This window comes from Diadema antillarum, unplaced genomic scaffold (assembly GCF_040938485.1).
Source record: "Diadema antillarum isolate AM-2024a unplaced genomic scaffold, OU_Dant_1.0 seq00000955_RagTag, whole genome shotgun sequence".
Lineage (NCBI taxonomy): Eukaryota > Metazoa > Echinodermata > Echinoidea > Diadematoida > Diadematidae > Diadema > Diadema antillarum.
In genome coordinates this window covers 443,670-732,027 of record NW_027271803.1, presented here as the reverse complement: position 1 = coordinate 732,027, position 288,358 = coordinate 443,670, and the positions used below count along the sequence as shown (strand labels likewise).

At 38.8% G+C, this 288,358-nt stretch overlaps 2 protein-coding genes and 2 pseudogenes across 2 annotated transcripts; 2 read left to right on the top strand and 2 right to left on the bottom strand.

Moving 5' to 3' along the window:
- Positions 1 to 58,471: 58,471 nt before the first annotated feature.
- Positions 58,472 to 67,381, bottom strand: LOC139741821 (uncharacterized; annotated as a pseudogene).
- A 3,910-nt stretch (positions 67,382 to 71,291) lies between these two features.
- LOC139741820 (tryptophan 5-hydroxylase 1-like) lies at positions 71,292 to 218,823 on the top strand. Its single transcript, XM_071652404.1, has 15 exons — positions 71,292 to 71,876; positions 111,074 to 111,190; positions 126,638 to 126,854; positions 133,854 to 133,858; positions 150,554 to 150,649; positions 151,451 to 151,518; positions 152,521 to 152,571; positions 172,869 to 172,967; positions 175,253 to 175,299; positions 213,758 to 213,893; positions 214,434 to 214,503; positions 214,780 to 214,836; positions 215,597 to 215,692; positions 217,068 to 217,201; positions 218,649 to 218,823. The coding sequence occupies exons 1-15, from the start codon at positions 71,292 to 71,294 to the stop codon at positions 218,821 to 218,823; spliced, it is 1,953 nt and encodes a 650-aa protein (XP_071508505.1).
- Positions 218,824 to 240,485: 21,662 nt separating this feature from the next.
- Positions 240,486 to 241,712, top strand: LOC139741819 (uncharacterized; annotated as a pseudogene).
- Positions 241,713 to 274,320: 32,608 nt separating this feature from the next.
- LOC139741824 (uncharacterized) lies at positions 274,321 to 275,756 on the bottom strand. Its single transcript, XM_071652407.1, has one exon. It carries the CDS (start codon positions 275,648 to 275,650, stop codon positions 274,658 to 274,660), a length of 993 nt encoding a protein of 330 aa, XP_071508508.1. The 5' UTR covers positions 275,651 to 275,756; the 3' UTR covers positions 274,321 to 274,657.
- Positions 275,757 to 288,358: the final 12,602 nt, after the last annotated feature.

Sequence of the window (288,358 nt, the reverse complement as noted above, 5' to 3'; positions counted from 1 at the left end):
CCGCCCCCTATGGATGACGTTGGCCTCGCCGATCGTGACACACACCCAACCTGGAAGGCTTCACCATGGCACAACGGCCTGTGCCTGTCCTGTTCGTGGTCCGAAGGAGATCCCTCCCCGTCTCCTGATGACGGAGTCTCGCATGCATTCTACCAGATGATCCCCACCCGATCACTCATCTGATGATCCCCGAGCTCCTACCCATGGCTTTGCTGATGTTGGTATCATTGATGTCTTACTCCCCTCCGTGCTCCGGATCCCCCATCCCTCAGCACTCCCTGACTCCTCCCGCCCATCAACGATAACCCGTGGTCCTCCCATGCCCCTATCTCCTCCAGGTTAATGGGTCATTTGATTTGTGTTCTGTACCCATGTTTGTAGTGTGTAGGTGCACACTGCTATGTGTGTGCTTTTTTAATTCACATCTTTCCACAAGCACCAGCTGTATGTATTATATATTTTTATACCCACCTTTTTGTCATTGCGATAGTTGACCTAATGTCTTGCAAAAATTTGGGGTGGCATTTGATGTTTTGATCATTTTGTGAATCTCTTTTTTCGTACAGTTTTCAGTTGTGATTTTTCTAGATGTGAATTTTTTTCAAGTAAAGGTTTTTCTCCCTTTGGACTAATGATGCGATGTGTGTTTCTGTAATTATTAGGCCTACCATTTTGGCTATCAGGTAGGAATATGGTGCCTTTTTGTTTCCAATGTTCCTAGTATGGCAGCTATGTATCAGGTCATTTTATACCAGTATTTAAACAGATATGTACATTCACTGGATATATATGATTTTTGTTAGGGTTGATGTCAACATATGGTTGACTGTGTATGGCAATGCACAAGCCGTCTAATTATTTTAATGTTTATTTGTTCGGCAGAGTTTTATCTTGACTCACACATGTACCTAATAGTAAGTTTGTTTTTGCAGCGTGTACAGGTACATACAAGTATCTCATGCTGATGCTGTATTTAGCTAACCCAGATTTATATTATTATATAGTACAGATATGTACATTCACTGGATATATATGATTTTTGTTAGGGTTGATGTCAACATATGGTTGACTGTGTATGGCAATGCACAAGCCGTCTAATTATTCTAATGTTTATTTGTTCGGCAGAGTTTTATCTTGACTCACACATGTACCTAATAGTAAGTTTGTTTTTGCAGCGTGTACAGGTACATACAAGTATCTCATGCTGATGCTGTATTTAGCTAACCCAGATTTATATTATTTGTCACTTATTTTTTATTGATGGTCATAGATTGTACCATACTGATCTAATGTGTAGGACACATGGATGGGATGTACTGGTATGTATGATTTTTAAAGACAGTATTTGTTTGGTATTTCGGGTACTAGTATACTGTATATATACATGTATCAGTTTATTACCGTACTGTTTTGTACCCATGGAAGATCAAAATTCTGATTAGTTGTTTTTATACGTGCATTTACATTGATAAATGGTGCAAACTTTCCTGCTGCCTGATTACTGTACAGGATAAACTAGACTGGTATGACTGTATATGTTTCCAGTGTTACAGATTTGCAGTGTTAACATGCCCGTACCACTTAAATTGCAGTGTTGTTGATTTTTCCCATAGGATTTGCACATACTTGTATAACATTACGTACTTATGTATCTTTGCATAGTGTGGTTTTCTGGATTGTTTATTTACCATTATTGAGCAGGACTGGTTCATGTACAAAAAAGAAAGCGTTTTCCAGGTCTGCCCTGGTTATGTCGTGTTCCACATACAGTCATGTTTTTACACGGACAATATACATGCTCAACGTATTGAGAAACTTCATGTGTTTACTCAGATGCCATGTATATATTATAATTATGATGTAAATAGGGCCTCTTCTATTTTGTTATGCTTAACTAGTTGTCATGTTGGTGTAGTTAAATAATGGGGGAAGAGAAGATACACATGTATTAGGATACAGTAGAGATTGTTTTGAAATGTGATTTGTAGTTTATACATGTAGAAATTTAGGAAGGAGATGATGTTGGTAGTTGTGTGGAGTTTGATGTACCGTATATACGATGTAGTTTACATGAGTATGATGAACCGCTCACAATTGTGAGATTGTTTTGAAATGTGATTTGTAGTGTATACATGTAGTAATTTAGGAAGAAGATGATGTTGGTAGTTGTGTGGAGTTTGATGTACCGTACATACAGTGTAGTTTACATGAGTATGATGAAATGGTTGGGTTTTTTTAAGATGGTAAAGCAAGTCAAGTTATACTTGTATTCATGTGCGGATGATTATGTAGATGTTATATGGGTAAGATTTTGGTTGGATATCGATAAACTGTACATGATTAGTGTGTCTATGCATAAGGTTACCAGTTGTTTAATGACAGTGATAGAATTTTGTTATTGATTATAGTGATTGATATTATCCCAGTGATAGGTGTTATCTTAACTATTCAGTTGTGGTTTTACTTAGTGATTAGTTTCAGTTTTCCAGAGTGTTTGTTACACTAGGGGCAAACTTTGTTTTGTACAAACATGCGATTGATTGTTCATGGAGAGTAATGATTAAGCTGTCGGAGAATAGAGGAAGAAAGAAGAAGTTACGCCCGTATTGGTTGTGTTATTGTAATCTGCGTTTGTCGCAATTGGCCTGCCATAGTTGTCTCGGCCACGGCAATGAATCAGATCCAAACCTCATCCGAATCGTCTTCGGTTTCTTTCCTTTTATTTACTGGCACTGTATCTAACATGAACAACACTCCGCACAGTATCAGCTGCTGCACTTGCATCAACATCAAGGGCTAGGCCTACACTTTATGTGGCATGTAACTGCTGAAATTCTCTCGGCAATTAAAAAGGCCTTAATGAGTCATAGAGAAGCTCAAGTAGATTCTATGAATCCACACTCACACTGTCATTTGATCTGGACAAGACATGGAGCAATGCTACTGAAAGCAATAAGCCTAAAGTAATGGTGGACTACATCCACTCGGTGTTTGCGTGTTCGGTGCGTTACAAATGAAAGGCTTGCAACGAACAGTCACGTATCACGTTCACGTGTCGCGTTTTGTGACCGTTCGTGAAAAATGTCATCCAAATCTACGAAGTGTTGGGGACAACACGTAACAATCCGTAAATATACTATACGCGATCCACAAAGGATAACGTATATTGCCGCTAGCGTTCGATTCAATTCAATTCAATTTTTATTTCATGGGAAGGAACACCCTCGTCAGCCAAAGGCTGGTTTTTAGAGGGGTCCGCACATACAGGTTAAAAAATACAAACATTATACATACACTATTACAAACATATACATAACATATGCGAAGAACAGAAAAAAGGTATAAACACCATGATTAGCTTGTTTTAGACACAAAAGAAGAAAAAGGAAAGGAAAAATAACAACAAGGCCTTAAATTACGACATGAAGAGAAACAAGGGCATGTTAGGGTGAATTTCAAATACGTAAGAGAATCGGTATTGCTGATATATTTTGACTGTGGATTGATGAGTGAAAAAGGGGTTAGTATACTCAATCCGGTTACGCATCATACATTCAAAATTATTTTATATATTCATGTAGTGTTTTTTTATGTATCAAGGGGGAAATAAATTGGAACCTGTCGAACTACATCGGTCCACAGAGAGCCACCTTTATGTATACAAAACATATTTGTCATAATCTGTTTTATTGCGTATGATGTTTAACTGCATGTCGCCCGATCACTTTGATCTGCGAATTTGCAAATGAGCTAATTTCAATGAGGAGTACTATAATCTACTTGGGAATAACTGATTCACGTTTAACATGGATCTGTTTTGCAGAATCTGCAACTTGTTTAAATTTGTTTTGTTGGTGTCCTCCCACACCGCAACAATAATCAAAATGAGCTTGAATAAAAGATTTGTAGAATAATGCAGCTGTTTCTGAGTAACAAAACATCGTATTTTTAATGAATACAATTTTTCACTACTTTAGATTTTAGATATTCAATATGTCTTTCCATGATAAATTCTCATCAATATAAATTCCCAAATATTTACAAACCTTTGCGTTTTTCAATGGTTGTGTCATTTATATACACATAGAAATCACCATTTATATCATTCCATTTCTTCAATCTTTGTTTATTGCCAATTAATATAATTTTCACACTTTGTAACATTTAAAACCAACTAATTAGTTACGTTCAGACGGCAGGCCCTAACCTCGAGGTTAGGAAACCTCGAGGTTTAGCTCTTGCCCCCTAACTACGACGTGTGTCCACACGACGAATCTTAACCTCGAGGTTACGAAACCTCGAGGTTAAGCTTCTGCCCCCCGTAACTACGAGTGGGTCCCACTCGATGTTAAAACCACAAAACCGGAAGTTTCAGCCCACACTGCTAACAAGGCGTCTATTTATTCTTTAGTCCAACCCTGTCGGACTCGCTTACACTGCAGAGATAGCACTGCACTGATGACTTTATGCCTTTATGAAAATATTCGTCGAAAACATTTTTTAGCGTCGGAGAAGAATATAGAATACAGTAGCGAGTTCGACGTGTTCAGTTTCAGAGATCAAGCGCATGGGAAGAAAAGATGATGTTGTGTCGTGCGTCATAGGTTTTTCACGTGTAGTGTATTTGTGGTATACGTTTGGGAGGTTGACCCGGAAGCAGAGGGAAATTGTGGGGGCTGGAGTTTACGGCGAGGTCACTCTTAACTTCGAGTTCGTTGTTTTTTGTGTCCACACGGTGCTTAACTACGAGTGGGGACCCCCCCCCCCCCCCGCGGCTCGTGGTTAGAGCGCTAACCATAAGATTTCTCGTGGCTCGAAACATCGAGCAAACCTCGAGGTTTGCTAACTACGAGTGCGTCTTCACGGTCCCTAACTACAAGCTCTAACCTCGAAGTTTCCTAACTTCGAGGTTAAGGGCTCCCGTCTGAACGTAACTATTAACATTCAACCATTCCGAATTCATCTTCAAATCATAATTCATCTTGTCATATATTACGTTTGGGTTGTTATTTTAACAAAACAGACATGTTTTATCTGCATATACAGAGAATTTACATTTTTTAACTTTGAAAGGTAGATTATTTGTGTATAAAAAATAAAAGAACAGCGGCCCGAGGAGCGAACCCTGGGGTACGCCACAGGTTACGTGTCTCACAGAGGATGAAATACTATTAATACATGCAAATTGTTTTCTTTGACAGCCCGGATAATTTAAGAAAAAATTACTACTTTATCATCAAAGCCATACAATTTCACCTCATGCAATATTACATCATCCACGGTGTCAGACGCCTTTTCAAGTCTATCATAACAACACTAACTAATTCCCCTCTATCTATTGCTGACAACCAATTTTCTGTTACATTAAGAAGAGCAGTCTGTGTGAGGAAATTTAATCTAAATATGTTTGTGTGTGTGTGTGTGTGCGCGCGCGCGCGCCTGGTCTAGGTAGCCCCATGCAAATTGGGCTCTGTAATATTTCCTTTTGTAAAGTGTCTTTATGTTGGTTGTTTTGTACTTAATATGTAACACTCTATTTTTTGTTGTCATCAGGGTTTTGCTGCACAATTTTGGTGCCTCCTTGGTGCACAATTTATTATAGTTCATGTGTACTGACTCTTGTACTTGAGCAATCATCAATGGAGGAGATTACCAAGCTGCTTTTCATCCTTCCCTGTGAGCCGACGCAAATTCCTATGTAGACAGACTCTTGTATTCAGTGTGTACTGACTCTTGTACTTGACCAATCGTCAATGGAGGGGTTTTGCAGGTGGATTTTCAACTTTTGTGCAGTTCTATCACCATTCACTTCATCCGCATAGGATCAGTTCATTCAGTCACTGGACCTCTTCAAGTGCGTGAATACCACCAAACAGAACTCGTAGAAATACCATGGTCATCCAATCGCATACTACAGTAACCAACATGCATGTTTCCAGATTTCTATCTTGTCATGTGGGGACATACAGCTGAATCCTGGCCCGACTCAGCCGGACTATCACCAACGCGACAATGTAAGCCTACGTGTGCATCATGACTGTGATCCACCCTATATATGAAATGTTCGCGCACTACGCGACCTTAACAAAGGTGCCGACCAATTTCTTCATCAAGATGTCTGGCAAAGGGTCTGTTAGCTCGGCATCAGACGACGTCGTCGTAAACATCGTGGTCGCAAAGCTCACAAACCACATCTTTCATCTCGTGTTGTAACAGACCGTCGGACAAGATTAACAGTAAGTGACAAAACCTCTGTTACTCTTATTGGTATTTGGAATGCTCGCTCCCTCAGCAACAAGTCCATTGTGTCTGTACAAGAAATATGTCTGTCTATGGTGTAGCAGTGAACAGCATGTCTCATTCATTCCATAGTCATACATCTCACCGCCACCCTTCCACAGTCAAGTTCTTATCGTTTTCAGGTTTCTTTCTCTCATCAAGATCTTCTGATATGCTGACAGCCACTTTCTATTCCCACTACCTTTCCGCTCCCCCTGTCATTTGTCTTCACCTCATGTCACGATATCAGCGATGTAAACGTAAACAACACCGTAAAGCCACCGGGACATGTTTTGTAAACATGATGTACAGTGATGTATCAAATGTAAATGTGTTGGAGTAATATACTGGAGAACAGTGAATAAAGAACACTCGCATTCTGACTCCAGAGCCAAGCAGTCATGCCTCCATTATTCTCCTGAGTCCAGAAGCATCTAACTAACCCCACAAACATAAAAACTGGCGACGAGGATGCTAAATCCGCCTGCTCCCTTCGATATTTCGAACAGAGCATCGCATGCTTGGTCGAAGTGGAAGATGACATTCGAGTACTACATTGCCGCTACGGGAGTCACAGAAGATGCAGCAAAACGGGCAAGTCTCCTTTACTGCGTCGGGCCAGATGTGCAGCAGCTTTTTGCCACACTAAATGGGGGAACATCTTACAACTCCGCTATGTCAGCCTTGACAAGGCTATTTTGTGCCAAAGAAAAACGTTGCATTCGAGAGTCACTCATTCCGCCGATGTGAGCAACGTGACAGCGAGTCTGTTGATGAGTACTACATGAGGTTTAAGACGCTCTCCTCCACGTGCGAATACGGTGACAACGAAGACGATCACATTCGAGATCAGTTTATCGATAAATGCAACTCTAAGTCGCTACGCCGTCGATTGCTGAGAGAGCCGGACCTTAAGCTTGCTGGTCTTCTCTCTATCGCTCGTGCTGCGGAAGCAGCAGATCGCCAAGCCAAGCGATGGAGATTAAGAACTCGACCCCCTCCACTGAGCACGTAGACGAAGTGACTGCTAGACAGAGCTATCGAGCGCCTAATAACAGAAGAGGTCGGCGGTTCTCAAACCGCAGTCGACATCGCAAAGGAGGAGGAAGAGGAAACGCGCCACAATACTCGCGCCAATCTAACTTTGGACCGTGTACTAACTGTGGGATCAACGGACATCGACCTCCAGATCAACAGTGCCCAGCTAGAGGACAGGAGTGCAGAAAGTGTCATAAAATCGGGCACTATTCTTGTGTTTGTCGCAGCAGCAGCCCGACAGGCGTGAATTCAGTGGCTGAAGAACTTAGTAATTTCCAACCATTCGACGACGAGATTGCCATCCACCATGATCACGGCAGTGAGACCGGTGAAACGCTTGCCACGAACACCCACTGTCTCTTCACCATTGGGAGGTCGCGAACAAGACCCACGTCACAATAGCGGACATCGAAATCGACATGCTGGTCGACACCGGAGTGTCGGTAAATATAATAGATGCCCGCACATATGAGTGGTTTGACCCCCACTCATATTCGCTTGTTTTCGTATGACCTCCTTGCCAGTGATGGGGAAATTCAGCGCTAGGATTTCGTGCTCCACTCAACTCTCAAAGCCAGCACGATTCGTTGTGCACGGAAGCAGTGGATGTCTTCTTGGGCGAGACACAGCCACAGCGCTACGGCTAGTTCGATTCGCAGACGAGAACGTGCATGAGATAAATCCAGCTGACGTTTTGTCGCGTCTACTGATTGATCAACCTCATCGCGATCGAAATATCGCAGAAGAGTACATCGATGCGATTCTAACGCACGCAATACCACGAGCACTTTCGCGACAACAAATCACCGCAGCCTCCCTAGCCGACTCCGAAATCCAACAGGTGATCGATTCGGTGAATACAGGCAAGTGGCCCGACAACCCGCGACTATCCACGTATCAACGAGGGCATTGTGAGACTAAAGCTGGCCCTACGCACGAAAGTTTGGTTGCCTAGAATCGATGTCGATGCAGAGACACTAGTTCGAAACTGCTCAGCCTGCCAAGCTGAGATGCCAGCTCCTCCCTCTGTGCCTCTCCAGCCATCGCCCATGCCTCGCGCTCCGTGGAGCAGACTCAACATCGACTTGTGTAAACCTCTACCGACTGGAGAAACGCTTCTAGTCGTCGTAGATGCAGCTACTCGGTGGCCAGAAGTTAAAATCCTCCGATCAACGACATCGCAAGTGATCATGTCGCGGCTAGATAAAATTTTCGTGCAGCATGGATTTCCAGACGAAATCGTGACGGACAATGGACCGCAGTTTATTTCGCAGGAGTTCGCGGAATACCTGAAAGCGATCGCTGTCGAACACCGCCGCGTTACGACCTACCATCTATTTACTCATTCATTTATTTATTTATTTTGTTTCAGTAGGGTAGCTCTGTCAGTGGCTAAACACTGTTATTCTCAGAGACCTACACATACAATAACGTACATCACGAAATACATAAATTGTAGACACATTAAAAGAAAATAACATAATATACAATTACGGTACACTTACAACATGGCCAGATAATTCAGTATTGCGGAGGTAGAAAAATAGATAAATAACTTCACCTTTAACATTGCAATTCACTGAGAAGTGATATGTTGAGACATACTTGAGAAGGATTGAAAAAATATAAGTGTCTAGGTTACAGCACATGTATATATTGCATAATCCATAATTCTTCATTTCACATAATATTACATAATTATAGTCATACATTTATCAAAATAACATAAAATCTATCTTTCTCAGAAACAAATTTATACATTTCTACAATTATATAATGACAGGGCCTTTAAAGACAGGCTAGCTGAACAAAGACAAATAACCTGCTCACAATACCATTCTTTCATTCATTATATAATAACTGAAATAATATAACATATGAGAGGAAAAATCCTGTTTCAACCTCAATCAGTATCATATCTGATGATATAGAATTCGTAGTATCCAACCATAATACATATAACATTGTTTGAAAAAATAAGGAAATATATGGAAATGTCAAACAAATGAAAAAAAAAATTTCATATAAACATTATTCTTAACAAAAAAAAAATAAAATTATCATTAACTTTACATTACTGAATATCATTTGATACACAATCCATGCGTAATGAAACATACGTCATGATATGAAATAAAACACTAAACATCACAGATGAAGAAAAGAATCAAAATACTCTCAATATTACATCTGCAGTCGTAATCACTATCACATCCCATATCTCACTCTCAATAACACAGTTTTGATCTAAAAAGGTACTTATACAAAACATATTATTTGTCTCTTACACTTAAATAACACAGTATTCCTGCTACTCTTATCTTTCAAATAAAAAAAAAAATATGTTTCACTACAAAGCATTTTGCACACAAACTAATCACACACGAAAGAATGAAATAGAAAGAAACAAAATCAGATAATGAACAATTTGATATCAGATAAACTTAACAACCCAAATATTTTGCTTATTCTCAAGTTTGTGTCACTATCTCCTCCAGTACAGATTAGTAAAAGCTTGCTTTGAGGATGCCTGTTTAATATGATTTGGGATTTGGTTCCGGATTGATGTTGCTTCATGGGAGAATCTCCGTTTTCCCATCTGTGTCCGGGTTTTTGGCAAGACCAGACACATATTTACTGCACTTCTAGTTCTATGACTATGTAATGATTGACACTGGACCAACATGTTTGACAGATAGCACGGTGATTCAGTACTTAGAGCATGGTATACCATTTTGCATTTGTGAAACTTCCACCTTTCTTCAATGTGTACCCATCTCAATTCATCTAATGTTCCGTAATTTCAACAAATTTGAAATCAGCACAGGGTACACGGCTATATGTGACATGGGTACATAAGGACCTTCCATTAGAGCAAACATTTGTACCAATTAACACAAAATGACTGTTAAATTCATTTACAATATTTCCAATGTCATGATCAAGAGTATCATTTATCTGCAACCCTGTGATCTTTTCAGCAGCAGACTTTCTATTTGGAGTTAGCTCTCAATTCAATTCAATTCAATTCAATTCACATTTATTTCGGATATTAAAAGGTAAATATTACAAGGATTCATTTGGATAACACCTATAAGAAGCAAACCCTTGTCGGGTAAGGTGCACCCTATTGCAACTGTATAATAAACATAAATAATGATATAATATACAACATAAAAGCGACTAAAAATAAAAAAACATACAGCGTACATACATACAAAATACATTCACAAAGACAACAAATAAAAAAAAATAATGGATATCGGGTAAGTGAGGTATCAAAAAAAAATTAATGTTGGTTGAAACGTACGTTGACTCAAAAGATGTGAAATATCAGATTGGATAAGTTAAACTACCAAGTAAACAGTAAAAAATCATGCAATTAGTCAATCAGCATTCGAAATATATTACAAGCGTCAATGATATAATTCGTTTGATTTTTGTAGAAAAATAATACTAATGTTAATCAACACTAACATCTAGTGATAATTATTAAAATGAACTTTGAACAGTAACATAAAAAAAACAATGTAGCATGCAAAACATTAAAGCAGATACTTATTCGAACTTATACAAATGAAATATAATGTCAATTTTTAAAAGCATGCTTATCATGTAAAAAACAATTAGTCAGTATTTCATATCATAATTTGCCAGATAAAAAGGAAGTGTAGATGGGAAACGTTGATTTTTGTTGAAGAGTCAAATCGGAAGAAATCATATGATTGCACGTGAATTCAAAGAAATGTATTGCACAAGGATCATGATAATGTGAACTAATAACATATGTAAAATACGTAAAATGCATGCGATGAAATACTATTGTGACACTGATAAATTATAATAAATAAGGTAATAATACATTAGGAATTATACTCAGAATGGCAAACAAAAGAAGAAGAAAAAACGAAGCACAGTATTGCACAAAGATCATAGCAATGTGAAACTATAGTATGATATAATAATGAAATGCATGCAATGTGATACTACTTTATGAGACTTATGAAAATCTACACCCACTGGTAATGGGACAAATTAATTACGGAAATATAAATTGAAGCAAATGAACATAAATAAACTCAATTAATGATACAGCGCAATAAAATGATATAATAATAGTGAATGGAAATGATGAAAATCAAATTGCATTGCATGATAAATCATAGTAAACAGGGCACTTTACATTGAGAATTATACACAGTATTGCAACCAGGGGAAAAACGAAGCACAGTATTGCACAGAGATCATAGCTATGTGAAGCTATAGAATACATGAAATGCATGCGATGATTATGAGACTATACGAATGTCTACACCCATGGTAATGGGACATATTGATTACGAAAATATAAATTGAAGCAAATAATCATATAAACGCAATTAATCATACAGCACAATAAACTAATATACATGTAATAACAGTGACTGGAAATGATGAAGATCAGGTTGCATTGCATGAGAAATTATAATAAAGTGGGCACTTCGCATGAAGAATTACTCAGCATTGCAACAACAAAAACAAAAAACAGAGTAAAGTTATATACTGTGTTAATGGTAATGTACCTATTCATCGTTAATTGCAAAGGAGGGACATCTTTAATGTCTTCTTAAAAGTAGTGAGCTTTAGAGACTTGAGCGAACTTTCTAGATTGTTCCATAACATGGCGCCGTGGTATTTTATCGACTGAGTTTGAGCAAAGGATGTACGAAATATTGGTAGTCTGTAATCATTATTGTGTCTGGTGTATTTTGAGTGAATTTTGTTTTGTTGGATGAAATAGTTTGAGAATATTGCGGGGAGGAGTTCATTTTTGAACTTGTACATGAATATGCCTGTTTTAAAGAATATGAGTTTTGTAAGAGGGAGAGTCCCAAGTGTCTTAAAGAGCGGCTCGCAATGAGCTCTAAAATGTGCACCGGTGCATATACGTATAGCTCTTTTTTGAAGTATAATAAGTTTGTGCAATCGGCTCTGAGATGCTCTGCCCCACACAAGGCTGCAGTAATTTAAGTGGGGTATTATCAGGGCGTTGTATAGAGAATATAATGTGGTAGTTGGCAAAAAAGACCTTACACGACACAGTATACCTATTGCCATGCTAATTTTCTTTGAAATGTGAGTTATATGAGAGTCCCAATTTAGTCTGTTGTCAATGAGCAATCCAAGAAAGTTGGTGTATTCAACCTGAGGGATTGAAACGCCGTTCACATGTAATTCAATGTTGGCATAGAGTGGCTGTTTACTTCCTTTGGGATTGAATGTCATGAATTTGGTTTTTGTGGTATTCATGAGTAGTTTGTTTGTCTGAAACCAGGTTGCTATTTTCCCTAATTCTCTATTGCAGTTTGCAACAAGTGATTGAAGATTATCATCGGAAATAAATAGCGTTGTGTCGTCTGCATATAAAATGTACGAAAAAAGATCAGACGCATTCACAAGGTCATTCACGTATAAGATGAACAATAAAGGGCCAAGGATACTCCCTTGTGGCACACCTGTGGTTATCAGGGTTGTAGCAGAATCAGAATCTTTGAAGTGAACGTATTGTCTTCGATCTTTTAAATAGGATGTAAACCACTGAAGCTCCAAGCCTCTAATTCCGTATTGAGAGAGTTTTTGCAGAAGTATGTCGTGATTAAGGCAATCAAATGCTTTGCTTAAGTCAATGAAGATTCCTAACGCTTTCTTTTTGTTTTCAACAAAGGACAAAATGAGTTCTGTGGCGTGAAGAAGCGCCATCTCGGTTGAGTGCTTTCTACGGAAGCCGAATTGTTGGGGAGTGATGAAAGCATTGGCAGTGAGATACTTGTAGAGCCTATCGTAGACAATACGTTCTAAGACTTTTGACAAGGAAGGGAGAAGAGAAATAGGTCGGTAATTGTTCAGGGTATTTACATCGCCTGATTTATACACGGGGATGACCTTGCTTAGTTTCATGGCGGTCGGGAATTCTCCATAAAAGATCGAAAGGTTACAAATATAGGTGAATGGAGTTTGTATATGATCTGTTTCAAAAAGTTTGAACTGAGCCCATCAATTCCAGTAGAAAAACTAGATTTCATTTTGCTTACGATATTACATATTTCCTTTTCATTTGTGGGGTAAATGTAAAAAGACTTTACTGGGGTATCTCCAGAAAGAAAAGTCTTAAAATCGATATCAGATGGGCCAACTTCTGAAGCAACATTTTTCCCAACATTAGCAAAGAAATGGTTAAATGCTTCAGCCATGCTTTGGTTGTCGTACACTTTCTCTTGATTGACGGTAATGTAATTTGGAAGAGTTCGAGATTTCTTCTTACCGATCAAATCATTTATGATGGACCACGTCTTCTTCAAATCAAAGCGACAATTTTGAAATAATTTCTCAAAATACATCTTTCGAGAAGTTTGAATCAAACTATTTAATTTGTTTCGAAACTTTTTATAACGCAGTCTGTCTTTTTGCAACTTGGTAAATAAATATTTCTTATAAAGCCTCTGCTTTCGATTTATGGAGCGTACAATGCCAGAAGTTATCCACGGCTTCTTGGGGTCCCGTTTCGTATTTTTCAATCTTTTGGTTTGAGTAGATTTTTTGCGAAGACTTTGCAAGGTATCAACAAGATTGTCGTAAGCTTCATTGACACTTGTACTGGATAAAATGTTATTGAAATCTGCGTGTTTTATTTCTTCTAAAAAATACGGCATGTCAACTACTTCCCTCCCATAGGACTTACGCTTGACAGATCTAAAACGTTCTTTAGTTTGAGTAATTTGGAATATTGGCAGGTGATCAGAAACATCAGAGTACAAAATACCAGATTGAGTGGGCCTATCTAGATCATTCGAAAAAATGTTGTCGATACAAGTACATGAATGGGGGGTTACACGCGTCGGCTTAGTTATTAGTGGTCTAAAACTATGTGACAACAAAGTGTTTAAGAATCTGCCTGTGTCCTCGTGGAGTGAATGCTTAAGCAAGTCAAAATTGAAATCCCCAGTCAAATAACACAGCTTGTGTTCAGAGTTTATTTTCTGTAAACACTCGTGTAAATCGGTAATGAAAGCATCAGAGTTGGAATTTGGGGCCTTGTAAATTACTCCTATTATCACATTTTTAGAGGACCTTTGCTCTATTTCAGCAAAAATCGTATCGACACTATCGTTTGAAAATTGAAGGTCGGGTCGTTCTTTAAACTGTAGGTCTGGGTTTAAATACATGCATACTCCCCCGCCTTTCTTTCCTTTCCGACTTTTATATATGAGTTGGTAGTCTGAGATCTGAAACACATTTGGTACACATTCATCAAACCACGTTTCAGAGAAAGCATAAATATCAAAGTTGTGATTAAGCGATTGCAACAATTCTTGAATACGCAAGTATTTAGAAGAAAAGCTCTGCGCATTCAGATGAAATAAGGACAAAAATTTTGAGGTAATTTTAGATTGAAGTTTTTGGTTAAATATATCACTGAAATAATATTGGCAAGGGGCACTGAACAAATCAAATTCACATTCATTTTCCTTTTCGTCAGGATTCAGAGCAAATATATCCAAAGCTAAATTATCCAAATGTGAAAAATTGACTGCTTTCTCACAATTGAAAAATTCAAATAAAGTGTTCTCGAAATCACTGTCATGTAGAATGTGATTGAATGGAAATTCGTTCGCTATGCATGATGGACAAGTCCACTGAAACGAATGTGTTGGTTTTCTTGTTAAATCAGGATCTGCACACCGTTTATGGGCAGATCGGGAGCATTCACATCTTAAGTTTGATTTATAATTATGCAACATTTGTAAACATATTTCACATTTCATGGTCGTAAAACCAAAATGGCTAACAACGTAAACACATAACAATAAAACAGAAACAGGTTAACAGGTTAACGGAAACCAAAAGAGAATGGGTATAATACAACTGGGTACATGTACGTGAGGTATACAACAGGTAAGTCACGTGAAGTATACATAAATGAAGAAACTTACGAGTCAAGCTTTGTTAGTCAAATCAATAAGCCGTAACAAAAACAACAGAGTTCATTAAAAGTTCAATTTTGTGAGTTTTTTTAGGTCTCTCTCACGGGTTACCTTGATGCGCATGCCATTTGGGGGTTTCACGACGATCACGCCGTCTTGGGTCCAGATTTGATGATCTTTCTTCGTGTTCGCTTTCTTCACCTTCCAGAAGAGGTTCGACCTGGTTTTCGTCAGGTTTTCGTTGATGTATACCTGATTTCCTGGCGAGTTTCGGAGCTTTTTCCTGCACCCGTAGACTCTTTCCCGAATTCGATAGTTGGTGAATTTGACGATAATGTTCCGATGCCTCTTTCTTCGACGGGAATCCCCGTCGGGCTGGACAGGGCCAAGGCGGTGGCTTCGATCGATGTCCGCTGTCTGGATATCGATTTCGAGTTCATTTTTACAAATGTTCGTGATGAGGGCATCGGTGTCTTCGGTGTCCTTTTCCTCTACTCCGGAGAAAACTAGACAGTTTCTCCTGGTGTACTGTTCCGCGTCGTCCATGGCGGCTCTCAGCTCTCTCACTTCACCTTCAAGTGCGGAGATCTTGTCGTCTCGAGACTCGATCTCGAATTCGAGCGATTTCTTGACCTCGACACAAAGGGTCTCATGGACATCGTGGAGAAGCTTTGTCTTGATGGAGTGAACTAGTTTTGCGATAAAAGTCGAGTCCGTTAGGAGGTTTTCGATGACGGATTGGATTGCTGATGACAAGTCCAAATCTTCAGTGTCACATTCGTCGTTTAAGATCTTCGCGGTAGTTACAGGGTCATGCTTGCGATCACTTATCGGGGGTCCGTCGGCCTTGGGCTTCCCACCACTCCGTAGGCGACGGTCCGCACCCGACATTTTCTATTAGGTCCGCTTTGCTATTGAAAATGTATATGGTTGGCGGAGCACCAAACGCACACGTTCACTCTTGACCGCACATTCTCACATCTCTTAAAACATTCCACAGTTGTCTGTGATTTCTTCTGTTTTCCGAGACACTCATTCGATAATAATCACGTTTCAGTGTGTTACGCAGATTATTTAGATGACTCCGTACTTTGCGGTATTGTCTCCAAATTACACATGAGTTTTGCCTTTGGTCTTGGTTTTCTGCTTTCTTCTTCAGCCTATCCCTCAAATAAGATAGAGATACATATTCCTTAGTGACCCACTTTATTAGATTACCTTTGACTCTATGTGTTACGAGAGGGCATGTTTGTCACATACATCCAAAAACAAATGTCCACATTGACCACGCTTGATCAGGATCACTTGGGACGAGACAGTTGCCCCAATCCTTTGCACTCAAGTCTGTTACAAAAGAATTAGGGTCAAACCTTTTCATTGATCTGTACGTAATTAATCTGGGTGGTAACTTACGTCTATACAATATCCGTACAACATAAATCAGGTTGTGGTCGCTGACACCAAGAGTCACCACTCTGTTCTGACAAATATAGTTTGGGAAGTTTGTCATTACGATATCAATCAAAGTTCTGCTGGTCTCAGTAACACGAGTTGGATCTTTTATCATTTGCTTCAAATTATTCTCCCTGTACAATTTGTCAACAAACCTTGACTCATTTTTACAATACATATTGTAATTGAAATCGCCAAGCACGATGACTTCACAGTTCAGTCCTGTTACTCTGGATACACATTCATCAATATGATTTTGATAATCAACATTGGCTCTTGGAGGACGATAGTACGTTCCTATCAAAATGGGCTTGGTACTGGTGCATTTGACATCTATCCACAAAGCCTCTAATTCACATGATTCTAAGTCACATCTACGCACATATGTGACACTGTCGGCAATGTACACTCCCACCCCACCTCCTCTTCGATTTCTGTCAATTCTTTCTATCTTGTACCTATCTGCATTTAACTCAGAATCCAGTATTGTATTATCCAGATGGGTTTCAGACATTGTACATATATATATCAAGTTCATAATTCTTGAGCAAATCTTTTAGATAGTCTAACTTTGCTGGTAGGCTGCAGATGTTCTGACATGACACTTTTAATCCTTTCCCTTCGATGTGTAATAGCTCACCTGGCTGATTTATATACTCATGAGTCAAATTCATGGGTGATGTAGATAACTGTCCGGTTTTCTGTTTGCTTCGTCTCGTCTTTTTTGTTTGATTTGATTTGATTTTATTGTTCCACATTTCAAAACATCAAACATGATACGATCGATTGAACATAAGATTGAACATAGCGTCGTAATTACAAAGAATACAAGAGAAGACAATTTAACAAACATGAAATGTGGGGACCTACTAAAAAGCAAAGCTTGTAATGTATAGGTCCCTGTATATATGAAAGTGTTGGTCTTCTTAAACAACCTAGTAACGAAAACTATGAAAGGAAGGAAAGGGACGTAAAAGAAAAGAGAGCAAAAAGAGCAAAAGAAAGGAATAAAAATATACGAAAGCATAGCGAAATACAAAGTAGCCACCTGTAACGCGCTAACAAGACTCCTTGTCACCCGAGCAACACAGTTACATAACTGTAAGAATGCGCAAAAATGCACATGATACATAATGATTCATTAATTTAGGAATAGCCTTGACATAAATGACTCAGTAAAAAGAACGAAAAGCAAACATGAAATACATATGATAAACAACGAATCTGATAAAGAAGTTTTGTTTTTGCAAGTCCAAGGGTAGATATTGTTTCCCAAACACTCAACGTCAGCCTCTGGGACTGTGACACATATTGACGGGGATTCAGACTATGAAGAAACGTTGTGTCATAACGAATAATCATCGAGCTAGGCAGATGTGATACGAAGGGTGGTGTACCATCCTTTTGGATGAGATTTTTCGGTCTGAGAGGTGGTTTTTCTCCGTCCGGTCCAGGGTTGGGATACACATCTCCTGCTTTTAGTAAAAGCTGGAAAGTAGACACAGAGTTTACATAGTATGGGGTCATTGCAGATGCATATTTCCATCCATCTGTAGATTTCATATAGCTTCTGTACATGCAGGTCCTTCTTGTACACAGCATGCATGGCTCCCTGCAAGCTTGGGTTGATCCAAAGAATAGTAGCAGTGTCAGGGCAATTTTGCAGGCATTAGGGAATTCCATTGCCGACGCTTGGAACTATTGTCCCGGACAATACATTGAAGAGCACTGTACTTGGTAGTTGAATAGACTTTGTGGTTTCTCAAAAGACACATAGGTTGCTCAGTCAAGTAGGTCTGTTAGACATGGCACCCCAGTCAAGTGTGTAGAGCCATATAATGGCAAAAAATATGTGGTCAACTAAGTCATACATTTGACCATTTAGCAGCTTCAGGGCGGTCTTGGTGGATCCTGACGCAATACACAACAACTTAATTGGTCATGGACATATACCGTAAAAATCCACTGCACAGTACATTGAAGCAAAAAGAGATGGAGCAGTATGAGGAGCTGCCTAGGCGCTCACTCACTCACTCACATAAGCAAACGCAGAAGTAGAGCGATTCAACGCTACTCTCATGAAAGCGATCAGGACAGCCAGGAATAGCAACCGCGATTGGCATCGAGCTATGCTAGCTTTCCTTCTTGTCTATCGCTCAATGCCCCATCCGGCGACACAGTGGTACAAAGCGAACATGAAAGCGTACCATGACAACAAGAAACGCTCGCGACCATGGACTGTCAACCCAGGGGATCATGTTCTCATCACGCAGCGGAAGCGAAACAAATTCACCTCGCGATTCGACCTCAAACCATGGATAGTAATAGCGAGAAAAGGTGGAAGCGTCAAACTCCGCAGCGGAAACGATACAGCTATGAGATACATGTCGCAAATACGCCAGATCCCCGCTCCACAAAAGCCCGATTCGCGAGAACGCGACGACCGCACCGACTTCGACCATCACGATGACACGCAGCGTGACCGTCAGAACGGAGTAGAGCTTCGACGATCGCACAGACAATCGCGACCACCAGACAAACTTACATACTTGAGATCTGGTGTACTCATGTGAATACTCATGTGAATCATAATGATTGCCTGTCTCGTTAACTAAGTGGACTGATAAATATGAAGGCACATTCAGCTGAGAATTATCAGTGCCACAAGAACTGTACACTTCTTGAATCAGTGGCAATCGATGACTATCGTTCCATTTTGCTGGGGATTACAACATACCTGCTGACGATTGCTCGGATAATTTGGCTGTATCTTTTTTAAGCACCATTGAATTCCTAGGATTTCAACAGCATATTACAGCTAGAGGCAACCCAAAAAGCTGGACATACGCTAGATCTTACGCTTAGCAGAAAAGTCGACAACATCGTATCGAATGTGAACCTTGTCACATCTCTGCCCTCTGACCACTCCGCCATCACCTCTCTCAACCGCAAAGGCCCAGTGAACCCTACGAAGCAGACCACCTTCAGAAATCTACGGTCTATGGACCTCTACTCCTTTAAAAATGACATTGCTGCATTACTTTCCCGGATCAGAGAACCAGCGTGTCTCTCTGAGGCTGTCCTGCAGCTCAACTCTCATGTAACAAGACTTCTTGATAAGTACGCTCCGCTCAAGACTAGATCTGTAACAGTGCGGCCGAATAATCTCTGGTACACAACAGAAGTAAAGGAGGCTAAGAGGCGCAGACGCCGTGCAGGGCGCCGCATGATCAAGTCTGGACTTTACATTGACAGAGAGCTGTATCGGCAAGAGTGTGAGTCCTACTACAGCCTCCTTGCCGACGCCAAGTCAAGGCACCTAAGACGGGAGATTGCTGCCGCGGACACCAAACAACTTTTCAACATCATCAAAAGACTCACAATTGCACATCCAGATTTTGCTCTTGCTGATCGTACTGGCTAATCGTTTTGCTGAGTTTTTCGACAACAAGATTAGTACCACTTCGTCTCCTGAAATCTCTTTCTCTAATTCTTCTCACATAAATGTAAACACTGAGTGTGTATTTTCTGAGTTTGTTTTAATCACTTAGTCGCAAATGAAACGTCTCATCAATTCTCTTCCGTCCAAGTCATGTTCTCTAGATCCTCTTCCCACATCACCGCATGGCTACTGAAAGTGTGTCTAGATTAATTTCTTCGTGCAATAACTCACATTCTGAACCTCTCGTTGTCATCAGGCGTATAGTTCCTGAGCACTTCAAAAAGTTGCTATTGTCCTTTTTGAAGAAACCCAGTTTAGACCGTAATGATTTGAACAATTTTCGCCCCATTGCTATTCTGTCTTTTCTTGGTAAAGTTCTTGAGAAAGTGGTTGCTCGCTAACTCAGAGATCATCGTGATAAACACTAGCTGTTTCCTATTAATCAGTCTGCCTACAGGCACTTCCACTCCACGGAAACCGCCTTATTGAAGGTACTCAATGATCTCCTCTTAGCAGTAGACAAAGGCCACGAAGCTGCTCTCTGCTTTTACATTATTCTGCTGCGTTTGACACTATTAATCATATAATTCTCCTTAACAGATTAGAGACTAACTTTGGTCTTACGGGAACAGTCTTGAGATGGATTGCATCTTACACGACCGCAACCAGATGGTTACTGTTAACGGCGTAGTTTCCCAGTCGTTCCTTCTCAAACATGGTGTCCCCCAGGGGTCTGTGGTTAGTCCTTAACTATTTCTTCTATACACAGCCCCTCTTCTCTGCGGTAATCAACTCTCATGAAGATATTGTACATGTTATGTATGCCAACGATACTCAAATTTACATAATCATACAACCAAATGCCCAAGTCGAAGCACTCTGCAAGCTTAGTAGTTGTCTTGATGATATTAAGCAATGGTCTCACGATAATTATTTGAAATTGAATTGTGTCAAATCAGAATTTCAATACATTAATTCTCAGTTCAGGCGGGGTAGTTCTCTCCCAGAATTTCCCCTTGAAGATAGTACTATCACCATCTCTCAGTCCGTCAGAGATCTCGAGTTATTGTAGATAAGCATCTAAACTTTCAACAACACATTAAGAACTCATGTCGGGCTGCTACTTGGGGTATTTGTAAAATTGGTAAAATCCGTAAGTTATTGAATCAATCTCCCACTGAACGTCTCATTCACGAATTTGTTTCTTCTCATCTTGACTACTGCAATTCCCGTCTTGTTGGTCTCCCTGCTTCAAGTATTGCACCACTTCAAAGAATTCAAAATACAGCTGCTATAGGCTTGTGACCCTTACAAAAAGATCTGACCACATTACTCCAGTTCTCCAATCCCTCCACAGGCTCCCCATACACCAACGTATCACCTTTAAAATCCTCCTTATTGTTTACAAGACATGTAATGATCTTGCCCCATCTTATCTTAAAGACTTAATTTCCTTCCGCTCCTCCACTTCAACCCGTTCTCTCCGTTCTTCCTCCACTCTCCAATAATCACGCGCGGTCCCCGCACCTGTGCCCGTTATGGTGCTAGGGCTTTTTCTGTTATTTCCCCATCTCTTTGGAACAAGCTCCCTCTCTATATTCGTAATGCCGAAAATGTTGATAAGTTGAAGTCATTGTTGAAAACTTATCTGTTTACTCAATCTTAATTTTGTTGTTGTTGCTGTCGTTATTATTATCATATGTACATAATGATGTATTTTACCTCAATACTATAATATTTTTTTTCCGGATTGATGCGCTTAAAAATATCAGTATTAAGCGCTATATATGAATGTTATTCATTATCGTTATCATTAAAGCCGGACTGACAGTTGGTGAGTATACTAATATTAGTTGGGTACCTAAGGGGGGGGGGGGGTCACCGTGCACCCCCCTCCCCCCAGGACTCCTCGAAACTCACATTTTCAGGATCCTCATGACATACCAAAACATAATCAAGATGTTAACAGGAACGAAAAGCGGCTGTTCTAGGTGAAATTTAATGTATTCTATTTTTTTCATAATTTCATTATGAGGCATGAAAAAAAAAATTTCACATAATCTCATTTTTAAGGAGGTGGTATGCTTTACTAAGTATTTGTCCATATCTTTCTTTTTGATAAACCAAAAGTCACTTAACTTCGTGGGTGCGTTCGACATAAATGTATTTCTTCTGTTTCCACGACAACAGGGTGTGCTATTTATATATGTACGTATGTAATATATATGTGCTTACATGTAGGGCCTACATAGTAGGGTACCTAAGGGGGGGGGTCACCGTGCACCCCCCCCCCCGACTCCTCGAAACTTACTTGACTTTGTTTTGTTCAAGTCTCACGCAACTTTCGAGACCAAATTTGCAACTTCCCCGCATACTTGTGCGAAGTCACGCCCATTTTTGTGACGGAATGTCGTCCCAAAACGGGCACAATTTTGTGCTTTTGTGTACATTTCCTATGGAAAACAGTGCTCTGTCATGAAAGTCATGAAAACATGATTATTTTTACAATTAATCACTTTCATTGATTAGTTTTGTGCTAATTATGGTAGAAAAGTGGTCAGTGACAATTTCCAATAGAAAAACAAAGAAAAAACAAAAGTTGAAAAAGTTGAAAAACAAGGAAATACATAAGAAATTATGAAAAACAATAGAATACATTAAATTTCACCTAGAACAGCCACTTTTCGTTCCTGTTAACATCTTGATTATGTTTTGATATGTCATGAGGATCCTGAAAATGTAAGTTTCGAGGAGTCCTGGGGGGTGCACGGTGACCCCCCTTAGGTACCCAACTATATTATGTATTAAATAATTTTGTACCTGGTTATAAACAATTTTCTCTATTTTCTTTCCAACAACGGAGATAACCGATATTGGCCGGTAATATACCCAAAATGCTATTGTCTCCGACTTTAAATATGGGGGTCATTCAAGCTATTGTCCATTGATGTGGTAAAATGCCTTTATCAAGAAAACGATTTATAACATTGGTAAGAGGTGACGTAATAATATGTGTTATGGAAGGGATAACTTTGGCTGGTATACCATCGGGTCCAGTCGCCTTATCACATGGCAAAGCTAACAAATGTTTCATGGCATCAGTCACTGAAACGGTATTAAAAACCAAATTTGATGTTACTTTTTCAAAGTGATTAACTGCATTAGAATCATGACTTCCGTTCTGAACACCAGTACCAATGTTTATGAAGAACTCATTTAAAGCATTGGCTCTTTGCCTTGGGTAGGCACAATTTTTAACATGATACTATTCATAGGCCGACTATTCTTCTTATTTGGAGTTAAATACTTCCGCGAGTTCCATGTTTCTTTGAAACTCTGTTTAACTGAGTTAATCTTATTGGTTATAAAATCCCGTTTAGCTTTCCGAACGGCCTCAGTTACGTCATTGCGTGCCTTTTATAGATATGCCACTCATGCATAAAGTTGCTCTTTTTGTCTTTAGCTTTAAGGTGATCCCGGGAGCGAATCGAAGTAAGAATAATCTTTCGTCTTCCATGGTGATTCTTTTGTTCTGACTCTCCACTTCTGCGTTGGTGCATGCTTATCAATGACTCCTATCAATGTCATTTGCTTCCTGTGGGCAATTAGTTTCATATGATTCACAGAGTTCCTATAAATATCACCTACATCACTAATGAATGTTTCCGGACTAAAAAAATATATAAAATCTCGATTGATTTGATATCGATGATTGTCTTGGGAAACTCTGCTTGTTTTACAAATAGCACAATAGCACAATACATCATGTAGAAAAGCATTTATCCGGTCAATTAGTAAATATCAAATTTACTCCAGTAGCGGTGGTTGCAGTCATCCTGGTAAGTTGCGAAATTAACTGTGAACATTAAACGAATCCATTATATCAAATACTTTGGTAGTTTGCCATGACTTTCTGTCACTCAATGCATCACAATTCATATCTCCAAATAGAAAATAATCTATTTTCAAATTATCTATGTTGTTGAATAACAAGTTCAAAATCATTAAATGCCTCGGCGTTAGAATTGGCAGGACGGTACCACTAACTTACTCTGCTTAAGTTCGCTAATAATCATTTCCAGTTCTGTATTATGCTGAATAACATCTTGTCTAATGACAAAATTGATCTCATTCTTCACGTAAGAAGCTACATCCCGCAATGGCAATATCTATCACGCCTCAGTAAAAAATAACCGGTGACAACAAGTTCACCATCATCTATATCCGCGGACAGATGAGTCTCGCTGAGGATCAGTATATCAATATTTGTTCGTAATATGATATTCTTAATTTCATCAAAAATTTCAAAAGTGACACAGGGCTTAGATGGGCTATCTTGAAACCCTTCATGTCTTTAGACTTACATTGGTTTTTTTTTCTATCCCTATAGGTTCACTCATGAAAGAATTAATATTTGCCCCTTTAGGTCTGGAGTGCACCGGTGAACTGTGTGTGTCATGGACCGTTGCGCACCCTCTGGGTTTTGTAATGTTGGGTACATCAAGGGATTCAAGAGACGGTAATTGATCCCACAAGCAATTGTCACATATCCAATCAACATTTGATGCGAAAAAAAATCTGATGACATGTTAGAACATTTAAGATGGTCCCAGTTATCACAGTACACGCGTCTCATAGCGTTTTGATCATTTTTACCGATTTTTACTACAAAACACACATGGAAATTTTACGGGCATGCCGTATATGAAACAAACGAATACAATAACTGCAAAATAACCATTTAAATGTGAAAAAATCAAGAAGATTATTACAAAAAAGACATAGATTATATGTGACCCCTGCATCAGAAAAACCAACAAAAAATTGCCATACATGGATTTTTAGTCAAGGGCAGATTCTTAAAGAGCAGACTCAAAGCTTTGAAATGATGAATAACTCAATGCAAATGGACTCCCCTCACCTATCTAAATATTGGAAAGAAAACACACACTCCGGAAAAAGAGTGAACTGAGAAAAGAGGCTCTGAAGTACAGGGTCTATTCAAGCACTTAATCTTTACCAAGCCATGCTAGCTGTGCAATGAAAGGGACAAAATACAGGATGTAAATCACCTGAACAACACCAATGAAGAGATTATCAGATTAACTTGAAATTGAGCATGTTCTATTCATATATTCTGTACATAATTAATGCCAACTTTCCAAAGCAGTAGGGTCATCCTTTCAAAAGTTATTACACTTGGAAGTGAAGAGTGTGTCAAGCATTTCAAGAAATGAAAAGGGGACTCTAAGACATACCTGATCATTCTATTCTTTCCCAAAAAAGGATTGTAGAAAAACTTCTGAAAACACACTTTCCCATTCATGTTTTGACCTCAAACTAAAGAATAATGTAGAAGAAGGATAGCTCTTTGGTCGAGATGGGGCTTCGAGATTTCATCTGTGCTTGTAAGATAATGAGAAACCTCTTATGAAATATGAAAGAGCACAAAATTGGTTTTGAAATGGCTGGGATATCCAAAACAAAGTAAAACAAAGCGATCCTAATAAAAGGTGGGTCCCACCTTTTTCGGCGATAGATTTGCCTTGTTTTTCTTTGGCTGGGATATCTCAGCCATTTTGAAACCGATTTTTATCAATCAAACTTTGAATTCCTCTAAGAAACAAACTTGACTACAATTGGACGTGGCCGTTTCATTCCGTGCCGTCCATTGACGGATGGCGCTTTGTTCGGGTTCCCGATTAGATGCGAACGGTCTATGTCATTTGTTGTCATGGTAAATCTCAGCCGCTTTTAGACAATGTCACAGACAATGTCATCTGTGGATTCCTTCGTACTTTCGGCGATCCCGAAGAAGTGAAGACAGTTTCTTCTCGAGTATTGCTCGAGCTCGAGCTCATCCGAGGAGTGATGAAGATTGCCGAGTTCACTCTATTGCCTGTTAACAATACTCATCAGACTCGTTGTCTCTTGCGCCATAGACTCGTTATCTCTTGCGCCATAGACTTGTTCTCGCGTTCTAAATCCATGAGCGTGCATTGCTGCTCGTCTCATGGGAGAATTCCTTTTGGCCTGCGTCTCCAATGGTTGCATGAATAGCAAATCCTTTGTCTCTGCCTTAAAGCGCGTGAACATCTCATCCATCAGGTTTTGGGTGATTCGTCCGTCGCCAATTTGGAATTGGAGTGCCCGAAAGTACAGTATGATGCAAATACAGACCTTTGTGAAGCAGTACGGAATACAGTTACACCTCAGTGTTAATAAAAATTGAATTTTCAAATGGATCATGCAGTAGATACTCAAACTACTGCTGAAAGTGTAACTTTATTCAGGAAGTTGTCTTCGGGGGTCGGCAGTATACAAAAGGAGCATCAGTTTCTAAAATTACCAGATAGTTGGGATGTAGGAAAGTTGCAAATAAAGTATATGTGTATAGCATATATAAATTTCAGTACGAGGTTGCAAATTATGACATGTCTCTCAGAAGCAGGAGCAGAAGGGTGATATCGCAATGAAGTCGGAACGTCAATGTCAAAGTCTCGCATGTAGTACATTATGCACACAATTTCACTGCGTTTTTTTGGAGCCATGACCTTGGAAGTGCATGTGGGACAAGCGGGACTCCTCATCAGGCGATGGCACATTCATTCGTGTTTCCCTCCTTGACAAAAAAGATCGCACACTTCACTTTAGTTGCAACTCTAAGTTCTTTATGACTTCACATTTGTTCTTCCCTGGCAAAGTGAGTTATTTATTACATATTTGGGTAGTGATTTCCGTGACGAGCCGACATGTTTCTTAGCAGAGAAACTTAGGACGTCCTCGCCATGACGTCATTTGTGTCATAATCTGTTATATCGTAAAAACGATGACGTAAATTGTCATTGAGAAGAGGCTAAAAAAAAACCTGGTTCTACCAATATTTGACTTACGGTTTAGGCACAACAACGCACATCTGGTACACATGCTCGACCGATTCAGTATTTCAGTAGCAGCGTTGATAGTGACAGACGGAGTGAACTAGAAATGGCGACTGGTATGCCTCCACCATAATGCATGGTTCTTCTAATAGGTCTATAGTACGTCTTGACAATGTGTGATGACAGTGTAATATAATTGGTAAATATTGAAATGACAGGTTTGTCACAAATGTGTTGAATGTTCACTTTCCTTAAACTAAATCTAACTGAATGAATGGCTATATTGTCTACGAGTGCAGGTAATTGCATGGGGATTTGAGGATTTTTACTTGACTACTGACCCTTTGATAAGTTAATGCATTGAGTAATTTTCAATGTATGGAGAAAAAGGTGTACTTCAGTATTCAATAGTAAAATAATAGCCTTTTAACCTGACCTTTGACCCTATGACCTTGAAATTCCCAAAATAATCACTGTCAGGTAGAACATGCATAGATATGTACTAAGTTTCATGATGATAGCTTGAGTCACTTTCGAGATATGGAGGAAGAAGGGAAATTCAGCACTTTCAATTGATCTTTGACCTTTTTACATTTAACCTTTCGGCGAGAAACTTCACAGAGAATCTTTGTTGGGTAATACATGTGTATATCATTAAGTTTTAACAAAAATGCTGCAGGCATTGTAAATAAATATGAGGGGAAATAGTGAAATTTTGAGGAGTTGACCTTCGACCTTTGACCCATGACCCCAAATTCCCTAGATAATCACTGTCAGTCAGTACATGCATACGTACTAAATTCCATGAAGATATCTTGTACCATTTGCGAGATATGGAGAAAACAGTGATGTTTTAACATTTTCACTCGACCTTTGACCTTTGATCTTTGACGTTATGACCCGAAATTCTCTCTGGATAATCTTTATTTGGTAGTACATGTACACGCTAAGTTTTAAGAAAATACCTTCAGGCATTGATATGGGGAAATAGTGAAAATTTTGAGCATTTGAGCTTGACCTTTTGACCTTTGACCTTGAGCATGTGCACCCAAAAGTTGATTCAAATAACTGCAGTTGCCCTATTTTCATCATCATTATTTATGACTTTTACTGTGGGTACCATTACGACTGGATTTTATTTACGGAAGATATCTAAAGGGATCGTATAGTTTTGGTTGAGACCTAATTTCAGGTTTCTAACATTTTTGGTGAGATAATGAGAAACCTTTGAAATATGAAAGAGCATGTGAATCCATGAGTAATTCAACGTTTATTTGATGAAAATTGATTTTGAAATTGCTGAGATATCCAAACAGAGCGATTGTAATAAAGTGTAGGACCCACACTTTATTACGATCGCTTTGTTTTACTTTGTTTTTGGATGTTTCAGTCATTCCAAACCCGATTTTTATCAAACAAACTTTGAATTCCTCTTAAAATGGTATGCTCTGTACTATTTCATAAGTGTCTTCGTGGCATCTTGCAAAAACTTTAAAGCCCAATTCTCATCTCCACCAATACTGTACTATCCATTTAAGCCATAGCTATGAACAAACTACACATCGCCAGCAACTGAGGCAATAACCGTGGGCATCCCAGAGTCATCGTGAAGACAATTCACTGATGGATTGGATTAATTCATATGAATCTTGGAGTTAAGTCCTGAGATATGTTGAGTTACGAGATGGACAAGGAAATTAAAGAGGTCCTGCTGAACATCGATTAGCTTTTCTTTTTCTGGCAGTGATTGCACATGAGTGTGTTAAGCAACATTCAACGGTGTCTTCATGGAGACATTTCAGAACATGATTTCATTTATCGCTGTTTACAATATGTGCAGTATGACGTCACATCGACATACGTCCTTGAAAAAGATGTTTTATCTACGTTGCCTCTCTTGATACAGAGGCACTAATGGGTCCATGACGGTGTTGGTATAGCATCGACAAGACCGCCTTAAAAAGCTTATAAGGTTACTGTGGACAATTAGTAAGACCTACAATGCGAGTTCTATCATCCACTATCTATAACATTATTTCACTATCGACAGCAAATTGTCCAACGAATGCCAATGTAATGTAATCACTTTCTAAGGTCAAATCAAATTAACATGGAAGTAAGAATATAAGATTTGAGAAGCTTCATACGAGATTCCTCAAGCCAATATCTTGCAGGTGAATGCCAGATATGTTTGTTAACAACAACCATTAATCATCTCTAGCGGACAGTATTGGTAAATTCTTCTATGGAATTCCGTATGCCTCATTTAATTTCTGTCATGACGCGAGTATGATCTCGACGGTCCACATGACTGTACTCTCTGCGATCAAACTTTGTCCTTCCAAACTCATTGTTAATTCCCGACTATAGGGAAAAGGGCATGGAAAAAAAAAAGAAATCATTGTATTTGTGATTACCCGTGGTTTTGTTGGTTTTTTTTTCAAATATACAGCATAATCCGCTGGGTAGAGTTTGTAGAGGATTGACGAAAAGTGCTCGATGATGTGAAGCAGAGCCTGAAGATCACATCAACGTGAAACAACCGGTAGCAGACAAGGCACTCAACCACAGGTTTGCTATATATGAGAGTATAATGTCTGGAATTTTCTTGCAGTTTCATCATATACAATTTGAAAATTCTCCTCTTTACATCTTTCAGGGAAGCTGCAAGGCAACACATCTTCTTTGTCTTCGCGAAAATTCACTGCGAAGAAAAACCAGCCTTTTAAAGAAGCTTCGATCCAATGTGTGATTCAAAAATGTCCTTCCGAAGGAAAGAAAACAGAAAGGAAGAGCAGAAGCGTCTACTGAAGATGAATAGAGCAAATAGCTCCGACGTGTTGGTAAGGAAGACATTTTTCCTCCTTTTGATTATTTCATTGTGAAAGATGAATGGGGCGAGAGTGACAAGAAAGGAAATGAAATCAAGACATTAACTGCTATTATACGCAAGTTAGATAAGTAACGCATCAGCAAAACAATTTAGATGGAAAACCCATAATTTCGGATGAATACATGCAATGTAAGTTTTTGAGCTACTATTTCACAGATCTTATGATATATTTTCACATCGTATGTGACCGCACAAATAGCAAGAAGCATTTGATCTGTGATCAAAACAGGCGATGTTGTAGAATGAATGATAATACAGTAATTCGATGGCGTTCTATGAAAGAATGTTTTTGTGACGCTTCGAGATCGTAGTCATTTAGAAAAATGTCATGTGGTGTTTTTTAGTGCTACGGTTACACTTTGTATAGTCAAGGCATAGGAAAAAGAAAACTTAGCCTTAAGAATATATAATATTCAATATTGAAATTACCGTGATTTACCCTTTAACTTGAAATTCTTAAACTAGGCATCAGATACATATAAATGTCATCAGGAGCACAGTGTAATAAGATAACTATACCGTGAGAGTAATTACATAGTCATTATGTTCAACGGAAGTCATGCAACAGCTATGAAGCAAATATTCTCAGGGTAAATGTTGTTGATGAATTTGGAGATTTAAACAGAAGTACATAAATCTTAACATTATCCTCTTTTAAAGTCAATTTAAAAATTCTAGCGGCCAAATGATTTTTTGACATTTTAGTGCAGGGTTACCATACCAAGATTTAAATTACTGAGAAATGATGGAAAATCTCACCAGCAATTATAACTACTAATATTAATAAAAAAAAGATTATTAGACAAAAATCCATACACTTTTGATATAATTATCTTTGATTATATCTTTTTTCCAGGAACATTGTTTTTTATGATTTAAATGAAACTCATAAATTGCAAATCATTCGCAAAAGTTTGAATTCTGCTTCCAAGATTTCAATGACTGTGTTATAAAGTGTATTCAAATTTTCAGCAGCAACATCGCCACTAAGAGTAGTGGCAAAATTGCTATGTGGAAGTATTTTTGTGATAATCTTGGCAATTGTGGATGATCATTTTTGTTGTTAATTTTCCATCCACAATTTGAGCATCATATATTAGGATTGCAGATTTTAAAAACCATACTGTAGTTTTTCAGTTGTAAACATTCACATTCTTTTTTGAGTTGCAGTAATATCATTGACATTTCTGCTTTTATATACATTGTATATAAATTGCGCTTTTAAATCTATATGTCAGAAGTGTATGAAAAAGAAATTTTACATTTTTTAGATGAACAATTTTGAATTGTCAATTCCCCAGGTGCATTCCAACATGGGGATGTTCAAAATCAACGTTTCAATATTGAAATGCAAAAGATTTCTCAAGAATGCTTAACATTGTATTTCTCTCTTTTTTTCAAAAAACAGTTTTGAGGTCTTTTTCTTCCCTTTCTCTCAGACATGGCATGAATCTATATGTTGATAGATACCAATCTCAATAAAAAAATACAGTTAGAATACATGAACAAGAAACTCCTATGCAATGCAGTATTTGTCTACCTGAGTGGACTGTGCATTTGTAATTTGCAATTACATTTTTTTAAGTCTACATCGAAATTGCCTTGCTTAAAATAAGTTGGTGAATTACATCATGGAAAAATAGGAAACAGAAAGCAAGCATAGATCTTAGTACATTACTCCAAACAGTAAAAGGCTGTTCATGTAAAGTGATTGCAACTACAAATCGACAGAACATCAAACTGCAAAGGATAGTACAGTATTGGTTGAGATGAGGATTGAGCTTTTACACATACCTTTTTGCGAGATACCAAGAAATCACTAATGAAATGTTACAGATTATAAATTCGAAGAGGAATTCAAAGTTTAATTAATGAAAATCGGTTTTAGAATGGCTGAGATATCCCTACCAAAGAAAAACAAAGCAATCCTAAAACATGGGACCCACCTTTTATTAGGATCGCTTTGTTTTACTGTATTTGGATATCCGAGCCATTTTAAAAACCAATTTTCATCAAATAAATGCTCTTTCATATTTCAAAAAAAGGTTTCTCATTATCTTACAAAAACAGATGAAAACTTGAAGCCCTATCTCTACCAAAGCTATGCCATCCCCTTAACTTCAATTGGTCTACCTCAATAGTCAATCAGACCATGGGGATGGGGAGGGTAAATTTCTATACTAATATAAGAACTTAAGGGAAGATGAAGGATCCATGAATACCCCTTGACGACAAACAATAGTTACTCTTTTCACAAGTTTATTACATGTGTGATCCGTCTCGTCGCGACTACCATGACGTGAATTCATGTTGAAGCATTATAATTTTCTTATGAATAGAGAATTATTATATCTAGTGTCATGGATATAAACCCACACTAATTTATTGATACATTATGGATTGTGAGTGACGAAACTCAGGTCTATCATATAGGAAAAAAGAATAATTTCCTGTCAAAGTATTGAAAAGCATGATTTTTCAGAAAAAAAAATTGACCCAAAATTTAATAATAATGAGAAAAGTGAATACCAGACATGAATTGCCCCTAGGAAGGGTAATCCATGATAAAATTTGATATTTTCCTTTCATTTTCAGTTTTTGTGAAATTACTTTAAAAAATAAATTTCGTCCCGTCGCGCAAAGAGGGCGCTTTTCCCGTTTCACTGGTATATTACGGAAAAGTCTGACGTTAAATATACTAGACATGTACTTTTCTGAAAACGGCAGATTCTCAGCTTTCATATGATATATAACATGAAATACAAGTGTCAATATGAAAATTTAGTCCAAGTGAACACTATTTTTGGATAAGACCCATGATTATGTTCACATAAACATAGTCGTAGTTTGAAGCTAAAATTCCTTAATTTTCTCAAGAACACTGTTATATCAAAGCAAAAACTTTATCTGAATACTTCTGAAGAAATTGCTAGCGGGTGAACATGTTGTTGCAAAGTTATGTTAAGTCACCTTAGTACGTGTAACGATTACTGGCCAAGGGTTATGTCAGATCTACTTTCGCCACTTTCCTTGATGTGGTGTCGGGCCTGCCTACTTTTAGGTAGAAAAAAACGCTGGCCCAAATGTGGGTCCGCGTGCGGATACGAAATCACGAAAGATGACAAATGACGTCAATGTAGCCTATATCAACTGCACACACTCCAACTGTTTTGATACTCATCCGTTGTCGCATAGGCCTACCGAATTCTCTTTCTTTTATCTGTTTTTATAGGTATCTAAAGATGAAATCAATTCTGTATTGCTAACTGTAAGTCGATTTTACAAACACGTTCTAACTCGACACTAGTGTGAAAAATATATCACTAAATATCTGTCCTATCCACTTGTTTTCATGTAGACCCTGTATAAAAACAAAATGCTATCATAGTGGATCAAATTTTTTCATAAATTACTGGAAAAAAAATGTACGCAAGGCTCTAGTACAGCAGCACATACATACTGCAAAACGCTCGTGACTGTTTAAAGGGAAACCGCAGACTTCTGGATTAAGCCTGAGGCTCATGCGTCTGCGTTTTTCACGTGGGTCCAGGGAATTTGCTAATAATTTACGCATTGTCAGCTGTGTATAGAGTCTAACTCGCTCTCCGTGCGAGATCGTCCAGCCGCTAGTTAAGTATGGGGCGCAAAGTGTCGCACACGTGATCCTTTCTCAAAGTCGGTGATTTTGTCACGTAAATCGACCTTTCCAAACTATTTCGTTACGAAATCAACATCCCTTATCATTCCGTCGCGAAATCAATCAATCATTCATTACAAAATCAATTACAGCCAGTGAGTTCGTCACAAAATCATTTCGTGGAATTCATTTCGTTACGAAATTATATAATGCAAAGTAATTTCGTCACTAGAATTATGGGGCAAGTCGTGCAGGTATACACCGCGAGATCCCTTTGGTGAAAGTACGTTTGGTCATTAATGAAAACCATTGCATTTAATGACAGACTGTTTTCACGGAAAGTCGTACAATTGCTCTTTCTGTTTTGACACCGCATCCACGCAGAACATACCAAAGTCGTTGCATATGGGTCTAGGGCGATTACCCCCTGGGTAATTACCCCGGACCCTTTACCTGGCCCTAATCCTAATTCTGATCCTTAACCTAATCCTAACCCTAATCTTTACTCTAACTTTACCACTAACCAGAATTTAGCCGTGGGATAATTGCTCGGGGGGGGGGGGTAATTGTCTTGGTACGCTTGCATACAATAAGTTTAGATAAACTACATGCTAACAAAAAATAAAAATAAGCTATTCATGCGAACATGAATGTTAAAATAGAAGCTATATACAGAGTTACATTGGTTATAGTTTGTATCCTGTACGTACGTAAGCTTGATTAGCAGTAGCAAAATATTCATGCCTTTTACGTCTAGGTGCAGCTTTTATATTTTTATATACGTGCGCTAACACACATGATACGAGTCAAGTGTCATGAATCAATACACAACATACATGTACAGGGCCCCGTTTTATCAAGATAAAGTTAACGTTGATTGTGAAATCGACGCTAACTTTATCCAACTTGAAGTCCGCTATAATTTTAAATCAACTGTAAGTTTCCGTTTTACGAAGAGACTTAATAGTCGATTATAGTTATAGCTCATCACCATGACTTAATTATTGGTTTAGTCAAAACAAAAAATACAGGACAAGGCTGGTTTCCGGTACCGTCTGCTTAAAGAAGAAATTTATAGGAAATAATATCATATAAATTGACTGTTTCCCATCATTCAATGTTATTTTGATTAATTTCTGACATAAATCATGCAATAAAGTTGTCTCTGCTTTGAATACAAGAATCTTTATTTTTACCAAATTTGAGCACTGGAAAAGTTCGATACGGCTACGAAAAGTGCCAAATCTGTGACGTCACCAAATGTGTATGCAACCCAGTGGGATTTACGTATCTATAGGCAAACTGTGTGCACTTTTCAGGAAATTGGTGTGTAATTTTTTTGTCAATCTAGAATCAATCGTCCGCCATAACTATATATTCACGTCGTGAAATTGTTTGTTTCTTTGTGTTCATTGGAATCATTTTTTACACCCATAAATTTACGGAAAAACAAAGTTTTAAAAGAACAAACCCTATCGTCAGCTCAAGATTCACGATCGCCATGATCAGCTGTTCCTTCGTACAGCCACAATTTGCTGTTATTATTGACACAACAAATCGATCATTGTGTGGGAATTGCGTATAGCTGAGGTAATCTTACATACTCATGAAGGATGACAACTAAGTCAAAGAGCTGTAATTGATTGGAAATCATTTTTACACCCAGAAATTTACGGAAATACGACGTTTGAAAAGCACAAAACCTACCGTAATCACCTCAAGATTCCCGATCGCCGTGATCAGCTGTTCCTTCGTACAGCCACAATTTGCTGTTATCATTGACACAACAAATCAAGCATTGTGGGGGAATTGCGTATAGCTGAGGTAACTTACATACTCATGAAGGATGACAACTTAGTAAAAGAGCTGTAATTGATTGGAAATCATTTTTACACCCATAGATTTATGGAAATAGCACAAAACCTATTGTAATCAGCTCAAGATTCGCGATCGCCGTGATCAGGTGTACGCACAACAGTACCAGCAGAATCGGCAGTGAAGAGGCATTCCTTGATGCCATGATTTCAGCTTGATTCTTCTTCGAAATGGCATGATGAAGGTTTGTTAGATAAATGTGACCTTCTTTTTCTCTTGTGTGTTGGTTTAAATTCTAATTTCTACCTCAACTTGCTAAAGAAAATAGTCTAACAAAGCGGGAAACTGCAACATTTCCGTGCTGAGCAGCAGTCACGATACACGTGTTGCATGCAAGCATGCACAGTTGCTGCAGCGATACCCATAGTATAACACGTAGGTTGCACATATTTCGATCAAGTGTCTTGGTAACAAGGCTGTTTACGCGTCCGGGAGACGATTTGCACAAACTTACGCATGTTTCAGACGAATTTATGAATGAAAGTAAGATAAGTATGAAAGCATGACATCACGCCATGACCATATTTGGAATAAGCAGAGGTAGAGGTACCAAATGTGTCAGGGTTCAACGCAGAATATCTAAGACACGATCGCCAAGAGAACAGTCATTTTCGCCGTAAGCGAAGGCGATTTGGTCTTTAAGACGTAAGATTTGGGCCAACTTTTGAGATTGACATCCCACTTTTCTCTTCAAAATTCCACATTTTGTAGGCTGCATTTCGAAATGTTGTTGATATCAATCAGAAACTAGAAAATGTCCCCTACAACGTGATACCAAAATGTCAATTTGGTCCCTGAGGTCATTTTTTTTACCTTTTTCGGGCTGTAGCGCGAAATCACATTTGCCGAGAAGTTTCGGGTTTTGCCAGAGCGGGTCTCATATAGCCGGTACAGCAAATCAGCTCATACACATTTGGTGACGTCGCTCAAATCTGATGTTTCTTGTAGCGAACGGAGCTACGTGGTCATGGAAATTGGGTGTTTTCTCAATCTCAAAAACAGTTTGGGGGTAAAGTTACGTCGTCTAAAAGATATCCAGTTTTGTTAACTAGCTTCTTAGCTTTCCGTAGATATCAAACTTGTCATATTTCTAGATTCTCTATAAATTTCTGCTTTAAAAACAATACAATACATAAAGCAAAACAGACAACAAAATCACGAATGTATTGTTTACCACATATAACACAGCCACGGAAGCGTAGTCTGCTATTGCGCCGCAGTATATATGATTAGCGCTACAGTCGCTGAATTAGCAGTATGTTTGCAACAGAACCGCAAAATATGCAGTTGTTTTGCGTTGTATTGACGAAAGTAGGTCGATAGATCTAGCACATCTCGAGCTCAACGAAAGTCTGCGTACGCGCGTACCGTAAAGATCCCGCACACCAGCACTGCACTACGTAGGATCTCAGCATTAAAATCTAACGTTATAACAGTATTCATTGACATGGATATAAAAAACGTACAGTAACTGACTGTCCAAGGTGAAGGTCGTGTATGCATTGTTTCAAGTCTTGTGTGTGTACGTGTAGGATTATGGAATCTTGTGAGAGTGTGGTGACTATACAGTAGCTTGTTTTTACCTCTACGGTGCAGGTCGGCGTTGTAAAGAATACTAGTAGATCGCGAGTCTACCGGGTCGAAATTCTAGACCTAGTAGACGCCGCTAGTCACCCATGCAGTGTTACGGTAAGTACAAACGACTCGCTGTAACGTTGCTTAGGCCCAACGTTAGGCCTATTCACTGGTTAGATCTTAAGTCACTGTCGTACTCGGTGCTATAGAATTAAACTCTTTATTTTTCTGTATAGAAAACTAGGCCTACTAAACTCTTAATTAGTATCTATCGACGAACTAGCTCTACGTAGGCCTACGCACGTCAGAAATCACTGGTTTCCTCGCATACGGGTTCTGTGGCAAGATATGCATTGGCATTGCACACAGACGCGGTTCCATTTCTGGCGATGGCTTGATTGGCGGGCGGGCGGGCCGAGGCGCCGGGCGCGCAGGATGGGATTGAGACTGCTGTCTAGGGTGTTTGCGTACAGCAGTCGCGTAAAGCAATGCGTGCCGATCGTGAATTTCATGCAAGGAAAAGACGATAATTACATGAAAGAGACGCAACTAAATGTTAGAGAAAGTGAGCAGTTAACAGACAAACATTTCGTCGGTCGCATTACGAACCGGCGAATGTTCGAATTTGCGCGGAAACACGATTACGAGATAATCGCGTTTAAAGAATCGGGACTTCTTTAAACGTATAAAAACGTGTCTTATAACCACACATTGATGATAATATTAAAAGAGTGATGAAAGCGGAATTTTCTGCTTTGTTTGATACTAAATATTACTTTGTAGCCGCACCTGGGGCTCTGTGGTAGTGATGCAAAGTGCGTTTGCCGATTCGTAAAGCCCCCCATTTCAGCGTTTTACGTATATCGTGTACTTAAGAGCGGGCATTACGAACCGGCAAATGAATGTACCTTGTACATTTGCCGGTTCGTAAAGCCCATGCTCAATACGTGTGGACTTCACAGAGTGCGCATTACGAACCGGCAAATGTAACATAAAATGGCGCGTATCATAACACATTCCACACGCTTAGGTGGTACGCGCACAGTGTAATGTATACATTCGCCGCTCTAGGTAGTGGGATTGTGATTCATTCATGTTCATTCATGTTCATTCATGTTAGTTGTATCATAATCATGGATATTAGGAAAGTGTAACAAACACCACAGTTATTTTCTCAAACTATACAACCTACTTGTACTTTTACACATTAATTGTTGATGCGAGTAATGTTATCAAACTGTGCAATGGGTTTTTGATTGGATGAGTACCGTTCTAAAGTGTGCCTTGTAGTCACTGCAGGGCTGCCAACTCTCACCGTCATTGAGAGTGAGACTCACTCATTTTGGTCCTTTCTCACTCTAAAACTTTATTTCATTTGCATGCGTTTCTATTGATCTCACTCATTTTGCCTCCTAAATCATAGCATTGGCCTATGGGGTCTCACTCTCAACTACGCTGTAGTTTCAAATGTTGGCAGCCCTGTCATTATCTATAAATAAAGTGTTAAATTCATTACCAGTATCAGTATTGAGAGAATATAATTACACCCATACAAACACAAACATACACAAACACACACTATACACGCACATACCAAAACCAGTAAACACACTCGAACCGACACACACAACCTACTTTCTTTACACATTAATTGTTGATGCCAGTAATGTTATCAAACTGTGCAATGGGGTTTTATTGATTACTGGATGAGTACTAAAAGTGTGCCTAGCTGGTAGTCACTGTCTGTAAAAAAGTGTAAATTCATTATCAGTATTGAGAGAATATAATTACACCCATGTAAACACAAACATACACAAACACACACTATACACGCACATACCAGTACACACACTCGAACACACACACACATACCCTCTTACAAAGCAGTCATAATCACCTCGTTCTCCCAATTCTAGGTATCTGTGTCTCTCTAACTCCTCTTTTTTCTATTCTCTTGTTCTTTTCTTTGGTTTGTTTTCTATTCACCAGACCCCAAGTTTGTGAAAAATTCTGCATTTTATTAATTCAAAATGCAGCATACCACATGTGTGTTCATAATTACTTACAGTAACTACAAAAAAAAGGCATTCTCCTCAAACTTCCAGATATAACCTGTAAATTAGTGATTTTTTTTTGCATTTTCGACAGCTCACAATAATTACATTGTACACTATTATTACAATACATTATATTACAATTAATACAAAATAAATGTGACATTCTCCATGATACTTCACAATGTAATCTCACTTGGAAATCGATGAGAAGTTAGGCATTTGTTGCATTTCAGAATTGTGTTCTGACCAAAAAAGTGCTATAAAAGTGGTGCAATAACATGTACAAAATACAAAATTCTCCCAACACTTCACGAGGTAATCTGACCTGTAAATTGGTGAGAAGTTCTGCATTTCTTCGACTTCACAAATATATTACAGTAGTACGCGTGTTAGTCACAAATAGTGCAATAACATGATCAAGTGTACCATTCTCCTCACACTTCACAAGGTAATTTTGCCCAGGGTTGAATTAATGAAAGTGATACCCAATGTGTTTATAAACACGAGTCTACAAACTTTAACAGTCTGCCAACTACTGGACTGATGGGAGGAGAGTAGTGTACGTCATTTGTCTCTTTTTGCTGTCCTTAGGATGGGGGACAACATGACAAAGTGTTGACATGTCTGGCTAGCCATTCTCATTCTAGGACCAGAATTTTCAAGGCATGATAATATTGTCTGATAGACATTCTGTCATTTTCACTGAGGCAATCATAGCCGAAAGATTTATGGTTACGTGTTGAATCACATCTTTGATGGTTAAAATGTGTTCTACCATCTACAAATATTTCTGACTTTTTGTAGGCTTCCCCACTGTTCAGCTTTTCTTTGACAATTCTGTTTTAGATTCCATGAATTTTTTCATGACAACTGAAGATCTATCAGGAATAGAACTGATATCAGTACCTACAGATTCTTCCACGTGAAAATCTTCTGGCTTTGCACTGACATCTATCTTCCACTCCCTCAAAAGCCTGAATGGCAGTAGTTTCCAAATTTGCAATGAAGAGACAATAAATGGAATACATACTGGAACACTACACTTTATTTCTATTGTTTCTTTTATATTTGAATAAGGTCCTCCCGAAGTGATCAAAATTGGTCAATTTATGTGAAACTGTGTTGAAATTATTGAAAGCATGTAGAAAATATGTAACACTGAAGATAAAACAATTACCAGAAAGTATTACAAACTTGATCATGCATCAAGTCTATATTTGTACAAGCCATTATGAGCAAGAAATTCACCAATAATTCCCTTTCTTTTCCTTACAAGAAACATGTAGTTTGCCTAAATGATCTTTATTTTAGGAAAGTTGGTCAACAGTTAGTGCACCAGATATAATAATGTAAATACAACCAGATGTATACCCACAAGACTAGATAGAGGGCAGTATAAAATACAAACGGCATATGAATATGCTGTACTTCCATTACACTTCACAAACATTTTTCTATTGCTTTCCTGTGTCCGGTTACCATCAAAATCGGTTCTTCAATGTCTGACAAGGACATTGCTTTCTCGAGATTTAACAGTTTTCCATCATCCAGCAAGGTTCAGTATTCTTTGTAATCTGAAATTAGAAAATTAAAGGAGTGGAGGACTTAGTCTGCTTTCAAATTGAAATCAGGTACACCTAATGCAAGGAAAACAAATACATAATTTGATGAAACTGCCAAGTCTGGTTGAATAATTGTTACCCAATCATTTACTGCTTTTTTTTAAACTATTGTTTGCAGAAGACAAACTATGTTCTTTAAATTTTACAGGTTGCCTGCCACAAACTTTTTTTACAAGAGTGAAGGATAAAAGAAAAAAAAAGATAATCAAAGTATTTATCACATGTTTAGATTATTTTATATTTGTTATTGGAAAATTAAATTTTGGCTCATAATTGCTTTTTTAGGAATTTACACCACACAGACAGATAACGAAAGAAATACAAACAGCAGTTATACAATGCCCTGAACTTCTCAACTCCAGTTGAATTACCTTCCGTTTCAAAGATAACATTGCTGCGCTGTTTCTTAGAATGCGGACACCACAGTTGTTTGTAGAGGCTCTGCTTCTGTTGCTGCTGCTGCTTCTAGCAGTGTTGCTGATGTTCCTGGAAGTGCAGATGCTAAAGTTGCAAGTAGAGGCTCTGCTGCTACAGTGATAAGTAGAGGCTCAGTTGCTACAGTTGTAAGTAGAGGTTCTACCACTGCTGTCATACTTAGAGGCTCAGCTGCTAGAGCTGTATGTACAGGCTCCGCTGCTGCTGCTGCTGCTTCAAGCGGTGCTGCTGATGTTTCTGGGGATTCAGCTGTTACATATCGACGTTGAGGCTCTGCTACTGCTGTCGCAAGTAACGATACTGCTAGGGAAGTTTTGAGCAATGCATCAATGAATAAATTATGTGACCATCCTGAGGGTAGAATCAACAAGATTTATACTAGATATACATGTACTTGCAAACATCTATCATAGACACTAGAATCTACAGTGTATTACATGCACATAAAGCAAATTATCAGTAATTGATTTTGTTTTGGGACTGAGAAGAGACGTTGACATAATACATTGTAAGTAATAATCAATATCAGACTTTTAAAGAAAGGAAGTGGAAAGCTAACAGTCTTCAGCATCCTACAGTCATTACAAACTGCAATATAATTACAACATTCATTTTATTCATTACACGTAATTGAACATTTATATTGAAATGGTAATGCAATGAAAGTACATTGTACCTACATGATACTATTCATAAAAATCTCTACATATTTTAAAATGAAAAAGGACATAATATATCTTGATAAACTTATTGATGTAGAACAAATCAGTAACTATGTATTCAAATTACCTCAGGCAGAAAGAGGAATGCCCTCGTCATCTGACATCCTACGTCCATCCATGGGCATGTTGAAGACTTGAAGCACCCTCCCTTTCCACCAGCCATTTTCACTTGTCATATGTACGCAGGAACCTTGCTTCGGTTTGGTCCGTTGAGCATGATAGAGGTCACTTGAGCTGACAGGAGTCATAGAACCATCCCTCTTCCACTTGACAAGAACATCTATGCCTACGGTGGTTCAAAAACACACAAAAAAAATTGTATGGACAATTTCAGTGAGAAATTTGACAGTTGTTTCATACACTATGTGATAAAACATTACAAGTACCTGCAAGTTTGAAAAATGTGAAGAAGCTGTATTTCTTAGAGCTAAAGCACAATTTCAGAAGAAAAAACAAATAACATAAGGAAATTCTTTACAGGCAATCAACTACGACATTTTGTGAGACAAAATGAAAATAGCTACAGCCATTTTGAAATGCAAATTGTCATCAAAGTCTGCTGATCTCTGAAGGGCATAGTAATTCAGGTGTTATTGGTCGAGCTCTTACACCTTGGGGTTGGCAAAGGTAAATAATGATAACTACTACACATTCTTTGATTAGAAATGTGATGTCTTTCACATAAAAACCTAACAATCTTATACACAGAAGTGCTTGCTTTTTTTCTCTTTTACTACATTGAGTAGCAGTCAACATTGATATACATGTATGAAATAATTACAGTAAGGCCATTAGAAACTTGCCCCAAGTATGCTCAAGCAGGTGTCTATAGTCCAGGCTAGAAGGCACCCAACCTTGTTTTTTAATATATACAATGTTTTTTGATGGTTTCTTGTCAATTCGAGGGTGCTGATTCCAAATCCGATTGATGCCACTCGCGTAACCTTGAGCATTTTCGGCAAAATGCAAAAATCCAAAATGGCCGCCAGATATGCTAATTCGGCCGTGATAAACACAATAATGTGCATTATATGACCAATTATTCCACCAAAATTTGTACATTTCTGTTCCTAGAGTTACTCCATCTGCATTTGCAAGCAAATTTTCATTTCATATAGGTTCATTTGTCATTTAAAACTCATTTTTTTATTCAAAATGGCCGCCACTCCTATGCTTATGTACTATATGAATGGCAAAACATATGCATGGAAATACAGAAGAAATTTACTGTATTTCCAGTCCCGTGCCTACGCTATCATAAAGTGTTGCATGTGCAATATGTTGGGTGTCATTTACAGTATATAGGGGACCTACATATATGAGCATTTAATATTCATAAACCTTGCGATGTTGAACACAATTTCTTATATATTTCATTTTGTCTCAACAAAAGTCTCAACAATATAAGTTCGCTAAACGTCTCGCAAGGAATCAATATACCATCATATTCTACATGCAGGTTGAATATAAAAATATAATACTAACACAATATATTAAGGAGCCTAGATACATGGTATTTATCATATAATGTTGAAAATGGAGGGGAAGCTAGAAAGCAAAGATTGTAATATGCATTCCCCTAAAACCATATTAACAAAGTACAGAAAAATCCTGTACAGTAAGTGCAGAGATACATGGTTGCAGACAAAAACACATCGGACATTAATGACACAACTAAAAACCCTTCACATTGCAGATTTTTTTCCAGCAAGGAGTTGGGGGGGGGGGGAGGAGGGAGCAGTCCTGAGGCGAGCTCGAAATGGATCATAACCTCCATCACTTTGATATGAGTTAGTTTAGAAGTGCCGCCTTGATATTATCGAGCAAACCTGATTTTCTTCTTGAATTAAAACAACAACAAAAACTGTTGAAGGCATAAACGAAACTGTCCTAATGCAATACCGTACAAACTGTTCATTAAACATCAACCAAGGAGCAATGTGAGATACCTCTTTCAGTTCTCTCACAGTTCCCAGGTGTTGATAATATACACTTTGACATCATGATCTCATTCAGTCTTGTCTTAAAACTAAAATTTTCATTTTTATTGTCTTTAAAGAACCCTTTAATTGTATGTTTAGCACCAGGCGACATCAGCCCCAAATTTGCAGAATTCTCAGGCTAAAGATGCATATTAGTCCTGCAATTGTTTTAATTGCAACCACATCTGGTGATGTTCAGCACTTCCTCAGCTAGGTGTCAGAGGGCGATTATTTGCCATTTATAGAAACAGGATGAAGACATGGAGACTTGCTTGAGCACCACCCGTTGAAGCCTTATGGCTTTGTTGCCAGGCCAGAGACAGTGTTGTAGGCAAGTTGGGTGGTATCAGAGATGACATCAGACCAGCATCTTCACCAACCTGTTTTGGGGTCAAAGCTTTCAAGTTACAGTAGGGAAATCTAGGCTTGTGGGATTTCAGGCGCATTGATGGCAGGTTGTTCAAGGGGGCATTTCATGAAGTGTTTTGTCAGATCTTTTCTTTTTGACAAACTGTTATAAGCTATTAAATTCATTGCATCTGATTGGCTGAGAGCAAATTTGTCAGACAAAACGCTTCATGAAATGCCCCCCCCCCATGATATCGTGTTTGGAAGGTCAGGGTATGCACTGACGGCACTGGTGACACTTGCCATCCTTTCCTTCCAGTGTGAGGGAGAGTGATCGAGTGCCAGTGAAGGAGGGTGGACTTCATTAGCCTATACTTGGAAGGCTTGCCACAGAGGGCTACCTTGAACATAGTGTTGGCAAGATGGTTACTAAGATGGAAGGCATGGGTCTGATGACAATCTAATAAAGGTTGGGACAAAGTCTCCAGAAGATGAAGTACTCCACTATTGTCTTGAGATGGGTCAGTACTCGGCTCATGTCATCCAAGGACTTTCTATGAGACGTGAAGGCAAGATCATCTGCAAACTTCCTACGTGAAGTAAATGTAATGTCACCACATGTTAAAAAGACCTCTAGTGGAGTTAGTTTACAGCCACCATTAAGGAGGCCATCATTCAGAGTCCTTGCACAGCTGGTCTGGTTACCGAGAGCAATCCTGAATCTGCAAATGCTGAAGATTAAAGACAAGCCGTGTGAAGTTGTTATAACACTGCTTTCAGAATGAGGCAGCATGCACTGTACAGATCTCAGAGTCTCCCTCGACATCATTGGCCTATACTCAAACACATTCACTCCGAAAAAAAAAACGGTGGTAAAATTCATCTACCATATATAATTCATCTGGGTTAACTTATAAAACTTTGGGGCATTGTTTTCATTTCAGAGATTTGACAACAGGAAGTGAGGTGGTCCCTTTTTTCCACTTTCCCCTGCCTCATGTTCTTACTCGGATGAGGGGACTGAAAAGTTTGTATAATATTGCTTTTAGATAGTGTAGAACATGACAGTTAATTGGAAATTTCATTTGTGTCATCATCTAGGATTCAGCCTTTTAATTCAGTAAATCAGAATGAATATTTTGATGTTGAACATCTCAAGGCAAGTAAGTATCATATGTGCATATCTAATAATTCCTGATAAACGATCTTGATGTTGGCATCAATTCAAGTTTTGGTGGATTTTTCCAATCTATCTCTATGCATATTTTTTGCCATTCATATAGTACATGTAGGAGTATAGGAGTGGCGGCCATTTTGGATTGAAAATAAGCTTATAATACTAAATGTATACCTCTTCAAATGAAAAATTTCTTGCATGTGCAAGTAGAATTACTCAAGGAACAAAAATTTAAAAAACTTTGATGGAATGATTTGTCATAAAATTGACAAAACTGGGATTATCATGGCCAAAGTAGCATATCTGGCGGCCATTTTGGATTTTTGCATTTTGCCGAAAATGCTCAAGATTACGCGAGTGGCATCAATCGGATTTGGAATCAGCACCCTCGAATTGACAAGAAACCATCAAAAAACATTGTATATATAAAAAAACAAGGTTAGGTGCACTTTCTATGGAGCCTAGCCTGGACTACTAGGGAAGAGCTTGTAATATCAACATCAGCCTGTCCTCACCAGGTTAATATCTACATAAGATACTAGACAGTAGAGTTAGATAAGATCAACATTACAGTAAAGGTAAATTACATTCCAGATATCAAAACAGTGATTTCTGTCAAATGACATGGTATTGTCCAATCATCTGTTCCACTGAAAGTAATAAATGACCTATTCCATTCACCTACATATTATGTAAACAGAGAAATGTTTGTGAATACCTGGTTCCTGGTACACTTTATGGTCCACAAGTACCGGTACCATAATCACTTGTTATGAATCAAACTTACCATTATATAGGCAGAAGGAAAAACATCCTCATCACCACTACTCTCTGCGGCTGTACGTAGAGGCTCTGCTGCTACAGTCTGAAAGGCTCAGCTGCTACAGTTGTAAGTTAGGATCATGCTGCTACAAATGTAGAGTTTTACGGTAGCATACGTAGACGCTCTGTTGTAATAGTACTGTCGGTAGGCCTACTGTAGCACGTAGAGGCTTCGCGACTACAATTGTATGGAGAAGTTCAGCTGCTACAGTTGCACTTTACAGGCTCTGCTAATGCTGCTGCTGCGCCGAGAGGAGCTGCTGATGTTCCTTGGATGCTAGCTGATACAGTTGTAATGATAGCGGTGCAGCCTTTGTTTGTGGGGACTCGGCTCCTGCTTGCAGTGGCCTGCTGCTCCTAGAATTATCCCCAAGATATAAATAGGGAAAATCATGTCTGTGTTATCAGGGCACAAATAGGATAACTTATATAGAATAAAAATCCCTGGATATAGGCTTATACTTGTATATGAGTGTTAAAAAAAACTGTGAGTACCGGTACCGGTAACCAACTTCGTTTAATTTTTCTGAAAGTTCATTGATATCTGCAGTACCGGTAATCAAAATAAGTACCAGTATTGGCAGTACCGTACCGGTGAATACAACCTCGATCTAGAGCCTATAAATTTACTGTTTATGATTTTTATGGATTTATAGTTAGACAGTAAAGGCCAGAGTAGCTTTTCTTGCATGCTTAAGGAAGCTATGTAACTATAACACTTAACACTAACGCTAAACAGTCTCATCATGCAATCTCATTCTTACTTAGGGCCTAAATACTTTTTTTTTAAAATGCGACAACATGAATCTTTATTGAAAACAATGATAATCATTTATTACTTAGGGCCTATTTACAGTTCTACCTGGGTATTTGCAATTGCTACACGATATTTTTTTCAGTTTATAGATTCTACTATGCTTTAGTTTTTAAAAAATGCATCAGGGTTGTATGGGAGGATTGCTTTATCCCTGACCAAGAATAATCAAGGACCCCTGTGGCCATGTGGGTGGTGGCTAGGTGTAGGATCTAAAAGGAAATGAAATACACAGGCAAGCTACTTTTACATGATATTGTCGAGCAATTCTACTTCTCTGATGTAATATTTTATGATTACACATTAACCTGCCCCGATTATCATTACTTTTGTTTTTAAACAGAAGATTAAATAACAAATGAGCAACAAAATGCACCTAGTAGTTACATACCAGCACAATTCCGAGTGCATGGGACTGATGGTGATGACGAGCCCTCGCTCGCGGCCTCGCAAGCTCCTCGATTCGCCCCACATACACGGTACCGTACCTCACGTGTGTTACCGTCTGAACAGGGGTTTTACGAACCGGCGAATACGAACATTTGCCGGTTCGTAATGTCACAAATTGCAGCATTTGGACATTTTGAAAATTCGTCATTACCAAAAATACGTGTTTTCGTGAATTTTGCTATTTGATATTTTGGGGATGGATAGAGTTTGGTATGGACATTCAAAAAATGGAAAAAAGTGAATTTTGAAAAATCGACCCAAATTCGGACATTCGCCGGTTCGTAATGCGACCGACGATTTGTGACAACACCCCAGCTAGACTAGGAAAGTGTGAGTCATCTTTCTTCTGTAAATTACCTTACAATTGAGTCTATCTAGACTGTCTCTACTTAGAGTTAATATTTTATCAACTGTAAAGTTATGGATTTGGAGCGGTTGACAAAACTTATATGTTGATTTGGGAGGAAGTTTGAGTTGATTTCAACTCTGGGTCTCTTGATAAAACGGACTTGAAGTTTATTTGGAAGTTAATCATAGATTAAGTGGACTTAGAGTTGATTTGAGAGGTTAATCATAGATTATCTTGACTTAAAGTTGAATTTATCTTTTGATAAAACGGGGCCCCGGGCCCCGTTTTATCAAGATAAAGTTAGCGTTGATTGTGAAATTTATCCAACTTGAAGTTCGCTATAACTTTAAATCAACTGTAAGTTTCCGTTGTACGAAGAGACTTGATAGTCGATTATAGTTATAGCTGTTCACCTTGACTTAATTATTGATTTAGTCAAGACAAAAAACACAGGACGAGGCTGCTTTCCGGTACTGTATGCTTAAAAACAATACAATACATAAAGCAAAATAAACAACAAAAACACGTATGTACACGCATGTCGCTAGCACGACGCAGTATTATTAGCGCTACAGCCGCTGAATTAGAAGTATATACACTGTATGTTTGCAACAGAACCGCAAAATATGCAGTTGTTTTGCGTTGTATTGACGAAAGTAGGTCGATAGATCTAGCACATATCGAGCTCAACGAAAATCTGTGTACGCGCGTACCGTAAAGATCCCGCACACTGCACTACGTAGAATCTCAGTAAATCTAACATTACTGGTACAAACACCACAGTATTCATTGACATGGATGTAATAAACGTACAGTAACTGACTATCCAAGGTGAAGGTCGTGTATGCATTGTTTCAAGTCTTGTGTGTTTACGTGGAGGATTATGGAAACTGGTGAGAGTGTGGTGACTACAGTACTTTGTTTTTACCTTTACGGCGCAGATCGGCTTTGTAAAGAATAGATCGCGAGTCTACATGTCGAAATTCTAGACCTAGTAGACGCTCTAGTCTGCAGTGTTACGGTAAGTACAAACGACTCGCTGTAACGTTACTTAGGCCTAGCGTTAGGCCTATTCACTGGTTAGATCTTACTGTCATACTCGGTGTTATAGAATTAAACTCTTTATTTTCTGTATAGGCCTACTAAACTCTTGATTAGTGTCTATTGACGAACTAGCTCTACGTAGGCCTACGCACGTCAGAAATCACTAATTTCCTCGCATATGGGTTCTTTGGCAAGATATGCATTGCACACAGACGCGGTTCCGGTTACTTGCCCTTGCTGGCGATGGCTTGATTGGCGGGCGGGCGGGCGGCCCGAGGCGCCGGGCGCGCAGGATGGGATTGAGACTGCTGTCTAGGGACAGTAGGGTGTTTGCGTGCTGCAGTCGCGTAAGCAGTGCGTGCCGATCGTGAATTTTATGCAAGGAAAAGACCATAATTACATGAAAGAAACGGAACTAAATGTTAGAGAAAGTGAGCAGTTAACAAACATTTGTAACAAGTCCCCAGCTAGACTAGGAAAGTGTGACAGTCATCTTTCTTCTGTAAATTGCCTTGCAATTGAGTCTACCTAGACCGTCTGTACTTAGAGTTAATATTTTATCAACTATAAAGTTATCATGGACTTGGAGCGGCTGAGAAAACTTATATGTTGATTTCGGAGGAAGTTGGAGTTGATTTCAACTCTGGGTCTCTTGATAAAACGGACTTGAAGTTTATTTGGAAGTTAATAATAGATTAAGTGGACTTAGAGTTGATTTGAGAGGTTATTCATAATTATCTTGACTTAACGTTAAATTTATCTTTTGATAAAACGGGGTCCAGAGTATTTATACATGTACTCACTTCATTTGCTGTAGTGAAGGTTTCGCTTTTACCGGGCTGATGAAGAATTACTGATATCAGTTTCAGTGACATGTGAGTGTTATTCCATATCCTATATAAGCACACACGCAAAAAACACAAGACTGACAGACATACACAGAAATAGAAATGTATATTTACAAGATAGGTGTCTGTGTGTGTACAGATGACATCCGTCTTGTTTTTGCATCTTTATACACTATTACATGCACATGTATAAAAACATACCGGTTATGAATCAGGTTCAATAACATTTGCTCCTGCGACAGTGTTGCTCCCATAAATATCTGCTATTAAAAAAAAAACAACAACAACAACAACAACAACACATATATATGTATATATACATATATATATATATATATATATGTATGTATATATATATATATATATATATATATATATATACATAGTACGAACATAACCCTTACCCTAATCCTATTAAATCCTCACTCCAACCTTAACCTAACTCTAATTACTACTCTAACCATAATCCTTCGAGAAAATTAGACCGGAGCAACTGTCACAGGAGCAAATGTCTGGTCAATTACGAAATCAATACACAGACATCCGCACTCACTGATGTGCAGGTGCAGGTTGAATACCTCCGGAACTGTGAACTCAGTTACATACACATACACACACACGCACACACACACACACACGCAGAAACACAAATATACATCTGAAGGATACGTGTTTGTAAATGCAGAGGTGTTCAATTGGGTGCGCGTCACGAGACCGATAACCACGAGTCATATATCCCACGAATTATACAGCCCACAAGTCATACAGCCCTCGAGTCATACAGCAGTCATACATTCGACATCAAGTAAAATAGCTCAACGAATTAAACAGCTCATTCGTTCAACACTACATAGAAAAAGAAAGGTTCAAGATACAGACATTTTCCAAAAGAGAGTCACGAGACCAACACTACGTCGTAAAGAAGGCCCACGAGACCGACAGGATGAACAGCGCCATCTATAAACCAATTAAGAATGCGTAATTGTGTAGAATGTCCCCATAGTGGCAACAGGAAGAAATGAGTGATGGGAAAGGGGAGTTGCTAGAGTGTTATCGCGTCAGTTACCATTTCTCACATCCTGGAATCTTTAAGACCTGTATTTGTATGTGTTTGTGTGTGTGTGTGTGTGTGTGTCTGAGTGTTTGTACGAAAATTGATAAATTCAAGCAACGTGGGCACCAAATCTTTCCACTCCAATTTAAAAAAAATGCCCAGGCACCCTAGTTTGCTTGTTAACTCCTCGACCTTTTTACGTATTCTTGCTGGCCCCCCCCCCCCCACAAAAAAAAAGAAAAGAATCGACGGCTGTTGCGATACAAATTGTCGCCCCGGCACAAATTGTCAACCCGGATCGGGGCGACAATTTGTGACGGAGTTGGCGTCACAAATTGTCGCCCCGTCACAAATTGTCGTCTGGCGATAATTTGTACCGCACAAATTGTTGCCCGCCCTCGGAGTACATTTTGGGGGGTAATTTCATTGTAGACATAGTCATTGAAATACCAACACATAACTTGCATGGCTACATCCATGCAAACAAGCCATGTAAAAAGTCACGGTGAGGTTTGAAGGAAGTGTGTGTGTGCGCGCGCACATGATAATTGAGTGTCCGTTCGTGCGTGTGTGTGTGTGCGTGTGCGCGCGCGTGTGTGTGTGTTATTGTATATTATGGAAGAATGCGTTGCGTATTGAGGTGCTTTATAGGCACTATGAGGATTTGTTTGAGTGTTTGTGTTTGTTTATAAATACGTATGTATTTGCGGTGTGCATAAAATTGGCAGTTCGCTTGTGCTAAAATCAGCTAACGATTGAGAAATTATTTACAGCGTGTCGAAAGTATTCGCTCATGCATAAAGCATGCCAAACTTATTCTGGGACAAAGAATAGTGATATGGAAGTTGAAGTTGAGACTGATGGAAGAATATGACTGCAGTGAAAATAAAATGAACAAAGACAGATAACATTTAGGGAGGGTACCTCCCTCGTATGCCTTTTCTCTCGGTCTCTCTCTCCTAGCCCGCATCACCGCTGAAATTGACACACCCATGCAATACTATTTTGAAATCAACGCCGCTGTGAACTCTATAAACACGTGCTCATACACGTTGAAGACATTTTCATTGCCACAGTAGTGCCTGCTGTTGCCCCCCCCCCCCCCCAAAAAAAAAAAAAAAAAATCGTTCGCACAAACATCAAAACACAAACACAAACAGACACACGTACGCATACGGGCACACGTATACACACATACAAACAAACCACTACCACTATACAACCACCACACATGCACAGTTTCCACATATTAGAAAGATTAAACGAGAACTTACCTGTTCAATGGATTGTCACTAGATGAAAGATAACGGGAACTTGCAACCCTGTTCGAAATAATGCTGACTTACACTCCTGTTAGAACAGCAGGGTGGGCGTGGAGGGGACGTAATATCACGTCTGCTCTCTTAATTTCCTCCTATAGTGCCAACCACACGAAGCATTACACCGTAATACAAAGTATATTCACTTTCGGGACAGCTTGCCCAACGACTAGAACACAAAGAACGGGCGGCTGCGTCTAGTTCATGAAGAGTATAAATAAACATAGAGAAGAGTCTTTCCTCTTTTTTTTTTTTTTTTTGTTCACACAAAGTGATAAAACGTGTACCTCGGGATCTGTGACCGATTCGTTCATTACAGTTTTTTTAACAATGTTACGATGCTCCAAACTTTAAACGTTCTTTCCACCTTTGTAAACGACAACTGACTTCAAACATTACTGACTTCATATCGGTTCTTATTGTAGAATGTGGATATTCTGATTTATAAACATGCTCCTTGTCGGTTACACTTTGGGTATAATCTAACAAATTCAAATTCAACTGTTCTACTTCTTGAAAGCTTACCATGCTTACAACTTTCACACGATTAAACTGTTTGTGTCTATAAACGGAGAGCTTTGCTAACTGACAACAAATACTCTAGACTCTCCTCCACATAACCATCTTTCGCCTTTTCACTCTTCCACCTCCCATGACGTTTCCAAAGCCTACCTGGCAATGCAGATTTAGCTGCTGCAGATGCACCCCCTGCTCTTAGTGAATGCAGTCCTAACTTTGGTCTACAAGAGACCTCCTTCAACCGAGCTACGACTGTCTCTCGAGCTCTTGTGTAACTGAGCTTCTTATTCATTCTAACAAGGCTCCTCGCCCCTTTTGTCTGAACTGATCGGAGCCAACATTAATACCGGCTTTTTCCATGTAGTTCTTTAATACTCTCAGAGGACAAGCGCTTGACTCTCCTCTGCTTAACACTACTGTACTGCCCTTACGGTACTGGTCCGTCTTACTCTTGTTCAGCTGTAAGGACATGTGATCGTCATAAAAACAAATATCTGACGCCCTCAGGGACTGCATCTCGTTGAATCTCAGAAAACCGGCAAAACAAATGACGATGTATGCCAAATCTTTTCACGCCTACGAGACTACTTGCAGGAGAATGATTTTCTTGATAGCCACCAATCAGCGTATCGCCCTGATCATAGTGTAGAGACATTACTTACTGACCTAACTGATCAATGTTTGAGACAAATGGATGCTGGGAATATCACTGCAGTTGTTTTACTTGATATGTCGGCAGCCTTTGATACTGTTGACCATTCCATTCTCACCCAGACTCTCAGATCTGTTGGTGTCACAGGACTTGCATTAGAGTGGTTTCAATCTTACCTTGCCAGCCGTTCACAATATGTTAAGATAAATGACAGTAACTCTGATCCGGCTGCACTTACTTGCGGAGTCCCGCAAGGGTCTGTAGGTGGACCACTTCTATTTTCATTATATCTTTCAAGGATTAGACACATTTTTGAAAGACACGACATTCAGTATCACTGTTATGCAGATGATATACAAATATTTGTATCCTTTTCACCAACCAGGACTGAACTCACTGAAACTGTAAAACGATTGAAATTATGTATTGATGATGTTAAGGCATGGATGGAAAGAAATGGTCTCAGATTTAATGACAGTAAGTCAGAATTTATTCTGATAGGATCCAAACAGATGTTGTCTAAAGTGAATTCTGATACATGTTTTGTTAGGATTGGCAATAGTAATATCAAGCCTTCGAACAAAGTTCGTAATCTTGGTGTTGTTTATGATGCAAATCTGACATTCAAAGACCACATTTCATATGTATCCCAATCTGTAAGATTTCATTTGCGTAACCTGGGCTCAATTCGGAGATATTTAACTAGATCAGCAGCAGAAAAACTGATGCATGCTCTTATTTCGTCTCGTCTATATTTCTGCAATTCTCTGTTTTGCAGCCTTCCACAAAAAGAACTCAGTAAACTGCATCGTCTTCAGAATTGTGCCGCTAGATTACTTACTTTCAAGAAGAAAACTGTGCATACTACCCCAATACTTCGTTCCCTACACTGGCTTCCTGTAGAAAAACGTATTAACTTCAAGATTCTTCTTCTTGTTTACCGTACATTGCGTAAATTTGCCCCTGTCTACCTTCAAAATACTCTTCATCTTCACCAACCACCACGTAATCTCCGTTCATCAAACTCGCTAACATTACAGGTACCTCGAATCAAGCATAATTGGGGGGATCGGGCTTTTTCATATATGGGCCCAAAACTATGGAATGGCCTACCAAAATCTCTTAGAGAAGCATCTTCCATTGATAGTTTCAAATAGAATCTCAAGACATATATTTTTAATTTGAATTGAAGATATTGTATACCTGTATGTATAGTATGTGTACGTATATAGGACTATTGTTTGTTGGTTTATTGTCTTATTATTTTCTGTGATACTGCTGTAACGTGACACAATATGTACTCTGTTCTATAGCGCCTTGAGTATCTTTTTTAGGTAGAAATGTGCGCTTTATAAGAGTCTCACTATTATTATTATTATTAAATCTCGCAATACCAAAAGATCCTCGGATCCATCATACTTATTGCACATTTGGACGATTTCGTCCGAAGAAATTATATCTCTCCTCTTGACAGCCTTAGATGGGCGTCTCTTTGCGCTCTCGAGTAGATTTTTCACAAACGCATTATCTGTCGGATCAGGTAAACCTCCGACTCCGTGGGCCCACTTAACGGCGTATGTCGCTGACTGAATTACGCTTAATGAAGCGCCCTCTTTCAAGAGACTGGTTATGTAGACCGCGACGTGTATTGGCCCTGCTGAGATAGCATTCCCTCCTTCCGAACTGATGAAAGCCTCCCATTTTTGGAAAGCCGAAAATACTTCCTTGTCGTGTTGTCACTCCTTGCTCCCACCAGGTGTTCCGCCATGTCACCGGCCAGGCTGTAGAACTTGGTCGACGGCAATCCGGCGTTGTCTAGTGCATGGCGGAGAGCTGACTCGATGCCTAAGCCTGTCGTGACAATGAATAGTGCATTAAAATCTTATCTTCAAAGCAACAAGCTTAAATGTACTCTTCTCATCTCCAAAGATATCATTTCTCTCCTTTCCCCTCATCACGAACTGACAGGAAATAACCTCCCAGTCACTGACAAAGTCTCTGAACTTTTGGCCGTCCCAAACTTTTGACCAAAAAGGAGCTGACCTCCACATGGGAATTATCAATGTCCCTCTTACCCGTTCTCTTTTCATTTTTTCTATGACATTCCCGGCCCGTCTCGGAGGGGGCACACTCCGATTCGTCACCCCTTCCCATCTCTGAGACATAACATCAATGCCACTGGTACCTGTACACCACTGTCTAGAATTGAACTTCTCGCGTTTCGCGTTATGGTGACAAGCGAATCTATCGACCTCATGGGGCCCCCATTTGCTTTCCATGCAGCCACTTGAATACCTCCCAACTCACGAACCAATCATCCTTGTCTGTCTTTCTGCTCAACTCATCTGCCCTCTTATTCTCCTTCCTTGGTATCCACACAGGACTTACTTGTACCTTACTCTTTTCACATAATCTCTGTATGCTCATTGCTTTCTCTTGCAACTCTGGTTTGTCACTACCCTTCTTTATGATCGAAATCTCGTTTCTGTTGTCTATGTACCACCTCACCATTCGCCCAGTTAGTCTTGGCTGAATAGCCCGGGCCATTCTTACAACCGCTTCCAACTCCCTCCAAGTGGTGCTCTGGAAATCCCGGGGGAGGGCCCCCCCCCCCCTGAAATGGAGAAGGGGGATGGCCTGTACAATCATACCCCTCCCCCTGAAATTTGAGAAAAAATGGAGGAAGCAGAAATGTGATTGTATCACTTTTGTCATATTACATGACGTTCGTACGCCCGCCTTCAGACAGGTAACAGAGCTGAACAGTATTCTATCTTGTAGGATAATGTATACATAATTTTCTCAAGCGCTCGCCCGCTTCGCTCGCTCGCGAAGAAAGTAATGTCGACATAAGGTATGGTCCAGTCGTTGACAACGTCAAATAGCATAGGCTTACATGTAAACATGCTATGAAGTGAGCAACTCGGGACCATCTGCAAATTATGTACGAAAACAAACAAACAACAAAAACTATACCGCCATAATTGAACCCCCCCCCCTCCATTTCCTGCATCATTCCTGAAACGATGATGACTCTGATACATCTATGGGCATACCCAGGGATGATCAGGGGCGTCGAATCTATCGGGGGGGGGGCAAAGGGGCATTTGCCCTGCCCCTACGGAAATGTTGGGGGCAGACAAATTATTTGTCCTCCAACAATTCCCGAGATGAGGACAAATCTCGAACTTTATTTATGGAAAATTGGACAAGTACCGCCAGAATTATGCAACGGATCGCTGAATTGCAATCATGAATATGCAAAAGATCCGCTACTGGGTCCCTTTCGATAGACTTTGTACACTTTTGAGATTGATTTTATTTCCTTATATTTATCAAAGAGTGTGCAGCGGATCTTTCACTTACAAATGCTCCCTCATATGCAGAGGCGTCGATAGAGGGGGAGGGGGATGGTTCCCCCATAAAAGTATTGGGGACAAACAGATCATTTTGCTCCTCGCAACTCCCGAGATGTGGAAATGCTCTTACTTTTTTGATAGAAAACTGTCTCAATATTTCACCCAAAGATGGCTGAATTTCAATTCTGAAAATACAAAATCTCCCTCGCGTAAGAGGGGGATAGGCCTAACCCCTCCCATACCCTCCCCGTTCAGTCATTTCTACTTAATACACTTTAGATCGACAGATTTCAAAATGTTTCATCTAAAGTGTGCACCAGGTCTGTTACTTCAGTTTAAAGAAATGCAAATGTTCCTTGGGTGGGAGGAGATATAAGATACTTTCAATTAACGGAGGGTTTCCCCCCCCCCCCCCTAATTAAAATAGTATACAGTTCTGGGATTGGAAATTCCCCAGATTACATCATAAATGTGTTTACGAGATATTTGTTGCTGCCAGTAACTGGCAGCAGTTGCGCCCGGTGCGCCCCCACCCCCTTAATTTCCTAAGCGAAAAAAGGACAGCTACAAACGGCCGTTTTTGGACTGTAAAATATCAAATTTTCAAGCTTGCTCGCTTCGCTCGCTCGCATTTAATCGTTATATCATTTTCCTGATGTTGCTGTCAGCAATTGCCAGCAGTTGCGCCCAGTGCGCCTCCACCCCCCTTGATTTCCTAAGCGAAAAAAAAATATAGCTACAAGCGGCCGTTTTTGGACTGTACAATATCAAAATTTTCAAGCTCGCTCGCTTCGCTCGCTCGCATTTTAATCGTTATGCCATTCTCCTGATGTTGTTGCCGGGTAATTGCCAGCAGTTGCGCCCGGTGCGAACCCCCCCCCCTTTATTTTCAAAGCGAAAAATATAGCTACAAGCGGCGGTTTCTGGACTGTACAATATCAAAATTTTCAAGCTCGCTTCCTTCGCTCGCTCGCATTTAATCGCTATGCCATTCTCCTGATGTTGCTGCCGGGTAATTGCCAGCAGTTGCGCCCGGTACGCCCCCCCCCCCCCCTTATTTTCAAAGCGAAAAAATATAGCTACAAGCGGCCGTTTTTGGACTGTACAATATCAACATTTTGATTTTGATTGCTTTACTGACTTAAATCAAGAAAATTGAAGAATACAATTAATAGCTACAGGAAAATATCTACTACGTTATTACATACGAAAAAAAATGGATATCCATCTTAGCATTTTATTGAATTTATTTGGCCATTATTCAGGGCTGCGCTGGGGTTTTTGAAAGGGGGGGTGTGTCTAAATCGCATGTCAGTCAAGAAGAAAGAACATCAAAAGACAAGAGAAACAACAACAAAAAGTCTTCATACTTTTAATGTCTGATTTTCCGCCGAAAGTCGGCTGACAAGCAAAAAAACAACAAACAAACAAATAAGAACAAGAACAAAAAGTCTTCATATTTTTGCTTCCACTTCCCTCCCACTTTGCATGGAAAAGAGTGGGACATTTGATCCCTGTAAAGTGTATGTGTGTGGGGGGGGGGAAGCTTCTCTTCCCCCCCCCCCCCCCCCCAGGGCTGTACCGGTCCGGTTATGGGCTTGTAATCGTGGTGATGGTGGCTATCGCCGATCATCGCCCCCCCCCCCCCCCCACACTCCTCAGTACGGATTTACGCCGTTGGACTCAGACCAAACTCAGGAAAACTCTAAGTCTTCCCTTCCGTCCACGAATCCCCCGTAGCCTACCCCGAGGCGTCAGTATAAACTGAATAGTCATATGACGTTGACTCCGAAAGACGGTTGCCATTCAAACGGTGTACGTTTGCGGACCAAAATGTCAATTCCTCGCGAGCTTTCAGAGTGATCTTAATAGGGGCCTTCCAACGGTCCCATGACAGAGTGCATGGACACTATCTTGCCCACCACTTCCGCCAAAGATCTAACCTGCACTAAGGTCTTTCCGTTTCTTGTCAAATCCAACAGGTGTGAAATATCGGATTTGAGATCGTCGACTCTTCTGCTGGTTATCAGAACTCTTTCTTCGCCAAATTCCCAATCTAAACCAAGCCAGGTTACCCTGGGCTGTGGATCCCACTGACACTTCTCTTCTGCTGACAAAAATCCCAATCTTTTGAGATCACGCTGTACCTCTTCACTAAAGCGCTTTGCGAAGTCTAAGCTTTTATGCCCTGAAATTCCGTCATCGAGAAACATTATGACCTTCTGACCCTGACCCCGCCAGTATCCGACCACTGCCTTCACGAGCTGGGAAATATGAGGCGCCAAGTGTTCGCTTGAAAATTCCGTCCAAATAGACACGAAATTACCTTAAAACTACAAAAATCATACACTGAAATCCATTTCGTTACAAAATGAAATTGTACAGACAATTTCGTAACAAAACAATTTCATTTTGTAACGAAATCTGGTTTAATTACAAAATTAGGAAGACAGTTATCCATTTTGTTACAAAATGAAACAACAAATTTTATTTTGTAAACAAAATCTCATTTTGTTACAAAAAAGACTTGTGCTTTTTCATTTTGTGACAGAATGACATGGCAAATATAATTTCGTAACAGAATCTTATTTTGTTCCAAAAAAAAGTCATTTCGTGTACGGAATTGAACTACAAAACAATTTCGTGCACGGAATGGTTCTGCAAACTGCATTTCGTGTAGAGGGTCTAACAGAACTGAACTACACTCCCTTTTGTGTACGGAATTTAACAACAAAAGTCATTTCCCTGTAAGGTACCATACGAAATGGATTGCGTCGCAGACGAAATGGATTTCGTTGCACACGGAATGCATTTCGTACCATATCAAATGGATTTCGTACCATGCGAAACAGATTTCGTGTTACACAGAAAGGATTTCGTGTACGGAATGGCATTCTGTCAGTCTCTGCTGAGTAAGGGATATAAGAAGGACGCTGATTGGCCGCCTTGTTGATCCGAGCAAGCTCAGCCCTATATTTTGCATATGCAACAATTTAGAGGTGAGTTTTTGTCCTAGTGTTTGTTGAGTGTTTTGATTGAACACGATGTAGCTTATCTACGTGTGTGCGAGAACATCGTAGTTTGTGCGCTACCCACTCGTTTGTTTCCGTGTAAGCATTTTAACCGTAAAGTGTCTTCATCGTTCGTCTTCCAAGCATCGTGTTTTCACCCTAGTTTTCCTCATCGTAGTTTTTTACTTCGATTTTTTTTGCGGTGCAAGATGTTCTGTGTATTTTCTCTACGGTAGAATGCCATCGTTGATGATCTTCGTGTATTCATTACTAGTTTTCCACCTCCGTCTCATTTTTGTGTACAACTAGTGTCAAACGTAGTGTAGTTACAACTATGTTTAGAGCTAGTGGGTAGGTCTGCGATGTCTGTATCGTTTGCTGATGTGTTTTATGAGCTGAGAGTGACTATGATGGGAGTGATATTCAGGGTTTTGCTGTGGTTGAGGTGACGGCAAGATGCAATTTATTTCGTGTAACCATGCATGACGTCGATGATGGCGAGTAAAACTACAACACGAGTAGCCTAGCCTAGGCCAATGACGAGAGTGACACTGAACTAAGAAACGGGGGCTGATGCTCGCTCGTGCACGGGAGTGGTCTAGACTACAGAGACCTGCATTAATTTATTTATATTTTTTTTCCTTTTCTTATTCACTCGGGTATAGTGCTACCAAAATTCGTGTCTCTAAAAATAAGAAACTCAACCAAAAGCTTGACAACAAGTTTGCATCAGGTCTATTCTGTAGTAAATATTAGATCTAAATGGCGATGCTAATTTAGTTTTCATTTAGAACTCGTTGAAATCCATTTTCTTTGCTCATATTTCAAAGGTGATAAATTATTTAGAACTGTACTTAAATTCTGATGTGCTGCATTCACCATTGTAATAAAAAAGAGCCTGCTGATCAGGTGTTTATTCTATCCTTTTCATTTCCTCCCTATCCTTTTGGTTTCTATGGACTGTCACTTTCTTCATTGACCCTGGATGGAAAAAAAAATCCCATCTTGCCATGTTAAGACAGAACACATACCATCATGAAATATCATGACATTGAAATAATAATAAAAAATATATAAGTGACCAAAATACTTGTTTGTGAAAATAAATAACAAATGAAAGGTGATTTCTTATGGAGCAGTTCTTTCAAATGTCAAACAGCTTCGATAATGAAGCAAGTGAAATCTGAAAACTATCCTGGCAACAAGTTGATATTGATAGGAGTTCTGACAAAAACTGTCACACCATTTGATGTTTGAATTTGTCTTTTTTATTGGATGAGGTCACAAAACTATAAATGCCACCGATAAAACAACAATCCTCTCAATTTGAACAAGAGCAGTAGGGTGGTACACTGGTACGACTCAGTAAACAGCTGATTATTTATGCATCGTATCCATGGGCAACTGCGGGGTAACTGCAAGAAGGCGCAGGAAATTAGACTTGAGTCAAGAAACATTATAAATATTTTTTTTTATTCAAACTATTTTTTTTTCTTGGACTGGAAAAAAAAGGCCAAAATATTTCATATTAAGCTTCTAAACTATATAATGAATATATGAAGTCTTTTTATCGTGATTTTATGAAGAATTAGAATTATTATAAAGAATATAAATACTAGACGGGCTGAACAAGGAAGTCTAATTTCACCCCAAGAATTTGCAGCACACCGCACCTCGGGTGCATTCCTAGCGTTCTTGCCGCACTCTCACCTAGCTAGCCATGTGCAAGCCAGTCACATGTTCACAGTACACACGTTGTAGCCAGTTCACCGATCTCATTCCTGATTTCGTGCGTGTAGATAATTCTCTCAAAACTAAGCCAGACATGATTTTGGAACATACATTACAGTGTCAAGACCTGTTCAGTGGACTTTGAATTCGCTATTTGTCTGTTTTAGCTCTTCAATGTACGACTTCGAACGTCCGATTTGTTTTTTACCACACCACATGGAGCTGCATGTTTTTTTCAGCCCCATGCTTCTCCACACACGTACGTCACACACACACAAGCCATCGCGATCGAAGTTTGAGCGATAGTGATAACATGTGCGGAGCAGACATGCGGATTTCAGCACAGGGTAAATGAGTAGTTGAACGTATCACGATTGTAAAACAAATCTTTTTCTATGTCTCTGCAAATTTGAATAGGTTATTTCAGCATAGATAGATTATGATACATTACAAAATAGATTAGCCATAGCAAGACCTTGCTTACATGAGAGTTATTAGATAACGTTGCAAAATAAAACCCCCATCATTGAATGGAATGTTCCAGAGCTATCTCTGGGGGCTCGAGGACATTATGGACACGTCGATTCGCAAGTGGGTAAGATGCGATTACAGATGGCTTGAAATGAAGAGGATTTACGAATGAAATACACAGAAACAATATTTTTTCATAATTCCTGCACAGTTTATTTCTTTTCATAAAATTCACATAAACTAGTGCTGTATTGAGTCAACTAAGTGCATATTAGCACGTGTGTACACGCATTATCCCTCCTGCCTAGTGGGAATGACACAGGCAGTTTTTTCAATGACGTATGAATGATCAACAAGGCGGCCAATCAGCGTCCTTCTTATATCCCTTACTCGACAGAGACTGACAGAATGCCATTGCGTACACGAAATCCTTTCTGTGTGCCACGAATTCTGTTTCGCATGGTACGAAATCCATTTGATATGGTACGAAATGCATTCCGTGTGCAACGAAATCCATTTCGTCTGCGACGCAATCCATTTCGTATGGTACCTTACAGGGGAAATGACTTTTGTTGTTAAATTCCGTACACAAAAGGGAGTGTAGTTCAGTTCTGTTAGACCCTCTACACGAAATGCAGTTTGTAGAACCATTCCGTGCACGAAATTGTTTTGTAGTTCAATTCCGTACACGAAATGAATTTTTTTGGAACAAAATAAGATTCTGTTACGAAATTATATTTGCCATGTCATTCTGTCACAAAATGAAAAAGCACAAGTCTTTTTTGTGACAAAATGAGATTTTGTTTACAAAATAAAATTTGTTGTTTCATTTTGTAACAAAATGGATAACTGTCTTCCTAATTTTGTAATTAAACCAGATTTCGTTACAAAATGAAATTGTTTTGTTACGAAATTGTCTGTACAATTTCATTTTGTAACAAAATGGATTTCAGTGTATGATTTCTGTAGTTTTAAGGTAATTTCGTGTCTTTTTGGACGGAATTTTCAAGCGAACACTTGGCGCCCCATAGGGAAAACACGTATCCTGCGGTAGAAATACCGAATGGCAACACATTAAAAACTTAGTACCTTTTGACCCCGTTATCGACCCAAGCGAATCCCAGATATTTTCGGTGCGCCTCGTGAATTTCAATGTGATGGTAGGCGGACTTATAAGTCGAATGTGAATTAGTAGACGGCGAGTTGTAATGTTCTTAAAATTTTCTGTAGATTTTGATTTTTTGTGCTATTTCCCCTATTTTGGGGGTGCTGAACACGAATCCACTTGTTGCCATTTTTCTAACCGACGTCTTCACCCGTTGCCATGGCAACGCATTATTTTCCTTAAAAGAACATACATTCTTCATTAAAAGTCATAAAAACATGATGTAAACATCAAAATATGTAATTATAAATCCTTTTTAATTACACTTGAGAAAGAATACAATTTTCAGAATGTCATGGTTACCTTATAGCAATGACAGTTACCATGGCAACAACTATTTATAGAGAAAAATCATATTTTTCATGAAAAAGCAAGGAATCATGACAAGATTGAGTGGAATATTTATCATAAATTACTATCTAGATTATCAGCTTTTTCTCCACTGTTAATTTCACATCATTTTCGTTGCTATAGCAACAGCATGACAAAAGCTGCCTTTTAAAGAAAAATAAGCATTGCGATTGAAAGAAAAGCAAGAATACGTCCATAGAAGATAAATTTTTGTATAGTGAGTTTTTTGAGCTATTTCCTTTATTTTGTCGCTGCCAAACACGAATCGACCTATTGCCACATTTCTAAATGACATCTTTAGCCGTTGCCATGGCAACAAATTATTTTCTTAGAAATAACATGTGTTCTTCATTAAACATCACAAACGCATGCTAAAAACACCAAAATAAGTCAATATAAACGTATCACGCTTCAATCAAATTAAAAGTCACAATTTCCGACTGTCACAGCAACCTCATAGCAATAACGGTTGCCATGGTAACAGCTAATTTTTAAAAGAAAATGATTTTTTTTTCATCAAAAAGCATGAAAAGATGAAAAGTTTGAGTAGCATACTCATTACAAATTGCTATGATAATTATCAGCTTTTTTCACTACGTTCATGCCACATTATTATCGTTGCTATGGCAACAACTTTTTTTTCCTAGAAAGGAGAAGTATCCCAGTAAAAGAAAAACTAGATAAATAAAAATAATCAATTTTTGTAGAGTTTAATTTTTCGACCCTTTTTTTTTAACTCTTTTGGGAATGCTGAAAAGGATCAGAAATTCAGGAAGCTGACTAAGCTTTTGTGTTTTTACTCATTTGTTTTTTGTTTAGTGTATTCTTTCCTTCCTTATCTAATGACTAACGTTAATTTTTTTATTCAAAAGGCAGTTTTCTCATGTTAATTCTATAGCAACAACAACGAAGTGGGATGACTCCAGTGAAAAAAAAGAACTGACAGTAATTTGTTATAAATATGTTACTCAATCTTGTCATTTTTATGTTTTTCATAATAAATTGTTATTACAATGACAACTGTCATTGCTATGAGGTAACCATGAAATTGAAAAATCGTGATGTTTTACTAAACTAAAGAGACATGTTTATCTTGACACATTTTGTGTTAACAGCACGTTTTCATAATGTTTAAAGAAGAACACATGTTCTTTTAAAGAAAATAATTTGTTGCCATGGCAACGTCTGAAGACATCATTTGTGACCGTGTACCTCAAAATGAACATAAAGTCGCACACACTGATTTTGAGTGAGGACTGAAAATAAGTGAAATGGGTCAACCTAGCCGAACTTGACTTTTTCATATTTTCTGAAAGAGCGGGTCTTCTTTTACATTATGCTAAAATTTGGTATAATAAAACGGGCAGGAAAGTGTGTTTTTTTAGCAGTTTATATCGAACATTTTTGGTAGAATAGTGTGATTAGGTGTGTCTTTAGAATCCCTTTTTCATTTCTGAAAAAAACCTTGTCCACACTCTTCACTTTCAACTCTAATAACTTTTGAAAGGATAGTGCTACTGCTTTGAAAGTTGACATTAATTATTGACAGAATGTGTTAATGAGGCATGCTTAATTTCAGTTTAATCTGATAATCCCCTCATTGTTGTTACTCTGATGGTTTACTTCCTGTTTTTTGGTCCCATTCATCGAACAGCCAGCACGGTTAGGTAAAGATTAAGCACTTGAATAGACACTGTACTTCAGAGCGTCTTTTCTCAGTTCACATTTTTCCTGAGTTTGTGCTTTCTTTCCAATATTTAGATAGGTTAGTAGAGTCCATTTCATTTGAGTTATACATCATTTTAAAGCTTATGAAATATGGCAATAGGTTGATTCGTGTTTGGCACCGGCAAAATAAAGGAAATAGCTCAAAAAATCTCACTAAAAATCTCACAGCAATTTATCATCTATGGACGTATTTTTGATTTTCTTTCAATCACAATGCTTATTTTTCTTTAAAAGGCAGCTTTTGTCATGTTGTTGCTATAGCAACGAAAATGATGTCAAATTAACATAGTGGAAAAATAAGATTATAATGTAGATAGTAATTTATGATAAATATTCCGCTCAATCTTGTCATGTTTTCTTGTTTTTTCATTAAAAATATGATTTTTTTAAATAAATAGTTGTTGCCATGGTAACCGTCAATGCTATAAGGTAACCATGACATTCTGAAAATTGTATTCTTTCTCAAGTCTAATTAAAAATGATATATAATGACATATTTTGGTGTTTACATCATGTTTTTATGATTTTTAATGAAGAATGCATGTTCTTTTAAGGAAAATAATGCGTTGCCATGGCAACGGGTGAAGACGTCGGTTAGAGAAATGGCAACAAGTGGATTCGCGTTCAGCACCCCCAAAATAGGGGAAATAGCACAAAAAATCACAATCTACAGAAAATTTTAAGAACACCCCAATATTGTGACAACTCGCCGTCTACTAAATATGGAATCTCCGCTCTCAAAAACTTGCCTTGCCACCACAGCATCTTCATACTTGAATTTGTACTTATACAAATGTGGGTTATCATGCCGACAATCGAGGACCATTCTAAGTTTCCCTTTGTTATTTGATACAGTCAATGGGTTCACGACAGACGGAGGTTCTGACACCTCGGACACGCATCCCTTCTGGACTAATTTTGCTATCTCGCTAACAACAAAATCGGTGTGCTCCATGGCGGAACGATTGTTACGTAATTCCACATTCTCTGGCATAGAAACAAAAGGCAACATATAACCGCGCTGGATCATGTGTAAAACGGCCTTATTTACTCCGATTTCCTCCCAGTTTTCATAATATTTCGTAAATGCCTTGCAGATTTCCTTCTCTAATAGACATTATATACTGTATCAAGTATAATTAGTTTTCTACGTTAGAAAATGAATGAGGTATGAATATTAACAGCCATTTCAACTAACCATGTAATAATTTTTCTTTTGTGTTTAGCTTTTAGTATGAAGATCAAGGTGACCAATCTCGACTAGCACTTGTGCTAACTTTTGGTTTCCTTGTTAACAACAACTTTGTAGAATTACGCTACATGTATCATATTTAAATCTCAAATGTCATCATTTAATCATGTTATTGTAAAGGAGTAATAGATAAGTATATTTTTTTCCATATATGTATTATGATTGAAAATGTACATGTTCAAATGTTGTTGCTAATAAAACTTCAAAACTTCAAACTTCAACTTCAAACTAGTGTTTGTAATTTGGGCTCTGCGGCCAACCCCTTATCATTACGTAAGCTGGCGTGCTCGACATCGCCATCTACATCTAGAGCTAGGTCTATTACTCCAGAAATCAAGGGGGTGCTTATCTTGTTTCCACCTTCAAATCTCGCCTCCGGGCACTCAGCTCTCCAGTGTCCCGTCTTTCCGCATGCGAAACATGATCCTGGCTTCCTGGTGTAGTTCCGTTGCGGCTCCGACGTCACTGGTCCGCCTGCATACTGAGACGAAGTGTACTCTGTGCCCCTTATCGTTGTCGTGCCTACCCGCTGGTACGGGCTGAACCTCCTGCCATACTTCAGTTTGTGGGCTGAAGCTTTCTCTTTCCTCTTTTTCTGCGCCCTAGACTCCGCTCTCATGATCCGCTTTTCATCGTCGGAATCTTCGGCTAGAGAGTTCTTCGTGTATTCGTCTACGATCAGCCAACCAGACTCCGAGCTGTCAGCCATTTTAATCAATTTCTGTCTCTGATCGATGATCTGGATACCTTCATTATTCGCTGCTTTGCTTCAGCTACCGCCGTCTCTCCTTCTTCTTCTAAGATGATGTCAGCTTCTTTTAACTTCCTGGCAAGCTTTACGTTGACTTTATACTGTTCTTAGTTTCCACGCTTCCGAAACTTGTATTCGTCCTTGCTCATCTCCTCTATCTTGCCTATTTGAACGTCACTAAGCTCTCGCTGGTTGTCGTTGATTTTCTGTTGAAATGAGCCCAGCTTAGAAGTTATCGTGGCATCCAATTGATTCAATTCTCTGGCTCTCACGAATTCTCGCGTCAATGATCTGGTTAACGTCTGCCGGCTCCATGTCTGAACGAGTTGAAGGTGCAAGCTAGAATAACTGACGAGCCTCACGCCCTCGAATACCGCTACCAAACCCACTGTACTCAAAACGCATCATTCCTGCATAATTACATGCAAATTCCCACATCGCCTCATATTCGCATAATGTATGCAATAGAATTCTCATTAATGATTCCAGACAACTTTTGCCTGCTATACGGTGTACCGCAGGCAAATAATAGTAACTGGGAGTACGTTGTCAATATGCATAAAGTAGATGATCAATTTGAAGCCTTTCTTGCCAAATATCTTCTGTCCTGTAATAAGCGTTTTCCACTACAAACGTGCGTGCACAGAGTAAAAAGGAATGACAAACCATGGTTTAATAGCACGCTTAGAAAAATGTGCAAAAACTAATATTTATTTTATCGTAAGTATCTCAGGAATCGTACTGCCACCAATGAACAGAAATTTAAACAGTATAGGAATTTAGTTTATAAGGAAATACGTAAAAGGAAGCGTGAATATTATTACAGGAAATTTTGTTGTGCGCACGGGAATTTAAAGAAAACATGGTTTCTTATTAATGATGTAATGAATCAACAAAGGCAGATATATCGAATCATCACAAGTCAATGATCATTTTATCGACTCTGCAGAGTCTGCAGCAACACATTTTAATGAGGGTTTTTGTGCAATAGGAAGAAATATTGTATCAGAAGTGTCTAATTCATCTGCTTCTCTTTATACTTACCTGCGCAATACTTATAGCCAATCTATGTTTTTTAAGCCTATTACTATATCTGAAATGTTAACTATTGTAAATGATTTGAAAGTAAATAAGAGTCCTGGTGATGACGATATTCACGTCAATGTATTCAAGAAATCAATATCTTTTATGATGGAACCCCTGTGTGCAATATCAAATTCATCTCTGGAATGTGGGATATTCCCACGACAACTTAAAGTAGCAAAAGTAATTCCAGTTTTTAAGAAAGGGGATAATCACCAGCTACAAAATTATAGGCCAATACCATTGTTGTCAGTTTTTACTAAATTGTTTGAAAAATTAGTTTATGCTTGATTGATATCATTTATTGACAGCAATAATATTTTGTATCATCAGCAGTCTGGGTTTAGACATGGTTATTCTACGTATATGGCGCTACTTAAATTGATGGAATGAATATCAAATGCATTTGAAAATCATGAATTTTTGGTCGGAATATTTTTAGATTTAACAAAAGCATTTGATTGTATAGATCGTAGAATACTTATTATGAAATTGGAATATCATGGAATGAGAGGAAATGTTTTGAACTGGTTTAAAAGTTATTTATCAAATCGCACACAATATACAGTTGTAAATAATAAAAAATCAGAATTGTGCCATGTGAATACAGGCGTTCCACAAGGTTCTGTACTGGGTCCTCTTCTCTTTTTGCTATTTGTTAATGATTTGCAGTTTGTAAGCCCTAATTTGTATTCTGTATTATTTGCAGATGATACAAACCTATTTTTCTCAGGCCGGGATGTGCATGAAGTTAACAATATGATTAATTCAGAAATGCAGAAAGTGTATTCTTGGTTTACTGCAAATCGTTTGGTTTTGAATATTGATAAAACATGTTATATGGCATTTAAGACAAAGAATAAGGTAATAGATGAAGATGTTTTACAAATATATTTGGGTAATGTCAAAATCAAACAGGTCAATAGGTAAAATTTCTTGGTGTTATACAATTGATAATGGTTTAACATGGAAAGGTCATTTTGATGATATTTGTATCAAAATAAGTAGAATTGTTGGTGTCACGAATTATCTGAAACATATATTTCCTTTAAAAATTCTTTTGACCATGTACCATACAATGATTTTTTTTTTTTTTTGGGGGGGGAAGGGGGCCTGATGTTACCATCATAATATGATGAAAGGTGGCCCCAGATTACCAAATTGTAAACCATAATCAAAATAACTTATACACTACATGCATACACAAAATAACAGAAATTATATCTAACAATAAACTAATTAAATACGAATTAACACAATTCTTAAATCTGTCCATATTTCCCCACATTTAACGTATTGTGCAATAATATGGGGTCATAGTTCGTTATATTTATTGAATCGTGTTTTGATGTTACAAAAGCGTGCAATTAGAATACTCTGTAATGTAAATCCGTTTGTACACACTGCAGTACTGTTTAAGAAATTGAAAATTTAGAAAATTGATCAAATTGTGTAATTAGATTTTTTTTTTTTTTTGGTGTGCGCCTCCATAGGTAGCCCCACTCATTTAGGGCTCTGATTATATTGTCTCTTTTACCAGGTTTTTGCTGCATTTTTGCAGTATGGTTGTTTATATTGTATTCTGTTTGTGTCAAGGATCTTGCTAGACCATTTCCAGTCAATTTGTTGGTAAGTTAGCTGTATATTTAAGCAGATGAATTTTGTATCTTGATACTGTTGCCTACTCTGTATTGCCATTTTCAGTGTCCAGCCCAGTGTTGTACACTTGCTTCATGCATCTTGTATGTGTACTTGCTTTGTACTTTCAATAGCATCTTTTGTTGTCACACCGTTCACATGTGTATGTCAATAGCATCACCTCCACAGCAATGGAGGGGATTAAGATCTGGCGTCTCTGGAATCTATTCTTTTGTATACCTCTGATTGTATCTCTCTTGAACGTGAACCATGTATTCATGCTGCCTACTGATGCTTGTAACTGTAATCACAGTCTACTTTCTCCTGTTCACAGGCTTGTCAGACACTGTGGTAAACCTGTTGCATACTATAGCAACACATGTGCATGTTTTCAGTTAGCCATCCTACTGTCCGGTGACATTCAAACAAACCCAGGTCCATGTACTGAAGTCGATGTAATGCAACATGCTAATGACTATTGCAGTAGTTTTCAACCGAATTGTATTACATATGATGTACATGCCCTCCATCAGTTTAATGGGAAGCCCAGTCATCTACTTCCTTTGACTGTTTGGAGAAGGGTATGTGATCTTGGAATTGCGCAGCAGCGGCGTACTCACAGGGGACGCCGCAGGCGGAGGATTCCAAGGTCACAGTCCCTTTGTGATGCTTCCAGTGGGTCTCAATTTGGTCTATGGAACGCAAGATCCTTGACGAATAAAGTCGATGCAGTGTCAACTCTGATTATAGATAATGATATTGATGTGTTAGTCATCACTGAGTCATGGCTTTCAGGTGACCAGAGGGATGAGCCTACCCTTGCTGAATTGAAATTATCCCTTCCAAATTTCAATATTATCAATCATCCCAGAAAGACATCTAGAGGAGGTGGTATCTGTGTCCTGTATAGGTCTGCTGCGCGTTGTGTTGTCAATGACACACACAAATTTTTGTCTTTTGAACTGCTAGATCTCACGATTCATCTCACTTCTTCATCTACTGTTCGGGTTTATTGCATTTATCGCCCACCCCATTCCTCTCGTCACACCTTTACCAGCAACGACTTTCTTGATGAGTTTTTAACTCTCCTCGAGGGTGCTGCTGTTGATGCTCATCCAACCATTCTTCTTGGTGACTTTAATATACATGTAGATGATTCTGCTGATAGTTTCGCTCAGTCTTTTCTCAATGCCGTTGAAGCCTTTGGGTTTCATCAACATGTTAAGGGTGCCACTCACCAAGCAGGCCACACACTTGATTTAGTCTTTAGTAGGAAATCTGAAGATATTATTTCCCATATCACTGTATTGCCATCTTGCCATCTGATCACTCCGCCATTCTTTCCGCCATTAATCTTAAAAGCCCACCAAACCCTAGAAGGAAAGTTAGCTTTAGGAAGCTTCGCAATATTGACACCAACTCTTTCCGCCATGATATTAAACAGGCTTTGTTGACTTCCCAGTGTACATCTTGTCCTACAGAAGCAATTTCAATGTATAATGACATGCTGAGTACTCTGTTGGACAAGCATGCCCCTGTTAAAACCGTGACTGTGACAATTAGACCCAATGCCCCTTGGTTCTCTGATGAGATTAGGGAGGCCAGGAGGCGTCGGCGTCGTGCTGAACGTCGCATGTTGAAGTCCGGCACGCAGTCTGACATGGACCTGTATCGTCAAGAATGTGAGCTGTACTACAGTCTGATTACCGATGCAAAGTCCCAGTACCTGAGAAAAGAGATCGCGAATGCTGACTCTAAACGACTATTCAACTTCGTGAAGAAACTGTCCACCCCTTCTGACTCTTCTATTTATCCTGAACACTCATCTGATTCAGAACTGGCGCACAGGTTCAGTATGTTCTTCATGAAGAAAATCGATGATATTGTGTCTTCCTTTGTATCTGACGTGAACCATTTGGAGTTATCCGTCCAGGCTCCTGAGAACTCTTTGAACTGCAACCTGAGCGAGTTTAATCCGGTCACTGATGAACAGCTTCGACGTCTCATCATGCTATCTCCACCAAAATCTTGCACTCTGGACCCTCTTCCAACTTGGCTGCTCAAAGAGTGCCTTGATGAGCTGCTTCCGGTTCTTAAAAACATCATTAACACATCATTGTCATCGGGTATAGTTCCAATACCTTTCAAGACATCTCTTGTTTCCCCTCTGTTGAAGAAACCGAACCTAGATCCCGATGTCCTGAGCAATTACCGACCAATTGCCAATCTGCCATTTGTGAGTAAGCTTCTTGAAAGGATTGTGTCTACACAGTTAATGTCTTATGTTGACAGTAATCATCTGCTTCCTACAAACCAGTCAGCATATCGCAACCTCCACTCAACAGAAACTGCCTTGTTGAAAGTGCTCAACGATCTCCTTCTTGCTGTCGACAAGGGCAATGAGGCTGCTCTTCTTCTTCTTGACTATTCGGCTGCGTTTGACACGCTCGACCACACGTTGCTACTACAACGACTTAGTAATGACTACTCCATCACAGGCACTGCCATCCAATGGATCGAGTCATATCTTCAAGATCGCACACAGAGGGTGATAATCAATGGGACCTGTTCACGTCCTAGTCCTATCAGCTGCGGAGTTCCGCAAGGATCCGTTGCCGACCCCCTTCTTTTTCTCCTCTATACAGGTCCACTCACCAGAATCATCAATTGTCATCATGGAGTCAACTACGCTATGTATGCTGACGACACTCAAATTTACATAACTATGTCACCTGGCGATAGGATTGCTGCTGTTAATTCACTGAGAGAATGTCTCAACGACATCAAAGCCTGGTCCACTGCCAACAGACTCCGTCTGAACGAAGACAAGTCTGAACTCATCCATTTCTCATCACAGTTTAGGAGCACAGTTCCTCTACCAGATCTAACTACTCGGGATGGGATTATTAAGGTCTCTGACTGTGTTAGAGACCTTGGCTTTACTTTGGACAAACACTTAACTCTTAAACACCATATCACAAACATTTGTAAGTCTGCATCATGGGGTATTTTCAAAATAGGGAAGATCAGGCGTCTGCTTGATCAATCATCAGCTGAGCGGCTCGTCCATGCCTTCGTCTCCTCCTATCTGGACTACTGCAACTCCCTCCTTGCCGGCCTCCCTCTTTCTCACATATCCCCTCTCCAACGTATCCAAAATTCAGCCGCTAGATTAGTCTCCCTTAGTAGGAGACATGACCATATATCTCCTGTTCTCCGCTCACTACAGTGGCTTCCAGTCCATTCCCGTATTACTTTCAAAATCCTACTTCTGACGTACAAAATCACACGTAATCTTGCACCCATATATCTTCAAAACCTAGTCTCTCTCCGCTCCTCCTCTTCTGCCAGACCCCTCCGTTCATCTTCCTCTCTCCAATTACTTCATGGCCCACGTACAAAAACCCGTTATGGTGACCGAGCCTTCTCTTCCATTGCTCCCACTCTTTGGAATAAACTCCCTCTGTATATTCAGAATGCCTCATCTGTCGAATCATTTAAAATTCTTCTTAAAACTCACCTGTTTAATCAGTTGTAATTTTTTTTTCCTCCTGGAGGCGCACACAGTTATCAATTATTGTACCATTGTATGACATGTATTTTTCTTTTCTTTTCTTTTCTTTCTTCTTCTTTTGTTACTGTTAATGCTGATTTTGTTAATGTTATTGTGTTTTCTAATCTATTTGTATGAGTAGCAAAGTGCGCTTAGAAACGTCAGTATGAAGCGCCATATAAATGCAATTATTATTAATTATTATTATTATTACAAGTGGCTACATTTATGTTTTCATACTTTAAAGGTGTCTTACCTGTCACGTTCCTTAATTATTTTACCCCAAATAGTGCAATCCATGCCTACAACACTAGACGTGCCAACGAGATGTTTACCTTTTTACAGATATAAGTTCTCAAAGACTACAATTAGATACACTGGAGCAAAATGCTGGAATGAGTTACCAACTTTTATTAAAGAGAGTCCAACACTGTCATCTTTTAAACGTAAATACAAAATGTTTTTAATCCAAAGTGCAATTGAGTAATTATTGTAATAATTTTGCCACTTTTTCCCCTTTTTTATTGTTGTGATGTTTCTTTGTTGTTTTTGTTCGTTAATGTACATTTGATGGAAATTGCGTCCTATTTATTGTTTGTAAAGGAATCGGCCTCGATAGGCTTCATACGGCCTTTACTGATCCCTCACGTGCTATGTTTGTATATACTTTTCTCTTCTGTTTTGCTGTGAACGTGATGTTTTCTTCTTAGCATTTGAAATAAATTTGAATTTGAATTTGAATTATTACTTACTAGAATTGAGATTAAAGCTTCGAACAGGTGAGTTCTCATTTAAACTTTCTATTCTATTGCGTAATACTCGTTAGATATTACGTCAGGAGACTTTAAAGCCTGTGACGATACATTTTTCTCCTAAGCATAACATATATGTTATGTGAATAACTGAAGCACCTACCAAGAGGTCATTAGTTTTCTGATATACGAGTGACAGCCTGGAAAAGCTCATTTTGGCGTCTTTTGGTTTATTGTAGAAGCGTCAAAACGTTCTTTCGTTTGACCATCCAGTGCAGTCACTGGTACACCACCCCTCTGGTTGCGGCTGAAGTTGATGCTGCTCGAGTGCTATGCGCTTTGTAGTTATCAGTATTGATACCTGCTGATATAAGCACTTCCTTCAGCCAACGAGCTATAGTTTGTGATGATACACTTTTGTGAGGTTTCTTGTAGGTGATGAATAGCTGTCGTTCATCCCTCTGAGAATACTTGTTCTCTCGATATACTCTCTGAGGTACCTTACTACGCACGCCGTCTGTCTGGAGGATAAGATTCCAGGGTAACCGAAAACCCAACATTCCTTGGTCGGTTCTACTTGATCAGTTTTTCAAAGCGAAATGTAATTGAACTGTTTCTCATTTGTAAATGATCAAGATCCATGAATTTCAGAGACTGAATCCTTTGCGCTGAAGTCAAATCAATGATCCTGTACAGTTTCAATGTTAATTTCTTCAGAGACAGCGACTTTGCTGGTGACATAATACGTAACAATCTAAAAACAGGACCTGCATCCCAGGTTTCCATGTATCTGGGCAAGGGAGTCCGTAGGTGAAAAAAACTCCTTTCAGGAACCGACAGACTAAGGGTGTGCACCAACTGTACACGAACAGTGGCGTATCTAGGGAAAACGGCGCCCGGGGCAAGCGAGAAAATTGCGCCCCTAATTTCTGAAAAAGTGTTCAACCCCATCCCCATCCCGGTATAGGAACTATAAACAAACTCCACATGATATGCTTTTTCAAGCACTTAAAAGGGGTCTATTTGAGGGTGACTTAAATGTAATGAATTTTGATAAATTTTGGCGAGCGAGCGCAGCGAGCGAGCCGAAAATTTTTGTATTTCAGCCTACAAAACATGGAATTCTTATCATTTTTTGCTTACTAAATCTTACAATTCTAATCAAGATATAGTGACGGCCTTATAGATAACGATTTATACCAATAATCTGAGGATTTTAAAAAATACTCTAAATTAGTACGCGCGAGTGAGCCGAAATTTGTATATTTCCGCGTTATCAACACGTTTTGTTCTTATCTCTCTTTTTTTTTTTTGGATAAATTTTGGCAAGCGAGCGCAGCGAACGAGCCGAAAATTTTCGTATTTCAGCTTAAAAAACATGGAACTCTTGTCATTTTTTGCTTAATAAATATTTCAATTCTAATCAAGATATAATGACGGCCTTATAGATAACGATTTATACCAACAAGCTGAGGATTTTTAAAAATACTCTAAATCAGTACGCGCGAGTGAGCCGAAATTTGTATATTTCCGCGTTATCATCACGTTTTGCTCTTATCTCTTCTTCGTTTTTTTTTTGGATAAATTTTGGCGAGCGAGCGCAGCTAGCGAGCCGAAAATTTTCGTATTTCAGCTTAAAAAACATGGAACTCTTGTCATTTTTTGCTTATTACATCTTACAATTCTAAAAAAACATAGTGACGGCCTTATAGATAACGATTTATACCAACAAACTGAGGACTTGAAAAAAAATACTCTAAATTAGTACGAGCAAGTGAGCCAAAATTTGCGCGTCATCATTACGTTTTGTTCTTATCTTGTTTGATTTGGGGTTTTTTTGCGCCCCCCGTATGTTCGAAACTGTTGGCGCCTTCTTTTAAACCAATTGGCGATCGCTTCAGAACGAAAGAAATTGCAGCCGCTGCTCCGTGAAACATTTTGCCTGCTAAATATAAAATGACAGGTGTGAACACAATAGACATTGTCATTTTGTCCGCGTCATCATCACGTTTTGTTCTTACCTTCTTTTTTATATAAAATTTGGCGAGCGAGCGCAGCGAGCGAGCCGAAAATTTATGTATATCAGTTTAAAGAACATGGAATTCTTGTGTGAACACAAAGAAAATTGTCATTTTGTCCGCGTCACCATCATGTTTTGTTTTTATCTTCTTTGATTTGGTTTTCTGCCCCCCCCCCCCCTTCCGGGCGAGTTTCTCTTCTTCTCCTTCTTCTTTTCTTTTTTTTTATTTTTTCCTTCTTCGTTTTTTTTCTTCTTCTTCTTCGTTTTTTTTTTTTCGTTTTTGCGCCCCCAAGGAGTGGCGCCCGGGGCACGTGCCCCCCTTGCCCCCCCCCCCCCCTAGATACGCCACTGTACACGAAGCATCAGTTAGTGTCAAGAAAGATGATAAAGAACTGCGAGCTTGGTTCATGGTGCTGTAAGCTGCATGTTCCACATGATAGAGTTTACTGAGAAATTTGAGGACATCCGTAACATCCGCATAGTAGCAGTTGTTGATATTGTTGTCACGAGAAAACTAGTACCATTTTTTAATGTAGATACTGTATTGCGCCTTGGTGGAATCCCTCCAAGAAGCAGCCATGATATTAATGATGTCCCTCGTAATTCCTCGGTGCTCTAGTGGTGTGCACATAATCTGCAACAAAGGAGATCAAGACTTGCATGTAAGGGATGTGGTGTGTTCGAATTCGAGAGTGTTAGGAGTGTCTTGCTCCTCTGAAGCAACATAGGTTTCCCAATGGTCATTTCTCGCAAGAGGGGAAACCATGCTTGACTAAGCCAATTGGGTACGATGATTATTCCATCTGCATTATCCTCCCTTATTTTTTGCAGGCATTTTGTAATCAGACAAAATGGGGGAAATGCATAGAATTTCAATCCATTCCAATTGAGAGTGAATGTATCGACTGACACTGCTTCTGGGTCAGGTAACCATGAAACAGCTTTAACGATGTATACCGACACTCATAGCGCTCGCGTTTCGCCATTCTCGAGTTGACGAAGGCGGACCGCGGTTCGGTTCAACCATTTTTTTTTTTTTTGAGAGGGGAGGGGTTGTGATCTGTCATTTGCTACTCTGCTAGAGTTGTGTACAATCTCCGAAGTTCACGGGATCAAACACTATTGAAATATCCATCAGACAAATCAGAAGTATACCATCGGTGACAGGGTCTTCTTGTATGATGTACTAAAGTTATGGAATAATCTCACTTTTGTAAAGTAGGCAGCTACAGTCAATGAGTTAAAGACCAAGTTAAAAACTCATCTTTTTGATGATATGTTAGAATTATGCATGTCATGATTATTTTGTAATGCGCAGTAAAGTATATTATTGCAGCAACTGCGCAAAATAGATGTCCTTTATTATAATTTTTATTATAACCGTTGTTGAAGGTTACACCTTATATATTTATAGCCATGACTTAGCTCTAGAAGAAGGCCTATAGATATACATGTAATTGGACCGCCAGTGTATCAACATGAAGTAGGACGAAGAATGTCAATCCACTCATTACCAGGCCATACTTGAACAAGGCAATACCAATCTGGATGCTGCTGTAGAAACAAGGAGTTTTGTGGTGAGTGTTTCATTGAGTAGGACAACTTATAATGCTTGAAAATACACCACAAAACAATGAAGTAGTAGATCTAAAACGATATTCTGATGCTTAATGTCTTTTTATTTCAATGAGATTACTATTTGCAATATTTTCATTGTCAGTTGTGTTTTGATATCTTACATTTCCTAGAATATTCTTTACCCATCCATGTCCTGAATATATCTTAACCCTATTAAGCCCAAGCTATTTTGACCCCTCGCAGGCCCAAGGGGAGGGGGGCACATTGTGCCCCCTATATAACTTTTTTTATTATTTGATGTATCGTCGTTATATTTGGCACGTGGGTAGAATAACTCATATTCTACATGACCGTACATTTGAATTTTCACAAGGTCACCCATGGAGGGCGCTATTTACCAAAATATAAAGAATTACAAAGGAAATATGCTAAAAACACGATTTTTCTGTATAATTTCTTTATCCCAATTTTATATGTCTTATTATAGACCAATCTTTTTCATATTTGCCACAAATGATAAGCAAGTGGAATTTTATGAATTGTTATGATTGAAATTTCTCAAGGTTACCACATGGGGGCGCTATTCATATCAACATAGTGATACATTATGAGACCTGAGATGAAATGTTTGGGATGGGTACATGTATAGTTATGACATTTCATATTTGCATAATACTGGAATTTTGAGATTGCAAATTGATGATATGATTAAATTAATGATATTAGAGGCATAACTTGGGTGAAGGAATCCAAATAACTCAAAATATAAGGGCAATCTTTAAAGAATATTATTGTTTTCAATTATCTCTATTATATCTGTTGTTTTATGCCTTTGTCACATAAAAACAAAGGAAATAATAAGAAAAACTTTCCAGGACCATAATTACTATGAAATTTGCTCCTTCAACAAATTTCAGCCAAGAAACACCCATTTCATACACTGTAATGCTGTTAAATAAAATGGGAACAGGAAAAAGATGCAAAGTCTGACTGACATGGTTGTCAGTTTATGGTTGCCATGGCAACCAGCAACATCAAATATAGCTAAATTATATATTAAAATGTTTGCAATAAGATTTTAGGAAAAGTCACCAAATTTGGTTGAAATCAGATTGAGGGCGAAGGAGTGGCAAACGAAAATCTGGTAGGGGGGGGCACAATGTGCCCCCGTTTGGCTTTATAGCGTTAATTCATTTCCACATTTTCATACATATTTTGTATGTCCATGTAATTGTATCCCCCGAACAGACTTGGGAGGATACTATGGATTTGGCCTCGTTGCGCCGCCGCATCCGCGTCCACCGCAGAGATTTTCTTCTGAGCGCTCTACTGACTGCAGTTCTTCTTAGATCATCTTCAAATCTGGTATGAAGGTGTATTATGGTAAAATGAAGACGCCTATTGTTTTCGGTGCTGGCGCCCTCGCTTGTTCCGTCTTTATACGTGAAAAGGTAAATTTAACAGGGTCTACTTGTGTGTGCGACGATGGCCTAGTTTCTAGATCGATTTTTTTTTTCAAATTTGGTATGTAAATGTATCATAGTCAAATCTATACACCCACACCTATTGATAATGCTGCCCTCACTGTTCCACCTTTTACAGGGTCAAAGGTCGCCCTGATATTGTCAAAATTTGCAAAAGTGATTATTTATGCAATAACTTGATTGTTACTCAACGGATTTTATTCAGACTTGCTAAGGAGGTGTGTAGGGCTCACACCCGTAAATACAGTGGAATGTCCCAGACCCCTTACAAATTCGTACCAAAGATACCAAAATAAATGAAGAAAAAATTAATTAAAAATCAATGATGTAGTTTGGCAAAAAACTGAATAGCTGTGGATATTGAGTATGAATTCCTCTACAAATTGCATTTTGGTTGGAAGATGAAAGCTTTTCTGGTGGAATTTGAGGGAACTATATTTCATTGGGTACGTGTACGGAAAATGGGTGACTTTTTGAGTGACAAGAACTCGTATAGTCTGGCTTTGCGGACCCCTGGACAGAATTTGAACTGAATTATCCACCCTGAGAATTTGATGGATGAAAGGGTATATCTAACTTATCCAGGTTAGTGAAGCTGAAACACCTCATTTCTCCCAGCTATTTTACAGATTTTTTTGAAATTTGATTTTTAACACACATCCCTATGGGGAAATATTTATGGGTGTGAGCCCTGTAGAGGATGCATGCAATGCACACAAGTCTATGGGAAGTATTCATCCCATACAAACTCTGCTGGTTTATGTTGATCTATTGTGTCAGATCTCTTCCTCCCTCCCCCCTTCCCCTTCCTACCCCCCCCCCCCCCCAACTCTGTATGGCCACAATTTGTTTTCTTATTATGTTGTTGTGGTATAGATAGATCTTTGTACATAGCAGTCATCAGTATCACACAACTTTGAATGACTGTGTTATTTTAATGTATTTCTTTGTTTGGCTACCACTGAAACAGGTCAAAATTCATAAAGTTAGTCTGCTTGACAAAACAAAGTCTTTTCAAGTATTTTGTAGGCAATAATGTGATGAAGACACCCCCCATAATCAAAGATTACTGCCTGCGTCTAGGTATTCATCTTATGAAGAACTGATCAACACTACATTTTTATTTTTTTTAAACCTCAAAGGGCATGAGTTTCAAAAATGTCCCTTTTAGAAGCTTTATAACCCTTGAATGTGTAATTTCCCATATGATGTAGGTGCAAATCTCATCAAAAACACATTTATGATGTCTAAAAGTCAAATGAGAAATATGACCTCCACTATAGAGGATGCATGCAATGCACACAAGTCTATGGGAAGTATTCATCCCATACAAACTCTGTTGGTTTATGTTGCTCTATTGTGTCAGATCTCTTCCTCCTCCCCCCTTCCCCTTCCTACCCCCCCCCACCTCTCTCCTCTACCCCCCCCCCCAACTCTGTATGGCCACAATTTGTTTTCTTATTATGTTGTTGTCGTATAGATAGATCTTTGTACATAGCAGTCATCAGTATCACACAACTTTGAATGACTGTGTTATTTTAATGTATTTCTTTGTTTGGCTACCACTGAAACAGGTCAAAATTCATAAAGTTAGTCTGCTTGACAAAACAAAGTCTTTTCAAGTATTTTGTAGGCAATGATGTGATGATGACACCCCCCATAGTCAAAGATTACTGCCTGCATCTAGGTATTCATCTTATGAAGAACTGATCAACACTACATTTTTATTTTTTTTTAAAAAAACCTCAAAGGGCATGAGTTTCAAAAATGTCCCTTTTAGAAGCTTTATAACCCTTGAATGTGTAATTTCCCATATGATGTAGGTGCAAATCTCATCAAAAACACATTTATGATGTCTAAAAGTCAAATGAGAAATATGACCTCCACTGTACGGGCGGTCATTCTACGTGGAGGACTCAACAGTTTGTGGTGACGGCGCCCTCAGCGTTCGGACTTGGATGACATGTCACGTTTCTTGTGTGCGCTGTATCAGCCACATTTCTTATCAGATTTTCTTCAAATGTGGCAGAAAGGTGCATAATAGTGAAATGAAGATGCCTATTGTTTTTGGTGGTGGCGCCCTAAGCGGTAGATATTTCAGGGTCTGCTTGTGTGTCCGATCCTGGCTGTGTTTCTTGACTGATTTTGTTTTTCTTCAAATTTGATATGTAAACATATTATAGTCAAATTTAGACACACTTTCACATTGATACAGCTGCTCCCACTGTTCCCCCCTTTTACAGGGTCAAAGGTCACCCTGATCAGGACAAAATTTGCAAAAATGCTTGTTTATGCAATAATTTTATTGTTACTGGATTTTACTCAGACTTGATAAGGAGGTATATGGCTGGTCATTCACATGAAGGACACAACAGTTTGTGATGACGGCGCCCTCAGTGTTCCGGCTTGGAGGCCATGTCACATTTCTTGTACATGCTCTCTAAGCCACATTTCTTGTCGGATTTTATTCAAACTTGCTATGTAGGTTCGTGGGGGGGTATTATAGGTGACAAAAGTTTCTATTGACAGCGCCCTCATTGCTCCGACTTTTCAGGATGCCATGTCATATTTCTTGTATGTGCCATTCTACATGTAACCTCCTTCCTCATGGGATTTTATTCAGACTTGCTAAGGATCGGCGAACGGATGGTCATTCTACATGTACATGTGGGACACAACAGTTTGTGGTGGTGGTGCCCTCAGTTCCCCAAGTTTGATGCCAGTCACATTTCTTGTCGGATTTTATTCGAACTTGCTATTGAGGTTTATAGGGAGTTATTCTAAGTAACATAAGTTTTCATTGCCATTGCTCTCATTGTTCAAACTTTTATAGGATGACATGTCATATTCCTTGTATGTGCTATATACCAGCCTCATTTCTGGTTGGATTTTAGATTGTATCCTGCGACAGTTGCCATATTATACAACATTCTGGCCTAAAAAGTAATCCAGATGGGGTATGGGAGACGGGTTCGGGGAAACATGTGCTCAAACGGGTCTTCTGTGCGAGTGCTCTAGTTAATACTTATTTATAAACACTTTGTTATGAAGAAAATTAGTTGAACATCCTAGGATCTTAAATACTTAAGTGATAAATTGAGCAAATAAAATGGGATTCCATCGGGATTCGAACCCGAGACCTCAGGATTGCTGGCCCGGTGCTCTACCGACTGAGCTATAGTAAGACCTATTACAGTGTTCGTCCCAGAAACCCTCTTTAGTAGATAAAACTGTACTCTTCATAGGAAACCCTCTAAAAGATAAATAAATAAGAGATGGCAAGAACTGTGTATGGTTCAATTTTAGATCTTTGATAATGCCATCGTGCTATTTTTAATAGGATTTCCCAATTTCTAGCTAGAAGACGGACAGGATGTATACTTTTTCCTCCTTTTATTTCTCGCTTCACAAGTTAAGTACGCCTTATTGTACATATCCTACTTGCCTGCTAAGACGTTCAATTAGTTCAATTATCTTATCTTTGCAATTATAATGTGTGACGTTTTATGGATAAAAACGTTTTATATCGTAGCGATTCACCTCGATTTGTAGCTTGTGTTTGTAAAATAATTCTCCTCAAAACGGTACATTTTTCATGAAACAGAATAACTGTTTTCATGGATGCATCTTCTTTTTCTGAATCCTGCTATATTAATAGACGATTATTATTTTCTGTGAATTTATACTAAACTAACACCTTCGCAGATGACTTTACGCCCCCTCTAGATCATGTAAAGCAGGTGTGTACTGCAGCATTGACCATTTTGTGAAATGTTTTCTTGTAAACTTCATTTCACAACTGGGTATTTTTTTATGTCCAAATCATTTTTTTTTTCTAAGTAAGTGTATCGAGTTTTGTGGATAGGAAAAAGGGTATGTTAGCATTTTTGGAATTAGACTACTCGCACAGGAGACCCGTTTGAGCTCATTGTATCCCCCGAACCCGTCTCCCATACCCCATCTGGATTACTTTTTAGACCAGAATGTTGTATAATATGGAAACTGTCGCAGTCCGACAAGAAATGTGGCTTATAGAGCATATACAAGAAATGACATGGCCTCCAAGTCGGAACACTGAGGTCGCCGTCACCACAAACTGTTGTGTCCTCCATGAAGAATGACCACCCATACACCTCCTTATCAAGTCTGAGTAAAATCCAGTGAGTAACAATCAAGTTATTGCATAAATAAGCATTTTTGCAAATTATGTCCTGATCAGGGTGACCTTTGACCCTGTAAAAGGTAGAACAATGGGGGCAGCAGTATCAATATGTAAAGGTGTCTAGATTTGACTTTATTATGTTTATATACCAATTTTGAAAAAGAAATCAGTCAAGAAACACAGCCAGGATCGTACACACAAGTAGACCCTGAAATATTTACCGCTTCGTGTATGAAAACGGAACAAGCGAGGGCGCCACCACCAAAAACAATAGACATTTTTAATCAACTGTAAGGCACCTTTTTGCCAAATTTGAAGAAAATCTGATAAGAAATGTGGCTGATACAGCGCACACAAGAAATGTGACATGACACCCAAGTCGCAACACTGAGGGCGCCGTCACCACAAACTGTTGTGTCCTTCACGTAGAATGACCATCCATACACCTCCTTAGCAAGTCTGAATAAAATCCGTTGAGTAACAATCAAGTTATTGCATAAATAAGCACTTTTGCAAATTTTGACATGATCAGGGCGACCTTTGACCCTGTAAAAGGTGCAACAGTGAGCGCAGCATTATCTATAGGCGTATAGATTTGACTAAGATACATTTGCATACCAAATTTGAAGAAAAAAAAATCGGGCAAGGAATAAAGCCAGCGTCGCACACACAAGCAGCCGTGTTAAAGTTACCTTTTCATGTGTAAAGACGGAACAAGCGAGGGCGCCATCAAAAACAGTGGGCGTCTTCGTTTTTCCATAATACACCTTCATGCCAAATTTGAAGATGATCTAAGAAGAACAGCAGCCAGTAGAGCGTTCACAAGAAATCTCTGCGGCGGACGCGGCGGACGCGGCGGACGCGGACGTGGACGCGGACGCGCAATGAGGCCAAATCCATAATATCCTCCGAATTCTGTTCGGGGGATACAATTAATGTGGATAGATCTCATCACACTTTTACTGAATTTTGTTTATTTTTTCACAAACACTCACACACGCAAAACCAATTAAAGATCTTGAACATTTCAGGGGGTGAGGGAGGGCAACTCTCAAGGGTAAAACCTTTGCAACTCTCCTCTTCAATCTCATATCTTCCTTATGCAATTATCTGGACACCCTATACAATTGATTGGTCTATAGGTGGCGCTGTTCATCTTGTCTGTCTTGTGGGCCTTCTTTGCCTAGTGTCGGGCTCGTGAGTCTTTAAAGCGTAGTGTCAGTCTCGTGGGCTTTGTGAGCGTAGTGCGGAACGCGTGGGTTGTATTACCAGTGTGCTGCATGACTTGTGAGTTGTATGACTCGTGGGTGTCGGTCTCGTGACGTGCACCCATTATGGAAATCCTTGCCGGAACAAATCAAATCACGCGAAACATTTTTTCCCTTTCAAAGCCACCATGAAAAAGCATATTAAACTGTAAGGATTAGTCAACATTTGATTATCTCATTCTTCAAATGGTTCATGCAATCGGTATTTCGGGTAACATTCAATGAATCTATCCAACATCAAACCATTTAGCAAACTTCACGCCTATAGACACGGAAAAAAGGCATGTCCTATGAAACACGCGCTTGCTAAGCGAACGCAGCAATTCAATTCCTTATTCTACATGCTAGAAAGAAGTTTACCTATACAGCACCAGCACTCATTGCACTCACTCCACCCTTTTTAACATTGTCACTGCAATGCAACTCCAGAATATCGGATACCCTGGCTTCCCTTTTGATTTGTACTTACAAATTTATATATATATTTATCTATTGAATCTTTTCTTGAGGTTGTCGTCTCTTCAAGTCATTTGCCTAACGACAGTTATTTCTCTATCCTGAATTGTTTAAGCCAACATACCTTTCCACTCTGTCATCAAAATGTTGTGTATGAAATTTTACTTGTTCGAATGTACTGAAGGTAAGCCTGACTGTTCTTGAAAAATGAAATAAAGAAACATGCTGCACTTCATTTGAAATACGTTCAATGCTGAAAACAGAATAAAATCCGAATCCAACTTGAACTTAACCGAACCGATATGTAAACTTATGATTGCATTGTCATTGGTTGTACGAGATCCTAAAAGCTACAGAAAATACACATATATTAATATACACTGCGTACGCATCGTTGAGTCATTACGTACGCATGGTTCCCTCACAACACTAGCCTTTGGACAAGGCCTCGCGCGCTGCTTGACTCTCAGCAGTGTCGGAAAATAGACTAACGCAGTGTGCGTGACAGCAGTGATCGCTGGACCTAGCGGCGAGGCCTTTGCTAAACTTGCGGAGCTCATATATTCGCATGTGAATAAGGGTCTTACATGTTCAGCAGCTAGAGACGATCATGGCCAATCATAATAGTTTTAATGGATTCGTTTATTGAATGATGGGGGAATCTGTTCAAATGTGCTAAATAATTAATAGTATACAGTTCAATGTTCTATTAAACATGGCTTTATTGATAATAACAAAAGTGTATTGAATGACTAGAGTATTCATTAACTTGCTATATAAGTAGGTCTGTCGTACATTTAAAATTTTGCTCCGCTGTTGTTGTTGTTGTTTTTTTTTTCAATATCCTACGTATAGTGGTTCGCGCGATCTGTTACGTATTGCACATCCCGTGAACTTTGGACTGGGTACCAGGTACTTGGTGCACATAAATGTACGTAAACACTTGTATGAATGAAACGAAAGTTCTTCGCCTCGATTTGAATGGCAGGATTGAGCTAGCTGCTGGTGAATTACATTGTATGTCTAATTACTCAGAACCTCCACCAGTAGGTGAAACCTACTACGGTCAGTAGAGGTTGTGTTTTCGGTTCCGTATGTGTGTTTGTCTGTCTGCCTGTCTGTTTGCGTACTAGACAACTTGAGACAGATGAACACATTTTAAGTGACCAATGCTACCTTATACAACCCGATCACTTTCATATCACAATAACAATCTCATGCCACACAAATATGAACATAAGATTATATGCATGTACAGCATGCTGAGACACACCAACTTACATACACAAACACGCATTCACAAACACAAGAAAACACACACACACGCACGCACACACACACACAATCTATACAAATTTATGTAAATGCATCCCACATATATCATTACACACATTCCCACATTGCATAGTACATACAGATGGTACTATCTTGCAGATACTTAGCACCTAGGGCGAATAAAAGTTCATGTCAGGCAAGCACACAACTAAATCATTGCAGTCTACTTGTCCAATCAGGCAATTTAATCAGTGTAGCCTTTACTCTACTGAGGAAAAAAAAGTATTCAAGTCATTGTGGTCCTACAATATAGTCTGGGGACTACTGTATTAATCTTCTTAAAATGAATGTGACACTGGACGTTAGCTGGCGAATGACCGTTGCACACACTATACATGAACAAAATCAATAAATATTGTATCTTTAAAAGAAGGCGAAAAAAAAGAGAAATGAATCTACAATATCCACTTGTCGCGTCGACCAAATGCACGCAAAGTAAATTTAAGCAACATTTCAGTACCATAACAATTTAATACAATAATTGAATGGCTACAACATGTATTCATTTATTAATTCCTATATAGCAGAAGTATTGTACATTTCAGTACCATCACAATTTAATGCAGTTATTGAATGGCAATGACATTTCTTTAAATTTCTTTAAATTTATTTCTAATAGCAGAAAAAGTCATCATTCCCTACCCCGTATAATATTCAAAGAAGTGTCTGTGTGATCACAAGTCAATGCAAAAAAAAAAAATCTTTATATTTCTTACAATACAAAAAAAACCTTCCATTAGTGCGATGAAGTGATCTTAGAAATAGATAAAATAAAAAGATGTAAACAACAGTAAAGCAAATCATTTCATATTCATCACAAATAAAATAGAAAATTTGGTAAAAGTACAATTAAGTTTGCATGGAGAATATCTATAGGTGGCATACAGTAATCAAGGTACAATCACAACCCTTTAAAGTCTGTCCATTACTATACTACTGTGCATTAGCACGTGTGTGTCATGTGTGTCTGTGACTGGGTATGCCTATGTTCACCTGTCAGTCTATGTGTGTATATTTGCATGTATAGCACTCGATATATTTTCAACAAATTCCTCTACTGCCTGATTACAGTTTCGTATTAGGACAGAGCCGAGTTAATTCAGTTAGGGGAAAAAATAGGATATGAACAATTGCTCATCAGGCAGTGCTAGAAAACTAACCACAACCTCGTGTGCATAATCATCAATATCATATGCGTGCTGGACCAAAGTGGAATACGCGGGTTATTTTCTTGCAATCTATGCCCATCCCAAATGCTATGGTACAGAAGAGAACCCTTACCCAGTCATCTGGTTCTGACATGAAATATTGTATTTCCTCCTTTATGCACTCCTTTCAGCAGTGATGGAATGATACATGGGATAGTGGGAGTCCTTTTCATCCACTTACGTGTCTTTCAAGTAGCTACTGAAATCTCTGCACTGATGACGAGTCCGGTAGAATGTGACGGTTCTCTCAGTTTCACTATTTTGACTCAAGTAATTCTTTAACCAATGATGAAAATATCTTGGCATCTTCCTGAAGTGGTGAGTTGACAACAGAATAGCGGATGTTGGGCCTATCTGGTGCCTGTATGTTAATTTCAAGATGCTGAAGGCCCAAACTCTCTCTGAGGTTATCTCTTGTAAAGGTGAAGTATCGTTTTATTTCTATTTGCAGTATATGATATCGTGACGAAAAGGCTTGCGCTGGTTGATGATTTTGAGAGGGAAAAAAATTGCAGTCGATGTTTTCGTGACGAGATTATTTTCGCTTGTTTATTTCGTAACGAGTGACGTGCGTTATTTGAATTCGTTAAGAAAATATTTGCAGTTGATGTTTTCGTGAGGAAAATATTCGCAGTAGTTCATTTCGTGACGAATTATTTCCTGTTGTTGATTTCGTGACGAAATCATTCTCGATACTTTATTTTGTAATGACTATTTTGCACTAGTTGATTTTGTGACAAAATAACTTGCACTTGTGGATTTCATGACGAAATAATTCGCAGTTGATGTTTTCAGGGCTAAATTATTTGCGGTAGCTGATTTCATGACGAAATGACTTGCGTTAGTTGATTTCCTGACTAAATTGAGTGCACTATTAGTTTATTAATTCAGGGACGAAATGATCTGCAGTAGAATATTTCAGTTTCAGTTTCAGTTTCAGTAAGTTTTATTTCTCCACTTGTACGTAACAGAAGATAAGTATAACAATATCGAACATATTCACAAGTCATGAAAATCAAAACAAAGTGTCGCATTACAAATATATAATCATGTGAAATAATACATAAATATCATTTCAGATTTTTAAGTGTACAGGTGGAGGAGACCGTTATCAATAAGCAAAACGCTTGACTTGGACAACGGCCTCTGAACATAATATGCCTTGTAACAATTTTTTTTATTTAACTAAAGGAAGAAACAGAACAATTATACACACGTATAACAAATAATGTAAATCTTTAAAGTATTCAAAATGTCATTTGACCAAAAAGGACAACACAAGGTGGAATGTATAAAGACGAAAGAAGGACAAAACAAAACAAAACAAAACAAAGCCCGAGAATTGGGCACCCGAATAGGAAGAGTAGCGGAGAGAGAGAAGAGAAGAAAAGCGATGACATACAGTGTTCAGGAGTTGGGAACAATATAACAAAAGCGTAATTTCTAATTCGAGTGGTACATTGCGAGAAGAACGTTTTCATAAGATGATTTAAAACATTGGAGAGAAGAACTGCGTTTAAGGTCATCATTCAATGAGTTCCATACATCTAGACCATGATGTCTGATGGAATTTTGAGCTATAATGAGTTTAGGGTTTTCCAAATGATGATCTGTCTCATGACGGGTAGGATATGAATGAATACTATAATTTGAAATATACATATCTTTAAAAAAATCAGGGAGCTGATTGTTAGTATGTTTATACATAAATATTGCTGTTTGCCATGTATGTATATCAGAAGTAAAGAGTCTTTAAGTCATAAAGCAAAGATTCAATGTGTGCTAAGTAGTGTGAACCGGTAATAAGTCTTACAGCACGTTTTTGTAATCACCATATTTATTTTGTTAACACCGCAATTCCCCCACACAATATTACAGTAGGTGATATGGGGTAATATGAGTGCATTATAAAGAATTTGAAGGGTATATTTGGTAAGATATTCTCTTACTTTCCAGAGGATCCCGATATTTTTTGATATTTTTGAATAAACTCGGGGTATATAATCCAGTCAGTCGTCACGGCGCACCGTGCGAATCTCGCACAGAGCGCGGAGGACGTATGCACGCTCGGAGCTGTCATGAATACATAATTAGCTGTGCAGTGTTCTTTTTAAACTATCGTTGTGCAGCCCCAGCATAACATTTACAGCTCATTTTTACATTAAATGAAAGAAGAAAACTCACGGTCTATTTTAATGACAATGATTTGATAATACTGGAAAGGGAATTAGGGTAAAAATACGAGTAATTTCACGCGTTGAAAATATAAAATTTCAACCCGAAAGAAGTGGGTCAAATACGTTCTTTAATAACCACCTTGCATCTCTTTCAAACTAAATAAGTAGGATACTTGATTATCTTATTTTCAAAATACGGAAAAATCAAGTCACTCCATCTTTTATACCTCATGGGATCCAGCAAATTACAACAGTATGTCACATCGCTCTACATTGCTGGATCGTGATTGGTCAGAAACGACGTTCGCATGACGTCATCACATCGTCCGCTACTGTGGTTTTTTGACTTCCTGTGTCGGGTCTCGAAGACTGAAACTCGGCTTAAACGTGTATATAATAGGTTTATTCTGTCATATTCTGTCAAAATTTCGTAGATAATTATTTAAGGATTCGTTATCGCCACTTTGTGTTCGTATGGATTTGTCATTTGTTTGACTACTTGCAGATACGAGCACGTCAGCAATTTCACACGTTGTAAAAAAGAAAACACTTGGGTTGAGTGCCGTATACTAATATTTGTGTCACGATGTTTCTCATGCCTTTTCTTTTCTGAAATGTTCCATTGTGATTTTCTTTTCATGTTAATAGTTTTACATCAAGTTGTCTTGCAAGTTACGGTTTGATAAATAAAATAACCTTGTGTCTGTTTTTTTCCTTGGACATTCTCACTCCTTCAAATTATATTTTTGGTTTTGATGATATGTCCGCTAGATTATAATTCATCCATTAATTTTTTTATTTTGATTATTTTTTTTAACTGGAACTTGGAAGCTGCAGCTGGGGAGTACTGGTGATTTGCATGAATGTTAATCTTAAATAATCTGATGAACTATTAATCATGCCACATGTTTTTATCATTATTGTTATTATATTATTATCATTGTTATTATCATTATTATTATTATTATCATTATTATTATTATCATTATTATTCTAGAGCCCGAAGGCCTGGATTCATGAAGCAAGCAGTTTCGTTTTCTTTTCAGGGTGATTATTTAAAATGTTAATTTCCCCTTCTTTTTTTTTTTTTGGGGGGGGGGACTCCCAATTCCACAGAAGACTCTCTGGAAATGAACAATTATGAACCAGCATAGAATCAGAAGCATGTCATTGAACAATCTCCCTGAGAATTGCATTTCAATGTTGGCAGCTCTATATTATGAATGCAAAGAAAATACTTTCAAGGACACGCCAAGCTTCCCGCCATATGTAGGAAAAATCTTGACTTCGGCGATCACAACTTCCGGTGCAAGTCTCTTTTAAGTCAGTTTTTGAACGAATTTTTAAGTAACTTACAGATATTGCATCTTTTCGATTTTTAAAACAAGTATCGGTACATGCTTCCTCTGCCGAATTAAAAAAAAAAATTAGAGTATGAAAAGTTTTATACCAGCCAGGATCCAGCAAAAAAGAGGTTTATGTTTCGAATACATCAAAACTACGAGCAAAATATAAGGTAAATTTAACGAGAGATTAAACATTGAAAACATTGAAAAGTATGGACAAATTTTATATCAAAATGAAGAGTACGAAACAGGTACTTAGTAATTGGACTCACCCCACCATGTCGAAATCGTATACACTAGCGCTAACTGCATGGCAACTATATTGGAGCTTGTACAGAGTCTCGCAAAATCCCGTGAAACCTCAAATTCGCGAGACGGTCATGCGCATCGAGTAAACACTGGCACACGGAACCTCATTATGCCTAATTTGCATACTGCGTGACGACTGACTGAATCGGATCATGTTAGGTGTGAATCAATAGTTACCCAAAAAAATTTTACACAAGACTTTTGATCCAATTGCTTACCATCAATACATAACATGATGTCGTGCATTGGTGTATGGCTATTTCTATCGAAAACATAAGTCATTTTTTCAATATGCAATGATAATTTATTGCATTTAAACCACGTTGAAACCTATAATAATTCTGAATTGACTCTGTAGTGAGAGTATTTAGGTTTTTATGAAAAAAGAGGATGCTCGTGTCATCTGCGAACAAATAAAGTTAGATAACGAAGATGAATGCACTAAATCAATTATATATATCAAAAACAACAGAGGTCCTAAAATCGATCTTTGCGGGACACCACAGAGAACGTTTTGTTTATTAGACTCAGTCGATTGATAAAACACATATTGCTTTCTGTTGTGTAAGTAATCTCTAAACCAGTTTAGAGCTTGGCCGCGGATACCGTATTTCTGCATTTTATGCAAAAGATAGTATGATCCATGGTATCGAATGCCTTACTCAGATCCATGAAAATCCCGATAACATGTTCTTTTCTCATAAACGATTCAACAATTTGATCATGTAATTGAATAATTGCATAATCTGTAGGATATTTTTTTCTAAAACCAAATTGATTAGGAACTAATAATGCATTATCATTCAGAAACCCATATAGTCTTTTATGTACAATTTTTTCTAAAACTTTTTATAAGGCAGGAAGCAAAGAAATTGGACGATAATTCTTCATTTGAGACGAGTCATCTGTCTTGTAAATTGGTATAACCTTGCCTATTTTTAATGAGTTTGGGAATTGACCAGCAGAAAGTGATAAGTTAAAAATATGAGATAATGGATCTGCTATTTGGTTTATTATCTGCTTAACAAGGTTAACAATAAACCCATCATAGCCTTTAGAATGGCTAGTCTTAAGTTCCATGACTGTTTTAATAATTTCATAACGATTTGTGGGTGTAAGAAAAAAAGAATTTTCGGGAGATGACGGTAAGTATTGAGTAAAATGAGCATTTCCCGAATCTATGGTATAGAGGCAAGACGAGGACCCATCTCAACAAAATACGTATCAAATTCTTTTGCGATTTTGAGTGGATCGTTTACCAGCTCATCATCAACATATAAATTACATTTGTCGTTATGACATTTTTCCCCAGTAAAACATTTACTGTATTCCAAAGCGCATTTATATCAATTTTATGTGATTCAATTTTCCGTGAGTAATAAAGTTTTCTGGAAAGTCGTATCACTGAGGTAAGTCTATTTCTATAAAAAACGATATTTTGAATATTGACATTCTGATTTACTCTTCAATGCTACTTTACACAATTTATTACGGGTTTTATGGATTGTCTTATACCATTGATTACCCAAGGTTCTATTTTTTCTGTTTGTTTTTGTGAGGGCTAACGGTATATTTTTCACATATAAATTCTTCAACCTAGATATGAATATATCATAGGCCCTGTCAGTATTGGACTGATGAAACACCTCTGACCATTCTTCATTTATCAAATCGGAAATTAATAATACAATATTCATGGGAGTTTCTTTCCTATACATTTTATAAAGTTGGGGTATAGGCGGCGTAAAATGTAGTTAGTCAATGATAGTGAATATCGGTAAATGGTCTGAAATATCATAAAACAAAATTCCATTGGAACAAGTGTCATGAGGTATACTTGAAAATATATTGTCAAGGAGAGTTTGTGATGTTGTCGAAATGCGAGTTGCTCTGGAGATGTGGGAATAAAGAGCATACGTATTAAGGATGCCAACAAATTTTTGTGAGGTGTATGCATCCATTTTCAGTACTAGCAGTTAAGTCAATATCATAATCACCAATCAAATACACATACTTATTTTCACGCGTTATATTTTCTAAACATAATTCAAATTTATCCAAAAAATTATCTGCAGAATTACAAGGTGGTCTATATATTATTCCTAGAACAATATTCTTTTTATCTTTTTGTAGTATTTCAATAAATAAGGATTCACTGTTTTTTCTATTTGTAAATCTGTTCTTAATTTAAAATCATACTGAGATTGAACAAAAAGCGCAATACCGACCCCCTTCCCGTGACGGCGATCCAAACGCAAACACTGATAATGTGGAATGCTAAATAAAGGAGGTGAATTTACGTAAAGCCCAATTTCTATTATCCCTATAACTGAAAAAGGATAATTCTTTTTTTTTAACGGATGACAGCAGTAACTCTACAGAATCAAAAATTTTTATTAAGACTTCTCGCATTTGTGTGGATTAAACTCAAACAATTCGAACAATTTTTATTTGCATCGTTTGAAATATCTGAATATATCTGATCTTCTAAAGAATAAAACTTATCATTGAATTCTTCTTTTGTATAATAATCACTCGAATGATTTACAACATTTTGGTCGCATAGATTATGATCAAAATTCATATTGTGTATTGGAAAACAACAAAATGTTGTGAATTAGGCAAGTATGAATGAGGAAGAATGGGAACTCATTTGTCCAGAACACTGTTAGGAAAAAGGCAGAAAGAGGGGAGAAAATTCGGGAGAGACGTGAAGACAAAATGATTTTACAATCATATCAAACATAGAACGAAAAAGCACACAAGAAATATATACAATACGTATCATGAACTTTTAACAAACTAAGACGTGTGCTACACGTACTAGGCAGTGGACAGAGCTCCCACTGACGAGAAAAAAACAATTATAAACAATCAGCTATTTACCGGTATACATATATCATAATTGCTTGGCAGGAAAAGAAATCGTCCAAATCACTGTATTATTCTTCACACATATAAAAAAAAACAACCAAATATATATATATATATATATATATATATATATACAGTGCGTATCCAAAAAAAAAAAACGCACAAGATTTGATTTCAAATTTGTGAAGATTGTGTTAACTTTACATCAAAGTGAGTAGCAACATCTTAAAACCACATATCTCCTCTTTCCAATAATATCTTATTTATTCATACACGGTCATGGATGGCTGAGTAATCATTCTTTTTGGACAGTGGGTCAAATTGGACATGGGACCAAGTTTAGACACTGCAAGAATCAATGCACCTTATTAGAAATTAACTTAGCAAATGGAATAATGAAATTGATAATCGCCACTTACCATTGTCTTCTTTCGGATATCTCTTTTTAACATTACATCCCATGCCCCTCAACATGGCCACCATTCCTTTCCACACAGAGATTAGCCCTTTTCTCCATCTCACGCCCAGCCCTGCGAATCATTGGTGCTTGGTGGCGAAGAGAGCTTCAAACTCATCAGTGATTCTTTGTCTCAGAGTTGCAATGTCAGATGGAGGGATAATGAACACTTTGCTCTTGAGATAACCCCAAAGAAAAAAGCCACTACAAGTCAGATCCGGAGATCGTGGTGGCCACTCCACATCATGATACAAGGCAATCACCCAATTTCCAAATACCTCAGCCAATCTGTTTCTTACTGCTACTAGTCGATGGGCTGGTGCGCCATCCTGTGCCCACCATAGGCATCTGAACACACCCCTTTGTTGCACAGGAAAATTTTCCATTAATTCAGGAATCACATGTTCATTTAGAATTTGTAAGTATCCATTTCCGTTCATGTTGTTTTCAAAGAAGAAGGGCCCTAGGAGCAAACCGTTTCCACAAAGTCCAGCCCAGACATTCAGCTTTTCTCTACGAAAATCGACGTCATAGTTAAATGCAGAAACTGAAACTTGGTCCCAACTCCAATTTGACCCACTGTCCAGAAAGAATGATTACTCAGGCATCCATGACCGTGTAAGAATAAATAAGATATCATTGGAAAGAGGAGATATGTGGCTTTAAGATGTTGCTACTCACTGTGGTGTAAAGTTAACACAATCTTCCCTAATTCGAAATTAAATCTTGTTGCGGTTTTTTTATACGCACTGTGTATCCTGTATGTATATACATACATACATATACATATATATATATATATATACATAATATATTTCGCAATCAATAAACACTAAACACCTCTGGTCTCCTTCGTCACAGAAATCCTAGAGAGGAGGGGGGGGGGGTACATCTGGCCGGCGGCAGTATCCTAATCCTCATTACATTTCGGAAAGTAATAACAATCTCTACTTTGTTATTTCCCTCATGAAAAACAAGAACAAAAAGACAAACTAAAATACAGCAAACTAAGAGGCAACTTAGTATAAAAAAAAAAATGGAAGCCCCGTGTGTTTACCTCGGGATGAATACTAGTCGAACACCTCATAAGAGATGAGCACCCTCTAAAAGGGTGCAACCAAGGAGGTTTGAGAAATGGAGTAACAACATTCTCATTCCCTTTGATCCCATGTTTAATGCCGCCACTCAGAATTATTTGAAGTAGGTGCTAAACTGGAGCTACCTCACAGGTAGGAAGACAGCTGGTTCATGTGTTATTGCATCATGACTAGTCACTCTCAAAGGAAGATATGTCTTTATGATGGTAATTACTTTTCGCCGTCCCTTCTTACAAAATCAAGCGATACATATATGTACAGACACGGGGATGTGTGAAAATTATTCAAAAATTGATGAAATAAAAAGAAGAATTACTCGAATGTGCATGACTTTACATTAATCTAACATATAAATAGATAAAGAACTACATTTGAAAATTATACTATTTCAGTTTCATTTGTCGGAAGTGATCGGGAAGATGATAAAATCGGCTTTGTAGTGAGGGTACAGTTTCAAATATTTTCACGACATTTACACTTTTGCACATAATCCTGGACCTGATTTACTTTTGTTTTATATGTTTTATCATTAAGTAAACATTCATTCTATTTTGATAAAAATAAACAAACAGAATATAGCCGATATTAAGTTAGAGTTTAAAATGACGGCGGCATGGAACCCGGTCATCAAAGGCACAAGAGCACCTGTGGAATTCTTTTGTGTATCAATAGAAAAAATGACAGCTGTTTGAATAATTACAGTCAGTTGGAACTCCATCTCTTAAACCTCCTTGGTGCAACTTTGCAGCCCCCAGAAACACATGTGCAAAAGTTTGAACTGGGCAGCTCATAGGGCAACGACCAGCCGACTATGTGAACAACGATGACGTGACAACAATGATAAAATGTTTCGTATCAACGACCATGTGTTTCAGAGTAACAAAAGAAAAAAAAACAAACATAACAGCAAAAGCCAGGGGGCAGGCCAGACAACCTGTTGGCTATCAAAAAGCAATGTTGTATCACATAATATTACGATGACACGTGTCCCCATTTTAACACACAATAGTAATGTTACAATAAACAAAATTCACTTTTGAATTACAAACTTTTCGCTCTTAGAGCCTGAGTGGCAAAACTCATCAGATTGTGACGTAAAAGACTCTTCATGGTGTTCACGCCAATTGTTACACGTTTTCGAACGAATAAACAACATTGAAATTAACGAGGGGAGTGGAGCAATGACCCGTCAACTCCAAATCATTGAGTCTATTTTTACGTAAATTACAATGAGCGTCTTTATAATGTGTGTGGATGTATATAGCCAACAGTTTTAACAGCTTGGAGGCTATTATTTGTGAGTGGCGGGAAATGAAAATAAAGCAATTAGATTTAAAAAAAACAACTTCAAGGAATGTGATTGTCGGAAGAAGCAATACAGTGTATGCAGGATGGTTTGGGCGAAGACCATTAACTTGTGTGATAGCTATGTTAGGGCGGACGCCCACTAGGGCGCGGACAAGCCCAGGAAGGGTTGCGGAAGCAAATTCTGTCATTTCGGCATCCTGTCCGCGTCAGACGCGGAAAAAATGTGCGAATGGGCTTGTCGCGGACTGTCCGCGGACTGACTGCGGACATTCCTAGAAGTGTCCTAGGAATCATTCCGGGGGAGCGCGAAATACCTCGGAATATACTAATCGTAGCCGGGCAGCGCGTAAACATCTATGATTACACCGGGAATGAACGCGGACAATCAGGATGTCTTCCGGACGCTTTAAGTTAGACATGCGGACAATACCAGGTAAATGGAAAGGTATAAATTTGGCACTGACTTTGAATTTTCCTCATTTGACTGCTAGCCGTCATGAAGGTCACACCAGCCGAAATTCGCCTTGCCCTATTGCTTCAAATACCAGCTGTGAGAGATGCTGAGATAGCACTTATACTCCCAGGTCAGTGAGGCATCACGGACCTGATACATGGAATGCTTTACCCAACTCCCTACAAACACGAACAACTCTGTTTTCTTTCAAAGCTAGTTTAAAGAAATATATTTTAACTCAATATATTTAATAAAATAGAGTATGATAATTGATATGAGTTTGTTTATGTTTTGGTCTGAATTAGTGTTAGTGTTAGTGTTATTATACTGATATACTGAAGAATAATCATATATCATAAAATGACCCCAACAAAAACATTCAACTCACCTATTGCACTCGCACAGCACTCACTCACATCTTCTTTCCACTCTAAAGCATATTACTGTAATGTAGAAACGTTTTTGTTGCTCCTTTGTCATTTGATTATGTTTGGCTTAAATTTGTCACATTGATGTAATTCATTTTTATATTTGATTTGATTTGATTTGAGAAGCAAAATGAACGAACGAGCACTGGCCCTGGTCCCTTTAGGATGGTCGTTATCAAACAAGTTAAAAAATTTCAAGCTTATAACATACTCGTAGTAGGTCCTACTTTTAACATAAGTATATAGGCCCTATGCAAATAAAAAATGACCTAGTTCCACTTTTGTGGTGTTTGAGTTGGGCGGTCACATTTAAAGCGAACTAAACGATGCACTATGTATAGATGTAAGGGCAACTATTAAAAATCCCTCAAATGAAAATGACTTCTGAAAAGAAAGCAAAAATAACCCCAAAGTTTACTCGAAGCGGAGAGTGCTGGTTCCTCATTTTCCTAGTTACAGTTGGCAAAATATCCACAGCCTTCTGCTTTACTTCCTTCATTTGGGACTGGAAAATGCTGATAATCAGCGGAAGAGAGGTTTTTGATTGTGGGGCTTGCATGGGGACCTCGCCTCCCTTATTGGTCTTTTTGCGTTTCATTGACATAATGCTGCATTGATCTATTTCTTCAACTTTTAAAATCATTTCGCTCATGGAACGTGTTGACTCTTTCATGTCTTGATCACAAAATTTCCGCATCGGTTCTGGACACTTGCATATATAGATCCGCATCGGCTCCGCGCTGTCCTAAAACATTCCTGATGTCTTCCGCTTTCATCCGCGAAGCTTCCCCACACTGCGGGATTCTTTCAGGAGCGTTTGCGGAAGGAGCGGAAGGGTTCCGGAGAGGGAGGATGTCCTGAGGACAATGTCAGGACAAGTTGCCGAAGGTGTCAGGAAGTTCATTTCCATTTTGGTCTCGATCAAAATTTGGACGCAGAAATTTTTCTCTTTCCCGTAGGTGCGGAAACGCCCGGACATGCTTGGGACAGTGAGCGGACACTTTCAGGAACGTGCGGACAGGTTGCCGAACGAGTGCGGAATACCGAATTTGCTTTCCGGGTCTTGTCCGCGTCTTGTCGGCGCCCTAGTGGACGCCTGGTCTTACATAACGTGATTCATTGCCAAGTTTTTAAGTAGCCCACATACTTAATACAATTATTATTTTGAGTGGCTAATAAACAGAATTGTTCTATATAAAACACGCATTTAGTTTTTGGACAAGAGTGGCATAAAAAAGACTGTTCTACTAATACATAAGATTTCCTTATCGTGAATCATGTCGCTATGTCTGCAAACACATTGGACCCAAAGCTTCAAAAGTTAGTATAATTCAATTGTAGAATAAGATTGACATAAGCAAAGAAAACAAAATCAGTTCTACTATTACGTAAAGTTTTGTTATCTTGAATCATGTCGCTATGTATACAAATACATTGGACATACAGCTTCAAAAGTAAATATAACATAATTTTTGACTTGCAAGGCATTGAGAGTTCTTGTGCAAAGTCAAGGGCTTTATACTATAAATAATATGTAACAGTTTAATGGGGCAACTAAGGCAACGACCAACAGACTTTGAACGACGATGGTGTGTACGTAAGACTCTGTTGCCAAGAGATACCGTATGGAATATGTTGTACACGTTTACCCTCACTTTTCAAATAGATTATGAATGGCTGATAAGCTTTTCTACTGCGGTCAGGATGGTACATACATTGTGCCCCAAACCAAAGTGGCCTGTAGCACGTGACATGATAAGGGTGAAAAAATGTTTCGTATTAACGACCATGGCCCGTATTCTGCTAAAAACTTAGACCCGAGTTTAAACCCACGCCTGGGTGTAAAGTGGGTTTTGGGGGGTTTAAACCTGGGTTTAAACCACCAGTTTAGACCCAGGTTTAAACCCAGGTTTAATTTGTATTCTACTAAGTCCAGCTGTGGTCTAAATTGGGTTTAAATTAATTAAATTGGGTTTAAATTAAACCTACCAAGGAGGAGGTTTATGTCGAGTTTAAATCGAGTCTAACGATGACTGGTAAGGGTACCAGCACACAGATCAATGCCAATGCAATGGCACAATTAAACGAGTGGCTGCCTGGATACGTACAGCAGCTAGCTTGCCGGCCACACGCTAGTACACATGAGATACGCCTACTACGTACGAACATGTTAGATCTAGTACTTGTACACTTAGAAGAGACTCGAGATCTAAATGTTAGAAATACTACTACCTAGTACTACCTGTAGTTAGTCTAGACTTTACGATGAAAATAACCTGAAGACTAGACCAAGAACTCAATGTAGGACTAGAGGTTAGGTTGAGCCTGAGGTCGATTTGGCATAGACAGACTAACTGTTACTAGATCAAGAACCTAGATCGTAGGACTAACGTTAGGACTAGGAGTAGGGTCCTACTAACGTTAGTAGAACCTATTCGAATAGCTAGAGTACATTATTGTAACGTTAGGACTAACGTTAGATCTATTAAAAGTTAGGTTAGTGTGGTACGGTAGGTAAAATCTACTTCTTCTAGTAATATCGAGACAGGGTTGATATAGGCCTAGGTATCTATTTCTAAATTTAAGAATGGTTTCCATTTTTATTAACCGACAATCTTAAGAGAAAAGCTTTTATTCAATTTCCTACCTCAAAGTCCTGGTTTGATCAATCGCCAATCCATTCCGAATTCACGATTCAATCGACATAAAAAGCCATGTCCCATCTAGCGCACACAGCAACCGTGCCGCCGGCCGGCACGGCGCGATGGCTCTGCTAGTACTGAGCATTCAAAGCTAGCTAGCCAGGAATATGATACCGTTGTACCATGTATCCTGTGATGTGCGTCGCACACGTACACAAACTGTACAGTAATGTACAGTGCTTCACGAGTCGTCGCAAGCAAAAATACAGCATGCCCTTATTCTACATAAATACCCGTAAAAACGATTCAAAATCCAAGAAAGTCACGCTCATGTGACTGATACACTGCCAATAATAAATTTAAGTGGATTTGTGGAGAGAAAAGTACTCAGAGAGGGAGAATTTCTTCTTCCATAGAGGGCACCATCGTGGCTTGACCCAAGACTATTTCGGGTTTAATTTAAACCCGAAATAGACTTGGGTTTAACTAAACCTCGCCAGCAGAATACAAATTAAACCTCGGGTCTAGCTAAACCATAGGTGAGTCTAAAATGGGTTTAAACCTTGATCTACAGTAGAATACGGGCCCATGTGTTTCAGAGTAGCAAATGGAAAATAGAACAGCAAAAGACAAGGGGCTGGCCAAACAACCTGACTTGCAAGGCATCGAGAGTTCATGTGCAAAGTTAAGGCTTTATACAATAAATATGTAAAAGTTTAATTGGGCAGCTAGGGCAACGAAGAACTGACTATGAACGACGATGTTGTGTTACGGAAGACTTTGTTGCCAATAGATGCCGATATTTTGTTTTTGCATGTTTTGCATGTTAACGGTAAACCATTGCATTTCAGTGTGATTCGTGTATGACGAGTGTACGTTTTTCCACCTAAATCGGGATGGTGTCACTTAATATCCTAAACCATCCGTACTTGACAGAAGCACGAAGAATAACCAAAATAATATCATGATATCAACAACCATGTGTGTTTCAGAGCAGGCGGCGGGCCAAAGACCCGTCATCAAACAAATAATGATTTTGCGTTATGTAGGACTTCAGTACCAGTTGTTGCCATATCTGTGGGATATACAAATTAATTAAACTTGGTTACAGTTTGTAACTGACAGCCTAAACGAAATTCACACTTGAATATCAGAATTTCAAAATTACATATTTAGCGATGAAATAAAGGGCAGCAGCTAATATCGTGACGAAATCACTTGCAGTAGTTAATTTTGTAGCGAAATAATTGATTTCGTGACAGAATTTTCCTACGGCGCACTTTGCTCCCCATAGATATAGTTTCGCGAGCACTGCAGTGCATATCATCTGTGCGTATATCACCGCTTAGATAGCATCACGTCAGGCCAGTGACTTGTTGCCTGATAGCAGAATTAAATCTTTGTCCAGTCTACCATAATACTGCAATTGATGCCAGTATGATAACAATAGAATGGAGGAGGAGATAGCTACAGCTTGTACAAGTTTAGGGACTGGCTGTTTATCCAAGATCTAAGACGTTTGCATTGTAATTCTTCGGCCTTTTACACAAATTCGTCATATTGACTGGGCTATTATGGGTAACTTGGATCGCCTCCGCGAAACAACAGACGAATAGAGAATGAGAAAGATTCTGAGAAATATGAGAAAGAGGCTAGATACTCTTCGCATTACAAACTCCCTTCAGATAAACATGATTCAAGTTCGGAAGTAACAGCAGTAACAGCTCATTGAAACAAAGATTAAGGCTGATAAATCCTAATCATATTAAAGGGGATGGCTAGTAACTGATCAGTGGGAATCAGTGAGAATGCTGAGGGATGATTGTTCCAATCCTTGTGGGATTCATTTAAGAGTACATCATATATCTATTCTTGTGTGAAAATTATTTGCTTCAGAATGGTCTCATATTCAAGTAATGTGCAGTTTAATGCTTCCAGGTAAGCGTCCCTGGTCAGTGACAGGGCATTAATTTTATTACTATAAAACAATAATTAATTACTACAAAACTTTGCCTCAGACCTTCATCAGTGGCGAAGGTCTGAGGCAGACAGAAATTTTGTAATAAAAAAACTTCTCGTTGGATCCATGGCGTACTTGAGACTCTTTCTTCTTATAATTACAACATTCGAATTCCAACACGTGGAAAATTGCAAGATATATATTTATATTCATATACTTCCATACTTCTATTTTACTAGATAAACTTGACAAGTATACAGAGTTGTGAGAGATAGCCAGCTCGCAGAATACATCATTTACAAATATCCTATAACTATATAAAAAACAACACCGCCTTTACAGAGAAGTGGATAGAATTCCTATTCCACGCACTTAGCGCTGCTCCTGACTCATGGTGACACATTTGCTCCGCCGACAATCGCTCTTCTCACAGTTTTTTTTTTCCAAAAAAAAAACACATTTGATCCGCCGATGATTGAATTCTCTGTTGAATTCCCAAGTGCTTTTCAAATCATAATGTTCGCTTTTCATAAAGTCTTCGTGAATCTGTGTTAGTCTGGCGACATCAAGATGTCATTTAGAAATTACTTTGCACAACTATTGTTTCCTTCTTATCAAATGAGATGAATGAATGAGATGAAAAAGAGATGAAAACTGGGTAAATTCGGGTCATAAGCCATCGATTCATTTTTAATGTTTCATTGGTTACGTGATCCGAAAACGCAGTGATAATGATAACAAGATGATGTTTAGGTAGGTCCCAAGTAAAATAATAAAATGAAATAAAAAATTCTTAAATCTTCCGATCTTTTTTTTGTAATGTTTTTTATTAAGTCTTAAATCTTGAAATGTTGAATTTCTCATGCCATAATGAGATGGCCATTGTAATTCAACTGTCATCAGTAAGAACTTTTAAGGTCAAATTCATCTACGTTACACACCGAGAATTCTTTTTCATGAATCCCAATATTGCAGCAACTTAACTTTGCAAAATAATCATAAGAAATCATTCGTTGAACAGCTTCATAGACATTTCGTCGCTGCTCCCACGCAAAGAGAGTTCATGAAGTAGCCACGTGTTTTGTTTATATTCTATTTGGAACTCGAAGAATCCGCGTGAGGTACATTCTTTTGTTTAACTGACCCCCTCCTACCCCTCCCCCCCCCTCCCAGCACTTTGCCGATTATTACCATGTTAGCGTTCACTTTCACTATCTGGTTATCAGTTACTAAGACTATGCTACCTTAAGAGAGGTAGATATGTTGGTTGTTACATCAGCACATAGTACTGGTTTGTACTGGTTTGCTGCAGTATGAAGTGTTTTGTTGCTGCTGTAGTTCTTCATTCACGGGGAGGGAAAAACCAAAAGAGTGGCAGAAGAGAAACGAAAGGCTGAAACGCGTGCTCAGCGAACCAACTTTGACACTAGCATTGTAGTAATTAGCAATGCAATCGCTAATAAAAAAAGAATGCGTCCTTTGCCAAACAAGGGATTGTGTAGTTTTGTTTGAAACCTAGCATCAGGTTTCTAACATTTTTGGCGAGATAGTGAGAAACCTCTTATGAAATATGAATTGAAAATGATTGCAAAAAATACGAAAGAGGATGTTATTCCAAGAGGGGATCAATATTTATTTGATGAAAACTGGTTTTGCAATAGCTGAGATATCTAAAATAGAGCGATCATACTGAAAAGCAGAACTCAACTTTCATTAGGATAGCTTTGTTTTACCTTGTTTTTTGTATGTCACAGCCATTCCCAAATCGATTTTTATCTAATAAACTTGAATTCCGGTTATAATGGTATGCTCTGTATTATTTCGAAGTTGGTTTGTAAGTATCTCGCAAAAAGTTAAAAACCCATTCCCCATCTCCACCAGTATGACCATCCCTTTTAACAACCACTCCAATCAGATCATAATTCCAGCTAAATACCTCAGCATACAAATTAAAGAGTACCAATACTCCGATGATTACGAGATACACACGTTACAAAAATAATAGCGCAAAATGAGATGGCAAAACCTTCTTTAAAATACCGCAGCAAAACCAGCGAATTGAAGACAGGCTTTTTGAAAAAAATAACACAACTCATCACTTGAGAGAAAAGCTTTACTTTGAAATGTAAAAGGAGAGGATAAAGTGACGTCAAATGAGAGAATTAATTGAACCAAAAGATGTGTAAGAAACGACATGCACGCAGGAAGACAACATGGACGTTGTTCCGAGCCAACCAGACAGTATTGGAGTCAATGTAAGGGCCAATAATTTTTTTTTCTTTGTCATTGCCATCCTTCGAAAGTCATACAGGCCCTGAAATAGCTTGTGAGTGGAGGAGCGAGGGAGTCCAATAACATACTGCCCTACCAGTGGCAGCTTTCCCGGCTTCACTGACAATTCAATTCAATTCAATTCAATTCATACATTTATTCAGTAATAAAAATCCTTTCGATATAAAATGTTTACAAAATGTAGCAGGCCCAGTTCTAAGAAAGCCAGAGGCTTGTTGAAATAGAATGTACCCTTGAAAACAAATTATACACATATTGCAATGTAAACATTATAATATCAAATGATAAAAGGAGCACAGAGAGAATGAAGCATATTAAAACAAGCACAAAATTGAAATTAACAGAAATTACCAATAATATCAAGGGAACATAGAGAGAATAAAACATACTAAGACAGAGGACAAAACAAAACAAATAACATCACATGAAGCAAAGCAAACAAAACAGAACGAGGTATAGAACGAGACTACAAAGATACGTATAAATAGTACGAGAAGACATTACCGATTGCAGCTCATGTAAGATACATAATAAAGAAATGTAATTCAAATTTCCTATTTTGACTAAAATGAGGAGAAGGCTAGAGCATATCGAAATTTTTTCTTGAAATTGTTCAGAGACAGCTTTTTAAGATTTTCCGGAATTCCGGAGTTCCAAATATTAGATCCATGAAACCTTATCGACTGTTGTTGGGCACGAGTTGTTCGGAAACAGAATGGATGAATATTGAATTGATGCCGTATGTTTTTTGAGTGAATTTCATTACAACGTTTGAAATAATCCATAAAAACAGATGGAAGTGTATTGTGAATAAACTTACATAAAAATTCCAGTCTTGTACAAAACCAAATCAGACAGAGATAAGACGCCGAGGCGTCGAAATAGATCATGTGCATGCGCACGATAATGTGAGCCAGTGCAAAGGCGAATAACCTGTTTCTGTAACACCACTAGTCTCTTTAAAAGGTAGGCAGATGCAAGACCCCATATGAGGTTACAGTAGTTATAGTAAGGTAATATAGTGGTGTTGTGCAGTGCATGCAGGGCATTTAATGGTAACATAGTACGTAGCTTATGCAGAACACCAATATTCATGCTTATCTTACGGGAAATATATTGTATATGACTGGTCCAGGATAATTTCTGATCAATACTTAAACCGAGGAAATTGACATTGTCAACCTGTGAAATATCATCGTTATTGAATTTCAGTTTTACGTCTGCAGAGGCAGTTTTATTCTTCATATTATACAACATATACTTAGTCTTTGATACACTGAGTTGCAATTTATTAGCTTGAAACCAGTTTGAAACCTTTTCTAACTCAGTATTTGCTACAGACAAAAGTCTATCTAAGCTTGTATCTGCAAAAAAGATGGTGGTATCATCCGCGTTAAGTATCATTGTGAGTGACTTTGAGACTCTCGGAAGGTCATTGACAAAGATCAAAAGAGAAGAGGTCCCAAAAGACTTCCCTGGGGGACCCCTATTGAAATTGGTACAAGAGTAGATAGAGAATCTTTAACCTGGACACATTGTTTTCTGTTTGAAAGATAACTTGAGAACCATTGATAAGCTATTCCTCTCACACCATACCGTTTAAGTTTGTAAAGAAGGATTTCATGCTCAACACAATCGAAAGCTTTACTGAGGTCAATGTAAACACCCAGTCCTAGTTTCTTTTCATCATAGAATGAATTGAGCAATTCAGTTGCATAAAGCAACGCCAATTCAGTTGAATGGTTAGCTCGAAAACCAAATTGTTTGTTCGTTAGCACCTTGTGGGTGGTCAGGTGGTTGTACAGCCTATCATAGACAATGCGCTCAATAATTTTCGACCACGTTGGAAGAAGGGAAATAGGTCGGTAGTTACTTAGAGCATTGACATCACCACTTTCAAAAACAGGAACTACTTTACTGACTTTCATCGATTCTGGAAAAACACCAGTTGACATAGACAAATTGCAAATATGTGTGATAGGAATCGAGATAAATGATATAACATCTTTTATAACACTGGAGTTAATACCATCAGTACCTGTGGACATAGATCGTTTCATTTTAGAAATGACTTTAGAGCATTGACATCACCACTTTCAAAAACAGGAACTACTTTACTGACTTTCATCGATTCTGGAAAAAATTCTGGAATTTCACATTCATCAGTTGGATACATAAATAATGACATAACATTATCTGAGCTAAAAAAAGATGTGAAATGTTTTTCTGAGGCTTCAATATTTGAGGCGACATTTTTACCAATATGACTAAAGTAATCGTTAAAACTATTGGCAATCTCATTTTCACTAAACACTTTTTTATTATGTTTTATAACAAAAGAAGGCAAAGGTTTGTGTGTGTTTTTACCGAGTAACTCTTTCAGAACATTCCACATCTTTTTCAAATTATTTCGATTAGTTTCCAGGAGACGTGCATAATACTACTTTCTTGAGAATCTCATAACATCGGTTAACTTGTTACGAAAACGCACGTAACGCCTGTGATCATACAACTGTTTTGTCTTTAAATATCTCTTATACAATCTCTGCCTCGTATTTATGGAGCGCGGAATACCAGCTGTGATCCAAGGTTTCTTTGCCCGTTCTTGTCTTTATCTTTATGTCTAGATTTAGTATGTTTCCTGCAAACACCGGTAAAAATATCTATGGATGTATCATACGCAGAATTAACATCTGACTGGTTTGTTACAGCTGTAAAGTCAACTTACTTAAGTTCCTCAGTAAGGGATGAAATACAAAGTTGTGTGGAAACCCGTGGTGACTTAACAAAGTTATCATGTATCCCATCATGAGTGAACTGAAAAACTGGAAAGTGATCGGAAATATCGGTGTATAATACACCAGAAAAAATTGATTTGTCAGTTACATTCGTAAAAATGTTGTCAATACATGTACAGGAATGATTTGTTACACGAGTGGGTTTGGTTATGATTTGTCTAAAACAGAATGAATTAAACACATTCAAAAATTCAGTAGTACCACCGTGGCATGAATATTTTAGAAGATCAAAATTGAAGTCCCCCATTAAGTAGCATGGTTTATTCTCACGTGCTGTTTTACTTAGACACAAGCGTAGCATGTCAGTGAACTCATCTGTTTGGGTGTTTGGAGCTTTGTAAATCACGCCGATAATGACATTTTTTCTGGACGCCTGTTCAACCTCAACAAACATGGTATCAACATTCTCCGAATTAAACTGCAGATCCGATCGGTTTTTAAAGGCGAAATCATTTTGGATATACAGACAACAACCACCGCCTCTCTTTTCTCTTGCTTTATGAACAAAGTTATATCCAGCTAAATTGTACATCGCAGCAACACTTTCGTCAAACCATGTTTCGGTGAATGCATATATACTGAATTGATGAGTTAAAAGTCTGGAGGTAATCTTGAACTCGGTGGAATTTTGAGGCAAGACTTCGAGCATTCAAATGAAAAAATGATAAGGTGTGTGGCATTTGTAAATTCTAAGCTTTAGCATTAAATGTGTCACTGAAGTAATAGTAACAGGGGCTGTCTAAATCTTCCAAATTGCCATCAGTTCAATATCCTTTTCATCAAATGAGAGGACATTCACAATAGAAACACTACGTTTAGAGGTATCAATGTTAAAATTGCTATGAAAAAAAGATTTCAGTGTACACTGGAATTCATCATCATCTACTGTCTGGTTAAATGGGAACTCTGCTGCCATACAGAAGGAGCATAACCATGTCCGAGAGGACGATTTGTCTGCATCTACATCGGAAACACAATTTTCATGGCACACATTGCCGCATTTGCATTGGTACTTATCATTCTTGTTTCGTACTACTTTCAAACATATGTTACATTTCATTATAGCTCCTGCTTGAGTTTTTTGGCTACGTCACAGATAATGGCATTCGTGTTTTCACCTGGTGTCTCATCGTTCGCAATTGGAGACGATTGGCCATGCAATTCTTTTTTAGATGTCCATCAAAGAACAGGAAATTTAATATGGTATCTTGCGAACGATGAGCTACAGGTTGTGCATACACAAGAGACTTATTGCAAAAATATACCTGTATTGACGCTTAAATTTCAATTTCAATCAAATTTTAGATGTAAGGAAAACAACTAATCAAAGAGCAAAGGGAATATTTATGACAGCTCAAAGTATTAGCTACAACACTTCGAAATCTGGAAGATATTCACAAGATAAATGAACTACTACTCAATTAACACAGTCATATTAACTGGCATTAGAATTTGGTTGGGCAAAGAGATAGCACATAAGTTGGTCAAATTTCACAAGGGCAACCAAAATCGATTTTTTTTTTCGCGATGATGTTGTCATGTCATTGGATAACAGTGATTACCTTATAATTTCGATACAGAATCTAATAAGCTGCAGCATACCGAAATTTGAATACAAATTGATGAAGGATAAGAGAGGAACGCTCGAATGAATTTGAAATCTGCTAACATCATCTCAAAGATTCAAATTTTTCATTTCATGCAGGACTTTGATTACTTTAGATTATTTTGCAAGACTTGTAGACCCATTAGCTGACATTTCCTACTCATCCGCCTTCAAATTATGCAAAAATATGTTGGGGTTATTGTCCATCCTAACGAGCAAAGACGAATATGAAATTTTAATTTTCCCAAACGTTTGCATTATATACATTTCCAATGACGCAAGCATGGAATTTCAACTTTAACGAGCCCGAGTCGGATAGACTTGAATTTCTGTAAAAATATTCTTAATTCAATAAAAAACAATTACATTTAAACTGAAAAGATCGTTTTAGCCTGACGGACGAGCAGATACGCGCGAATGACGCAGAGCGCACATTGTGTGCTCGCGCAAAATAGTCTGACCCCAACCCCAATTGGAGCATTTCAAAATTTCGACGCGCGCGTACAACAGCGATAGGACATTTTTTTTATTTTGAAAATATAGGTCGTCACATGAAATATGCATCTGCCCATTTTCAATGGAAAATAGCGTCTAGAAATGGAGCTAAAGACAAAGTTGTGATTTAAGAAAATGACGTCATAATGACATCACCGTTGAGGGATCACTAAACCAATAAGTTCGTAGCACCTTGAGCTAATGAAACATAAGTGCTGAAAGTTGCAAGAGCTAAGAGATTGTGCTTTTTGAGATATTCGAAGCAAAAAAAAATATTAGTCCCCTTTTATTGGTAACTATATTGTTAATTTGAACAAGTAACTAAATTATATCTATTATAGCATTTTCTGATAGTATAACCAATGAAGCGTTTGAATGAATTACATTATTACTATTGACTATACTCGAATTCCATCTCTTTTAAAGCATCGATTAAAAGAACAATTGTGTAAAATGATTTCTGAATGATATTGAAATTTGCCAGATTACAGTCTCACCAAGGATCTTTGGTCTCACACACACACAAAAAAAAAAAAAAAAAGAAAATCGAGCATCAATAAAGGCATCTATGAATTCATTGAGAATTCAATCTTCGGCAGAGTCGGCGGAGCACTCGCCGGCGGAACAAATGTGATATCTTCGAAGAAAGATGTCGACGGAGCAAATATCGGCGGAGTATTTTTTTGTGCAGCAGTTTCCTCAATTTTCGGAGAATTATCGGAGGAGCATATGTCATGGTACCTTGACGCGTACCCTGTGCAAGTATAAGGCCCAGATAAAAATCGTGCAGAACAAGTTAGACTCTACCTAACACTGAATGCGTAATTTCTAAGCAGATTCCATATGGACATGAGTGAAACAGACACGTGCCCGAGGTATATGCCACCCGAAAAATATCTGTTAATAGATGTAAAGCTCCACTTCGATACAATACATATACGTGTTAAATTAGGCCGGGCGGAAACCGTTGGTTTAAAACCTCGCAAATTTCAAGATGTTATGCCCACCTTGGGCCGGCAGACGGGCCCGTTGTCATGTAAACGGGGTCCTTGTTTCATTCACCATTTTCGGAAAACTAGAGTCATGTGTGCTGGTCCGGGATATGTCTCCGGGCAATATACTGAAAAAAATATTTAGGCCAAATATCTAACTTGACATAACACTGGGAAAATTAACATCGTCTCAACAATCGGTAGAATTCACACTTAACCATTTTCGTAATTTCAGGATCGTCGTGCTGTTGTGCGACGCATGTCATCGTGGGACGTGGTAACTAACGCCCCCATGGTTCTCTTCATCAAAAATGAGCTGAGTGGTCTGGCAAAAGTACTGAGGATGTTTAAGGTTTGTCGTCTATCAACGCTTATGTGCACATTCATTTTGTAACTCATAGAATATGATATAAATGTGAAGCGATAAAGTAACCCCCCCCCCAAAAAAAAAGAGAAAAAAATACCACATGCACAACAAGCAAATGAGAAAAAAAAAGCAACATAGAAGAGAACAGACAGAATTTCAAAGAAGCAAGAGGGGTATACAACAAGGCAGAAAAAAATGCTAAGAGACATCATGATGAGAACCTGGAAAAATGAGCTGACGAATTGGAGCCTAGTAGCAGGATATGGTAGAGTAAAGTAAATTCCTTATTTACGGAGAACAAATTTTAGATGTGTTCGTACGATCGTCACAATCAGTGTCGTAATGTACATGATGTTAACATGTTATAATAGCGTGTAGAAGTTAGCATAGCTGCCTGTTTCTACGCACTATTAGGGTAGGCATCATGACTGGGTGTAATTTAAACTATAATTCTAAAAGGCTTATTTTGTGAATCAAATGAATGAAGGTGTGTTCCAATGATGCATTTGCCAAACTTTTGGGGTGTCTTTCCTTATCGCCGTTTTGTGTCTGCGTGTCGTAGAGCGCATGTACTTGTTGCTGTGGTTGACGGCGGGTTTGATAAGTGTGCATGGTTCAGTGTAATGCCCATATACTGGGCTTCATGTTGTGTGGTTTGCATGGGCCGATATCAGCCAGCGCTTGAGCGGGAGCACAGCTTAAACGGGAGGAAAACTTGTCTCCGAACACCTTCCGATTAAGCGGTAAGCACCTCTGGGCCCTGTTTTATCAAGATAAAGTTAGCGTTGATCGTGAAATCAACGTTAACTTTATCCAACTTGAAGTCCGCTATAACTTTAAATCAACTGCAAGTTTCCGTTTTACGAAGAGACTTAATAGTCGATTATAGTTAGAGCTCATCACCATGTCTTAATTATTGATTTAGTCAAAACAAAAAACACGGGACGAGGCTGGTTCCCGGTACTGTCTGCTTAAAAACGATACGATACATTAAGCAAACAAACAACAAAAACATGATTGTTTGCCATGGCCACGGAAGCGTAGTCTGCTAGTGCGACGCAGTATTATTAGCGCTACAGCCGCTGAATTAGAAGTATAAGTTTGCAACAGAACCGCAAAATACGCCGTTTTGCGTTGTATTGAAGAAAGTAGGTCGATAGATCTAGCACATCTCGAGCTCGACGAAAATCTGCGTACGCGCGTATCGCAAAGATTCCGCGCACTACGTAGGATCTCAGTAAATCTATATTTACACTCAAGTACAATTCATTGACATGGATCTAAACGTACAGTAACTGACTGTCCGAGGTGAAGGTCGTGTGGGCCTATGCATTGTTTCAATAGGCTGAAGTCCTGTGTGTGTAATTACTACGTGTAGGATTATGGAAACTTGTGAGAGTGTGGTGACTATACAGTAGCTTGTTCTTACCTCTACGGCGCAGATTGGCCATCGGCCATATGTTCTGTGATTTAAACACAATTCTTAAAAATGCAAACTTATAAGATGCAGTCCATCAAGGGTTTGACCTTTGACAGGCCAATGGCCTTTTGTCATTCCCACACATCTGCTGCAGATCTTACTGTTTTTACTGTGTTTATACTTCACTGTAACTGTTCTTGTACTGTTTATGCCTTGTTTTGTGTATATTTCTGTGTTCTGTTCTGTACATTTTATACATACATGTATGTCTATCATTGTGTGTGTTTTTTTTGAAAGATGTGAAATAAATTGAATTGAATTGAAATGAATAGATCGCAAGTCTACATCAACATGTCAAAATTCTCACGTTAGACTTAGACGCTCTAATCTGCAGTACATTGTGTAACGTACGTGTTTATACGGTAAGTACAAACGATTCGCTGAACATGACGTTACTTGGGCCTAACGTTAAGCCTATCTGGTTAGCCTAAGGCCCTAACTTAGATCTCAAGTTACTGTCGTACTCGGTGCTATAGAATTAAACTCTTTATTTTCTGAATATTCTAGGCCTACTAAACTCTTAATTAGTATCTATTGACGAACTAGCTCTACGTAGGCCTACGCACGGCAGAAATCACTGCGGGCGGGCCGAGGCGCCGGGCGCGCAGGCTGGGATTGAGACTGCTGTCTAGGGCGTTTGCGTGCAGCAGTCGCGTAAGCAATGCGTGCCGATCGTGAATTTCATGCAAGGAAAAGACCATTATTACATGAAAGAAACGCAACTAAATGTTAGAGAAAGTGAGCAGTTAACAGACAAACATTTGTGACAAGACCCCAGCTAGACTAGGAAAGTGTGACAGTCATCTTTCTTCTTTAAATTGCCTTATGTCCAATTGAGTCTACCTAGACTGTTTCTACTTAACGTTAATATTTATCACCTGTTAAGTTAATCATGGATTTGGAGCGGTTCAGAAAACTTATAATTGATTTTGGAGGAAGTTAAATTTTTTTCCAACTGTGGGTGTCTTGATAAAACGGATTTTAACTTAGCTCGAAGTTAATCATAGTAAGTGGACTTAGAGTTGATATGAGGAGTTAATCATAGATTATCTTGACTTAACGTTAAATTTATCTTTTGATAAAACGGGGCCCTGGACTATTAGCTGTTACCTTATTTCAAGTTTTCGTTTGTTTGCTTGTATTTTTTCGGAGGGGGTTTATTTGTGTTTCTTTTTGTTTTTGTTAACTGCGGGTTGTTACTTGTGATTTATGCATTTACTTGTCGTATCATTTACAGGCCTATATATTTATCATGTGTATATATGTACAATTGTATATTCATTTATTTATTTAATTTCATCATATTCCAGGAAAATGAAACATACAAGTATAACAATTTCCAAATCGTGTCTTCAACAATGTCTTCAAGACCATCCATATAAACCAAATGACCAATCAGTGTGTTCATAGATTAAGACGAGTAATGCTGGGTAATCTCAGCAACCTTTTCTTCATCACTATCACATTACGATTGAGATAGGCATGTCTTTTCCACTGATTGTTACTGTTCAAAACTTCTGCATGTAGAGAAAACAGTAGTCTTACAATTATTCAACCACATCTGCGATCTTGCAGGGTTCAGTGCTGGCACGCCTATATCGTACTCTAGCCAAGATATCTGGTACAGCTGGTTTCACAGCAAGTTCAAACTGGGATTAAAGAACCACAATACGCGTTCTTTTGTCAGAGTAGAGTTTGGTCTACATTTTGTAATTTTTATACCTGAAATTGTTCCGTACAAAAAGGGCTAATATTTTGATGGTGCCAGAGAGGCATAACAGCTGCAAAGTTTTCACTGAATTACGTGGTGATGGTAAGCAAACAGCGAACGACTAATGTGCGCAAGGAGGAACCCCATGTGTGGAAAAGAAAATGATATATTGTGCCAAGGGCCAGAATGCCCGACAAAACCCTGAGTGCACCTATCTGCTCAATACTCATGAGCGTCATGAATAACATAAATATCATTTGTAGAAAACTTTAGCTTTTAGGGAGGGACAAGGATTTATCATATGGGAGCTGGAGGAACTTGATCAGAACAGATCAAAACAAAATGAACCAAAGAAGCCTGATTTTGGCGGTTTGCCAATTCAACAAAATCCTCTTGTTTAACAATCTCCACATAAGAGTAAAACTTTGTCAATAACTGATATAAACAAAAATATCTGGAAGCCAGACTAAATTTGGTACCGCATTTGGCCCAGGTTGCGTTTACAGTGAGAAAAGGCCGGGTTCGGCCGCGGCCGAGACTACCTCCAGAGCTTGGCCAAATGCGAGACAGATTTTGGTACTGCATTTGGCCTTTTGCGCGTTTACTGTGAAATGAACGTCGGGCTCGGCCGCGGCCGAGCCCGGCACTTTCACTCACTATAAACGAGGTCCAATTCGACATGCAAGTCCTGGGAAGAGACACGGGAACCCTAAAGAGTAAGCATACAAGTACCAACATTAAGATAAGAATTTGAATTACCAGCCAGCCGCACTGACAAAAAATACAACAAAGCCAGCTGTTCACGCGTTCCGAAGTCTTACGGTACGAAAAAGGGTACTGGTGTGGAGGAATTTAAGAGCGCAAACAGAGAGTCTTAACTGATTTTAATGACAACAACCAACACAGCAGCAAAAGGCACATAAACAAGATAGAAGTAAATTTCAATGGACTTACGCAATGTAATTATTCAACAAATTCCCTCTTAATTTGTATTTGAAGGTCGACAATGACAAACAACCTGCGAGTTCTACGGAGAGATCGTTCCAGTATTTCGGCCCTGTATACATAATTGTTTTTGTTTTTTTCGCAAAAATGGTTCGGGTCGCCTTGGCGGGTGGGATAATTATGAACAGAATATGCACAAACATATGCAGAAAAAAGTATATCAGGAAGATCATTTTTGGATAATCTATACATGAATATCCCTAGGTTGTAATGAAACAAATCTGACAATTCCAAAAACTAAAGATTCATCTGTATGAGATAAATACCCAGTCTCATTAACTACAGTGTATTCTAATAGCGCGCTTTTGTAGAAGGGAAAGGGAGTCAAGCAAAGATTGGGACGTGTTACCCCATGCCAGAACACCATAGTTGAGGTAAGGGGAAATCATAATTGAGTATATAATTTGCAATATATTGGTGGGGAAATAATCTTTCAGTTTGTTTAGAATTCCTGTATTCCTAGATAAAATTTTGGTCAAAAAGTTGATGTGAGATTTCCAAGATAAATCGCTATCAATATGCAGTCCTAAAAACTTAATACTGTTAACCTTTGTTAAATTAATGTCATTAATTTGGACATGACCAGGAATAGATTGCAAAGAGTTATGGAACAGCATATAGCATGTGTTATCAATGTTTAGTGATAACTTGTTGGCATGAATCAGGACTGAACAAGTTTCAGTTCGTTGTTCAATATATGAATAAGCGTATTAGAATTACGATGTGAGAGAAATGAATTTGTGCCATCTGCAAAACATATAAAAGAAAGAATCTCTGACGAATTTTGGAGATCATTTATGTACAAGATGAATAATAGCGGGCCGAGTAAGAAACCCTGGGGGACACCACATGTAATTGATTTCATGGAGGACCCATGACCACTAACTTAAACATACTGCTTTCTATCAGTAAGATGATCCCTAAACCAGGTTAATAAAAAAGTCATTAAATACATCCGCCACGCCCCTGGATCATCTACAATGTACTAAGCAACGGTCTTTAAAAATGGAATTTGGGGAATTTTTGACAACAGTGGATTTTAAAGCTGTGTTAATCACCTTCCACGTATTCTTTCTATCAAACGTATTTGTCAAACTGGATGGAGAAATACTGTTGCTTAGCTGTAGGTAAAGTGGATGTAAGCGTATTTTGATAACGAAAATAAAAAGATTTATTTGAAACATTTGGGGATTTACGGTATCTACAATATAATCTACTTTTTTTAGACTTAAAAAGAGATCTCGTGATCCATGGTTGTCTTGGTATTTTCCTATAATTTGATCTAGATTTAGATCGTTTTATTAGTGGTATATAACTATTACAATTTGTTGTTGAAATATTCATAGAAATTTAAAAAGACGCAATTACATTTCTAGAACTGTAAATAGGAGACCAGTCAACTGACCTCAATCCCTCCCTAAGTCCATTTAGATTACATTCAGACATATCACGAAAACCAGAGATATGAGTTGGTGTTCCTCTGATGAAGAACTGGGAAACGAGTGCATATACCGGGAAGTGATCTGAAAGATCTGATACAACAATACCAGGTGTAACATCAAGAGATGAATTATTAATAAATACATTATCGATGAGAGAAGAAGTAGCATCAGATATACGAGTATGTTTTCTTATAAGGGGAATAAAAGATTTTGACGACATACGGTTGAGGAAATTTGGCAGATTGGAGTATCATTGCAATTAAAAAGATTTATATTAAAGTCACCCATTATAATATATGTCTTATTCTGCAAAATATTTGTCATACAGAAGTCCGTGAACTAACTCAATTAATTCAGAAGGGTTGGAATGAGGTGGGGAATAAATTTCCCCCAGAATAATGTTCCTTTGTATGGAGTTATAACCTCAATGAAAATACTCTCAAGACATTCTGAAATAATACAATATTCATGTAGCAACTGACAATTGAAAGTTCGTGTGACATAGAAACCTACTCCACCACCTCTCTTACTGGTCCTGTGATTGGTAAGTAAATTAAAACCACTAATCGTGAGTTGGGAAGAAGGTGACGTCTTCTTTAGCCATGTTTCACTAAGGTCAATAATAGTGTGTCTGAATTGCAACTCGTTAACAAATAAAAAGTAGTTGGTCAAAATTTTTGTTTAGACTTCTAATATGAATATGTGAAACAAAAACATCTTTAGGGTTTGAATGAGATAAGGAGATGATATCTTTTTCCAAATGATAATTTGAGGATACATTTTGGGCGGAAACATCATTGGTATCTAAGTCAGGCTTTAATTCTTTGGTTTTTGTATATAAAGATAATGTAATAAAGTCGGTGCTGTCACCTTCTTCACAGTCAGAATAGTTTAAAGGGATGCTGCAGTATTGGTGGAGATGAGAATTGGGCTTTTAACTTTTTGCGAGATACCAAGAAAAACACTTATGAAATAGTACAGAGCATACCATTTTAAGAGAAATTCAAAGTTTACTTGATGAAAATCAGGTTTGGAATGACTGAAACATCCAAAAACAGAGTAAAACAAAGCGATCGTAATAAAATGTGGGTCCCACACTTTATTAGAATCGCTCTGTTTTGGATATCTCAGCCATTTCAAAACCAATTTTCATCAAATAAACGTTGAATTCCTCATAGAATTACATGCTCTTTCATACTTATTTAGAGATTTGTCATTATCTCACCAAAAAATGTTAGAAACCTGAAAGCAGGTCTCAACCAAAACTATACGATCCCTTTAAAGAGAAATTCAATGCAGCTGGTTGGTAATCACATACTCCGTTATTCATCAAGGAAAGAAAATTTACGTTAATTTGTTCAGCCATTTTTGGAAACAGGCAAACACAGGTGACATAGACCCCGTTTACAGTGTGAGGCTCGGCCGCGGCCGAGCCCACCTTCATTTCAGTGTAAACGCGCAAAAGGCCAAATGCGGGGCCAAAATTGGCCGCGCATTTGGCCACGCTCTGGAGGTGGTCTCGGCCACGGCCGAGCCCGGCCCTTTGTCAGTGTAAACGCAAACTGGGCCAAATGCGCGGCCAATTTTAGTCTGGCTTCCAAACCCTCTGCCCGTACTGTTTCGCTATTCAGGATATTAACCCCCTCAACATCGAAAACTAATATAGTTTAAGGTGGTTTTGTCCTGCAAAGGATTTTTTCCTTCGGCAAAGGCCTTTGCCCGAACGGCGACTTCGTCGCCATGGAATCCAGTTGGCAAAGGGTCTGAAAACCAGACTATGCCAAATTGCGTTTGTTTACAACCAGAGCGCCACTACGACAAAATATTGAAAGGTTTGAATTAAAAGCGCGGCCGAGCCCGGCAATGTAAACGGACAGAATTGCGGGGCTCGGCCTCGCAATTGAGGCTGGGCTCGGCCGCGGCTCGGCCCAGCCCCGCACTGTAAACGGGGTCAAGATGACTTGTTTACTAGGAATGCATGCTCATGAATTTGGTTGTCATTGGTCTCTTGGAAGCAATTCTCGAAAATAACATTCCGCCGGTGAACAAAACTACTAACATTCACACGGGGTAAAGATGAACGAAGTGATAGTGGTAAAATTACAATGTAACTTGCTGAACTATGTACAAGGGGCAAGTACACAATATCAAAGGATGAGCGGTAGGTGTTGGAAAATTCCTTGAAGCAAACAAATAACAAACAAGCACTGTGGGCAATCTGCGTCACTACGACGAAATAGCGATCATAAAAGCATTATCAAATTTAAGCGTGAGATGCCTCAGTATCAATGTAACGACACACCGAACTACACTGATTATTCCGGACATTATATGAGTTAATAGGGATTTAAGGCTTCTTTCAGAAACAGGATTCAGTTTGCGTATATATATGCACAATAATTTGTTGTCGACTAGTTTAGGAATAAAAAATACCAGCATTGCATTATAAACACTTGCAGACATGTGGTTTTTTGTAATCGGGCAGGAACACTTAACACAAAGAGTATTATGGTAATTATTGATTGTTGTACCGGAAATGCATTGAGAAGTGACAATAACTCGTAAAACATTCGAGGAGGATAGTATATCCAAAATAACGTAGAAAAACAGGAATTGCTCTAATTTCGAGCAGATAAAAGCACATGAGAATACAATCAAGAACAGATTCCGAACATCCATGTCTTTGACACGTTCCCGGGATGTCACGGCCACACACCCTACCACCCATCTTGAGACCAGTCAGGTGCTAAACGCAAGATTCCTAACACTTTGAAAATTTAAGTACATTAAAATGGAATACAAAAAAATGGGGTACAATCGTGAGAGGACATAACGTTTGCTCGTATACCAGAAAGAAGTGATGTCACTAAGACCCACAGTCTGGGTGATAAACGCACTGAGGTGAGCATGCTTTGCTCAGTTCAGTTGACATGACCGTGACCGTTTGGTGAAAAAGAGTGAGACAACGAATATGTAGGTTACAGTCTGATTCTAACATAGTAACGAGTCATTCGCGGCTGCTTGACAAATGATACTAAGGAATAACAACCTCCTGATAGTTGATAGCGGCCGTGAACGACACATTTAATATGGCTGTAGGTTAAAAACTATCAAATAACACGGAAGGAGTGTTGTTTGATACACACATTCAGGGTAAGGTTATGATATACGGTAAAACAGAATATTAAAGGTAAAATACAAATATTCAAATAGAATTAAACACGGAAAACAAGTCAACTGTGGGGTAGCCTAGTCAAGTACAATTCATCTCACAGTTCAAGATGTTTTTTAACCACAATATAATTATCTTGATAAACCTGTTTACAAATTTAGGCTGAGGATATGAGAGTACGTAAGAAATATCTCATATCACATAGGCTGTAGAAGCTCATTCCTGAAACAGATTCCAGCTCGTGGTGCTCTTCTCCTTCTAGTGTAGAAACACATTTGCACCTACCAGTGAAATTTTCGTCGACACATGTTTTTCCTTGCGTAGATTAAAGGTAGCCTTTGCGAGCACACTCCTTCTGGCTTTCATGGTTGGAGGAAGGTCTGTACGTACGGTGATCCTTCGGGAAACCTGGGCTGAGGCGGCGCCACTAGATGCCCGTGGTTGGCAGTGGCGTTGGCGGTCTTCGAAGGCGGCCAGGATTCTGTTACGATCTCGCATGTACACAAATTTTGCGATGATAGCGCGTGGGACGATGTCACGGGACGGGTAAGTCTTGTCCTGGTTCGATGTGGCGGTGTCGCGACGAGGACAGCGATGTACGTTTACCATGGCAATGTTGTCGGCATCGCCAATCCCCAGGCAAAAGTAAAATTTCGCGAAGTACATCTTCGACGTGCTCGTTTTGTGCCTCTACGACGCCATAGAAGAGATTTGGCCGCCTACTATGGATCTCTATGAGTGTCAGCTTGTCTTGTAGCTTGGTGATTTCTTCCGCCATCTTATTTTTCATGTCAGGTAGTTTTCTCTGCTCAAGCTCTGTAAGCTTATCTGAGTTCATCGACACAGAATCCTCGAGGTTGGAAATCTTCTTGTTGATGGTGGCAACTTCATTAGACAGGGAGTCGAGCTTCGCACAGACATTCGCCGAGGAGAGTTGGATGCTGCGTTGAACGTCAGCAAGTGTGAGGTCGGCAGGCTCGGGTTCACTTGGGGATTCGGGCCGAGCAGAGTGGGCCAGCTGGATGAGCTGTGGCGCTCGGCTCCTTGGTGGTTTGACGGGTTTTGCGGGAAGCCATGTCAACACATGTAAGTATGTATGATCAAATTACCAAACCATACGGCTCCAGTAAGTAAAAGAAGTAATGACTGGAACGATGCGAATAATTGACAATTTGTTGTGGCCACAAAAACGTTGAGCAGTAGTTAGCTTGTTTCAGAAAAGAAAGAGGCCAGTGAATAGGGCGGCGACCGAGAACCGGGAGTAACTACAGTTGCACGTCCGTCTCCATCGAGAGTCAAGATTCGAATCATTATAACCATCAATCAATATAATCAATATAATATATCAATATAAGCAGTCACCTTGAATATCACAAAACCTTTTCTTCTACGTTTTTCTTCTACATTTCTTCTACCATTGCAAATTGGGATGCAAGAGTTCCATCTGCCAGATAGGGTTTAAACACCCTCGAAATACGGTATAAAAACAATCGATTGTTTTCAATTTTTCGCCGTTTATAAGAAAGTATTCGTGAATATCCATTTCTGGGCTGCCATTTTGGCGGCCCAAAACTTTCAAAGATGCAAGAGATGCATCATGCAGATTCGGAGTCAGCACCCTCAAAATAGGGTAAAAACTTCCATTGCTTTCAAATTTTCACCATTTACAAGGAAATACAGGGGAATTTCAGTTTTTGGCGAGCATTTTGGCAGCCACCTTGAATGTCTCAAAACTCTCAAGGATGCAAGAGTTGCATCATGAAGATTCGGGTTCAGCACCCTTGAAGTACGGTTAAATCATCATTTGTTTTAAATTTTCCATTTGCAAAGAAATAGGTGGAAAAATCCGTTTTGACCACCATTTTGGCGGCAATCTTAGATATCTCAAAACCCTCAAGGATGCAGGAATTGCATCATACAGATTCGGATTCAGTACCCTCGAAATAGGGTAAATCCTTCAATTGCTTTCAAATTTTTGCCATTTAGAAGGAAATAGGGGGAATTTCAGTTTTTAGCGGCCATTTTGGAAGCGATCTTGAATACCTCGAAACCCTCAATACTGCAAGAGTTGCATAATCAAGATTCGGATTCAGCACCCTTGAAATAGGGTAGAATCATCAATTGTTCAATTTTTCGCCATTTAGAAGGAGACCGGGAATTTTCGTTTTTGGCGGCCATTTTAACGGCGATCTTAAATACTTTAAAACCCTCAAGAATGCAAGAGTTGCATCATGAAGATTCGGGTTCAGCACCCTTGAAGTACGGTTAAATCATCATTTGTTTTAAATTTTCCATTTGCAAAGAAATAGGTGGAAAAATCCGTTTTGACCACCATTTTGGCGGCCATCTTAGATATCTCAAAACCCTCAAGGATGCAGGAATTGCATCATACAGATTCGGATTCAGTACCCCCGAAATAGGGTAAAACCATTAGAAAACATTGGGTGGACGGTAAAACAAGGTTAGGCCCAAAATCTGGCTTTGGCACCAGGACTTGTGTATGTGTGTGTTTGTGTGTGTGCATGTGGGGGGTAATAACAATAATAATGATGATAAGGTCATATTTATCCAGGGTAGCCTCTTCAGTGTTGCCACTGCTCTACAAGAGGACCCTTACATTATTTTTTCTCTATAGCGTTACCAGGTATCCATTTATACACATGGGTCGCCCCAAAAATTGCCCTTTGAGAAATGGCTATGGAGGGTAATTGCCTCAGGGGGATTGTCCTACGGGTGTATATATATATCCTCGTGGTAGTTATCTGAAGGGTAGTTATCAAGAGGGTATTTGTCTCGGTAACAGGCGCTTGCAACTGCAAAATCTTGGTTATACACTCACGTCACGTTTTGATTAAGCGCAACGACTCATGTTTTACTGAAGAAGAAAACAATAAATGTTGAACCCAACACTTCATAAATTCCATAGAGTCACCTGTTTTATGAAACAGCGCAAAATGTAAACGTGATCGTGACCCATGAAATGTATGCTTTTGTTGCAAACCACCTTCTATATTATTTTGGCATTAATTAATTTATTTTGTGTGCGTGTGTGTGTGTGGGTCCTTATGAACCGCTGACATCACAGCTGACTCGAGAGACAGCATCTTGATACAAGTGTCGCAGGAGGCGTGTTTTCGGGTTTTCCGTACATCTGTAATCCATTTTGTGGAGGACATAACTTGAAACGGTCTTAGGTATCCACATGAAACTTTTTGTTTATGTAAGAAATATAAAATTCCATCATTTTATAGAGATTTACTGATTTATTGGACAGAAATACGATATGTGGATCTGTTACGAGTAAGAGACATTGATAAGGAAATCTTATGGCTTAACAGTAACATGAAATTTGGAAAAGAAATGCTTTATTTTCAAAATTGGAGTAACAATGGTATAAATGTAGTGTCTGATGTAATTGTAAATGGATTTTGGGTTGATTAAACCCAAGTTAATGATAGTCTGCAGACTGATAATTTGCTTGCTTCTTTTCAGTATCAAAAATTGAAACACGCCTTCCCTCATTTTGGGGTGCACATATTACGTAATCAAAACTAGAAATGTCGCTATGCGACTGGTATGCCTCCACCATAATGCATGATTCTCCTAATAGGTCTATAGTACATGTGGACAATGTGTGATTACATTTTCTCAAAATTGGCGAAATATTACAATGACATGTTTGTCACAAATGTGTTGAATGTTCACCTTCCTTGACCTAGATTTAATTGGATAAATAGGAGAACATGTATTTTGGGATTTAAGGGCTTTAACTTGACTTTGACTCTTTCATAAGTTTATGTATTGAGTAATTTTCAAGGTATGGAGAAAAAGTGCATTTTCTGTAGTGAATAGTAAAGTGTTACCATTTTCATCTGGCCTTTGACCCTAAAATTCATAAGAGAATCACTGTCAGGCAGAACATGCATAAATATGTACTAAGTTTCAAGATAACTTGAGCCACTTCGGAGATATGGAGGAAGAAGTAAGTTCAGCACTTTCACTTGATCTTTGACCTTTTGACCTTTGACCTTTTTGGGGAAAAATACTTCCCAAAGAATCTCTATTGGCTTATACATGCGTACACCAATTAAAAAATTATAATCCTGTTGGCATCGCATAAATATGAGGGAAATAGTAAAATTTTGAAGTGTTGCCCTTGACCTTTGACCCCTGACCTTTGACCCCATGAACCCAAAATTGCCTAGATAATCACTGCCAGTCGTGCATGCATATATGATATGTTCCATGAAGATACCTTGAACAATTTCCAAGATACAGAAAAAAAAAGTGCAATTTTAAAATTTCTACTTGACCTTTTGACCTTTGATCTTTGACCTCATGACCTCAAACTTCAACAGAGAATCTTGATTGGGTGATACCTGTATACACTGAATTTCAAGAAAATATCTTCAGCATTGCATAGATATGGGGAAATAGTGAAATTTTAAGCATTTGACCTTGACCTTTTGACCTTTAACCTTAAGCATGTGCACAAAAAAGTTGATAGGCACAACTTCATCCCCTAATACACATACATGCCAAGTTTCACTAGAGTACCTCAAAAGGTTTTTTTAGTTACATCGTCCACAAAATTCATTACGGACGGACGGACAACCCGAAAACATAATGCCTCCAGCACCACTTCGTGGGGGAGGCATAAATATGAAAATGAAATGAATAGTCAACAGATGTTTGAAGTGTCAAGGAGTAATGTTTTTGATATCCTCAGCAAAAAAAAAAGCCAAAATGTATTACACTTTTTTCGAAAGAAACGAAGGTTACAGAACCAAATATGATCATCATTTGGCAACGTAAACTCGACCTTTGATACGTTTGATACATTTAATTGGGTGTCAGTATTTGATTTCAAACTGTTGATATTGAAACTCAACAAGATAAAACAGTTTAATTTTAAGGTGATAAATAATATTGTACCTTTTAAAAATAATTTACTGAAATGGGAAATAACAACAAATGCACAGTGCAAATTCTGTAATGAAAATGAATCTTTAATGCATAATTTGTTGTATTGTTCGAGAATAAGAAACATCTGGGTAAGGATCAGTGACCTTATCTTCGAATGTTCAAGAAAAATATCATTATAGATGAGAAAATCATAGCAATCGGGTATGAAATTTGTAAGAAGGATTACTTTTTTCTTAATGCAATAGTTAATTTCATGGAATACACAATTTATAAGGCATATCTCATGGAAGAATACAGAAACCAGCGATTTACTGCATCATTTATTGTAAAAGAATTCAAACATGAGTTTCTGTTATATTGCAAAGATATAAAAAAAAAGAAGTATTCAAGCAACCAATGATAAAATCCGTTACATACGGAATTTTCATTTGATGTAAATTGAACTATGATTGTAATTGCTTTATGTTTGTATTGACTTTTGCATGATTCTGAACAATTGATTTAAATAAAGTTCCTCAGTTCGAGGATAAAAAAAATATAGATAGTTGTATCTAAACTACTAACAAAGATGTTGTGGGCCTCTGGTCATACTTTTCACATTGTTCGCACTGATGGAAGCTAATGCTTTGTTTTGACGGAGTAACTTCTCCTTTTTTTTTTTTGCTGTTTTATTAATTGTGTTGTCCTTGTCGTGGCGAATCAAATTTGCTTTGTGTTTGTCTACGCAGAGAAGTCAAAATGCTGAATAATTGATAATAATAATAATTAGTAGCCATTATCATAGTGCGAGAGATGTTTGCATACTATCTCTGCACACTGAAATTTGTTGTTCACTCTGTGGAATATTAATCAAAGGTAGTCACATTGTGAAATGCAATCCACACGATGGTCAGTAACACAGGGTGGTCACAATGTGAAATATATCTCACAGGATGGTCACTCTGTGAAATACACTTCACACGGTGACCACACTGTCAATTTTTTTTTTTCACAGAGGGGCCACATTTTGAAATCATCAAATTTGTAATTGAGTATATCACACTGTGATATCAAACTTCACAAAGCGCACTATGTGGTAAACCACCCTTTGGAAGTGTTCACAGAGTCACACACTGTGGGACATTGTTTTCTTTCTAGTATCGATATGCGTGTATTGCCTGATATTGATTCTCTTTGGATATTTTTGATGACGAGGTCAAAGTCCAACGGTAAAAGGTCACCTTGAAATACTAAAATTGCACCATTTTACGCTGAAATTACACTATTTTCTCAAGGTCTTGTAAATGACTTAATTCATATGGTTACTGTGTACTTAAACTTGGTACATGAATATATTATATATACACGTATATATAAATATATGTACATATGCATTACTGCACAATGATTATGAGGGAAAATTTGGCCATTGGGTCAAAGGTCAATAGAAATTGCTCCAGTTTCACCCATTTTGTACATTTTAAAAGTGGCTCTAAGAATTGTCATGAAGATTTATGTATAACTACTCAATAATGATTATTTGCCAGTCATGTTATATTGTGGTTTCACATTGGCAATATCTAGTGTAGACCTTTAGGGAGAATTATGCAATATGATGGAGGCATACCATTTGCACTGGCAACATTTCTGGTTTATTTCTTCTCCCTCCTCCTCATCTTGTTTCGTCGCCATAATAACCTGCCTGATATCATACTAGGAAAATGACATTCGGGTTCTGCATATCGAGTCACGACAATCGAAGCAGCAGGGAACTGACCTCGAGATCTTTGTTGACGTTGAAGGAAAGAAAGGACTCCTAAAGAATTTGATGATGTCGATGAGAGAAGCGCATCTCCTCTCCGAAAGCAACATCAGTATCAACATGACAGAAAGCAGCAATTACGGTAAGACAGAAAAGCAACATAATAAACATTGTACAGGAAAGGATAGATATATCTGGAGTGATAGTTGTTGAGCCATTGTAAACCAACACATAGCTAACTGCTCATACCATATATTCTTTGGTGTAGTGACCGATTTAGGCAGAAATGACCTAATATTGAGTATAACTTACTGCGTCCATAACACACATGACCTGTCCGTTTCTACTGAAAACAACACGTTGGGGATGATTAAGAAATGTAAACATTGCTAATGGCAAGATCCAATGAAGACTGTTTCAACCAGGCCAGGAAAACCCAAGAAATGCTTTCATGTACAATCGCTGAAAGTATAACAAACGGTTTGCAGATTATTTTTTTATGCTGACCACCAATACAATATGAGAATTGATTTAAATTACAAATGTTACTACCTTCAGCTGTTTCTTTCAGAAATATCAAATCAAGAAAATGGAAGAAGATGCAACAAATATTCTTAGTCTATCTTTGATGGACATAAAGCAGTCACAATTTTTTTAAAGTTATCTTTTATATTTTGGTTAAAAATATGGAAAAGTCAACCAACTGATGTTAACCGAGGTGCTAATTTGGTTGCATTCAAATCTGCAATTAACATGTCATGTAAAGGTCTAAGATTAAAAGACAAGACTTGTATATTCGGGGTGTTGTTTGTAAAAAGAGAAAAAATTAAAATGACGACATCAGATATTTGAACGTATTCGGGCATATTTCATTTTTTTGACCAGTTTTTACCCAGATTTCAGTATGTTGTAGCTTATCTAATTGCCCACCGAAGTTGTAACTACAGTATTTCAAAATGATGACGTCATTACAAGAATATTTTATAGTTAGCCATGAACAAGTTGACCATGTTACTTGCTATCCCTATGGCGGTTTAGTTTTTTGTTTGTTTGTTTGTTTGTTTGTTTGTTTTCTGTTTTTGTACAGTATAGCTCAGTAATCCTTGTACGGTTTCCTCCCACCTTTTGATATGTTATAGCTGACACTAAAAGCTATCGGAAGAAGCCCCTCTTTTTCTACTGAATGTCGGGGTCACATCTAGAATTTTGCTTTAATGTGATACTTATACTTCGACTGTAGGAGCTGTTGTGTCATACATATTGTATAGCTGCTACAGCTTAAGAATAAGAGGCCCTTTCTTCCCCATATTTTCTACGCTTGTAAACTATGTCAGGAGCTTCAATTTCTGGAGAAAAAAAAAGTACTTTTTGATCTGATGCCATGTTGGATTTGTAGATTAGGGTAAAAGTGAAATATACTGTATTCTATATCTTGGACACTATACGATCTATTGCCCCCATATTGTGCACACATAAAAACCATGATATTTGGATCATTTCATGAAATAATGAATTCTTGGTCGGATGCGATCTTGGCTGGGTCAAGTGGGGTATAAGGTAAACAATACTTATTTCTATATTGTAGAACAATTAGGGCGTGTCTTTGGAAATACATGCCGTGTGTCCGCATATTTTGGATACATGTAGACCATGTTACCTGGATCATTTAATAAAACAGCCACGTCTTGATCAGACTCCATCTTGAATATACACATTACGGTCAAAGTCTAAATCTCTGTAATCGATTTCTCGGTAAGGATAGGCTCTATTTCTCCCATATTTTGCATATGTATAGAAGTTGTTACTTGAATTATTTTATATATATATAATATATATATAACGACTTCTCTCTCGGCTATCTTGGCTGTGTATATTAAGGTCAAAGGTCCACAAGATTCAGTTCTGTTCTGCAAATATGAGATCTGTACTAGCGTGTATCTTTGGAAATACAGTGTACCTGACCTATCCCCCCCCCCCCCGTATCTTGGACATATGTGGGGTATATACCTAGATCGTTTCGTTGAATAGCGACGCCTTCTTAATCACACTCCGTCTTGGATATGCAAATAAGGGTCAAAGTCAATGATACATATAACTGTAATACGTAAATACATATTCTGTTGCCCGAGTATTTGCACACATATAGCAGTCGATTTCATATTTGTCGAACCTACAAATGTTCTTTCATATGAATTTTTTTTTCTTCATTCGTGTTCCCATGGGGTCCTAGAACAAATGTAGCTTGGTTGCTCGAACGGCAATTTTGGGCAATTTCGCTAGTTTGCATAAATCCGAAATGGCCACCACACGTCATCTTGAAACATCAACTTTTGCACCCCTTGCCCGAAATTGATAAGTAATAACTCATTTTAAGGATATGGGGTGTGTAGAATCCATTTCCGTTAGTGTTTTTGCAAGATGAAGTCATCTTCAGGTCAAGTCCAAGATTGCCGCCAGACGCCATCTTGAAAAATTGAACTTTTGAACCACTTGACCTAGAATAATATAAGGATCTTAGGGTGTGTAGAATCAATTTCTGTCAAGATTTTTTCAATAGAAGGTCAGCTTCAGGGCATATCTAAAATGGCCGACATACGTCATCTTGAAAAACTGAACTTTTGACATCGCTTGTCGTAGGCTGATAAGACCTCCTTGGCAGGGTTTTCAGTTGAGGAGAATGCCAATGCCAAATGCCAATATAAGGTCAAATCCAAGATGACTGTCGGGTAAGCCGTTATCAATTTTACCAACAAAGAAATATAAAGAAAAAACTTCATTTACCTTCAGTTATTGCATTACTCCGTATTAATGGTCCTTTTCAAATCATGACATAGGTGTACTTAAGCCCCTGTTTCACTATGCCGTTCTCGCTACGATTTGACAATTTTCTCAGATCGGGAAGGATCGGGTAAAACCTGAGCCGATCTGGACACAGTACGATGCTAGAACGCTCTAAGTACGCTGCAGTTACGACTAACACGTGCTTGCTACGCTCTTACTACGATGATCGGGACTGAGGCATTACGATCTCTGCCGCTGTAGCTACGCTTTAGAACGATGTAGCTACGCTGTCAGTGCGATGTTGCCGATGTTATCCAATCGATGCACGCTGTATCTACGCTCTGAACGATCTTATCACACTGTCACCCCGTTCAGAGAGCTGAAAAGTGCCCGATGTGCCCCGATGTACTCCGATTCGACTGTCGATCTGCAGTCAGTCAACTTATTAGCATGCAGAACCGAAGAAATATTCTGTATACCTCGAAGAGGCTCCTCAACTTCTGGTCTTTTGCAGCAATGTATTGTTATAAACAAAGACGTGCTGATTTTCCCAAGGCTTTTTCTTGATGTCCTAATTGCTTTTATAGTCCGTCTTCCTCCAGTTGTAGATGATTTCATATTCTTCAAAATTCTGCTATGTCCTCTTCCTCCTCTTTAAGCATCACGTGCAGTCTCTCTTTCTTCGCCTTTTGGGTAGCTGCTTTGCTGCTTTCTTCTCTTCTTTTTCTTCATCTCTTCTCCTTCGAAAATTTGAGCTCCTTCTTCTTCATGTTCTGCCCTGACAGGTGCAGGGACAATGCCATCCTCCTCTTTAAGAGTTTTACCTCTCGATCTCCTTGATCTTCTTCTGACAGACATTTTTTTGTAAGTTTTCTTCCTGTTCTTGTGCCGATGTTACTACGCTCAGAAAGACCTTGTTACGCTCACCCCGCTGCGTTTATGTCACTACGCTCTCCCCGCTGCGTTTACGCTGTCACTACGCTCTCCCCGCTTGCCGTACGATTGAAAATAGCTCAATTTTGATCGGGGAGATCGGGAAGAAATTTTGAACAGGTTCAAAATTTCTTCCCGATCTGAAAAAATGCCCGCTCCAACCCCGACCTCCACACGCTGCTGCTACGATGCTTCCGATCCCCGTACGCTTTTGCCGCTCTCTCCCGATCTGCTAGATTGGGACAGATCGGGGTCCAGATCGTGATAGTGGAACGGGGGCTTTCGTCTGAGGGAGCTATTTTTTTTCAAACTCTGTTCAAGCAACAGTAAAAACTTCCTCGTGTCTTAATATTCTTTAGTGTGCCAAAAGTGTCTAGAAACTGTCGCGATATTTTTTGTTCAGGCTTTGGGGTAAAAAAAAACACATAAATAACATATTTCTCATTTCAACAAGTTCTAGAAGTTTACCTGATCATTCTTTGTCACACTCGTTCTCAAGGTATTCAGAGACATCCAAAGTGACTAATATCCGCTGACTCATCAGATGGGACTGGTAGGTTTACAGCCTTTCACAGCATGACTTGCAAATGAGCTCGAAGCACAAGCAGCAAATCGTTATCATATGCTGGATGCAGGATCATTGCTCTAGGATTCTTCTTCTTCTTGGTGAAGAAGGTGAAGCAAGCAGACTCCATAGACGTGTCTGGTTGATGACCATACAGAGCAAGAATGAAGAGTTTTGCTGCTTCCGTCAGATCTGTGGGAGTGGTACCTACCTCTCCAAATATAGCAACCAAACTTGGAAAATCCCTAGCGGGTAGTGTGATAAATGCACTTATCTCGCCCTTGCCGTATGGATATGAATCATGTGTCATCCACAGGGATCTCCCATCCAAAGTGACTAATATCCGCTGACTGGTCAGGTGGAGCTGGTAGGTTTACAGCTTTCCATAGTATTACTTGCAAATGAGCTCGAAGCACAAGCAGGAAGAGGTTACCAGATGTTGGATGCAGGGCCATCACTTTAGGATTCTCCTTCTTCTTGGTGAAGAAGGTGAAGCGAGCGGACTCCAGAGACGTGTCTGGTTGTTGACCATACAAAGCAAGAATTAAGGGTTTTGCTGCTTCCATTAGATCTGTGGGAGTGGTACCTACCTCTCCAAGTATAGTAACTAAAAATGGAAAATCCCAGCAGATAGTGTGTTCAATGCACGTATCTGGCCCTTGCCGTACGGATATGAGTCGTGTCGCATCCACTGAGGGTGTGAACGTCAAGCAACTGCAAACATTTTGGCCCCTAGTCAGCACAGGTTGATATCGAGCACTGTACAATCTCATAGCTCCATTTGTACCTTGCATTATAGCTCCGCTTGATAAATCCAGTAGACAAGAAGGACAAAAACGTTTGTGTCATCGCTAAGCACACTAATCACATTCTCACCACACCTGGCTGTCTGCAAGACATACGAGATCGTGAAGACATCTCCCTCATTATGAACTAACACACCATCGTCGAGAGTCTCCATTGTCGCATGTTCCTATAGACTGAATCTACTCAAAACACTTTCCAGCCTCCGTTTATTGTTCTTGCTCTTCATAATTACAGCTCTCTTTAATAGCCAAATGAGTGGTGATTGAGAACTCATAGTCTATGATAACGTCACCAGCCCTTCGTATTCTCTCATGATCCTTGGCAGAGATATCCTTGTACTTGTCAAAAACAACAATGTTCTTCCTACCGTCTGTATGATAGTGACTCAAACGACATTGGATGGATGCCATCAGATTTGGGGGAGTGCCACCATGTGGCCACTCAATGTGGTAGAACAGCTGTAATACATACATGCTAACTGTAAATACGGATTTTGGCGAAATCTCGGGTAAACCGAGACCTTTGACTAGATCCGGCCGATTTGTTGGCTTTACGGAGACAACTACGCTCATCAATCAATGATGAAAGTACTGCACACAATTCGTAGGCAAAAAGCGGTTCAAGTTCTACCTGTTGCTTCTGACCAATTATCAAGAGCCGAAGAAAAATACTCTCAAGGTCTATTGCTAATGTTGCTTTTTTACATTTGACCATCGTCTTCATTGGGCTACTGATAGCATCATAGAATCCACCAGTGAGTTTGTTGATGTATTTGTTTTCCAACTTGTCTCCAAACATAACTGATTCTGCCACATTCACATCAGTGGGGAAAATTTCGTCCAGTTACTGGGTTTTGGAGATGAGGACGTTCGTCTTCCAGCGGGTATGGCTATTTCTCCACTTCTGCATCAATGAGACTACGATCGTTGGCATCCAAGATTTGCCAATGGGTCAACTCCTCCTTGTGTTGCTTTTGTTTCGACTGTTCTGGAACACAGAATATATGTAGTCTATCCGATCAGGCACATGGACGGCGATATGGAAGGCATCAATCCAATCGCTTACCAGCTCAGCAAAAAGAGTCATGCCCTTGAGAGCTCCTTTGCCGTTCTTGGTTGAAGTCTGCTCTCGAAACTGGTCAGCAGAGATAGCATTTCAGTATGCTGTCTTCAGCATGAACTTCACTTATCTCCAAAAGATGCTGATTGAGGTATCTTGCGTACTGCGCATGGCCAGAAAGAAAGAAGTACTTCCTGACGCGTTTGAGGATAAGCTGCTTCAAGTAGATGTCACCCCCTCTCTCTCTCTCCCTCTGCACGTTCAAACTGGTGGACAGGAGTGTTGGAAGAAGTTGTCAACCAAATGTGTGCCGGTGGGATGTAAGCATGCTGCACGCAGATACTGCTCTATCTGCTCGAATGTCTTTAGACCAGTTGATAGAAATCGCTTCAAGAGTGCAGCCGATGCTCCACGAAAGGCTTGTATGGCTTTCATCCAGGACTTCCCAGTTAAGATACCTGTCAGCCCTCCATATGTCACAGACACATACACATCTAATGCCGAACCTTTCATCAACTTCGCAATGTAGCCAACGAATGACTGTATAGTATACATCCCACAAGGATGGATGATTACATTATGGAACTGCCTGGGCTGGTACCAGCGCACTTGCTTGGAAACTACAAACAAATGCATGTCCATGCACACATGAACCATGTCCAACTCCATGTCAACTAATGACTTCTGTATGTACGCAAGTATAGTGAAGATGGTGTCTGGATGAGAGGGTGGTGCATCAATCAAAGGACCAAACATATAGATGATTGCAGGTTTGAGTGCTCCCTGGTTCCTGGATAGCTGATTGTTGAAGCCATCCCGTTCCATAGCATCTAGCCTTGGCTCAAGCTGTTGAGCCAATGAGTGTTCTTCTGTTGGCATGTTGAGCACACACGTCGATATAGCTGATGCCGGTACGCTTGTCTCTAGGCACTGAAGGGGGCATCACCCTCTTAGGTCTAGCATAGTGCTGAAGTAGAACAGCCCTGCTATTGTCAACAGACTTGGACTGTTTAGTTGTGCATCGAGGGAATGTGAGCGTACTGATCCGAGGCTGCGTGCTGCAGGTCTTGATGATCCCGGCAGGGTGTATCTGAAATTCTGTTGCCATGGCATGTGTCTCACGACAGGTTATTTACAGTCTATTTTATTTTGACACTGTCACTCACTTCAGCCAAAGGCTGTTCTTCAGTGACTCCGTGAAGTGGTAAAAACAAATCAAAGTAACATAATACAGCCTTTTATACTTAGTATACATAACATAAGAAAAGGAAGCAAACACAATGATCATACACTGTAAAATCAAGGCCATGTTCATTGAAAAATAACAGACTATGATACAAATTATCGGTTTCATTTTAGTAGACACAAATACTAACTAGAATCGGAATTTGTCAACACTGACAAATTAGGTGATCCGATATGTTCGGAAATCAATTGTTTGAGTCTCCAGATCCCAATAGGCATGACCATACCGGTTTCATCTGTGTTTAGTGGACATTGGCCGTGTGATGTTTGGATTCTCGTTTAGAAAAGGGAGTCAGACCTGCCATCTATGGTGCACAATTCCGTGTACACTAACGAAGATACAGAATGAAGTATATTTGACCTTTGACCCCACTTTCCACAGACAAGATGGCATCTGAGCAAAAAGTGGTTATTTTGTTAAATGATCCTTGTAACATGGTCTTTACGTGTACAAAATATGGGAAAGAAAGGACATGTATTCACCAAGATACAGGATGATGCATTTATGACTTTTGACCCTAATTTACATTCCCAAGATGGCGTCTGATCAAGTAGTTGTTATTTTATGAAATAATGTACGTGACATGACCTAAACATGTGCAAAATATGGTGGTGATAGGACTTTTTTTTCTTGAGTTATTGCAAAGAAAATTGCAAAAAGAAAGGAATATGAAAATACATCGAAGATAAGCTTTAATTTCAACCAAGTTTTTGGACATGATTCCGACACCGTATGAAGAAATAAAGGGGCAATTACAATAGCCCAAACTCTCAGCTACAACATATCAAAATCTGGGAGAAATTCATCGAAGCATAAGTGAGCTAGTGCTCGAAAAGGACAGTCATGTCAATTTTCATTTCCAGAAAAACTGCACTCCCATAGAGATAACACGTAAACTGATCAAATTTGACAAGCTTACTTTCAATCCATTTTTACGAGGTAATGCCGTCAACTAATCAAAATGTTGTCATCATATTAATGAAAGGACATTTAATAAGCTTCAACATACTGAAATCTGGGTGAAAATCGGCAAAGGATAAGTGAGATACGCTCGAGTGAACTTGAAATTTGATGACGTCATTTTGAAAATTTACTCTTTTTATTTTATTAAGAAATTTGATATCTTTTCATCATTTTTCCAGCATCGCCAACCCATGAAATGACATGTACAACTCATCAGCTTTTAGAATATGTAAAGAAAATTGGGGGTCACCGTCCAACCTGACGAGTAAAATCGGATTTAAAATTGGCGGTTTTTTGGCATAGTTGCACTGTATATCGCCATTGACGCGCGCGCGGAGCTTCAACTTTGACGGGCCCGTATGACGTCATATTGAGTCGGATTGACTTGAGACTTGTTGGAAATATTCCTTGACATTTCAGGCATCCGATAAATGTGAAAAAACGGGAAATTTCTATTGCATATGAGCTGTGCGTGCGTATATGTGCGCGCGCGTACGCGTCCGTCCGATTTTTTCAATTTTTCAAAAAATGCTCCAAATGGTCTGAAACGTGTGCAAAAAAAAATTGAGCTCGATTTAAGGATACAAATATTTCAACGCGCGCGTACGCGCACGTTTTGAGAGAAAATATGAATTTTGAGGACATGAGTAGAAAGCGCATAACTTCAAATATATGTGACGTAAATTTCATTGAAAAATTCCATTCCATTAATGAGATATGATTGAGAATGTGTTTTCATATAATGACGTCATAGTGACGTCACGGTTGACTGATCACTAAGATACATTAGATTTGTCGTCTTTGGGACATGATACATACATGGTATGAGTTTGAAATTGATAGGAAGAGGACTTTCTGAGCTAACCTCTGCACAACTTTTGAGGAGAAAGAAGAAAAAGAAAAGCAAAGAATCAGTACAGATACAGAAGGTGATCCGAGAGGATACTCGGATCACCTAAAAAAAAGAAAATACTACCAATTATTCTGAAATAATTCCATTAGATTACTTACGCATTGAAAAAGAAGAAAATTACTTCTACATACACATGTGATAAATGAACAAAAAATTAAAAGTGGGATCATTAAAACATAAAACTTATTGCACATACACACCCACACACAACATAAAACTGCAAATAAATTGCCTTAAAAGCCTATCCTTGTAATATATAAAACTGCAAATAAATTGCCTTAAAAGCCTATCCTTGTAATATAAAAAACTACTTTATTTAACATCGCTCGACAAACTATTCTATATTTGGCCACCGCGATATGAAAATCTACGTTTTTTTGATGTTTTTTGTTTGGTTAAATTGATGGTTAGTTTGGGTACACCTAACTGTAGGGTTGACTTCCTCAAACCATATAGATATTGTCTATACATGAATAATTCATATATATGTGAAGGCATGTTTTCGTTTACAATCATATACATGATATGTAACAACTGTTTATTGCGTCCACCCGAAAGACGATGCTATCATTACACTTTGTTCGAATCATCTGATATAGGGCTTCACTTGGAAATTTCCAGTCAACCTGCATAACCACTCTGAGTGCTCTAAATGGTATTTTCTGTAGTTTTTCAAAATATGTTTTGCCATGTTCTCCCATATAACACTCCAATAATCTATTTGATTCAGAATAACAGTTTTATAGAATATCATTGCCATTTGGTACGTGATGACCGGTCTAATTCTTTTCAGTAAACACAAACTCTTGTGCAGTTTTTCTACAAGCATTTAACATGTCGTGTCTAGCCTATGTACTGGTCAACACCAAGGTATCTGATATTCGTGACCTGATTAATGATCGTGTCCTGAATCTTTACACAAAGAACTGAAGTGCACTTTCATCTCATTCTCGACCAAATCAGTAAAAACTCGTATTTTGGGGGCATTTAGTGCTAACTTATTTCTACACAGCCACTCATTTATTCTGTCTATGCCTTCATTTAGAACCGTCACCAATCTATCAATGTTGTTTCAAGAGTAATAGAGGCATGTGTTATCTGCGTCGAGAGATACCATACTATTCCTTATCCACAAATGTAAGTCATTTATATACAAAATGAACTGTAAGGGACCTAAATTCGAACCCTGGGAATTCCACACTTTATTGTCTGTGGTCTAGATTGGAACCCCATTGACAACTGTGCACTGGTTGCGATCTGTCAGGTAACTCCAGAACCATTCAACTACTGAATCAGACAGGCCATACAGACGCGCCTTACGTAATAGAGTAACATGGTCCACTGTGTCGAATGCCTTCTTTAAATCTAATGCTACTTCACCTACAAACATTCCTTGGTAAAGTTTATTCAGCCAGTATTCTTTTACATTAATTAAGACCGTCATTGTCGAGCGTTTGGGTGTATACCTGATTGATGCACTGTCAGAAGTCCTTTCTCTTGAAGATATTTGTACAATTGATCAATATAAGTTTTTCCATAATTTTTGCTATCACTGGTAAAATAGATATTGGTCTGTAATTGTTAACCTGCGATCGTTGGCCTGCACCTTTGTATAAGGGCGTGACGCGAGACCGTTTCCATGCCAATGGAACCTTATTTTGGTGCATCATCGACAGATTAAGAATATAAATGAGAGGTTTACAAATATGTTCAGCAATAGACTTCAGGATAACTGCAGATACATTGTCCAGACCACATGCCTTTTCAGTAGCAAGATTATGTGAATGTTTCAGTACTTCGTTTTCTTCAAAATATATAAAACGGAAATGATTTTCACTGTCCATGTTTTTGGACAATATGTCCCTGCGGTCATGTACGGTATTTTCAACATTCTCTTGAATTGTTTTACCAACATCAATGAAATATGTATTAAAATATGCAACTATTTCTTCTTTATCCATCTTTTCTCCACCTTCTGATTTCACTTGTGTTATTCTACCAATTTCACATTTCTTCGGGAGAACAAAGTTCATCGATTTCCTACTCCTTGTCAGATTGACCATTACTTTTTATGATACTATTGGTAACATATTCTCTCTTTGCTTTACGAGCTCTACTTTGCTCTATTTAAGCTGTAACCGTGTTTCGTAAACACTTACATTTTTCTCAGTCAGCGGGTGAACTTAATTTTTTGGCCAAACAGCCATTTAGAGTTGATACCAATAAGTCAAAGCTGTCATGCCAGCCAAATACAGGTCCTGCCGTCTGATTAAAACCCATTATCCGATGTATAGTAACAGCTTTACCACGGACATACTTTGCTGCCGATTTGCGGAATCGCAGCACCTCATCATACGACACGATGTTTTCCATGTTGGTGTAAAATTTGAATGAAATCACTGCTACCAAACTTGTAGTGCAGTTTGACATCCAATTCAAGTTTTCTTTAGTTACCTCTATTGGTTATGCAATACTCCACGGACTGTGAGAAAGTCAGCGCTGCTTTTGTGATTTTCACCATTTGATATGAGCTTTGAGATGATTCTAAGCAATGTACGACTAATTTGTTCCGTCGTTTTAACATGAGTGAAATCACAAAGATCATAGCCTGTGTTCTTTGAGAGAATTACACATGCCTCCGTTGTGATCTTTTTCACCAAGGCATATTCTTTTTCGTCGTCCACATATTCTGCTTTAGAAATCTTCAGAATTGTATATACATACTCACGGAATACAGCAATGGATGCACAACCTTAATATTAAGGACTACCACATCATCACCAAGATAATTTATGATCTTGGTGAACATTTCCTTCCTGCCCATTGACGATTAAAAGCCACGCTCTTATCATGAAGTGCAATAGATGTCTAAGCACATTGCATTCGATTTGTATACATGTTATCAACAAGAGGCAGGCATGGCTTCATCGTCGATCACTGGGGTCTGGTCACTACGAGCAGGATTTTTTTTTTCTGAAGTCATCATTACAGCAAATATGATGGAGCGCCTCGGCTGCTGATAAATCATGTAACCCATGGCAACGCACAGCAACTTCCATATTCCAATTTTCATTACGATCTTCACAATATTTCAAGACACTAGAATTAAAACAGAAATTAAAAGGGGTGCATCTCTCATTCCCATTCTTTCGCACTGCACTACCTTATACCATCTATCAGGATGTTTGGGATTTATAGATTCACAAGCTTTCACACAAAAAAGACAGTTTCTCAAAATCATACTCTCTTGTTTGTGACCTTATTCTACCAACTGGAGCGTCATCACTGTCTCTAGATTCATCTTTTCTCTTCTTATCCAACCTATTTTCTGATATGAACCTTTCAAGTATATGGGCAGAAACAGTAGTTATGAAGTTCAATAGATGCCTGCTCTCCTTGAGAGTCCAAAACAGCTTGTATTTTGCAACGGGTATCATCGTCATTCCTCTCTATCACACACTCAATGACCGTTTTGAAAGCTCAAAGTTTGAATGTCTTCAGTGGTCCGGGCTTGCTGCAGGTTGAGAGGAGACAGTTTCCGTCATGAATCTCTGTAACAGCCATCATAATTCCTAAAATATAAAGGAAAATGAAATAAACCATATTCGTACCGAATGTCATGTTTCTTCTTTGTGCCAGAAAGATGTTAATTTATTTCTTTAAAATACAGGAATGGATTCTATATAACTCCAACCTTATCAGATGGGCCCCCAGTAGAAGCCACTGCACTGAGACACGTCAGAAACAAAACCCATTTCGGCAGATACCTCAGTACAGAGTTTATTTTACCGTCCATCTCGAAACATTAATCGGGCACTTTAGTTTCTGAAAAATACGGAAAACATTTTTTCATTGAAATGATAGTTCGAAGTCTACCACCAAAGTATGAGTGAACGCATATAAACATTGATAAGAACACCAGAAATGGATCGTAGCCCAAACCCTAAGAGAGTGGTGCATGGTAAACATCATTCTAAGATGAGCGGGTCATGATGAAATCGGGCAACCAACTTAGGTCTGACTTGACCTCGACCTGGAGAAATGATACAAGAAATGAATTCTTCATACTAAGAACCCCTTACACGAGCTCTTACTCATAGGTGTAGGGCAAGGCTTCAAGAAGTCAATTTTTCAGGATGACGACTTGCGACCATCTTAGATTTGACCTGAAGATGATCTTATATTGTAAAATTTATAACGGAAATAAATTCTACAGTCCCAACAGCCAAAAAAAAAAAAAAAACCCGGTATCATTCATCATTCCGGCTGTTCATTCAACATGGCGTCTAGCGGCCATTTTGGATATATGCAAATTAGCAAAATTGCCATAAGTTGCCGTTTGGGCAAGCAAGCTGATTTTGTTCTAGGACTTCGTTGGACCACGAATGAACAAAAAAAAAACTTCATAGGAAAGAACATCTCTAGGTTGGTGCATTGAACTTGTGGGACAGTCAAATCAACCATAGACCAGATACTGTAAATTGATTCATTTTACAAGATGTTTTTTTAATCGGAATTTTGTAGTATTATTGGTCGAACTCCTTTTCTTTTGTGTTTTTTGCGGCGTATCACATAACTCGTCCCAGTGACGAGTTCAAGTGTAGTTAGTTTGTGATCCGCTAAGGGCGTATCACAAAATGTGTATGCACGGATTTTTTTTCCTCTCTTTTTTACGTAATACGCAATTAGCGTACCACTTATTGTGTCTTTACGGAATCTTTCTTTCTTGTTTATTAGGTGATACGTCGTTAGCGTTATTGTGTGGAACCTTTTGTTTTCATTTTTCTTCTTTCAAATTTTGTGAACGCAGTATCTTAACAATGACATGACCAATTAATGTGAAATTTTCAGTCATCATATAACTTGTCAACATCTCGATAAAGAAATCTTTTTCACAACGTCAACTTATCTGTAACGTACTCATTATCATCATTTTCACATGATGTTAAATGATCGATCATATCTTCATATTTAAACTGAATATCATATTTTACCATTTTCACAGGACATAAAGTTCAGGGGTCACTTGTTCTTTTCGCACAGTGCATATCAGTCAGGCTATCATGACGCGCGCCTACGCCCGCCTCGAAATTGTAAAATGCTCAAAATAATTTCCCGACCGATTTTCCATACTTTTCGTACCATTTTAAGAGTTTCAAACATTTCCGCGCTCACAACGCGTACGCAACATGGAAATTATGCACGTTCTTTTTTGTTTGATTTGAATTCCTGATAATTTCAGTAGCAACATCCATTGATTTTTGGTCAATTTTGACCAATAGCAAGGTAAAACGCGTGCGCCGCAGTCAAAATTCCGCGCTCTCGTCAATGTGCAAATGAAGTGAAGAAACATGCCTTTGTTTACTTTGCCTTACAGAGATCTCAAAATGACAGATGATCTCCTGTTTTTTATATCATATTTCAAAAGATATAGATTGTCAATAACATTGGGAGTATCCATATTTAAGACCAATTAGATGTCATCATGTCGTCATTTGACATCAACACTTTATTGTCATGTTTCTTTTTTTTTCGTGTCGAAGATCTCTTAGTAAATATACAGATATCTTGTAGAATCGACTCACTCCCGAACGCACACAAATGTAAGCGATTTCATCCTTGTTTTTGCGTTACAGAAACAATTTGTCGAAAGGTACCTTAGTTTTGTATGTACTGAGAACTCCACTTTATTAACGTATTTCACTGAAACTTCAAGCTTGTATATCACAACCTTTTCGTGAAAATAAGAGTTGAAAATGAGGTATGGTTACAAAAGGGTGATATTGCTTTTTAATTATTAACGCCATGAATAATGCTTTTTCGATTGCTAACTGTCTTTTTTAAAGATATTTCGATGGCGGTTGACTAGTTCGCCTCTCTGATGACCCCAAGCGTTCACCTAACTCGTCCCAAAGGGATGAGTTTCATGTCTCGTTCTTTTTTTCCTTCTGACTGATTTTCTGAACATAATATCTCAGAAAGACTTGATTGATAACATGAAATTTTCTATGATCTTGTCTCATATCAATATCTGGACAAAGGGATTTTCATCACGTTAACTTTTTTTTTAATATATATGAATATGAATTAAAGGTTTATAATAATGGGGCGTCCCCGCCCGGGGCTGGGCTTTTCCAGGGTCTCTTCGGTTCCCCGGGGCGGAGTCGTCCCATGTGATACTAATTTATGTAATTTATTGTTATTGTTATGTTAATGGGGCGCGGAATGAATGACCGTGTCTCATTGTGAATAATTCATGCATGCGGAATTGCCGCACTCCACCATATATTGGATTCACTGGAATATGAATTAATGCAAATGTTTGTTAATATTCAATAGGTATGCTAAATGCCGTCAAGAGAAAAGTGTATCATTTTTTAAGTATGTACTACACTTGTCCTAGTTTTCTTCTTCTTCTTCTTCTTCATGCTATTTTACTTTTCTCCTTTTTCTTTCTTAGTTTCCATTTTCTCTACTCTTAATCTTTTCTGGTCTCATTTCTTATCCTTTTGCCTGCTTATACAACATTTTTCACACTTTGAATATGTGTAGGATTCCGTCAAAGTTATGTTCATTTATATTCGTAAATCTTCTGTAACATTGTGTGATATTTATGTATATGCCCTGCTTGTTCTGTTTATCCAGTTATGTCCTGGGCTTTTATGTTTTGTATTTATATATTCCTTTGTTCGATTTGTATATCAATAAAGTGATGAAATATAACATGTGACGTTATCTAGGCGCCATTTTGTGATTATGAGATGATATCAAATTATTGATCACATCTTTATAACTGATTTTAGGTATGAAAACATTTTAAGTCACGTGTGATCTTACAGCATAATTCTTGTTAGTCAGGTTAACATTTTGACGCATGGAGGTGCGCGTTTAAATTTTTAAATGCTCAAAATCACTTCCCGACCAATTTTCTAGTTCAAATATTTCACGCGTTTTGGCGCGTAGATCGCGTAATCAATATGGCAATGCGCTTTTTTCACTTGCTTTGGATTCCTGATGCAACCAGTAATTATATTCTTTTATTTTTTTTTTCGTCCAGCTTGATCAATAACAAGGTAAAGTTAAAATTCCGCTTGCGCGTCTATGTGCATAATATCATATAGTGAATGAGCGCATGCATGCATCTCTCACTGCTCTCCAACTTTGTTGGCTGTTTGATGACATTTTGTTATTACTTTTAGTGAAGATTTACCCCACTACAAGAATTAAGTACCAGGAAGCAGGAGGACTTTGGATGACATCTGTATTTGCCTGGTTGTCAAGATCTTACATCAAATGACATTTTAGTTGCTTGACCAAGGAAGCAACCAGGGGAAGCCATATATGCTCCATGCAGTAAAGCACAATCTGAGGTGCTCATTCGTGCATGGCTGATTAACATTGACTATGCTGTAATGGGGCCTTGCACCTGCCCTGTCTCTGATCTGAGGAAAACTGCTTGATTACAATGGGGGATATTCTTCTGATTGTGATTGGAACCCTCACCCTTCTTCCTCTTCTGAATAGATCCCATAGCTCAGCTCTCACAGCACCAAGGCCTATTGTGAAGCAGCTATTCACTCGTAAACACTTCCTACCAAGAAGGATCCCGTATGATTATAACAGCCAAGCATCTTTTAAATGTGAATTGTTTAGAGCTGGAGGTGTACACCCAAATCTAGGCCCTGTACAAGATAGCAGCCAGCTACATGGTAACCATGAAAGTAAAAAGTACGCATGCCTTACTTCGAAACAACTGTCATATGGATGGAACGGCTTGTTTCACCTCTCATATCATGGGAAGGTGAGATTACCCAGACAAGTGTAAGCTACCATAAAAGCTCTGGGTCTGAACCGTCATGTGTCCCGTGGTGGTGTGAAGATCAGAAGCCGACCTCCCCAAGGAACAGCACCTGTCTCAAAATACGGGCCGGTCAAAAACCAATCCCAGTGGCCATTTCACCGTCACCACCATATTACTCCATAGGTGCATCTCATGTAAAAAACCATGGTTTAGTAGATATTATAGTAACCTGATCCAACGTAAAACCAGTGCTTTGCCAAAACACTATCGGCAGATCAAGTTTGCTCCATGGAATGCAAGGTCTGTCAAAGCCCGGGGTAGGTCTACAGCAATATATGATTTTGTGCTGTCACAGCGCCTCGACATCATGACCCTAACCGAAACCTGGTTAACAGGTACTGATCGCGATAATCACGCGGTTGCTGACATTCACATGAAATTACCAGGATTCAAGATGTTCCATGTATATCGCTAGGGCACAGTCGAAGGTGGAGTGAGTCTTCTGCGGCGAGGTGGATTCAATGTCATTGAAAACCAGAGATTACAACTACAATCATTTGAATATATTGATTTAACCTGTACATCACACATCACTTCTTCGTTTCGCATAGTTGTTCTCTACAGGCCACCACCTTCTAGAAAAAAATGAAGCTAATGTAGGATCCTTCATCAGAGAATTGTCGCTAGTATTGGAGGTTCTGATATCATCCCGACAAAAGTTTATGTTGGCAGGAGACTTCAACATTCACTTCGAAGATCCTGCAAATAACGATTCAAAGAAGTTACTTCAAGTACTGGAGCCTGCAAACCTTCGGAATTATGTAAACATTCCGACACATCGCAGTGGTCACACTTTGGACCTGCTGATTGCTTCAGAAGATGATAATTTTGTCTCTGGTGTTTCGGCAACTCATTCTCTGCCTTCTAATCATCTGGCTGTGCTGTGTACTTTGGCTGCTGCTCGTCCGCTCTTCATAAAAATGCAGATTTCTTCACGAAATACGAAAAACATCGATGTGGTCAGTTTCCAAGTCTCGCATAATGGCTGACTCGGTAGTTGATCCTGATGCACTTACTCAAGTCTATGACGCAGAACTTCGTAGAATCTTTGACGAATACGCTCCCATGGAGCAGAAGGATGTTGTTGTGCGACCACATGCTCCATATATGATTCTCACATTCACTTCGTGAAGCAAAGCAAAAACGAAGAAAGAGCGCGAGAAAGAGGATGAAATCTGATCTACATGTTCATAAAGAAATCTACCAGGCACTGTGTATAGAATACAGCAAACTCCTGTACCACGAAAAGAATGAGTATATCTCAAGTAAGATCAACACCACTGATCAACGCAGTCTTTATCGCATGGTCAAAAGCATGTCTTGTCCTTCCTCATCGATGGCACCTCTGCTGCGACATCACCACTCACCGGAGCAATTGGCTAATGACTTTGTGGATTTTTTTTATCAGAAGATAGAACGTCTACAGAATTACTGTCATGTTGATGGGCAAGTTTATGAAGATCTCTCACTTCAATTACGTAGGAAATGCACCATCACAATGTCTGAATTTGACTTTGTCTCAGAAGATGTTATATCAAACACTCTCAAGGCAGTTTCCACTTCCTCTTCAGCACTCGATCCTATTCCTACGTCATTGTTGAAAAATTGTATGTCCAGTCTGCTGTCCTCCATCACAAAAATTGTAAATGCCATTCTGCAAACAGGTCGATTCCCTTGTTCTCTGAAGCACTCTTTAGTTCATCCACGTCTTCTTCTTGCTTTTGAGGCAGCAGCAGCTAAATAATGTCCCTCAATTGTTGTAGCCAAGTTACAGTCTGTGGAGTAGGGTGTGTCAGGTCCATGTTGTCAGGAGGGCGGAGATCAGGGCACTCACTCAAGATGTGTTGAGCAGTCTGTTCTGGTGCACCACACTGGCAAGCTGCTGACGGGCGTAGCCCCCAACGATGCATGGCTGTATTGAAACGCCCAACTCCCGTTCGAATCCGATTTAGAGACACCCACTCACTCCTTGGGAGGTTTGCTCCTGGGGGGACAGATGTATTGGGCGTGACAACTAGTTGGGCAGGTCGTTGGGTGTCTTCCCAGCTTGTTCTCCACGTCTGAAAAAGAGGGACTGCCATGTAATGATCTCAGGAGCTATCGACCTATTTCTAATCTGAGCTTCATTTGAAAACTGATTGAAAAAGCCGCTTGCGCACAGATCAAAGAGTACCTCTGTGAGCAGGACTTAATTCCTTCAACGCAGTCTACCTATAGGAAAAACTACAGTGTAGAAACAGTCCTTTTGAAAGTCTATCATGAGATCCTGCTGGACCTAGATTCACACAAGGAAGCCATCCTTGTCCTTCTTGACTGTAGTGCTGCATTTGACACCGTGGACCATCCCATCCTCCTTCGAAGGCTGGACAAGAGGTATGGGTTCCGCGGAAATGTCGTGGAATGGCTAAAATCCTATCTGAAAGACCGGACACACAGTGTGCACATTACGGACGCAACATCTGATATCCCCCATGACACCTGTGGCGTCCCACAAGGTTCAGTTATGGGACCACTGATATTTACGCTTTACAGTTCTCCAATCATCGACGTCATCAATGATCATGGCCTTCAACCTATGGTCTACGCAGATGACACACAGATTCTGGTCACTTTCAACCCGGACGATCGACAGGCGTCTGTTCTCAAGCTCAACAAGTGTCCTGTGGCAGTCAGTATCGGTGATGTCAACATTATGCCATCGTCCTGTGTTCGAAGTCTTGGCGTCCTTCTTGACAGACATCTCACCATGAAGGAACACATCAAGCATGTCTGCAAGTCTGCTACAGCTGCTCTTCGATGTCTTGGCAAACTAAGACCCTACCTCACAAAGAAGCTCACTCACACTTTAGTTCACTTTTTTGTTATTAGTAGGTTAGATAACAGGAATGAGTAATAGTCTGTTGATTAATCTTCCTCAATCGGATTGTTATCATCTTCAAAGGATTCAGAACGCTGCTGCCCGCATCATTGAAAAGCTCTTCAAGCATAGTGCAATTTCACGTACTCTTACTCAACTTCACTGGCTCCCCATGGAAAAGCGTCTCATATTGAAGATTCTCTTGTTAGTTTATAAGTTTCAAAATGATATCAGCCCACAATATATCAAGGAATTAATCACCTCACCTGTCTCCACAAGTAACTACTTGTGGAGACAGGTGAGGTTGGTAGATTACGACATCAATCCCTTCTCCGCATTCCTAAAGTTGATACAATGTTTTACGATGACAGATCTTTTTCAGTTGCTGCCCCAAGATTGTGGAACTCGTTACCGCAACATATCAGTCATTTGTCTTCATTGGTTTCATTCCAATCTTCTTTAAAGACTCATTTATATGTGAACTGATCTTTTTTCTTTGTACATGTGTGTGCGTATTAAAAGTAATTTGTTTATGTTTTGTGATAATATTGTAAAGCGCAAAGGGAACATTCACTTCTTATATGTGCTATGAAAATGTTATCATTATTACAGTGATAAAATCCTTTTTCTTAATCTTCTGTCCTATGTAAAGTTTAATTATATAGGTTGGTAGAGCCATGTGGCTATGTCGATGAGAACTCTGCCTTTCACACCGTCGGACAGGAGTTCGATTCCGGCAGGACGATTTTATTTTTCAGTTGAGCTACACTCAGATGTCATTCATGTTGAATTCATTTTATCGAGTATACACACCAATTTCCCTTTGTTTTGTATCTAAGGTTGAAATGCTACGATTGCTGTAAAACTTTGTGGACCGGTAGAGTTTGACCAACTGATTACATTATATATGAAGGCAAGTTGATAGATAGCCATCTTGAATATGAAAATTTGGGTCAAACTTCATATTTCAAAAGGCATATATAGAGGTCAAGATTATGCTTAGAAAACTCAGAATCCTCTTAAATTTTGCTCGTGTCAAAGACATCTTGCGTGGTCATGGAAAGGAGAATTAATCAACGGAACTTAACAAGTTCAGTTTGTTGCTCTAAGAATTCAGTGGCATTTAATGTGATACTATTTTTTTTCTTTTTTAAAGAAATATTGAGCTCGAAATGTTGCGTACGAAGCTCATGGGATAATTTTGTTATCGCCAAATTACAATTCTAATAGCTTAACATCGATTGTCAAGAAGAGTCTTAAGTAGATATGGTATAGCGTCATCTATGAACTCTGAGTTACAAATGAAAAATAACACAGTCTGAAAAGAATTTGCGAATTGATTGTGGCCGAAGTGATATTTTTCTTTCTTTAAACATTTCCTAAGAAACCTATGGTTAGTCCGTGGATAGATGAAGATGTGCCGTAACCGACGCTGGTTTTAATGTAAGCCACCTGGGTATACTATATCGTCTTTCTTTTGTCTTTTTTTTTTTGGTAGTTGAGGTAAACTTTCGATAATTATAAGTGCGTTCAAATTAAGAATGTCGTGTCAATTATCTACATCCGAAGGCACGCACATACAGCCTCTCTTTGATTTGTACTTAAAGGGGATGGCTAGTAACTGATCAGTGGGAACCAGTGGGAATGCTGGATGATGATTGTTCCAATCCTTGTGGGATTCATTTAAGAGTACATTATATATCTATTCTTGGGTGAAAATTATTTGCTTCAGGATGGTCTCATATTGAAGTAATGTGCAGTTTAATGTTTCCAGGTAAGCGTCCCTGGTCAGTGACGGGGCATTAATCTGCACATTACTTGAATATGAGACCGTTCTGAAGCAAATAATTTTCACACAACAGTAGATATATAATGTACTCTTAAATGAATCCCACAAGGATTGGAACAATCATCCCTCAGCATTCCAACTGATTCCCACTGATCGGTTACTAGCCATCCTCTTTAAGGATGTATTGTTCAAATATATTATTGTCAAAGGAGGCAGTATAGAACAGAGTATCATGCTGAACTCAACCTGAGTTACACGGCAAGCGTTCAATTTGATACATTTTTCTTCTTGTCAATCAGTCAATGGTGATCGAATAACATAATATGATATGACACGATACACCAGTACCTTACAAAGGGAAGTAAATGCACGATGCGATCAGTAGCACGTGAGTGCCGCCGTTGACTTCGGTTCAATATAATTCTCCTTTAAAGGATTTTCTACGCCTATTGGCATAGAGATAGTTGGATGTCCAACATTCTTTTTCCTTACCCCTTCAAACCCAGGCTTGAAGTTGACGATCACGGGCGACCAATATCTGATCCGTGATACTCCCATGCGTATCAACTCTCTGTTTTCTTTCTTTTCTTTTCTTTTCTTTTTTTTTACAGTTGAGCTAGACTCCGATATCGTTCGTATTGAAAACATGTTGTCAAGTAAACACACCCGCACGCACACGCAATTTCTTTTTATCTCGTATCGTAGGTTTCATCGCTTCTGCTGCTGTAAAATTTTGTATTCTCGTAGAGCTTGCCCAGCTGACTAGATCATCCAGAGGCGAGGTTATACCTAGTCATCTCGGTTATGCAAATAAGAGTCAACTTCATATTTCTCAACTTCTAATTCTCAGCTCAAGATGACCCTTAAAACATTTTATTGTCATGCTTCCTTTTTCTTGTGTCAAAGACTTCTTGGTGTACATATGTAGTAAAAAAGCATGTACAATTGACTTACTCCCATTCGCACACACACGTACGCGATTTCTCTTTGTTTTACATTACAGGAACAATTTGTCGAAACGTATCTTAATTCTGTAGGTCAGTGCAACTCGATTACACGAACGTATCTAGACAAAACTTCCAGTCGATGTAGTTCTTCCTTGTTCATGGAAATGGGAGTCGAAATCGAGGTATATAACACCATTCCTTTCTAAAAGTACTGCTTTGATTTCTAACTGTCCACTTTAAACAGCTGTCGTGAATGGTCGACCGGTATCTGATCACCCCCCCCCCCTCTAACTAGCTAACTCATCTTAAAGTGACGAGTCTCATATCTCGTCTTGATGTTTTACCTTAGTTTGCTACTTATTTACGAATGTATCGTAGAATTTAACGCCATTTATTGTTTTAGTGTGTGTAAAATGATATATTATGCAAACTGTGTGTATTTTTCTTTCTTTTTTTAATCAGTCCAGTGGCTCAATGAAGAACAGCCCTAGATGAAGGAGTGAAATAAAAGAAATTCATACTCATAAGGTCGTGATGTTATCAATTGATCAGATTCCATTAGAAATACATTATGTGTCAAATAGTACGATTGAGGAAAATTATTGTATTCTAGCTATATATCTAGTGTCCCAAAAAAGCGGAACGGTGGATTTTCAGTACCTTGCGTTTTAAAATGGATATATTTTATGACATCATTAGAAAGAGCATCTTCCACAGAAGACAAAAATGCCAAAATCATTAAAATTAGATAATTTGGTACAACTTTCACATTTGGCGCGCACACACACACACACTGTTTTTTCCTGGCCCGCTCCCAATATGAAAGCTGTATCTTTTGTTGACATGGATCAACGGGCTTACACAATACACATTCTTCGCTCATACGTCACAAAAATCAAGCGAAATTTGAAAATGACTGCATTTACAGAATTTGGTGTAGAATAAACAGTTCTGAACCAAATTATTTAATTTTAATAATTTTGGCTTCATTGTCTTCTGCGCAAGATGCTCTTTCTAATGATGTCATAAAATATATCGCTTTTAGAACGCAAGGTACTAAAAATCCACCGTTCCGCTTTTTTGGGAGGACACCCGGTATAAGTAAAGCGTGACGACGTACTTTACTTATGAGTTTGCAGATGCCAAGGAGAACAAAATGCCCGACTTTCCAAGAAAAATCGCCGATTTAGACAATTCTGCAAAAAGGGTTTTGACGTATGGCGCGGAGCTTGATGCTGATCATCCGGTAAGATTTTTCCTAAAATTTTTTTTGATTTTAACCTCACATTATATTGTTCTCCACCACATACGTCTATATATACACGGGTACACGTCACGAGGCCGTCACCTACGAGTAATGCAGCCCAGGAGTCATACAGCCAACAAATCATGCAGTCCACTACTTATACAGCCCACGTAAAAAAGTAATAAACAATATTCAGTAAACGCGTGCATCAGATCTTTCCACATTTATTTCTAAAAATGCAAAAACACCCTCGTTTTCATGTTAAATCTTTGACCTGTTTTCTATATTCTTACTCCTCCCCTACCCCCCCCCCAAAAAAAATCTTCCTACGAATGGGCTGTATGACTCGTGAGCCGTATAACTCTTGGGTTGTATGACTCATGGACTTGTTCTTTTTTATGTCGATCTCGTAGACCGTATAACTCGTGGGTGTCAGTCTCGTGAGATGACCCCATTATACATACCCAAAGATGCGTACTAATGGAAATTGGTGGAAACATTCGGATTATTTGCATGATCAAGAATAAAGGCAAGGACTGGAAGGGATATCCTCTTCCTGCATTTCCAACTTGTGTTATAGAAACGCTGTGACCATCACTGGATAAATTTGCCTTTGTAAGTAAAGCAATGAGTGATTTCCACATTTCACCTAAATTTCTATCGATGAAAACTAATGAGGCGGGGTGTTCAAACTGGCAAGAACCATGGATGTAACATCACTCTGATTGATGCTTTGATAAGGGACGCTTTATTTTGACATTTAATGTTGTCGTTCTCTTTCACCTACCATTTTGCTATCAGGGCTTTACAGATAATGAATACAGACAAAGGAGGAAGTACTTTGCTGACATCGCCTACAACTACAAACAGTAAGCAAGTTGATCACCTGCGCTATGGCAAGATAGGGAATAATGTCACTTCAACCACAAAGGACAAGGGATGTTGATGTTGATCGTTTATCATACATTACAAAAGACATCATATCATGTGTACAGGTCATGATACGACTAATTCTACTTTCAGCTTTACTTCCTTTTCTATTCTTTTTTCCCTTCTATTTTCTAGTGTGAGAATAGAGAAATGATTTGCACCCTGAACAAGTACATTGCATACGTATTTCCTATGTTATATAGATCCGAAATTTATCAAAGGCTTTTTTATACATAGGCCTACAAAACACAAGTGGCAAACTCTCTATTCTACATTTGTTTCCAAGTCCATACATACATATGCTGATATATATGGAATTATGGTACATCATACAAAAAAATAGAAGTTAATGAGGAACGTATGGCCCGTTTGGACTTCATTTAATGAAAGCTTTGATCACTCACTTAAGAGGGCATCAATTTTACATCTGATAATTCAACGGCACACGTAACCAAAACATCTCTACATTAGAGGTATTGTACGCGTATTTTACAGAGCTTACAAAGAAAAGAATTATCTTCCTGTGGCTATCAACCATTTCAAAACTCGGGTAAGAAATTTCTGAAGACGGATGCTTCCTTCTTAAATTCTCCTTTGATATCACTTTGGATTACCCTGCCATATCCTTTTCCTTTGCGAAAAGTGCACGTATTTACTTCGAATTTCATTATTAGTACTATCTGTTTACGTGAATTGTTTACTAAACCCCTCATTGTTTATATCCTTGACAGAGAGAGAGAAAAAAAAATAGCGAACACAAACGTGAAAAGTGTCCGCAGGTTTGACGTACAGTGTAAAATGTAAGTTACTACAGGTGAGCATCTTATTCCTCAACGTGATGACAGATGAGTTGCATACAACTTATGTTCATAATTTGTGTTAGGCATTTTATTTTCATTGACCATTCTTTCTTTTTTTTTGGCATCGTCTTTTTCACGCAGCGGTCATCCTATACAACGTGTGCAGTATACGGAGGAAGAGACAAAAACATGGTATGAAAACAGTACACTCACTAAGACCTTCATCTGCCTTTCGTCACTTTGAAGTGATCTCAAATATATTTGCTTCCATCATACTTTCATTTACGTCAGGTCTATTTCAGTTTCCCTGTTGGAAAGTACACAGATTCCCATAGTGTGTTCGCAATGTGTATACAAAGTTGGCTAAGTGAAAATGCTCGAATTTAACAATGTGAAGATGATTTTCCACTGTGGTGTGTTTTTGTTTACTGAGTGTTTACATAGTAATGCTTTATTTCACACTGTGAATTGATGATTCACAATGTGTCCACAATAAAAAAACACTTGAATTTAACGAGATAGAGAGACCTCAAAATGTGTTCACAATTTGTTCACACTGTGCTTCACATTCTTTTTCACACTGTGGGACATTGTGCTCTTTCAGGCATGGTTCCCTTTCTGTTTGATATTCTTTTCGATGTTTACCATATATAGTAGATGACGCTAATGATAATTCGCAAGAAACATTAATCTTTCCTCCGTTAAGTTTTCATGAAATATGATAGATGTCATTCCCCTCATTATATACGCACAACAACCAATTAGACCCTCATCAAAATACCGTAACATTATAAGGGAGAAAATACGCAAAATTTGACGACAGTGTTTCTGCATGTTTGATAACTTCTTTGTGAATAAGTGTGATCTCCTAAGCCGTGCATGACGAGCACACATTAGAGACAAATCGGCCACTTTTCAAATTTCACAACGGTCATTTGGGGGTCTGTGGAATTTTTTTTTTTTTTTACCTCGATGGTGACAATTTGAGCTGGCAAAATGAAACGTAGCTGCACAAATTGTCGTCGGCCATGCACTGTGAATTGTGTGATTGGGGTGGTTGCTCCGATGTTATGCTTTGGTGGGGTAGGTATGACTGGTAAGTCATGCGTATGTGTGTGTGAGGGGGGCTGCATGGTATGTGCTGTGTATACTTTGTAGGTGCGTATTATGTGACTTGTGTATGCGTTTGCACATAGCTGTGTGTGTGTGTGTGTTTTGAGTTTAATAATTATATAATATTGACTGGCCCTGAGGGAGGTACCAGAAAATATTGCCCAAACTGAGAGCATATTGCCCGAGTCGAAGACGAGGGCAATATGTTTTCAGTGCCGGCAATATTTATCTGGTACCTCCCGAAAGAAAGGCCAGTCAATATCATAATTATTACCTATCCCCTAGGTAAAATAAGAAAATGGGTGAATACGGCTATAGACTTTGATACAGATCACGCCACATTTGACTACCTGTAGACCATCAACATATCGAATATTTGCAAAATTGTTCATCAATGTTTATCATTCAACTCCAACTTCAAAGATACATATGTAGTTGTAACAGGCAAACTTCAAACATCTGAACGCTCTTACACTTTACTTTTACTTCTCTGTTTAAAGTTGGAGAGCTGTAAAACTGACGGTCGCTGTGCAATTACTGAGCACAAATGGACTAGTCATTGTTTGACGCCTATCGGCCTATAATGCTGCTGTAAGTGGTATGAGTTGATTTATCAGCGTTCTTCTGCGATGCGTGTAACTGACACCCTGGACGTCCTGGAATGTTTTCTTTTCGTGGTCAATGGGAATGTTTACGTTTAAAGCAGGGAGGTGGGGAGGAGATTCCACTCCTCTTCCCATCTCCCTGTTTTACAGTGCACTCATATTATAACGAACACGGTTGTAACAAAATTCTGGTTATAACGAAGTAAAAATTTGGGCTGCAATGTCATCCACACTATGTATTTCTATCGTTTATTTGTTCAATTATAACAAAATTCCGATATAACGAAAGAAAACTGCCGGTCCCGAGGATTTCGTTATAACAGGAGTCCACTGTATATGTAAAACCCCGGATGCTCGTGATATGCTCTAATGTCGCCTGCTGAACTCCCCACCCTGCAAAATACCAACTGTAATTGCCTCGCAAAACTACCTCGTATAGGTAATAATACAATATGTGGAAACTGTGCGTGTGTGGTGGTTATATAGTGGTAGTGGTTTGTTTGCCTGTGTGTATACGTGTGCCTGTCTGTTTGTGTTTGGGTTTTGATGTTTGTGCGAACGAACTTTTTGAGCAGCAGGCACTACTGTGACAATGAAAATGCCTTCAACGTGTATGAGCACGTGTTTATAGAGTTCACAGCGGCGATGATTTCAAATAGTATGGGTGTATCAATTTCAGCGGTGAAGCGGGCTAGGAGAGAGACCGAGAGAAAAGGCTTACAAGGGAGGTACCCTTTCCCTAAATGTTATCTGTCTTTGTTCACTTTTTCACAGCAGTCATATTCTTCCATCAGTCTTAACTTCAACTTCCATATCACTATTCTTTGTCCCAGAATAAGTTTGGCATGCTTTATGCATGAACGAATAATTTCGACACGCCGTAAATAATTTCCCAATCGTTAGTTGATTTTAGCACAAACGAACTGCCATATGCACACCGCAAATACATACGTATTTATAAACAAACACAAACAAACACTCAAATCCTCATAATGCATATAAACCACTTCAACACACATTTTTCCATAATAAGCAATAACACATACACACACACACACACACACACGAACGGACACTCAATTATCATGTGCGGGCGCACATACTAACTTCGTTGAAACCTCACCGTGACTTTTTACATGGCTTGTTTGCATAGATGTTTCCCTGTAAGTTATGTGTTGGTATTTCAATGACTGTGTCAAGAATGATATTACCCCAAAAATGTGTTTCGAGGGCGTGCGACAATTTGTACCGTCAGCCCTCATCACAAATTGTCGCCAGACGACAAATTGTGATGGGGCGACAATTTAAGCAGCCAACTCCGTCACAAATTGTTGCCTGTTTCAGGGGCGACAATTTGTGACGGGGCGACAATTAAGTCGCAACAGGTGTTGCAATATCTGCAATCTACAATGTGACATTCATGTTATTCATGACGCTCATGAGTATTGAGCAAATAGGTGCACTCAGAGTACTTTGTCGCGCAGTATGACCCTTGCCACAATATATACTAGGTGTTTCAAAAAACATTTCCCCCTTTTGATCATCAATAGTTCAAAAACTATTCATCCGATAAAACTGTCATTGATATGAGTAATAGCTGAATAGTGTACAATTTTGTTGAAGGTAATTTGAATGTGAAAGCATTAATTAGTTTCATTAAATCTAAGATTGATTTTGAAATAAGGTTGCAGATTTTGGTCATATTTTACCCCTCTGTACAAAAATGGAACTTTGCACAGGAACCAATGATGTGTATGTGAGTGTGTGCTGACAATGGCCCTGAACAATGGACATGCCTGAACCACCTGTTGACTAGGCGTCAGTCTCGCGCTCCCAGGCACATGAATGCGTAATCAATAATTCATGTGGATTGCCCTGGCACTGCTAGTCTGAATTCATGCACGGTAAAGGGTAAAATGCATGCACATGGAAAAAGTAAGCACATGTTTCCATGTGCTTGCAAACACCGCATTTCATTCCAGCTGGCAATCACTTTCAAATTTTGCTTTACATATCACTAAATTTGGGATCTAAATAAGCATAAATAATCTAAAGTTCTTCATTTTAATTCAACTGTGTATTAATAGTCTGACAAATTTGTCGCTTTTTCGATAAAAAGAGATCATTTTTGATAAACGTTTTTCATTAGGGCGATTTGTTTCACAGTAGATTTACTTAAGGCTCCATATACACAGGTGTATACTCTAATTGATTTTCTCTGCTTCCTGTCACCATGTTTACGACAGAACAGAAGGTATTCATTGTAATTTCGTTTTTCAGAAGTAGGGAGAGCACTGTCGCGACTTAACGACAGTATCGGCAGGCGTTTGACTTTACACAGATACTGCCAGAGGCTGAATAAAGACTAGTTGTGATAGTGGAATTTCTCATGAATTGATAATGAAGCATTCAAACCCTGGCCATTGTTCAGGACTATTGTCAGGGTGTTAACCACACACTCCCGGAGGGAGTGGCTAGAGCAGGGAGGAAGTACGTCATGCACGACACTTGCGTGGTTTCGCAGGGTGTACGTACGCACGCCACGTCTAGCCGTGAGGAGTTACGTGCATTGTATGTTGTGCACGTGGTAAGTGAGTTGTACGTGCTTACAACGCACGATATCCGTGCGATTGCCACGTTATCTTACGGAGTTTGTAATTACACGTGCTGCTCACGTACGGTATCCCTACTCTCTCGCATATTGTAAGTGCGTGCAAGTGCGATGATTTTTTTTTTCCCGGTCAGATGTTAGGGGAACTTATAGGCCCAATTATAGGACCACCTTCCCAGGTTCTTCAGATGTATAATCGTCTTCTCCATGGGTTTTACACGTGTGCATGGTAGTTTGAACTTTTGTGTGCCATATTAATTTCATGTCCATAGGTTTACATGTGAATTGTGTGTATATTTGACTCACTGACAGAGAAAGGGTTAATAGGCTACATTAGGTATAGGACCTAAGCATTGTATAACATAATTTTGGTTTAAACAGCCTAACACATCGGCGCTGGAGGTGAGGTGCATACGATTTGCTGTTACGAAGTCTGCCATCTTTACACCCAGTTTCAGAGGTGGTGGCTATTCAGCCATCCAGGCATATTTTGAGCTAGATTTAACAGCATATTACTGGAACAATGAATGTAGGCCTATGGTTTTGCAGTTTTCTCCGAGTCTGAAGGTGTCACGTTTGCAATTAAGGCCCTGTATAAGTTAATACTGTCATCATAATAAATTCTTCCTTTGCCTAATTTCAAAATACATGTATACACATGTTTAGAGAATTGTACTGACCTTTTCACTGTTCTACATACACGATGATGACCAATGCCTTTTTACCAAGCTTATGCAACTCTTAAATGTAACAATTTTTTTCAGAACCCCCCAAAACCTAGTCAATTCATGCACTGACAACTCAGAGCCCAAGATTTCTAAATGCTTTGCTTCTTCAAGCAGTTTTTGATTGTCTCTTATGTGCCGCAAAATATGATATATGCATAATATTTTTAATAACCATGAACATTACTCATCGCCTGCCAGACAGAAGGGTCCTATAGCATGACGTTTTGGTTTGTGACACTATTCAATAGAGTTTTGAAAGCTCTTTCATACAATATTACAATCATTTTTCTGTGTATGCGATTTTTTCGAGCCCAGAATCCTTACAGGGCATTTCTGCCCGGTAGGTGAAGTAGAACAGTAATTGCCAACATCATGACATCTTGGAGACGAAATGATGACACTCGTCCGTCTGCTCGGCTTGTGTACATTGCAGAAATCAGTGCGCGCAACTTACGTTTTAAGTGCGCAGCAGGTGCTTATTCGATACGATCTGCGTGCTTTATTGAACAGTTGAACTCAGGGAAGTGCCGAATAAGCACGGACTGCGCACTTATCAAGTGCTCCCACACACGTTCTACGTGCGCCGTCCGTCGAGCAAGTGACGGTGGGAAAATTTTACAAGACGCACGGAGTCAGTGCGTTGTATGCACGTTTGCTGTAGAGGGCACGTACGTTGCCGGTATACTTAGGGTGAATCCGTAGCCCAAACGCAGCGAAAGTTCCTCGTGTCCTAAAAGTGCTACGGCGTGTCTGCATGCTCCAAAATCCGTACTGAGGCGGTACTTACTACGTCAGGATCCCCAAATTTTGCCCACGTTTTTGCAAGTAGACAGCACGCACTTGCAAGTACGGCGAGTTGTGACCACGGCTATACACACCCATTGACAGTCAGACCGCAGCACGTATGCTAATCAGCCGATACGGCAAGATTCATTCAGAATCTCGTTGACGATCTTTGCGTTCCAGAGGTGTCTCGTATGTGCGAGATTTTGCGAGAGTTTGCCAGGGCTATGGTTTTCACATTGCTGCAACTTGTACATACATCCATGATGGCTACAAGCCACGGTAAGTTGTTTCCCAGACTTTGATCTTTGTTTTGATACCAAATTTATGTGTAATATCGGTTCTTATCATGACGTTGTCATCAGTTGAATTTACGTAAATTTTACCTGCTTTTCAAGGAAGATTTTGTCATCTAAAGTTCGTTTTTGGTTCCTGACCCGATTAAGAAAATGTTGTGTCTGATTTTGGCTTTTTCGTAGAGAAGCTCAGATGCTCATTATATATTCGAGTCAAGGAGACGCAAGCATGATTTATACTAATTTTTCCGTTATGAAATGTCTGTAAAATCACTCCTAAGCCGGAAGCATGCTATACACAAAGTGTGCAGTGGCGCGAAAGAGTGTAATTTCGGCGACTGGCGTGCGCTGTACCGAGCTTTTAGTCTGTCGTACACGCGTACCACGTATGGAAAATCGTGTATTGTTAGGGCTGTTGAGTCTGTGAACTGTCTGTGCTGTGGAGAATACTGCGCTCGTCAGCGCAGCGTATAGTACATGCATACGTAGCCGTAATGTATCTTTTTGACAATGCTACTACAATGTGTACTAATGATTGTGGTGATAGAGCCTACTAGTTATTTGAACAACGTTTTTCTAGCAAAACGGCGATCAGACGGTGTACTTGGCGCAGCATTTTGATCTATTTAAGGCAGGCGCAGGCCAGGTACAATTTTTGAATATCTGCAGTCAAAGTTAAAGCTAACTACAGTAGTACATTTTTATTTTCTTTACAGCTGTAATGGCAATTATGTCAACATTTAAACCCATGCACATCAGTGGTAGTGCAGTGATGTCATGACAATATCAAATGCATATGGTCCTTGAAAATTAAACCGTTCATCCAATACTGTGGATGGAAATATCTGTGCGTTTTTGTATGCTACATAGGAATGTGTATATATTTGTATCTGCATTTTAATTTTTGCTATGTTTGTTCAATAGATCCCATGTGCTACATGTATTTGTTATTCCAAAATCAACATACACAATGTATACGTGTCGCTGATTTTTTTTTTCTCTGTTTCTTCTCTTTTCAGGCATGCTTACAACATACCATCTGTCTCTGGATATGAGAGCATTCTTGAACAAAGAGGAGACTACCTGGTTAGGCACCACAGAGTCAATAATCGTTTGTCACATTGTGCTTTCCTAGCCCAAAAGTTTGCAGCTTTAGCAGCACTTTGTTTCATTAATTTGTTTGTGGATTTTATACTTGTGGATAATTTGTTATTTGACGTGTTCGAACAGATAATGTTTCAAGAAACTGTTATGAGATAGACTACCACAGAAGACCATCATCTACTTTGATATTACATTATTATGTATTTTTCTGTTTGTGCAGATCTTGTGCTTCTTCAACATTGTGCCATTTATTCAAGCATTTTTTGTGTAACAATTTTAACAACACAATGTGTGGATGAAATGTAATAAATGTATAAACCATGGATCACTGATTTTCATTCGTTTATCTCTAGGTGTTTATTCAATATCAGGAGCGGAGAATGAACGAGCAGCTGTTGTGCACATGTGATATGATTTTTTTTTTTGATCTGATATGATTTTAAGAAATTGAGGTGTATATTTGTGTATCAGTGTGTTTATTTAGACGTTTGTATGTAGGCCTATGTATTCATGTATGTATGTATGTATGTATGATATTTATCTGTGCAAAGTGAACACAGTGCAATGGTCTGGCTGGACAAAGATGTGCATGCATGGTGAATTGATGTGGTGTGTTTTTCTGGCCTTGTGGGGGCAATAGGGGGAATCCATCCCCGCTCTGTTGTATGTGGTATACTGACTGGTACAAGATGCAAGAATGGCTCCTGAAAAGTTTAATTACTGGTAACTCTAACTCATCGAGAGTAAAACAATCCGGCATTTTATCTTGGCCTATACAATTTTATCACATTCATCAAGATGTTCACAGGAAATGGGGTTTGTAACATCTAATGCTCCCCAACACACACACACACACACACACACACACACCGATGTGTTGGCTCAGTGAGTAGAGCGGCTGCCCTCACAATCCGGAGATGGGAGTTACTGCTACCTTGTTTGCCGTTCAACAGTTGAAAAGGTTAGAGCAACGTCGATCTGGCGCTGCTCAGTGGCTGCCGGGCCCACGATCAATTGGGCAAAATGAATTTCCATTCTTGGACAATAAAATTTGGAGTTTATATCCAAAACAATTATTATTATTATTATTATTACAGGTCAAAATGAAAGAAAAAACAAATAGCAAAGAATGAAAAATCTTTTGATTTATTGATTACTCGTCAATAAACAATGTATATGTATATATATATATATAAATATGTATACTGGTATATCTATTTATAGATGTAGATATATGTATCTATATATGTAAAAGTCAAAGTAAGGGTTCAGGAAAATTTGGTCTGACGTTTCGGTCAAAGAACTTGTAGTCAAAATCATATCATAGACGCACAATATATACATTGTATGTACATGTATATAATATCTATATAAAAGGCCATGGCTGACATACATAAACAAACACAGCTGCCGGAGAGCATTCGTGATGAAGGGCGAAGATTGAAAGTGCAAAAGTTTGCAACACAGCTTCTTCCTTGGTGTAATTTTGGTTTATTTTATGTATACAAAATCACACAGATCCAAAAACTTCATACATAATTGATAAGGACACTAAGGGGAAAAAAAGAATATTGAATGTGTCCATGTAATTTGGATTTGCAGAAGTTTGTTTGATAGTGATTATATGTTAATGGATATTGTAAGCAATGTAGTACAGTAATAGCATGTTTGCCGTTTTTGAATTTCACACTGTTACATGTTAGACTATAGCAGGGCCTATGTGCTACAACTTGTAGTACCTCGTGTTTTTACGATCAGTAAGCCGACACGCCCTAACAAAAAAGTCCTGTGGTACTCCCTGTGGTACTTGTCGGTACCACACAATGTACCACACACTTGTAATGTTACCACAGGAACTGTGTGGTACTGTACCACAGGCTTGTAGGGTACTCCCTGTAGTACTTGTCAATACCACACAATGTACCACATAAATAAATGTTACCACAGGAACTGTGTGGTATTGTTTTACAGGCTCATGTGGTACTCCCTGTGGTACTGGTTGGTACCACACAATGTACCACACAAATATATGTTAACACAGGAACTGTGTGGTACTGTGTCACAGGCTCGTGTGGTACTCTGGGATGTACCACAGGGCAGTACCACAGGACATTACCACAGGAAAGTACCACAGGACAGTACCACAAGACAGTATACACACGAATTGTCCTGTGGTATTTTGGGACGTATACCACACGACAGTACCACAGGATTTCATGAAACCGATTTATGCTTTCATATCTAAACCGCCTCCAACAAAATTGTACACTATTCAGCTATCACTCATATCAATGACAGTGTTATCTGATATATAGTTTTTTAATTATTAAGAATCAAAAGTGGGAAATGTTATTTTGAAACACCTAGTATATACTAGCAAGAATGTGGGAATCCACGGCTCTGAGAGCCTTTATTTTTTTTTTCATATTTGATTTTCAACATTTTTATTGATGAAATAAAATAAATGTTTTCTCATTCCTTCGTTAAAATGTGCTCTCTTCTACCCATGACCAACCTTCCCAGAAATTTAATATTAATACGAATGAATTTTCACAGTGAAAATTCATTCGCACTGTCATCCCTGATGAAGAGGAAGGATCCTCGAAAATTCGGTTTATTCATTAAAATCTAGATTGGCTTTTAATGCATTCCCCTGTTGTGACATTATTATTTCCATATATATATATATATATATATATATAGGCATATATACCCATATATACCCATTATATGGGTGAGAATTTTGAACGAAGTGCTATTGCCAATTTTCACACCTTATGGCGCTCGTTAGTACACAAGCAGGATGATCTACGAAACCAGTTTCTTTCATGTCATTTGAAAGTCGGGCAAATTTCCTTTCATTTTTGGACGAACCTCCGAGAAAAAAGGAACGTCGGTGATGATTAAATAATTATCGAGTGGGGCACCATCTTGCTTTGATGGCGCAGGTGCATCTTATCTTTGACTTTCTAGCCGAGGAGCTGCGTGCCGTGTTTGGAGCGAACTGGGGCTTGTCTGCAGTTCCTTGGACCATACGGATTCACCGAAAACCGAGCAAATAGTGAATATTTTCTCAGAAAGTCCACCTTCTACTCTCTCTCTGAAGAATACATAATTATGTTTAAAAGGTGTCAAATTTCTAATAAATTTTGAATTGAAAATACCTTTTCACAATTTCGAAAGAGTTCGGAAGGCTATCTATCGTTTAATTATCCGTCCTGGAACATGACCTCAGTTGTAGAACGAACGTCCGTGACAATTTTAGTAAACGTCTGTGACGAGGTCCCAATATCCCAAGAGGGATAATTTGTCTCAAAAAGCGTCTGTTGCGACACGGATTGTCGCCCCTACACGGATTGTCGCCTCCTGCTCGGGGCGACAATCCGTGACGGGCGTTGGCGGCACGGATTGTCGCCCGCCCTCGAAGCACATTTTGCTGGGTAATATCGTTCTGGACATAGTCATTGAATATACTAACACATAACTTACATGGCTACATCCATGCAAACATGCCATGTAAAAAGTCATGGTGAGGTTTCAAGGAAGTGTGTATGTGCGCGTGCACATGATAATTTAGTGTCCGTTTGTGCGTGTGTGTGTGTGTGTGTGTGTGTGTGTGATGGAGCGCTGCGCGTGTTGTGGGAATTGTGTCGCTTGAATGTTTTGTTCCTATTATCTCCTGCGTGCTAATGCAACAGTCACACAGTGCTTTACGATGGGTTACGTACGCCGCGGATAGATGCGGATGAGTGGACGCAGGGGGACGCAGCGTAGACGCAGGCATCCGCAGGGACGTATGCAGACGTAACTGTCCGTAACTCGTCTGTAAAGAAACGTAAAATGGAAGCGGCAAACCTGCGAAATTTTGAAATGTTCAAATTTCGCAGAGGGACTCCACGGACGCAGACTTACGTAAGGTACTACAACCGTAACCAAACGTAACTACCCGTAACTGAACGTAACTCTCCATAGCTTGAACGCAGACCATCCGCAAAACATTTTACCTCCCTTCCGTTTGCGTTCGTGTACGTCCACCGTAAGTTTTCGAAATCAACCGCAAGTTTACCTATCACAACACTTTCATCCGCTTACGGATATTTGCGGAGAGTTACGGATGCTGTACACGATTACGTCCTTCGACGTTTTCTGTTTTCCACTCGCATGGGGGCACAGAGACGCGTGGGAAGCCACACAACTCGTGTTGCCAAGCTGCAGCGCATTTACCTGAAGGAATGCTACAACACACTCGGAGCGGTGGAGAGGCAGAACCGCAAAGTCAAGTTACTAAATTTCTCCCACATATGGTCATTTTAGGTGGCACCCATATACGCATGACATCGCTTGACCATTGGTGCTGAACATTTTTTCCTTGTACTACTTGAATGTATATTTTTCGAAACTCGGAAAGCAATTTTTGGGTTGGGGATGAGGTGACAGCATTTTTTTTTCACTTTTCTGGCCGGGAAGGTGTTTGACAGCGATAAACGATATAAAATGAGAACGAATTTAGTATTTCCCTATAGTCTTACTCACTTTACGCTCCATGGATATTACATTCTTTTTAATATTGTATTTGGGTGTGGGAGGGGTGTCCGAATGTCCTAATGATTTTTTTTTTCTGGAAATGTAATAGGCTTTGCTTTGTTATAACAATCTCCTTAACATAACCCAGAAAGTCATGTATATCTCTGCACAATGACAGCGTAACCACAGTTTGTCTATTCCATGACTGTAAGTAATATTTTCTTACTCTGTTTAACTTATCGATCTAAATAGTATTCTATTTGTGGTATAATTATGTTATGTAGTCTTTACATTTATGATGTTTATCCATATTTGAGCTGCACAAATGAAATTCAAACTTCAAGTTCAAAATTTCATATATCTTTCATTACTGTAAAGCAAATTAAAGAAATGCGAAAACTTTTCACAACTTGTACGTAAATTCAATTTTAGTTTTCCCCAGTGTACAATGTAAGACAGTCCAATATGTGATAAATTTGCTGTCATAATACATTGACTTGGCAGGGGTCGTCATATTGTACATAATTATTCATAACAGTCTGTAACTATCCGAAAATATCCGTAACTCTCCGTAAATAGTCGCAACTCTCCGTATCGCCCACATATTTTTTTCCCGTATGTTTTGTAAAAATGCTCTGGTGACAGCAAGAGATCCCCGGGTGTCTTCAGAAAGGAAAAAATGACTTATTTGGACGTAACGCCGAACGCAGAGCATTATGTGACTGGGGCCTTACGTAAATACACGAAAACGCTCACACACAACACACATACGTAGGGCCTACGTAGCCCACGAACACCAAACCCCTCAGATACTCATGCAGGCACAAAACTGCGCCCACAAACACGCACCATCACATACCCTTTGATATACACATACGCCACTATATACCACATACACACGTAAGCATACAGGCACACGTATACACACAGACAAACAAACCACTGCCACTATACAACCACCACACATGCACAGTTTCTACATATTGTATTACAATGTATTATACTCCAAACACACACACACACACACGCACACATGCACACACAACAATACGGAAACCCATACTCAAGTCACTTATTGTACGCACCTACAAATCATACTCATCACATATCATGCAGCTCACAACAAATACACACACACACACACAGACATACGCATAACTTACCAGTCATACCCATCCCACCAAAGCTTAACACCGGAGGAACCACCCCGAGCCCGGGGCGACAATCCTTGACGGGGCGACAATCCGTGTCGCAACAAATTTTTTTGCCATCACGGATTGTCGCCTTCGAGGTCAAAAACTGGGAACTGCACAAGCGTCACGGATTGTCGCCAGACGACAATCCGTGACGGGGGCGACAATCCGTGCCGCCAACTCCGTCACGGATTGTCGCCCCGAGCCGGGGGCGACAATCCGTGTAGGGGCGACAATCAGTGTCGCAACAAGCATCCTTTATTTTTTCAAACTTTCAGCTCATATAGCGAAAAGTAAAGTTTTACAAAGTAAACTATGAGCTTAGAGCAGCAGTTTCGGAATTTCTAAGACCGTATGTGATCATGATGAACAAACAGCTGAAAATTCATTTGCTGTTTTATTATTCCTTCAAAGTTTATAAATACAGCTAAATACTGAACACCTAGTTTGCGTAATCTGTAATTTCTACGCATTTAGATTTCTTTCTGATGAGATTTTGGAGACAATCTGCACTGTTGTAGGTTCTGAAAGTTTCGCTCACGGACGTTCGGTCCGAGAAAAGGAATATCTGATAACTACAATTACATCATTGTACGAGAAGTTAATGTTACTTGAAAATATTATTCAATTACTGAGTCTCTCATACCCAAAAGTGAATAACGTTCAGCATTTAATCTACGCGTAATAACAAAAGCAAAACGTTTTGCTCACGGATGTTTGTTAGTTGAAGAAGTCCATAGATTACATAGTAGGAGATAGAGGAACAATGCCACTCGTTAGTGACAGATGTTCCCCATGATATCTTTTGTGTAAGGTAGCTGCCATCTCAAACAGAACACATCCATTTTTGGTCTCCATCACGGACGTTCGTTGTAATTATCATATATTCTATGCCTTTATACACTCTTATTTTTACCTTACCAACGATTTTTCTCTCATTCCCTATGTAGCCTGAACATGCCGCAACCAAAAAGAAAAAAATGATAAATCCAAAAAGTGCAACGCAGTCACATTCGGAATATATTGAAGGGAAAAGGATGAAATGACGGAAGAAGCCTGTAATGGACATGTGGCAAGAAGAAGCGTAAAAGTTTAAGAACGTGGAGGCAGTTGAGCGAATATGAGAAGAACGGAGAAGGAATCGAGTTCCAATACGTATAGAAAAGAACTGCCAGTGCACTCCCGTTATGCCGAATTGTTCTGGAGGGCTGTTTTTGTTTGTTTCTTTTTATTCATCAAAATTTCGTCATAAGAGAACAAAAATAATGCAGTGCTCAATTATTGTATGCTGAACACACGCTAACCCTGAATTTATCATTACATGGTGTTTTTTATACTCATCAGTGAAAGGTAATGTTAATTTGCAATTCTATTTCATACATCTTTTTTTTTAATTCTACATTTGAGAGACAGAGAGATCGTCAAGTTGTTAGTGTTTTTGTGCTTACTTTGAAAACACGTTAAACAAGTGATGATTTAGTAATAGGTTTAAGGTCGCAATTTGAAACGTTCGCTATTCCAAATATTCGTTACTCCGAATGTCCGTTATTTCCTGGATTCATTATTCCAAAAGTTCGTTATTCCGAGAATGAAAAAGAAGAAGGTTCGAAATAAACTCAGGAGGTTCCTTGTCCCAACGTTCTTATTCCGAAAGTTTGTTAATCCGAAAACTAAATATTAAGGTTCAGTATTCTGAAGGTCCGTTCTTCTAAAAGAGTTGTAAATTTGTTTCTCCACATTTGGATTAACGGACCTTATTTCAAGTCCCAATTACCAAACCTTTCGACTAACCTGCGGAGATTCCTATTATTTGCCGAGTAACAAATATTCATAATTATGACAAACCGTATGAATAACGAGTCTTCGAAATAACGCGCTAAAAATGTTCTTTATAAGGAGCCATATTGTGTAATTTCAAAGTCAGGAACATCGATCTAAGTTTAATGGACTTGGTGTGCTTTGTTATGACGAAACTTCGGAGTAACAAACCTTTTATCATTTCTAATATAATAACACAAACTCTCCTCGGTGACAGTGTGTAAGGAGCAAACGCAAAGGGATTTCAACTTGAACACACTGAAACGTGAAGCGTTTGCCATCCGCAGCTACAAAAACTTCGTATTTCAATATTAAATGGAGCACATTTATTTTGTTTTTCTTTGTCGGTTCTTTGTCATTTTCAGCTGTGACTTTGTTCGTTTTAAGAAAATTTTGCATGGCAGACCTGATATAACAAATTTAGGACCTGAAATTTTGATAACTATATATGATGTCAAGGACGTGCATTGTATCCCGATTACATTGGAGCGTTAAATTTTTGAAATCAGTCAACTCTCAATGCGATCTTGGGTTAATAACCGACCTTCAGTTAAGACTTCTAGACTCATAATAGATAATGTCAAAAACACCATCCAATTTTGTGTGTGTGTTGGTATAATGAAAGTAACGTGTGTGGAAAATAGCTTTTCGAATTTCCAGAGGTTACCGATAGCCTGCTTACAACTGACAAGACATGGCATTTCATTTGATTCTTTTAACCTGAAGTGTAAATTTACAAAATGGTAGTCGCTTTAATCAACGAGTTACTGTAACTGATTTGCTTGATGGAACATAGTAGTCACAAGGCGAAATTTTTTGTCAGAAGGACTCCGTCACTGAGCTTACTCGTACGTTCGTACGTAAATCTATACGAGAGATGGAAAAACTGTTTTCTTTGATTCCTCAGCATGAAAAGAAAAACAAGCTTTTACAATTGAGAATTGGCGATAGTATTATTTAGGATTTTGCAGAGGTGTTTGTTCTCGACATGAAATCGCTGTTTGTTGTCAATAGAATGCGTTTCCAACTCCACAGAACTGCATTGTTCAATATATTGTTTGTTCCGCACGTCCGTGAGCTTTATGCGAACCTCCGTGATGAAAAATATGCTATGTTTGTTTGGTTATAGAGACTGCCTAGATCAGATACATCATATTTGGGAGTAAGGATTAAAGTGTGGGATAGTGAAATAAGAAGTCGAAATATTGACTTTCAGTAAAATACGCCTAATTTGGAGAAGCGTTTAGCGAAAGAGTAATTTTTCAACAGAATTAACAAATTTTGTTTAATATTCAGTCGTCTACCATTGACGGACAGGTTAAGAGCTCAGTATTCTGCCAACACATACACATATCCCTTATATCATTACCATTCGGAACTGAATCAATCATTCCAAGCTATGTTAAATGGTATTAAAATGTATGTGCAGGAGTATTCCTTCTGAACAGGCTTTACTTCCGCGGTGAATAAAAACTTGCTTCTCTGGGAAGGTCCTGGTATATTTGATATATAGTTATTTGATTTATACTTCTTCAGGTAAGATACACGATTTTGAGTAATTCCTTCTTTTTGAATTTGGTTCTGTTTTGGCTCAATTGTACTTCGTTCAAAATTCTGACCCATATATATATATATATATATATATATATATATATATATATAACATGAGATTCCTCCTTGTGCACAGTAGTCGGCAATGTTTGCTACCAACATCCTTAAATTCAGTGAAAATGTTACAGCTGTTATTCCTCTCTGGCACCATCAAAATATCAGCTTTTTGTGCGGAGAGACTTCAGATTTTCGTCTCTATAAAAGTGTCAAAACCTAGGTCTACCTCTACTCTGCTGACAAACGAACGCATATTGTAATTGTAGTTGCTGTTAAACCAGCTCTTTACCGGATATCTTGGAGATGGTACGGTATAGGTGTGCCAGCAATGGACCCTGTAAGACAACAAATGCGGTAGAATAATTGCAAGTTTATACTGTTTTCTGTACATGCAGAGGTTTTTCCACAATAACAATCCACTCAAATTGGTTATTTGGTATATATGGGTGGCCTTGATGGCATTGTTGAAGACACGAGTTGGATATATTTTTAATACTTATGTTTCTTTAATTTAGGCAATATCCTGTAATATATGTATATGTTTATACATATATATATATAACGAGTGGATGTAAAAATCACTGGTAACGCGCCGTCATCAAAAAACGGATAAACAAACAACAACATAAGGTAACAGTTGATAGTCCAGTACTTACGAAAATAATAATCACGCAGAATTCTTTTGAAATTATGCTTATATTGATATTTACTATAGTGGTCATGGATGCAGCCATTTCTTATGACGTAATCAGAATATGCGACAAATTTCATTAGAATACGAAACGAAATTCACAAGCTCACCAGACAACTTGCAACACCAAATACCTGCATATTTACTGTATTGACGGTCGAAATGGAATAACTTCAAATCTTTGGAGCCAGAGTATGGCGACCACAAAGCAGTATTTTATAACTTTTTGGCATAATGAAATTTCAGTCGTATCTTTTTGTTCGTATATCATAAGCTCAATATAATGTTTTTTCAGTAGATGTAAAATTCCATACAAGTCATATCGGAATATCTCAGTATATTACACTGTTGTGGCAGTCATTTTGGATGCCGTTAATATTTGGCTGATATCACAAATTCGATCAACTGAAATTAATCTAAAAATACGAATTATTGCTTTTTCACCCTGGGTATAATAACTAGAGCACAATATTTCACCATAGATAAGAAAATATATAAAAATGTCCTTTTATATTATAGGACAAATGTCAAAATCTCAAAACTTTTAAAACTTTCAGCACCCTCAAAATGGGAAAGACCATCAGTTTATTTTCAATTTTTCACCATTAAGAAAGAATTATTAATATTGGAATTTCAATTTTTGACAGTCACTTTGGGCGGTCATCTCGAACAAAAAAAGTTGCATCAATCAGATTAGGAGTCAGCATCCTCGAAATAGGGTAAAACCACCAATTGTTTTCAATTTTACACCATTTAGAAGGAAAGAGGGGCCAACCTGGGTATTTATGTTTTTGCCAACAATTTTGGAGACCATCTTGAATACCTCAAAACCCCATAAGCTGCAAAAGTTGTGTTCTGCAGAGTTGGGTTCAGCATCCTCGAAATAGGGTAAAATCATCAAGTTTTACCCTGTACAGGAAACTAAAGGGGAATTTCCATCTTTAATTCTACACCATTGAGAAGGTAATAGGGTCCTACATGGCCATTTTAGGGGCCATCTTTAATATCTCAATATCTTAAAGGATGCAAGGGTTGTATCCTGCATATTCGAATTCACCAACCTCGAAATAGGGTAAAACCATCAAGTGTTCTCAGTTTTACCCTTTCGAAGGAAACTAAAAGGCCAATTTCCGTTTTTGGCGGCCATCTTGATTATTTTAAAACCTTTTAATAAGGATGCAAGACTTGCATCATTCACATTCGGATTCAGCACCCTCGAAATAGGGTAAAACCATGAATTGTTTTCAATTTTCACCATTAAGAAGGAAATACGTGGAAATTTCCCTTTTATTTGGCGACCATTGTGGCGGCCATCTTGAATTCTCAAAATCCGTAAGGATGTAAGATTTGCATCAGCAGATTCAGATTCGGCACCCTCGAAATAGAGTAAACCATCAATCGTGTTCAATTTTCATCATTTAGAAGGAAATATGTCAGAACCCTCAAGGATGCAAGAGTTCCATCATCCACATCGGGATTCAGCACTACTGAAATAGGATAAAACCATTAAAAAATATTGGAGGTTCAGCCTCTGGCACCCAGACTACCCTGGATTTATGCTCATGCAAGTGTTTGACACTTTCATGTAGTAATGCATATATTTGAAACATACGCCATACTGATACAAATATATTATGCTGCGAACAAGTCATAGCTTACTGTATCTACATGGATGCGTGTTCTACAAAATAGATTCATATATCCTGTTTTCGAAACATCTCTATTACATATGCTAAATACCTTCTTGGTACCTTCTTGTGGACCCCCCCCCCCCATCCATAAATCAATGCATAAATTTCAAAACGAATCACAGGATTTGTTTGCTTGAAGGTCAAATTCGTCATTATGTCTTATAGTATAGGTGCCAATCAATAAACTTTCTTGACCCCAATGACACGGACCGAAAAAATTTTAGCAGTAGTGCTAAAAAAAAAAATAGATGAAAACATGAATAAGTAATTGTAAGAAACATTACAATAATAATATAACCTATTATAAAAACGTGAAACTGACAGGTACGACAGAGTGCTTTAATTAGTACGCACCACCTTGGCCTACTGTGAGAAGGAAGTAAAAAAAAAATGTACAAAATGTATGAATTCGATACATTTACGTGATGCTTTTGGAAGTTGATAACTTATGATTAAACATGAAGTGCCTAAGTTCAAACGCAAATTTTTTTTTCTTTTTCAGAATTTAATGGTCAAAAACAAAGCATCGGTTTTTTGATTCGGAGACGAGGTCATAAACTGAGCGGGGTTTTTTTTTGGGGGGGTTGTTGTTTTTGTTTCTTTTTTGTTATTTGTTTTCTGGTGTAGAAGGAGTTTATCTAATAATGTCTGATGAGTATCATCCCAAACTGAAATTCTATGGTTCAAATTTGGCAATATTTAACTTGAAATAGCATCATCCATGCAGATTAAAAAACAGTATATTAATCTATTTCTTTCGCGTGTATTGCGCAAAATAATATATGACACTTGTATGACAGTTTATTGTCAACACAAACACTAAAAAGTGATAGACGAAGCTACTTCGAGCGGTACTTCGAGATGACACAATGTTGAAAGAAAGGCTATCTATGGCATTGCCAAAAAGCATACATTGTCTTTGTAATATTTTTGATAAATTCTTTGCATAAATCCATTGTACACTTTATTATTCACCGCAGATACATTCATCTTCAAGTATCATTGGGTACTGAAAATGGCATTAATTAGGAAACTTACTTTATGGAAAATGAATTTCGAAAATGGTAGAGTTCTGGGCAAGATGGGATAAATGGTTTGAAGTAGATCAAAATGCTTACGGATGGACTCATCGAAATCAAAAACGCCTCCCAGAATTGTGACAAGACACACGCACACACACACACACACACACATACACTAATTCCCAGGAACACCGCAACAATTAAAACAGACCTTAACGATAATACGATTTACCGTCAAATTAATTTCCATAATCAAGTTGTGATTTCTAGAAAAAAAACTCAATTTCTATACCGGATAACTTTTCATGTCAAGAAAAGTGCAAAATTTATGTCCTCTACAAAAGTGGGTGGTACTCACTCAAACGTAAGTGTTTTCGAACTTTTTTGTTTTATGATAGAGAATTTCAGTATCGCCTGTAGATATTAAATGGTGTAGGCAGCTTTCTTATTTTCCTACACGAAGTGGTGCAATGAGGTGCATTATCTTATACACCTTACCTTATACGTATAATTCTTTAATATCCATTGGATGCACTTAATCCAACTACAAAGAACAAAAGTATATTTATTTCGGTGTTTGGAAAACGAAGCTCTCAGACTTTGTCCAAGTACGTACTGCTTTTCAGTGCGCCGGTCTTACACTAAATGCGTCAGACTTGCTCGATCGGTCTCTGTTAATATGGTTTCCCTCCCACCCTGCAGGGGTCGAGTGTTCTACGAGCTCAGTAGACTGTATCCTTCTCACGCGTGCCAAGAATACCTGCGGAATTTCAACGTGCTAAGACGTGACTGTGGATACAGGTGAAGAAACATGATTCTGTAAATTAAGATGATGAACAAATGTTTGACGGCAATTTCTAGTTATGCGTGTAATAAACAAGATAATGCATTTAGAATTGTATCAAACTTTCCAGCTGAGACAAATCAGACCTATCTTTTTTTTTCAGACCTATCTTTTATATTGAGACCATCATGAGGTCAGTGATGTTCTTTTCCTCTAAACAATTAACAAAACATCAGTGATGTTCTATTCCTCTAAACAAGTAACGAAACATCAGTGACTACTTGCTAAGTATTAGGATTAGTCTCCATCTTGCATCACTAAGACTTTCGTGCTGTTTTGGGGTCGTCCCACGAGACCGACACCCATAAGTCATACGGCTCATGAGACCGACATTCAAGATAGGTCCATGAGTCATACAGCCCATGAGTTTGACACTAGGCAAATAAAGCCCGTGAGTTCGACAACAAGCTAAAAAGACTCAAGAGACCAACACTACGCAAAGAAGGCTTACGAGACCGACAGTACGCAAAAGAGGGTCACGATACCGACACTGCGTAAGAGAGGCTCACGAGACTGACACTAGGCAGATAAGGCCCATGAGACCGACAGGATGAACACGACCATCTATAGGTCAACTGAAAGTGTGTACTGATCTGCAGAGAGTGTTGCATTAATGGCATAAAAGGGGAAAAACAAGAACGATGTATGGCTTCAAGTTTAGGTCTTTTATAATAATATCGTCCTAATTTAGATAGGCTTTCCCCATTTCTAGCTAGAAGATACAAGATGTAAGAATTTCCCCTTTTCCATCTCTCTACTAGATATCCTACCCGACTCCAAAGAAGTTTTAGAGAACCAATTTGTCTCTGTAATTATAATGTATGAAATTCAATTGTTGAAAACTTTTTATATCGCAGCAATTGATCCTCAATTTGTTTGCTTGTGTTGGTAATGTAATCATTCTCAAAACGGTAAATCTTTTAAAGAATAAAAGCTGTTTTCACGGATGCATTTTCTTATCCTGAATAAAGAATACCTTTATAAACGATTACGTTATTTTGTGCAAATTCATACTAAATCCACACCTATGCTGATTACTACGCCCCCTCCAAATCAAGTAAAGCAGGCTTCCGCTGACATTGATCATTTTGTGAAATATTTCTTTGTAACTTGATTTCACAACTGGACTTTTTTGTAGGCTAACCTTAATATGCACATATATATATATATATCATATATATACATATATATATATGTATATAATTGTATATCATATATATATATATTTCCCTGAGTAGGTGTATCTAGGAGGGGACAGGACGGCTTCAGGGGATAAATTCCTCTACGAATTGAAAAAAAAAAAGAATAAATGGACGGCGAATGTAAAATTTTAATTTCATAAAGAAGTGTTATAAACCAGCACAACAAAATTTTTGTAATGAGGCAATATTAAGGAATTTTGATATAAATTAACAGTCACATTTTATTTGAATATCCCACAAGACTGTAGTAGTCATTACCGTGCACAGGTTTTTGTATATTTTTATTTTTTCAGGGGGGAGAGCAAGAATACCTTAAAAAATTGAGGACTTAACATGGAAACGACGGAGCCTTTGCATTTTAGAAATAGAAGTATAAAGAACTGTTGCACACTTTTAATGAATTCTATCAATTTTTTGCACAAACACTCACACACGCACACACAAATAAAGATCTTGAAATTTCCAGAGGGTGAGAGAGGGTTGCTGACGAGGCAACAACTTAATTGGCAGGATCCCCTTTCCAATCACTCATTTCTTCCCTGGACAACTACGCAGTCTTAATTGGTTCATCCTGTCGGTCTCGTGGGCTGTCTTTGCCCAGTGTCGGTCTCGTGAGCATGCTTAGCATAGTATCGATTTCATGGGCTTTATTCGCCTGGTGTCGAACTCATGAGCTGTATACCTCGCGGACCTGTTTCACTTGATGTCGAACTCGTGGGCTTTGTTCGCATAGTGTCGGTAACTTGTGGGATGTATGACTCGTGGGTCTCGGTCTCGTGACGTGCATCCGTTGTTTTGATATCCCTTTTATTTATGATTGCTAGTCCCGTTAGGTTTGCAGCTGCCAAGGCAACTCTCACCTCTCCCGTGATAATCCAGCTTCTGCGTGAACAGTTCAGATACTAGACATGGACTCGTTAGAAATTCAACTTGTCTCTTTGTGCAAGTAAAATTGTACTAGTTTACGTCATAATAACCGTATCTCTTTCCTAATCAAGCACCGGTCTCAAACAATCGTTTTATTCTCCTTCCTCCATCAGAGAAGACAACATACCGCAGCTGGATGACGTTTCGAGATTCCTCAAAGGTATGGGCACTTAACAAATCTGTCTCTAATTTGTGGCACTTGGTTGACATGTAGACACTTTTGCCCCCCCCCCCCCCCCGGTCGGGCAATATATATGTTACGAAAAAAAAAAAACACCAAACAATGTATCATTGCAAAACAAATAATGTGCAGCCTAATGTATAAAGAATGGAGGCACCCACTGAAAAGACAATGCTTGTTATATATTGCCCCCCCCCCATAAAGAATAACGGCCGTAATCTGGCAGAACTGAAAATCTCCTTTAACCAACGGCGTAAATCCGTACTGAGAAGTGGGGGGATGATCGGCGATAGCCACCATCACCACGATTACAAGCCCATAACCGGACCGGTGCAGGTCTGGGGGGGGGGGGGGGTGGGAGGGAGAGAAGCTTCCCCCCCCCCCCCCACACACACACACACACATACACTTTACAGGGATCAAAATGTCCCACTCTTTTCCATGCAAAGTGGGAGGGAAGTGGCAGCAAAAATATGAAGACTTTTTGTTCTTGTTTTTATTTGTTTATTTGTTGTTGTTTTTTTGCTTGTCAGCCGACTTTCGGCGGAAAATCAGACATTAAAAGTATGAAGACTTTTTTTTTGTTGTTTCTCTTGTCTTTTGATGTACTTTCTTCTTGACTGACGTGCGATTTAGACACCCCCCCCCCCCCCTTTCAAAAACGTAGCGCAGCCCTGAATAATGCCCAAATAAATTCAATAAAATGCTAAGATGGATGTCCATTTTTTAAAATGTAATAACGTAGTAGATATTTTCCTGAAGCTATTAATTGTATTCTTCAATTTTCTTGATTTAAGTCAGTAAAGCAATCATCCCTGGGGCATCGTTCCGTTTTAATGATGGGGGTAGGTGAGGGACTTGGAGTTTGAATATCTGTGCGAGGGAGCGCAGCGGCCTAGTGGGGGGAGGGTGTGGGAGGGGGGTATCCCCCTCCCACACAAGGAAAATTTGGCATTTTCAGACCTGAAATTCAGCGATCTGGCGCACACTTTTGGTGAAATTTGGGATTTTTTTCCTATAAAAAAAGTAAGAAAAAAAATCATAGATAATTGAATGACTACATCGTGGTATTCAGCTCTTGCTCCGCCTGTGCGACATCACTGTGAAGGGCTACTAAATAGTGGGGCCTATCACCGGCGTAGCCAGGATTTGATCTTAGGGGGAACGGTTAGATGCGAGGGAGCGATGTTTCGAGCGAGGGGGGAGGGTGTGAACTTTTTGCATATTGATGTTGTAAATGGTGCAATTTGTTGCATTTTTTTTGCGTGTTTTATCGACTTGAAATAGTCCATGTTTAAGGTAGCAGTACACTTTATGTACATTCACTGTAAAAACATCGGTGTTAGATTTAAGACCATGGGTGTTAAATCTAACACCGATCAAGCTTCAATAAAGGACCACACCCACAGGTGTAGAAAATGTATTGTGACGGTGTTAAAAAATGTTCACCTGGCACTTTGTGGTGTTAATTTGACACTGTGGCTGGTGATATTATTGACACTGCGCTAGAGTTAATTCATTAATGACACCGCATGGTGTTGATTTGATATTGGTGGTGTTAATTTCAATGGTATAACACCCGTCCAGCTTCAATAGGAGACCAGACCAACTGGTGTTACTGTGGTGTAAATTATTGTATTTACACTTTTTTTCAAAAATCAAGTACTTTATCGGAAAATTCTTCATCGTCTTGTTCAGAATTAACAAGAAATTCAGTCCCTAAAAAACTACAAGCATTAAAAAAAAAAAAAATTCTATATTTTGAAATGACACCCGGAGGTGTTAATCTAACACCATGAATGAGCACCGGAAATTTAACACCAGCTCGGTGTGTCATATTTAACACCGGACTTTTTGCAGTGTTATTATTGAACAATTTTGCTTATAAAATGGTATCATTTAGAGAAACTTCTTGTATTAATTCTTACACTGAAGATCATGAACACGATCATGAATTTTGACATTGTACGGTCCAAAAACGGCCGTTTGTAGCTATATTTTTTCGCTGAGGAAATTAAGGGGGGCGCACCGGGCGCAACTGCTGGCAGTTACTGGCAGCAACATCAGGAGAATGACATAACGATTAAATGCGAGCGAGCTTGAAAATTTGGTATTGTACAGTCCCAAAACGGCCGCTTGTAGCTATATTTTTTCGCTTTGAAAATTATGGGGGCGCACCGGGGCTAACTGCTGGCAATTACCCGGCAACAACATCAGGAGAATGGCATGGCGATTAAAATGCGAGCGAGCGAAGCGAGCGAGCTTGAAAATTTTGATATTGTACAGTCCAAAAACGGCCGCTTGTAGCTATATTTTTTCGCTTTGAAAATTAAGGGGGGCGCACCGGGCCCAACTGCTTGCAATTACCCGGCAGCAACATCAGGAAAATGGCATAGCGATTAAATGCGAGCGAGCGAAGCAAGCCAGCTTGAAAATGTTGATATTGTACAGTCCAAAAACGGCCGCTTGTAGCTATATTTTTTTTTTCGCTTAGGAAATCAAGGGGCGTGGAGGCGCACTGGGCGCAACTGCTGGCAATTGCTGAAAGCAACGTCAGGAAAATGACATAACGATTAAATGCGAGCGAGCGAAGCGAGCAAGCTTGAAAATTTTGATATTTTACAGTCCAAAAACGGCCGTTTGTAGCTGTACTTTTTTCGCTTGGGAAATTAAGGGGGTGGGGGCGCACCGGGCGCAACTGCTGGCAATTACTGGCAGCAACAAATATCTCGTAAACACATTTATGATGTAATCTGGGGAATTTCCAATCCCAGAACTGTATACTATTTTTTTAGGGGGGGGGGGAACCCTCCGTTAATTGAAAGTATCTTATGTCTCCTCCCACCCAAGGAACATTTGCATTTCTTTAAACAGAAGTAACAGACCTGGTGCACACTTTAGATGAAAAATTTTGAAATCTGTCGATCTTAAGTGTATTAAGTAGAAATGACTGAACGGGGAGGGTATGGGAGGGGTTAGGCCTATCCCCCTCTTACGCGAGGGAGATTTTGTATTTTCAGAATTGAAATTCTGCCATCTTTGGGTGAAATATTGAGACAGTTTTCTATCAAAAAAGTAAGAGCATTTCCACATCTCGGGAGTTGCGAGGAGCAAAATGATCTGTTTGTCCCTAATACTTTTATGGGGAACCATCCCCCTCCCCCTCCATCGACGCCTCTGCATATGAGGGAGCTTTTGTAAGTGAAAGATCCGCTGCACACTCTTTGATAAATATAAGGAAATAAAACGTCAATCTCAAAAGTGTACAAAGTCTATCGAAAGGGACCCAGTAGCGGATCTTTTGCATATTCATGATTGCAATTCAGCGATCCGTTGCATAATTCTGGCGGTACTTGTCCAATTTTCCACAGAGAAAGTTCGAGATTTGTCCTCACCTCGGGAATTGCTTGGAGGACAAATAATTTGTCTGCCCCCAACATTTCCGTAGGGGCAGGGCAAATGCCCCTTTGCCCCCCCCCCCCCCCCCCCGATAGATTCGACGCCCCTGATCATCCCTGGGTATGCCCATAGATGTATCAGAGTCATCATCGTTTCAGGAATGATGCAGGAAATGGAGGGGGTTCAATTATGGCGGTATAGTTTTTGTTATTGTTTGTTTGTTTTCGTACATAATTTGCAGATGGTCCCGAGTTGCTCGCTTCATAGCATGTTTACATGTAAGCCTATGCTATTTGACGTTGTCAACGTCTGGACCATACCTTTTGTCGATATTACTTTCTTCGCGAGCGAGCGAAGCGAGCGTTTGAGAAAATTATGTATACATTATCCTACAAGATAGAATACTGTTCAGCTCTGTTACCTGTCTGAAGGCGGGCATACGAACGTCATGCAATATGACAAAAATGATACAATCACATTTCTGCTTCCTCCATTTTTTTCTCAAATTTCAGGGGGGATGATTGTACAGGCCATCCCCCCTCCTCCATTTCAGGGGGGAATATATCCCCCACCCCCACCCCCCGGGATTTACGCCCATGCCTTTAACCCATTACGCCAGAAATCGGCTTTAAAGATTCAGTGGTACACCTTTTTAAACTGGGATACGATGAGTTGCATTTTTCTTCTTTTCTTGGTCATAATTGGTCTACAGAATTGACTACCACCACAAAAAAAAAGACAATTTGACCTTTTTAAGTAATAATGATAAACAATTTCAAAAACTTACGCAGTTCTGCCGGATTAATAGCAGCCAAATTTCTGTGATCGTAATCTGGCAGAATTGCGTATCTCTGGTCACGTGCCCGGGTTGACCAGCCAGAACTGCGTAAGTCTTCGGCCATGAGGTGTTTTTTTTTTAAGACAGAAATGTGTATCTCTAGGAGATACGCAGTTCTGCCTGATAAGCACGTGTTTCATCAGGCAGAACTACGTATCTCTTCTCGTAGTTAACCACGTGCTTATCAGCCAGAACTGCGTATCCATCCATCTCCCTTACTATTCAGCGGATGCAGTGTCAAAACAGTGTGTATGTTAGATCGAGTACAACTTTTTGGATTATTTGTTCACGTTGTATAAAGTCATCATTATTGATTCACATCTAATACCATTCTAACCATTCATTCTTGTTTTCCCCAAATATTGTCCGTCTGTATTCATGTTTCAGTCTTATTTCGCGGCACGAGAAGTACCGCTACATCAAAAGCCTGGCTGCTACTTGGGTTATTGTCGATCTTATGAAGCACTGCGTTTGGATTAAGAATAATAGACTGGATGTGAAGCTATATGTTCATCAAGACTACAATTACTAGTACTACATTGAAGACCGTCTGGACCGTGGTCTATTCAGGCCTAACGTTACAATAGAGATATTGTCGGGAGATATCCCGACTAGAGTAGAGCGGTAGAGGGATCTGCGTACGATACAGATCCCATTGTTCATACTCTGTGCCCAAAGTAAGAGTAGGCCCAGACCCTATGGGCTGTAGGCCTAAACTCTACTTAAACTAATGAATACTATAGGTCTGGCTAAAGCCCGTAATTACTAGAAGGTATATTTACAGCACTATTACTAGAAATTAGGCCCTAGGTCTAGTTTGTGCAGCACTGTACTAGCCACTGCTAGTGTCTAATACAGTACTAGGGTAGTAGTGTTCTACTCTCTACGTAGGCCTACAACGTACTAGAACTCTACTAGGTCGAATAAATGTTAAATTTAGACGTCTATATTGGGGCATCATTAACAGACTGAAATAAATGAAAATTAGTATCTAGTCTAGACTCTAGATCTACATGTAATTAGGTTTAAAGCTAGAGCCAAACTGTCTATTGGGGATCTAGTACCAACGTTAGTAGATCTAACAACAACGTAAGGCCTAACCTGCCTAATGTCTATAGTATTGATCACAGATCTAGATCTATTTCCAGGGCTAAATGGTTATAGTTTAGCTTTTAACCTATAGATTGTAGATTCTTTACATTACAGACTTAAAAACTGTCCATGACGAATTAAATCTAGAAAATAGAAAACTAAGTAAAGACAGTACAACCGGCGATTTGGCCTAAGTAACGGCATGATGAGATCTTCCTAAATCCTAGTCTGAGTCTACCTTTACCGATACAGACAAAGGTCTAACTTTAAAAGTGTTACTGTTAGTGTTAGTCTTTGTCAATTTCTGACGTCTTTATATAGGATTGGATCGAAGATGCCATTGTTATGGAAGGTATCCTAGATATTCATTTAACTTCAAGATATTAATCTGAAAGATCCAAGACAACTAACCGTTTATTACAATGAAAAAATAATGAAAAGCTATGGATTACAGATGAGCAGCGCAGTATCACATTGTTGTTCGCGTGACCTACCGCACAGTACATTGATTTCACGTACACTAACAATGGACAAGTGCTGCAGTACTAAGTAGACCCTTGGTCTAAAGTTGACTGGTGATGTCAGACAAGATGCAAACTATAACGTTTGTCAGATCTAGCAATGCTCTGGGCTTAAAAAGCCCTAGCTTGTAACAAAACTTAAAAGTAAGGCATACCGCATATTGACCTGTTTTGAAGCCTGCCAGTCTACGAAGGGAAAGAAAGTGGCAAATTCCCCCAGAGTCGAGGGTCATTGCTTTTGGATTCATTGCTTTAGCGTGACTCTCTTCTGCTGTTAACTTCAAAACAATGCGCAGCGCGTTCGTCGCTACCAAGACCGCCCACGCGCGTGTTAGGATGTACCATGTCCGTGCAGGATGCAGAAACACCTTGTTCCAAGCATTGTCGTAAGTCGACTTACGCAGTTCTGCCTGATTAACATCGGAAAACAGATCGTATCTCGCCTTACGCACTTCTGCCAGATTAATCGCCCTCTCTCCCTAGGAATTTTGTCAAAAGTACTTTCTAGAAATATCTTTCTATACCGAATCACAACTTAATTTTTTGCCCACTTGAAGGAACATGAGAAAAAAAAATACACAAAACACTCAAAACCTGAAAATCGACCAAAATCGACTTAGGGAGTTCTGCCAGATTAAGGCCGATAAGATACCACTCCAGAAGGGTTCAAGACTGACATGATATCAAGACAACAGAAGAGACAAGTAAACATAATTGAGGCAGCTACATGCAGAAGTTTAACGAGAAATACGCAGTAGTTGTGCAGCGGGAAGGGAAATAGAGGAAATTTTTGACTTGTTTAATATAATTTCTAATGCCTAATTCGGATTTCGTAAAGAGCACAACACATCTCAAGAAATTCTCTTGAGTCCTCAAAGCCACAGACCAATTTTATCATACAATGGGAGTTTTCCTGGACTTCTACAGGCCACTGATCATGAAATACTCATTTATAAATTGTGTCACAATGGTATCCATGGGAAGGCCTTGGAATGGTTCAGGAGCTACCTCACTGATCGTAGCAGTAACTGGAAGTTGTTTTTTTTTTTTCTTTTATAACGTGTATAAATGATATATTTTTAAAATTTTTAATATTTTATCTCTTTGTTGTTTGCAGATAACTCAAACGTATTCTTTTTCACATCCAGGTCCCCGGATCTCCGGACAGACGTCATAGTCAATAAATAATAATAATAATTACGCAGTACCCGCTGCATGCTAAGAGGATTAGAACCAACACTTGTTGTCGGTGGCGGTGGTCTAGCGGAAAAGACACCTGTCCGGAGATCAGGAGGTCGTCGGTTCGAATCCTGTTCGAGTATGTACGCCCATCCCCATTAAATGAACATTGTTCGGGGATGGATAACCAGTCACAATAGTTAAGGTTTACGCAAACTTTATTATGCTTACGCAACACAAACTGCCGACCGAAAAGGGGCGAAGGTTGTCAACAACAATATAACATTCATCTCAAACACTGCCCGTAAGAGGGCAGTGTAACACACTGGCGCAATCACTTTCTTCTTTCTGTCTTCTTCTACATAATAGAATGGAAAACACTTGGCTGTGGAATACTCATGCACATTCAATATGCCAAGAATGTGTGTGGAATTAAACCAATCAAACTTCTGACTAATGACATGGATTGGTAGACCACATAACGAACACTCAATGATTTGATAACATGAACACAAACATTATCCCCATAATTATAGACACAGTCTCTAGAAACCTGTATGGACTGGCTGACAACCAACTACATATAATATAAAACATTAACATAACACTAACTATGATCAGCACTGCTGTGCATATACAGTACTTACTCATTGGACCAACAATCAGAATCATGTCCATACAAAAATACTGTACCAATAAGCTATGCTGTACATGAAGGCCTATATTGTAACCTCATACATACACTGTATAATGTATTCTACCAATCATAAACCGGCACTTAATAAAACAAACTACCTTACGCTGTAAAGAAAACAGAACATATTTCACAATGTCAACTATGAAATATTATACATAGCTACCTCACTTTCTTTCTACCTTTTCTCACAATATGAAACACTACTGCTGTACGTAAGTTTCATGATCTCCCCACTCTCATTCACTCTTTTGTTGCAACGCTGTCGAACCCAGCACATAAATAACATACAGCTGTAATCACTTTTCTTCTGCTGGGATTTGGAACGACTGTATATAAACACTACACCATAACTGTCTTTCCTTTACAGTCTTAAAACACACACACACGCACAATGCTGTTTGAACCAAATAGACGACAACTATAGGCCCTAAAAGCGCAGAGACAAAAATCCCTACATAAATCAAATGAAAGTAACATGGTATGGAAAACACCAACAAGGTGTGTTCATTACAATACTTGATATTCAAATCGGTAAGAGTAAGACACACATGTACATGAAAGCCGCTGAGAATAGCCACCCATCTGATGTAGCAATATCAAAACCTTAGTGTCATCAACTTATCATGTGAGTTATTACTACATGTACATCCCTTTGGCATATACGAAACAAAACAACTGAAAACGATACATTCAGTAAAAAAAAATTACATATGAAAACAAATTAGCAGAAGTAAGCAGAATCAAATACACCTGTATTATACTTTTGAAAACATACTCAAACTTCCGAAACATATTTTGTCCTTGAAGTGTATCACTAGTGTATATGCGCTGCTGCTTTGTACGCATGCATCAAAAACGAAATCCTACATCTACGTCACTTCGTACAATATGACCTGACACATGATTCGTACATATCAAAAAAGGGGAAGGATGAGCGACAGGTACATCAAAACTATGTCCCATGTACAATGTGTTACCATACATATCATGTACACTACATATAATTACAAATTATCGTCATACATACATTCATTTTTTCTTTATCAATAAACCTGTTACTGATGTTCTACCCTTGTATGTGCAACACCAAAAGAAGTCAAACGAGCATCATACGCACGTATGACAAAAACTCACCTCTCCTACATGTATGTGTGCAATATGTATTTGACATATAACACAGGAAATGACTCTAAAAATCATACACATTGGACAAAAGCAGCTCGGAAAAACAAAAACATAAAATACTGAATTATACTTACTGAGTTGCCATCAAAACTATTGTACATATACTACATACATAAAAACGTTTACATTTTGATATGATTTGCAAAACTTTCTACGTTCAAGACACCTGGCAGCTTACGCGATGTAAACTACCGGCATCTATAGGTGTATTAACAAGATACACGTACTGTTTCTGTACAGAATCAATGCACAACACTGAAAACCATATCAAGAATATTATCAAAACCTTGAAAAAATATTACGTGCATAGATTCTTTGGATGCAATCACAAAAACAAACAGAAATAAACACAAATTTTATAATTCCAACACTGTTGACAATATAAAGAGTTGTAGTACTACACAATTCACACAAACGTACCAAATTACAACTAAAACTTTACTCATTTTCTGAAAAAAATAACATTCTAACATAATTATCAAATAAAGTATGCAATATTACTGGAGTTATTAAACATAATACATGTAGATTACAAACTTGTACATTACAAGTCCTTTACTCACTTCTTAAAACTGATTTCACATACAATGTACATGCATACAATGTGGGAAAAAAATATCCCATAACCCTGGAGATCCTCGATCGTTTCACAGGAATCAGTCCATTTATCCTTAACAGACATTAAGTGAGCTTATAAAGGTAAAGCAGGTATGGAGCACACAGTTTTGTTCAAAATCGAGAAACATCCAGTATCCGAGGTCATAAGAGGAGGTTATCAGTTAGCTTATTGATAACCAGCCAACGTCTGGGGGACGGCCAGGAGGGGGTCCTACATGCAAGCACGTAGAGTGACCTGGTCGAGAAGTGGGAACAATGTCTAAGGTTGGAGACATCACAAATGTGCAGAGCTGAAAACGAGGTGCAGTACTCTTCTCACGCCGTGGAACGCGAGATGTACCTCCAGGAGTGGAGGCACTGGTGAAGGGACGGGGTCCACTGGATGCATCTGGGGGGCGCCCAGGAGGGTCATTGATCTCGATAGTGCGAGGATGGTCTGGGGGCCACTGCGTCGATAGGGAGTGCTGATGCTACTTACACTGATGTTGAGAACATCCGTAGGAAGCTTATCAGTGGGTGAGGGACACTGGTTGACATCTGAAGATGGCTGGCAGGCTGGCGAGCCAGAGCGATGACGAGGTGTGGTTAGGGCACCAGAGGAATCATCATCGGTGACATCAGGGATGGTGCCATTCATCTCAGGGGTGGGAATGATGGCTAGCTCCGACTGAGCTAGACACGGACGTGCAGCCTCAGTATCCTGGGATTGGGGGTGTAGGCCTATGCCTTGGTGGTGACCGTTGCTGGCTGGTGAAGGTGCGGTCACATCATCAGAGATAGATGAAGGCGAGTTGTACCGGGGAAGGCTGAGAGACATTGGAGGCGTGCGGGAAAGACGAATATCTACCTCTGGTGGAGGATCAGGACCATAGGTGTACGAAGGTCCATCACCAATTGTGATACGGCGCTTTGCGGGACGGATGGTAATGTCGTGCAACACTATGAACGGAATGCCTCCCTCAACTCAACAACTAACCCTTCAAAGAGAAATGCCTTTCCATCTCTGGCAAGTGTTAGGCACGTCCCTGCAACAACTGCATACGGTGAAGAATGGTCAACTGGATAAGCCTCAGAAGAGTCCGTAAAAACACCTCCAAGACTCTTGACTACTGAATAGCCAATGAAGTTCTGTGGAGAACCACTGGCAAAAGTAACCCGGATAGTCTGTTGACCATGGTCAAGATCAATGTAGGGAGACATACAGGCCTTTTCAGGCAACACTGGGGGACTAGCTACTGGGGACTGTGGCAACTGATCAACCCGGAAGTGGAACTCATCCGACTCCGTTGAGCCACTATCATAGCAAAAGGAATTGTCTTGAACCCCTATTGACCAGTCTAAATCTGACATACCCTTTGCATCTCTAAGACTACTGTCTGAATCAGCAACACATACCCTAGTAGACAAGCAGACAATATCTGTAGCCAAAGCACTGTCATGAAGATCGTCACAACATTCATCAACTTCTGAGATTTCACATTCTGACTCTAACTCATAATCATCCAGATAATTGTCATATGGACACAGGGAATCAGAGTAGCCAAGGATGGAAGCCTTTTGGCGAGCACATGTAATGATATCTCTTTCATGCTCTGGCAGGAATGAGCAATCACTGATGTGATGCTCGTTTGGGCGATTAGCCACGAGACATATTGGGCAACTGTGAACTTTATGTCTAACGTTAGAACGACTGGAATCACTAACACTAAAACTACTCATACACATAGGGACAGGATGACCAGTATTGCTACATGTACTTGGACTGACGGCATCATACCGAGTAGCATGCAAAACTCTATCCTCATGGGGACGAGGTTGGTTAGGGTCCCCGAAGGGCTCATCATAACTGTCATAACTTTCATCATCATACTCGTCACAGAAATCATCATAATCAAGACCGACATAATCATCCTCAGTTATTCATTGCTTTCATTGCTTTTGATTTGAATTGACTCAGAATCGTAAACATCGTATGGTACCTGGTGCACTGTACTTCTGGTTAGGATACTGGTAGGTGCGGCCTCTCTCTCGGGCCTGGGTGCGAGGTCGTTGCCTCAATAGGGGACAGGGAACAGCCATTCAAGGGCTATGTATGAGACTACAGCAGATGCGAGCAAACCATAACTACCTATCACGACACGTTTTGTCGACGAACTGGCTGCCATATCATGCATAAAATCCATCGGTAATGAGGGAAGAGCAGGGTACTTGATCCCATGTAGCTGCCACCACGCCATTAAATGAACATTGTTCGGGGATGGGTAAACAGTCACAATAGTTAAGGTTTAAGCAAACTTTATTATGCTCACGCAACACAAACTGCCGGCCGAAAAGGGGCGAAGGTTGTCAACAACAATATAACATACATCTCAAACACTGCCCGTAAGAGGGCAGTATAACACACTGGCGCATAATTTTTCATCATGGCTACTACTAAAACACTAATCAATTCAGTGCTTATTTACGTCGATGTAGGGCAATTTGTCGATCAGTTGTAATTGAAAACATCTCGACGGAAGAATTTCATGGAAATTGAATGATTACGCAGAACCCGCTGCATGCTATAGAATTAGAACGAATACTTGCTGTCGGGTGGAAGCTCGGTGGTCTAGTGGAGATGACATCTGTCCGGAAATCAGGAGGTCGTAGGTTCGAATCATACTCGAGTATGTACGCCCACGATTTTTTTTTATACCATGGCTACTACTAAAACACTGATCAGTTAAGTGCATATTTACGTCGATGTAGGGCAATTTGTCAACCAGTTGCAAAGAGCTGTTCATTGCTGAGCAGGAAGGCATGTTCAGACTTGAATCAAATCTGCAAGGTGGATGAACTTGGCTACCAAGATGCTGAAAATGGAAACTTTAAGGCTGAATTCCCTCAACTCTTCACTGGATTGGGAAAGCTGAAGATAGCATACCACATCACATCGGCTCCAAATGTCAAACCAATGTGCTTGTATAAAGCCATGAAAGTTACTCATTTCTTACTCAAGGTGAAGAAAGAACTAGATTCCATGTAGAAGCAAGGTGTGAGATCAAAAATGACTGACCCAACATAGTGGTGTTCAGGGATGGTTCCAGCACTCATTTCAGTGTCCCAATGTTCAGTTAAAATTTGTGTTGACCTCACATCACTGAACAAAGCAGTTGAACGAGAAATTCATCCAATGTCTTCAGTTCATGAAAGCCTTGCAAAAAATTGAAAGAGTGCAATCTTCACCAAGCTGGACGTCAAATGTGGCTTTTGTGATAGTAGATACCACTCGACAATTAGTCCAAGCTGCTGACAACCTTCATTTCTCCATTTGGACGATTCTACTTCAAACGATTGTCATTCAGCATGTCATCTTCAACAGAAGTCTTCCAAAGAACGATGTGCAATATCTACGCAGCGCTTGATGGAGTGATTTGCCACATGGATGGTGTGATAATCCATGGTACAACGCAAACAGAACCTGACATCAGAGTTTGAGCTGTCCTTCAACGTCTGCAGGGAGCAGGAAGTGCACTAAATTATGACAAGTGTGAATTTTCACAGCAGAGAGTGAAATTCCCGGGGCACTTCATAGACAAGACTGTTTTCAGAGTTGATCCAAACAAAACAAGAGCCATTCGTGACTTTCCAGCTCCAAGGACCGTGACAGAATTGTAGAGATTCCTAAGAATGGTAAACCAGGTAGGGAAATCCCTCCTGAACTATCTATCATCAGTAAACCACTAAGTTGGTTTCTACAAAGTGATAGTGTGCCAAAGTGACAGTTGTTTTGGGAGAAGCGCGGCATAGATCTTTCAAGCAGATCAAAGAGATGCTGGTCTCAACAAAAGTCTTAGGACATTGTGATCCGTAACTCCCAACAGTCATTGCAGCAGATGTCTCCTGTATCGGAATGGGTGCAATCATGTATCAAGTATCAAGGAAACGTAGACCGGTGTGCTGTGCATCTCGATCATTTCCTCAGACTGAGCAGAGGTATGCATTAATCGAAAAGGAAGCACTGGCAGCTACATGGGTATGCGAAAGATTCTCCGAGTATATCTTTGGTCTTTACTTCAAAGCAGAAACTGACCACAAACAATTGGTCAGACTTCTGAAATCGAAAGAACTTGACAAAATGCCTCCACGACTCCAACGCTTCAGAATGAGAATAACATTTTACGCAAAGATAGTGTATTTTTCTGGAAAACAGCAGACAACAGCTGATACCTTGTCACTAGTAGTGAGGCCAGGAAGGAGTGATATTAGTGTCATAGTGGAGGTCGAATCATATGCGTCAAAATCAACCATCAACCTACCAGTAACAGTGCGAAGACTAGATAAATAACATCTGAGAATCATAATCAGATAATCAGTGTGGTGGTCAGGTCTGTCAAAATCATTGGAGGAAATGATCTCAAGCTGTATGACCTGTGCTATCCATCAACAAGAAATGCACGAGCTTTTGATGACCTCGTCCTTTCCTTCAAGGCCATGGAAACGTCTTGGAATGGACTTGTTAGAACACAAAGGGAACCATTCCTGATAATAGTTGCTTACTATTCGAGGTGGATTGAGGTCAAACAACTACAGGTTAAACAACAACAGTGATTTCTTCGCTGAAGAGATCTTGTCAGTCCACGGGATTCCGGACCCTTGTAGTATCAGACAGTGGTCCAAAACTTGCCAATGAGAACTTCAGAAAATTTGCTGAAGAGTATGGATTTGTCCATACTACCAATTCTCCAAGGTAACCGCAAGCAAATATGGTGAAGCATTGCTATCACATTGTGATAGCATAGTCGAAGGAGAACGATGACATCCACTTAGCTTTCTCAGCTATCGAGTGTCTCCACTTCAAAACAGGCTCGCTCTTTGTGAACTTCTCACGGGAGGGAAGACGCAGGTTGTTATGTTGCCACACATGCTTCTGCCACGAACACAACAGCAGGACATGGAATCTGTGAGAGAGAAGGAGGAGTACTGGTCAGATCAGATGACAACCTACAACAGACGTCATGACTCACGTGAGCTTCCAGAGCTACAGTCAGGAGATTTGAGTTGGATCTGCGATCAGTCTCGCTAGGGGAAATCACCCAGCAAGTGCAACAACAAATATCCTTACATGTCCAGCTACAGCATGGTACAGTACGTCGTAATCACCAGGCGCTGATTTCCGTCCAGGACGAAGCGAAGACGACTAGAGTGCCAGAGTCTTCCGGTGACGAGCCAGTGAGCCCTCATCATTCTGATGAGCGAAATACCCAGCAGCCTACCAAGCAGCCAAACCTGAGCCGGCAGGGGGCCTCACCAACAGGAGCTGTGACGGAGACGTGAACAAGATCCGGACAACTATAAAACCACCGAAGACATTGTCTGTTTAACAGAGTGAAAGGGAGGCAGTCCTGAGAATTTTCACTGTAGTGGTAATTAAGGAGAGTAAAGAATATAACCTGTCACCAGTTTATACGCGTGGAAATCAAACACTGTCTCCGTACGCGATTTTCGAAAAATAATTCCTGCAAGTGATTGTGTAAGAGCCTGCAAAAAGGTGCAACGTCAGTGATGCCCAACTCACCAAGTTGACAGTCGTGCCTCAGAAAACCAATTTAAGTGTTCAATATGATCATAAATGATTTTTTCATAAAATGTGACAATATATGGTTTTATTAATTTAAACAAAATATTTCAAGCTTATTTACATATAATTAATATAAGATAAAATTGTAACCATGAATTTATATATATTTTAAAATCAAATATACCATCAAATAGGCACGGTCCTTTTCGAGCTTCCGTCCATGTTGCATACTACTTGCGTACAAACCACTCTCGCGCGCATTCTTATCATATTGAGTCTAACTGAGTTTGGTATTGTCACAGCCGGTGAAAGCGTGAGATTGCTTGTTGGTCCAGTGTTAACTACTTAAATACGGCACTCAGACAAAGTAGCACAAAACACTATGATTCCGGAAATTACAAGTTTTATTTCCGGTCTTCCAATTCAGATACAAATAAGGTGGTGGTACAAGAAACAAAACAACACACAGACACGTCATATACGCCCATGCACACAGTTCAGTCCATGCTTATCATGGCACCTCAAATCACACTATAACGGCGTAGTGCTTAAACGCCGACTTCATATCAATCTCCTAACTATTCATAGTATAGAGAAAACTTAACAAATGCTTCTCAATATGGTCATGAATATTGCATTAACTTTACTCCGGTTACTGATATGGTTTTACATATGCTTCTTTGATTAAACTCAACACTCGCGATAACTCATCGGTTTTATACTTGAAAGTAACCATTACGCCAGTAACCACCATGTATAATCTATTATCCTCTTACACATGCAACGGTCTTATTGAACAGGTGTGGGGGGAATAACTTCTCTGCATTACACATTATCACAGACAGTATATAATTCAAACTGTTTTCAACTAGCTTGCGCTAGAGACTATAAAAAGCTGTTCACATATAACACGATGTCAGTTTACCAAAACCACTTTTCCTTAGCAGAATACAGTTTCAAATAATAACTGTGATATTTGGCAAAAGGGGATATCGTAATAAAACTATTCACTTACAGTTTGACCGGTGACTAAAAGCTGCCGTTACCCGACTTCACATCGTCGGTTCAAGCCATTTCCAGCAGACCTTGCAGTATCACTGCTGCAAACTGCAACTGCTGCAACGATTTTTGTTCGTACTTATAATGCAAAGCCACTGAGGTTGTTTCTATGAAGCCAGTATAATATGTTGTTGTTATCGCCCCTATGTATGAAATCAACTGGGGAATAATTAGCATTGTTCTATGCAAACACCTGTAGCTTCCCCAGCACAGTGCTGCTCTTCACTGGCAGCCCGACACTGTATGATTTCAGCAATGTGTTGTTGCTAGGCCAGATTTCTTTACACAGGTATGTTCTGTCCAGGTGTTGATAACTCCCTTTTGTCTGTCAGTAGTAGCCCAGATTTTTTAGTAGGGCGTAACAATAGCAATAGGAAAATCGGGGGAGAAATGACTTGTAACATGACCCCCCATTCCTAGAAAATATTTCATATTTTCTCCTTTCTCACAAAATTACAAGCATTTATTCTACGAACAGCCTCCATAAACTCAGACTGGTGGCAAAATGTAAACATCAACATCAATGAACCTCAACACATACATTAAGTTGCCATGGTTACGTTTCGATCCTGTTTCAACTTTTCACCAATCGTGTCTTCTTTCGACAGAATCAAACTGCATCCTATCTGGATACATGGGTAGGTAAAAAATAAATAAGTCCAATTCAACCTTATAGCTTACTTGGCTACTCTACTGAGAAAATCAGCTCCGACATTCTCTGAGCCAGGAATTGCTTCAATTCTGAACCGAAATGGTTGAAGCGACAACGCCCACCGAGATAGCGATCCCAATCGGAGGGGCGATCGGCACATATTCGACGCAGGATTTCCTTTAGCGTTCCATTAAAGCGTTCTACCAGGCCGGATGGTATGGAGTAGTAGTGAGCTGTGTGAGAGAAAGTAATCTACTGACTTCGCGCATGAGATTTGAAGTGAATTGTGTGCCTTGGTCGAATAAAATCTCACTTGGCACACCAACTCGCGCAAATATATCAACAAGTGCCTCTGCTACGGTGGTCGTCTCGATATTAGGTAACGCTGTCACCTCGGGATACCGTGTTGCGCAATCTACGACAGTCAAAATATATCTATTCTTGCGTGCTGTGATATGATGTATAGACCCTATTAGACCTACTGCTACTCTCTTGAACGGTACATCAATGACAGGCATCTTACCTAGTGGGACTCGGGGTACCCTACCTCTTGGGAGGGTCCTCTGACAAATATCACACGATTGGCAAAATCTAGTGACGTCAGCACTTACACCAGGCCAATAGAAATTTGACAACACTTTGTCACAAGTTTTCTTACTACCCTGATTCCTCCCATCAGTAATTCGTGAGCTAGTTTCATGACAAGTTTACGGTATGGATGTGGGACAAAAAGTTGTGTAACTGTTTTACCACTACCGACACTTTTTGGTTCAAACTTCCGAAAGAGTAGATCATTCTCAATGAAGAAATGCAAGTCACTTCTAAGATCACTATCAGGACTACATCTAGCGTACGTTCTAACTTTGTCAAGTGTTTTGTTCTCCTTTTGGGCCTTCCTAATGTCATCTGGGGAAACTTCTGGTGTTAGCAGAGGTACTTTTAGAGGCCTAGGGGATCTTTCACTTACACTGCTCTGCGCACGAGCTTCCATTGCCATCCCAATTTCTGGTGCAACATCTGGGATAGGTACATCGGTTTCTGTGGTCACATCTACTTGTGATTTAGGACCTCCTGAATCATCTCTGCTCTCTGGGCTTAGAACTCCCCAAATTACAACTACTCCCTGGCGGTAGTGCGTTTTGAACATTGCCTAGTATAATGTCAAACACTGGGGCTTCCATGCAAAGGGCTTCTACATCTCCATCAAAGAATGGAGTGTGTATGTGAACTAAGGCAGTGGGATACCAACGAATAGTACCATCTATCAAAATACACTGCCTATACTTACCCGTCATTTGGTGAGCTTTCACCAGAGTCTTCCGAACAACAACACTTGAGCAACCGGTATCGCGAAGCACGCTTGCCTTGTGGGACCCAATGCTACCCTCCTGTACCGGAAGACGCGAGCGCAAATTTTCTTTGCATGCTGCACACATCTGCGGCCGCTTCTCAGTCTCCACATTCTCTGGGATTGCGTTGACTCCATTGATGCTGTTACTAGAAACATGCCACCCTCGGGCTGATTTGATGGGGTGGAACGACGACTAGAACATGTGGGACAATCAGCCTCCTTGTTGATTTCTTTCTCACTATGTTTGTCGTTATTTTTACCCTGCTGGTTTGCTTGCCTTGTATCTTTACCTACAAGGTCTACACTTGCATGGGACTTTGTCCTACTCCAACAGTCCTTAGCAATATGCCCATTCTTACTGCATATGTCGCAAGGTCCTACAGGCCTTCTACCACTAACATTACAAGGGCTACTCGGGGTTTTCTGTGAACCCAACTTCTCTTTGCGAGAATCCGCTGGCCAACTGCCAGATGCACTTTGTTTTTAACTCTTACGAGGGACCTTCAATTGGCCTCCATGTGCAGTCACATACACTTCGGCCATTTCCGTTATTTCCTTGACCGACTTTGGGGTCCGTTCCTTGAGGAACACCGACATACCAGGACCACATTGGTCCAAGAATTGCTGTCTTATCACTAAGTCCTTCAGACTATCATAAGACCCACTCGTCTTCGTTAAATCTAGCCGTCTATCAAAATAGTGTTCTAGTCTAACTGCAAACTGCCTAGGCAATTCACCTGGCTGCGGTTCAGCCGTGCGAAATTTCGGCTGAAAATCGCTAGCCGACATCTGAAATCTCTCTAAAAGAGCTTCTTTCAAAATATCATAATCATGGACATCATCTACACCTAATCTACTTGTACACTTCTAGTGCCCTTCCCTGCAACAGGGCACCTAAGTTAATTGCCCAAGCCGACCTTGGCCAATTCTGATTTGACGCGTATCTCTCGAAACGTTCTAAATATGCGTCAATATTGTCCTTACCTTCTATGAAATGAGGTAATTTGGGAAATGTAAAAATCTCGAATATTGCATCAACGGGATTTGTAAAAGGTCTCGCCGGGAAATGTAAAAACGTTCAATTGTGCCGGGAATTGTAAAAAAGCTACCGGGAAATGTAAAAACCATGTACTATTAAGTATACTTCAACGGTATTACGTACCGATGGTATATAGATTATCTCGATGTCTAACAAAATTGCTATAGTCCAGTCAAATTAGGGTTTCACCCACCACTAATTGCAACAGTACGAATTCCACTGCAGTGCAACTTGTTATGGGCTCCTAAACACCATACTAGAAGTCAAAAGAAATCCATTGGGGCAAAGTGGCTAAATTTGCATAATATGTAAATTAGCTCCCATAATGATAAAAATACAGTGCTTCAATAAAGACTTTGCTTCTAGGTTTCAGATTGGAAAACTGAAAGTGTTTTAACATATGTTTACAATGTCAGCTAGTGCGATGCAAACATTTCCATGTACATATTCTGGGCCTCATTTGCATAACATGCAAATTAGCTCCCCATAATGATAAAAATACAGTGTTTCCATGAAAACTATGCTTCTAGGTTTCAGATTGAAACACCAAAAGTGTTGAAACTTATGTTTTCGATGTCAATTAGTGCGATGCAAACATGTCCATGTACATATTCTGGGCCTCATTTGCATAACATGCAAATTAGCTCCAATAATGATAAAAATACAGTGTTTCCATGAAAACTATGCTTCTAGGTTTCAGATTGGAACACCGAAAGTGTTGAACCCTATATATTTGCAATGTCAGTTAGTGCGGTGCAAACATTTCCATGTACATAATCTGGGTCTCATTTGCATAATATGCAAAGGGTACCGAACCGACGGAATATCCAAATGCATCAAAGTGCCCGATATGAGCAAATTAAGAGTGTTCAAATATGATATTTCAGTTTCTCTTCGCCAAAAACAAACTTTTCAGCATTAGAAACCTAGCATGAATAATTTTATGCAAATAATAGTTTATCAGACAGATAATGATAGCTTATCCATTAATTACGTAGAATCAAAGTACGACTTTAAACAGCTGTCAACATTTTTAATAACTCTATTTGGAGAGTTGCTTATTCGAATCTTGATGATTCAGCTCTTGCATCCTTGAGGGTTTTGAGATATTGAAGATAGCACAGTCAAAGGAAACCCTGTGGGTAGTGACCAAATTTACCCCTATCGATCATATCCCCACGGCCATTTGCAAAACATGCATCAACCAACGCGATTTCCGTTGTTCTAAGCGTACAAGATTTTTTTTAAGTCGTTTGGCCGTCTAGCAAAGACTCTTTTATTTCCATGAAAGTATATCTTTAAAAGGTGGTGTACATGAGTCAAAGCGACTCGGAGGGAGGTACCCAAATGTATCCCTATACCCTCACGGCCCGGTACAAAACATGATTATACACACGTGAATACAGCTGTTTGAAGCGAAAAAAAAAACAACCCTCTATAACGTCCTTTTCCTTTCATTTCTATTAAATTTCAGTGGAAGTTATAGAAGAATTATTGTTCTACAATATCTATAAGGTGAAAATGGTTCACATACGAAGGCAACCACGTGGAGGGTGCCCAAAGTTACCCCACCCAAAGGCAGTCTAAGACATGCAGTAATCATGTACCAACGCAAATAAATAATCATGTACCAACGCAAATACATAATCATGTTCTATGGGTACATGCCTTTAAACAGTCCTTCCGGTCCTCTAGCAAAGACACTTTTATTTCATGAAATTCAATGAGGTTAACAAAAGATATATTGCTCTGCAATATTTATTTACACTGACACAGTTAAAGTGGTGATCATTCGAAGGGAGCCTCCTATATTGGAAGTGCCCACATTGATTGCTTCTATACATGACCCTTATAACGCAAATACAAACGCAATTACAGTCGTTCAAAAGTGCATGTCTCAAAAAAGGTCGTTCCCTGAGTTATATGACCATCAATTGAGTTTTATGACTATATAATAATTATCGTAAGGTGCTACAATCATTGAACGTCCTTTTCATCCTACATAGTTTTACACGCCTCATTCAATTTTTCTGTTACAAAAAAAGTGATGTCTATATTATGTTCTTGTCGAAAAATGAAATAAGAATTGAATTGAATTCCTGCCATATCAAGACACTTTTATTTCTATAAAGATTGCCGGAGTAAAGATAAAATAACAACATTGATCTACAATATCTATACAGTCCAAAGGGTTCACTTGCAGAGACCACCTTGTGGGAGGTGCTCAAAGTAACCCCACGCATCCTAAAGGCAATGAAAAACATGCAGTATATACAACAGCGAAAAAATGTTCCATGGGTACATGCCTCTGAAAAGTTCTTCCGCCTGTCTAGCACATACGCTTTTATTTTCGTAAAATATGCAATTAAGGTAATATAGTTCCAAGCAACTTTTCCTTATTGTGACTTGTAAAATGTTTGTACACTTAATAATCACAATAGGGATGATCATTTCTGTATGCAGGATATTTTGTGGGGTGTTTTCGATAGCAATCATGTGCAATAAACCGCACATTACGTGGAGCAGATACCAATATGTAGGCCTACACGTCAGGTCCTATATGTGAGCAGTTCTTTTCATATCATTTATTGTTGTCTCTGTTTGGTATAATGTATCAACAAAAACCTTCGAAAACATACTTATTTGTTCACCATTAATCATGGCTAACTTTGCAAATGAGAAATAAGGAAATCATCAAGAAAGAAAGCAGAGATAAAATAAAAAGAAAAGTGAAAGCATGGGGAATGAAGTTTGCATTTCCAGATAAAATTGTGGATTTTAACATACAAGCAGAAGATACCTCACCGATCAGAAAAAAAAGAAAGACAATAAAAATGATGAAATCACTTTCCTTCACTGCATGAGTGGCCACCATCTGGGATTTCAAAGTGAAAAAACACAGAGGACCTTCCTCATCTTGGGATGTAAAACAGTCAGGAATGTGCTATAGGCAAAAATTGAGCAAATAAAAGTCCACACAAAAAAGCGTTACAAGCCAGCAAAACCGTTACATTGTTTATGTAACAATACAGTGTTAGGTGTTCAATTACTCCGGGGATGTTACCTGCCATGTAAAGTAAAAATCTTTTCAAGAAGAAAAGGAAATCATTCATACATTCACCTTCTAATATAGCATTGCATCAGCTCTGTTGCTTCTGGTTCTGGAGAAGATTTGTGTGTACAATGTATTTTGTTCAAACAGTCCCGTATGTTGAGGTCTTTGGATTTGGTGCCCCTTCAAACAAAGTGGGATTCCTTTACCCAGGGATGCTATCTCCCAATAAGTTTAGTTGAGATGTATATGTCATAATTATATTTTTCAAGAAGATGCTGGAAATGTGAAAATTCCACTTCCCCCTACCATGGACACGCCTGGATACCGCCATAATCTAACATGAAGCTTCTAACTTAACTATACTATTTGTCTAGCTCTCTCATTTGGTTCTTATTATTGAAGAAGGTTTTTTTACAAAAAATCCATCATTTCTTATGTAATTATTTCCACATTAATTTTGGTAATGCAATATATTTTGATAATAGAATTATTGTGCACATTCATTCTTTTTTTCCTTTAAATCATGTACATAGTAAACTGATATTTTCTGAGATTTCGCTGAACGCTGAAAATGATTTTGATTCATAATAGCAAAATATATCGAAGAAAAATTAATAAATCTTACAAACAAAATAAGAAATACATTATGAACAAAATCGTAAATGTTCTATTTATCGTTAATTTTGCTCTTTTTTCTTCATTTTGTTATTTTTCTTTTAAAGTATCAAACCTATAGCTCATGTCTGTATCCCCCTTCCTATTATATTCTGAAGTACAGGCATCTTGTCCTAATATTGTCCGTGCTCGTATGTCTCGAGATGTGATGTGCTGCGTTGTATAGTAACTATTTTCATTCCTTAGTTCTTTGTGCAAAAAAAAAGAAGTTTGTTTCCTTTCTTTTCCTCTCTCCAGTTGCCCTCTAATCTATTTCTTTAGAAAGGTTATACTCTGAGGAGTATATGTCAAGCTATTGCTTTCTAGTGAACTCCTACGTTCTTCAGTACGTGTTATTAATCTGTAATAGTTTGACATGAATTTTGTTATTTCGTTGGTGACAAGGTAAGGTCCTTTGCCTTTAAGTAGTTGGTATTCTTTAAAGATTTCATTTATATCATGTTGAAGAACAAGTGAATTAAATTGAATTAAATTGAATTGAATTGAAATGAACGTGCTTGATGATGACGAATGTATTATTCATCATGATATACCGCTAGTTTGCAGGCACACACCCTTGTTGGTCGTAAATGAGTCTGCACCACAGGACCACTGGCACTGAGCCGAGCTCTCCCATGGGAGATTGGCACAACGAAATGTGTGCTCGACCGCGGCTGCATACGCATCGCTCTGACACATTTTCAGAAGCCTAGGCATCGAGTTACACTCTAAGACCGGGTTACACTTTACGACCGTAACAGACGTTGCTTTACAATATCTATATTGTCAAGAAGTTGGACATTCAAACGCAAGCCCTTAGGAAGTGCCCAAATAACCCCTACCCTGACCTTCGTGGTCCCAAAACAGGTTAACAAAACATGCATTATATGCCAAAGCAAATTCAGTTGTACATGCACGTAGAAAGTCGTTTTGCCGGGTTGTAAATAAAGACACTCTACTTTTCATGATTTTTAAATGGTAGAGACACAGCTTTACAATATTCATATAGTCAAAGGAGTGCACACTCAAAGGCCACCGAGTGGGATGTGTTGAAATCATCCAACCCACAAGGCAATGTAGGAAACATGCAGTATCATTTAGCACGAATATGTTCCAATTTTCCAACGGTTGTACAGCAAGTGCCCTATTGTTTTCAAGAAATGCAATATGATTAAAAGAAGAAAAATTGGTCTACATTAACTTTATTTTCAAAAGAGTGAACATTGAAAAGCAATCCCTTGGGAAGTGTCCAAAATTACATCTTTGCTCAAGCCCCGTAATTACAACACACGGATACTATGAACGCAAATACTGACGTTCCTTGGTGCATAGTCTTAGAAGTAGTTCCGGCGATACGGCTACACACTTTTATATCAATGAATGTCGTGGAAATAATAGAAGAAGCATTTGCTTCACAATATATATTCAGTGAGAGGATGCACATTAAATGCCAATCCTGTAGGATGTGCCCCAAAGTACCCCACCCTCATGGCAATATAGAAAACATTGAATATCATTAATGCGAATATACTATATGTTCCAAACGTACATGTTTTCAAACTTCGATCATGCCGTGCAGCAAGGGCACTTTTGTTTTCAAAAATACATTGTAGTTAATAGAGGAGACATCTAGTAGACGGCGAGTTGTAATGTTCTTAAAATTTTCTGTAGATTTTGATTTTTTGTGTGCTATTTCCCCTATTTTGGGGGTGCTGAACACGAATCCACTTGTTGCCATTTTTCTAACCGACGTCTTCACCCGTTGCCATGGCAACACATTATTTTCCTTAAAAGAACATGTATTCTTCATTGAACATCATAAAAACATGATGTAAACACCAAAATATGTCAATATAAATCCTTTTTAATCAGACTTGAGAAAGAATACAATATTCATAATCTCATGGTTGCCTTATAGCAATGACGGTTACCATGGCAACAACTATTTATAGAGAAAAAATCATATTTTTCATGAAAAAGCAAGAAAACATGACAAGATTGAGTGGAATATTTATCATAACTTACTATCTAGATTATCAGCTTATTTTTCCACTATGTTAATTTCACATCATTTTCGTTGCTATAGCAACAGCATGACAAAAGCTTCCCTTTTAAAGAAAAATAAGCATTGCGATTGAAAGAAAACGTCCCTAGATGATAAATTTCTGTATAATGAGATTTTTAAAGCTATTTCCTTTATTTTGTCGGTGCCAAACACGAATCGATCTATTGCCATATTTCTAAATGACATCTTTAGCCGTTGCCATTGCAACACATTATTTTCTTTGAAAAAACATGTATTTTCAATAAACAGCACAAAAGCATGCTAAAAACACCAAATAAGTCAATATAAACACATCACGCTTCAATCAAATTAAAACTCACAATTTCCGACTGTCACAGCAACCTCATAGCAATAACGGTTGCCATGGTAACAACTAATTTTTAAAAGAAAATGATTTTTTTCATCAAAAAGCATGAAAAATGGAAAGTTTGAGTAGCATACTCATTACAAATTGCTATGATAATTATCAGCTTTTTTCACTACGTTCATGCCACATTATTATCGTTGCTATAGCAACAACTTTTTTTCCCTAGAAAGGAGAAGTACCCCAGTAAAAGAAAAACTAGATAGATAAATGATAAATTTTTGTAGAGTTAAATTTTTCGGCCCTTTTTTGTACTCTTTTGGGAATGCTGAAAAGGAATCCACCTATGGCCACTTTTCTAAATGAGGTCTTCAGCCGTTACCATGGCAACAAATTATTTTCTTTAAAAGAACATGTGTTTTTCATTAACATCATAAAAACATGTTGTTAAGGCCAAAATATGTCATTATATACAGTTTTCCTCAATTAATAAAAGCAATCCTTTTTTTTATTACATTGATACCTCATAGCAATGACAGTTGCCATAGTAACTATTCTTAAAAAGAAAATACTTATATTTTAATGAAAAAAATTGAAAAAATGACGAGATTGAGTACCATATTCATTACAAATTACTATCAACTTTTGTTTTCACAACGTTCATTCCACATCATTTCTGTTGCCATAGCAATAACATGAGAAAAATGTTTTTTAAGGATTAAAGTTCTATAGCAATCTGTTGGAAATTACTATAGAGGAGATATCATAGTCATTTAAGATTATCAAATGTCTTGGAGACATTAATGCTGAAACAGAGTACATCATGACGAGAAAATTGGAACTTTTGGGGAGGTTTTTAGACATTTGTATTGCTTACTATTTGTATTTTATGTTTCCTGGGTATATCTGTAGTTTAAAAAAAAAACTATTCCTTAACATGTTGTTGCGATATAGGAGCAGAAATGATGTGAACAGAATTATATATGGCTAATAGTCTTGCTCATTTGTAATACTTCAAAAGTTAGGCCATAATTTCACATTTTTTTCTTGAAGATTTTTTTCTACAAAAATTGATGCATTTCCATGGCAACCATGTTAAATATTAACCATTATTTCGGTTATTTAATGTTTTAAATGTGCAATGTGATCAGAAATTCAGGAAGCTGACTAAACTTTTTGTGTTTTTACTTATTTGTTTTTTGTTTAGTGTATTCTTTCTTTCCTTATCTAATGAGTAACGTTAATTTTTTTCTTTAAAAAGCAGTTTTCTCATGTTAATTCTATAGCAACAAGAACGAAGTGGGATGACTATAGTGAAAAAACAAAGAACTGACAGTAATTTGTCATAAATGTGTTACTCAATCTTGTCATTTTTTTATGTTTTTCATAATAATTTCTTATTACCATGAAAACTGTCATTGCTATGAGGTAACCATGAAATTGAAAAATCATGATGTTTTACTATTAAAGAGACATGTTTATCTTGACACATTTTGGTGTTAACAGCATGTTTTCATAATGTTTAAAGAAGAACACATGTTCTTTTAAAGAAAATAATTTGTTGCCATGGCAACGGCTGAAGACATCATTTAAAGAAATGACCACGCACAGGTGCATTCCTGTTCACCATCCCCAAAAGAGATGAAAAAGCACAAAAGATTTAAACTTTTCTGAAATTGATCACTTGTTTATTTTATTCTTTCTTTTCCTTTTTAATGAAAGAGTTCTTTCTATGAAAGAAAGTTTTCCTCATGTTTTTGCTATAGCAACGATAATAATGTGAGATTAGCATAGTAAAAAAAAGCTGACAATCATAGTTAGACCCTAACTGGTAATGAAATAACTTTTTCAATCAATCTTTTCATGATTTCATGCTTTTTTATTTAAAAAAGATCATTATTTTCTTTAAAAAATAGCTGTTACCATGGTGACCGTCATCACTATGAGGTAGCTGTGATATTCGGAAATTGTGATATTTAATTTAATCAGAGAAATATGTTCATATTGACATCTGTTGCAAATTACAGTAAGTTTTCATAATGTTTAATGAGGAATACATGTTCTTTTAAAGAAAATATTTTTTGCCATGGCAACGGCTAAAGATGTCAATTAGAAATATGGCAACGGGTGGATTCGTGTACGGCACTCCCAAAATAAGGGAAAGAACAAAAAAAATCTAACTCTTACAGAAATATATTATCTACGGATTTACTTCATTCTTACTTTCCTGTTAATTGAAATACCTATTTTTTCTGTAAAAGGCAGTTTTTGTCACATTTTCTTGCTTTTTTATGAAAGTATCACTACTTTCTTTAAAATAGTTGTTACCATGGCAACCATCTTTGCTATGAGGTAACCATGGCGTTATAAGAATTGTGATTTTTAATTTGATTAAAGAGATGAGATTAAAGAGAAATAGATTGACTTATTTCGGTGTTTACTGCATGTTTTTATGATGTTTTTGATAAAGAATACACGTTCTTTTAAAGGTAATGATAAAAAATAAAAAATTATCATTTATTTATCTAGTTTTTCTTTTAATGGGATACTTCTCCTTTCTAGGGAAAAAAAGTTGCTGCCATAGCAACGATAATAATGTGGCATGAACGTAGTGAAAAAACTTATAATTATCATAGCAATTTGTAATGAGTATGCTACTCAAACTTTCCATCTTTTCATGCTTTTTGATGAAAAAATAATTTTCTTTTAAAAAATAAATGTTACCATGGCAACCGTTATTGCTATGAGGTTGCTGTGACAGTCGGAAATTGTGATTTTTTATTTTATTGAAGCGTGATATGTTTATATTGACTTATTTTGGTGTTTTTAGCATGCGTTTGCGATGTTTAATGAAGAATACATGTTATTTCAAAGAAAATAATTTGTTGCCATGGCAACGGCTAAAGATGTCATTTAGAAATATGGCAACAGGTCGATTCGTGTTTGGCACCGACAAAATAAAGGAAATAGCTCAAAAAATCTCACTACAGTATACAGAAATTTATCATCTATGGACGTATTCTTGCTTTTCTTTCTATCGCAATGCTTATTTTTCTTTAAAAGACAGCTTTTGTCATGTTGTTGCTATAGCAGCAAACATGATGTGAAATTAACATAGTGGAAAAATAAGCTGATAATCTAGATAGTAATTTATGATAAATATTCCCCTCAATCTTGTCATGTTTTCTTGCTTTTTCATGAAAAATATGATTTTTCTTTATAAATAGTTGTTGCCATGGTAACCGTCATTGCTATAAGGTAACCATGACATTATGAAAATTGTATTCTTTCTCAAGTCTAATTAAAAAGGATTTATAATGACATATTTTGGTGTTTACATCATGTTTTTATGATGTTTAATGAAGAATACATGTTCTTTTAAGGAAAATAATGCGTTGCCATGGCAACGGGTGAAGACGTCGGTTAGAAAAATGGCAACAAGTGGATTCGTGTTCAGCATCCCCAAAATAGGGGAAATAGCACAAAAAATCAAAATCTACAGAAAATTTTAAGAACACCCCAATATTGTGACAACTGGCCATCCCTTAACAATATCCATATTGTCAAAATGGTGAACATTAAAGGACAATCCCCTGGGAATGGTCCAAAGTTACACCTACGCTCACGCCCCCTTATTACAAAACACAGATATTAGCAACGCAAATACCGTTGTTCTAGCGTGAATGGTTGTAAAAGTAGTCCCGGCAATACAGCAAATACAATTGTCATCGATGACAAGTTATGAAAATGATAAAAGAAACTTAACTTTACAAGATCTATACACTGAAGAGGGTGCGCATCAAACGGCAACCCTGTGGGATGTGCCAAAAATACTCCACCTTCACGGCAATATAAAAAACATATCATGTTATATAACGCGAATATACATATGTTCCAAACGTACATGTTTTCGAAATTCCATCGTGTCGTATAGCAAAGGCACTTTTGTTTAAAAAAAAATGCAACTAATTAATGAGGAAACATTGCTCTACACTAACTACTTTGTCAAAAAGGTGGACATGCAAAGGTAATCCCTGGGGAGGTGTCTAAATTTACACCTACGCTCACGCCCTTTATGACAAAATACGGATATTAGCAAAGCAAATGCAGATGTTTTAGCGTGAATGGTTTTAAAAGTAGGTCCAGCAATACAGCAAATACACTCTGATATAAATGAAAAGTCATGAAAATGATAGAAGAAGGTTTGCTTTACAAGATCTACACAATAAAGAGGGTGCTAATTGAAGGGTGACCCTGTGGCGTGTGCCCCCAAAATGCCCTTTATCCTCTTGGCAATATAGAAAACATATAATATTATATACAGAGTAACGCGAATATGTATGTTCCAAACGTACATGCTGTCAAAATTCGATCGTGCCTTATAGCAAGGGTATTTTTGTTTTCAAGAAATGCAATGTGATCAATACAGGAGACATTGCTTTACAATACTTATATAGTAAAAAGTGGTGCACATTTAAAGCGGCCCCTTGGGAGGCGCCCAAAGTTACCCCCTCAACCCCGCGTCCCCATATGCAAAACGTGCATTATACCAACGTGAGTACTGTTGTTATGAATGTACTCTTACAGTTACCGCTAATTTGCATTTTATGTAAATTATTTTTGTACGACCAATTCGAAAAGGCATCTATCGTGTTCATTGACCTACAAAATATAAGTTTATACATTTAAATCTTTAAAATTGGGTAACGGGAAGCTGAGATCTGTCAATTTCCTCTCATTTCAGGTGCTAATTTGCATATTCTGCAAATTTTACTATTTTGCCCAGCTGGATTTTTTGGGACTTTTAGTATGGTGTTCAGGAGGCCTCAACGCACTGCAGTGAAATTCCTACTGTTCCAATTAGTAGTGGGTTACCCCCTAAAAATCGCTAGATTGACTGGACTACTAATGAACATTTACCGTTAAAATTTTCCTGTAAACTCCAAAACAGATTTTCATCAAACTTGGCAGATGACATCTTTATGGTGATATGATCTTAATTTGTTTAAATAAGTCCCCCCCCCCCCCCCCCCGCCGAAGGGGGGACGGGGAGGGAGTTGAAGCCTCAGATACCCAAAGTCTGGAATTTTTCATCTTCTTAGTCGAACCTAAAAAGATAGAGGTAAGTTAGTGCTATGAAGACATAAATGACTGAAATTTCATGTTTGATTATGGCGAATCCAGGCGGCCCTAACCGAGAGGGGGAGGGAGTGAGGGGAGGAAGGGAATTTTCTATATTTTCAGCATCTTCTTGAAAAATCTATGACGCATTTTCACCAAACTTGGCAGATAGCATCTTTATGGTGTAATAATCTTAATTTGCTTGAATGAGCTCCCCTCCACACCGCCGAAGGGGGGAGGCTGGGGGAGTTGGAGCCTCAGCGTCCCTAAAGTCTGATTTTTAAAAAAAAATATCTTTTAATCGAAACAGAAAAGATAGAGCTAGTTAGGTTTGTGCTATCAAGGCATTAATGACTGAAATTTCATGTTTGATTATGGCGGATCCAGGGGTGCCCCAATTTGGAGGGGGTTTGAGGGAGAGGAGGGGAATTTTCCACTTTTTCAGTATCTTCTCGAAAAATCTACGACGGATTTTCACCAAACTTGGCAAATAGTATCTTTATGGCGATATGATTTAATTTGTAAAAATAGCCCTCCCCCAACACCGATTAAAGGGGGGTGTGGGGGAGTTTAGACCTAAAAGTCTCAAAGGTCTGAAAATCTTCCTAGTCGAACCGAAAAAGAAAGAGCTTAAGTTAGAGCTATGGAGATATTCATGACTGAAATTTCATGTTTGATTATGACGGATCCAGGGGTGCCCTGAATAGTGGGAGTGGGATGAGGGGAAGGAGGGGAATTGCCTACATTTTCAGCATCTTCTTGAAAAAATTTATGACCGATTTTCACCAAACTTGGCAAATATCATCTTTATGGTGATATAATCTCAATTAATTGTTGAAACGAGTCTTCCCCCTCCCCCTCCCCAACCACTGATGGGGAGGGGGATGGGGGAGTTGAAGCCTCAGGGTCCATAAAGTCTGGAATTTTTCATCTTCTTAGTCGAACCAAAAAAGACAGAGCTAAGTTAGTAATATGAAGCAACGGAGACATTCATGATTGAAATTTCATTTTTGATTATGGCGGATCCAGGGGTGCCCAACTGATTGGGGGCGGGGGAATGTGGGGGGAGGAAGGGAATTTTCTATATTTTCAACATCTTCTTGAAAAAAAAATATGAACACACCACCAAAAGGGGAATGGGGGGGTGTTGAAGCACTACTTAGCTCTATCTGTTTTGGTTCGACTAAGAACATGAAACATTCCAGAAAGGATCCCCCCCTCCTTCGGCGTTGGGGGGGGGGGGCATAATTATATTTAAACAAATTAAGATCATGTCACCATAAATATGTTATTTGCCAAGTTTGGTGAAAATCCGTAATAGATTTTTCAAGAAGATGCTGAAAATATTCCCCTCCTCACCCACCACCTTCTTTCAGGGCACCCCTGGATCCGCTAAAATCAATGACGAAATTTCAGTCATTAATGTCTTCATATAGCACTAACCTAGCTCTATCGCTTTATATTTGACTCAGAAGATAAAAATTCCAGACTTAAAGGACTCGGTGGCAGGCTTCAACTTCCCCATGCCCCCCCCCCCCCCACCACCTTCGGCGGTGTGTGTGTGTGGGGGGGAGTCTCATTTTAACAAATTACAAATTAAGATCATATCACTATAAAGATGCTATTTGCCGTGTTTGGTGAAAATCCGTCATAGATTTTTCAAGAAGATACTGAAAATGTGAAAAATTACCCTCATCCTCCTCGTCCCCCACCCCCAATCAGGGCACCCCTTGATCCGCCATAATCAAACATGAAATTTTAGTCATTATTGTGCTTATAGCACTAACATAGAGCAATCTTTTTGGTTCGACTGAGAAGATGAAAAATTCCAGACTTTAGGGACTCTGAGACTTCAACTCCTCCACCTCCCCCTCCTTTTTTGGTGGGAGGGGGGAGGGGGACTTATTTAAACAAATAAAGATCATAGCACCATAAAGATGCTATTTGCCAAGTTTGGTAAAAATCAGTCAAAGATTTTTCAAGAAGATGCTGGAAATGTGGAAAATCAATTCCTCTCCTCCCCTCACCCCTTTCCCCCTCACCCCTTTCCCCCCAAATCAGGGCACCCCCAGATCCGCCATAATCAAACATGAAATTTCAGCATTAGTGCCTTCATAAAACACTAACTTAGCTCTATTATTTTTTTTATTCGACTACGAAGATAAAAAATTCCAGACTTTAGGGACTTTCAGGCTTCAACTCCCCCATTTCCCCCCCCCCTTCTGCGATAGGGGGAGGGGGTTAGGGCTTATTTTAACAAATTAACAAATTATGTCACCATAAAATGCTATTTGCCAAGTTTTGTGAAAATCCGTCAAAGATCTTTTTTAAAAGATGCTGAAAATGTGAAATATTCCCCTCACCCCTAACCCCCCCCCCCAAAAAAAATAATAATAAGGGCACCCCTGGATCCACCACAATCAATCGTGAAATTTCAGTTATTAGTGCCTTTATATAGCACTAACTTAGCTCTATCTAAGATAAAAAATTCCAGACTGTGGATACTCAGAGGCTTAAACCTCGGGGGGCGGGGAGGGAGGGGGATGTTTTAACAAATTAAGATCATATAACCATAAACATGCTATTAGTCAAGTTTGGTGAAAATCCTTCTCAGATTTTTCAAGAGGATGCTGAAAACTTAGAAAATTCCCTTCCTCCCCCTCACCCCTCCCCCTCCCGATTAGGGACCGCTGGATCCGCAATAATCAACAATGAAATTTCAGTCATTAATGTCTTCATAGCACTAACTTCCCTCTATCTTTTTTGGTTCGACTAAGAAGATGAAAAATTCCAGACTTTAGAGACCCTGAGGCTCAACTCCTCCCTCCCCCTCCCCCTTCGCCGGTGGAGGGAGGGGAAGGGGGGGGGAGACTTATCTAAACAAATTACGATCATATCACCATAAAGATATCTGCCAAGTTTGGTTAAAATCTGCTTTTTTTACAAGAAAATTATAATGGTAAATGTTCATTAGCAATTTTGTTAGACATCGAGATTATCTATATACCATCGGTCCGTAATACCGTTGAAGTACAATACTTAATACTACATGGTTTTTACATTTCCCAGTAGCGTTTTTACAATTCCCGGCAAAATTGAACGTTTTTACATTTCCCGGCGAGACCTTTTACAAATCCTGTTGATGCAATATTCGAGATTTTTACATATCCCGGCGAGACGTTTTTACAATTCCCGGCCCCACATTCCTTCCTTGTCCCGAAGTGGCCCGAGATTACATTCTCACGAGTTGGGGTTTTCTTTACACGGCGTGCAAGGGTTGCCTACGTACACCCGCAGTTGACCCGAGTTAACGCCATCTTACAGTAACGAAATCACCACAGCATAAAAACTACCTACTCTCTATACTATACAATTCCATATCAGTAGACATATATCCACAAGGATTTAACAATGCAGCTATCACTTCGGTGCCTACAGAAAAGAGTTAAACATTTTCACATGCCTATAATCTATATACACAACCATTCTGACTCCGGTTGAGCATTTATTTTGCTTGATAATGCTCCCTTCCGTATATCAAATATCAACATAAAAGCACTTCAGCACTTTGCTTGAAAGTAACCATTACGCCAGTAACCACCATGTATAATCTATTATCCTCTTACGCATGTAACGGTCTTATTAAACAGGTGTGGGGGAAATAACTTCTCTGCATTACACATTATCACAGACAGAATATAATTCAATCTGTTTTCAACTAGCTTGCGCTAGAGACTTTAAAAAGCTGTTCACATATAACATGTCAGTTTACCAAAACCACTTTTCCTTAGCAGAATACAGCTTCAAATAATAACTGTGATATTTGGCAAAAGGGGATATCGTAATAAAACTATTCACTTATAGTTTGACCGGTGACTAAAAGCTGCCGTTACCCGACTTCACATCGTCGGTTCAAGCCGTTTCCAGCAGACCCTGCAGTATCACTGCTGCAACTGCAACTGCTGCAACGATTTTTGTTCGTACTTATAATGAATAGCCATTGAGGTTGTTTCTATGAAGCCAGTATATGTTGTTGTTATCGCCCCTATGTATGAAATCGACTGGGGAATAATTAGCATTGTTCTATGCAAACACCTGTAGCTTCCCCCAGCACAGTGCTGCTCTTCACTGGCAGCCAGACACTGTGTGATTTCAGCAATGTGTTGTTGCTAGGCCAGATTTCTTTACACAGGTTTATGTTCTGTCCAGGTGTTGATAACTCCCTTTTGTCTGTCAGTAGTAGCCCAGATTTTTGAGTAGGGCGTAACGATAGCAGTAGGAAAATCGGGGGAGAAATGACTTGTAATAGGCATTCAAACCGAAGATTACCTGGGCATAACCGACTCGAAATCTTCAAAGAAAATATTGTTTTTATCTCGATATTTCTGCAAGTACTCAGATATCAAACGAATATGACTTCTACCGGGCAGGGTAAAAACAGAGGGCCGCGCGATATGATTTCGCTCCACTTTGCCGTGCAGGTCCTGTCGGCACTGGCAGTGGCACTGCAGTCCAACCCCTGCTGAAGCCCCACCCTAAATAAACCATAGCTAGCCACTTTCGTTACCTCTCTGTAAGCTTCCTTTCCTAGGTTCTCTTCGAAGCCGATGCTCGAGGTGTTTCTGTTTTATAACTCATATGAGCAAATATGGTCGGGATTACATCTGGCTTCAGGAGTTTTCTTGGTTTATAACCGAGAGCCACAGCCTGCACGTCCACGTCAAAACAATGCTTCTCAAAATTTACAGCACGATATCGAGAACGCTTGTAAGTTTTTATGTTCGGCTTTGTTTAGCGAGATTTCTCAGCCATACAGCGCACCCTTCACGATCCTTTTTTGGGTCTGAGATGGAAAAAAGATTTCCCTGGGCAATTTTCTCTACGATTCGAGCAAAATACTTCTTGACACATGATGAAAGATAGCCCGACCAGACGACGCCGAATGCGGTCTCCCCTTTATATTATAGTGTAAATAAATGTGTACAACCGTTTCTACGTACATAGCTACTAGAACATAAACAGCTAACTGCATGCGCGGGCTGCAGCTGCGCTGTGATAGACTGGAAACGCGCGAAGGGCAAACCTAGGTATCTACCGTACTAGTACCGTCCACACGTGTACTGTACGAATATTCTAGGTGTTTCAAAAAACATTTCCCACTTTTGATTCTTAATAATTCAAAAACTATATATCAGATAACGCTGTCATTGATATGAGTGATAGCTGAATAGTGTACAATGCACAATTACATACACACACACACACACACACAGTACATAAAAACAATGTCAAATACTAGTAGCCATCGCCTTCTTCATGCATCCGGGTAACTAAAGAGCGTACCCATAATGGGCAGAACACGGCTGGGAAAAAAGCGATTTTGTTATGCCTCAGTGACGTCTGACTCTCCGCCAAGACTTGCTCATTAGCATATTCACCATGCAGGTTCACACTTTTTCAACCAAAATTTACGAGCTTATTTGGTGATTTGAAAGTTTGTTTTCGGTGAAAGAAGTTCATTAGAGGTACCAACAATAATTTTTTTTTTTTTTACAAATTCGTGAGGACTGCCTCACTTTAAATTAAACAAGACCTTCACGGTTGCACAGTAATATTCGGGCTTGAAAAGTGACCTGAAAACAGAACTGGAAAACAGAAATGGAAGAATGTTTTCAAGGAAAATATCAATTATCTTCAAAACCGGATCCATTTTTGTACTATCTTGAACAGTGAAATTATTTAAACTTTATGGAACGGTGAATTGTTGATAACAAGGTTGTGGAAGATTTGGGAATATTGTGGCAATGACTGCTTGAGCGAAGAATGCAATTTGCACAGTGAACGCAAAGACCCAACTCAAATCGTGCTACAGTACCCTTGTATTCTCTGTTTATTTCGGGTATTCCGAGTAATACTAAAATGTGCATTGTAAATTCTTTGTTACAGGATACTTGACGACACGTGAGGTATTGCAAACCAGTGAAACGCATTGATAATTCTTCTATATAAATGTACTATAAGCTTAGATTACCTTTTCTGGACTTTCGGCATCTCTTGAAAACATGAGTCAAGGACATATTCCAATTTTTTCTCCTTTTTTGGATATCTTTACACCACGTTAACTACCATGTGGCAGCGTTCCATTAAACTTGTTGGTAACTGATAAAAGTTTCAAGCTACTGAATCTTTGCATCTACTTTTCAGAGAGCAAATTTGTCATTGACAAAAAAAAAGCACTGACAAAAACTGATGAAGAATTGATGAAGTACCCCCCCCCCCACCCGTCAGTGCAGATATTTTGTAATCATTGGCTGACTTTCCCCCAGGGCTTTCCAAATGTTCGTGACACTTTTGAAGCCATCATAAAAAAAAATCAATTTTCGTCTTTAAACATGTGATTTTATGCAAGATGTCGATCCAGTATTACAGAAATAAATAATAAATGTATAAAATAAGCAACTTTGGCTAAGCTGGACAATACCCCGTCATGGCCCAATGTGCTTAGGTGCGTGCACATCCGTGCGTTAGCAACCAAGGGTATAGGATAGTGTAGATAGATAAAGTATTGCGACCGTCCTGAGCGTTATGACGATGTGTTCTGCACAGTTCTGCATCTGGAAAGTTGATGGATTCAAAACTAGTCAAGAACACGGGCAGTCACTGCTCTGCTGATGTCCTTCATTTCCTCCATTCTCTATCCCTCACTTTTTATGAATTGTTTGAATTTATTGGTCTAATAGTAAACATATTTCTACTTTTGTCTCAATGTGCATTTTTGTCTCGCTCGCGTAGCGAAAGCGAAAGAAAGGCTTTTCTAATCTGTTATCACAGTCGCCAACACTTTGGCATATTTTTTTTTTTACATCTTCGAGCTTTGAACACCAAATTGACACAACAGGTAAATCACCTAAACGTGCCTGTCAGTTTCGGATATTAGTCTGTCCGACGAGGTCAAATATCAAAAAGTAAAGGAACTTAATTTACTTAATAAGCGGTGTATTTTGGTACTCTCAAAAACTTTGAGGTATGACAACTTAACATCACATGTGCATCACCTAAAGATGCCGGTCAAATTTGATTACGGCTCAGAGGTCTGACAATGCAATGTACCATGTACTTTAATACCTTGCTAAGTACTGTACTCTCAATATGTCATTGTTGAAGTACAAGTCGAAGTACAAACCCAAGGACCCTAACATTTGTACCCTTCAAGTGTCTTGCATTCAGTTAAAATTGCCTATAATGCTGATCACTCACTCATCTTGTTTATTTTAAGATATGTAAATTTAATTATGTTGGTCTTTCTCATTCAACCAGGCTTGAAGTTAGAAAGTTGGCACCATTCATATTGCTCACGCACTATTGTTTATAGCAATTTTTGCTTCAAGTACGTTTTGAAAGCTTTCATTTCCATCAACTATATGTGTTGTATTTATTTTCTAAAACTTTGTTGTTATCATACGTGTCCCAAAACAGAACACAAAAAAAAAAGTAATCAGCAGGTGTCAAAAATTCAACGAAGTGTGTTGTGAGTCGTTTTATGTGATCTGTGTCCAGGTGGAGGTGCCTGGCAACATCTTTCAGTCAATGCGGAAACAGCAGTGATGTACTTTGCCAGTGTAAAGTACTCTTGCTATGTACTTTATATTACAGCTGACTGCAAAAGGGCTGTATATCACTCATTTTTCATGTTTTACTCATCGTTTGCATGTATGAGATGTTTTTCCCCTGCTAATTTGTTAATTTCTTCAAATATCCCCCAAAACGAGAGTAATCAACATGTATCAAGAGTACAAAAGAGTGCGATGTGATGATGTGATCTGCATCCAAGACACGGTTGCCGACCAACATCTTCCACTCAACGCAAGAACAGTGACATACACACATGAGCAATGTAATGCTATCAATATACTGATTTATTTGCCGCTTCTTCAGATCTTTATAATATACCCCTGCATGGAACTTGTGTCAAGTTACCCAACCAAATAAAATTCTAATAACATACGTTGTAATGATGAGATACAGTATATTTGTCTCACTTCCCTCAGAACGAACGGGATTCCAGCTAAGGCCAGTTGCAGGCTATTTGAGTTCCAGAGATTTTTTGGCTGGTCTTGCGTTTCGACTTTTTCACTGCACCCAGTACATCCGTCATTCTTCCGACCCCCTGTACACACCAGAACCGTAAGAAGCTTCTGAATTAATCTGGCACCGCACACTGTCGATAAATTTACTGAACGAATTTCATACGCTTAGCTATAGTTATGGCGTTAGAGAGGTCTATTCATGAAAAAACTCTGCTGAGGAATGGAATGATGTTCCATGGTTTTCTATGATAATTTTCTGTTGTTCAGTCGATTTTGTCTCGAAGGTCCACTCACCTTTCAGTAACTTAGCGAGATGAATTATGAATGTCATAGGTATATTCGTGATATCTGCCAATATTCGAATGATTTATTTCATTGCGAACATTTCATATAACGCTAAGATCCACAGAACTAATGGTAAAACCGTGATGCTATGTCAGTACTCAACTACGTTCGATAAAACACTTACATTTCAACAACAAATCATCACAATCTGTATAGTCCCTTCTACCCACCGTGAGGTCTTGCATGTTCATTGTGGTGACAGAGGCCACGGAGAATGTCTAACCGTGAATAAGATCATTTCGGCTATTTGATAGTATGTACATTGATGCCTTCTGTTCCCTCACACTCACAGCGACTGCTGCCATGAGCTTCTTGGACATATACCACTGCTGGCCGATAAGAGCTTCGCTCAGTTCTCTCAGGTAAGATTAATGTAAGAACAAGAAAGAAATGAAGATGTGATGTGCTAATTCCTGAACAAAAAGCGAGTTAAAATTTGTAAAACCCTACCTGGGTTCATCTACAGGTCGCTTTGTTCTTGTTTGAAATGTTATTGGATTAAGAAAAATCAGTTAAATACGACATGACCGCAGAATAGCGAAAAGTTATCAAAATGTAGATATTCCTGTCAAAGAATATCTAAACAGAATTGTTCTTGTACTTGCAAAATACCCTAAACTGTACTTTCTTTTCAACAGGAAATTGGACTTGCCTCTCTTGGAGCAAGTGACGAAGAAATACACAAACTCGCAACGGTAAGCACCAGACCCTCCGGCGATACCTCAAGGCATAACAAAGGATCAGGGTGTTTTTCTGTCTGACTTTTTGCTTCAAAGTCTTATATATATTACAAACACTATAAAAAGTACACGGGTGGTTCTTCTTTTTTTTTTCTCACTGCCTCACTACAACTTTTACTTTCTTCCTTCTTCTTTTTTTTTTCGTCTTATCTAAAGTTTTTTTTTTTCCTCCCCGCACATCAATGATACCACATTTGTGAGATTTGTCATATGGATTGACTACCAGATATGATAACTTAGCAATCAAAGCGTCCACATTAGAAGGCACATTTATTGGCATGGTACTTTTGATAGGTACAAGAAAAATAATCCAATATCATAAGCAAAGAAAATACCAACAAACATCAGAATTGCAAAACGATCCATAAATAGGTTAAAACACTCGCAAAAATCATTCGTTCTCTTGAATGACACTGAGAAACACTTTCTAAGCCGGATTTTTTAATTGGAAAAGAAAGAGCGTTTGAAATCCTGATAGGGCATATAAAAATGCAGATAACATACTAACACCTAAACCAAACATGAACAAAATGCAATATCAACTGAAGCATTTTTTTTTCTTATGCATTTATGTACGTACTTCCGAATTTTCTTCAGCGCGGAGCAAACCTGGAGCAAAATCTATTTGCATCTGTAATAGTTGTAATATTATTCACAAAATTTCACCCAAATCAAAATGTAGTTGTTACTCACATCTCTGTGTATTTTCCCCCAGTGCTACTTCTTCACAGTGGAGTTCGGTTTGTGTATGCAGAACGGACAAACCAGAGCTTACGGGGCAGGTCTCTTGTCTTCGATTGGTGAACTGAAGGTGAGTTGACCGCAAGAGCGTCTTTCCCCTACAACGGGGCCACTGTACAAGTAATATACACATACACATACACACAAGCTTGGATTAATGCGCATTGTGAGGTTGGGGTCATCATATAGGGTATTTGTGGGATTTAATAGGGAGAAATCAAGTCCTACATTATGCTGGGAAAGATTGTAGACAAAAATTAGATGATTGTGACCGTCACAATGATTGTCATGTTTGTTTAAAGAAAGCATAGGTATTCTGCAGTAAGGGATGATCAGTGTCGAGGGTCTTCGATGAAAAAACATGTGTATCAAAGTTTCATTTTGAGACACCATAGGGTCATTTTATGGTTAACTGTCACTACGTAAACACTCATCGTGAGCAAAACGATTCATAATTCACTTTAATATTCTTGTAAGTAATTGACTGAAGAGGTTTCCCTGCAACCCTTCACACTGTTTGCAACGTAATAATATGAACTTAAACAAAAGCCGAACACAACGTGCCAACATTTGTTAGTACAATAATGTGCAAAGGTCTGAGGTTTTGTGGGATACAACGTCATGGTTTTGCTGTCACTTAAGATGCCAAGACGACTTTTCAAACTTACCTAGGCACATTCTGTAGGACGAAAAAGAGAGAGACTTGTTTAATTCCGCTGGTTTAGGTGTTTTATTCAGGGAAGAAATTCCACTGAGATTCCAATTAGAAGCTTACGATACAGCTTGAATTTGTTCTTGATCAGTTTAAGCTTCAGCATTAAAATAATCGTATTGAGCTACCCCCGTGTATGCTCATAAGAGTTATGATTTAATAATCAGATTAGAAATAGTTTCAGAAACTTTTATCGGTGGTCTATTACAATATGGTGTGAGTTACGGAAGTGTCGTGGCTCAGTAGATAGAGGAGCCATTGTTAACTTGGTGGATAAGTCAACGAACTGTTAGGCTGAAGTCCGTGACTCGGAGTCCCTAGATGTAGTGGTTGTGCCCCTGGGCAGGGCACTTTATCTTCATTGCCTATAGTGGTACCTCGGAGGGGACTTCAAGCCATCGGGCCAGTGATTACTTGTTCACAGGCAGTTACTAATTTCTTTGGAGCCACGTTTTAAACAAATCATAATAGAAATAGAAATACCATTCTTGAAGGTTGTTATATCAATGTTTCTTTTTTCATACCCTTTACATTATGAAGTTTGTGCAGCATATTCCTTTAGCTCTGTGCTGATGTAGACTTTGATTTATTTGTTTGTTGTTCTGTTTTGTTTTTAACTCTCATTTCCAAAACTAGTTGGTATGTAAGATGTTTTATGCTTTCGCTAGTTCACATTTCATAACTTAAATCAAACCGTGGCTAGTTTGATCATCCTTGGTGTTATCTTCCATAGCATGCCCTCTCCCCCAACGCCAGGGTGCTGCCATTTCATCCTGACGTTACATCCAAACAAAAGTGCTTGATTACCACGTATCAAGATGTCTACTTCATATCGAAAAGCTTCGAGGAAGCAAAGCAGCATATGAGGTGAGATTACCAGTTTACAATATGACCTGTTTTCCCTTTTCTTGCTGGGTCGTCAACTGCTTTCCTGACGTTATGTTCGTTGCTTTCATATATGTATACTCGTGTACTAACCATTTACTTGATACTGTAGACTAACATTGAGTGTTTAGATAAAGAACTACCATGCAAATTAAGTCCAGTACAGTTCTGTAGTTGGAGGGAGGGGACTGAATGGGGAATCGTCTCCACTCTTACAAAGGTCACAAACGCTTAGTAAATGGTACCTTCCTGATAAAGTTTTCTTGAGGGTGACTCTTTTTTGTCAGCGATTATTAAGCAATAAGTTGGTACATGTCTTTCTTTGTTCATGTTGAGGAGGTGGGGTCAGTTATGTATTAATGCTCTTTCCATTAGTCAAAACAGAACTCACCATGTAAACAGCATTGACTTTTCCGCAGCGATACATGAAGTCAAAGACGATTCCTCACTCATCTCAGTAAAAGTTTCTGCAAGGACAATTCTTGTGGTTTCATGAATAATGGAAGAATCACTAATTTCATATTCATGAAATTCTTCCGTCGAGATGGTTTTATTGTAAGTGATTGACAAATTGTCCTACCTTGACGTAAGTATTTACGTCGATATAGAGCAATTTGTCGATCAGTTGCAACAACAAGTTTATACATCTATTTCATATGTTTTTCACTACTACATCTATTACATCTTCAAAGTGACCGTACACGCCGTGATGAGAAGGGTCTATGTAATAATCATTAATTAAGAGAACATTGGATAATTTAAAAAATACATCTTAAATATATATACATGTGTATATTTTAAGTGGTACCCCACCAAGTGTTCTCATCTTTATTGATAATTATATATATATATATATATATATATATATATATATATATATATATATATATATATGTAGTGTGTGTGTGTGTGTGTGAAAGGTGTGTTTTCAGTTGTTAAACCCCTAGGCCGTCGAATCTTAGTAGTGTGTAGGTGAGAGGAAGGATGAGACAATAGACGTAGCTTGAATCCTCACAGTTTGATTTTTATTCTCAAGCTGTATCTGTAACTTTTCTGTATCCATCATCATTATTTTGTTCGATTTCTTTGATCCACAGTCTTGATAAAGGGCAGGGCCCGAAAGGTTGAGAATAAAAATCAAACTGTGAGGATTCAAGCTACGTCTATCGTCTCTTCCTTCCTCTCACCTATATGCATATATATATATATATATATATATATATATATATATGAAAATTTGTGAAAATTCGCACTGTCATCCCTGAAGAAGAGGAAGGATCCTCGAAAATTCGGATTATTCAGTAAATCAAGACTGGCTATCAATACATTCCCTGCATTCCTCTGTTGTGACTTTATTATTGATATATATATATATATATATATATATATATGTAAACTTCACTTCCTTGCTTAACCTCATTTTCAACAGGGAATTTGCAGCCACCATTAAGCGTCCATTCGAAGTACGCTATGACCCTTACACATCGAGTGTCCAGGTCCTGAACTCTCCCCGCGACGTGTGCAATGTCATCAATTCCGTTAGAGACGAACTCATGGTCCTCACCCATGCTCTAACCAAGCTACAAAGCAGATTTGACAAGTAGATTGAAAAGCGGTTCTGGTAAATGTATTATGCACGATGACAACAATTTATTCATGTTCTTGATATTGATACCAGAAAATACAATGTAACCATAAGAACTACCTTTAGAGTCAGATTAATCTGAGATTTTATACAGGTTTGCCATCTTTACACTAATTTAAGATGGTAGAGAATAGGAAGACGTCAGAGGAAGCTCTATTATCAATTTAATAGCTCAAGATGGAAAAAGTCACTACAGTCATTTCGTATACAGTGATGAAATTGATCATAAAGCAGGAAAAATTCCATGATGTACCTCAGTCGGTGGTTTCGTGCATTCCGACAAAGAGGCGAAATTTGACTTGAAAATTGTCTTCGATAAAGGAACGTACTGTAAAACTTGGTATGGAGTCATTGCGACATACTTAAGCATTAGGTAATATTTGACATTTTGATAAGATGATTGTGGGTATGTATTACAATAAGTTAGAGTGCATCCGATGACAGAATTCTCGAATTTTTCAGAGGGATTATTTATCAAATACAAAATGAGGAATGACAAAATACATGCTCCTACTAACGTGACAAGTTTCATTATTCATGATACATATGATAAGCATGCCAAATACATATCCATGTGGAAAAACAAACGTATCATACGTAGCATTTCTGCTGCTCAAAATTCCTCCACATGTACGGTATATTGCAAAAAAAAAAAGAAGAGAAATCCATTATCTTGAACAGGTATTTGCTTCATCCAAACACTAAAATACTTCTTGTTTTTCTGAGTTCTCGGGAGGGATTATCAAAGCAGTGGTGGTGTGACTTATATAAGTATATTAAGGGTGCTACGATATATAGTGCAACCGTGCATGCAGAGTATTTGGGCAAATCTAAAATTCCAAACATGACTTCAAAATTTAGTTGGATGAAGTTCAGATTACTAGTAGTGCTATGATAAATTCAGATAGAAATGCATATGTTTCTGCCCAGATAAATTGTCCTCTTTACATGAAATAAAGTGATGTTTGCGTTCCCAATATAGTCTGATTTAATTCTAAGGGATTATTTATGAAATACAAAATGAGGAATGACAAAATACATGCGCCTATTAATGTGACGTTTCATTATTCATGATACATATGGTAAGCATGCCAAATACATATCCATGTGGTAAAACAAACGTAGCATACGTAGCATTTCTGCTGCTGAAAATTCCTCCACATGTACGGTATATTGCCAAAAAAAGAGAAATCCATTATCTTGAACAAGTATTTGCTTCATCCAAACACTAAAATACTTCTTGTTTTTCTGAGCTCTCGGGAGGGATTATCAAAGCAGTGATGGTGTGACTTATATAAGTATATTAAGGGTGCTACGATATATAGTGCAACCGTGCATGCAGAGTATTTAGGCAAATTTAAAATTCCAAACATGACTTCAAAATTTAGTTGGATGAAGTTCAGATTACTAGTAGTGCAATGATAAATTCAAATAGAAATGCATATGTTTCTGCCCAGAAAAATTTTTCCTCTCTTTACATGAAATAAAGTGATGTTTGCGTTCCCAATATGGTGTGATTTAATTCTAAGGGATATTAGACAGGGCAGAGCCAGGCAAAAACTGCCTTTTTTTTCCAGTCAAGGTTTTCTCATTTGATTCTGGTACTTTAGACTATACTTAACAAAATAAGCTTCTGCGCCATCTGGAAATCTGTCCCGAATCCAAGATGGCCGCCAAAAATCCAAAATGGCCGCCAGAGGACCTAAAAAGTGCCTTCTGTGGTTAAGATTTGTCTGGGGATGGTTTGTTTTTTACTCTATTTGATGATAAATGGTAAGAGAAATAAGATTCAGTGGATTTAGATTAGAATCAGTTTCTTTTTTATTGCGAAAATCCAACATGGCCGCCAGACGCAGCTCCCGAAATTAATAAATGTCATAATAACCGGAGGGCCAAACCCTAAAAACTCGCTTACTTAACGAGTGAGTTCCACTCTCTCTACAAACTAAGTAGACCATGCTTATTTTCAAATTTTTATTGTAACAAACAACATTCCACTGGTCTACCTCAAAAAATTTGTTGCGAAAGCCTCCAAATCCAATATGGCGTCCAAGATGGCCGCCATATTTATTGAATTTGCTATTTGAAAGATAGAATTTGATAGAAACATCAGATTTCAACAAATGTGATATCATATGAAAGAAAATAAAATTTCCTACAAGTTGATACCAATTTTGTGGGAGATTGTGATAACTGGATTGAGATTTTAAGGAAAAATACTAATTTTTTGATATTTTTCTTAAATAAGGAAAATCATGAAAATGCTTGATTCAGCATAAATCAGAAAAAGACTGAAGGATTATCTTGAAACATTTTTAAGAATTTTGTTTAACATATAATTAATATTTGGAGAAAATTAGGGGTCAGTACCATATGCGGTTCAGGAGTTATAATGTCTCAAACTTGAAAACTCACTATGTAAAAATTTCCACTTTAGCTGTGACAAGACCTTGTTGGTCGTAAAGAGAGTCTGCACGCGCCAAGACTACTACACGCACCACTGGCACTGACGATTGTAGCAGTGCCGGTGGTGCGTGTAGTAGTCTTGGTGCGCGCAGACTTTTTTGACAAACAAGAGTTTGTGCCTTCAAACTAACTTTTCATACCAGTGGTAGCTCAGGTGACACCGATCGCTATCATTTCAAAGTAGATTGTTCTGGAGCAGATGAGATGAAGCAAAAAATGTCTTTCAAATAGAGGTAGAAGCTTGAAACAACCATGCTATAGAAAGTTTAAAACAAAATTTGGATCAATCACTCAAAAACTTCAAGATTGCAGGCCATCAAAGCTGACATAGTTTATTGCGCCAAATTAAATGTATTATTTTAATTTTGGTACAATTTTGGCTGTTGTGCTATCTATTTATAGTTTTTATATATTTTGAACATTGTAGCGCTATTTCAAACCGTTATGGGTTTTTATGGAGATATTTTTAAAACCAGTGATATTCTACTCCGAAAAAGAAAAAAAAAATCGAGTAGAAGTTTCATTTTTGGAGGAGTTAATAATGAAAATCAGTAAATTTAAAGTAAAATTGGAGTAAATTTTGAGTGAAAATTTTCATTTTCACTCATTTTAGAGTGACCTTAGGGATCACTCGTCACTCTTTGAGTGATCCCTGAGATCACTCTATAAAAGGAATGAAAAAGAACATTTCCACTCTCGAGTGATCCTGATATCTAAAATGTGAAAGCATCTACCAATGGCATTAGTTCAATTCAATTTTGACACTATAACCCACATGAAATCAGCCTAAAACGATGTAAGAAAAATCTATTCCCAGTGAATACACTTTCAGCATGCTTATTTGTAAATTCAATTCAATTCAATTCAATTCAATGTTTTATTTCATTTTTCGACAAGAACATATAAACATCACTTCTTTTTTGGTAACAGAAAATCAGGTGCTCAAAACTATGTAGGATGAAAAGAATACAATAATTGTAGCACCTTACAATCATTACAGATTATCATAAAACTCGAGTGATTTGAAGTAAGTAAACATTGTGGATAATTCGAAAAATGGAGGGGCCCACTAAAAAGACAAGTCTTGTAGAATGTGGGCCCCTCAGAAATGTGAATATACAGCATGAATAATAATTTTGGACAGTGTTATATGAACAATATACTGAGAAGTAATTTCGCACAACACATTTAAAAGCAACTTTGAGAAATTGCCGCCATGTCGGATTTTTCGGGGGGGGGGGTGCTCGGATCAGAAGGGCTTTCAAGGACATGTCCGGATCAGATATAGGTTTTCCCGGCCAATTTCGCGCTTTTGTCAGTCCATTTCCTAATTGCTGCATTCAATTTAGCGAAATTTAGCGTAGATGACATGTTCGGTAGTTCAATTTTATGATCTCTTCATTCAAATTCATTTTGGAGCATTCAAATTACCTTTAGCCTCATTCTAATTAACACTTTTTCAATTGAAATTCGTAAAACAAGCACCATTTCGTTATTCGTTCATTCAATTTAGTATGATAAGGTCACGTGATCACGGACATGCCGCACTCGTTCATTCAAATTCATTTTTGGGCATCCAATTTAACATCTTTTGCAGTCAATTTAGCACGCATGTTTATGCTTTGGTTCTTTCTTTCTTTTTTTTGTCAACGCAGTTATTGTTTTGCAAGCGTCATTACATTTCATATTTTCGTACTTATTTTAGAGATTTTGGCAACTGTTTTTTTTTTCTTCAATGTGCTTAGTGATTCTTCCAGTCCGAAGATATAGTGCATCGTGTGTACATGGCCACAACTTATCTGACCCTTGAGTGCTTTATTCCGAGTGTGTCGGCCAGTTCTAGGAAGTCAAGGTTATGATCATCAAATGTTCCTATAATTCTTTTTCTGTCTTCTTGAGAAATACGTCTGTATCTAACTTGTGCTGTCATGACTGTAAGAAGATGAAGTTAATCTGTAGTATTGGTACATGTAGGCCTAAAATGACATGTATGAAAGAAAAGGGGCGTTACAGAACAACAAACTCGAGTTATATATGGTAAAAAATATGATACTTTTACTGCTTAACAGCGCGTGGATGAAACAAAAAGTCACATAGAAATACGCGTTTAAATGTTATCACCTTTTCAAAAGAGAAATAACATGACGTTAATTTGAATGAACATGTTAGGAATTTGACTGCCCATACGCGAAATTGAATGACTGAAATACCCCTTTCGGCCAGTGTTGGCGAATTTGAATGACTGAAGAGCACGTGCCAATTTGAATGCTCGTTTTACGAATTCGAAAGGCACATGTGCAAATTTCATTGATCGAAATGCTAAATTGAACGACCAACTTGCAATTTCGAATGACAGAATGTGCAGTGACGACGATTTTCGCTAAATTGAATGAACCTTTTATCAAATGGACTGACAAAAGTGCGAAATTGGCCGGGAAAACCTATATTACACATATTCCATCATTATTCACGTTTCTACAACAGCAGAGTAACATACAAGTACAAAAGCATATCTTTGATACAGAAGCATTTCTTTTTTTAAATCAAAGATCGGGCCTTACCCAAACACTAAAATGAGCTCCACCCCCCCCCCCAAAATGAAATAAATAAATAAATAAATAAACCCTCAATATGGTTTAAACAAGGACAATAATGATAGACAGGAATACAAGAAATTCTAAAAATATATCAAATTATTAATCAAGATTTGACTCTGACGCAACACACTAAAGGTATCGTTTACCATTGGAAGAGATATCACATTCGATTTATATGTGCAGGTTAGTTGTATCACAAAACATTCTACCATGTAAAAAAAAAATATATATATATATATAATGAAGCCTAAAACATGCGGAGATATCACCATTTCTTTTCAAGAAACCATAACATTGATAACTGTTGACAGCTTTGTATAAAAAACTAGAAATGTCGCTACGGCGACTGGTATGCCTCCGCCATAATGCATGGTTCTCCTAATAGGTCTATAGTACAATGTCTTGACAATGTGTGATGACAGTTTCACACAATTGGCAAAATATTAAAATAACAGGTTTGCCACAAATCAATGTCTTGACAATGTGTGATGACAGTTTCACACAATTGGCAAAATATTAAAATGACAGGTTTGCCACAAATGTGCTGAATGTTCACTTTCCTAGAACTAGGTTCAATTGGATGAATGATTAAAACGTCAGAGTGCAGGTATTTGGGGAACTGATGATTTTTACTTGACTTTTGACCCTTTTATAAGTTTATGCATTGAGTAATTTTCAAGGTATTGAGAAAAAGTATAATTTCAGTATCAAATGGTAAAATAGCATTATCTAAACCTGGCCTTTGACCTTTGACCTCACAGTTCCAAAGAGAATCACTGTCAGGTAGAACATGCATAAATATCTAAGTTTCATGATGATACCTTGAGTTACTTTCGAGATATGGAGGAAAAAGTGCAATTAAGCACTTTCACTTGACCTTTGACCTTTTGACTTTTGACCTTTTGGCAAAAACTTCCCACAGAATATATATTTGGTAATACATGCATACATCAAGTTAAAAAAACAAACCTTCAGGCATTGCATAAATATAAGTAGTGATATTTTGAGGAGTTGACCTTGACCTTTGACCCCTGACCTTTGACCCATGACCCCCAACTTTCCTAGATAATCAATGCCCATCGGTACAAGCATATATATACTAAGTTCCATGAAGATACCTTTAACCATTTGCGAGATATGGAGAAAAACATGGAATTTCAACCTTTTTTTCACAAAATAACCTGTGACCTTTGATCTTTGACCCCATGACCCTAAAATCCAAGCAAAGTATTATCCCCCAGGATGTACCCTTATACCAAGTTTGATGTCAAACCACCGCACGGTTCTTGAGATATCGACAAAAACAAAACGGGACGGACGTCCGGACGTACGGACGACCCGAAAACATAATGCCTCCGGCCACTTCGTTGGCGGAGGCATGAAACATATCAGAACAATCTACTTTGAAATAATAACGATCAGCGTCACCTGAGCTACCACGTGGTATGAAAAGTTAGTTTGCAGGCACAAACTCTTGTTTGTCAAAAAAGTCTGCGCGCACCAAGACTACTACACGCACCACCGGCACTGCTGCAAGCGTCAGTGCCAGTGGTGCATGTAGTAGTCTTGGCGCGTGCAGACTCTCTTCACGACCAACAAGGTCTTGTCACAGCTAAAGTGGAAATTTTTACATAGTGAGTTTTCAAGTTTGAGACATTATAACTCCTGAACCGCAAATGGTACTGACCCCTAATTTTCTCCAAATATTAATTATATGCCAAGCAAAATTCTTAAAAACGTTTCAAGATAATCCAGTCTTTTTCTGACTTATGCTGAATCAAGCATTTTCATGATTTCCCTTTTTTCAGAAAAATATCAAAAAATGAGTGTTTTTCCTTTATATCTCAATTCAGTTATCACAATCGCCCACAAAAGTGGTATCAACTTGTAGGAAATGTTATTTTCTTTCATATGATATCACATTTGTTGAAATCTGATGTTTCTATCAAATTCTATCTTTCAAATAGCAAATTCAGTAAATATGGCGGCCATCTTGGACGCCATATTGGATTTGGAGGCTTTCGCAACATATTTTTTTAGGTAGACCAGTGGAATGTTGTTTGTTACAATAAAAATTTGAAAATAAGCATGGTCTACTTAGTTTGTAGAGAGAGTGGAACTCACTTGTTAAGTAAGCAAGTTTTTAGGGTTTGGCCCTCCGGTTATTATGACATTTATTAATTTCGGGAGCTGCGTCTGGCGGCCATGTTGGATTTTCGCAATAAAAAAGAAACTGATTCTAATTTTAATTCACTGAATCTTAAACCTCTTACCATTTATCATCAAATAGAGTAAAAAAAACCCATCCCCGACAAATCTTAACTACAGAAGGCACTTTTTAGGTCCTCTGGCGGCCATTTTGGATATTTGGCGGCCATCTTGGATTTGGGACAGATTTCAAGATGGCGCAGAAGCTTATTTTGTTAAGTATGGTCTAAAGTACCAGAATCAAGTGAGAAAACCTTGACTGGAAAAAAGGCAGTTTTTGCCTGGCTCTGCCCTGTCTATATTTGCTTGCGCATAATATATCACATTTTATTTTTCCTCTCGCATTTCATATTATTACCTCAAATGTAACATAAACTTGGATGAAATTTGTATCCCCTATGACACAGACAAGTTTGAATCGTCCCTTGATTCCTCCTTTACTGAATTCACAGTGTACCCCCTATGAATGGTCCGAATGCCAAAGCCAGATTTGGGCCTTCTAATACCTTGTTTTACCGTCCACCAAATTATTTTTTTTTATGGTTTCACCATATTTCGGGGTGGTGAATCCAAATCTTGATGATGCAACTATTGCATCATTGAGGGTTTTTAGGTATTCAATATGGCCACCACAATGACAGCGAAAATCGGACATTCCCATGGTGAATAATTGAAAACAATAGATGGTTTAACCCTATTTCAAGGGTCCTGAATCCGAATGTGGATAATTCAACTATTGCATCCTTGGTGGTTTCGAGATATTTAAGATGGCCGCCAAAAGCGGAAGTTCCTATGTATTACCTTCTAAATGGTGAAGACGTAAAAAAAAAAAATAAATGAAAGGTTATACCCTATTTCGAGGGTGTTTGAACCGAAGCTGGATGATGCAACTCTTGCATCCTTGAAGGTTTCGACATATTCAAGGTGGGCGCCAAAAACTTAAACTCCTATGTATTTCCTTCTAAATGGTGAAAAAATAAGGTTTTTACACTATTTCAAGGGTGCTTGGAACCGAATCTGGATGATGCAACTCTTGAATCTCAGCAGGTTTTGCAATATCAAAGCAGTGGTGGTGTGACTTATATAAGTATATTAAGGGTGCTACTATATATAGTTCAACCGTGCATGCAGAGTATATAGGCAAATTTAAAATTCTAAACATGACATGACAAAATTTAATTGGATGAAGTTCAGATTACTAGTAGTGCAATGATAAATTCAGATAGAAATGCATATGTTTCTGCTCAGATAAATTGTTCTTCTCTTAACATAAAATAAAGTGATGTTTGCGTTCCCAATATGGTCTGATTTAATTCTAAGGGATATTGCTTGCGCATAATCCTCTCGCATTTCATATTATTACCTCAAATGTAACATATCTTGGATGAAATTTGTTTCTCCTATGACACAGACAAGTTTGAATCATCCCTTGATTTCCTCCTTTACTGAATTCACAGTCTACCCCCTATGAATAATCCGAATGCCAAAGCCAGATTTGGGCTTTTATCTTGTTTTACCGTCCACTAAATGATTTTTTATTGTTTCACCATATTTCGGGGTGATTGAATCCAAATCTGGATGATGCAACTATTGCATCATTGAGGGTTTTGAGGTATTCAATATATACAATATACAATGACAGCGAAAATGGGACATTCCCATGGTGAATAATTGAAAACAATAGATGGCTTAACCCTATTTCAAGGATCCTGAAGCCGAATGTGGATGATGCAACTATTCCATCCTTGGTCATGGGCGTCACCAGGGGGGTGCCGTTCGGTGCGGACGCACCCCCTTCAGATCCTTTAAAAAAAAACAAAAAAACAACTAGAGAAGCACTCTGAGAGCGCAGACCTCCGCCAAGCATGCAAATCATTTTTGTTCTTCCATAGAGATATCAGTGATTTCCACCCATACGTACTTACAGCATTGTGTCCTGAAAGTTGCCTGTTTTCCCAATATAGAAGCCTTTGTTACGTCATAAACCCTCAGCTGCACGGCGCGCCTCACCCTAACAGAAACTAGAGCACGCACTTTAGTGCGCGCATGCAAACCTCAAATACGCGCAGCCTGGACTCCCAAGTTCATTGACCCTACCTGCCAAAATATCAAAAAACCTTCATAAATTCCCCCAAAATTATTGGATCACTACCAAAAGTTAATCGTTTCTTACTTGTGTCATTCTCAACCTTTCCTGCAAGTTTCATCCTAATCCGTTGACTACTTTTTGAGTTATTTTGCACACGGACAAACTAACTAACTAACTAACGAACGAACGCACAAACCAACGGTAACGAAAATATAACCTCCTCCCTTGGCGGAGGTAAAAATCACGACTTGAGTCTGCGAGTGACCTTACCACACCGGACGCTAAATAATTATTCTTGGGTATTTTTATTTATTTCTTTTTTTTCACCAACGACAAAAAAAAAAAATGTGGGCAAAAAAATCCCACACCACCGCATAATATATTATTATAATTTTGTCCCCCCCCATAATTAATAGTTCCCGAAATGAGAAGATTTTCTTGCTTTTTGACAGAAAGAAAATTGCCCCGTAAAAATATTTGCCCCACCCAACATGATAATAGCGAGACCCTTATAACGCGCACATTTCTACCTTAAAAAAAAAAGATACTCAAGACGCTATAGAACAGAGTACATATTGTGTCACGTTACAACAGTATCACAGAAAATAATAAGACAATAAACCAACAAACGATAGGTACGTATATAGATACGTACACATACTATACATACAGGTATACAATATTGTCAATTTAAATTCAAAATATGTCTTGAGATTCTTCTTGAAACCATCAATGGAAGATGCTTCTCTAGGCCATTCCATAGTTTTGGGCCCATATATGAAAGAGCCCGATCCCCCCAATTATACTTGATTCGAGGTACCTGTAATTTTAGCGAGTTTGATGAACAGAGATTACGTGGTGGTTGGTGAAGATGAAGAGTATTTTGAAAGTAGACAGGGGCAAATTTGTGCAATGTGCGGTAAACAAGAAGAAGAATCTTGAAGTTAATACGTTTTTCTACAGGAAGCCAGTGTAGGGACCGAAGTATTAGGGTAGTATGCACAGTTTTCTTCTTGAAAGTAAGTAATCTAGCGGCACAATTCTGAAGACCTTGCAGTTTACTGAGTTCTTTTTGTGGAGGGCTGCAAAACAGAGAATTGCAGAAATCTAGACGAGACGAAATAAGAGCATGCATCAGTTTTTCTGCTGCTGATCTAGTTATCTAGTTAAATATCTCCGAATATCTGTTTTTGAATGCCATTTTACCGGCCGTCTTGAATATCTCAAAACCCGAAGGATACAAGAGGTGCATTACCCAGATTCTGACTCAGCAACCCTGAAATAGGGTGAAAAAATTAGTATACGGGGGAACAAAAAGATTCAGCCTCTGGCACTCACACTAGAATGTAAGTCCGCTTTACTCGTCAAGTTTTCGACTGTACTACCGCCTTGGATGTATTTCGTCAGAACGATCTTCCCCTACAGAAAAACAAATGGTAAGGAGGGGCCGCATCCAGTATCATTTTGAAAACAATCCGTTTTAAAAATTTCTCGACCCAATGAAAAGTTCTTCTCATTTTATTTATTTCTGTACTTTTCCAAACAAATAAAAGAGGAAAACGTATTATTAGAAAATGGAAAAAACCCGCAAGAGATTTATTTTGATATTGTTTGATATTGCTGGAGGTCTCATTAAAAGATTTGATTCTCGAGACGTGTGTCTAAACTGAACCATAAAACAGCCGAGGAGAGAGTATTCGAAAGTGGTACTGGAGTGCGAAGTTGAACTTAGTGAATCTTATGTTTTTGTGTGTATGCATATTTGTGAAATTGTTCGTTTCTCTTTTTGTGTTTGTGTGATTGTGTGTCTCCTCTTCTGGGTGTAATGTGCCTATAATGAGTGTTTTACGATCAGAAAGGAGGGAGAGTCTGCCACATTTTATTGTGACTGCCACGAGAGCGCTTACGTACTATTCGTTTATTGCGATTGTTCTGTGATTATTTTGATTTTACTGTAAAACGAGAGTGTTCTCTGTCTATATCTTGATTTTCTGCCACCACGTTTCTAGGAGTCATGCCCTCCATGCTTAAAATGACTTGGTGCCTAAACGATCAATATCCTAATCAGGCTAACTTTGTGAGGCTTTGTGCAGGATTTACTCATTTATTGGTTTAAAAGAAAACTACCATGGCAGCCAAGACAAGCCGAATTGAGGTAGTTTATACAGTAACCGTAACATTAACTATATCACAGATAAATTGACTGTAAAAAAGAAACAGATAAAACAGCTTGCACCACAGAAAATATGATAACATAATTGCTTGTAAATTATGCAACTCAATTCCCAAATCACAGATGTAATTTTGAAATCGTCAGACATTCTTCTCACACACAGCCTACACTTCACACACACGCATACGCATTGATATCCTCCACATTACATAGCGCAATCCAGATATTTGCGAAAGTGTATTATGTAATAACACGCAAACGAGTACCGGCGAGCCGCGGCGTTATCAACACACTTGCATAAACACGCAAGCTGACACATCTTTTTGAAGTGTGTCTACACACATGATGTGGACTCGCAGATGCACACATAGGGGCTTGACATATGGGCTTGACAAGTGGGAGGAAGGGGAGGATAATGCTCATTGATCAGAGATTTCGAAGCTAGCCAGGGGAAAAGAAAGTGATTTACTGAGGGACGGTAAAGAGAGAAAAAAATAGAAAGGACAAAAGTGGAAAAACTCAATCTTAGTCCCCTTGATCCGAGCATGTTTATAAATAAAGGCTCTGAAATTGAAGAATGTTAGTCGGTGTTGGTGCCGATTAGCCACGTTAGGTGACAAGGAACTATATCCTGAACTATTGTTCTTGTAATACATACATATATATTTAGAAAAAGGGAGTCATCCTTGTGACCTTAACATTATATATATAATGTAATGTAAGTATAATGAATGTGAGAAGAGAAAATTCAAAGATAGAAGTAGTGGTTAGTATCTCTAAAATACTAAATATAACCGTGCATCACAAAACGAACGAAAAGTCGAACGCAGTGATTTTGTGTGAGGACTGAAAAAAATGTGAAATGGGTCAACCTTGCCAAGTCTTCTTCTACATGATGTTAAAGATTGGGATCATAAAACAAATGGGAAACTGTTTTTGGCAGTTTTTCTCAAACACTTTATTGAAGAACAGTTTGATTAGATGTTCCTAATAGAGTCCCCTTTTCATTTCTTAAAAACCCTGTGCACACTTTTCACTTTCAATTCTAATAACTTTTGAAAAGTTAATGCTACTGCTTAGAAAGTTGGTATTAAAATGTGTTAATAAATCATGTCTAAATTCAGCTTATATTGATATTCTCTTCATTGTTCTCTTCATTGCTCGGGTGGTTAACACCCTGTTTGTTTTTTTTTTCCCATTCATGGCACAGCTAGTGTGGTTTGGAAAAGATTAAGCGCTTGAATAGACTCTTTACTTCAGAGCCTCTTTTCTCAGTTCATACTTTTCCGGAGTGTGTGCTTTCTCTCCAATATTTTAATAGGTAAGGAGAGTCAATTTGAATTGATTGATACATCATTTTAAAGCTAAGAGTCTCCTCTGTCAAAATCTGTCCTTAACTAAAAAATTCATGTCTGGCGACTTTTGATTGGTTTTGTGGTGCAGGGTCACAAATAAGGAAATCCATGGACTGCTGAAGTGAAAAAAATTCAGACAATTCCAGAATAGATATGTTTGATCTTCGGGCTAGTGCGGTACGTTGATATACAAATCGTCTACAGTAGAGCAAGTAATGTCCTACAGTGTTTGGAGTGTTGCAGATATGGCATAGACCAGTAGGGTGTTTATGAGCGGGTGTAGATAAGCGGGAAGACGAGCATAGCCCTTTCTTAGGCGATGAAGGGTAATTTCGTCATGACGGCAAATACAATTGATGGGGAATGACTGTTTGGCGTTGTTGTGAATAAATTACTAGGTGTCACAAAAAACGCATTTCCCACTTTTGATACTTAATAGCTCGAAAACTATATGTCAAATTACTCAGCAATTGCTCATATCAATGTCAGTTTTATCTGATGAATAGTTTTTGAACTATTAACAATCAAAAGTGGGAAATGTTTTTTGTAATACCTAGTAACGACCATGAATGGATATGCGCCAAGACTCGTTCCAGGCGTCCTGGCATTTGTCCGGATGACTTGTCTGATTTCTGAAACATTTGGAGGAATCACTGTTATGTAGTTGTTGTGTAGACTTCTCTTCCCAAGGGAGCCCGGACACGTTTCTTTGTGAATGGGACCCAGACCAGTGAAAGAAAACTTCCACTTAATTGTGAAAATTTCATTAAAATTTCACATGTTAAATCATGTATATTAGAGGTATACAAGAAAATACAGAGAGATGGCCTGCTTGACTCTTGGAAGACTATACGCTCGAAAGTCCTACAACGCAACAACATTCGTCTGTCAACCAAACTCAGGGTTTGGTTGCAGTAGTCTTCTCGTCTCTGCTCTTCGGCTGCGAAATATGTACCCTGTACCACAGGCATACCAAAAAGCTTGAACAGTTCCACGTGCGCTTTATGCGGTCCATCACTTATATTCGAAGGCAAGATTGCATCACAAACCAAAAGATCTTGGACAGAGCCATAACATCAAGCATAGAAGCCAAAATCCTCTCAGCTCAACTTCGATGGTCCGACCATGTCATCCGCATAGAAGAGTCAGCTCTTCGTAGCCAGCTGTCATACGGCAATCACAAGCAAGGCCGCCCCCCCCAAAAAAAAAAAGTTATAAAGACAATCTCAAGGCCGTCCTCAATTGGGCGCATTTGCAACCCCGTGAACTTAAGACTGCTGCTGCAGACAGATATCGTTGGCAAGCCCTGACAAAAAAGGTGGTAACTGCCTGTGGAGATGACCGCAGCCAACGCCTTGCAAGCTGCTCGGAAGAGACGGCATCAAGCTACATTTATCTGTGTTCCACCGTCTGGCATTCCATGTATCAACTTTCAATCGAATATTTCGGCCTACCCAGTCACATGCGGATACATCAAAGAGGTCGCAACACCTAGTCTTCCTCGAATTTCGAATAGCAACCGAGAGAGAGAGATTAGAGTGTAATCATCTAATGAAGACAGAGCACTTAGGGAATCTTAAGATATTGCATATTTTAAGGGCGGGATGTTTAGAGCCATGTAACAATTTCTAAGATTGCACTGAGTTCGGCGCGGCGGATGGATTTTCTGGAGATTCTTCCATGAATTTTTATGTGGTTAGTGGGTATATAAATCTCAATGCCAACCCTGTTGTTGGTGGCGTCGTGGGAGCCATTTGAGTAGAAATGAAAAGAGTTAGCCTTTGAGGTATTGATTATCTGAAGACCAGTTTTTTTTTTTTTTTTTTTTTTTTTTTGCAGTAGTCATGAATACAGAGGTCAATTGTTGGGTGTATTATTGACCACGGCGAACACGGGCAGTCAGAGAGAGGAATGAGTTTGCTAAAAGTTTCATTTACTCTGATGTTTAGAGAAATTAGCGAGTTATTCTATCTGAGATTGTATTATAGCGAAAATTATGATATAATGTCTCCATTTTTATAATCAATTTACTCAGATTTTGTTTTATTTTCTACAGATGGATTCACACTGTCATCACCGATGTGTTGGCTCAGTGAGTAGAGCGGCTGCGCTCACAATCGGGAGGTCGTGGGTTCAAACCCCGGCCGCGTCATACCAAAAGACGTTAAAAGATGGGAGTTGCTGCTACCTTGTTTGTAGTTCAACAGTTGAAAAGGTTAGAGCAACGTCGATCTGGCACTGCTCAGTCCACGGGCCCACGATCAATTGGGCAAAAAGAATTTCCATTCTCGGACAATAAAATTTGGAGTTTATATCCAAACAATTATTATTATCATTATTATTATTATTACTCACTTGTACTATACAGGGCCGGCACAGTGTTACGGGTTTCATGAGCTAACAAGCAAAAAAAAAAAAAAGGCTCATCTCTTCTCTCCGTCCACTTCCGGGTTTCTTCAGCTGACAAGCAAAAAAAAAAAAAGGTCTTCAGAGAAAAAAACGTAACCTTACCGCCGCCATACTTCAAGATCCCTATCTATTTCTATTTTAGTACCACTTACGTACTTCCGGGTTAAAAAAAAGTGTGGGGGCCCCAAAGTGATGACACCTATTCCTTTGTATGGTGCACAAAAAGGTGTGGGGGCCCGAGCCCCCACGGCCCCCACTGCGCCGGCCATGCTATACAATCAATTTCATACTTGCATGTTCAAATATGTTTAGATTACATTGAGACACTGAATTGTGGCTTTTGTTATTGACGATTTCATCTGTTTCTTAACAGAAATTCTCATACCGACTTCATCCTACTGATGATAATTACATGTATTACAATACAGTCTCCATCAGTGTAAGTCACGAAACAGCTCAATTGTTGAAGCGCTCTTTAACCTATTCCTGAATTTGTCTATTATTTTTGTAACTTATTGTACGTTGATGAGTACATTTATTCGGTATTTCATCATAGCAAGTGATAATACCAAGTGATATGACGCTTAAATTGAACACATATCAATGCTCTCCTTCTTATGCGTGCCATGTCTACATTGCGTCTACATGGCAACATCACTGTAAAGGGTGCGCAACCCCAGCCGTGTCTCATAGCAACCAAGTCTGTCTATGAGTGCGCGCTCTGCGTGTTCAATTTTTGTTTTGCTTTGATACCGTCATTGTCAAGACTCCTGAAGAAGGCGGAGGCCGCTGAAAATTTGAGTCGAATAAACTCAATCTTTATTGGCGAAAAAAAAAAGCATTACCAGTTTATATAAACATCATAGATGTTATCAATGTCAACATTCTTCGTCTTGTATGTATTGTTAGGTTCCTTTTCAAATATCTCAAGATTGGCCCTGTGGAAGGATTGGGACGGTTTTCTGACGTAGACTCGGTGGGAGTGATGTTGGGTACAGATGCGTTTAGTGTGACATCACATTTGATCAGGAAGCGATCACTTCCGAGCGTAGTGGTAGAGACGGACCAGTTACACCGTGCCGGCAAGGGAGGGACTCCCTTGCCTTCATGCGACCGATGATGACAAGGTTTACATCCGGGTCGGTGCGGGTCGAAGTGGATTGACACGGGTCGATAGGGGTCGAAAAGGATTAAGCTGAGGATTTTAAAGCGGGACGATACGGTTTTAAATCCTTATCGACTTGGTTCGAAATCCGGCCGTGTGTGACTGCAGCTTAAATTGCCCTCCATTCCGGGACTAATCCGGCTCATTTTCACCCGGATGAAATCCGTTTTGTGACCCGGAAGTGTGTGAAACTAGCATTTTAAAGACAACCGTCTTTTTCGATCCCTGAATCGTGACGTCATGAAAGGCTCAAACCCTTTACGAGTGCAGGGGAAAATTGAAGCCGTCAGTAATAAAGCACGTATTTCCAGGCGAGCAGATGGTAATATCTGGCCTGTCTTTCTTCGCATCGGCTGTCTCGGCTGAGCCATTAAAACGTCCAATTCTTACCTTGTACGAAAGGACTGAGTTTGATATCGAGGGTGAATAGCAGTAACAAATGACACTGAGAGTGACAAGCGACGAAGTCGGATAGGTAGAGGAAGCAAGGGCAATGTGATGACGGAGCACGGTGATTAGCTTGTTTTGTTTTGCTTTTATGTTCATATGTTGATATTTGCGCGCTTCACAGCTGCGGGGCGCATTGAACTATTATGGCGCGTTTACACCGAAGCACGGTACGGGCAACTGGCATGGTTTTTGCTCTGGTGCGCGAAAACGAACATGTCTGGTTCTGTTATAATATCACTTCCGTGCTAATAATTTTGTTACAAAATTAAACTTCTACTGGTAATTGATTCAAAATTAAACTTCTACTGGTATTTGATTGTTGCTGTTGATTTTGACATAAGAATGATATTTTGGATGATTTTGTGCCGAAATACTATTTTTCCTAACAGAACCAGACATGATTCCCTTTTGCGCACCTCGTCTCTTTGTAGGGTTATGAGCACCGTACTAGCTAGCACATATAAAAGTAGTTCAGTGGATGCATTCTACCTGGCCGCCGGTCGCCAGCAGCAATTACTAGTAAGCTACCACTAGCAGCAGAAGCCGTTTAATTACACAACGGTGTGTTTTAGACTCACGGCCTACGTCTCACAAAAGTATCGGAACCGTTACCAACTGAACTGTCACTTTTTACGGACTAACAGAGTCAAACCCAAGGTAAAGTTATCCATATCTGGGATCCGAATCTGATATATATTTAGCTAGAATCCTGAAATTTTCACGGTTCAGAGGGTGTTTTGGGAGCACTTTTTTACTGACTTTATGAGTAGGACTAATATGTTAGTCTAGATCTCTAAGGTTAGCTTTATCTAAAGATGTAACGAAGTAACGATGTAACGAAAATGGATGTGCAAAATTTCAAGGGAATTACTAGCCCGACCGCTCCAGAGCACGGCGTCCCCCGTCCTGCTTCTAGTTCTAGAACGAGTAAGCAGGTACCGACCTTTCGAGAGTCGAAACTATAAGGCACAAAAGCACAAGTAAAAATGTGCCTACGAATCATGCAGAATTCACACTTTGAACCACGCCGCTGTGTATTGTAGCAACAGCGCACGCAGGGCTCGTTCGTTTCTTCCGTGACGTCATAATTTCCGTCCCAAAAATTTCGCCGTCAGATTGGATTCATGTGGTCAGAAAATGGTCTCAAAACATCATCTATCCATCGTTCTGGAGACGTTTTCATTTTCTGGAAATTAATTATTCATATTCCTAGAGACTTAAGCTTTTCAGAAATGTATGATTCACTTTATTTATTTTTCTCGTTCATTATATTTTAAACAAACATTTACTAGTGGAGAATTGAGCAAAGAAAATGGGATTCCATCGGGATTCGAACCCAAGACCTCCGGATGCTAGCACTAAATGTGAGGGATCACCGAAGTGATGCAGCTTTTTAAGTATGTAACAAGTGAAAACACAAAAAACTGACCAGATATGAATATTATCTATTGGTGAAATTTGAGCAAAGAAAATAGGATTCCATCGAGATTCGAACCCGAGACCTCCGGATGCAGCCCGGTGCTCTACCGACTGAGCTATAGAAAGTCCTTGATCAGAGTTGTCCAAGAAACCCTTAATTCTCAATGCTTAGAAGGTCAGAAGCTAGAGCGGTGTGTTTGTATGTGACACACACGTTCACACTTGAACCTGGCATAATCCCGACAAAAAAAAAACACAGATATGAATCCCGATGGAATCCCATTTTCTTTGCTCAATTTTCCACTAGTAAAAAATCTAGGGCTTTCTATAGCTCAGTCGGTACAACACTGGGTTAGCATCCGGAGGTCTCGGGTTCATATCCCGATGGAATCCCATTTTCTTTGCTCAATTTTGCACTAATAGATAATATTCTTATCTGGTCAGTTTTTCTGTTTTCACTTGTTAAATAATCATTATTACACTATATACACACCTTCATGTGTTGTGTATTGCCCTTTCTCCTTTCTTATAAAAGTCTACTCCGTTTTCCTCGTTATATTGAATGCACGATATAGGAACTTGATCCCATGAAAGTGAAACTGAACGCTCCAAACAAGTTCATCTGCTCTTATCACATGACTATCCCGTAAATAAGGAAATGCAATGTTCGCAATTCGAACTTGAACACCCATCCCAGAGTTTGACTTGACGAAAACGGAATAGACCTCCAATTAATGAAATTCATTGATTTCTTTGCTCAATTATTTGCTCAATTTTGCACTAATAGATAATATTCTTATCTGGTCAGTTTTTCTGTTTTCATTTGTTGAATAATCATTATTACACTATATACAAACCTTCATGTGTTGTGTATGCCCTTTCCCCTTTCTTATAAAAGTCTACTCCGTTTTCTTCGTTATATTGAATGCACGATGTAGGAACTTGATCCCATGAAAGTGAAACTAAACGCTCCAAACAAGTTCATCTGCTCTTATCACATGACTATCGCTTAAATAAGGAAATGCAATGCTCGCAGTTCGAACTTGAACACCCATGCCAGAGTTTGACTTGACGAAAACGAAATAGACCTCCAATGAATAAAATACATTGATCGGATCCTGAATTTGAATGCCCGAATATTTTCGCGTGTGTCCGCTGTGAGAATTTGAATACGAATTCATGAATAGGAGTGATGAAATCATGAAATCGACCGGGGAAACCTATATCTATTTTGTTGCTTCATGTGGCCAATTCAAGTAGTTTTAGCGCCATAGATTTCTCATTTGCCATTCAGTTGAATTCATCGACAACCCTGCTCAATTTATTGCGAAGAAATTATTTCGACAATCCTGAAATCTTGCGCTTTATTACATTAGAACTAGTTTGATGTTTTTATCTTACTGTAAGATTCAGCCAATATCAAATTCAAGCAACTTCAAATGACAAGTCAGTTTTATACAACATGAAACGGTTGAGGAGACGGGTCTTGTACAAATTCCATTTGATAACATGCAAAAAAAAAAACTTATTGGAAAGAAGTGCAAAATATTTTAAGATTAATTAGGGGGATATTTCTAGAATCAACTGACTCTTACTTGGCAATAAATTGTAATCTTACAATTCTTCAAATTCTCATAATAATTGAGTGTCCATTCATGTGTGTGTGTGTGTGTGTGTGTGTGTGCGTGTCTTATATTTAGCACATCGAGAAACATAAAAGCTCTTAGTACTGTGGTATAACAAGTTGATGCATTCGAAAACGTTGCCGTTTTTTTGTCACCATTTATTTTACAACTGTGAGCCCTCTACTGCAAATCGTCACCTTTGCCGCCCTTTTTCGTCACCTTGACGAATATGTGGTTCAACGATTGAATACAAATCACACATTTCTGGGAGAGATTGTCTCGATTTGACAAAATGACTGACATGAAAAATGGTATCAATTTAATTGCATTTCGCTACCGTAAAGATTTGCAAAATGTTTGATGCATTTGAGACCTATAATCAAAACCACGTCACTTGCACAAGATCTCTGTATAAAACACGTTCAGATGGATGAAACTGCAAGAGAAATGGTAAATTAATTTCATTTCATTTCGCTACCGTTGTTATAAAGAGTTAATGTATTCGTGAACGTTGCCGCCTTTTTTCGTCACACTTTATTTTACACCTGTGAGCCCTCTAAGGAAATTCTTTATAAAAAAAAAGAAAAAAGGAAATTCTTTATTAAGGACATTGATCTGAGTGCAACTGTAATCAAAGTGGTAAATTTCAGTGGTATATCAATTTGATGTATGATCTGAATATATGCCAGGATAAATCAGTTTCGTCACCGTTCCCGCCCTTTTTCGTCACCGTGCCGAATATGTGTTTCAGCGGTTGAATACAAAGCACATGTCTCTACCAGACAATGTCTCGATATGACACAATGACTGACATGGATTCAACAGTAACAGAAATGGTACACCAATTTAAATGCATTTCGCGACCGTTGTCGCCTTCTTTTTATATTCTCTATATTTGCAAACTATCTGATGCATTTGAGACCTGTAATCCAAAGCACATGTCACGAACAATATTTCTTTCTAAAGCACGTTCAGATGGATGCAACTGTAAAAGAAATGGATATATCAATTTGATTGCATTTGAGCCCTCAAATCCAAAGCACATGTTCCGGGAAATGAATCTTCTTGATATGGCACATTGAATATTGTTAACTGATTTGTTGTCGTTAGCTATTGCTGCTTTTTTTTTTTCGTCATCCTTTACTTGCCTCATGTACATGAAAGCATGTGGCAAAAACAAAAACAGTCTTAGAGTGGCGCATTGAGAAAAGGATTGATGTAATAGGTAAGCATATAATTTGCAGGATAGATTCCGTAACCACCGTCGCCTTTTTTGTCACCCATTATCTACAACTAACTGATGCAATAAAATCGTCAAATCCAAAGCCGTATATCAATTGAAGAGAGTTCATCACTTTGTACACTGAGATGCATCCAACTGTAAACAAAGTATGAAATCAACTTTATGTACAATCTAATCATATCGTGGGCTAAATCTGAGGGCGCTCTTCACCGACTCTGTAATTGTTACGATGATTTTTCTCTGCGGTGGAAACCTCTAAATCTGCAATTATAGAAACTGTTTTGAAAAGAAATTTGTGACTCAAGATTATATTGGAACACTTGTGAATACCTTTGTGCTTACTGGAAAGGTGGATGACAACTCTGAAATAGAAAATAACAGGATTTGATTTGAACTGCAGCACACGGATCCTGGCTTTGAAAATGGCGGCACGCAGTGACACGTCATACGCTGAGAAAGCAGCCCATGCTTTCCCTTCTGCGAAACCTGAGGAACAGCTTGGAGGTAAGACAGTCTTCCTGAAAAATAAAAACATACCATCAGTGAATGAGAAGGGAATGTCAAACGAGGACATGTACAAATGCCTCATCCGTAGTGTGCAAGGACGAGAAATTAATGGGATACAGAGAATTCGTGATCTATGGAGGCTGTACGTGGAAAATCGGGAGTCAAGAATGAAACTGATAACAAATGGCTTGAACATCAGAAATGCCAATGTCACAGTGTATGACCAAAACCCTTTCATCACAGCTGGGAAGGAGAACAGTCTACGTCTCCTCATCAGAGACATACTACTTTCAGTTCTCGATACTGTCATCACCGATGAACTGGAAAAATGCAAACACAAGGTCCTCGGTGCCCCCATCCGTGAACGTCTCCGTGTAGATGGTCTGCTCACTGACTGCCTGACCGGCAACCGGATAGTCTACATACAGCATCATCGAAGCCCCTGCCTCGAGACATGAACTTTGGTATTTTTAAAGCCAAAGTCTACCACTATGGCCAAATCGTACCACCAGGGCAACGCTCATGTGCTCACGTTGTTTGAATGCAGGACATCACCGGTCGCAATGCAGCAACCCCATTGTCTGTCGACGATGCAAACAACCCGGACACCTGCAACAGGAATGCTCCTTCGAGACCCCGGCCACCTCACCGACCAGAGACGCCAGCGAACATGGACCGATGCCAGCACCATCGCCTTCCCCGTCGGCATCAGCCTCTGCTGCTACATCACCATTGCACCTGATCGAACAGCTGATCACATGAGGTCGACAAGCGAGAACAGCGAGTGCTCGTCAATCACTCCATGACAACCAGACGCACATTCTGCCCAAGATCACGCAATACCTAGTCGGGGATCGCAACGCATCACAGCCCGGCAGTCCGCTGACAAAGCCAACGGAGAAATTTCAACTCCCACGCAGGCAGAGCCTGTCACTGATCTCGCAGCAGACCGGTCGGAGATGACCGACTTTCGCACACACTCGGAAGCTTCGAGCGAAGATGACGGCGTGGAAGCGTTGTCTGAACTCTCCGTTGAATCAACGGAACTACCTAAACGAGCAATAAAAGAAAGGAAAGTGAAACAAACGAAACGGAAGCAGAAATATTCGAAAAAAGTGCCAAAGAAGAAATTAGTGAAGTGATAAAGAATATACTTGTGTTCTCTTTACCCTTTATCTAAATGGCGAACTGTCATTTAAATGCAAGAGGTTTAAGAAATAAAGAAAAAAGAAGTCAAGTTTGTCATTGGTGTAAGCACCAGAAGGCAGATATTGTATTTTTTCAAGAGATATACTGGTGCAGTGATTTTGAATCAATTGTCAGAAGTGAATGGCGGGGTCCGTGCTTCTTTGCGCACGGATCAAATCATTCACGAGGAGTTTCAATTTTATTTAATGATAGACTTGATGCTCAAAATATTGTAGTAAAATGTACCTTGAACAGTCAACTACTAATAGAGCAAAAGTTCAAGAAACTAATCTCATGAAAGAAAGATATCATTCAGAGGGGTGAAGGCTCAGGTTTGAGTTGCTTCAGTTTTGTCTCCCTCTACAAATGAACATTTGTTAAGATCGCAACTACTGATCTGTAAATTGACAAACATGTCGGAAAAAAGGAACCAGTGTTACTCGAACCTGTCATCTACTGCTTCCGGAATCTCGGAGCTTGGGTATTTGTTCTATGTTCATCGTGTCACTGCCGGCAACCAGGGGCAGCCTAGTGGTAGTGTCGCTGCCCGGAAAGCAGTAGATGACAGGTTCGAGTCCCACTGGTTCCTTTATTTCCGACATGTTTGTTAATTTACAGATCAGCAGTTGCGATCTTAACAAATGTTCATTTGTAGAGGGAGACAAACTGAAGAAACTCAAACCTGAACAAATCTAATGTTAATCAATGTGTATGCGCCAACGCAAAGTCAATACAGAGACAGTTTCTTTGAACTCTGAATTAAGTAGGCATTATACATGTAATTGCGAATTAATCTTAGGAGATTGGAATTGTGTTTTGAATATAAGCAAAGATGTGCAAAGATCGAAGAACAAATATCAGAGAAGACCTGTAAATCTTAAAAAGATATTGAAAATGTATGTTTTGATTGATGTTTGGAGATCACTGCGTCAAGACTTGAAACAATTCACCTGGCGGAATGTATCTAGATTAGATTTTGGCTTGTGACGAAAAATATTAAAGGAAAAACAATGTGTACTGACATCCGACCAGCCATCGGGTCAATTTTATGTTTAACAGAGACATGTGCTTTGTATTCAATCGCTGAAACACATATTGGGCAAGGTGACGAAAAAAGAGCGGTAAAGGTGACGAAATTTATTTTTTTTTCCCTGGGATATTCAGATCAAACATCAAATTGATATACCACTTTTACCATTTTCATTACAGTTGCAATGAGCTCAATGCTCTTCATGAAGAATTTCCTTCAATCGATATATGATTTTGAGTACTTATGTTTCTCGATGTGCTTTATACTACAGACAAACATGAACCGACACTCAATTATCATATGCGCGCGCACATTCACACTTCCTCAAAACCTCATCGAGAACTCGAAACACAAACAAATCCATTTGTCCTTATTTATACCACAAATAATCTTACTTCAACATAGATAACTCGATTATAGACCAACCCTACTAATGATTTCTTCACGAGAAAGTTTTGACATGTAGGGCCCTACCAAACCTATATTCCTTGAATATATTGGTTTGGATCATGTAACACCTTCTTACTTACAAGGGCATATACATAAAAAACACACAAATACATTACACAAATCTAGAATAAAATCAGTCGTAAAAAAACCCGACCACCCCCTCCCCTCCCCAACCGAAACAAATCTAGGGCCTACATCTATCCTAAATATTAAATCCTACTGACATCTGTCATACCATTTATAACTATCCTTCTTCAAATCCAATCCCCAACCCACCAACCCCTGATTAAACAAAACCTAAATAATCCCACACCCACATTCACCAACCCAAATACATACATACACACACACACACACACACACACGAAGGTACGTTATTCCGAAGTTTCGTTTTTTCCGAGGATTCATTTATCCGAAACACACAATTCCCTATACCTAGAGGTTCGTTGATCCAAAAATGAAATTCGGAATAACGAACCTTCGGAATAATGAGCCTTCGGACGAATGAACCTTCGGACGAATGAGCCTTCAGAATAACAAACTTTTGCAATAACGAAATGTAACCCCCTTCCCACATACCGACGCACACCCGAACCGATACCACATTCCTTCCTGATGAAACGATTTCCCAATGTTGATAAATAAGACATAATGGACCGTATGCAGAAAAGCAGATCCGCCCGCACGCAAGCTCCACTCCGAATTCATATACAAATCTACCAAACAAACTCATCAAGTTCAAAACTGCTGATAAAATCAATATCAACGTTTATGCCAGCAACAGGTTACTAGGTATCCCTCCCCACGCGCAGCTAAAAAACACATACGCAAAAAACTGACATAATAAACACATTCTTCCAACACACACACACACACACACACACACACACACACACGCACAAACGGACACTAAATTATCATATGCGCGCGCACATTCACACTTCCTCAAAACCTCACCCTAACCTTTTATATGGCTTGATTTCATTGATGCAACCATGTATATTATGAGTTGGTATTTCAATGGCTATCTGAACCGTGATATTACCCCCAAAAATGTTGTTGCGACCCGGATTGTTGCCCCTACACGGATTGTCGCCTCCTGCTCGGGGCGACAATCCGTGACGCTTGTGCAGTTCCCAGTTTTTGACCTCGAAGGCGACAATCCGTGTTGGCAAAAAATTTGTTGCGACACGGATTGTCGCCCCTTCACGGATTGTCGCCCCGGGGTTGGGGTGGTTCCTCCGGTGTTAAACTTTGGTGGGATGGGTATGACTAGTAAGTTATGCGTATGTGTGTGTGTGTGTGTGTGTGTGAGCGTGTGCGTGTGTGTGTGTGTGTGTGTATTGTGAGCTGCATGATATGTGATGTGTATGATTTGTTGTGTGTGTGTGTTTGGAGTATAATAATACAATATGTAGAAACTGTGCATGTGTGGTGGTTGTATAGTGCAGGTAGTGGTTTGTTTGTCTGTGTGTATACGTGTGCCTGTATGCTTACGTGTGTATGTGGAATATAGTGGCGCTACTGTGGCAATACAAACGCCTTCAGAGTGTATGAGCACGTGTTTAAAGAATTCACACCGGCCGCGGTTGATCTAAAAATAGTATGGGTGTGTCAACCAATATCAGCGGTGAGGCGGGCTAGGCGAGAGACCGAGAGAAAATACATACGAGGGAGGTACCCTCCCCAAATGTTATTTGTTCATTTTTTCACTGCAGTCATTTTCTTCCATCAGTCTTATAAACTAGAACGTCCATACCACTATTCTTTGTCCCAGAATAGGTTTGGCATGCTTTATGCATGAGCGAATAATTTCCACACGCCGTAAAAAATTTGTCAATCGTTAGTTGATTTTAGCACAAACGAACTGCCATTGCGCACCGCTAATGCATACGTAATACAAACAAACACCAACAAACACTCAAACAAATCCTCATAATGCAAATAAACCAACTCAACATTTTTTTCCTTGATATTTATTGATTTCATTCAAATCATTCATAAATCGACCCATTCTGGGTGTAACATGAACAAAAAAAGTTACAAATGGCAACTCGAAACACAAACAAATGCATTTGTCCCTATTTATACCACCAATAATTTCACTTCAACATAGATAACTCGATTATAGACCAACCCTACTAATGATTTCTTCACGAGAAAGTTTTGACATGTAGGGCCCTACCAAACCTATATTCCTTGAATATATTGGTTTGGATCATGTAACACCTTCTTACTTACAAGGGCATATACATAAAAAACACACAAATACATTACACAAATCTAGAATAAAATCAGTCGTAAAAAAACCCGACCACCCCCTCCCCTCCCCAACCGAAACAAATCTAGGGCCTACATCTATCCTAAATATTAAATCCTACTAACATCTGTCATACCATTTATAACTATCCTTCTTCAAATCCAATCCCCAACCCACCAACCCCTGATTAAACAAAACCTAAATCATCCCTCACCCACATTCACCAACAAAAATACATACATACACACACACACACACACACACACACACACACACACACGAAGGTACGTTATTCCGAAGTTTCGTTTTTTCCGAGGATTCATTTATCCGAAACACACAATTCCCTATACCTAGAGGTTCGTTGATCCAAAAATGAAATTCGGAATAACGAACCTTCGGAATAATGAGCCTTCGGACGAATGAACCTTCGGACGAATGAGCCTTCAGAATAACAAACTTTTGCAATAACGAAATGTAACCCCCTTCCCACATACCGACGCACACCCGAACCGATACCACATTCCTTCCTGATGAAACGATTTCCCAATATTGATAAATAAGACATAATGGACCGTATGTAGAAAAGCAGATCCGCCCGCACGCAAGCTCCACTCCGAATTCATATACAAATCTACCAAACAAACTCATCAAATTCAAAACTGCTGATAAAATCAATATCAACGTTTATGCCAGCAACAGGTTACTAGGTATCCCTCCCCACGCGTAGCTAAAAAACACATACGCCAAAACTGACATAATAAACACATTCTTCCAACACACACACACACACACACACACACACGCACAAACGGACACTAAATTATCATGTGCACGCGCACATACACACTTCCTTGAAACCTCACCATGACTTTTTACATGGCATGTTTGCATGGATGTAGCCATGTACGTTATATGTTAGTATTTCAATGATTATGTCCAGAACGATATTACCCAGCAAAATGTGCTTCGAGGGCGGGCGACAATCCGTGCCGCCAGCCCTCGACACGGATTGTCGCCAGGCGACAATCCGTGACGGGGGCGACAATCCGTGCCGCCAACGCCCGTCACGGATTGTCGCCCCGAGTAGGAGGCGACAATCCGTGTAGGGGCGACAATCCGTGTCGCAACAAATGTGGTTCGAGGGCGGGCGACAAAGCAGGCAATGGTGACTACATCGATTTAGCCCACGATATAATTACATCCATGTACACAAGCAATGTAAAAACTGAAAAGTCACGGTGAGGTTTCAAGGAAGTGTGTAATGTGCGCGCGAAATGATAATTGACTGACTGTTTGTGCGTGTGTGTGTGTATTGTGTGTGTGTGTGTGTGTTATTGTATATTATGGAAGAATGTGTCTATTATGTGTTTTGGCTGCGCGTGGGGAGGGGTAAGCTGTTGGTGGCATTAAAGTTATATTTGATTATTTATCAGCAGCTTTGAGTTTGATGAGTTTGTTTGACAGATTTGTATTTGATTTCGGAGTGGTGCTTTTATGCATACGGTCCATTATGTCTTACGTATCAACATTAGGAAGTCGTTTCATCAGGAAGGAAGGTAGTATCGGTTCGGGTGTGTGTGTGTATGGGTGTGTGTGTGTGTATGTGGGTTGGTGAACGTGGGTGTGGGATGATTTAAGTGTTGGTTAATCGGGGGTTGGGTGGATGGGGATTTGATTTGAAGAAGGTTTGTTATAAATGGTATGGCAGATATCGGTAGGATTTAATATTCATGATAGACAGTCCAAGCAAATACCCTGTGAAGGATAACGCCGAAATACCCTATAGAGGATAAAACGGGAGGACCCAACGAACTCGTCGAACCTGGCTCAGTGCCAAGCCAATCGCCTTCACGTGTAAAGATAAAGGGAACCGACAAAACCGCTTCGACATGCGTGCCTTTAAACACACACGGTATATTTTGCTCATCGCGGATTGTGCGCATTTTCCCTCGGAGTAAAGATTATCAGTCTTTCCTTGTATAGACCCTTTTGCAGGATAATCCGCGGTGAGATAAATTCACACGCTCTCTGTCATAGCACGTGTTCGAAAATTTTGTCCACTTATATGAAATGTGAAAACTTATATTCAATTCGGTCTGCATTTGTCAGGCTATCGCTACTGAAACAGAGAAAAAGGCGCGCACACCGCGTTCCTCCATGCAGTTAGCCCACGTGGAATGGTGATCGTATTGCTCTTTGGCTCGCCTTGCCTTGCTTGGTCGCCGCTTTCGTGGGCTAACGTTCGCTGCTGTACGAAGGAACCTCACTCATTTCACATTTCAAATAATGTACATGTAATCACAACTGTAAATTTTGGAAATACATTGTGTAGGATCAAATCGATGCTTTCATCTTTATATTATGATCTTCAGGGGACATTAAAAGATGGTGTCAACGCAGTTTATCAGAAAAATCAAATGTGCATTTATCACGTCCCTGCGTCGATCTTGGGAAAGTGCTGTGACATTGAAAAGATTTATCAACCTGACCGTTCTGGCAGTCTCGCTCGGCAGAGTGTCTGCTGTGGAAAATCACTGTGAAACACATACAAGTCATACCATCCAGGGGTTCTTCGGTGGGGGTGGGGGGAGTGATGTTGTTTTTGTGTTTTTATCTTATTTCCTCAGTCGGGTTTCCTCGATACCAGTCAGCTGCCAGTGAGACCATTAGCACGGTACAGTTTATCCCTGTGCAGTACCTAGGCATAATTATGTTCTCTTTCCACCTCCCCGAATTATGGAATATACGCTGCCATGACTGCATCGATAACATTTTTTGAAGACTAAGGAGGTTATTTTGTGTTATATCTACTTGGGAATGTGAGAGAATCATAACTGAAAATACAGCTGTAGTTCCAGTTGAGGAGACGTGTGATACCATCGTCTTTACAGTTCGGCACGTGTACCGGCCACGGGCAGGTATAGGAAAACGAAATCCATTCAGTTGCCAAAACTGGGATTTGAAATTGCGTTTGATCGTCTATAGAAGATGTTCTTACTCTCATATTATAGTAGCGTACATATTAATATTATGTCCACACTGCAGATGGCTGTTTTCTCAGTCACAGTGATACGATTTGATACTGGATGTGACTGTGACAGATTTAATAATTGATACATTATGAACATGATTTGAAAAAGGAAAAAATGGTTATACGTTCTTCTCAAGATACAAGTCACAGATGTATCTTGATAACATATTACAATGGGATACTCGAATTCAACACTTTCTGAATGATACCAGTTTTCGTTTTGTTTTTGCTTTTGATGTTGTTGACACCCTTGTTGTTTTTGCTGTGGGTGCTTGTGCTTGTGTGCGTACGTGAGTGTGGGGGGACTGTGTATTTTGTTTATTAGGTGATCCGATTATCCTGTCGGATCACCTTCTGTATCTGTACTGATTCTTTGGTTTTTAGGTGATCCGAGTATCCTCTCGGATCACCTTCTGTATCTGTAATGATTCTTTGTTCTTCTTTTTCTTCTTCTTTCTCCTCAAAAGTTGTGCAGAGGTTAGCTCAGAAAGTCCTCTTGCTATCAATTTCAAAAGTATAACATATATGTACAACAGATCTAATAAAATCATAGTGATCAGTCGACCGTGACGTCACTATGACGTCATTATATGAAAACACATTCTCATTTATATCTCATTAGTGGAAGGGAATTTTTCAACGAAATTTACGTCACATATATTCCAAGTCAAAACGAATTGTACTCATATTTTCAAAATTCATATCTATCCTTAAGACGCGCGCGTAGGCGCGCGTTGAAATATTTATATCCTGCAATCGAGCTCAAATTTTTTTTTGCACACGTTTCAGACCATTTGGAGCATTTTTGGGAAAAATTGACAAAATTGGACGGACGCGTACGCGCGCACTTATTTACGCATGCACAGCTCATATGCAATAGAAATTTCCAGTTTTTTCGCACGGATCAGATGTTTGAAGTGTCAAGGAATATTTCTACCAAGTTTCAAGTCAATCCGACTCAATATGACGTCATACGGGCCCATCAAAGTTGAAATTTCGCGCGCGCGTCAATGGCGATATACAGTGCAACCATGCCAAAAAACCGCCAATTTTAAATCCGATTTTACTCGTCAGGATGGACGGTGACCCCCTATTTTCTTTACATATTCTGAAAACTGATGAGTTGTACATGTCATTTCATGGGTTGGTGATGCTGAAAAAATGATTAAAAGATATCAAATTTCTTAATGAAATAAAAAAAGTAAATTTTCAAGATGACGTCATCAAATTTAAAGTTCATTAGAGCGTATCTCACTTATCCTTTGCAGATTTTCACCCAGATTTCAGTGCGACGTAGCTTATTTAGTGGTCTTTCAAAAATATGCTACAAAATTTTAAATGGATGACTGCATCATCTCGTAAAAATGGATTGAAAGTAATCTTGTCAAATTTGACCAGTTTACGTGTTATCTCTATGGGAGTGCAGTTTTTCTGGAAATGAAAATTGACATGACTATCTTTTTGAAGCACTTGCTCACTTACCCTTTGGTGAATTTCTTTAAAATTTTAATATGTTGTAGCTGAGACTTTGGGTTATCGTTATGTGCCCTTCAGTTTTTTCAAACAACGTCGGCATTAGGTCAAAAAACTTGGTTGAAATTAAAGCTGATCTTCTTCAATGTATTGAGATATTTCTTTCTTTCTGCAACTTTCTTTGCAATAACTCAAGAAAAACAGCCCCTATTACCCCCATATTTTGCACATGTTTAGTTCAATGTCACGTACATTATTTCATAATTCACATGTCCCCGAAACACAGAGGAAACCGGTATGTCATGCCTATTGCGATCAGGACTCAAATCATTGATTTCTAAATAGATGGGATCATCTAATTTGTCAGTGTTGACAAATTACAAGTCTACTTAGGTGATCCGAGTATCCTTCCGATCACCTTCTGTATCTGTACTGATTCTTCATTTCTGGAAAAAAGTTGTGCAGAGGTTAGCTCAGAAAATCCCCTGCCTATCAATTTCAAAATTATACCAAATATGTATCATGTCGCAAAGACGACAGATCTTATAAAATCAATGTGATCTATCGACCATGACGTCACTATGATGTCATTATATGAAAACACATTTTCATTCAAATCTCATTAATGGAATGAAATTTTTCAATGAAATTTACGTCACATATATTTCAAGTCAGGCGCTTTCTACCCATTTTCTCAAATTTCAGTTTACACTTAAACCGTGCGCGTACGCGCGCGTTAAAATCTTGACAAGCTCCAATCGAGCTCAAATTTTTTTTCCACACGCTTCAGAGTATTTCGAGCATTTTTTGAAAAATTGAACAAATTGGACGGACGCGTACGCGCGCACATATATACGCACGCACAGCCTATATGCAAAAGAATTTTTTTTACACATTCTGAAAGCTGATGAATTGTACATATCATTTCATGGGTTGGCGATGCTGAAAAAATTATTAAAAGATATCAAATTTCTTAATGAGATACAAAGAGTAAATTTTCAAAATTACGTCATCAAATATCAAGTTCACTCGAGCGTATCTCACTTATCCTTTGCCGATTTTCACTCAAATTTCAGTCTGTTGTAGCTTATCTTTCATAATATGTATTTCAAAATTTTGATTGGATGACTGCATCACCTCGTAAAAATGGATTTAATGTAATCTCGTCAAATTTTGACCAGTTTACGTGTTATTTCTACGGGAGTTCAGCTTTCTGGAAATGAGAATTGACATGACTATCTTTTTCGAGCAGTAGCTCACTTATCCTTTGAATTTCTCCCAGATTTTAATATGTTGTAGCTGAGGCTATCGTCAGAGTGCCCTTTGTTTTTTCATACCGATGTCGGGATCACCTCAAAAAACTTGGTTGAAATTAAAGCTTATCTTCGATGTACTGAGATATTTCTTTCTTTCTGCAACTTTCTATGCAATAACTCAAGAAAAACAGCCTCTGTCACCCCCATATTTTGCACATGTTTAATTCATGTCACGTACATTATTTCATAAAATAGCAACAACTTGATCGGACACCATTTTGGGTATGTAAAGTAGGGTCAAAGGTCATAAATGTTTCATCCTGTATCATGGAGAATACATGTCGTATCTTTCCCATATTTTGCACACGCAAAGACCATGTTACAAGAATCATTCACAAACTAAACACTTTTTGCTCAGATGCCATCTTGTCTAGCTCACTTACCCTTCGTTGAATTTGTTTCAGATTTTGATATGTTGTAGCTGACACTTCGGGCTATTGTATGTGTGCCTTCGTTTTTTCATATAATGTCGGGATCACGTTAAAAGAATTTGATTGAAATTAAAGCTTATCTTCGATGTATTGAGATATTTCTTTCTTTCTGCAACTTTCTTTGCAATAACTCAAGAAAAACAGCCGCTATCACCCCATATTTTGCACCTGTTTAGTTCATATCACGTACATTATTTCATAAAATAACAATTACTTGATCGGACACCATCTTGGTATGTAAATTAGGGTCAAAGGTCATAAATGTTTCATCTTAGATCTTGGTGAATAATTGTCCTATCTTTCCCATATTTTGCACACGTATAGACGATGTCGCAAGAATCATTTCACAAAATAACCACTTTTTCCTCAGATGCTATCTTGGGAGTGGAAATGTGGGTCATAAGTCCTTCTTTCTGTATCTTCGTTATAGTGTATACGGAATTTTTGTACCAAAGATGGTAGATATGACTCCCTTTTTTAATGAGAATCCAAACATCACACGGCCAAAGTCTCTAAACACAGATGAAACCTGTATGGTCATGCCTATTGCGATCAGGACCCGAATCATTGATTTCCAAAAAGATCGGATCACCTTAAAGGGACTGTACAGTACTGGTTGAGGTAGGGATTCATGTTTTGAACATTCCTAAGTGAAATAATGAAAAGCCTCCTTATGAAATATGAAAGAGCATGTAATTCTAAGAAGAATTCAACGTTTATTTGATGAAAATTGGTTTTTAAATGGCTGAGATATCCCAAAAGTGCTAATAATAAAAGGCGACATGCCCCAACTTTATTAGTATCTCTTTGTTTCACCTTGTTTTTCGATATCTCAGCCATTTCAAAACCGACTTTCATCGAATAAACTTTTAATACCCCTTAGAACCGCGTGCTCTTTGACATCTCATAGAGTGGTTTCTGAATATCTCCAAAACGTTAAAAGCTAAATCTTCACCTCGACCAGAACTGTACACACCCTTTAATTGTCAGTGCTGACAAATTACTATCTCTAGTCTTCTTCTTTTTCTTCTTTCTCCTCAAAAGTTGTGCAGAGGTTAGCTCAGAAAGTCCTCTTCCTATCAATTCAAAATTATACCATGTATGTATCATGTCCCAAAGACGACAAACCTAATAAAATCATAGTGATCAGTCGACCGTGACGTCACTGTGACGTCATTATATGAAAACACATCCTCATTCATATCTCATTATGGAATGGAATTTTTCAATGAAATTTACGTCACATATACTTCAAAGTCAAGCTCATTCTATTCATGTTCTCCCTTCATATTTACCCTTGAAACGTGCGCGTAAGCGCGAGTTGAAGTATTCATATGCTCCAATCGAGCTCAATATTCTTTTTGCACACGTTTAAGACCATTAGAGCATTATTGAAAAATTGAAAAAATTGGACGGACGCGTACGCGCGCGCATATACGCACGCACAGCTCATATGCAATAAAAAATTTCCCGTTTTTTCACATGGATCGGATGTCTGAAATGTCACGGAATATTTCTATCAAGTTTCAAGTCAACCGACTCAATATGACGTCAAACGGGCCCGTCAAAGTTGAAATTCCGCGCGCGCGTCAATGGCAATATACAGTGCAACTATGCCAATTTTAAATCCGATTTTACTCGTCAGGATGGACAGTGACCCCCCCCCCTCATTTTCTTTACACATTCTGAAAGCTGATGGATTGTACATATCATTTCATGGGTTGGCGATGCTGAAAAAATTATTAAAAGATATCAAATTTTTTAATAGGATACAAAGAGTAAATTTTCAAAATGACGTCATCAAATTTCAAGTTCACTCGAGCGTATCTCACTTATCCTTTGCCGATTTTCACCCAAATTTCAGTCTGTTGTAGCTTATTAAATGTTTTTTCACAAATGTGTTACAAAATTTTGATTGGATGACTGACTGCATCACCTCGTAAAAATGGATTGAAAGTAACCTCGTCAAATTTGACCAGTTTACGTGTTATCTCTATGGGAGTGCAGTTTTTCTGGAACAAGGCCACCCAGCTCATGGCGAGCGTGCAGCGCTCGCACGAGCCTGCAAAATTCGCAGAATTTGTAGTCATCAATCGGAACGACCGGCAATAAGAATATAGATAACGATCGCAACGCTTCTTTATGCCGCTGAATAGCCCTGAGAGGGCATTTCAGGTTTATCCTTCACAGGGTACTTGCTTGGACTGATAGATGTAGATTTGTTTCGGTTGGGAGGGGAGTGGTTGGTCGAATTTTTTTTAAGGAATGATTTCATTCTAGATTTGTAGAATGCATTTGTTTTTTTATGCATATGTCCTTGTAAGTGAGGAGTTACATAATCCAATACATTCAAGGTATATAGGTTTGGTACATGTCAAAACCTTCTTCTGAAGAAATTGTTGGTAAGATTGATTCATAATCGAGTTATCTATGTTGAAGTGAGATTATTTTGGAGTATAAATTGACAAATGGATTTGTTTGTGTTTTGTTGATTTATGAATGATTTGAATGAAATTAATAAATATCAAGGAGAAAAATTGTTGAGGTGGTTTATGTGCATTATGAGGATTTATTTGGGTGTTTGTTGGTGTTTGTTTATAAGTTCGCATGTACTTGCGGTGTGCATATGGCAGTTCGTTTGTGCTAAAAATGAACTAACGATTGAGAAATTATTTACGGCGTGTCGAAATTATTCGTTCATGCATAAAGCGTGCCAAACTTATTCTGGGGCAAAGAATAGTGATATGGAAGTTCAAGTTAAGACTGATGGAAGAATATGACTGCAGTGAAAAAAGGAACAAAGACAGATAATATTTAGGGAGGGTACCTCCCTCGTATGCCTTTTCTCTCGGTCTCTCTCTCCTAGCCCGCCTCACCGCTGAAATCGATACACCCATATTATTTTGAAATCAACGCCACTGTGAACTCTATAAACACGTGCTCATACACGTTTGAAGGCATTTTCATTGCCACAGTAAGTAGTGCCTGCTGCTCAAAAAGTTCGTTCGCACAAACATCAAAACATCAAAACACAAACACAAACAGGGACACGTACGCATGCAGGCACACGTATACACACAGACAAACAAACCACTACCACTATACAACCACCTCACATGCACAGTTTCCACATATTGTATTATCATACTCAAACACACACACACACATACACACACACAGAGCAATGCGCAAACGCATGCACAAGTCACATAATACGCACCTACAAAACTTAATCATATTATTCAGCCCCCCCCCCCCCCCGACGCATATCCGCATAACTTACCGGTCATACCCAGAAAAGTCATACGTGACAAATTGTCGCCCCCGATCCGGCTCTTTTTGTTTTTACCACATGCATGTACATGAGTACATGAGGCAAAAGGAGGATGAAGAAAAAAAAAGCAGCTATAGTAAAACGACACTAAATCGGTTAACAACATTCAACGTGACAAATAAAGAACATTCTTCTCCCGGAATATTGTGCTTTGGATTTGAGGGCTCAAATGTAATCAAATTTCCTTTACATTTCCATTTCCTTTACAGTCGCAGCAGCCTGAGCAATGTTGTTCAAGTGATATATGCTTTGGATTTCATGTCTCAAATGCATAAGATAGTTTGCAAATATCGTTAAAAAAAAACGAAAGGAAAAAAGAAGGCGACGACGGTAGCGAAATGCAATTAAATGGATGTACTATTTCTCTTACAGTTGAATTCATTCTAGTCATTGTGTCATATCTAGACATTCTCTGCCAGAGATATGTGCTATGTATTCAATCGCTGAAACACATAATCGGTAAGGTGACGAATAAAACGGCGGCAAAGGTGACGAAACTGATTGATAGCAGGATATGTTCAGATCAACCATCAAAATTATATACCCCTTTTACCACTGATTATAGTTGCAATCAGCTTAATTCCCTTCATGAAGAATTTTCTTCAAGTGATATATGATTTAAAGTAGAGGGCTTACAGTTCTCTTTGAGAGAATGTCTCGATATAACGCAATGACTGACATAGATTCAAGTCTAAGAGAAACTGTGCATCCATTTATAATTGTCGCCTTCTTTTTATGGTTATCCCTTTTTAATTTGAAAACTATATAATGAATTTAAGACCTGTAATACCAAGCACATGTCACTTGAACAAGATCTCTTTATAAAGCACGTTCAGATGGGATGCAACTGTAAACGAAATGGGTCTATCGATTTGAATGCATTTGAGCCCTCAAATCCAAAGCACATTATGCCGATAAAAGAATGTTCTTGATTTGTCACATTGTAAGCTGATTTGGTGTCGTCAACTATTGCTGCTTTTTTTTTCGTCATCCTTTATTTGCCTCATGTACATGAATGCATGTGGTAAAAGCAAAAAGAAAATTTGTGTGGCGCATTGAGGACTGATGTGATAGGAAAGCATAGTTTGTTGAATAGATTTCGTAACCACCGTCGCCTTTTTTTCGTCATCGATTATTTACAACTGACTGATTTAATACAATCGTCAAATCCAAAGCGTATATCACTTGAAGAGAGTTCATCAATGAGTACATAGAGATGCATCCAACTGTAAACAAAGTAGGAAATCAATTTTAAATAGTAGCTAATTATATCGTGGGCTAAATAGATATCGTCATCGTTGCCGGCTTTGTCGCCCACCCATTTTTGGGGTAATATCGTGCTTGAAAAAGGCATTGGAATACAAGAACATAATTGACATAATGACATTCATGCAATCAAGCCATGGAAAAAGTCAAGGTGAGGTTTCAAGGAAGTGTGAATGTGCTCGCGCACATGGTAATTGAGTGTCCGTCGTGAGCGCGCTCTCGTGTGTGTTATTGCATATAATGGAGGAATGTGTGTTGAGGTGGTTTATATGCATTGTGAGGATTTGTTTGAGTGTTTGTTTATAAATACGTACAGTATTTGGGGTGTGCATATGGCAGTTCGTTTCTTCTGATACCAGCGATTGCGAAATTATTTACGACGTGTCGAAATTATTCGCTCATGCATTAAGCATGGCGAACTTAGTCTGGGACCATGAATCATATAGAAGTTCAAGTTAAGACTGATGGAAGAAAATGAATGCAGTGAAAAAAAAAATGATTAAAGACAGATAGCATTTAGGGAGGGTGCTTCCCTCGTATGCCTTTTCTCCTCTCTAGCCCGCCTCACCGCTGAAATTGACACACCCCATACTATCTTGAAATCATCGCCGCTTTGATCTCTGGACACGTGCTCATTTTCAAGGCATTTTTATTGCCACAGTAGACTTTTGCTCCTGGCTGCTGCTGAAGATTTATGTGGTAAGACTTTCTCAGTTTGATTGATATTCAATTCAAAAGCTCGTTCAGGGTCCGCACCTACCAATCATACACAACATACTGACAACACACACCATGGAGCCCCCACACACATAAGCATAACTTACCAGTCATACCCACCTCACCCAAGCATAACACCGGAGCAACCACCAAAACCATACAATTCATAGTGCATGGCCGACGACAATTTGTGCGGCTACGTTTCATTTTGTCAGCAAAATGACAGCAAAGTGAGAGAGCTAGAAAAGCAAGTGAGTCAACTCAGGATAGACTTGTCAGACATCAACAGAAACATAGATGATCAATAGCAATACAGTCGCCGAAATTGTTTGAGGTTCCATGGCATAAAGGAGCATCAAGGAGAAAACACAGACACATTGGTGAGCGACATCGTCCGTGATCGTCTGGGCATCAACCTCTCCCCCGGTGACATCGACCGCAGCCACAGAATTATGCCGAGTTACATAACACCAAGCGGAGCGGTGAAAGAGAAAAGCATCATCAAGTTTTCCACGTACAACGCACGTCAAAAAGTGTACCAGGCGAGATCGAAGCTGAAGGGAACCTCAATCATCATCAACGAAGACCTTACGTACAAGCGTCAGGAAATCATGTTCACGGCCAGAAAGAGCAAAGGCATAGCGTGGACCTGGTCCCAGGACGGAAAGATCTTCGGAGTGACAGCGAGAGAAAACAAGAATGTCGTCATCTGATCACTGAGTGACATCGAGCGCCTTTGCTAATTATATATCATTGTATAGGTATCATTTGACTATATATTACTATGTCAATTCGTTTTCGATGTATTATTTGCAAATCATCTGTTAAAAACAACCAGAATGCAGAGTGCAATGCACACAGTGGTGTCATGTAGATGCGGTGTTCCATTTGAAATATTCCAAAGCAATAATGACTGGATTGTGATATTTGTATTTTTCGAGAATTACCCTTTTACCATTGTAAAATGAGAATGACTCTGTGAGACTATCAACCTGCTGACTACGGTAAATCACCCATTTTTAGTGAAGATATACAATCTAATGTATTATTTGCTGAGATTAAAGGAAATGGTTTGAAACTCGCCCATTTAAATATTAGCAGTGTATTATTCTGCATGTCCGAAACATGGTTACACGAATTTATATCAAATTCTGAAATTGATGTAAACAATTACATATTTGAAAGGAGAGATCGGAACTCCATGTCACTGCTTACCAGTGGAGATGTTGAAATCAACCCAGGTCCGTCATTTAGTGTGTCAGCTACTAAAGAGCATGCTGTTGATAACAATACAAGACGTGCATATAGTATTTCGGACCTTTTACAGCTGAACCCTTACAATGTTTACTCCACCTGCTTGTAAGTGCCTTAGGATTAATGAAGTGACATGGCAACGATAACAGCACTACAGATTAACAGAGTGAAAAAGACTCACAGGGTAGAAAGACAAAATAGGGATCAAACTGTGAAGTTGTTACACGAAAGAAAATTTGTGAATTCTGATATTTCATGTATGAATTTGAAATTTGCTATGTTAAATGCCAGATCGCTGAAGAACAAAACCGCTGAATTTGTAGATTATATTCTTGATCATGAATTAGACATTGTTGCAATTTGTGAAACATGGCTTACGCCTAATGATGCTGCTCCGATTGGTCAATTGACACCACATGGCTTCACATTTAAGCACATTCCCAGAGTTGGCAAACGAGGAGGAGGAATAGCTGTGTTGTTTAAAAGTCATTTAGATGTCAGAATTGTAGATTCCCCAAATGTTACAACATTTGAAATGATTCAGATGACTCTGAATTATATGCAAATTCGTTCCATTTCATCAATGTATATCGTCCACCCCTTTCGGTACAGTTTCAGATTTTCTTGGATGAGTTTTCTAATGTTCTTGATAGACAGTTTCTCTGCTCGTCCGACTTGTTGATTGCAGGTGATTTCAATATACCTGTGGACTCATCAACTTCGAAATCGAAGTTGTTCTCTGAATTATTGTCAGCCTTTAATATGATTCAACATATTAATGAGCCAACTCATAATCGAGGCCATGTATTAGATCTACTTATAACTCATAAAGGTAACACTGTACAACATTGTAATACCGGTGTTGTGGAAGGTAGATCAGATCATTCAGCAATAATGTGTGAATTGAACCTTCCTAAACGTTATATATAAAAAAAAAAAAACATTTGTTGTGACACGGAATTTGAAATTTGTAAACCCACAAGAGTTTGTTGCTGATACTCATGTTAAGTCTTCTTTTATCAGCTGAATCTCAAGTTAATAATGTTGATGATGAAGTGAATTTGTATAACACCTTACTCACTGCCACCCTTGATATGTTGGCACCTGAGAAACGAATCAAGGTCACAATACACCCGAATACGGAATGGTATACCCCACAAATAGCTCAAGCAAAACTGCTTCGTAGACAGAAAGGAAGTCAAGGTCCACAAAACTGGAGATTCACAAGCAGATGTATCATGCACAAAGGCGATGTGTAAATGCCTTGATTAAAGATGCTAAGTTATAATGTCATTCAAAAAAGGTTACGGATTGTGAGAAAGATACAAAGATGTTGTACAAAGTTGCTAATGCTTTACTGTACCGAAAACAGCGATCTCCTTTACCAGAACACCTCACTCATGGTGATCAAGTTGAGTTAGCCAATTGTTTTAATCGATATTTCATTGATAAAATTGTGGCAATCCAACGGAGTTTCCCAACTCGTTGTGAACAGCCAAATGACATTGTATGTGAAGTCAAGTCAGAATTGAGTGAGTTTCAGTCTGTCACTGTTAATGAGATAGAACAGCTTATTAAGAGCTCACCTAACAAATCATGTGAACTTGATCCAATCCCAACAGATTTGGTTAAGAAGTGTGGCAGAGTTTTAGCACCCGTTATCACAAGAATAATAAATGCTAGCCTGAGACTAGGTGTAGTTCCACAGGTGTGTAAAAAAGCAGTTATTCATCCAACTTTGAAAAAAAGCAGGCTTAGATCAGGAGTGTCTAAAAGATTGCCGTCCAATTTCAAATTGACCTTATTTAAGTAAATTGCTTGAAATGGTTGTTTTTCTCACAACTGACAATGTATCTGCAAGATAATGAATTGCTTGATTCATTTCAATCTGCGTGCAAGCCTGGTCATAGCGTAAAAACACTGTTAGTCAACTTATCAGATATTGTGTTCAGAGAATTAGATACTGGTAACATCACTGCTCTTATCATGCTTGATATGAGCTCAGCTTTTGACACAGTCGATCATGATATTCTGATTCAACGATTGAGATATTTGGGCATCAAAGGAACTGTTCTTGGTTGATTTATATCCTACTTATGTGATCGATCTCATTATTTTTCGAATTCATTGGTGATTCTACCTCTTGTAAAACTATGACAAAGGCGGGTCCAGAAATTCCGTAAAGGGGAGACGCCTTTAAAAAAATAAAATGCCTACGCAAGCCACCTCTCCTCTTTTTTTTTTAAATTCAATTTCTTTTGTGCTAACAAAAGTAGAGACGGGGAGGGGGTATACCGCCCCCCCCCCCCCCCGACCCGCGACTGCGTCAACCACAAGTTTTTGGCAAATCTCATTGTTTGTATTGCATGTGGGGCGGAACCAGGAATTCCGTAATTAAAGTTTACAAAATTAAAGATTGCCGCACCCCCATTCTTTTCTTTTTTTTACGTTTAAACAAATGACATAAAAAGAAAAATAAGGGGGAGGGGGATTGCGCAAGCCTTTCATTTTGAAAAGACGTCTCCCCTTTGCACTTTAAGGAATTCTTGGACCCGCCCCCGTAAATGCAAGCAATGAGCTTTGACATTTGTGGTTGACGCGATCGCGGATCGGGGGGGGGGGGGGGGGGCGCATCCCCCTCTGCTACCCCCTCTCTATTTGTTGTTGTTGTTGTCGTCGGTAAAACAACAGAATGAAATGAAAAAATAGGGGTGCGGCATAACGCGTTACAGATCAAGGAGTTTCGTAAAGGGGAGGCGTCTTTACAAAACTAGCACTGCCGCACCCCCACCCTCCATATTTTCCATTTTTTTTTCTATTGTTTCAACTAAAGAAAAAGAAAGAGAGGGAGCACCAGAGGGGGATGCTCCCCCTTCTCGATCCGCGATTGCGTCAACCACAAAATGTCAAAACTCATTGCTTGCATGATAGGGGCGGATACAGGAATTCCGTAAAGGGGAGTCGCCCTTACAAAATCAAAGCTGCTGCATCGTTTGCATTACAGGGGTGGATCCAGGAATTCCGTAAAAGGTAGGCACCTTTACAAAATTAAAAGGCTTCCACTCCCCCCCCCCCATTTTATTTATTTTTGTTGTTTTAACCAAAAAAAAAAAAAAAAGGGGGCACCAGAGATGTATCAGTCCCCTCCCAATCCATGATTGCGTCATCCGCAAATGTCAAAACTCATTGCTTGCATTAAGGGCGGATCCAGGAATTCAGCAAACGGGAGGCTCCTTTACAAAATAATTATAAGGGCTGCGGCCGCACCCCCCATATTTTATTGTTATTGTTTTAAAAAAGAGAGGTGGCACCAGAGGGGGATGTGCCTCCTTCTCGATCCGCGATTGCGTTAACCATAATATAAAAACGAATTGCTTACCGTACAGGTACGGATCCAGGAATTCCGTAAAGGGGAAGCGCCTTCACAAAATTTAAATCTGCCGCATCCCCATATTTTTTCTGTTAATTTTTCTATTGTTTAAAAAAAAAATTTGAAGGAGTCACCATAGAGGTATGAGCCCCCTCTTGATCCGCGATTGGGTTAAACACAAATGTCAACATTCATTGCTTGCATTAGAGGGGCGGTCCAAATCAAAAAGTTGCGAAAACTGCCTCGCCTTTTTTTTCATTTAATTTCTTTTGTGTTAACAAAAATAGAGACGCGGAGGGGGTACCGTGTCCCCCTCTAGATCCACGACTGCGTCAACCACAAGTTAATGGCAAAACCCATTGTTTACATTACGGGGGCGGAACCAGGAATTCCGTAAAGTGGAGGCTCCTTTACAAAATTAAAGACTGCCGCTTTAACTGTCGTTTAAACAAAAGAAATAAAAGATATTAATAAGGGGGAGGGGGATTGCGCCAACCTTTCATTTTGAGAAGAATTCCTGGACCCGCTGCTGTCTGCCTGTAATACAAGTTTTGACATTTTGTGGTTGACGCAATTGCGGATCGAGACGGGCGCATCCCCCTCTGACGCCCCATCTATTTTTTTTCTTCAAAACAACATAAATGATAAAAAGATGGGATGATGCGTCAGGCTTTATTTATGCAAAGGTGCACCCTCCTTCTCTTTACGGAATTCCAGGACCCGCCCCTGTAATGGAAGCAATGAGTTTGGTCATTTGTGGTTAACGCAATTTCCCCTCTGGTTCCCCTCACTATAGTATGTTAAAACAACAGAAATAAAGATAAGAAAATGGGGGAGGGGGTCACGCCAGCCTTTAATTTTTTTTAAAGGCGCCCCTCCCCTTTACGGAATTCCTGGATCCACCCCTGTGACGCGTTATGACATTTGCAGTTAGTTTGAAAATTTTGACATCTGTGGACGACGCGTTATGACATTTGTGGTTAATCCCGATTTTGACATTTGCGGTTGACACAATCGCGGATTGAGAGGAGGCGCATCCCTTAATTAGTGCCCAATCTCTTTATTTCGTCAACACAACAGAAATAAAAAGAAGAAAATAGGGGAAGGGGAGGGTCGTGCAAGACTTTTACTTTGCAAAGACGCCTCCCCTTTACGAAATTCCTGGATCCGCCCCTGTAATGAAAGCAATGAGTTTGGTCATTTGTGCTTGACGCAATGATGGATCAAGAGGGGGCGCATCCCCCTCTGGTGCCCCCTTTCTTTTCTTTTTTTTTTCTTAAAACACCAGAGATAAAAAGAAAAATGTGTGTGTGTGTGGGGGGGGGGGGTGCGGTAGCCCTTAATTTTGTAAAGCCGCCTCCCCTTTACGAAATTCCGGGATCCACCCCCGTAATGCAAGCAATGAGTTTTGATATTTGTCGTTGACGCAATGATGGGTCGAGAGGGGGCGCATCCCCCTCTGGTGCACCCTCACTGTAATTATTAGGTTAAAACAACAGAAACAAAAATAAATGGGGGGGGGTGTCGCACTATAGCCTTTGATTTTGTAAAGGTGCCCCCCCCCCTTTACGGAATTCCTGGATCCCCCCTGTGACGTGTTATGTCACATGTCGACCACATGTGGTCGACGTGTTATTGTGGTTGACGCAATCGTGGATTGAGATTGGGCGCATCCCCCTTTAGTGCCCATCTCTTTATTTCGTCAACACAAAAAATTGGGAGGGGGAAGGTCACGCCAGCCTTTGACTTTGTAAAGACGCCTCCCCTTTACAAAATTCCTGGATCCGCCCTTGTAATGCGAGCAAAGAGTTTTTCCATATGTGGTTGACGCAATGATGGATCGAGAGGGGGGCGCTTCTCCCTCTCTTGCATCCTCACCGACAGAAACAAAAATAAGAAAAGGGGGTCGCGTCAGCCTTTGAATTTGTAAAGCTCCCCCCCCCCCCCTTTACGGAATTCATGGATCCGCCCCTGTCTCGCGTTATGACATTTGTGGTCGACGTGTTATCACATTTTGTGGTTAATCCAATATTGATATTTGTGGTTGACGCAATCGCCGATTTAGAGGGGGCGCATCCCCCTTTAGTGCCCCCTCTCTTTATTTTGTGAACACAATAGGAATAAAAATAAGAAAATGGGGGGGGGGGGGCGAGGGTCGCGCCAGCCTTTGATTTTGTAAAAGGCCCTCCCCTTTATGGAATTCCTCGATCCGCCTTTGTGACGCGTCATGACATTTTGCTGAAAATTTGGAAGTTTTGACATTTGTCGTCGACGTGTTATGACATTAGTAGTTGATCCGATTTTGACATTTGTCGTCGACGTGTTATGACATTTGCAGTAAAAATGGAAATTTTGACATTTGTCGTCGACGTGTTATGACATTAGTGGGCGATTTTGACATAATGGGCTCTACAAGGGTATTTCACTTTCAGTGAAGCATGGGAACGAACCCATTGAACAAGTGCATGATTTAAGTATCTAAGGGGTGATGATAGACAGTCATTTGAATTGGGCCAAGCACGTTGACTACACAGGGCAGAAAATTTTTAGGACGATCTGTTACCTCTCAAGGACAAAGTGTTATTTACCGGGTGACATACTTAAAATGTTGTATTATAGCATGATTTCACCTCACCTTGATCACTGCAATGTTGTATGGGGAAGTGCAGCCAGTTGTTACATAACGAGGTTACAGAAGCTACAGAACAGAATCGCTCAATTAGTACTTAAAGGCCCTCTCACACCTGAGCGAATTGCCTGAAATATGACTTTGCGATGGCTGGCGAAAGGCATTTTTGGAAAAATCGTTTTCAATGGTAATTGATAGTAAGTCATATTTACCCTTCGTGTTTGGGTTCGTACACCTTCTGATCTAACAGATGCGATTATTCAAATTCGCACGGGATTTTTGAACATGTTTAAAATTTCCCGACGAATTGAAAAATCGTCTGTCATTCGCATCTCTTATTTAGTCTGCGGTAATCGTTCGTTTATCGTTCATGTGCTATTGTCACGCATACTATCGTAGTCCCTCATCGCGCTTTTGCCAAGGTGGACCGATCTCGAAAGAACCCTAAACGAAGCATCACGATGACTAAATATGACTTGCGCATAGAAACGAAAATACTATGACAAACGTATTTTCGCTTGCCATCTTCTATGCGAAGGGAAACTAAGATTGACTTTTACTAAATTTGAAAGGCGATGCATACACGAAGGCAAGTCTAAGAGATACCATGACAAACTATGGATTGCGAAGTGATACGAATACGAGCGAATGACCTGACGAAAAAATTGGCAAATGCTGAGCTACTCTTTGTGACCAGCCACTCACCACACTACTCATATATAAACATTCCACCTGAAAGTTTCAAAGTTTCTTCAGAAAAATGGAAGATGCAGCCCGCCTCAGAGTCCAGTATTTACTGGCAATGGCTCAGAATGATATTATACATCAGCAGCTGAACCTACACCAGTTCATCAGAGGCCGATTCAGATGGAGACGAGGCTTCAGACGACGTCGTATCTGGAGAAGGACGTGGCTGAACCCTGCCAGAAGAAGAGCTTTTGGAATCTATGACCAGCTGTTGGTTGAGCTCCGAAGAGAAGACCCTTCGACTTTCAAGAAATTTCTCTGCATGTCCCCTGAACTCTACGATGAAATCCTGGAGAGGGTCAGAGGAAGAATCAGGAGGCAGTACACTTGGTACAGGGAGCAGCTGGAAGAACGTCTCAAGTTGGCAGCTGCTCTCCGTCATCTTGTGTCAGGCACCAAGTACTCCGACATGCAGTATGGGTGCCTGAAAACACCCTATCTGTAGTGGCCAGGGAAGTCTGTCAGGCCATATGTGACGAGTATGTAGATGAAGTCATGACAGCCCCTTCAACCCCTGATGGATGGAAACAACTTGCTGGAGGATTCTACAAGCGGTGAAATTTTCCCCACTGTGTGGCAGCTATTGATGGCAAGCATTTGGCCATCAGAAAGCCTCCTCTGTCCGGCTTTTTTAGTATAAATCTGTTGGCTATAGTGGACAGTGACGACAATTTATCTGGTGCGATGTTGGTGGTAGGTATGATACAATAGGGGGAAAGGGAGTAGGTCGAGTCAATTTAGGGGTACGTCAGATTTGTTATCACCTCACCTCCATTGTTACTGTTTCAATATTTATTTTTCTTTTGCTAAAATGATAGCAATTGGGGCAATTCATCTCAGTTTTTGCTTGATACCCTTTTTCTTCTTCAAAAACGTGCTTTAAGAATAATTAATAATATTGGATATTTATTTCACACCAATGATCTTTTGTGTAGAAGCAAAAATCTGAAATTGATTTGTTTCATTATAATGTTGGTATTTTTATGTATAAATTTTAAATTGATGAGCTTCCTGACATTTTTGCACATATGTTCATAAGAAATAACTCTCTTCATATCTACCCAACTCGTCATCGTGATGGCTATCAATGACTATCAACCTTCTATGTACTCGCACAGTTTTTGCGAAAAAAAAATTAATGTTTACAGTGCCAAAAATACTGGAATCTTCCGGCTGATTCTACTGTTTATCTTTGTCGTCCTTTAAATGTAAATGTTGCGTGGATGATTTCTCTGGCCGCACTGAAATCTGGACGGACCTGGTCACTTTTATACCTACCGAGGAGCGCACACACACGTACGAGAACGCCTGATCTATTCTTTCGTCTTCGTTTCCAATCGCACGCCATATCAAACCATTGCCCATTGTTCGTTCGTCTTATCGGGTCCATCAACCCTTCTCTCGCCTTCGGCCGCAATTTACTCAAAGAAGTGAACCGAAAAATCGTTATCCTTCGCATGTCATATTTATCCTTCGCTTACCGTTCGTTAATCATATTTGACTTTAGTTTATAATCGGATGATTTGAAGGCAATTTTATTTGAAATCGTTGCATTTCGTGTGTTTTTCCCATTCGTCCCCCTTCGTCCCCCTACATTCGCTCAGGTGTGAGGGGGCTTTAACGCAGATTTTTTGACCCCACATAAGATAATGCTTCAGAGATTAGAATGGCAGTCAGTCACCCAGAGAATATTGTGTCCTTGTATATAAAGTCGTCAATGGACTGACCTCAACGTATTTGCAATCTTTGATAACAATACGAAATCCTTTTTTCCAAACTAGATATGCAATTAGCTGTCCTCTCAATATCAAACTTTCCAGAAGTGAATATTGAGAAAGATCTTTTCATTATCGTGGATCTAAAACTTGGAACAATTTGCCTGATTTCATCCGAAATGCCACCTCTATTAACTCTTTCAAACGGCAATGTAAAATGCTTAGCTTTAACACATAATTGATAGACTTTGGACATTTTGTGCGCATGGTGGCATGGGTGTGGTTGTGTGTAGGTACGTGTGCGTGTGGGTGTGTGTATGCGTGCATGTATGTGTACCGGTTTGGGTGGGTGCCGGTGTACTGGTGTGGAGGTGAACGTGTGCGTGTGTGTGTGTGTGTGTGCGTGTTGGTGTGTGTGTAAGTGAGGTCTTTTCTTATACCATTATTTTCTTTCTCTCCCGGATTTGATTGTATTTTTTTGTGTTCCATTTTTGTTTCATTGGCTTGTGTACAATCTTTTTCTCTTGTATGCTCTATATATGAACTTATATCTTGTGTTTTATGTTCCCTCTTTGTTACCGTGTTTGTAACTTTGTGTTTTTCACTCAAATTGTATTTTGTCCGTGATGCAGGGCCCCTTGGCAGAGCAGTTCCGAGTGAGCTGAAAGGGCTACCCTGCTAAAAGAAAACTGAATAAATGAATAAATAAATAAATGTAAACTGAATATTTCCAGGCCTCCGGCAGGAAAGATTGTTATAAAGAAGCGTACTCTTCATGACATAAATTTGGAGGCATTTCGTTGTGACATGACACAATCTGCACTGTTTCTTGCTCCATCTTCTGATCTAGCCGAATTTGTAGAACAGTACGAGGATGTCCTTAGTGATCTGCTGAACAAGCATTTACCTGAGATAATACAAACAATCCCTGCTCATCCACATGCTCCTTGGTATGATGATTCTCTACGTGCAGCAAAGAAGGGATTTCGGAACTGGGAACTGCTTAGAAATTCTCAGAATCTTGAAGTGTACAAACAAGTTTTTCGAGATCAGCGAGCTAGATGTAAGGCTTTTTAAACAAGAGAAGACGTGAATACCACAAGAAATCCTTCGAGGATTGTAATACTCGGCAAATGTTTCAAAAATTCAGCAAGCTTTCCTCGTCATCGTCTGACAAGGTTTTTCCATCCAACTATGGTGGGGATTTTCACTTGGCAAACCAGTTTGTGCAATTCTTCTATGAGAAAATTCAAAACATAAAGAATGAACTAGCAAAAGTATCAAAGTCATCTCTCTCACTTCCTTGCACATCACTACGTCCAAATAGCATCCATGCGACAGTTTACGGACCAATCTTTGAGGAATTTCAACCCGTGTGGAGCCGGGAAATGTGCAAACGCCGAGAAATGTGCAAATGTTCAATTTTGCCGGCAAATGTGCAAAAACCGCCGGGAGATATGCAAACCGTTCATTTCACCTATATTATGTACAGATGGAAGAAAACTCTCGATCAAACCTGCGGATGAATAATTACTACCTTTACCACATGCATGTCTTAGCCACTAACTGTCTCTAGCAACCACCTGTCTTTTTTTACATTTTCAACATTTTTTGTATACTACCTCACACCGAATTTTCACCACATTTGGCAGATAGCATCTTAATAGTGATATGGTAGTAATCTGTTAAAATGAGCTTCCCCCCCCCCCCTACTGAAGGAGGGGGGGGGGGTTGGGGTTGAAGCCCTAGAGTCCCTGAAGTATTTTTTTCTTCTTCTGCCGAGCCAAGTTAGTGCTTTGAAGACATTAATGACTGAAATTTCATTTTTGATGAAGGCGGACCCAGGGGTGCCCTGATCGAGGGGGGGGGGGGGGGGGTAGTTCCAAACTCTCAGCTGAAAGGACTCCAACGGATACAAAATTCAGCCGCAAGGCTTGTAACACGCAAAAGGAAATTTGATCCTCGTAGTCTTCATTGGTTGCCCATAAGAGCTCGTATCAGGTTTAAGATTTTGACCGTTGTATTCAAATGTTTTCATGGAAATGCCCCTGCATACCTCTATGAACTCATCAAGCCATATCTTCCTGATCGTAATCTGCGCTCAAAATAAAAAAGAATCTCCTTTCTGAAATAAGTGTCAAATCTCGTGATCTGGTGATGGGGATTTTGGAAAAATTGCACCATCAGTATAAAACAACCTCCCTCTCAGTATCAAAATGCATTACAGATTTCGATAAATTCAAATCTGTGTTAAAAACTCACCTTTTTGATAATTGTTAATTACATTTTTGAATAGAGAAATATGTGATAGATTCTGTGTCCATTAATTTTGTACACTCATAGGTATCATGCGTTGTAAGAATTGACTACTATTATTATTAATAAATTGATACCAATTAACAACGCATACTACTACCGAAAGCTTCCATGAACGTTGCCCAAATGCCTACCAAAATATAACCCTTGAAATCAGACGGTCACGAATTCCAAACAACATTATTTTGCTACCTGTATTAATGATAAACGGTTAAAGACATTAGGCTACTAGACTATTTAGCTATCAAATGTATGACCCATATACTAGTATACCTCATATAACTCACTTCTATCGTGTAGAAAGATTGTAAGTAACAGAAGTAATAACTTGTGTCATGAATATGACATATACATTATAATGTCATAGGTTGAAGTCATAGTAAATGGATGACGTACCACTGATTGGATTACTCCCTATATACACTAGTGATTGGAATTATGTATCTACATAACACAAGTGCTCGCTCTCACATTACTATGTACAACTGATATGCGAGCTTATCATAAACTACTGAGGTACAGTGTAACACTACGTTACTGCTTAGGTAATCATTCTTCACTTGAATTCTGTAACTGGACACCAAAGATGAAGAATGGCTGTATAGTAAACTGCTTACGGTCAGGGGCTCAGATCAGCTAGACAATTTAATTATTTAATTTCTTCTCAATTTATAGCCTAAATTGTTGTTGTTATACACCTTGTCGCCCCGGCACAAATTGTCGCCCCCTGAAACAGGCGACAAATTGTGCATGGAGCTGACGGCACAAATTGTCGCCCCTGCACAATTTGTCGTCTGCCGACAATTTGTGACAGAAGGCTAACGGCACAATTGTCGCCCGCCCTTGAAGCACATTTTGGGGGGTAATATCAGTCTTGACATAGTCAATGAAATACCAACTTACATGGCTATACATCCATGCAAACAAGCCATGCAAAAGTCACGGTGAGGTTTCAAGGAAGTGTGTATGTGCGCATGATGATATGATAATTGACTGTCCGTTCGTGTGTATGTGTGTGTGTGTGTGTGTGTGTGTGTATTGCATATCATGGAAGAATGTGTGTTGAGGTGGTTTATATGCATTATGAGGATTTGTTTGAGTGTTTGTTGGTGCTTGCTTATACGTATGTATTTGGGGTGTGCATATGGCAGTTCGTTTGTGCTAAAATCAACGATTGAGAAATTATTTACGGCGTGTCGAAATTATTCGCTCATGCACAAAGCATGGCAAACTTATTCCGGGACAAAGAATAGTGATATGGAAACATTTGATTGCACATTACTTGAATATGAGACCATTCTGAAGCAAACAATTTTCACACAACAAAAGGTATACAGCGTGTCCCAGAAAAAACGAAACCGGGTTTCCATGCAACTTTTTACTATCAAAATCATACATTTTCTTTATGAGATATACATCAATGGCAAGATAAACTTTTCTTCTTTCATTTGATGTACAACTTAATGTCCATCGTTCATGCATGACTGACTTAGAACAATGAACAGTGGTGCTACCAAATTTTCATATGCACGCGCAAATTGTGACTTTAAGTGAATTTTTCAGACTTTTAACGTTACGTTTTCAAAAAAAAAAGTTCATAACCCAATATTCATATTTTCTTCTTTCATATGAGATCTCACGCGCCAAATATGAATAACGCATGCTTGAGAAAAATTTGCATGAAAACATGCTTAATTTCCACCGATTCTACGGATAGTCGAAAAACAAGCATTCAGCTCTCCCGACTTAGCAATTAGACAATGGGCTCATCTGCACCATTGAATTCACACAAAACAACCGCAGTGCTACAATGAATGTTGTTCGGGGGGGGGGGGGAGGAGATATTTACAGAGAATGCTGTATGAGACGGAAAGCCCTTTGTTGTCATTTATTTAGAATAAGCTATGAGACATAACCAATAATTGAAGACTAATATCGTGAGTATTCTCAGCTGCAAGTAGTCCAATGGCTATGGGAAATCAACATTACAACAATGATAATACACATTTTGATGATTTTGTACCTCAAACTTATTTCACTGTTTTCATTCCTCTGTACATTTCCCTAACGCGTGGTTAGTCCTTCATTACTGACAGGGATTTGAAGTTTTTGAAGGGGGGGGGGGGGGGAGCAGAAAGAGAGGGTACATCCTTTTATTCATCATTGAACTTGCGCTTCTAACCTTACAAAGGTACAAGCGCAGGGCAGGAAGTCGGGTATTTTTTTTTTTTTTTTTTTGGGGGGGGGGAGTTGGGGGGCTCGGAAGGTTTTTTTCGGTCCGTTACTCCCACCCCACTTTCCCAAACATTCCGCTGATGGACATCCTTTGCTCTGTAGTTAGCTGCATGGTCAGGCAAGCCCATGATCATATTCTAATTTACGACCCTATTCACAACCGAACCGTCTGTAACAATCCCTTTCACCCCTTCCCTTCATGTATGTTTAAATTTATTTAAGCATGAAGGCCATTCATTGTTATCTGCTAAGTTGGGAATGTCGGGGAAAGCTAACTGGCTCTATATTTACTATTTATCTATCTGGGTAAATTTGAAGTATATTTTCAAGTTAAGAAGTTTTCTCGAGCAGGCGTTGATCATTTTTTTCTTTCATATGAAAGTAAAAAGAATGGATATTAAGGCTATGATTTTTTTTTTTTTTTTTTGCAAAAGATTGCTGGAAAAGTCTGAAAAACTCATTCAATGTCGCCATTTGCTCGTGCAAATGAAAATTTAGTAGCACTACTGTCTATTGTTCTAACCAGGGAGGTGAGACAAAAAGGAGTGGGCACTCTGCCCTGAGGGTTTTCCCTATCACTCAACACAGGATTACAAGGGATCAGTGGCCCAACGAACAAGTAAACGACCTCTTACGTAACGAGGTCAGTCTGATCGTTATCACTGCTGTTTGATGTTCGATCCTCGGGGCCGCGGTGATTTGGCCCTCTATCGTTAGGAGTATGGACAGGCCAGTTGACTTGTGTGTGTTCACAAGGACGTGTATGAGGGTTTTACATTCTTTACGCAGGCTCACACGGCATGTACTCTTGGGACCTGCTAGTCTAAGAATTCAGCTCTCGATAGATGCAAAAATTTTGAAAATCGGCCAAGAAGAAGTTGAGTTTTGACAATGTAACTGTTTAACAATAGCCATTGTTTTGCTCTTGTCTTAATCAATTTTTTTTTCTTTTACAAATTTATTTATTTCCTCTTCATTATACAACATAACATACAAAATCATATTACAAATCATGTTTTGTTTAACAAATTAACAACAACAACAACAGTAAAAGATGGGTATCAAACTCTTCAACAATTGAACAATATCCTAAAGATACAGTCAGCTCTCGTTACAATAAACTCCTTGGGCCCAGCGAAATCACCGTGATCTTGTCACTTTTGAAACCTTGCCGTATCCAGGGCGCAAATACCCCTGAATAGGAAAATTTTCAAACCCTGGGACCCCCAAAAAACTACCCCATCACGTCGGGGTTCTGCCATATGGATATTCTTTATCACGAGAGTCGACTGTATGTTCTTCTACAATGACCTAAAAAATATTTTCTACAGGGGACCATTTCTTATAATGAAAATTTAATTTGTTTGTTCGTTTTGTAATGTTGGATTCTATATATCGGATATTAACAATAAATGCTGTCAATCCATGAAATTTCACACCTGTATCTTTGCATCTCTGAATATATATGTACCTTTTGTATAACAATATTAAATGATTCAATAAACTCCTGTGGGGCCCTTTCCAGTCTTTGATGAATCCAAACATTACTCTAATTCTTGTACAATCCTCTAATTTGACATGAAAGATCGTACCAATTTCATCCACAAATTTTTGAAGTAATTCTTTGGCAGCTTTACAATCAAAAAACAGATGTACAGGGGTCTCAGCACATGACTTACAAAGCGTACACAACTCTGATTCTGATATTTTCATCTTAAACAATCTTTCATTTGTGTAAAGTATATCATGCGACAACTTGAACTGAAATTCTCTCAATTTTACTTCAATTGTACATGTAAATGGCAACATATATATTTGTGTCCAATCTTCTGGTTGAATTCCATACTTGCCAGCAAAAACTGTTTCGCAAACAGGTCTTGATTTAATCTCTTTTAAAAATTCCTCATATATTGGTTTTGATTTCACATTTTGTAACTGTGAAATAATAAGATCCTTTTGTTTTTGAGCCACTTCTTCTTTCCAAAACATCTCCAATAGGAGTGTATTGAAGGAACATTTCGAGTATTTTTGAACGGAGTCTACAATTGCCATATACATCATATTATATTTGCTTGGCACTCCTTTCCTTAACCAAAATTCAAAATCAATGAGCCGTCCATCAATACTAAATATTTGATATATATAACATAAACCTGCTTCAACCTGTTATTAAACTTCCAATAAGATGGGTCCACAGTGTACTCTTTAATTCTCAGATGTAAATTCACAAAATCATGATCTGACAAAACACAGGGGACCATATCACAATCTGTCACCATATTTTGTACAGACTCATGGATTAACCAGAAATCCAGTCTTGACTGAACACAAGGATTGGAGCGTCTCCAAGTAAATCGTCTTAATAACGGGTTCTTGTCTCTCCAGATATCTATTACATGATAAACGTTTTTAATATTTTCTATTATTTCACAAGAGTGCTTCCAAGTGGACTTCATATTACCGCCCTCTCGGTCCAATGCCAAATTTTGAATAAAATTAAAATCTCCCCCTATTAATATTGTCTGTTCAGCATCATAATATTCTTGTATAGTCAAGTCTACAGCTTTAAAAAAATGCATGTGGTCTTTTTCATTATTTGGTGCATATACATTACATATCATAAATTTTTTCCATATACTTCCATTTTAACCAACAAAAATCTCCCGTTAGAATCTTTCACTGTCTCTATCAATTTTATATGTGGGGTTTTCCGAAATATGATACACACTCCCCTACTAGAGGAGGTTCCATGACTGAATACAATATCGGCTCTTAATTGGTTCTTCCATAAACTTTCATCCTTATCAGTCGAATGGGTTTCCTGTAATAAAATAATATCCTTTTTAAATTTGGATAAAAAACAAAAATATTTTTTCCTGGCTTTAAAGTCCCCTAGCCCATTAACATTATGGGTCATTAACTTCAGATCCTTATACATATTTACATATTTCACAAGTAGGTAACCTTGTAAATTCTTATGACCCACCATGATCAAGACAAAACAGACAACAAAACATTGGCAATGAAAAAAACACACATACAATTTGCATGAAATCGAATAAAACATGATCACAAGGAATCCAAGTGCCCCTGGGCATCTTCACAGTTATTTTTTTCTCAGGTTGGCAAAAACAAATGATTTTCCTTATCACTTAATCACATGAATAGTGTATCTTGTCTTCGGAGATATCAACTGTTAATATACTGCTGGCATGACAGGGTGCTGACTGCTGAGCTATCGCAGTCGTGTCAAGAGTTTTTCAAAATATTTCGTATTTTGTTAGACCATTGTCTACTGTGCAAAAGCAAACTGCCAATATCCATTCTATCTTGTGGTGTGCTGCTTGTACTCCACTTCTTTTCCGCTCTCAGTCTCCCTGTAAAACAATCGCGCCGGATATTTGAAGTACACCTTTCGCTTTGGGTCCTCCTCTTTCAGCTTTCGTTTCAGTGGCAGCAATTTCCTCCTGCTTTCTCGCACTTCTACCGGCAGCATCTCATCGACAAATATCTGGTGATCCTTTCCGTTGTGCTGAAAAGGCCTCTCCTTCAAATATCTGCGGGCACTGCTGATCACTGTTTGTCTGGTTGTGTATCTACTGAAAGCTACCACAACTGGGCGAGGAGGGCCGGGTTTTGGCCTGATGCGGCCTGTGCGATGAGCTCTTTCAATGCTCACTTCACCTTCCATTTGCATATTTGACTTGGCAAATTCTTTGATCAATTGCTCACACTTTCCAGCGTTTTCAGCACCTTCAGGAAACCCGTAAAACACAGCCGTATTCCTCATCTCTCTCGCAGTGAGGTCAACAAGACGCTCTCTCAATTTCATATTCTCCTTTTCTTGCTTGTTTACTTGGTCCTGTAACTGTTTGATATCAAAACGGCACGACTCTTGCTCCTCTTTCAAGTTACTGATTTCTTTCTCATTTGTTTCAATCTTACCAAGAGCTGTGTCCAACCTGGATGTGAGATTGGAGTTCATTTCGTCTATCTTGTGGATAAGGGCCGCGAGTAGTTCATCTGTAGTTGACTTCTCCCCGTCTACTCGTCGTTTTTTCTCAAGCGAGGAGCGTGGAGGTGATTCCGCCGACGCGCCCGGGCTGGTTCCCTCCATATCTCGGTGAAGTGGTTTCACTACCGTGTGCACTGCCGAGTCAGTTAAGCCGTGTGCATTATCACTGTCACTGTGTTCTTGCGTAGCCTTCTCCGTAGTAGCGTCGCTAAAATCCATCTTAGGGTCAGAATCCTCCTTTTCCTTGAAATAATGGGAGATTGTAACGACTCCTTGGTCTAAGCTCCTTTTTCTCGATGTCATTTTGACTTTTCAAACTGTAATAGGCGAAATGAGCTGCAATTTTATTTCCTCCTAATGCCTCCGTAACACTCAGGCACGTCCTAACCGCACAGCGCCATCTTGGATTCCTGTCTTAATCAAATTACGAAGCAATGTCAAGTGTAAATCCTGACGAAATTGACGAAATTCACCTGTAGATCAGCAGATGTTGGGGTTTTTCTTTAGTCTGATGTATCACTTCATTGTTCGCTCTTGTTGGTTCTCTTGTCATATTGTTTTGGAAACTTGCGTACATCCGCCAAGACATGTTTTTTTCTGGTCCCACTAACATATTTTTATGAGCAATTTTAGTTCTCCAGGGGATGAAAACACTATTTGAATGTTTTTTTTTTTTGTTGTATGCTGGGGATATATTGAGGCAGGAGGGCTCGAATCTACAACAGAGTGGTCATGATGGAGACTACTATAGGACCTAATCTTGGTGAAATAACTTGCCTCCTTGCCTGGTGTATGGTGAGAACATGTGAGAGTTCAGTGAGAGCTGAACTATCTCACATGTCCTGTATCACTGTATGCCTGATAAGATATTCACCATGGCGCTTTTTTTGTCTGTCTCTCTGTTTTTGTTTTATTCTTATTTGAAAGCTGAATGGGTATTTTTATGATGGTTGTTGCTGTTGTGGTTGGTATTTTCTGTGCTAGCTTGGTATTAAAATTATTATTATCATCAGACATTATTAGGGCCTGTGTTCCACTACTCAGCTGTTCATGTTTCCTTCATATTCTTACAATCAGTATATTATTATTGGTGCTGCTAATCATTATTATAAAATGTTTTTAAGTCTGTGTTAATTTGTTTCCATTTCATGTAAAAGTTATTTCACCATAATAGCATGCAAAGCACATTTGTTCCCAAGAAATCTTATAGTACATGGACATGTAAATGCACATAAATTATAATACCTTGAATACTAGCTGCAAAATTCAAAATGTGACCATGCAACCAGTTCACCGCACATCACAATGCACCAGTGTTGTTTGCAGGCACAGCAATGGGTAATGCACCAGTAATGCACCAGTATACACCACCCACCAGTACCATGTGGAGTAATCCAGGGGTGGTATTCTGTAAGCGCGATCCTTATTTCGATCCTAGGAGCGCGCGTAGGACAGAAAATAGGATACCCTTAGGACAGGCAAAATCGGTATTCTGTAAGCCTGTCCTAAGCCTATCCTAGGACAGTCATTTATGAATAATGAATATTAATGAGGAAAGGCAGGACACGCCCGGCGCAGTATCTATAAGCCAATCATCTGGCTATAATTTTAAGCAATAATGCGCGCCCAAGATCTACATTGCTCAAACATGCGCTTCACGCAGCTCTTACTGTGCGAGGAGTTAAAATGTATTGTCAGTCTACTTTTACAGTTAAGAATACAATTTTGATTATCAAAGCTTTAGCACGCACTTAGCCCACCATAATAGATGTGACCTTACGAGTTCCATTAATTAGCATTTAAAGTTTTTGCAGAAATTAGCTCAAATTGTGAACTTTTGGAGGATGTTGGGGTAAACTGGGATATCATCACTGCATGCCAAACTTCGCCATTAATTCAAAGTTATTATAAAATATATAAGATTTTCTTAAATGAATATAAAGAATAATAATAATAACAATAGATGCACTCACAGACACACACACACATGCGCTCACATTATTCTATAAATATGATCGATATGCTTGGAATAATAATGTCTTGCTTATAATTACTGTTTGTCCCACTTAAACCAAACCAATGTTCCACTTCTCCCAGGAAAAAAAAAAAAAAACAATGATAACAGAAATATGAGACTTATAGGAATATAGCGTAGCAACCCGTTATATGGCTAGCATCAAAAGTCCGATACATGTGTGCCCGGCCATTCTAAATATTAGAGAGTTATTCGAGAAACTTCATCAAATCACAATTTGTGTCCCACTTAATTCACCCCGCTAGCTCTCCCCTATCTTTATGGTAGTATAGACTAACTTGCAGGGCAATGATAACAGAATAAATAAAGGAGATTACTGATAGATTAAACAAAGATATAAACATGGAGCTACTGTAGCTCCATGATATCCTTGTATACGGGTGCTGTTCGTTATTCCGAAGGTTCGCTATTCCGAAGGTTCGTTAATCCGAAACACACAAATTCTCCATACCTAAAGGTTCGTTAATCCGAAAATGAAAAAAAAGGGTTCGTTAATCCGAAAATGAAATAGGGTTCGTTAATCCGAATATTTGTGGCGTTATTTCGAAGGTTCGTTATTCTGAAGATTTGTTAATTCGAAAATGAAATTTGGAATAACGAACCTTCGGAATAACGAATCTTCGGACTGGAGCATTCGGAATAACGAACCTTCGGAATAACGAGCTGTAACCGTATAAACACGTAAGTTCACTACATTTTGAAAAAAAAATATTAACCCATGCACATGGACTGTTAGGTCACCGGGTTGCGTCACACACTACGTACGTCTTAACAATAATGTGAGCGTATGGATCGTTGCGTTACTAGTACTTTACATGGCAGGCGGAACCGTGCATGATGGGGGCCGTGGGGGCTCAGGCCCCCCACACTTTTTGTGCACCATACAAAGAAATACATAAGGTGTCATCACTTTGGGCCCCCACAATTTTTTTTACCCGGAAGTACGTAAGTGGCACTAAATAGAAATACATGACGCAAATCTCTCGTTTGAAGAGGCTACACCCCAGTAAATAATGCCAGTGCATATCTTGGCAATCAATGACTTAAAGTCAAAGATATAAAACACCTGTTTCTTGACCCTGGCCTAATCTAAGCATCAGTCATCGCCACAGCGCCACAGGAGGGGGGGGGGGGCACCGCGAGAAGAGGAGATTGTTTTGGTTTTGGCATGGGCCATGTAGCTCCATGGTGCGTGTGTGTGTGTACGTGTGTGTGTGTGAGTGTAGACATTCAGCGTATGCAGACAGAGCATGCCTGTACTGTAGTGACCGGAACTATTGTCATTCCATTTTGCTCTCCCCTTCTCCCTCCCCCATCTCTCCCCCCCCCCTCTCCCTCCCTCTCTCCCCCTCGCTCTCCCCCCCCCCCTCTCTCTCTCTCTCTCTCTCCCTCTCTCTCTCTTTCTCAATGATCCAGTCAGCAGGCTGATTGTAACCAGGGAGGTAGTCTCACCTCCCCGTTGTAACTCACTGCCAAATAGCACATTGTCAGCACCGGCAAACTGGCAATGCTCTCCTTCTTATTCCTGTATTTTCGTTATTTACGGGTCGATTTTTTTCGTTCGAAATGTAAAATGGATGACCATAGAATTTCTCAATAGAATATAAAATTGAAAACTTTAGAAAGGATAGAGAAAATTGAGTTCACTTTGAATGGTCTGCCACAGGCAGATATCCTTATCATGCTCTTACGTAATACGACAGCTGCTTTCTCAATGATCCAGTCAGCAGGCTGATTGTAACCAGGGAGGTAGTCTCACCTCCCCGTTGTAACTCACTGCCAAATAGCACATTGTCAGCACCGGCAAACTAGCAATGCTCTCCTTCTTATTCCTGTATTTTCGTTATTTACGGGTCAATTTTTTTCGTTCGAAATGTAAAATGGATGACCATAGAATTTCTCAATAGAATATAAAATTGAAAACTTTAGAAAGGATAGAGAAAATTGAGTTTACTTTGAATGGTCTGCCACAGGCAGATATCCTTATCATGCTCTTACGTAATACGACAGCTGCTGGAGTCATCAAACCCTGGCTTGGCCTCCAGGTTTGTCACGCCTGAGCAGAAAGTTTATTTGCAATGGACAAGTCCTTCGACTCCCAACTCCCAAACGACAAATATACGCACCCCACTTTGGGTATGCCCCAGTTGGGGACTCGCCTCAAACGAGGGATTGACGGCATGTAGATAGAGATCTTGAAGTGTTTTGTTTTTTATTGTTCCATATTCCACATTTCAACAAATACATAAAACATAAACATCACAATACAAAAGCCTGGATGCATTGTCAAGTACAGGTTATAAGACAATAAAACATGTGAAATATGAGGAATCTACATAGAAGCATTGCTTGTAGGGTGTAGATTCCCAGATGCGGATGTGAGATCATTTCTTACTTGGTTATGTAATTTAAGGAATGACAATTTGTGAATTGGAGAAATATAAACGCCAAAAAGTAAAAAGAAAAAGAAAAAACATAGAAAACAATGTCCGCGGCACAGACTTCTTGAGAGTTGCGTGATCACCCGAGCGAGGTACAAGTCAGATGCAGTGTGCAATAGCAGAGATACCAAATGTGTACGAAGGAAGTTCAGGAGATAATACAGAAATCACGAGCGAGGCACATGTTACATAATCGATAATGTCAGTAATGTGAAGTATGAACAGAGAATGTCGAGGAGGATTGAAGAATAGCTATAGATATGAATTCAGAAAAACTAATTTAAGTTTATGCTTAAATGAATGAAGAGACTGAGATTGGATCATTTCTCTATCCAACTCATTCCAAAATTTAGGTCCTGTAGTGGTTATTGTTTTTAAAGCAGATACGGTTCGTACAGGAGAAAGATGACAAAAATCTTTTTGTCTAGTAGGGTAAGAATGAACTTCAGTATTTTTGACAAACATCGAAGAAAACACATAAGTGAGACCACCTGAGTTTACTTGATACATAAATGACCCGATATCAAAATGATATAAATCCTGGATCTTAAGTGTTCTACTGGAAAAGAATAAGACATTAGTGTGTTCCAAAAATGTGGCGAAGTTAATTATCCGTATAGCTCTTTTCTGTATCAATAATAAAGAATTAAGTCTAGTTGTACAGCAGTTTCCCCATGCCAGGATTCCATAACCTATATAAGGCAAAAATAGAGTAGAATACAATGAATGCAGAACATGTTTAGGAAAATACTGTTTTAACTTATACATAACACCTACATTTTTTGATAGTAATTTACGCAAAGAATCAACATGAACTTTCCATGTCAACTTAGAATCAATATAAAGACCAAGGAATTTTATATATTCCACCTGGTTCAATTCTACGTCGTTTACAACCAACTTGCCCGGGAAAATATTGATTATATTGCTAAAAACCATAAATTTTGTCTTGGTCAAATTCAATGACAATTTATTTATTAGCCCGAATCCACTTAGATACTGATTTTAATTCAGTATTTATAGTCCAAGAGCATTAGGTCAAAAAAGGCCTTAACCTGGACATTTTTGGTAACAAGCTGATTTTTTCAGGATAGATCCAGAAAAATGTCTAGAATAACATACTAAAAGTCCTCATAAATCCTCTTTGAGCGTTTTCCGCAATCCAAGATGGCGTCCAAAATGGCCGCCATTTCCAGAAATTCTTATAACTTTTCAACTAGAGAACCCAAAAACAAAATTCAAATGTCTAAATATATGTTTTGAAGCATGAAGAACCCAATAAAACACATATCAAGAGATGTTGATGCACGTAAGTACCGAAATCCAAGATGGCGTCCAAAATGGCCGCCATTTTCTGAAATTCTTATAGCTTTTCAGCCAGGTAACCCAAATATAAAATTTAAATGTCTAAATATATGTTTTGAAGGATGAAGAACTCAATGAAATACATATTAAGAGATGTTGACGCGCACAAGTACTGTAATCCAATGTGGCGTCCAAAATGGCCGCCATTTTCAAAAATTCTGACACTGTACATTTTCCTCACCTCAAGCACATGAGATGAAAATTTAGTGCTAGCCCCTTTTTATTACCAATACATTTGATGTCTACCATGAGGTGAGTTCTAAATGAAAATGTCAGTTATCACTTGAGAAGTAAAGACATTTTTTTTTTATATCTGTGCTACATAAATGTTCAAAATTAGTATCCACATGTGCTACAAAATAATGTGTAATTCATCACATGACAGTGAATTTCTTTGGTGCAGTATATTGCTCCACCTAAACATATAATGTCTAAATTATCTTATTCATTTCGTGTAGATTAGCTAAAATTATGAAATAGATAGAAATCAGAGAATATGGCACTCATAGTTATTGGTATGTGGAGGAGGGATACTCCTCTCCCACACGAGGGATCTCTCTCTTTTTTTACTCGAAAGTGAAACATATAGTGCGAACGTTTACTAAGATATTGAATTATTTCCATCGAAGAATAAGAAATTAATGTTTAAAGTAGTATTCAGGGAAATGGGCAATATATGGGAGGGTGTGGAAGGGGGATCCCCTCCCCCTTCCCCTCCCCCCAACATGATGGAGATTTTGCATTTTCAGACTTGATATTCAGACATCTGATGCACCCTATTGGTGAAATATTAGATTTTTGTTTCCATCAAAAATGGAACAAAAAGATATATAATCATGGAAGTGCGGTCATAGGGTTGCCTGCTCCCACAGGAGGGAAAATTTCGTATTTTCAGACTTGAAATTCACAGATCTGTTGCACCCATTTTGGTGAAATATCCGATATTTGTTCTCTATTTGAAAACGTTAGGAAAAATATATATTCAGGAAAGTGTCGGGGAGGGGGAAGTATGTGAAAAGAATACTCCTTCCCATACGATGGAGATTTTGGCATTTTCCAATTTGAAATTCAGAGATTTAGCGCACCCTTTGGTGAAATATCTGAAATTTGGGTTTGTCCTAAAAGTAAGAAAATATATATTTATGGAAATATGCGGGAGAGGTGTATGAGGTGATGAGCCCTTCCACAAAATGGAGATTTTTTTTTCTTTCAGGTTACGGGTTTTATGGTGCGCACTGTTGATGAAATATTAGATTTTTGTTTCTATTAAAAAGTGTAAGTAGAATAAAGACTATAGTATATTCAAGGCAATGAGCTAGTAGAGGATGTGGGGGGGGGGCATCACTTTCGACTGGAGGGAGTTTTGTATTTCTATGATCGTCATTAGCCAGCCTAGTGTACCTTTGGCGTGATATTGATTGTCCTTCCTCGAAGAGTATATAATTCATAGTCTCAGTATCCCCATCCCCTCCAGCACGAGGGAGCTTTTAAACTTGAATAGAAATGAAAATAATTATATCATTTGCACACATTTGATGGAATATTTGGGAGTTGTTAAAGGGGTATTTAATTTATATTGGGGGAAATGAGCGCTGGAAGGATTAGAAAGGGCAAATTACCCTCCAATATGAGGGAACTAACCTTTTCATTTTGTATTAGTGAAAGATCTAGTGCACACTTTTTGATGACATATTTGGAAATTTGTTAATCTCAAAAGTGTACAAAGTCTGTGGAAAGGGGCCGAGCGATTTTTGATAAACAAACGGCGGCCATTTTGGGCAACATTTGGTTTTGCAAAGAACTCACATGTTTTTTTGTTTTTTTTTTGTTCTTACGTGCGTTGGGTTCCTTATGTCTCAAAATATATATTCATACATTTAAGTGCATATCACGGTTACCTAGTTTCAGGGTTATGAGAAAAACAGGAAATGGCAGTCATTTTGAATAGCATTTTGGCTTTCTGAAAGTGCTTAAGTGCTTTATTTGTGTTTCAATATCTCTGAATAAGTATTATATTTGGTTTCTTGTGACTCAAAACGTATGTGTTTCGACATTCCAAGTGTGTACAGTTGAAATCTACTTGCAAAATTATGAGAAAAAAAAATCAGGAAATGGCGGCCATTTTGGACGCCATCTTGGATTACGGTACTTGTGTGCTTCAACAACTCTTGATATGTATTTTATTGAGTTCTTCATCCTTCAAAACATATATTTAGACATTTAAATTTTGATTTTAGGTTACCTGGCTAAAAAGTTATAAGAATTTCAGGAAATATGACGGCCATTTTGGACGCCATCTTGGATTACGGTACTTGCGTGCATCAACATCTCTTAATATGTGTTTTATTGAGTTCTTCATGCTTCAAAACATATATCTAGACATTTAAATTTTGTATTTGGGTTCTCTGGTTGAAAAGATATAAAAATTTCTGGAAATGGCGGCCATTTTGGACGCCATCTTGGATTGCGGAAAACGCTCAAAGAGGATTTATGAGGACTTTTAGTATGTTATTCTAGACATTTTTCTGGACCTTTCCTGAAAAAATCAGCTTGTTACCAAAAATGTCCAGGTTAAAACTAATACTCTTGGACTATTATAGTATTCAGTAAAGTGTGCGGAGCGCGGTAAGGTTATGTTTTTCCAATGTAGACTTTTTTTTTATTCGCTTGTCAGCTGAAGAAACCCAGAAATGGAAAGGGTGAGAGGAGCTGAGGACCTTTTTTTATTTTTTTTTCTTGTTAGCTCATGAAACCCGGAAGTAGGCCCCCACGCTTTTAAAAACGTTCAGTCGGCCCTGCTTTATTCTTCACGCGACCTAGAAGCACACTGCGTACGTTTCTTTTTCTTTGGTTACTAGATCTTCATAGCAACGACTTCAAGGGTCACGTAATGTGGGCGGCGAAGGTAGGCTACTTGCACTGCGTTCGCATGACGTTCGGGTAGACGTTGAGCATAATAATAATGATAACAACAATAATGACAATAATAATAATAATAACAATAATAATATTATAATAATGATAATAACAATGATAATATTAATAATGATAATAATTATCATTATCACAATATTAATTATAATTATAATAATAGTTTTTGTTGTTATTGTGTACATAATGTACTTTTTATTTATTTTGTGCTGAATGAAATGAAGTGTGAATTGAATTGAAAATGGCGAACAACAAACAAATAAACACATACCAGCTAGATAAAGAATACAACTGTTTCGAACATTATAGACTGCAGTTTTAGAATCCTCAGTATGAAAGGAACATACAACTCTGTTATACGATTCATGTATTTATTTTCTTGTTCATGAACATACAAAATAAGAGACAGTGGGTCGTCAGTAGGCCTATATACGCAATAGCCCGGCATAATCGCCAGAGAAAGATTGCCTAGAGGCTATCCTTATTTTTGCTCCTAAACTTGATCCTACTTGTGCTTACAGAATACCACTTATCTTAAGATCTCATTAACATCTAATTACATCTAATAAACATATCAAGTTACGCCCCTATCCTAAACTGGGAGAGAAATAAGGATCCCTGACGTCACTATCCTATTTCTCCTCCTACGCGCGGTGTTACAGAATACCAATCGCGTATTTAGGAGCGAAAGCTGTCCTAGGATCCTTACAGAATACCACCCCAGGTTCTGGCCAGGGAGGTGGTGAGACCCACCAGCCTGTTGACAAGGATTGCGCATGTGCACTGTGCGGCCAAGCGGCAGTAATCTAGTTAGTGGAGTGGTCTCTTGGGGAGTGCGGCTCCGAGGATGGTTCAAAAGACACAAATCCAGTGCCCACTCCTTTTCCTCTCACCTCCCTGTTCTAACTCAGTCAGGCACTAATTTTGAACAATGAGTTGTACATCAAATGAAAGAAGAGAAGTGTATCTTTCAATCCACGTATATCTCATAAAGCAAATGTGTGATTATGATCGCAAAGAATTGCAATGAAACTAGGTTTCGTTTTTTCTGGGACACGCTGTATAATGTACTCTTCAATGAATCCCACAAGAATTGGAACAATCATCCCCCAGCATTCCCACTGATTCCCACTGATCGGATAGCTATCCCCTTTACGACTGATGGAAGAAAATGAATGCAGTGAAAAAAATAAACAAAGACAGACAATATTTAGGGAGGGTACCTCCCTCGTATGCCTTTTCTCTCGGTCGCTCTCTCATCGCTGAAATTGACACACATATACTATTTTGAAATCAACGCCGCTTTGAACTCTAAACGCGTGCTCATACACGTTGAAGGCATTGCATTGCCACAGTAGACTTTTGCTCCTGCCTGCTGTTGAAGATTTATGTGGTAAGACTTTCTTTTCAGTTTGATTAATATTTAATTTTAATGCTCGTTTAGGGTCCCGCACCTACAAACCATTCACAACACATACTATGCAGCCCCCCCCCGACACATACGCATAACTTACCAGTCATACCCACCCCACCAAAGCATAACACTGGAGCAACCACCCCAACCACACAATTCATAGTGCATTGCCGATGACAATTTTGTGCAGCTACGTTTCATTTTGCCTGCACAAGCTGTCACCACCGAGATCAAAAATTGGAAACTGCACAAGCAGCATAATTTGTCGCCAGGCGATAAATTATGCAAGAACGACAATTTGTGCCGTAACACACCATATTTAGCGCAAATAGGTAATTGCATGAAAATAGTCAATGCAAATTTAGTGTAACCTCAACATTGTTGTAATCATGTATTTATTGATAAGTAGAACAAAGGACATGTTGACATATATACCAGGTCCATGGTCCTATTCTGGACACATGGCAGGTAATGACACAATTACAAATGCTTACCGTACACAGTGAATAGCAATATAGCTGTATTCGCAACAGATTTGTAAGGTTGACAACAATTACACAACATTAATTACACAAAATTAAATACATTTCCCCACGCAGTACCCATACACTGTATTACCAATGACCAATGTAATAATTTTACCTAAAGAACCTTTCTACATAATTACTACATTGTTACAAAGTGCCTTTCACTCTTACATGTTACTTTCTAAGTGATTAACATCCCCCAGTTCTGTTCTTTTCTTGCTTAGAATATGGTGAATGATGAAAGTATTGCATATCTGCTAATGTCTTGATAGAATGCAGTGGGACTTTGTTTGGATTTATATGTTTTGAGTAGGCCTTTCAGTCGTTGTTTGTTTTCTAGTGTTATCTGCGCCCTTGCTTCGATCTCGATGGCAAGAAAGGAAGGCTTAATAGCCCTTGCGCTTTTATAGTTCATTCAACAACACTTTGTATTTCTCTACTTTTCTTTAATGAGCGGCCTCAGTGTTAGGTTCGAAAGATACTGTCAATTCAACAATTAGGATTCGTTTTACTCTTTCTAGCAAGACTGCTATGTCTGGTCGTTGATTAGTTGTATTTACGTGGGGTGGAATCGTTCCGCCTGCCTCTTTGCACTCATCTAGATCAGCGTATATTACATGGCCAGTGGGAAGAGACTCTTTGATCGTACGGTAAATATATTGCAATATGTTGTTGTGTGTCCATTCGTACCTTTCTAAAATTTCCGGGCAATTTGACAAAATATGGTGGAGAGTGCCGGTTGTATTAGGACAAAATACGCACTTGTGTGTTAACCTTTTCCCCCACCTATAAAGATTTGCATATGATGGTAAAGAGTCATTACATGCATTTGTTACAAAACTTAATACCCTTTTCGGCAAGTTGTACATAATTGATTTCCAGGTGAGATTTTCGTCAGAAAGGGCCAGGAGCTTTACGTATTGACCTTGCACCAACAGCGGTTCGATGAGGTTTTTTCCAGTACCCGGTTATATTGTCTTCAAGTGCACCCTTAATCGTTTTCTTTATAGAATTCCACTTACTGTTATCGACATTAATGGTGTCTTTGGCCTTTTGCAGACTTTCATGACAGAGGGCCATCATTACTGCTTATTTGACCATTGTAGTTCTCGAATGAGAGTACAATCAAGTGCGTGGTTCACTAAGTTGTCACCTTTTATTCTTGACCGCGAGCATGCGAGGGTATGACATTATTCATTTTTTTTTTTTGAGATGCCATGGGGGTGCTGTCAAGGGAATCCCAACGCATCACCGGCCAGCCAGGGGGAGGTGCAAAGCACTTAAATGGGCGAAACACTGGTGATCCCTGGTGTGCTGCTGACGACCCATTGGCATTGGCGGAGTTAACATCTTTCCGTTTATTATCTTGCTTTTGAGACGCTTGGGAGAGGCCAGGTGACGACTGCGAATAGAGTAGTGACACCCCGGATAGGTGGGGCATCAGGGAAGGCTACCCTGATGGCCATGGCAAGCAAATAACCGGCCACTCAGAGTTACCGGTTTTAAGTGTGGCCCATTTGCGGCGTAGGGCTGTGCGCCAGGGCTGATGGGTGGCAGTGGGAGGGGTTTTTCACCCCTATTGATGAGTGTGTGCCCACTAGACTGAAAGGCTACTTACCCGTCCCATCCGCTTTTTCACATTGAGTCGTGCTGAATAAGAATCCATGCTGGATTCTTGAAAGGGCGGGTACTTTGACTTACGACAATGAACAAAGATCAAGAGGGTGTGTGTGAGGAATGCGGGAAGAGGTTCAGGGGAAGAGAGGTGTGGCAGTTCACAGAACAAGAACGAGCTGTGGAAGAGTGGCAGTAGGGCATGACTGCACCCGCACTCAGCTGGGTGAGACAGTGGGAGGTCCCAGTCAGGTTTCAGACCACAGAGCCGGAGACCCTCAGCATGCTCTACATGCCGTGTTTGAGTGGAAGGAGCCGATTGCATGGCCACCGGCGAGAAGTGATAAGTGGGAGCTTTTTGACATCAAGCTTGCAGGACTTTTGAAAGTGGAATTGGATAGGAGTGTTGAAAAGAAGATGCGTATGTTTGAGGGGTTGTGTTACGGAGCTTGTGCAGAAGAGTTTGGGATAAAGCCTGTGGGTAGTGGAGGTATGGGGAATGTGGAGGGGGATCTTGGAGAGTCAGGGTCGAGGAGACAGCGTTTGATGGCCCAATTGAGGGCGGAGAAGAAGAGCTTGCGGCGTAGGTGGAGGCAGGCAGATGGGGAAAGGGATAGTCTGAAGAGTCTGTATGAGGACCTGAAGAAGAGGTATGTGGATGTTAGGAGGGCTGAATATCAGTGT

Excerpts from the sequence above, each read along its gene's own strand:
- LOC139741820 (XM_071652404.1), top strand. The coding sequence starts at position 71,292 with ATGCTGAGTACTCTGTTGGACAAGCATGCCCCTGTTAAAACCGTGACT. Across the intron at positions 111,191-126,637 it reads AAGTACTGAGGATGTTTAAG|GAAAATGACATTCGGGTTCT; the intron begins GTTTGTCGTCTA and ends ATATCATACTAG. Across the intron at positions 172,968-175,252 it reads AGACGTGACTGTGGATACAG|AGAAGACAACATACCGCAGC; the intron begins GTGAAGAAACAT and ends TTCCTCCATCAG.
- LOC139741824 (XM_071652407.1), bottom strand. The coding sequence starts at position 275,650 with ATGACATCGAGAAAAAGGAGCTTAGACCAAGGAGTCGTTACAATCTCC.